Source organism: Dama dama, chromosome 12 (genome assembly GCF_033118175.1).
Source record: "Dama dama isolate Ldn47 chromosome 12, ASM3311817v1, whole genome shotgun sequence".
In the NCBI taxonomy this organism is placed as follows: domain Eukaryota; kingdom Metazoa; phylum Chordata; class Mammalia; order Artiodactyla; family Cervidae; genus Dama; species Dama dama.
In genome coordinates, this window is record NC_083692.1 from 88,669,216 (window position 1) to 88,911,033 (window position 241,818).

The window sequence follows — 241,818 nt, forward strand, 5'->3', positions numbered from 1 at the left end:
GGCGCGTCACGAGAGAACACTGCTCAGCTCCGCCCACCTTCTACGCCTAGCGCGTATCCGGCGCTAGGACCCCGCGACCCTCAACGCGCCCCTGAGCCGCCCCCTCGAGCAAGGGCCCGGTCCGCTATTGGCGCTAGCAGGCCGCGATCCCCGCCTCCGTCCCCTCCGTCACTGTCAAGATGGCGCCGGTCGCAGCGGCGGCGGCCGCGGCGGCTGGAGCCAGAGAAGGAGGCGGAGGCAGCCGCGGCCGCGAGGGGAGGGGGAGTCCCGTCTGACTGAGACGGCAGGCCTGGGCGGGCGGGGGTGCCGCGCAGGGCGGAGCGCCGCTGGGGATGAGCTAAGCGGGTTCGGAGCGCCGCGGCATTCAGCCCCTCGTGTCCCGCCACCGCTGAGTGGACGCCGCACCGCTCCCCAAGCTCGACCCGCTTCTCGAGCGGGAGCCAGCGGTGAGGTGAGTGCGGGGGCGGCGGCGCGGACAGCGGTGGCATGTGGAGCTGTCACTGCCCGGAGCGGTGACAGCCGTGGGCACGGGAGCGGGGCCGGCTGGGCTCGGAGATGTGGCGTGGATGGCCGCGACCTCCGCTCGGGGGCTTCGCGGAGCCTGGCTGTCCTTCGCTAGCTGGGTCGGCTGCGGGTGGCGCGGTGGTGCTCAGAGCAGCACCCGCGCCGCTGCGTCGGCAGCTGGGGGGTCTCCTCTGTTTTCGTTCCGGATTTTCTATTCCGGGCTGGCCTGGGGCTCTAGTTGGGGGGTGGGGGCGGGGGCGGTGAGAGGGGAGGTCCTGGAGCTGGGATTTTGACAAGCTCGTTACGTAAGACGGAGGTGGCCTCACGGAATCCCACCTGCTCGACGTTTTAAACAGGCGGCAGCTGGAGCCTGGCGGGCCCCCAGAGGCCCGATTTCTCGCGGGGGTCTGCGTTGCCTACCTTGGCCAGAGTGAGCCTGCTCAAGGTCCAAGTTGGCCAGTTTGGGGTTTTTCCCTAGTCTTTTTTTTTTGGGAGGGGGGTGGCGGGGAGGTGATAAACAATTCCTGGTCGCCACCATTCCCTTTGAAGTTTACCGCTTTCTGGGGGGAGGAGGGGAAGAAAAGCTTGTGACCCAAAACTGGGTCGCAGCAACGACTTTTCATGATCATGCTTTTAAATGATAAATGTACTGAAAGATTTTTGTTACTGTTCCAGTGTGCTTTTAATTCAAACGTATGGTTACGCCTGGAGCCTTAGAGAAGGGTTTTTGTCTCATAGGACAGTTATTTCTTGTTTGCAACAGCAGGATAGGCATCAGTCAACAGGCATGCATTTATCTGGGAAGAAAACGCGTGTCAGCTAGCTAGAGACCCGTAAGGGCAGGAATTGTACTACTCCGTGAATGTGTTATTCTTTAAAATATTATCCGTTAATGACAATAATAGTCCAAGTTTAAAAGAAGCAATTTTACAAGATTACAAGCTGTTGTTTGGTGTACATAGTCTCTTTCTATTTTTGCTTGCCCTAATCCACCTCTTCTCTCCTGTTGGGGGAAGGGGGAGACGACACCTGTGAACAGCGTAGTCCAGGTTACATTAATCTGCTGTAGTGCATTTGAGATTATTGTAAAAAGTAGTCTCTGGGGGACCTAAGATTGGGTAATAAATAAGGACTCTTGGGCAAGTTATACAGTTTTATGTTTAGATACTAGGATTTCAGCTTTTGAAAATCTAAGTATACAAGATTTCTGAGATATTTGCACCCCTTTTGAACTTGTAATGAAACAAAAAAATTGTTATTAGGCCTCTTTTATGGGAACTTTGCTTTGTTTTGGCCAGAATTAAACATTTTGGGTAGCTTTTACCTCATTTTCACATTTTCTCTTTTTGAACTGCAGCTCTCAGTAGGAGTCCAGAATAGTGTATATTATCATCATCGTCATCATTATACTACTGTATGTTACATAATTTTCTTTTTCTGAATGATTAAGCGTAGACTTAACTTCATTGTGGAATTTTAAAAGAATGTATTTGTTAGGAAAGTTAATTGCTCTTGACAGTAGCCCAGTACTGGGAATAAATAATAAGTAAAATTTGGCCTCAGTTTTAAATTTATGTACACAAAGTTACACTTTTGAAAATTGGTTAAGCAGTATAAATTTTATGTTTGTGCAAGAGAGCCAGGAAGCTGATGCTGATTTGTTCTGAACTTTTCCACATGAGTTACCACTGGCTTAAATAGTTATTGATTCTCAAGCTCATGGAGCTGTTGACCTATTTATGGCAACTCGAATAAATTTGGAGTAATTGGGAGGCTGTGAGAAGGAAGAGATAGAATGCATGACATTTTCTAATTCATTCAACAATAATAAAAATATGGAAGAATTGTAAAAGAAAGCTATTTTTTCATTGAGTGATACTAGTTAATGTTATCTTTTGTTTGCAGAATTTTTCAAAGCATACTTCTTATTTATGTGCTTAGATTTAAGCTCCAATACAGAGATGTTTGATGTATTATAAATGTTATATCTTATTTATTCCTATTTAAATTGATGGTTCATTATTCTAAGTGGAAGAAGAAGTGGCTGTAGCAGACAGAAGTGACTGTAGCAGAGAAATTAACTTGTTATTCTTGTCCTCTCTGATATCAGAGAATTATTTTGTGGAAATTTTTCCTTGTTCCTACCAAATGTGGAAGAAGAAAATGAAGAAAAGTCAATAAAAATTTCTTTCTTTCTTGTTTGTTCAGTGTCCTATTGACTGTTGCTCAGTAGAAATTGTGGGGGCAAGTCAAGTACTCCATGCTTTATTACTGTGTATCATAATTATCACTTTGAATTCTAAAATAGCAATGTAGAGCTTTATATATAAGAAGGGATTAATTTATATAGTATGTTACTCTAATAGTGAAAAATCTGTAAGTTAAAATGCCATATACTAGAGGATTAGTAAAATTAATGGCAGTTAATATGTGTGGTAAATGCAATAACAAGTATTTTTTTTAATTTACTAACATGAGAAAGCACAATGTAATCTTGAGAGAAAAATAGGAATAAAAGGAATTACTATGTTATCATTTTTTATATATCATATATATGGCAAAATTATTTTCAGGAAATGCATACAATATTAAAAGACATTATCTCTGGATGATAGGATTTTCGGTAATTTCTATTTTAGTGTTTGCATTTTGTTCTCTCTTCTGAGTAGTATTACTCTAATAATAACTAAAATGAAACTAATATGTTTTCAAGAGTCACAGGAGAAAATCCTGAAAATCGCATATAACTACTGCCCCAATAGAGACTGCCTTATGCCTCATTATTAACAAAACTAACTGAAAATACGGTATTTATGCAATACACAACAATAATGGAAACAGCTAGTGATACAGGTGAAGGCATTCTCTTAGCCACCAGCACCAGCCTGATAACAGTTTTCTATATATGGATGCTCCTATTACTGCACATTGTTCCTCTCCTACCTTTTTTCTGTTTGTGTCTTAACCCTCACTATTCTGTGTTGCCGGTGCCACCAACTGATGAACTGTTTGACTCAAGTCTTTTCTTCATTACCTCATCAGTCAGCAGGCAGCGGGTTTTCAAATGTTGATGAGGTACCAGGTACTCTGGTAGTCACTGAGAATACCAAGGTGAATGAATGAAACATGGTTTCTAACCTCAAACCCTGGCAGAGAAAACCCTTTCTTTTCTTTCTGGTTCATCAGTGCATATACTGTGCTCTGCCTTCTCTGTCTCACTGCCAGGCACCTCAGGCAGTATCTTTTTTCCTGGTGATTACATCCTCTTTTAACTTTCTTTATGGGAAAATATGATCTGAGTTCCAGACAACCAATTTACAAGTAAATTTTTGGAATTGATTGTATGTTGGGAAGTCTTAAGTTTAGAAGGACTCCACATAGGTTTATCTATGGCTGCTGTTATTTTTTAAAGTATGTGACAATTTCTTGGGACTTTCTTTTTGCTTCCTTCTTTTCAAAAACACAAACAAGTAGAAAGCAGCAGAAAAAAAGAGGTAGAAAGATATTAAGGGAATTTTCCTGCTATTGCTATATGTACTTCATTTTCATTGAGAATAGTGAGTCATCAAAATATAAGAAATACTGTTTCTGGTATGTTTAGTTTGTATCTTTTGAACCACATAATAATGCATTTTCCATATGTATGTTAAAGTGTATACACATACATAAACTCCCAGTTTAGCTGTTGGCATTTCCAAATAAAAGCTGAAATATGGAGATTGGAAATTTGTTACATTTATTTTTGTTAAAATATTGTTTGATAGGGGAGACATTTTGAAAAGTTTAAAAAATACAGAAAATTCCCCAAAGTAGTAAGCAACACACATACTCACCATAGAAAATTTGACATCTCTTTTATTTTTGCTTTAGATACACAGTTAATATAAAAGAACTGTGTAAAGAACACACTAAATTCTAAAATTTCAATGTAGATCTTTATACTTTACCTGAACATTGCTGATAAAAAGTCTCTTCTTTTCTCCCCAATTTCATCCTCTTTCTTTCTCTCCCCTCCCAGAGGCAATTGTTGTGATGAATTTGATGTATATCCTTCCAGTTTACCTTTCAATAAACTATATATATATGTGTGTGTAGTACATGACATTGCTTTTGATGCTTTTGAGGAGTGTGGACTTTGGAGCCGTAATGTCCTAGGCTTGAATCTTGAGTCTGCGACTTAATAGTTTTGTGACCTTTGGCAAATTTCAAAATTTTTTCCATGCCTCAGTGTCCCCATCTATCAAATCTAGATAATAGAAATATTTACCTCATAAGGTTGTAAAATTTAAATGAGGTGCTTTTTAATTTTATATTTAAGCCGCTTAAAACCGTGCCCTGGTAAATTTAGCCAGCTATTAATACAATTGTGTCATGGTATACACACTTTGAAACTTGCTTTCCTTATTTTACTTTTTTTCCCCTCGATTCCTATTGGCACTGTAGGTCTAGTTCATTTATTTTTGACTGGTTTGTAGTGTTCCGTTGATAAATGAACTGGAGTTTGTCATTTCATCTATTGATAAACATTTAGAGTGTTTTCATTTTTTATCTACTATTAATAGTGCCTCATGAAATCCTTGTATCTCTTCAAGCAACATACCAGAGTTTCTCCAGGTCATATACCTGATTGTCAAATTGCCTGGTCTTAGAATATAAAATTTTCCCTCTTTCCCTGGTGTTTATAGAATACTGACAGTTTCTATTTGTGCACATCCTTACCAGTAGTTGGTGTTGTCAGACTCTTAGATTTTTCCAATCTGATTGGTGTGACATGGCATTTCATTTGTGTTCTGTTTTTATTTCATCTTTTTTTTTTTCATCTTTTCTTATATTTGGGTATTTTTGGTTATCTCTTCAGTGATTTGCCTATATCTATCCTTCACACATTTTATACTGGACTTTTTTGTTACTGCTTTGTAAGAGTTCTTTTTAATATATTCAAGATAGTTACAAATGTTAGTGGGTTTTTTTTTTAATTTTTGGAGTTTCCAAATCTCTCGAACAGTGCCCATTATGAACCCTAGTTGTGAATTTTGAATTTTAATATACTGTTATTAGTGAACTTCCTAGTGTGCTTTCTTAAAATACGTATGGTTATATTCCTCTCCTTCTGAGACTATGAGGAAATGTCTCAGTAATGTACAAGTGAATATATTTGAGTAGAACTATTTAAACTTCATGGACTTCAAAGGCCAGGTGGAATTTTTATTAGTAATAATTAGTACCACAATTTTTATTTTAAAGTTTGAGTGGCCTCCTACTTAGGAGAGTTTTCTGCTCCTAAAGTGCTTTATCAACTAAGGAATAAAAACATGCACATATGAAATGACTTGGGCACTTTCATATACTATGTTATAAACTGTTCATCATCATTGAGATTGCTTTATATAGTACCAACTGTATTTCTAATTTTGTCCAACCCTCTTATACATGACTTAAAGGACTAAAATCAGTCTGGTTAAGGCAATAACTTCCCTGCTATTATTATTAATTAATCTAAATAAACTTTTAATTTTATCAATAGGATAATTTTACATTTACAGAGAAGTTTCAGGGAGTTACCACATTCCCCGCACCCAGTTTCCCCTATTGCTAACATCCGACATTTCTCTATTACACTTGTCACAATTAAGGAACCAACACTGGAACATTACTATTAACTAAAGTCCATAATTTATTATTCAGATTTCATTAGTTTTTACCTAATGTCCTTTTTCAGCTCCAGAATCCCATCCAGATCGCCCACTACATTTAGTCATTATGTTTCCTTTGGCTCCTCTGGGCTATGACAGCTTCTCAGATTTTCCTTGCTTTTGATGACCTTGCCAGTTTTGAGGAGTATGGGTCAAGTATTTTGTAGAATGTCTCTCAATTTGGGTTTGCCTGATATTCTTCTCATAATTAGACTCGAGTTATGGGTTTATGGGAGGATGACTGCAGAGAGAAAATGCCATTCTCATGTCATATCAAGGGTACCTATCAGTATGACTTATCACTGATGTTTTTAACCTTGTTCACCTGGCTGAGGTACTGCTTGCCAGGTTTCTCTACTGTAAAGTTTTTTCCACGTGCTACTTTTTAGGAACAAGTAACTAAGAGCAGACCATATTCAGTGGGAAAGTTAAGGTGGGAAGTTAAGCTCCAACTCCTCCAGGGATGAGTATCTACAAAATTATTTGGAATTCTTCTTTAAAGGAGATGTTCCTTTTCTCCCCCATTTTTTAATTTTATCATTTATATCAGTGTGGACTCATGGACATTCATTTCAAATTTGAGTTATACTGCTATACTGTTTGAATTATACTCCTATACTCCTATTCTGTTGCTCAAGTTACTCCACTTCTTTCTAGTTGGTTCCTGTAACCAACAGGACAGAAACCATTGCTGCTGTTCTTTTGAGCCCTTTTGTACTTTCTGGCACTACAAAATTCTCCAGGCTAATCTTTTGTATTCCCTGCCCCAGCCCTATAATCAATCATTTATTTAAGGATCTTTGGTTACTTTTATTAGAGAAGGGTATTAGAAACCAAGATTTGGGCACTGGGTATGCTCATTGCTGTTGAGATATCATTACTTTTAGATTTCAGTGTACAGACTTAGGATATGTATGTATGTATACTAACCCATGTATGCAAATATATAACTTTTTTTACATATGTATATCTGTATCTGTATGAAGCTAAGTGTAACTTCATACTGATATCTTTTTTTTTTCTTTTCTTTTTTTCCCCCTTTATTTATTTATTTATTTTTTCAGTGGGTTTTGTCATACATTGATATGAATCAGCCATAGATTTACACGTATTCCCCATCCCGATCCCCCCTCCCACCTCCCTCTCCACCCGATTCCTCTGGGTCTTCCCAGTGCACCAGGCCCGAGCACCTGTCTCATGCATCCCACCTGGGCTGGTGATATGTTTCACCATAGATAATATACATGCTGTTCTTTCGAAACATCCCACCCTTACCTTCTCCCACAGAGTTCAAAAGTCTGTTCTGTACTTCTGTGTCTCTTTTTCTGTTTTGCATATAGGGTTGTCGTTACCATCTTTCTAAATTCCATATATATATATGCGTTAGTATACTGTATTGGTCTTTATCTTTCTGGCTTGCTTCACTCTGTATAATGGGCTCCAGTTTCATCCATCTCATTAGAACTGGTTCAAATGAATTCTTTTTAATGGCTGAGTAATATTCCATGGTGTATATGTACCACAGCTTCCTTATCCATTCATCTGCTGATGGGCATCTAGGTTGCTTCCATGTCCTGGCTATTATAAACAGTGCCGCGATGAACATTGGGGTGCACGTGTCTCTTTCAGATCTGGTTTCCTCAGTGTGTATGCCCAGAAGTGGGATTGCTGGGTCATATGGCAGTTCTATTTCCAGTTTTTAAAGAAATCTCCACACTGTTTTCCATAGCGGCTGTACTAGTTTGCATTCCTACCAACAGTGTAAGAGGGTTCCCTTTTCTCCACACCCTCTCCAGCATTTATTGCTTGTAGACTTTTGGATAGCAGCCATCCTGACTGGCGTGTAATGGTACTTCATTGTGGTTTTGATTTGCATTTCTCTGATAATGAGTGATGTTGAGCATCTTTTCATGTCTGATATCTTTTTGACTCTATTTCAGTACCACATGGTTCATCCTAGCCTTACCCCCTTGCTTATTTGTGACCTTATTCTCCAGAAATGAAAAACTTGGTTCTCACCATCCGCTGTCCACTTACTTATTTGTTCAGTCTCATTATACATGTTTAGTTTCATAATTGTTAATCATATCCCAGTGAGAAATGACTTTACCAACTAGAGAAGTTTTATCTTTTTTTTTTTCCCTTAAATTCTTTTGTCTTTTAGAGTTCCTAGTCAAAACACTGTTTTCAAAGTTACTTAGGTCAGAACTTTTCAGGACCTTCTTTTCTCTGTTCTTCATATTTTAGTTTTGCTTTTTATAGGCTGATCTAAATTACATAGTAATTCTATATATAACTTATCAAAAATTTCCCTTACTTATTAAAGAATCTTAACTCTTTTTTTTTTTTCTCTCTGACTTTTGTGGCCAAAAAAATTCTCTTTTATGAAAGTAACACTTCCTGAGGCTTAGTCAGAACAGTACTCCTTCATTTGGTTATTGGTTGATATATTTATGATTTGGACTCAGAGTTACTAGAACTTCACATATCTTTAATAGTACATTTTGAAAAATGCAGTTCAGTGGAGCACTAAGATCCTTGCAAGTAAATAAATAAATAAATAATATGAGTGCTCAGAATTTACCTGTATTCTTATAATAATTTTTACATGGATTAGCTCATTTAATTCCCTCAAGAAGTCTGTGAGGTAAGTACTTTATTATTTTGCTCCTTTTAAAGATGAAGAGATTAGGACACAGAGATTTAGCAACTTATATAGCTAGTAAATGGCAGAGCTGTAGTTTGTATGCAGCCAGTCTGATTGTGGAGCCTACACTCTCAATCACTTTGCTGTACTACCTCTAAATAAACGAGAAAAGTTGAAAGTATCATTAGAGTTACAAAGGAAGTAAAACATGATGATGTGAGAGAATGATTGAGAGGGTCTTCAGGGTACTTCTTAGGGAAGCCCTCTCAGTAGATGATATTTGACAGATGAGAAAGAGCTTAATGTGAAGAGCTGAGGAAAGCATGATTCTTATGGGAGAACATCAAGTGCAAAGCCTTGCCATATAAAGGAGTTTGAAATAAGAACCTAAAGGCACCCAGTATGGCTATGTGTAGTGAGCTTGAGGACCTGTGGTATTACTTATAGGTGAGGTTCCATGTAGTAAGTATTTAATGCTCAAATAACCCACCACCTCAAATTTATAGATGAGAAAATTGAAAACAATCTGCATTGGTTCAAATTACATCTTTTCTGTACTCTTAACTCTTTGTCCCACTGCAGTCTAATTTCTACTTCTTATGTCACTAAACTTGCTCCCGCTAAAGTAACCAAGGAGAGTAATGCTGTTGGTCCCTTTCTCAGAAGCTCAGCCCCTTGACTGCCGCTTCTGTTAATGCTGCCCTCTTCTGTTAATCCTGGAGCTTCTCGGTGTGTTGATCATTCCCTTTGAGGGTTTGCCTTCCTCTGCCTGTTCCAAAAGAAGTGGTCCCAGGGTTAGTCAGTTGCTCTTAGCCTTTACAGTAAGTCACAGTTATCCCTATGGTTTCAGTTACCATGTGACTGCCAGTTACCCACCAAGCTGTTTTTCCAGTATTAATATTGTTCCAAAGCATCAGAGATTCTTACCAACTGCTTATGTATCTTCACTTCAAACTCCATTTGTCCAAACTACTTATTTACCTGTCTAAAGTTTTTCTTTGATCTGTGTTCAGAAACATTGTGACTACTGACTTCATCATCCAAGAAACTTGGGAGTCTTTCATGTTTCCTCCTTTCTCTCCTTGCATCCATTCATGTACTATGCATTCTGCTGATTTTACCACCTAAATATTTTTTCAATCAATCATTGCCCTGGTATTCCTGTTTTAACCACTGCCTTATTAGGAACTGCTTCCTTACCTTCTCACTGGTTTTCCCTGTCTTTGATTTTATCTCCATGAAATTCATGTCAGAATTGCCAGACTAGTATGTCTAAAACACAGTTAGAAAATTCTTGTTTGACATCCCATTGTCAACTGAATAAAGGTTGAACTCTTTAGCAGGTCATCAAGCCTCATCATGATTTGAGACTGGTTCTCTCATCTTACTGGAGAAGGCAGTGGCACCCCACTCCAGTACTCTTGCCTGGAAAATCCCATGGACAGAGGAGCCTGGTGGGCTGCAGTCCATGGGGTCGCGAAGAGTCAGACATGACTGAGCGACTTCACTTTCACTTTTCACTTTCATGCATTGGAGAAGGAAAATGGCAACCCACTCCAGTGTTCTTGCCTGGAGAATCCCAGGGACGGGGGAGCCTGGCGGGCTGCCGTCTATGGGGTCGCACAGAGTCGGACACGACTGAAGTGACTTAGCAGCAGCAGCAGCAGCAGCAGCTCTAATCTTAACTCTTTAAATTTATGCTTTCCATTTTCCATTCAGCTGTATCAAACTGCTTTTTGAAGATTCCTTGAATGTACATGCTATTTCTGAATTGTTTACCATTGCCTGTTAGCCCTTCTGCTTGGAATGACTTCATTTTCTTCTTCCCTTTTCTTTTTGCCTCTCTAACTCCTCTGAATCTTTTAAAACTCAGTGTAGGCTTTACTTCTTCTGGAAAGCCTTCTCAGACCCATGCTCTTTTTAAAAAAAAAATTTATTGGTATATAGTTGATTTACAATTTTGTGTTAGTTTCTGCTGTAGAGCAAAGTAAATCAGTTATACGTATACATATAGCCACTCTTTTTAAGACTTTCTTCCTGTATAGGTCTGTTATTGAGTCGAGTTCCCTGTGTATACAGTGGGTCCTTGTTAGTTATCTGTTTCGTTTATAGTAGTATGTATGTCACTCCCAACCTCCCGATTTATCTCTTTCCCCGTTTCCTTCCTGGTAACCATACGTTTGTTTTCTATATCTGTGACTTTGTTTTGCAAATAAGTTTATTTTTATCATTGAGTCCACATATAAGCAATATCATATGATATTTCTTTCTCTGATTTCACTTGGTACAGTAATCTCAAGGTCCATCCATGTTGCTGCAAATGGCATTATTTCATTCTTTTTTGTGGCCGAGTAATATTCTATTGTTATGTAAGTATCACATCTTCTTTATCCATTCATCCGCTGATGGACATTTAGGTTACTTGCATGTCTTGGCTATTGTAAATAGTGTTGCTATGAACTTTGAGCTATGTATCTTTTCAAATTAGACTTTCCTCCAGATGTATGCCCAAGAACGGGATTGCTGGATCATATGGTAGTTCTATTTTTAGTTTCTTAGGGAATCTCCATACTGTTCTCCATAGTGGCTGGACAAACTTATAGTCCCACTAACAGTATAGGAGGGCTCCCTTTTCACTACACCCTCTCCAGCATTTATTGTTTGTAAACTTTTTGATTGTGACTCTTCTGACTGATGTGAGGTGATAATTCATTGTAGTTTTGATTTGCATTTCTCTGATAATTAGGTATGTTGAGCATTTTTTTCACGTGCTTTTTGGCCATCTGAATGTTGTCTTTGGAGAAATGTCTATTTAGATCTTCTGCCTTTTTTTTTTTTTTTTTTTTTACATAGAGCTGGATGAGCTGCTGGTATATTTTGGAGATTAATACCTTGTCGGTTGCTTTGTTTGCAAATATTTTCTCCCATTCTGTGGGTTGTCAGGCCCATACTCTTGTCTGGATTACCAAGTTCCTTCTGAAATAATCTGTTAGTAACTGTGTTATATCTCAAGCAAATATAACAGCTTCTGGCACAGAGAAGACACTCAGTTAAGATTTTGATGAATGAATTATTTTGGTATTGGAGAGGCAGTATAAAGCAGTTGATCTAGACCCAAACTTTCAGATTGAAACCTGGCTTTGCTGTTTGACTACCTATTATGTGTCTGTACCTCAGTTTCTTTCCTTTTGTAAAATGGGGGTAATTCTTCATAAGATTGTTGTGAAACTTAAATTTGCTACTGCAGGTAAAGCATTTAGAACAGTGCCTGGCACTTGTTTAGTGTTCACTAAATAATCTGTTATGTCATTGCTGCTCTTCGAACGTTTTAATTTATGTATTCAAGTCCCCCCCATCCTAGAATTATCAAATGAATGAACAAACCATCTAATCCTGGGTTTTAAAATGAAAGATAAATTCCTAGCTTTTGAGAACGTTTTGGCAAGCTGACCATTAGTCTTTCTAGTAGCTCTAGCATTTGGTGTTCTGTCACAAATTTTAAATTGGCATTAATAATAATTAGCATTTCTTTATTGTTCTATTTCATTAGTTAAATTCCCACACAGTTTTTTTTTTAACTTATTAATAACACTAAACTCTAGGAATGCCCTTATTTTACACTTAATCTTCATATAGTCTGTTCTGTAGCATTAACCAGCCTTTCCTATTATGGATTAAGGTGTGAGGGTGGTAGCTCTGCTGATATTATGCTTTTTATTAATTTGGGAGTTAAACTGAAGTATGTTGCAGAGGAAGATTGAACAACAGGGCAGAATGGGGAAATTGGAAAAATTCCCACTTCGGAGTCAAACCTGCAGAGTATTCCTTCATTACTAGACTTAAATTCTCAGAATATTGGACAATCATAATAAAATGTAATTTCAGTAAGTACAGTCTGGAAGCAGTATAAGTCATTAAAAATGATCGATACCTCTGCCTGCTTCCATTATTGTAAACAATTGGGGCTTGTTTACTTAAAATCTTTTTTATGGCAGTCACTGTTTAATTTTTCATAAGCTTTTTCTTTTACTCTAATGTCTCATTTTTTTCTCAATACCCAGAACTGACTGTCTAATCTTGACAAATTTGATATAAGTACTGGTTGTTTTGGTTTCTTTTTATCTCTGAACTTTCTATTAAGTTTGTAGATTTTCCCCATCTTGCTAAATCTTAATTATGTGAAACTAGTCAGTTTTTCTTATAAATATTTGTTTTAAACAGTCAAAGTTAGCAGTATTCATTCTTTTTTGTTTCCTCTTTTTTAAATTGGAGGATAATTGCTTTACAATATTGTGTTGGCTTCTGCCATACATCAACATGAATCAGCCACAGGTATACATATGTCTTCTCACTCCTTCATTATCCCTTTGAAAATTGTTTCTAAACAAACTCTTTTTTTTTTTTAATCTGAGTTGCTAAAGGAATCTTCTTACTAATTAACTAATCAAAGAAAAATATATTGGTTTTTTTTTAGAAATTAATGCTGTATAATGACTGCGCTACTTCCTTTTTTATTATTTTTTTAAGATCACTGTCTTCTACCACTGAGCATTTTAGATGAGGACTCTGTAATGGCATGCTTTTAAGAGAAAAGAGTATAGATGGATGGGGGAAACGGTATAATGATACATAGGCTTGTTAGATAGTACTGGCTATTATCATCAGACATACTCCCATCCCCTTTTTGGTCAGAATAGTAGTGAGTGGTATTATTTCTTTTTATAAAATAATTTGTTCTAATAAGTTCTAAGATCCTCCCTCTTATTTAATCTTTTTTCCCCCTGAACTTTGAAATAGAATTTTCTTCATACTGACAGCTGTGCTGAAGTTGGATTTATAGGTTGTTGTTTGAGCCTGTTGTGGTTGGTGAATAGTTTTCATTTTCTTATGCTGAGAAATGCCTGAAGATACCAGGATAACAGCCATTTTTAACAATTTTTTTTTTTTTTTCTCCTGTGGTTAACTGTCATTTTGGTATTCCTACTTGACCTTTTCTTTTTCGAGGTTTTAAAATAAAATTTCTTTGTAAATATTAGAAACCAAATTCAAACTAATTTATTTGAAAAGGCAATTAGGGCTGATGGCAAGGATACTAGGGCTTTCACAGTACTTTGAGGGTAGAAGTATTAATGTTACAACCAGACTTTTGTGAGGTGGAGAGGAGCCAGAAATTGGAAACTCACCAGTAACTTAGAAAGCTATTTTCTCCCCACCCCGGGGCAGCAGGATCTCTTCTGCTCCCCCAGCTTGTCTGCCTCATTTTTCTCTCCCTGCATGTTGTCTTTTACCACTGCGCATGGCTGAGCGAGTCCTCTAACTCTTAAGTTCGTATATTCACTCATGGTTCTGTGATCCCATTCTAAACCCTGGGAAAAACTCCAGTTTGAGGCAGATGTCTGTGTCTGGTCCAATCAGCTGTGGCTGATGAAACCAAGATTTCAGAGAACGTTTCAGTCTTCATGTTTATAGTAGAGGAGTAGATGCTAGGGCATACAACTCTCAGGGGAGAGGGATGTAGGTTCATGGATATCCTAAAACGTGGTGATTGCAAAGAAATAATAATGTGAAATAAAATTAAGGTTTTTTTGAAATAAAAAAGAGACAACTCATTAGCTTTATGTAGTAGAAAAGAACTGAAAAGTTATTTCATCCCAATCCATATTGTGAAAGCTATCAAAATATCTCCCCCTTTCAAAATAGGAACCAGTGGAACTGATATAGTTTCTGCATACAGAATTTGAAGTTTGAATCATGCTATTTCCTGAACACAAACAGCCTTATATTAATATTATTATTAATATATCATGTCATTTTCTGTTCAACAAGCATTTACTGACTGCCTGTCCTTTCTCAGGGACTGTACTAAAACAGATACTTACAGAGATAGAGATGTAACATTGCCTGCCTACTCTCAAAGAACTCCTAATCTAGTTGAGAAGAGTAGATGTTCAAAGAAACAGTGATAGTATTAATGTGATAACCATAATACAGATGTGTACAGGATGGTCTTGAAGTATAAGAGAATGACAGTCTCTCCTGGGGAGCAGGATTAGGAAAGGCTTCAAAGAGCAGTTCTCACATATTACACAGGAACTGGCTGTCTGAACAAGGGGCATTCTGACAGGAAGAACTGAATTTACAAAGGTGGTGTGGAGTTTGGTATAGCTGAAGTGAATTTTACAGCATTCAGTTTAATGGAGCTGAAATGAAAACTTCTTTTTTCATATCTATCCTTCACTTGATAGTAAATACTTCTTTTTTAAAAGGAGGATTGTAGATTTTTAGAATACTCAAATTCTGAATTTGTTTGTATTGTAATGTCACTTTTGGAAATGAGCTTTTACTGATCATTTGCTTTCAGCCTCCTTTATCAAATTTTTTTAAGAGTGGTTGGTTGATTAGTTTACTTACATAGTGTTTTTTTTTTTTCCCCCTGTGCAAGCATAGAACTTTATACAGTGGATGACTGAAATGCAAGGGCTTATAAAACTTATGAAGATCACAGTTTTTATAAAAGTAAACAGTGAAAACGATGCATAGCACAAGCCTAGTATAATTTTAAAAGATAAAGCTCTGAGAATGACCTATGTCAGCACTGAAATTTTGTAAGTTTAAAGGAAAAAGCATACAATATTTTTATAAAATATTTTACATCAGTTTTTTTCTCCTGTGGTGTTTGTACCTACCTTTAAGCAAAAGTAGTGTGAGCAGTTGGCAGGACACTTTTTGCTTCATTACACTGATCAGTTGGTTAACACCTTTACTTCTCTTTTCAATTCCTTTATCTACTCATTCATGACTCCGATACCACCCCTATCACAGACAACCAACCAACCAAAAAAAAAGAAAAAACCAACCAAATTCATAGGTCCATAGTTTGACTGTTCTGAGAAGTGACTGATATAGGTGAGAAAGAGAGAGAAGATAGTTGTGGCCAGCTTTGCGGTGGTGAGAGCAGTAATGGTGGGTGTGTGTGTTTCAAGTATAAAGTATATTTTCCTGTAGCAAGCTCAAAAGTTTGTGACCTGTCACCCAGATCACAAATTGTAACTGTTTCTCATCCCCTTCCACAAATTCTTCAGTTTGCCTTTTGCCACTTTTATCCTTCAAAGGAAGTGATGAGCAAAGAAAAGGCAATATGACTTTTACTTGTTGCTCCTTTTGTTTGGAATACTCTTCTCTCTTCTATTACCCTACTCAAATTTCAAAATTTAGATGATAACTCTTTTCTGACTCTTGAAGCCTAAACTATGTGTCCTTGTACTTTGTGTGATTATTCTGTGATAGACTTATCACTTACATTAATTGTCTGTCTGTTTGTCTGCCTTCTCAAACTCCTGTAAGGCAGGGCCATAAATTATTTGTGTTTGTGTTCCAGTGCCTAATACAGAGCCTGGTGTATGGTAAGATTACCATTTTGGGGTTCTTGTTTGCCAACTACAGAAATCAACTTTGGTTAAAAAGAATTTATTGGTAGGATATTAGTTAGCTTACAGAAGTGACTGAAAGACTGGAGAAACAGACTCTGAGAACAAATAGGAAACCAACTAACCAACCTCAAGGCTTGACTGTGGCCACAGTTATGCCACGGAAATGTCCTTTTGCTGTTTAAGACACTGTTGACTCCTCCACAGGATATTGGAGGCCGTTGTTGGAACACCACCACTGGATACTGTATGTCACTCCCCTAAGAATGATTTTTAAACTCTCCAATTTTAGCTCTGTATTCACATTCTGCATGAAAGCATCTAATTGTCCAATCTATGTACCTGGTCCCTAAATAGGGAAACAAGTTATCTGGTCTTCTTGGCTTTCATGGTTGACTCTAGGGCTTCTAAGACACACAGTGGCAGATTTTTTTTAATATAGCAAAGGAGTTCTTATGCTGGATGGTCAAAAATAGAGCTGACACATGTCCTTTTCAATAAACATTTGGTAAGTGTTTATTAGTTGAATGATGAAGAGCATCCATCATAATTTCCTGTCTCTAAACTTTTACATTATCAAGCCTTGAAGTGACTATGATGCTACTTCTATAATTCAGAACAAAATCAATTCCAAAACATATAGATAAGCAATATCAGCAAAGTTTGATTTCTTAAAATGATACCTTATATTTAAGTTAAATTACTTGAATTAAACTTTTTTTGCCATACCCTAAGCACATGTTTATTTGCTTGTATGATAAACTAACATTAGAGCTAGGATTTGAACTTCTCCAGACTGATTCCAGAGCACTTAGCTGCTTTTTTTATAGTGTTGGTATAGCTGTATTCAGCAATGACTTAACTGAAACTAAACTACAGTAAACTTATGTTGAATAAGCCAAAAGTTCTTTTGGGATTTTTTCTATAACATGTTATGGAAAACCCCAAGCGAACTTTTTGACCAAGCCAGTATTGCCAAATTCAGACTAAAATTGAAGAAGTAGGGAAGACCACTAGACCATTCAGGTATGACCTAAATCAGATCCCTTACAATTATACATTGGAAGGAACAAAGAGATTCAGGGGGATTAGATCTGATAGACAGAATGCCTGAAGAACTATGGACAGAGGTTCATGACATTGTATACAGGAGGCAGTAATCAAGACCATCCCCAAGAAAAACAAATGCAAAAAGGCAAAATGGTTGTCTGAGGAGGCCTTACAAATAGCTGAGAAAAGAAGAGAAGCTAAAGGCAAAGGAGAAAAGGAAAGATATACCCATTTGAATGCAGAGTTCCAAAGAATAGCAAGAAGATACAAGAAAGCATTCCTCAGTGATCAATGCAAAGAAATAGAGGAAAACAACAGAATGGGAAAGACTAGAGATCTCTTAAAGAAAATTAGAGATACCAAGGGAACATTTCATGCAAAGATGGATACAGTAAAGGATAGAAATGGTATGGACCTAACAGAAGCAGAAGATATTAAGAAAAGGTGGCAAGAATCCACAGAAGAACTATACAAAAAAGATGTTAATAACCTAGATAACCACGATGGTGTGATCACTCACCTAGAGCCAGATAACCTGGAATGCAAAGACAAGTGGGCCTTAGGAAGCATCATTACAAACAAAGCTAGTGGAGGTGATGGGATTCCAGTTGAGCTGTTTCAAATCCTAAAAGATGATGCTGTTAAAGTGCTGCACTCAATATGCCAGCAAATTTGGAAATTTGCCGTGGCCACGGGACTGGAAAAGGTGAGTTTTCATTCCAATCCCAAAGAAGGACAATGCCAAAGTATGTTCAAACTTACTGCACAATTGCACTCATCTCACACGCTAGCAAAGTGATGCTAACTTCATGCATCACTTCATGGCAAATAAATGAGGAAACAATGGAAACAGTGAGTTAGTGTAATTTTGGGGGCTCCACAATCACTGCAGATGGTGACTGCAGCCATGACATTAAAAAGACGCTTGCTCCTTGGAAGAAAAGCTATGACCAACATAGACAGCATATTAAAAAGCAGAGACATTACTTTGCCAACAAAGTCCATCTAGTCAAAGCTATGGTTTTTCTGGTAGTCATGTATAGATGTGAGAGCTGGACTATAAAGAAGGCTGAGTGCTGAAGAATTGATGCTTTTGAACTGTGGTGTTGGAGAAGACTCTTGAGAGTCCCTTGGACTGCAAGGAGATCCAACCAGTCCATCCTAAAGGAGATCAGTCCTGGGTGTTCACTGGAGGGACTGATGCTGAAGCTGAAGTTCCAATACTTTGGCCACCTGCTGCAAAGAACAGACTCATTTGAAAAGACCCTGATGCTGGGAAAGATTGAAGGCGGGAGGAGAAGGGGATGACGGAGGATGAGATGGTTGGATGGCTTCACCAACTCTATGGACATGAGTTTGAGCAAGCTCCGGGAGTTGGTGATGGACAGGGAAGCCTGGCGTGCTGCAGTCCATGGGGTTGCAAAGAGTTGGACACAACTGAGCGACTGAACTGACTGAGTATTTTAGAGAGATCAGTCAGAGAAATGTTTCTGCTTGCAAAACAGGTTTTTATTTCTAAGCCATCTTACTCATCAAATGTAAGGTCTTACTACAGTCACTTTGGAACACTGTCATTATGTACTAAAGTTGGGTATACATTTATCCTATATCCTACCACCTTTATTTGTAGGTATATTTGGAAAATAATTTGTACATGGATTTGTAATTATTTGTAATAGCCTAACTTTGGAAGTAATCCAAATGTCTATTAACAATGGAATGGCTACATAAAATTATGATATTCTCAATGAAAAACTATACAGAAATGAAAGTGAACAAACTACTGCTACATATATGAGTATGACTGAATATCAAAAACAGTGTAGAGTGAAAAAAGCTGGACCAAAAGAATACATTCTGTATGAATCCTTCCACCTTCCATTTATATAAAGTTCAGAAACAGACAAAAATAATTCACTGTTAGAAGTCAAAATAGTGGTTCTTTTTGGGAGGACTGAAGGGGGATTCAGGACTTCCAGTTACTGGTACTGTTCTGTTTCTTAAAGGTATATATAATGGTACTGTTGTGTTCACTTTCCTGCAGTTCTAGTTTTCTATATGTACATGATGCTTTAATTAAAAATTAAAAGCGAACAAAACCCACCCCAAACAGACTTGTGTATGGATTAGCTTGGGGAGCATGGCTCAGTTACCCCCTTAAAGTTGTACATAAAGTTCTATCTGAATATCTATCTAGTTTTGTCATAGTTTTGTCTTTTCCAGAATGTCATATAGTTGAAGTTATACAGCACATAGCCTTTTTAGATTGGCTTTTTTCACTTAGTAATTTGAAGGTAAGGTTCTTCCATGTCTTTTCATGGTTTGATAGCTCATTTCATTTTAGAACTGAATAACATTCCATTGTCTGGATGTACTAGTTGATTTATCCATTCACCTGCTGAAAGACATGTTAGTTCCTTTCAAGTGTGGCAATTATGAATAAAGCTGCTGTAAACATCACACAGGTTTTTGTGTTTACACATTTTCAACTCATTTGGGTAAATACTAAGAAGTGTGATTCCTGGATCATATGATAAGAGTATGCTTAGTTTGGTAAGAAGTTGCCAAACTGTCTCGCAGAGTGACTGTGATTTATCTTCCATTTTCACCAGCGGTGAGTGAGTTCCTGCTGCCCCACAGTCTTGCCATCATTTGATGTTGTCAGTGTCCTAGATTTTGGCCATTTTATTAGGAGTGTGGTGATTTCTTATTGTTATTTTACTTTGCATTTTCCTAATGATATATGATGTTGAATATCATTTCGGACGCTTACTTGCCACGTGTATGTCTTCATTAGTGAAGTGTCTGTTCAGGTCTTTTGCCCATTTTTTTTAATTGGTTGATTCATTTTCTTATTATTGAGTTTCAAATGTTCCTTATGTATTTTGGGAAACAGTCCTATGTCAGATAGATCTTTTGCAAATGTTTCCTTGTCTGTGGGTTGTCCTCTTGTTCTTTTAAGCCTCCATATTTTTAAACTTTTATATATTTTTAATTGCTTTATGCCTTCTTAATATCTCATTCTGATCATCTATTCACTGATTTTATTTTCAAGTATATTGATTTTTTCTATTGTATCAAATATAATATTCGACTGTATTTATATTCATTTCATTATTAAACCTGATTTGAAATTTATTATTTTTAATACCCAGTATTTGTAGTTGGTTCTTCATTATTCCTTATTATTTTCCTAATATCCTAGTTTAGTTTCCTGGAGATGGTTGTCCCGCTTATTTAAGAAATATGTTTGGGACTCCCTCGTGGTTCAGTGGTTAAGAATCCACCTGTCAACGCAGGGGACGTAGGTTGGATCCCTGGTTGGGGAACTAACCCACGTGTCGTGTGGCAACCAAGCCCACAAGCTGCAACTACAGAGCCCTGCACATCACAGCAAGAGAGGAGCCCGAGTGAAGATCCTGTGTGCCAACAGCTGAGACCTGATGCAGCCAAAAATAAATAAATATTTTTTTAAATTCCTGAACATATAAATAGCATTAAAAATTCCCCAGATACCATCTCTTCATACCTCTCTAACCATTTCTCACTTTTCTCCTTCCCATTTCTGTACTTTTTTTTTAACTCATCTTTTTTGTTACTTTTCTTGCCATATCTCTTTGTTTATCTTCTTTCATTTTCTGTTTTACACTCTTCTCTGATTCTTGGTCATTCATTCTATTTCTTACCTGCCATTCTATTTCTTACCCTAACCTCTTCATCTAGTTTAACTTCTCCCACTCACCTATTAACTTTTTTGGTTCATCACAGCTCACATTCATGAATTAATATACAGGGCTCCCCCAGGAATTATTTCTCTGTCATTCTTTAATTGAAGTATGGAATAGAAGAACTCCAAATTAAAAGCCATGAGAGTTGAGTTATAAACTGATGTATATGGTCTTTAGGCAAGCTGTTTAACATTTATGCCTCAATTTCTTCATTTATAAATCCTTTATAAAAAGGATTGAAAGTACCCTCCTCACTCTAAAATCCTATGATTCTGTGGTGTCTTATCCTTCACATTTTCCCTCTACTGTGCTTACCTCATTCATTTAATAAATATTTATATACCTGCCATGTATTTATAACTCCTATAATTTATGTGAGGAATCAAAAGAAATAAAAGACAGGGTTTCTGCCTTTGAATTGTTTATAGTCTGTCTGGAGAGACAAGAGGTATCTGCATATTAACCCTCAGTTATTTCCAATCTGTTCCTCTTCTTTCCACACCAGATTATATTCTCAAGGGAATACCAACTGCTTTGTTTATTTTTAAACATTAGTTTTACAGTCTTTTTTTTTTTTTTTTTTTGTGGCCATGCCACATGAAATGTGAGATCTTAAGTTTCCCAACCAGGAATCGAACCTGTGCCCCCTGCATTGGAAGCAGAAAGTCTTAACCACTGGATCGCTGAGGAAGTCCCTGCTACTTTAGTTCAAATCTAATTTGGGGGGTGGGGGGGGGCGGGCGGGCAGGTTTACCCCTGAACACAGTAAAAACTCTTTTTTAAAAACATTTCTTATACATCTAGGAATCCCTGTTGGAGTTGTTCTGTGCGTTCTCACGCTCAGTGCTCAGCTGATCAATGGTATCTGACTCTTTTGTGACCCTATGGACTGTAGTCCCCCAGGGTCCTCTGTCTATGGGATCCTCCAGGCTAGGATACTGGAGTGGGTTGACATTTCCTCCTCCACCGTATCTTCCTGACTCAGGAATCAAACACATGTCTCCTGCATTACCACTGAGCCGCCCAGGAAGCCCCAGTCATTCTGTGGTATTATTTTATTTGTCCACTTAATTCTAGTCTGGAATTTATTCACGATAGGAAAATTTATCTCAGAATCAAGGAGATTGATTGTCACTGTGACTTAGTAGATGATTACTCTCTGTCTCTATCTTTACATGTATGTATATGCCTGTGCATTTATGTTTGCATAATTATATTCAAGTGTAATGTTCCAGATGGCTGAGTAAGTGTGACCAATAAGTCTTTGCACATGTATATGCTTTTTTTTCTGGTTTGTTTCTCCACCTATTTTGTAAGGAGTTATTGCTTTAGAGACTTTCTTTTCCTTTCATTGGCCCTGTGTGCTCTCTGGGAAAAATATACCACTCCACAGATATTATGGACAGTGTGGGGAAAGCAGGAGGGAAGTGGGCGTACTTATAAAAGGGCAACACTAAGGATCCTTGGGATGGAACTGTTCCATATCTTGAGTTGGGTGATAAGTACGTGAAGCTGCACATTTAATAAAATCGTATAGAACTAAATACACACATATATACACACGAATACAAGTAAAATTGGGAATATCAGAATAAGATAGGAGAATTGCATCTGTCACTATCCCCACTATGATTACACTATGATTTTTCGAGATGTTACCATTGGGAGAAACTGGTTAAAAATTATACCAGATCTCTATTGTTTTTTTTTCCAACTGAATGTAAATCTACAATTACTTCAAAATGAAAAATTCAATTAAAAATAACAGCAATTTAAAGAAGTATGTGCTGAAAGATAATTGACATATGTAGCTGCAGGAAGCACTTTGAGGAGCATGACTTTGCATTTACATCAAAGGATGCTCTACTAAATAGATTTTATGCATTTTTTGTTGCAAGTTTTCTTATGCACGTACAGAAAGTGAAGCAGTAGTGGTGATGTGTTGTCTCCATTAACAGAAGAACTTTGTAAACACTTAAGTGATGTCAGTTTCATATCAGTCTCACCTTCTGTGTAATGGGAAACCAGGTAATTCTAATAATGGGTCAGTTTTTTCATACAGTTCATAGAATCAAAGTAAAGATTTTAGAAATTTCTTTTGTCAAAAAGGAAACATTTCATATTGTGAATGCTGCTGTAAATCTGAAAATTTCAACATTAAAGAAAATTCTTTGTTTTTTTTAATAACAAATATTTCGTGGAACATAGGTATGTGGAAGTCATTGTCATAAAATGTTCTTACTGTATAAGGAAACTCAGTGTGCAGAAAATTTGTTTGGAATTGATTATATACTACATTCATAATTTATAATTGCATTAAACAAGCCTGATATTCTACCAATAAAATAGGAGGTGCAGTTTTCAAATTTTTCCAGTATTTTTCATATACATCGAGTATTTAAACTAGAACATTTTTGTGATAACCTGATGCTGAATTTATAAATTGTTTCAGCAGATCTGTATTTACATTGTTTCTTTGCTGCCTGTCTGCAATAAGATTTTATAATTATTTGAAAAATAATGTACTTAGCCGCTCATTCGTGTCTGATTCTTTGCAACCCCATGGATGTAGCCCGCCAGGCTCCTCTGTGCATGGGGATTCTCCAGGCAAGAATACTGGGGTGGGTTGCCATGCCCTCCTCCAGGAGATCTTCCCAAACCAGGGATCGAACCCAGGGTCTCCTGCATTGCAGGGGGATTCTTTACCATCTGAGCCACCACTCCATATTTACTGACTGAAGATATTCAGTGAATCTGAGGTGGAGTGGTGTCCTACTTTTTAAAACATATCTATCTCGATCACTTTTAGCAGTCCAAAATGTAGCAAGATTGTACTTAACGTTATTTTGCATTCATTCTTTTTATCCACTTTTCCATCCTATGACACTTTAATCACTTTAATTGAGTTTAGCCCTTTCCCCACATCTCTCCGATTTCCCAGACATGCACCAAAGATCCACCAAGTTAGGTCAATCTGGTGTCTGCTGCTGCTGGTATTTCCCTGTTATTATTAGATGTTCAGTATTAGTTAAAATTATGGCTTCTTCCTCTTGTGCTTGTGCCTACGTTTTTCTTCTAGGAATGAGATACTATACATAATGTCTCAGAAATCGATGTGTTTTTCTCTCTTGTTTCTGTACACATTTACTCTTTTGTGCCCTTATTTTTTTGTTTTGTTTTCTCTGTTTGTCCCCTTTATCTATTTTTTAAGTGTTAATTCTTGACTGAAATGTGTTTCCTGGAAGAGCTGGTATATAAAAATTACTTACTGACTCTTAACCATATGAAAACAATACATGCAATCTTTTTGTTTGAAAATTATCATTAATAACAAAACTTTTACGTATACACAGGCATCTTAGGGGAAAATACTTGATTGGAATTAATTTGAGCTTAATTCTTACTCTTTTTAATACAGTATTTCTCAAACTCTGAGGCTTGCAGAATTCACAGATTGAGATCTGGCATCATTTTCAGAGAGACTTTCAGTAATGTGTAAGTAGTTTGTTTTTTTTTTTTACATTTATATTTATTTTTATTAACTGTTTGCTATATAAACACAGTGAAATGTTAATTTATCAGATCTCTTAACTTGAATTTGGCCTATATTCACCAAGTAATGATTGTAAGTAACAAGTGACATGAAATAACTTGTTAAAAAAAGATGTTTCAAGTGTGCCCTGGGTCAGTATTAATTCAACACTGTTTATTAGAAACATCTTAGAAATAGCATCTCCAAGGGTAAAGAATTCTAGAGTAAGGGACTTGAGTGCTTGCCCAGGCTCTACCACTAAGTGGGTGTCCTTAAGTAAGCTACCTTTTGTGCTTCAGTTTCTTTGGCTCTAAAGTAAGGGTTAAGACTATCACTAATGAAAAGATCTCTTCCCCTTAAATGTCTATTATTCTTATCCTAACTTTTTTTTTTTTTTAATATAAATTGGGTGTTGGTAATCTTTAAAACGGGAGCTGCCAAATTACATATTGTGGTTTCATTTTTATTTTTTGCTATTGGTGTTTGCTTGGGAATAGGTATTGAGAGGGGAAGTGGTTTCAAAGCAGACAAATAAGCACCCCCCCTTGCTTAAGAACTTTGCCCCACATGCTCCATCAGTTTTTGTTACTAAAATTTACTTTTAAAAAGTCAGTTGGCTTGAGTGGGCTAAACCTTTTTTTTTTTTTAAAGTAAACCTGTTAATTATGATATACCAATAAGATTTTTTTTTTCTTTTCAAAATCTCCCTAGAATGCCATTTTCTAAGCAGCTTGTGCCAGTTTTCATGGAGCTGGGGGAGAGGGAAAACAAAGCAGGAGTCACTTCTCTCCTTGGGCCTTAGGGAGAAACTGGTAGAAACACTTTGGGCAGGGTGAAGGCAGGCTACTGAAATCTGGAAATGTGGTAGGAGAAAAGATGACTAGAGGTGGAATAAAAGAATAGAGAGATGTGGAAAGGTAAAGCTAAACAAGAAAGCATATGCTAGCTTTCATCAATATTGTCGACCTTTAGAATAGTGTTAGATTTTAAAAACTATTTATAAAAAATTCATTGGATGAATGAATCAATTACTTACTCAATAATTTTTTACTTTTGCCCAAGTCCCTGATAAGTTAGACTCAAATCTAGTTTATCTGTGTTTATCCTACATTCAATAGCTATAGTATTTAAGGTAATTGAGGTTCAGAAAATTGATTCTGAATTATAGAAAAAAGACATTACATTTAGGAAGTTTATATACTTGAGGAAGTTTGTAAAGTGAATTATTTATTCACTTAAATTTTTTTAAGCACCTACCTCTGCCGTACTTTGTGGAGAAGGAAATGGCAACCCACTCCAGTACTCTTGCCTGGAAAATTCCATGGATGGGGGAACCTGGTAGGCTACAGTCCATGGGGTCGCAAAGAGTCGGACACGACTGAGCGACTTCACTTTACTTCACCGTACTTTGGGCACTAGCAGGGAGAGGAAGTTTTGGGTACTGATTATAGTGTCTATTTCTATTTAATGGAGTATTATGTGGTCATTTAATATAATTATGAAGATTATAGCCAACTAATACTTATTAAATAAATAAAATAAAAATACTTCTGTATTATAATTGTGCATGAGGGCTTCCGGATGGCTCAGCAGGTAAAGAATCCACCTGCAATGCAAGAGACACAGGTTCAGTCTCTGGTTGGGAAGATCCCATGAAGGAGGAAATGGCAACCCACTCCAGTATTCTTGCTGGGAAATCCCATGGACAGAGAAGCCTGCCGGGCTATAGTCCATAGGGTTGCAGAGTTGGATATGACTTAGTGACTGAGAAGAAGGTGAAGATTAGAAAGATGTTTTCTATGCTTAAAAGTAGGAAACTTAGTTAAATATAAACCAGATTTATTATTGTGAATGGAATTATTGAATTTCTTTTTCTTCTGTTTTGTACAATTCATAAAGTTTAAATGAAAATCCACATACATTTAAATTGTTTTGAAAAATAAGATGAACATATATTAACTAGAAAAAGGTAATAGTGTATCATCAAAGGAAATGAGCAAAGGTGTACTTGCAGGACAGTAGATAGATTACCTTGGCTGGAAGAACACTGAGAGATGAAGTTTAGAAAAAGATTGGAGTGAGAGTCTTCAGTTTTGATAATGTAAGAAAAGATGAGCTTGGTTAGGCTTTTAACTGTGAAATTACAGTGGGTTTTTTTTTTTTTTTTAATTAAAAAAATTTTTTTTAATTTGAAATTTTTTTTTTAATTTTAAAAAAAATTTTATTATTTTTTTTAAATAAAATTTCTTCCAGTTTATTTAAGTGAACTGGAGTGAGGGGCCGTTGAGCTGGTCCATTGTGTTATCAGCCATTTTCATGTATAATCTTGAGTTTATGTCTATAGTAGGCCCTATCTGAAAGATTTTGCTCCTTTTACTAATTCATTAAGTCTATAATTTTGCAAAATTTATGTTCTGATATTTTTGTTTTTCATATATCTTTAAAATGTTGCCTCTGATTTCCGCTCTTGCCTTTTCTTGTCCTTAGAGTTAGCCTAGATAGCAAATGCTTTACTACTTGACATAATGGAGTGATAGAAGAAATAAAAAAGAATCTGATTTGATTGGGCAGAGATTGAAAGGGAGAAAAGCAAGTCAGTTTCCATTAGTTGCTGAATGGGTGAGAGCATTACAAGAGCTTTCTTATAATGATTTCTCAATTTCATTTTCATGAAGCTTTTAGGAATAGAGAGCACATCCTTCTTGTTTTCTAATCTCAAAGAAAATAAATGTAATTTGAAATTAAATACACCAAGTAGGGGTGTGAAATTTAAAAAAGATGTCTGTAAACATATTATGAACTATTTCTTTAAGTTATCTGTATCATGTTGAACAAAGAAAAATTAAAAAAACAAACTGGTTAATGATGTGGTATTGTTGAGCTTTAGTAAAGTTGTTTCATGGGTTTACATTCCTATGATTAGTTAGAGAATTATTGGATCAAATAATTATTTTGTGTGGCCCCCAGTTTCCAAAATGAATTTTAAAAAGTTTACCTCCCCCCAAAATAGAAAACTTTACCTCCTAATTGTTTAGGGGTTTTGCTCTGATGTTCTACACTGAAAGTCCAAGTTTTGTGCATGACTACGAATGCTTTCCTTAAATGTTCTTTCCAAGTGACTTTTGTTGGCTCTTACCAATATAAGGCATTTTGTCTTAATATATGTTTATTATTTTCTATGAGGATTGTAAATTTCACACTCCAGTGGAAGTCTCATGATTTATTGAAACTGTTAGGAAATAACTACCCTGTGTTAAATATTTTCATTATTTTCTTTGCCTTGTAATTTGTAACAGTATCTAACTCCTAGTTTCTAAACCTCAAACTTACGTTATAAACAGTTTATTTAAAATAAAAAGTAGACATGCATTTTCAGTATTATAAACTCTTCTTGAGTGAATTAAAGAACATTGAGATTTAGAAGTCATATAGGATGTTGCCAGCGATGCTCTTGACTTTATATACTTTGTCATTAGAGAATGCCTTCAAATATTTTGCCACTTTCCTTACCACTTTCCACACCTAAATGAATAAATGGAATAAAAGGCAAGATAACTGAAGTGATATATAATTTACTTTTCTGTTAATAAAAGAGGATTTTATCACCTCTTTAAAATTGATTGCTCTATTTAAAAAAAAAAATTATTTAGCTGCACCAGGTCCTAGTTGTGGCATGCTAGATCTTTGATCTTCTTTGTGGCATGCAAACCCTTCAGCTGCACCATGTGGGATTCCGGTCCCCAACCAGGGACCAAACCGAGGCCCTCTGCATTGGGAGCTCCAAGTCTTAGCCTCTGGACCACCAGGGAACTTCCTGATTGCTCTTATATGTATTGATGAAGAACTTTGGACTTGTTGTCTTTTAGTAGTTATTTACCATATTCAATTATGAATCAAATCAAATTATTAAAATTTGTGAGCCAGGAAGATGTAACAAAAACAAGATTTTCCTACAGTTTTTCCCAAATATCTTCTTAATAGTATAATAGCTGTTTATTTCCAATGCCTAAGGTAGTAGCTTGCAGAAGAATCTATTAAATATATATATGTTTTCATCATAGTACTATTTCCATTCTCTTTCCCTTCTTTCTGCATAGCAAGACATAAAACTTTATTGTATGTAATAGTATCTGTATAGTTTAAATAATGTGAAGTTAGAGTTTAGGAAAAAGAATATTTAATCTCTTCATTATGATGAAAGGAAAGTGCTCTACTAAGGTACTCTTTTAAGACTCATGCCTATCAAGAGCTTTTAATTTAAAATTGATGCCCACGTAAAAGCAAATGAACACTTATAGAAGCTATAAGTGTATATGTCTATTTGACCCAAAAATTCTACTTTAATAAATTTATCCTGAAGAAATGATAAGAGTTGTAGCCAGAGGTTTGTGTTCAAAGTTCTTTATCTTAGCATTTTAAAATATTAGCAAAATAAGTAGATACAGTAAATAATCAACAGTAAGGAAACAGGTCAATAATGTTTTGCTCATTAAAATATAGCCATTAAAGAATAATTTTCAAAGACTAATGAAAAAAGTTAAATACAAAAGTGCTTTAAAAAACTGTTTTTGTTTTCCTACCTTAAAAAAAAATGGAGAGATAGCTGTGTGTAGTGTTGGCTTTTTTTTTTTTTTTTTTTTGTAGAACACTTGTAATAGGCAGGTAAGCACCTGTAATAGTGTTTAACAGAGTTTTGTCAGGAGAACAGGTTATTACTTTCTCTTTACTGTCAGTCTGGGAGAGATTTCTGAAAGTTTAAGCTCTTTCTTTTGTGCAGAAATCTTATATGTTAGGAAATTGCTACACAGGAGCCATATATACCTAAATAAAACAAGTAGGAACATTTGATCCTTCTTTAGGCATGTTTTCTAAGCAAATAGTGAGAATATTTACAGAGGACATTTGAGCAATGGATATAAATTCCAAAATATATGACATGAGTTCTGAAAACCATGACATTAACCATATAAAAATTTAAATGAGTTTTGGGATTATGATGAAAATGGTGATAACTTATATACAAATATATGAGAATTTATTGCCCTTAGTTATTTTATAGTATACAAAAAAGGTTATTTACTTTAAATAGCATTTTCTAAAGCATGTTCTGAGGGTTTCTCCTAGCTTTTTAAGTTGGAAAATAGGGTTCAGTGTTCAAATAGACTTGGGAAATCATGGATAAAAGCAAAATCAATCAGGTATGTTTATCAGAGAATTTGTGAGGACTTAATATTTTTCAGTTCAGTTCAGTCACTCAGTCGTGTCTGACTCTTTGCAACCCCATGGACTGCAGCATGCCAAGCCTCCCTGTCTATCACCAATTCCTGGTGCGTGCTCAAACTCACGTCCATCGTGTCAGTGATGCCATCCAACCATCTCATCCTTGTTTGTCCCCTTCTCCTGCCTTCCATCTTTCCCAGCATCAGGGTCTTTTCAGATGAGTCAGTTCTTTGCAGCAGGTGCCCAAAGTACTGGAGTTTCAGCTTCAGCATCAGTCCTTCCAGTGAATATTCAGGACTGATCTCCTTTAGGATGGACTGGTTAGATCTCCTAGGAGTCCAAGGGACTCTCAAGAGTCTCTCCAGCACCACAGTTCAAAAGCATCAATTCTTCGGTGCTCAGCATTCTTTATAGTCCAGCTCTCACATCCATACATGACTACTGGAAAAAAGATAGCTTTGACTAGATGGGCCTTTGGCGGCAAAGTAATGTCTGCTTTTTAATATGCTGTCTAGGTTGGTCATAGCTTTTCTTTCAAGGAGCAAGTGTCTTTAAATTTCATGGCTGCAGTCACCATCTGCAGTGATTATGGAGCCCCCAAAATTAAAGTCTGTCACTGTTTCCATTGTTTCCCCATTTATTTGTCATGAAGTGATGGGACCAGATGCCATGATCTTCGTTTTCTGAATGTTTAGCTTTAAGCCAAGTTTTTCACTCTCCACTTTCACTTTCATCAAGAGGCTCTTTAGTTTTTCGCTTTCTGCCATAAGAGTGGTGTCATCTACATATCTGAGGTTATTGATAATTCTCCTGGCAATCTTGATTCCAGGTTGTGCTTCATCCAGCCCAGCATTTCGCATGATGTACTCTGCATATAAGTTAAATAAGCAGGGTGACAAAGCAGCCTTGATGTACTCCTGCCCTGATTTGGAACCAGTCTGTTGTTCCATGTCCATTTCTAACTGTTGCTTCTTGACCTGCATACAGATTTCTTAGGACGCAGGTCAGGTGGTCTGGTATTCCCATCTCTTTCAGAATTTTCCATAGTCTGTTGTGATCCACATAGTCAAAGGCTTTGGCATAGTCAGTAAAGCAGAAGTAGATGTTTTTCTGGAACTCTTGCTGTTTCCATGATCCAGTGGATGTTGGCAATTTGATCTTTGGTTCCTCTGCCTTTTCCAAATCCAACTTGAACATCTGGATGTTCATGGTTCATGTACTGTCAAAGACTTGGAGAATTTTGAGCATTGTTTTGCTAGTGTGTGAGACGAGTGCAATTGTGTGGTAGTTTGAACATACTTTGGCATTGCCTTTCTTTGGGATTGGAATGAAAACTCACCTTTTCCAGTCCCGTGGCCACTGCTGAGTTTTCCAAATTTGCTGGCATATTGAGTGCAGCACTTTAACAGCATCATCTTTTAGGATTTGAAACAGCTCAACTGGAATGTGAGCAGCTCCACTAGCTTTGTTCATAGTGATGCTTCCTAAGGCCCACTTGACTTCACATTCCAGGATGTCTGGCTCTAGTTGAGTAATCACACCATCATGGTTATCTGGGTCATTAACATCTTTTTTGTCCAGTTCTTCTGTGTATTCTTGCCACCTTTTCTTAATATCTTCTGCTTCTGTTAGGTCCATACCATTTCTATCCTTTATTGTGTACATCTTTGCATGAAATGTTCCCTTGGTATCTCTAATTTTCTTGAAGAGATCTCTAGTCTTTCCCATCTGTTGTTTTCCTCTATTTCTTTGCATTGATCACTGAGGAAGTCTTTCTTATCTCTCCTTGCTATTCTTTAGAACTCTGCATTCAGATGGGTGTATCTTTCCTTTTCTCCTTTGCCTTTAGCTTCTCTTCTTTTCTCAGCTATTTGTAAGGCCTCCTCAGACAACCATTTTGCCTTTTTGCATTTGTTTTTCTTGGGAATGTTCTTGATTACTGCCTCCTGTATACAATGTCATGAACCTCTGTCCATAGTTCTTCAGGCATTCTGTCTATCAGATCTAATCCCTTGAATCTCTTTGTTCCTTCCACTGTATAATTGTAAGGGATTTGATTTAGGTCTTACCTGAATGGTCTAGTGGTTTTCCCTACTTTGTTCAATTTAAGTCTGAATTTTGCAGTAAGCAGTTTATGATCTGAGCCATAGTCAGCTCCCAGTCTTGTTTTTGCTGACTGTATAGAGCTTCTCCATCTTTGGCTGCAAAGAATATAATCAACCTGATTTTGGTATTGACATCTTTAATATTTTTACATATATATTATAAATACACAAAAGAAGCATATAGTATATATATCTAATTTATTTGCCCATAAGATCCTTTCTTTGCATCTATTGAAACTAACTCTAACATGAGACACATGTTGGGAAATTTCTGTTTTAGGTTAAACTGTTTTCCTATAACTGTTATATTAGTAATGACAGTACTGATGGAGGGGGTGTCTTCATTCAAGAAACAAATAAGATTTAAGGGATACTAGACAACTGAAGGAGATTTTGCTGTTAAATGTTTGTGAATATTGATACATGATGAATTTCACTTTGTGTAATTTTTTCTTTGAATTTGTTATAAGCATGTCTTAGTATTATAATCACTGCCCTACTTTTATTATTTGAAGTTCTTTTATTTATTGTATCTGTTAAAACTCATTTAGGGTGGATTTTTCTTTTTTGTTTTGTAATTTTAGAATAGGAGGTCATCTTCAGTGGGGCTTTCTCTGTGGAAAGCCTGTGTTGAGGGTACCCTCTAGAAGTTTTTTACTTTTGTTCCCCCAGGATTATCACTAGCCTGGGAACACAGTTATTATTAATAACTTAGTTTGGACCTTCCTGGGGCCATGCAGATGGCTTAAGGTCAAACCTCACATCCAAGTGTGAGTAGGCCTTTTGTTATACATTCTCAGAAGAGATTTTTTACTCCCCTCAAAGTAGGGCCCAGATTGAAGTAAACTTTATTGTCTCCCTGTAGCAGTGGATGGATTTTTAAAATCCACTCTTTAACAGAGGATATAGTCCTTTGAGGCTCTTGGCTTTATACAAATGTCTCAGCTCCAATTCCCTAGTTCATGTGGTCCCAATGCATTGTTTCCTGTCCCTGCAATACCTTTTAAAAACATAGGCCCCTTGATTACTGAGGAGATCAGCAGAATTCTCCCACCCAATATCAGCTTATACATTGCATTCTGGCCTTCAGTTTCCGTACTGTTTGGGGACCCTGGGAATTGCCCTGACATTTTTTTTCCTTCTTTTGTTCTGTTTTTTTGTTTGTTTGTTTTTCCCTTACATTTTAAAAAAATATTTTATTTTTAATTATTTATTTTTGGTTGCACTGAGTCTTCGTTGCTGCTCACAGGCTTTCTCTGGTTGCGGTGAATGGGGGCTACTCTTCGTTGAGGGGCACCGGCTTCTCTTGTTGCAGAGCACAGGCTCTAGGGTACGTGGGCTTCAGTAGTTGTGGCACACAAGCTCAGTAGTTGTGGTACACAGGCTTAGTTGTTGCGTGACACGTGGAATCTTCCCAGACCAGGACTGAACCCATGCCTCCTGCATTGGCAGGCAGATTCTTATCCACTGCATCACCAGGGAAGTCCTTCCTTACATTTTTACACGCTACTCTGCATTTAGGGCTTCCCTGGTGGCTCAGGTGGTAAAGAATCTGCCTACAATGCTGGAGACCTGGTGTGATCCCTGGGTTGGGAAGATCCCCTGGAGAAGGGAATGGCAACCCAGTCCAGTATTATTACCTGAGTAATTCCATGGACAGAGGAGCCTGGCAGGCTACAGTTCATGGGGTTGCAGAGTCGGACACAACTGAGTGACTAGCACTATGCATTTAGAAGGTTGTATGTTTTTTTGTTGTCTACGTAGGTAATCTAAGCTTTCATATTGCCAAGAATGGAAATTCATGCATTCCTTTTATAATAAGATTATTGTTGTTGTTCATTTGCTAAGTCGTGCCCAATCCTTTGTGACTCCATGGACTGCAGCATGCCAGGCTCCTCCATTGTCTCCGAGTGTGCTCAGATTCAGGTCCGTTGAGTCAGTGATGCTGTCTAACCGTCTCATCCTCTGCCGCCCTCTTCTTTGCCTTCAGTCATTTCCAGCATCAGGGTCTTTTCCAAATGCTATACATAGTCCCGTTTCTTTAAAAACACTTTTAATGTATGACAGTGAAAAGTATAATACTAGTGTGTTTTATCAGAGGTATAGTACACTTATTTTTTAGTTTTTATTCTTATTTGTACACAAACCATTTATATTTATTTGACTTATTATAGGAGAATACTGGTCTTTTACTTTCCTTTTAGATGTACCTTCTGTAATGGAAGATGATTGAAGATAAGGGGCCTCGTGTCGCTGACTACTTTGTTGTAGCAGGATTAACTGATGTTTCAAAGCCTCTTGAAGAAGAAATTCACTTCAATGATGCCTGTCATAAAGTAGCCAGACCAAAAGAGCCTATCACAGATGTTTCAGTTATTATTAAATCTCTTGGGGAGGAAGTGCCACGGGATTACACGTGTATTGATATTACCCCAACGGGACTGTCAGCTGATCTCAATAATGGAAGTCTTGTGGGGCCACAGATTTTCCTTTGCTATAGAAGAGGAAGAGATAAGCCTCCACTTACGGATCTGGGGTAAGTTTTTTTTTTAAAGAATTATTGTTATTGACTCAAATAGTATGCCTTGTAGATTTTGAAGTTAACCGTTCAACTCGTTTGTTTGTAAATACTTTAAAAAAAATAGACACATTTATATCCAGAATCATATTTTCTTTTCCTGTGCTCCTTTTATCTTTTCAGTGTCTCTTTTTTTGTTGTTGTTGTCTTAAAATATTGGCTTTATGTTTACACAAAGCAGTACAAAATGAGACAGTTCCTCAAAGGGTGACTTGGAGCTAGAAAATCCATCCTGGGCATTAAAGTGTTAATGTTACTTGGTAAGTCGTGTCTGACTTTTTGTGACCCCATGTACTGCGGCCTGCCAGGCTCCTCTATCCATGGGATTTCCCAGGCAAGAATACTGGAGTAGTATGCCATTTCCTTCTCCATTGTTCAGTGTCTCTTTGTTCTAGCACTTTTGTCTGAGTTCTTTCTATTAAAAATAGGGGAGATAATTTGGAAAACATTTACAGAAAAATATCAGAAATCCATGTATTATTCTGATCATATACTTTGTTATTTTTAAAATATGAGAAAAAGATGGCTTTTAAGGATCAGTTGTAATGATCCTTATAGTTGGGAGTTTAAGTCAGTGTGCATGAAACAAGGGTCTTGGATAAATTAGTGTTTCATTTAGGCTGTTGTATTGAAATTGTAGTTTTCTTTTTAAATAATAGCTTTACTGATTTACAGTTTACACCATCCAATTCACTCCTTTAAATGGTACAATTCAGTAAATTTTAGTCTATTTATAGAGCTGAATCACCACAATAAATTTTAGAACATTTTTATCATGCCCCCACAAATAAACAACATCTATATTCATTATAGTTTGTCTAATTCTTCCTATAGACAATCCACTAGTCAACTTTCTGTGTCTGTGGATTTGCCTATTGTGGACATTTTATGTCAATAGAATCATACTGTATATGATTATCTTTTGTAGCTGATTCTTTCTCTTAGCATAAAGTTTTCAAGATTTATCCATGTTGTAATATGTGTCTGTGCTTTATTCTTTTACATGGCTGAATAATATTCCATCTTATGGGTCTACCACAATTTATTTATGCATTCATCAGACAATGGATATGTGAGTGGTTTCCACTTTTTGGCTGTTATAAATGATGCTTTTGGGAGTATTAATGTACAAGTTTCTGTATGGATGTATGTTTTCATATCTCTTGTATGTATACTTAGAAGTGGAATTGCTGGGTCATACAATAATTCTATGTTTAACCTTTTGAGTAACTGACAGTTTTAAGCCTTCTTGTTTCCGTGACTCTGTTGTCAAAGAGGATGGGCTTAACTTGCAATATTTTGGTTAAAAATAAGGAAGATAGCAGTGTCCCTACTAATATCAGCAAAGGGCTATAAAAATTCCATCTCCTAATATATTAAGACTGAAAGTGAACAGTCAAGTTTACTCATGCCTGGGTGGAGATTGGATGAACCGAAAGAGCTCCTGACACTTTCTTCTCCTTTTAAAATTCTATTATCTAATGTTTGATATCAACAAACTATATTAAACTCAATCTTTATTGTGCTAATTCATGAATCAATTGCTGTAATTTTAAGTAGGTTTCAGAACAGCTACCATATTGCTTCATATGAAGCTTACATAATTAGTAAATGGCTTGGGAAAATAAGCCAATTGTACTTTCAAAAGATAGGTTAAGTAGCTCCTATGCTCACTAATCACTGTCTGAATTCTGACTTGCAGATAAAATGAAGGGAATGTTGTAGATTTGGGTATTAGAGTTGCCTAAATTAAACATGAGAAATTTTTCAGGCATAGAAAGGATTTTCCAACAGGGAAGGACAAGAACTGGAATGAATAAATTAACCACTATTATGGCTATCCTCATATGTTTGTCATTGTGGAGGATATGACATCATTGTTGCCTTTAAAAAGCTTGCAGTTTAAATAAATAGGAAAAGTTACCCAACAATATAAAACAGCAAAACAAGCAATATATACAACAGCACAATGCCTAATTAAAGAAAATAGGTAGCTTATATGTCAAATGTACTTATATTCCTGTATCTTTTAAGAGTTTGAGGTGATAAATGGTGTTTTTTTAAAAATTGCTCTGTGTGTTGTGTTTTTTCCTCTTGATTTCAGTTGAGCATTTGTGCGCCAGGCATTATTTTGGAGACCCTACCAATTGGCAGTTGGTACCCTACTTGGCAATTCTGCCAAGATCCTATGAGTTAAATTTTTAAATTTTATAGCTGAGTAGTATAAGGCTCAGAGAAGTTAAGTAACAACCTGAGATATACAGCTGGTACCAGGATGTAGGAATTCAAATCCAGATATGTCTAACTTCTCTGTTGCAAATACCTTTAAGATTTTTTTTATTTATTTTTTTAAATTGTGAGTATAGTTGATTTATAATGTTAATTTCTGCTGTACAACAAAGTGATTAGTTTTTCATATATATACGCATTTATATTCTTTTCCATTATGATCTCAGAATATTGTATAGAGTTCCTTGTATTAGAATATCAGAATATTGTATATAGAACTATACAGTAGTTCTTTGTTTTGTATCCATTCCATATGTAATAGGTTGACAATGCCATTTTTTAGGATTAAGGGAAAAAAAAAGAAAAGCACGGTATTGTAAAGCAATTATCCTCCAATAAAACTTTCTTTTAAAAAAAGAAAAAGCAAGATCAAATCGAGGAGTTAGCAGTTAGGCTAACATTGGGATATACATAGCTGCTATAATTAAGCATCAAATTTTGTTCTAAATTTTCAAAATAGAATGTCAAAAGAAAGAAAAATATTAAGTTTGCTGACAGCTGAGACAAAAGGGAAATTAAAAATTGTATTAGAAAAAATTTGACCAATTTTGGCACTACATTTCAAAAATTGGTCAAATTATTTTTCCCCTCATAGCTCAGTTGGCAAAGAATCTGCCTGCAATGCAGTAGACCCTGGTTCGATTCCTGGGTCAGGAAGATCCCCTGGAGAAGGGAAAGGCTACCCACTCCAGTATTCTGGCCTGGAGAATTCCATGGACCATACAGTCCATGGGGTTGCAAAGAGTCGGACACGACTGAGCGACTTTCACTTCACTTTATTTGTATAATGGGATTTTATAAAAGGTAATACTGATTAATGTTGGAGACATTGCCTTATATAATAATTTTTTACAGCAAATGCAGAAACATATTTACTCTGATAGCTCAGTTGGTAAAGAATCTGCCTGCAACGCAGGAGACCCTTGTTCAATTCCTGGGTCAGGAAGATCCACTGGAGAAGGGATAGGCTACCCACTCCAGTATTCTTGGGCTTCCCTTGTGGCTCAGCTGGTAAAGAATCCACCTGCAATATAGGAGAGCTGGGTTTGATCCCTGGGTTGGGAAGATCCCCTGGAGATGGGAAAGGCCACCCACTCCAGTACTCTGGCCTGGAGAATTCCATGGACTGTATAGTCCATGTGGTCACAAAGAGTTGGACACAACTGAGCGACTTTCACTTCACTTTACATTTAATTTAAATTTTTTTTATTTTTTTGGCTAAGGTCAAAGATAGTGTTAAAGTCCAAATTAGTGAATTCTATGAGGGAGTAAACTAATATTATTCAAGTGTGATGTTTTCTTTGTGTTCCCAAGTACTTTAGGTAATAATATTTAGAAAATTTAAGGAATTGGATGCCTGGCCTGTCTATTATTAAAAACTTATGACTTTACCACAAAGGAGAATGGGGAAACTTTCACTTATACGATGAAAGATAGATTTGAGGTCATTTTCTCTTTTGAAAGCCTTAAAAAACTTTTTTAACTTTGGTCAAAATACAAGGTTGCTTTTTCTAAAGATGCTTGGTTTTAGAGACATACATACATATACCTATCTATGTTATCTGTCCATCTATCTATTAAAATACCTTGGCACATTCTGCAAAATGCCATTCTGTGGTTTATGTCAATAAACACAGAGGTTAATCTGTGTTTTCCTTACATTATTAATTTTTAGTAGGGAGAACAGTTGTTCTTTATCTTTATATGGGGCTATACAATTCAAACTTGTAGTACAGTTCGAGTATTTGCTACATTTAAGGATGAGTTTGATTCCTGACAATATTGCCTTTCATATTTGAGGGTGTTTTGTAATTGTGTACTAATTTATTTTTTAGGGTTTTATATGACTGGAAAGAAAGATTGAAACAAGGGTGTGAAATTATCCAGAGTACTCCCTATGGACGCCCTGCAAATATTAGCGGCAGTACCTCATCACAAAGAATTTATATCACTTACCGAAGAGCCTCTGAAAACATGACTCAGAATACGTTGGCTGTTACAGACATATGTATTATTATACCCAGTAAAGGAGAAAGTCCACCACACACATTCTGCAAAGTTGACAAGAATCTCAATAACAGTATGGTAAGTGACTCTTCTGCATGGATAAAATTAGCCATCCATGAAAAGAGCATAATTTAAAATAAATCTTTGGAAAACAGCATAGGACAATTACTGAATTTAAAAAAATAGATTTCTTAAAGATGTCATATATTTTATTTTTAGGAAAGTGGTTTAGCTGTACTTTCAAAAAGAACTGTGCAAAAAGCTTTCTTTCTTTTTTTTTCATTAAAAAAAATTTTCCCCCTTACTGCAAAAGTAACGCGCTAGCTGAGGGTAACCCCTCCACTTGTGCACTAGAACTCACCTATTTGAAATGAGGACATGGCTTCAACAATCCTCCCTACTTTTTTGTGACTCATCAGTTTTTCACTCTAATGGATTATTTCCTTCAGCCTGCAAAAGCATGTTACAATATCGCCCATCTTTACAAAGCTTCTTGATCTTTATATCCCACTCCATGTATTCCCCCCATTTGATTGTCTTTATAATAAAAGGTCTTAGAAGAGTTGACTATATTCCATCTCCTTCCTCACTCTGACTCTTTCCAGTAAGGCTTTTGTCTCCATCATTCCACCAAGATTTCTCTTGTTGAATCCAGTGATTCAATGCTTCATCTTAATTTTTCAGTACATTTAGGCATAGATGATCACTTCTTCCTTCTTGAAACAGTGGCAAGAAGAGAAAATGCAATCGTGTCCAACTCTTTGTGACCCTGTGAAATGTAGCCCTCCAGGCTCCTCTGTCCATGGAATTCTCCAGGCAAGAATACTGGAGTGGGTTGCCATTCCGTTCTCCAGAGGATCTTCCCAACCAAGGGATCTAACTTGGGTCTTGCACATTACAGGTGGATTCTTTACCGTCTGAGCCACCAGGAAAGCCTTTGCTGATTCCTTCCCAATTCCCTAATTTCTATGCAACAGTGTCCCCGGGTTCAGTCCTCAGACCATTTATGTTTATAATCTAAACTCACTTCCTTGATGATCTAATCATTTGATTCTAAATTTCTGTGTCCCCACTGGATTTTTCTAATTCATTGTCTTTTCTTGGATATCTTGTCAAATAGGTCATCTCAAATATAACACGTCCAAACCTGAACTCCTAGTGTCCCTCTCCAAATCTACTTATCCCGATAGTCTTATTCCTCTAGTAAAAGGAAATTCCACTCTTCTAGTTACTCAGACTAAAAATCCTCTGAGTAATCCTCAACCTTTATCTTCTACCTCTCATTCAGTTCTTCTGTAAATTCTGTTGACTTTAATTTCAAAACATATTTTAAATCTGAGTACTTCTCAACTTCTCCATTGCTACAACCCTGATCCAAGCCATGATCATCTCTTAACAGGATTATTGCAATTCAGGAGTTACACAAACTTTTGCAGAAAGGGCTAAATAATAAGTTAACTTTTGCAGGTCATATACAGTCTTTGTTGCAGATTCACCTTTTGTTTTAAAAACAATCTTTTAAAAACATAAAAATCAGTCTTAGCTCAGTTGTACAAAAACAGGCCTTGGGTGGAATGCAGCCCATAGTTTGCCAGACCCCCGGTTTAACTGATCACTGCTTCCTCAGCTTCCTACAGCCTGTTCTTCACATCACAGCAAGAGGGATCCTTTTAAAACATAATCTAGATCATATCTCTCCTGGGCTTACAACCCTTGTGGTTTCCCACCTCACTCTTATTAGTAGTAAAAGCCAAAGTTCTTCCAGTAGTCTAAGGCCATTATGTATGATCTCTAATATCTCAATTGTATCCTAAGAGTTATTTGCAGCTATGTGATCCCTACATAAATGACCATTTCTTATCAACAGCCATTCATATACAAAATGCCCTATTCTTTCATGCCACCCTTGCATTTTTTTCCTCTTTTTTATTTCTTAAAAAATAATCAGCCATAGGTATACATATATCCCCTCCCTTTTGAACCTCCCTCCCATCTCCCTCCCCATCCGCTCCTCTAGGTTGATACAGAGCCCCTGTTTGAGTTTCCTGAGCCATACAGCAAATTCCTGTTGGCTATCTGTTTTACATATGGTTATGTAAGTTTCCAAGTTACTTTTTCCATACATCTCACCCTCTCCTCCCCTCTCCCCATGTCCGTAAGTCTATTTTCTATGTCTGTTTCTCCACTGCTGCCCAGTAAATAAATTTTCAGAACCATTTCTCTATGTTCCATGTATGTGTGTTAGAATACGATATTTATCTTTTTCTTTCTGACTCACTTCACTCTGTGTAATAGGTTCTGGGTTCATCCACCTCATCAGAACTGACTCAAATGCATTCCTTTTATGGCTGAGTAATATCCATTGTGTATATATGTACCACAAATTCTTTATCCATTCACCTGTTCATGTGCATCTAGGTTGCTTCCATGTTCTAGCTATTGTAAATAGTGCTGCAATGAACAATGGGATACATGTGTCTTTTTCAACCCTGGTTTCTTCAGGGTATATGCCTAGGAGTGCGATTGCTGGGTCACATGGTGGTTTTATTCCTAGTTTTTTAAGGAATCTCCATACCATCTTCCATAGTGGCTGTATCAATTTACACTGTCACCAATAGTGCAAGAGCATTCCCTTTTCTACACACCCTCTCCAGTATTTATTGTTTGTAGACTTTTTGATGGTCAGACCATTCTGACTGTGTGAGGTGATATCTCATTGTGGTTTTGATTTGCATTTCTCTTAATAATAAGTGATGTTGAGCATCTTTTCATGTGTTTGTTAGTCATCTGTATGTCTTCTTTGGAGAATGTCTGTTTAGGTCTTTTCCCCACTTTTTGATTGGGATGTTTGTTTTCCTGGTATTGAGTTGTATGAGCTGCTTGTATATTTTGGAAATTAATCCTTTGTCAGTTGTTTCATTTCCTATTATTTTCTCCCATTCCGAGGGTTGTCTTTTCACCTTGCTTATAGTTTCCTCTGCTGTGCCAAAGCTTTCAGGTCCCACTTGTTTGCTGCTGCTGCTAAGTCGCTTCAGTTGTGTCCGACTCTGTGCGACCCTATGGACGGTAGCCCACCAGGCTCCTCTGCCCACAGGATTCTCTAGGCATGAATACTGGGTTGAGTGGGTTGCCATTTCCTTCTCCGCCCACTTGTTTACTTTTGTTTTCATTTCCATTACTCCAGGAGGTGGGTCATAGAGGATCTTGCTTTGATTTATGTCATCAAGTGTTCTGCCTGTTTTCCTCTAAGAGTTTTATAGTTTCTGGTCTTACGTTTAGGTCTTTAATCCATTTTGAGTTTATCTTTGTGTGTGGTGTTAGGAAGTGTTCTAATTTCATTATTTTACATGTTTAGCTGTCCAGTTTTCCCAACACCATTTATTGAAGAGGCTGTCTTTGCCCCAGTGTATATTCTTGCCTCCTTTGTAAAAAATATGGTACACATAGGTGCATGAGTTTATTTCTGGGGTTTCTATCTTGTTCTTTTGATTTATATTTCTGTTTTTGTGCCAGTACCATACTGTCTTGATGACTGTAGCTTTGTAGGATAATCTGAAGTCAGGAAGGTTGATTCCTCCAGCTCCAGTCTTCTTTCTCAAGACTGCTTTGGCTATTCGGAGTCTTCTGTGTTTCCGTATGAATTGCGAAATTTTTTGTTCGGTTCTGTGAAAAATGCCATCGTAATTTGATAGGGATCACATTGAATCTGTAGATTGCATTTGGTAGTGTAGTCATTTTCACAACATTGATTCTTCCTACCCAGGAACATGGAATATCTCTCCATCTGTTTATGTCATCTTTGATTTCTTTTATCAGTGTCTTATAGTTTTCTGTGTACAGTTCTTTTGTCTCCTTAGGTAAGTTTATTCCTAGATATTTAATACTTTTTGCAATTGTGAATGGGATTGATTCCTTACTTTCTCTTTCTGATTTTTCATTGTTAGTATATAGAAATGCAAGTGATTTCTGTGTACTGATTTTGTATCCTGCAACTTTGCTAAATTCACTGATTAGCTCTAGTAATTTTCTGATACTATCTTTAGGGTTTTCTATGTACATGTCATCTGCAAACAATGAGAGCTTTACTACTTCTTTTCTGATCTGGATTCCTTTTATTTCTTTTTCTTCTCTGATGGCTGTAGCTAGGACTTCCAGAACTATGTTGAATAATAGCGGGTGAAAGTGGACACCCTTGTCTTGTTTCTGATCTTAGGGGGGATACTTTCAGTTTCTCACCATTGAGAATAATGTTTGCTGTAGGCTTATCATATATGGCCTTTACTATGTTGAGGTAGGTTCCTTCTATGCCCATTTTTTTTAACAGTTTTAATCATAAATGGGTGCTGAATTTTGTCAAAGGCTTTTTGTGCATCTATTGAGGTTATCATATGGTTTTTATCTTTCAGTTTGTTAATATGGTGTATCACATTGATTCATTTGCAAATATTGAAGAATCCTGCATTCCTGGAATAAACCCAACTTAATCATGGTATATGAGCTTTTTGATGTGTTGCTGAATTCTGTTTGCTAAAATTTTGTTGAGGATTTTTGCATCTATGTTCATCAGTGATATTGGCCTGTAGTTTTCTTTTTTTGTGTTGTCTTTGTCTGGTTTTGGTATCAGGGTGATAGTGGCCACGTAGAATGAGTTTGGAAGTGCTCCTTTCTCTGCAATTTTTGAAAGCGTTTTAGAAGGATAAGCATTAGCTTTTCTCTAAATGTTTGATAGTATTCTCCTGTGAAACCATCTGGTCCTGGGCTTTTGTTTTTTGGGAGATTTTTGTTCACAGCTTCCATTTCAGTGCTTGTAATTGGGTTGTTCATAATTTTGATTTCTTCCTGGTTCAGTCTTGGAAGATTGAACTTTTCTAAAAATCTGTCCATTTCTTCCAGGTTATCCCTTTTATTGCCATATAATTGTTCATAATGGTCTCTTATAGTCCTTTGTATTTCCATTGTCTGTTGTAACCTCTCCTTTTTCATTTCTAATTTTGTTGATTTGATTCTTCTCTTTTTTTCTTGAGTCTGGCTGAAGGTTTGTCAATTTAATCTATCTTCTCAAAGAACCAGCTTTTAGTTTTATTAATCTTTACTGTTATTTATTTCATTTCTTTTTCGTTTATTTCTGCTAAATCTTTATGATTTCCTTCCTTCTAATTTTGGGATTTTTTTGGTTCTTCTTTTTCCAGTTGTTTTAGGTGTAAGGTTAGGCTGTCTATTCGAGGTTTTTCTTGTTTCTTGAGATAGGATTGTATTGCTATAAATTTCACTCTTAGGACTGCTTTTTCTGCATCCCGTAGGTTTTGAGTTGTCATGTTTTCATTGTTATTTGTTTCTAGAAATTTTTTTTATTTCCCTTTTGATTTCTTCAGTAACCTCTTGGTTATTTAGAAACGTGTTGTTTAATCTCCATGTGTTTGTGTTTCTTACAGTTTTTTTCTTGTAATTGATATGTAGTCTCATAGCGGCGTGGTCGGAGAAGTTGCTTGATATGATTTCAGTTTCCTTAAATTTACTGAGGTTTAATTTGTGACCCAAGATGTGATCTATCCTGAAGAATGTTCCATGCGCACTTGAGAAGAAGGTGTATTCTTCTGCCTTTGGATGGAATGTCCTGAAGATATCAATGAGATCCATCTCATCTAATGTATCACTTAAGACTTGTGTTTCCTTATTAATTTTCTGTTTTGATGATCTGTCCATTGGTGTGAGTGCAGTGTTGAAGTCTCCTACTATTATTGTGTTACTGTCAACTTCTCCTTTTATGTTTGTTAGTGTTTGTCTTATGTATTGAGGTGCTCCTATGTTGGGTGCATAGATATTTACAATTGTTATATCTTCCTCTTGGATTGATCTCTTAATCATTATGTAGTGTCCTTCCTTATCTCTTGTAATCTTCTTTATTTTAAGGTCTATTTTGTCTGATACAGGGATTGCTACTCCAGCTTTCTTTTGCTTTCCATTTGCATGGAATATATTTTTCCATCCTCTCACTTTCAGTCTATATGTGTCTTAAGATCTGAAGTGGGTTTCTTGTAGACAACATATATATGGGTCTTGTTTTTGTATCCATTCAGCCAGTCTGTGTCTTTTGGTTGGAGCATTTAATCCATTTACATTTAAAGTAATTATCCATATATATGTTCCTATTGCCATTTTCTTAATTGTTTGGGATTGATTTTGTAAATCTCTTGTCTTCTCTTGTATTTCTTGACTATGTAAGTCCATTTAACATTTGTTGTAAAGCTGGTTTGGTGTTTCTGAATTCTCTTAACTTTTGCTTCTCTGAAAAGCTTTTGATTTCTCCATCAATTTTGAATGAGATCCTTGCTGGGTATAGTAATCTTGATTGTAGATTTTTCCCTTTCAGAACTTTAAATATATCCTGCCATTCCCTTTTGGCCTGCAGTCTGCTGAAAGACCAGCTGTTAAGTGTATGAGGTTTCCCTTGTTTGTTACTTGTTTCTTCTCCCTTGCTGCTTTTAATATTCTTTCTTTGTGTTTAGTCTTTGTCAGTTTGATTAGTTTGTGTCTTAGCGTGTTTCTCCTTGGGTTTATCCTGTGTGAGATTCTTTGTGCCTCTTGGACTTGATTGACTATTTCCTTTTCCATGTTGGGGAAATTTTCAACTATAATCTCTTAAAAATTTTTCTCATACCCTTTCTTTTTCTCTTCTTCTGGGATTCCTATTATTTGAATGTTTGTGCATTTGATATTGTCCCAGAGGTCTCTGAGACTATCCTCAGTTCTTTTCATTCTTTTTACTTTATTCTGCTCTTCAGAAGTTATTTCTACCATTTTATCTTCTAGCTCACTGATTCATTCTTCTGCTTCAGATATTCTGCTATTGATTCCTTCTAGATTATTTTTAATCTCAGTAATTGTGTTGTTTGTCTCAGTATGTTTATTGTTTAATTCTTCTAGGTCTTTGTTAATTGATTCTTGCATTTTCTCCATTTTGCTTTCAAGGTTTTTGATCATCTTTACTATCATTATTCTGAATTCTATTTCAGGTAGTTCGCCTATTTCCTCTTCATTTATTTGGACTTCTGTGTTTCTAGTTTGTTCCTTCATTTGTGTAGTATTTCTCTGCCTTTTCATTATTATTTTTTTTAAACTTATTGCATTTGAGGTCTCCTTTTCCCAGGCTTCAAGGTTGAATTCTTTCTTCCTTTTGGTTTCTGCCCTCTAGGGTTGGTCCAGTGGTTTGTGTAAGCTTCGTATGGGGTAAGATTTGTGTTGAGTTTTTGTTTCTTTGTTTTTCTTTCCTCTGATGGGCAAGGCTGAGTGAGGTGGTAATCCTATCTGCTGATGACTGGGTTTGTATTTTTGTTTTATTTGTTGTTTAGATGAGGGGTCCTTCACAGGGTGCTATTGGTGGTTGGGGGATGCCAGGTCTTGTATTATAGTGGTTTCCTTTTTGTGAGTTCTCACTATTTGATACCCCCTAGGGTTAGTTTTCTGATAGTCTAGGGTCTTAGAGTCAGTACTCCCACTCCAAAGGCTCAGGGCTTGATCTTGGAGCTCATGTAACTGAAGGAATACTTGAACAGGAAGCACACGTGATCTCCAGTGATACTGGTGTTGCCACGCAACTCCACCGGGGGAGTTTGCAAATTTCAAGCCGTTTTTTGCTCCTGGTCTTTGCCTGAGATGTTACTTTTGAAACCTCCTCTATCCACTTTCTGTCCCATCCTTGCATGTTGATTTGTTGATGATGTGTGACAATGGAGAGATTATGGTGGAGGAAGAAGATCATGGTAGCAAATGAGTTTTAAAAGCTTTATGTGGTACTGATAGTGATGGCAAAAAGGGTTTTTGAACTTTTTTGTAATACAATGTCCAGCTTAACCTCATTTCAAATTTGGTTTAGTATTTTAGCAAGGTTGTTCAGGCTCAAAGATACTTGCCATTTTCCCGTTGGTGATTTTTCCCTTTATTTTATAGATTTGCTCGTTTTAGATTGAAAGTAAATTTTTTGGAACCATTACTAGGTCTTATTAATCAAAGTGTTCAAGGTAGACTTGTTACATTGAAACCAAAACCAGAGACATAAGTTTCTGTTTTTCCTTACCCTGATGTGTTGGTCCCAGTGTTGTCAGAGTATTAATTCTCTGCTGGAAGAGTAAAGAGCCAGCATAAAAGAAAAGAGAGAGTGAGTGTAACCTAATGTGAACAGAATGGACTCCGGCTAACCTGCTGTATTTGCATTCCAGATACATGTCTTGGAGAGGTTCTTTGACTCTTTGTGCTTCAGTTTCCTCATTCATGAAACAAAGATAAAGTAGTATTTTATCACAGGTTTTTTGTGAAGATTAAATGTTAACTATTTGTAAAGAACTTTAGGATAGTGCCTGGCACATAGTAAGTGCTATACAAAAGTTAGCTATTATTAGTTACTCCTTAGTTAACTCTGCTTATCCAGTCCCTTCTGTGTGTATTTAATAACTGAGAAAGAGCTTTTTTCTTTTTGTTCAGTTTTATTGAGATGTAATTAACATACAGTAAGGAAGAACTTTTATTTTTGCCCAATGTTTAAGCTCCTCTTAGTTCCCTTAAGAAACATTATAGGAATAAAAAACCTCTTAAATGTTTATTTCCTTACTCTTAACTCTAGTTATCAATCCTGAATGTAGAGAAACTGTCCTGATCTTAGTGGTTGGTGTCTTTTTTAAGCAATGGGTTGTGGTTTATATCTATATTAAACAATCTCTGTTTCTATTGTCTATAAGGTAGTAAAAGTAAATTTAGATCTTCAGAGTAGACATAGAATGACTTCTAACTCTTTCAGAAATGCTAAAATAGACATGCAATGCAGGAAACTTCTTTTCATATCTGTTGAATGTGTGTATAATCAGGAAATGGTTAGGAATAAATCATTGATGTGTGGATAATGCTCAGGAGTATAGTTATATTATAGATTATTCTTGGTTTGGGCAGATTAGGTAGCTTGAATGAAAGCATCTTCTAGTTTTTGAAACCAGGAGAAAATAAACCTAAAAAACAAAAAGCTGGAAAAAAAAAAAAGAATGAAACCAATCTAATGGACATGAGGAAATGCATATTGAGTCTTTCTTCAAATTCCTACATGATTTTTCTACCAGGATTACAACTTTGGTCTCAAAATATATTTCCCCTACTTCTCTACCTCCCATTAAAAGTTTATGGGAAAAGTTTTCAAGAATGACTAGTTTTTAAGCTTTGGACCATAAGCCCTAAGCGATTTGGACTTTGATTGTTTAGAATAGAATAATAATATTTTAGAGCTGGAAGAGAACTTAAGAATGTCATGTGATCCAAAACTGCAGAAATGTGTAGTTAAGGATATTTAGACCAGGTGCTTTGATGCACACAGCAAATGTTTGGACTAATTTTGGACTTTTTCCTCAGTTTTTGATTCAATGAGAGTATTTTTTTTTTAATACTCTGTACAAATGGTTCTTGTTTTACAGCCTTTCAAGAATGTCAGTACTTGATTTAGCAAGTTTACTTAGAAAAGCAGTTATTAACCAAGCAAATAGTTAAATCATATACGTAATTCCAGAAGAAATGTTTTTGCCATGGCAAACCACAGTATGGATATTTTATGGGTTAAACATTTAAAGTATTTTAAGAAAAACAGCCCTTCCTACTTTCTTTTTTGCCGAACCTTTTTGTAAGAAAAAATTTAGAAAACCTTCTCGTATTTAGTTTTGATATCTGTGGCTCTTTTCTTCCAGGGCCTTATAACTTTTACTTTATCTTTAAGTCCTTGTCTTTTATTTTAGGATATTCCTTTTGGTTTCCACCACATCCACATGGTCATTTGTAGTTCCCTTTTTATCATCACAAAGATTACTGAAGGCTTTTTGTTATCTTTACAAATTTGACTGATTGGGAACTAGAGTTGGGACTTTGCTCTACAGGGCCTTTTATAAAGTTTTTACCACCAAATAAACTAAAGGCCCAATCTGCTGACACTATAATATCCACTTGAATTTATACATCCATTCTTTTGATGTGAAAATATTAAACTGTCTATTAGAAACAAAATCTAACAGAGTAACAAGGATAACTTAATGTCCAAATAAGTATGATTTAACATACTAATCTGTTTGGGGACATATTAAAAAAGTTTAAAAAGTGGGAAATTTCTGGATCAGGAGCTAACTTACTGCAACATTGTTCATAACAGCCCCCTGGAAAGGAAGCAACCTAAATGTCCCTCAGTAAGGGAATGGATAAAGTAAAGTGTTTCATTAATGGAATACTATCTACCAGTTGAGATGAAGAAAGTAGATCTGTATCAATTTTACTAATTCTCAAAAACATTTTGATAAGTGAGAAAGCAAGCCATAAAGGCATGTATTCAGCACTTCACCACTTATGTAAAGTTACAAAGCATACAAAATAATGATATATACTTAAAGATGTATATATTTACATAGTAGAAATTTTAAAAATACAAGTGAATGAAATGCACTAGCTTCAGGCCAATAGTTAACTCAGAGGGCAGAAAGGAATGGAAGATGAGGCTATAGTTAAATTGTAATTTTTTTGTTTATATATTAAAATATTAGAAGCAAATATGGTTATTGTTAACATTTGTTAAAGCTGGGTGGTTAGTAAATGGGTGTTTTTATGGTAGTCTCTTAATATTTTTAAAATGTATTTCTTAAAGTAAGTGTATTTTCTTTATATATATTTGTTCTCAGTGCTAAGTATCTGTCCTCATGTACTGGTCCATGCAAGCACTCTCCATCATATATGCACAAACACATCACCTCACATTCATTCCTTTAACAAGTGTTTATTAAGTATTTTTATATAATAGGCACTGTTGTGGGTGCTCCAGATATAGCAGTGAGCAAAACAAAGCTTCTGCCGTCATGGAGCTTATTATGTTCTAGTGGTGGGAGGCAGGTAATAAATAACAAAATATACTATAAGCCAAATGGTGGTAAGTGCTATGTATGGAGGAAAACAACAACGGCAACAACAGGACAGGGGCAATGAGGAGGACCAAGGAAGGTAGAAGGAGACTTGGTATTGCATATAAAGTGATGAAAGGAGGGCTGTCTAATAAAGTGACGTTTAGTTGAAACCTAAAGGAAGTATGCTTTGTGAATGCATGTTATCATCTCTTGTCAAGTGGTGGCATCTTCTGAGTTACACATCCACTTCAGACTTCTCACCTTACCTCCATTTGACTCTACACTTGGATGTCTAATAGATGTTTCAAAACTGACTGTGTCTAAAACTCCTTTACTCTCAGATTGGCTTTACCCACAGTCTTCTCCATCTCCTTTGGGGACTAGGAATTTGAGACTCTTTTGGAAGTAGCTGTTATTTAAAAGCGTGGTACCAAACAGATGAGCTCCTTTAGAGAAAGTAAAGAAGAGACCACATTTAATGATCAGGAAAAGAGAGGCTTCTACAAGGGAGACTGAGGACTGGCCAGAGATGTGGTGGCGAGGGACCAGGAGAGTGTGATGCTTCAAAAGCCAAGAAAGAAAAATGTTTCAGGAAGGGGGTCATTAGTGATATCAAAATCTGCTGAGAGACTGAAAAAGATGAAGACTAAGAATTGACTATTAGAATTGGTATTATTAAAGTTTTTAAAGTGTTCTTTTTTTAAATGGTAGGATTAAAACCTGGTTTGGAATAGATTCATGACAGAATAGGAAATAGGGAAATGGATATGGCAAAATACAACTCTTGAGTTGGTATAAAGAACTGTGAAAAGTCTGGCAATATCTGAAAGGTGTTGTGGAATCAAAAGGAATGTCTACATCCACATGAGTGGATATTACTTGTTTATCATTTCTGTCCAAAGTTTGAACTTAGAATAAAATCTAAATTGTTGTGGCTTGGTTTTGTTTTTAATAGTTGTTTTCCTCATGTTATTTCTGTTGCAAGGAAAAAATACATTAACTTTTATTTCTGAAAGAAAATTGGGCAATAACTCCAATAAAATGCCAGCAAAATAACCAACTGAAAATAAAAAGAAATCTGTCATTACATACTGCAGAAATCAAAGAGATTCTATTTTATTAAGTTACTGCCTTTTAAAGTTTAATGATATTTCTTTTTTTTTTTTTTTCAAATTCAGTGGGGATCAGCAGTGTACTTATGTTATAAAAAATCAGTGGCAAAGACTAACACTATATCTTACAAAGCTGGTAAGTATAATTTTTCATGGGATACTTAATATATAATGTATTATGGGACCAATAAGATTAAAGAAAAAAAAAACTCTGCCTTAAAATGTGTTAATGTCAGGACTGAGACTATAACATATGTCTTTTGATTGTTTTGTCTTTTCCATACTTTATTGGATGCTTAGAGGAATATTAATTTTAAAAGAAGGCAAGGTTTTTTTTAAATAATAGGTTTAAGTAAATAATAAGTAGATATCATTCTCTTAAAGTCTTAAATCAGAGAATATGAGGAAAATATATATGTTCCTTTTGAATTAGTTTCCTTAATATTTATATTGTTACTGTACTATGTGCACATTCAGTCATGTCTTGACTCTTTTGCGACTGCATGGACTATAGCCTGTTAGGCTTCTCTGTTCATGGAATTTTTCAGGAGAGAACACTGGAGTGGGTTGCCATTTCTCTCTCTAGGAGATCTTCCTGACCCAGGGATCTAACCTGAAGCTCTTGTGTTTCCTACATTGGTAGGCAGATCCTTTACCCCTGGTGCCACCTGGGAAGCCTAATATTTATATTAAATTTAGTCAAGTCTGTAGTTTATATGTAATTACATTTCAAAATAATCAGAAATATTATAAATAATTTATAATTTTATAATGCATAGTTGAAATTTTCAGTTACCAGAAGCCTCAAAATACCAAGTTATTTATAAGAAAGCAGATTCAACTTTTCAAAAAATAAAATTTTAAAGTTAGTATCCTAGACTCCTACCTTCTTCTGCCTGTGATTTTCTAGGATCCACAGTTCATTGCTGTTTCTGTAGTTTCTTAAAGGCTATACCATTGTTTCATGACTTGAGAAAGTAATGGACAGTTCAGTGTAAATCCTCATGAGATCAACTGGTTGGCTAGCATATAATTTGGAGAAGGCCATGGCAACCCATTCCAGTATTCTTGCTTGGAGAATCCCATGGACCGAGGAGCCTGGCAGACTAAGGTCCATGGGGTTGCAGAGAGTCAGACATGTTTGAGTGATTTAATAGCAGCCAGAAGCATATAATTAGAGAATTTTAGAATTGCCTTGGACCTCAGTATATCTAGTTCATCTCACTTTATAGATGAGAAAACTGGAGACCTATAGGTACATGACCTGTCTGAAGTCAAACAGCTATTAGTGACAGACCAACCAGTCATATTCCCAATCTGTCATTTTATTTTTAACATTGTGTCATGATGGTTTCCACTTGACTTTAGGGATTCAAGCTTAGGAAAACTTTTACTGTTTCTAGTCCCACAAAATCCAGTAAAAGAGTCTGCTCTTGAGGGTTTGTTAAGTAGAAGATACCTGGACTGCTTTGTCAGCTAGTCTATTTAACATGAAATCATATACGACTTGAAACTCTATTTTCATATAATCTTCATATAATTTCATATAATTCAGAAGCTTGGCTTAAGTTGATACTATTTTAAAGACATTGTAAGTATGTGATTTTTATTTTTATGTATAATTTTTTTGTATTTGTGCTAGAAGTTATATATATAGTCCTATAGAATATCTGTATTAATGTGTCAAAAAAAAAAAAAAACCCTGAGGTAAAGCTATCAAAAACTAGTAAAGTGAATATATGCATATTGAAAATTCCCTCCCCAAATAGTATGTTTATATGCTGTAAGGTAGTATGAACACAAAATGAATTTTTAGGAAAGTGAAAGAAAGTGAAGTCGCTCAGTTGTGTCTGACTCTTTGCGACCCCATGGACTGTAGCCTACCATACTCCTCCGTCCATGGGATTTTCCAGGCAAGAGTACTGGAGTGGGTTGTCATTTCCTTCTCCAGGGGATCTTCCCAACCCAGGGATCCAGGGTCTCCCGCATTGTAGTCAGATGCTTCACCATCTGAGCCACCAGGGAAGTCTGAGTTTTGGAGGGGGGAAGTGTGTGTGTACTTGTGTGTGTTTCTTTGTGTGTGCTTGGTCGCTCAGTCATGTCTGACTCTTGGCGACCCCGTGGACTGTAGCCCACCAGGCTCCTCGGTCCATGAGATTTTCCAAGGCAAGAATACTGGAGTGGGCTGCCATTCCCTTCTTCAGGGAATCTTCCCCACCCAGGTCTCCTGCATTGCAGGCAGGTTCTTTACTGTCTGAGCTACAGGGAATGGTCTTTTCCTGTTTGCCTTACTAGCCTTTGTGGATGAAACTTGATAAATATTAAGTAGTTAATATGACTAGTTTAAGGATTAAAATCCACTTGAATCCTATTAAAGCATTCAGAGTTACTTGGTGAATATATATAGTGTTTTAGTCACTATATATGTGACTAAAGAACAAAGCATTTTAGCATCATTCAAATTATAAGCTGCTAAATTCAAGAGATGATGAGCTAATATTTATTATTGTTTTTATAGGTCTAATTTGTAGATACCCTCAAGAAGATTATGAGTCATTCTCACTCCCAGAATCTGTTCCCCTGTTTTGTTTACCAATGGGTGCAACTATTGAATGTTGGCCATCAAATAGCAAATATCCCCTCCCTGTATTTTCTACGTTTGTGTTAACTGGAGCCTCAGCTGAAAAGGTACTATGTTTAACAAATGATATCTGCAGTTTTCTTGTACATTTTCAAGTCTTAAGTTTTATATGCAGGAACAATAGAAACAATAACTGGTTAAATTGGATCTATTATATGCACCTCTTTCACTTTGTTAAAATAACTATATCCGGAGACATAGAAAAAGAAAATTTTCATTCTGTCTTACATACCCAAATGCTTTTCTTGTGAATATGGCGAAAGATTTTTTTCATTATCAAGTGATGATCCTGCATTGCTTAATTTTCTGTGTTACAAAAGTTTTAAAGTAATACTAAGACTTTATTAAATATGCAGTGCTGTTTAGAACCATAGCCTATTATCGTTGAAATGGACTTTGATAATCTTCTAGTGTAATATCTTCATTTTATATATTGGGAAACTGAGGTCTAGAGAATTCAGTGAATTGTTTGAAGTTGAAATTTGTATTTCCTTATCTAAAATTCTGTCCTGCTCTCTACTAAATAATTATTAGGTGGGTCAAAAAGTCTGTTTGGATTTTTCAATAGCATCTTACAGAAAAACCCAAATGAACTTTCTGGCCAACCCATTGTTTTCAGTCATTTTCTTATAGAGAATATCAACACAATTGTTTTCACTCTTTATAAAACAAATTTAATTAAACGTACTGTTTTCCAATAATAAATAAGGGAACCTGACAGTTGCACTGTGTAGTTTTGCTGCTGTCATCATCAATGTTAAAATTTAATGTACTTTAAGAAAGCAAGAGCAATGTCTCTTCACCACTGTTTCTGGTACATGGCACCTTGCCTGGCTCATAGACATATAATGGCTCATAATAGCTCATCCATTAAATATTTAACTAATGATGTGATTTGAGTAAATGATATAAGGCATATTTATCAAATGTATTATGTTTTCCAGGTCTATGGTGCTGCTATTCAGTTTTATGAACCATACTCTGAGGATCTCACAGAAAAACAGAGATTTCTTTTGGGTTTAGCATCATCAGCAAATGAGAAGTCTGATAGTTCCAAGACAATTCACACTAATAAATGCATCTGTCTTCTCTCTCACTGGCCTTTTTTTGATGCATTCAGGAAGTTTTTGACTTTTCTATATCGTTATTCCATCTCTGGACCTCATGTCCTTCCAATTGAGAAGTAAGTTAGCAGCCTTCTCGGGTCAAAATTTGGCAGCTCTTTCCACTATGTATGGTATATTTGTACTGGTAATTGAATGGATTTTATTTGGAAACTAAATTTTTCAAGAGAAAAAAAGATTTGGTTGATTCAATTAGGTAATATTTCTCTTACGATAACTATGTGTGTATTTGCATTCAGTTGCTTAGTGTGTCTGACTCTCAGCAACCCCATGGAATGTGACCTGCTAGGCTACTCTGTCCATGGGATTTCCCAGGCAAGAATACTGGAGTAGGGTTGCCATTTCTTCCTCCAGGTCATCTTCCCGACCCACATCACTTGCATTGGCAGGCGGACTCTTTACCACTGAGCCATCTGGAAAGCTCCAATTATATCTACAGTTTTGTTATTTTAGATAATTTTATTTCTAACAAATGACATAAATGTTTCATTTTTTAGTATCTTGTGAAGTTTGGAGATCCTAACTGGAATTTTTTTTTTATAGGTTTTGTGATTCTTATTTTACATATAATCAGGGCTTATTATATTCCTTACTATTTTTAGATACCATAGATATCATTTAGATATCATTTTAGATATGCGGAGGCCTGGTGTGCTGCAGTCCATGGAGTCTCAAAGAGTGGGACACTACTGAGCAACTGAACTGAACGTAGATATTTTGGGCTTCCCTGGTGGCTCGGGAAACCTGAATTCAATCCCTGGGTTGGGAAGATCCCCTGGAGAAGGAAATGGCAACCCATTCCAGTATTCCTGCCTGAGAAATCCCATGGACAGGGAAGCCTGGAGGGCTACAGTCCATGGGGTCGCAAAGGGTTGAGCACGACCGAGCAACTAACATTTTCACTTTCACTTTAGATATTTTAGATTCCATGCTCTTCTGATGTTTTCTATCCAGATGAAATTATCTCAGTTCTGCAGCCAAGGTGATTTGGAAATAGTTTAAAAGTAATATAGAAATAAAATAACTCTTTCTTTAAAATGGATTGTTTACTATTGTTTCCTTTTTCCTTTTCCACGGTGTTCAAAACAAAACCCATCAATCTATCTCTTTATCTGTCTTCTTCTGGGGAAAAAGCCAAAAAAATCAGCAATAGAATTTTTAACTTGTTAATTGGAAGTATACTGTTCTTATTTTAGAAATAGTTAAACTCCTTCATTTTTCTGAAATACTCAATGGTTGCTTCATTTTTAAAATATGAGCAATTGACTAAAAATAAGTTTTGCAGTGCAAGAATTAGCTTCTTTGGTAATGTCCATATAAGGTAGAACTTAAAATGGCTTTTGAGACATTAATAACACAATTATTACTGGATATGAGAGAATATTAATATGGAAATTTATTGGGTGGGTTTATACAGAAGCAACTTAAATGATACAAATGTTTTGGTTGTTTGTTCACTTGTTTTTGTGGTAGTAGGGATTTCGAAATTATCAGTACACAGAGCTCTTGACTCAACATGAACTTGTGGTGACATGTTGACCTTATAGCATATTGTATTCTCTTTGGAATCAATTAGGTTTTTGTTTGTTTGTTTTTAAGGCATATTTCTCATTTTATGCATAAAGTTCCTTTTCCATCTCCTCAGAGACCACGGATTCTAGTTCAGGTAAGATTTTCTTGATGTAAGTGCTCTATTGAATGATTATGGACTCTGTCAAAATGTAACCTAAGTATAACAGTTTTATAAGAGGAAACAAACATCAAATGGAATCAAAAGAGAACCAGATGCTGCTTCATGCTGGAGTTTGGACCCTTATGATTTTATTAACTGCCTCCCAGCCAACATCTAATGTTTCCTCTTAGATAAAGGGTTGTAGACTTGACGAAGTAGACAGCAGTAGACATTTTGAACACATAAAAAGGGACTGTTTTCCCTAAGTTTATTCTTGGTATTGAAAAGTTTTGCCTTTGGCACTTATTCCCTAAGTTAAGTGTATTAGAATAGATGAAAGAAAAAGTTGTGTATTTTCCTAATTGCAGGAAGAATTGCTCACATCCTTGTGACAGGAAGTTTAAAGTGAACATAAATTATTTTCCCCATCTCTTTTCCCAGTTGACTTTATCTTTCCTTTTTTGTTTATGTTTCTTTTTTGTTTATACTCTCGATATGTAAGTTGTTTTTTTAAGCATAATTTTTGAAGTGATCTTGAGAAAATTTTTTCATGTATTATCACTGTATGTGCCTTATTGTATTTATCACAACCCTTAGTGGAGTATCATTCAAAATTAGAAATTATTTATAAATAGATATTTAATATTTGTGTAAATATGCATAAAATTTAAAATGTAGATTAATTGCATTAATATATTGATACAGATAAAGTGTCTAGAAAAATATCATTTTGATAAGTGTTTAAATAGTCTGCACATCTACATATTATCCCAAGGTACTTCTTGATATTTAGTGCCAGAATACAGCACACTCAGGTTGCATACACATAAAAGATTTATAGCTGAAGTTGGCAAGTTTTTTCTATTGAGGACCAAACAGTAAATATTTCAAACTTTACAGGCTGTATTGTCTCTCTGAAAACTGCTCAGCTCTGCTTTCATTGTACAAAAGCAGCTCTACGTAACATGTAAACAACTGTGTATGGCTGTTTTTTTGTTTTTTTGTTTTTTTTTTTAGCCCCCTACGCGCGCTCCGCACGGCCCCCTATATGGCTGTTTTGATGAGACTTTATTTATAAAAGCAGGTGATCTGTGTATTTGCCCTGAGGCCATAGATTAACTAACCCTGGTTTTATGATATTAAATGAACAGTTTATTCTTTCAGTACAGGTTTGTTAAAATGGCATCAGGGAAATGTTGAGGAATAGAAGAAAAGAATATGGTTTAGAGTAAGAAGAATTAGTACTTAGGTCAGTCATCAGGACATATTTTTTAGGGTCTTAGTAAGTGATTTAGACTATTCCTATAACTGGTGAATGGGAATATTGAAACTTTATGGGCATCATCTATATGTATGTGTGTGAAATTTTTTTACTGGAAGGTGGTGTTTTAAAGTTATTTTTTATATTTGAAATACTTTATTTCATATCTATTTTCAGTTATCACCACATGATAATCTGATCCTCAGTCAGCCTGTTTCTTCACCTCTTCCATTGAGGCAAGTAAATCATTGTGTTTCTCTAAATGTTTAGTGTAAGCTAAAATAGCATTCAAGTATTTTCTCTCTTTCCTAGGGAGAATTGTAAATGTTGATGGAAATATTTCTCACCTAATTGTTTCTTATTTAAATTTCTTTTACTTAAAATTTAGGTTAAAGTTCTTGAAGAACAAAGAAAAACTTTTACAGTAATGTTTGGTATTTTGCATATCCACTTAACTATGATCAAGTATGTACAACTGTTAATGCATAAATGAGTACATATGTCTATAGTTTATGAAAATGATTATTTTTTAGCTTTAAATATCCTCTGAAAAATATTCATTTTAAAATTAACCCCCAAATAAAAAGTTACTTATAAATACTAGCCCATGGAATAGAATAATGTATTTCACCACCTTAAAAGTTCAGAGATTATGAAATATGTTTTTTCTAAAGTATTATTTCTTGATATTTAATTAGCCATGTACTTTTTCTAGCAGGGAAGTAGTTACAATATAATTAAGTTATTTGGTGGCACGTACCTAAGGGAGAACAGCTGCCATCTTTGACGTTAATTTTGTAAGAATTGCAGATTATTTCATCACCAGGTCTTGGCCCAGAGTGACCAGTGTTTTCTTAACCTTTGTTTGAACTGAGAATAAACTAGAAATACTGAGACTACCAAGAGACTTTTTTTTTTGGTAATGTCTTTATTGGTATATAACTCACATACCATACAGTTCACCTAGTTAAATTGTACAATTCAATGAATATATGCACAGTGTTCTGCAACTATGACTATAATCAATTTCAGAACATTTTCATAGCTCAAAAAACACCTGTATCTTTTAGCAGTTACCCTCCCTTACCTCTACCATCCCTACATGTACAAACACACAGACACCCTCCCCAGCCCTAGGCAACTGCTTATCTACTTCTCTCTCTACAAATGTGCCTGTCCTGGACACTTGTATAAGTGGAATCATATAACAACCTTTTGTATATACATTGAATTCTTTATTTGAACATTATCTACATGGCAGATCATTTTATACAAAAAAGGAAGCAGATAACTTTGCATTTTCCATATTTAATACAAGGCAGAAGATGTGGATGACTTCAAAACCTCATAAAACTTCATTATTTTCATAGTGTGTTTCTGATGCAGCGTTTTCCCTACAAAAGAGCAACAGTCATGTTTAAAGTTGAATATATAATGTGAACTGTAACCCTATCCTACTCATAAACTTTATTTTTTATTTATTTATTTTTATTAGTTGGAGGCTAATTACTTCACAACATTTCAGTGGGTTTTGTCATACATTGATATGACTTTAAAAAATTATTTTGTGTAATGAGATGTTTGGATCTCTATTTTTTAAATTATATATCTTTGTTTGGATGTACAGTGGTGGCAAGTTTTCAACACTGCTCCAGAATTTAGGCCCTGAAAATGCTGTGACACTCCTGGTGTTTGCAGTAACAGAACATAAGATTCTCATCCATTCCTTACGGCCTTCTGTGCTTACCAGTGTGACAGAAGCATTAGTATCTGTGAGTATCACAGTTTCTTCTTGGTGATGAGTTTCATTTTAAACCTAATTATTCATATAATTTAAAGTTATTTCAATGCTTAACTAAAATTCAGAGTGTAATGAATTTTAATCTTCTGACCATTAACACTAATTGTAATTATTTAACAAGTATTAAACTGCTTTAGGTATAAATATTTAAAAGACAGTTTTCTATGTTGCCAATGAATTATGCTTCAATGTTAAAACAGCTAAATATTCTCTTATCTTTTATCCAAGATGATTTTCCCTTTCCACTGGCCATGCCCCTATGTTCCTCTCTGCCCACTGGCTTTAGCAGATGTCTTGAGTGCACCATGTCCATTCATAGTAGGAATTGATTCAAGATACTTTGATCTCTATGACCCTCCACCAGATGTCAGTTGTGTTGACCTAGATACCAACACCATTTCTCAGTAAGTTTGTTTCAGTGATTCTACATTCTGTAATTTGCAACTTTGTAGCCTTTTTTTTTTTTTTGTATATTTTGTGATTATAACTAGAATTCTGTTGAGCTATATTTTTTTTTTAATATTTGGGGTTTTTACCATCTTTGAATCAGTTCTTACTATACTTTGATGAGATGGATTTAGTGTACTGGAGAAGGTTTTAATCCTCAGATATTTAAATAGTTAAGAGATATTATAATCTTATGCCTTAGAAATTTATGTAAGGAATATAAGGATTCTATAATTTTCTCTCTTTATTGAAATAATATTTAAGTTGTACCTACTGTAACTATATAGCTTTTCTTTAATTCAGTATTTTCTCTTGTGTCCTTTATTTTCAGTTTAATCATACTTAAGCTCTTCAGGGAAGAGGAAATTGATGCAATACCACATTGCATCCACAGGACATACTTAAAATAATTGCGAGTTACCCTGTTAGTAAAGCCCCAAAGCCCTTTTACAGTTTAATTCTTCAAATATTAAAGTAGCATCTCTTTTTTTTGGCCAGTTGTTAAATGTTACATGACATAATGTTTTTAAAAATTGAAATGCCGTGTGGTAAATAAGTGTATACTGTATTTATTATAGTAATAAATTATGTTTTCCTTCTTTTTATACTTTATTAAAATAATTTTTTCTTATTTTAACTTTCTGTTTTGATCACTAATGAGTTAAAAAAATCAAAAAAACATGAGTTGTTTGCACTCATCAGTGGTCTTTCTTCTTGGTTTTATCACCCTTCCAAACCTATGGGAGGACTAAACCAGTGAACTGATCACTTTCCACTTTCCTTCCTCCTGAATTTCTGGAACCTCAACCTGAAATTTGAAAGAAAAATTCTGAATATGAAATTTGTTGTTTCCTTCCCCCTTCTCTGACTCATAAATACATAAAGAACATGTTATGAATGTCAAGAAGTTTCCAAAGGGAAGTTAATATCTGATAATGTACTAGCCATAAAACTGTATGCATAGCCTAAGGTATCTCTTATTATTCTCTGTATTTTGTGAGGTAGTTTTTACTAAGCACTCTGCCAGACAGATAAGAAAACCAAAACTTAGATTTATAAGTAATTTATCAAAAGGCACATAACTTATCCTCTCAGAACTGATTTTGAAAACATCATGGTTTGACTCCATAACTAGTACTTCTGCTACAAATTACTGGCTAACTAATTCTGTACTAGTAATCTTATAAATGGAACTCACCATGAATAAAAATGCAAAAAGTTGTCATAGATTCAAACTTAGGTACTAGATAAAGCACTTCTCCTCAACTAAGTTTTAGAGTGATGCTATCAAGGGCAAAAGGAGGAAAATCATGTGAGTAAATAATAGTAATTCGATGTAATGAAATGATACCAAAATATTGTTCATTGTTTGTTTATGCTACAGACATCTCAAGTGTCCTTCCCCCGACACACACACACTTTTTTTTGCTAGGCACCGGGAATAAAAAGACAAACCAAATACGCTCCTTTCTCTTAAATTGCTAATAATCTAGCAAGGGACACACAGTGGATGCTCAGGCACAGTGGGAGTGCTGTGTTTGAAACTTTCAGCAAGAAAATAATGCCAAGTATTTGTACACTGTGTTCTCACTTTAATACAGGGTTGCATAGTCCTGGTCACACTATAAATGAAATAAAATCTCACAGCAGGACATCTGCAGTTTGACCCTGCCCTGTCTGTATTTTTTTTCTCATTGTGGAAAGATAGAGTAGATTCCAAGACAGTTCTTTGTCAGCTTAAGCTTTCCCATCCACTCATTTTTTCTTTGTTTAGTTTGTAGAGTTTTATTTGCCCTTTTTGTTCTGTGGGAAATTTAGGGAACATTAAAAAAAAAAGTTCAGCATGTTCCATTTAACACCTGCACCATGTTGTTGAGTTTGGTGGTTAGAACATAAGTGATTTACTTTTGTTCTCCTTTTTCTCTACGTTTTTTTCAAGTTTCCTAAAATGAGTATTTATTGCTTTTGAAATAGTAAAAAGTTTTGATAAATAGAGAATGGAGTCAACAAAGTTATAGTTAAGTCCAAAAGCTTTACCATGTTATATCACCATGCTCTTTTCTTTTTCTATTCCATCTATAGTGTAGAGAGCAACTGTGTGGTAATATTTGTGATAAAGGAGATTACTGGAATTCATCAACAAAGATATCACTGTCAGATATCTTCTTTTATAGTTATGAAAGTATTTTGGGATGTTATACTTCTTTCATATAATCTAACATTATAGATTATTTCTTTTCTGAAAGAAACTAAATTTTACTTATTTTTTAGAGAACTAAGAAACTAAATATTGAATATGTCAAAGTATTTTGATAAGGTTTATGGATCATAAGTTCACTGAATGTATTCTAGAGTGCTTTGTCTTAGAGTCTATAAGAAAAAAAAAAACTCCTAATAGTAGGATTTCCCCAATATTTAAGTGTCTAAAGACTCTAAATGAGCTTAAGGATAATGTGTGCATGTGTGTATGTTCAGTCATGCCCGACTCTCGGTGGCCCCATGGACTGCAGCCCACCAAGCTCCTCTGTCCGTGGGATTTTCCAGGCAAGAGTACTGGAGTCGGTTGCCATTTCCTCCTTTGGGGGATCTGATGACCACCACATTACATTTTAGAGTAATTTGCATGATTCCAGCGCAAGTGGAATTGACTCAGTATCAACATAAGTATACGTTTTTGAGCTATATTTAATACAAAGTTCTACCCTCAAATAAATTAATTTTACAACATTAAGCAGTCCATTTTACACCTGTGGTATTTTTCTCCTGTTAACAAGAATATTCTGTATGCTTTATTTTTATTCAGTGTGTTTTCTCTTTTCCCCTTTTTATGAATAACAGGTATATACCTGCCCCACCTCTCCCCATGTTAATCTGACAAATATATTATTGTTATCATTTAATCTCAGAACTGGTGACAAGAAAAATGTAGCCTGGAAGATACTTCCAAAGAAACCATGTAAAAATCTGATGAACACACTGAATAATTTGCATCAGCAACTGGCAAAATGTAAGTGTATAATTTAATTAAAGGAAGTAATTTAATCTGAAGAAAGGTCTCCAATTAATTTGCCTTACTTGTTAAAGGATAGTTTTTATCTAAAAGAAAATTTTTTAGAATGAGCATTAAAGCAAGTTTTTAGAAACCGAATGGGAGATTTTATGAAGTTTATATCATAATAGAATTTAAAAAGAGGTTAAGGTGATTATTTTCAAATACTATGGAAAAATACTGGTTTCTATTTATGTGTTTTCTTTGTACATAAAATAGAAAGTTAGTTCTGAAAGTCTGAGACAGATGGTTTAAATTACATTAGAAAATGCTGATGATTTCCATGCGGTTGGAGCATGGTCATATGCTTTTCACCTTTGGTAGATCTTAATGCTGTGGCCTGCCTCAAATAATTTGAAAACAGGTTTGCCAAAAGCATTCAGAAATTAAAGTGAAAATTGACTGGTGTATTTTAGTTCAAAGCTTACATAAGAGTATCTTGATAGTGATCCAGAATTACTGATAAAAGGAATTAAGCCTTCAATTTATCTAAGCTTCTTATTATTTAATAACAACAGTCCATTCAGGGTTCATAATTTGATGCTGTTGTATGAAAAGTAGTCAGTAATATGTAGCGATATTTGAGGTTCTCATTTATGTATTAAGTGAAATATAAACATGGGAGGAGGCCTACATCCTCAAGAGTTCAAGGTTACCTATCATATTGTTGGAAGTAGACATAGGAAAAGACAGTGTTTACAAAGTAAACCTTACAACAAGTAGATAATTCAAAAGTGGCTCCAAGTATTGGGATATGAAAAAAAATGACATCAAGTAGAAAAAAATTGTATCCTATGGAGCAAATAAATTGCATATGGAATTTTATTTAAGCTACTTACTTAACTGCTTTCTAAAAGTTCATGCATTTCTTTTGAATAGCTGAGAAGTCCAGTAGCTTTTATGGCAGTATTCAAGCATAATTAAAATAAGTGAAATAGCCCATCCAGTCTACAGAAGGGCAGAATCTAAAGCTTAAAATTACAGGCTTAAAAAATACTGATATTATTCAGGATTATATATCACTTTACAGCTTCAGAGCACTTTCACATACATTCTTTTGTTTTTACAAATATGGAGATAATAAATTTGAGGGAGGTAGCTTGTCTGATATCATACAGTTAATAAGGATGAAGCTAAGATTAAAACCTAGGTCTTCCATTCCAGTGCCCATTTTCTTTTTTGCTTTCTTAGACAATAAGAATGTCACAAAACTTCCTAAGATGATTTATTGTTCCTCATATTTTAAAACGTTTTTACATTTTGAAGCAATCACAAACATTGTTTCTTTGACTTTTTGAGAATAGATATCCCCATCGTCTCCAAATGGAATGTATATTTCCTACCAACTGATACATTCTCCTACATCACTACTGTGTGCAATCACCATGAAAATCGGGAAATTAACATTGAGCATTGCTACTGTCCTTAGACCAATTTCAAGTTTTACTGTATGTTAAGGGGTTATGTAAACAATGGTTGAAGTAGCTTGAGCTCTTTCGAGAACTCAACACATTTATTATTTTTCTTTCAAATTTATTGAGATATAATTGATATACAGGACTGTGTAAGTTTAAGGTATACAGCATAATGACTTGAATCACATATGCAACAGATTTATAATTGTACCATTATGAACCTTAGTTTTGACAGTTCTGGAGAAAACATTACCACTGTATTTCTTCACAGTACAGCAGAGACCAAGAGATGATGGACTTATGGACTTAGCCATGAATGATTATGACTTTAATTCTGGAAAGAGGTTGCACATGATAGATTTGGAAATCCAAGAGGCATTTTTGTGTTTCATGGCCTCTATTTTAAAAGGTTATAGATCATACTTAAGACCAATAACACAAGCCCCATCTGAGACAGCCACAGATGCAACTTCTCTTTTCGCTCTACAGGGTAAGTGATTATATAGCACTCCAGCTTTCATGTTATTGAGCTTAACTTTGTGATGATTGCTTTCTAGGTTAGTAGCTCGTATTTATTAAAATATACTTGTCTATTTCAGGAGCATGTGTCTGTCAACTCAGTTGGTAATCCATTTCCCTAGAATTAGTTATTTCTCAGGCACATTAAGTACAACCCCAGTAGCAAAACATACAGAAGAGACTGTTTGAAAAGCGCCACTGTGCTCTGTTGTGCCACAGGGGTGGTAAGGTACTGATGCTTTCAGCTTTCAGGGGGGCTAAGCAGTGTTGGGCAAGCACAGGAGCCCCTGGGTTGGGGGTTTAAAAGATTCCTTTCACAGGAATAGTTTCCGGTTCCTTTCCTATTGCTATATTTGTCAGGTCATGTCTCCTTCAGGAGTCTGTTTCTTTTTCTGCAAAACGGTGGAGTGTGGAGGGTATAGATGACATGTTTGATCTATTCCTGCTAGCTCAAAAATTCTCTGAACCTATGAATGTATTATATATACTAACATTGCAAATTTATGTTGAACAGCTTTCTTAAGAAGTCGGGACCGGTCACATCAGAAATTCTATAACATGATGACCAAAACACAAATGTTTATTCGTTTCATTGAGGAATGTTCTTTCGTCAGTGATAAAGATGCAAGCCTGGCGTTTTTTGATGATTGTGTAGATAAAGTAAGTCATACAGTATGTCTATAGTGCCCTAACTTATTTTGTGTGACTGTTATAAATGTTTTGAGTTACAGTTTCTATTTATAACTTAACCAGCTTTTAACAAAATTTTAATTAATTCCATTTAATCATTGACCCTTTATTATAAACGTTTTGGTGGCCTCCTAGGTGTTCTGGAACTTATAACTTTGCAGGATTTTACTGAATTATGAGTTTTATTTTAGCAACCATGTCTGTAACCCTTCCTGTCCATTTATAGACTAAGGGGATTTTATCCAAGTCTGTGGACCTCTAACTTGAGCATCCTTAATTTTCACCTCTCCTTTTGGTCTGAAGTGGATTGTCACACACTGAGTAGGAATAGAACATAACATTTCACCAGAATATTTCTACAATTTGGGAGTGCATTTGTAGCATAAATTAAGTGAATTAATTCTATTATATTCATCTGTGAAACCTTCCCTTCCCCTGTAGTCCACTGTCATTAGTGAGGTAGAACAGAGTGAGTATTCATGCTGAATAGAGAGCAGCTTGGGGAACAGTGGCCCAGAGAGGGGTGCCAGAATCTGAATGGGTGAAGGAGGGCAGCTGAGCATGGGGTGTTGGAGCCCAAGACGGTGAGGAGAGCATTCATCCATGCAAGGGCAGCATGGGGGGATCAGAGGACAAGCAGGATGAAGAGAGTGTCCATGCTGGAGGACAGGCTGTTCCAAGGGGTCAGAACCTAAACAGGATGGGTCCATGTAGACATGAGGACAGCACAGTGTCAGAGTCTAAGCGAGGCAGAGTCTAAGCGTTCCCGTTGGGTGGTGCCAGCAAATGAGGTATCAGAGTTTGATCTGGAAATTAGGACATGTGAGGCATAATTGATGTGGAAAAATACTGTTTATGGTGCTGATAAAGAGTTGACAAACTTAAGATGCCAGAAATAACCACCCTAGTCCTTGAAATGCTTTGCTTTGCTTGCTTAGTTGCTCAGTCATGTGTGTCTCTTGAGACACTGTGGACTGTAGCCCGCCAGGCTCCTTTGTCCACGGGATTTTTCAGGCAAGAATACTGGAGCAGGATGCCATTTCCTCCTCCAGGTGATCTTCCCAACCCAGGGATCAGACCCGCATCTCCCTGCATTGCAGGTGGATTCTTTACCTGCTGAGCCATCAGCGAAACCCTGAAATGCTTCAGAATAGGGAAAAGGTGGATATATGCCAATATTTTCTTAGAACTCAAAATTCATTTTCTCGTAGAAACACTGATATATGTGGTGACTATCTGTAGTTCAGATGGTGCATGACTATAGTATTGTGCCAGAAATATGTATTACATTTCTTTTTGGTGGATTGGTATTCTAACCACCTTTTAGGACAAATTTTTAGAGTCCAAATTTATTGTAATAAATATATAAATGATAAATGCACCTTTGAAGTGTACAGTTTGGTAAGTTTTGGCAAATATAGATTTCCATGTAACCATGACCCCAAAACATAGAACATTTCTATCACCCCAAAAAGATATTGGTTTTTTTGGGAAATTCATTTTTTGTAGTTTGAATAACCTATACAAATAAGACAGACTTTTAGAACCCTGCTTTTTTGTAAGTTGAGTTCTGTCTTGAAATCCTGTTTATTTTGAGAAGTAACATTATAGGTCCTTGATAGTTTTGTCTTCATTGTAGCATTATACTAAGAATGTGCTTTTCAATATTTTAATTAAATTTTTAAGTTTGCCTTTTTTTGGTGCTTTTAAAGTTAAATATTAATAGAAAGAATAAATAGAAAAGGTGTTCAAAGAATAAAAGAGTATGCTTTAAAAGAATAATTTCTCTAAATCCTTTTTTATAGGAATAGTTCTGTTGGTTTTTCAAAATAAAAATGTTTCTAACTAGCATGCACTTGGAATGTTTTTCCTGTATAGCGCTTGGCTTCCTCTATGGTGCTGAGCTTCCCTTGTGAACAATGGCATATATTAATAATTGGGTAACAATTGTTCCTTGTGCCAAGTCAGCTGAATCATATGGCACCAAATTAGTGACAGGGTTTGCTAATAGCCTGCTTTAGCCAATGAATTTATGAATCTACATAGGAACACTGAATTAGTTGGAAGAATCCAATTAACAGTGCAGAAAAGAAAAATCTTGTATTGTTCCCTTTACTTCCTGCTCATTTTGTGTATCTTGCTTTCACAAGTTTGTGTTTCAGCTAAAAACTCATATAATGGTATCACATGGTTTAAAAAATTCTTACAATATTGTAAGACATACGGGATCTATAATTTTGCTAGATATTTAGGGTATCATGTTCTAAGAAGGATATTTTATTACTTAAAATTTCTGTATTGTCTAGGATTTTCTGAAAATAGGTTGCTTACTGTTTAGTTGATAAAAGTTAGTGTGAGGCATGATTGACTTTAAAGAATATAAATTCTGAGAGGTCTCAAAAAAGAAACAACCCAATTAAATGTATAATTATTGTGTCTAGGCAGATTGTTTTCCTAAAATGCTCTTTACCTATTCAAAGTCTGGATCCAACAAAATATCACTTATATATAGTGGATTCATATTATACTTAAGAATTTTGATGATTACTAAGAAAGTCAAAACTGGAAAATTTACTCACTAAAACATAGTTACTTGTGTTTGCTTTATTATAATTCAAGGAACTCTTATTAGAGAAAATAATAAAATGTCAAATATCCAAAGTGTATCTTTTTCTTACTTAAAAGTGATTTTATTTGTGATATCATAAAATATATCTTAATAGAGGTTAATTGTATTCCTAGTATTAAGCAGAAGTCTTTGAAATAGTAAATAATTGTACAGTGCTGTTACTATTTTTCATATTTTAATAGCACAGTTTCAGTTCATTAAGCACAGAAAGTCAGTGCTCGCTTTTAATATGTAAATGGTTTTTGAATATCAATAATACTTTTAAAATAGACATTCATATGGAATTATTCCTTAGCTAAATGACTGTGAGCTTAATTTTTTAAGTGAACAGATCCCCCCTGGCAGTCTGGCTATGAAAACTAAATAATATTAGATATTCATTAAGTGCTTCAGCCAATCCATGACTGAGATTGAACAAAAATTAGACATGTTCCTCTTTTGATCTTAGCCTATCCAAACAGAAAACATTTGGTCAACTTTAAAAAACCTGGAGTGGGCAATGCTGACTAGGACTAAGAAAAGCAATACATGAGAATTATTTGTGTTTCATTTATGACTAATTTGAAAGCCATGTGTTCTTTTTCTTCATATGATTGTATTTTAAATCCTTACAATCTGTTCCTATAGGATGGAGCTTAACTGAAAGCAGATTTGTGTAACAAATAGTCTGGTAAGGTTTTTCTTGGTCTCCCAAGCATCCCTCTGCAGTGTTTTCTGAGCATATTAATGTCTTGTGAAAAAATATGAAGAGAATATGAAAATTATTTTAATTTTATCCTGCCGTGGGTGTTGGATTTCTTTTTTCTCCCAATAGAGACAGATGTCACTGTGTTTTCCAAAAGACAGAAATGCCCAACTGATAAACGAAGCATTTATTACATGGTGGTTTTTGTAATGTTGAGATTTTATTAGTAGACAAGCTAAGGGAAGTTATCCCAAGGTACTGAATTTACAGAGCACAATTTTAATATTTTAGTAGACTTTGCAATACTTACAGCAATTGTCCATGTCCATAGGTTTTTTCCTATGCAAACAAAGGGACAGGTCTGACAGGGAGAAGCTGATAAATAAATAAAATTTTTAAAACACCTAATGCTCACTCCATTATGAAGACCAGAATGGTTGGTTTCCAGCTTCCTTTCCAGTGTCCTTTGGTATCAGTTGTAACCTTTTTATTCTGGTTCATCTCTTCTACTTCGTTATCACTGCTGCTGTTATAATTACATTAACCTCTTTTCATCTACATAAAAATGTTTGTATATCATATAGAGCTTCTCATTTCATTTTGGGGTTGCCCATGGACGCTATGGGGTTGCCCATGGACAGTCTGGAAAAGGTCAGTTTTCATTCCAATCCTAAAGAAAGGCAGTGCCAAAGAATGTTCAAACTACCACACAATTGCACTCATCTCACACGCTAGCAGAGTAATGCTCAAAATTCTTCAAGTCAGGCTTCAACAGTGTGTGAACCGTGAACTTCCAGATGTTCAAGCTGGATTTAGAAAAGGCAGAGGAACCAGAGATCAAATTGACAACATCCGTTGGATCATCAAAAAAGCAAGAGGGTTCCAGAAAAACATCTACTTCTGCCTTATTGAAAACACCGAAACCTTTGACCATGTGGATCACAACAGACTGTGGAAAATTCTTCAAGAGATGGGAATACCAAACCACCTTACTTGCCTCCTGAGAAATCTGTATGCAAATCAAGAAGCAACAGTTAGAACTGGACATGGAACAACAGACTGTTTCCAGATCTGGAGAGGAGTACGCCAAAGCTGTATATTGTCACCCTATTTATTTAACTTATATGCAGAGTACATTATGTGAAATGCCAGGCTGGATGAAGCACAAGCTGGAATCATGATTGCCAGCAGAAATATCAGTAACCTCAGATACACAGATGCCATGACCCTTATGGCAGAAAGGGAAGAAAAACTCAAGAGCCTCTTGATGAAAGTGAAAGAGGAGAGTGAAAAAGTTGACTTAAAACTCCACATTCAGAAAACTAAGACCATGGCATCTGGTCCCATCACTTCATGGCAGATAGATGGAGAAACAATGGAAACAGTGAGAGACTTTATTTTGAGGGGCTCCAAAATCACTGCAGATGGTGACTGCAGCCATGGAATTAAAAGATGCTTGCTCCTTGGAAGAAAAACTAGGACCAACATAGACAGCATGTTAAAAAGCAGAGACATTACTCAGCCAACAAAGGTCCATCTAGTCAAAGCTATGGTTTTTTCCAGTAGTCATGTATGGATGTGAGAGTTGGCCTATAATGAAAGCTGAGCAGCAAAGAATTTATGCTTTTGAACTGTGGTGTTGGAGAAGACTCTTGAGAGTCTCTTGTACTCCTAGGAGATCCAACCAGTCCATCCTAAAGGAGATCAGTCCTGGGTGTTCAATGGAAGGACTGATGCTGAAGCTGAAACTCCAATACTTTGGCCATCTGATGCAAAGAACTGACTCATTGGAAAAGACCCTGATGCTGGGAAAGATTGAAGGCAGGAGGAGAAGGGGACGAGGGAGGACGAGATGGTTGGATGGTATCACCAACTCAGTGGACATGAGTTTGAGCATGCACAAGGAGTTGGTGATGGACAGGGAGGCCTGGCGTGCTGTAGTCCATGGGGTTGCAAAGAATCAGACACAGCTGAGCAACTGAACTGAACTGATCTAAACTGATGAACATTATATCCTTCTAGGGACACCAGTGACTTTGAGTTATTATTGACATGTTGTTTTATGAAGTAACAGGAAGTGTGGAAAATAAAAGGGTAGAAAAACTGCATAAGCTCAGTGCCCTAATGTCCATTTTACATTTACTTTCAATGTTTTTTTTTAACATAAATGTAATATACTTCCTAATTTTTTACATAACCAGATCTTATAAACATTTTATATTGCTGCCAAATCTCTAAAAAGTAATTTTTTATTGTTTACCACATTAAAAACAGCATAGTGTAAAAAGTCAAATGATTTTACAAGGCTTAGGTCCCATTTTTTTCCCCACCCCTAGTTTCTGTTCTCAGAGGCAATCATTTTCTCTTTCAGCTATTTCATCAGTTATTTACTTTAAGATTTCCAAATAATGTCTTGTTATTGCTGCTTATTGTTTTATATATTATCCATTAAGGTTATATCTACTACCATCAGCAAAATTCTCCCATAGTTGGTCAAATAGTTTTCAATGTTGATGTTTTAATTGATATTTTATCAATATGCCTGTCTGCAAATTTCACTTTGTATGCAATCACAGATAGGTCATATGTATATATTGTAATTAAATTTTCTTTTATGTATGGACTTTGTTTTCCCTAAAGTTAACAATTGCTATATTTCTAATTTTGTGTGTACTATTAATTCATCTCTAAGCTCTTCTATGAAGGTAAAAAAATCTAAAGTCTCAATTTTTGTAACATGTTAGGTAGTCTTATCAGTTTTTTCCTTTTTTAATTCTTGCTGGAGCTTTCAGCTTTGTGTTTCAGTCTGAACTGCTTTCTAGATTGTCATCCTAGGATTTTCCTTCGCCATCATCTTGGGAGTTGTATTGACCTCCCTTCAGAGTGGGATCCCCAGCTTTCTAGCTTCAGTAACTTCCTTCTTGGTTTATTTCCTTGCTATGGTGAATCACAGCTTTCAGTGGTTTAGTGAGAAAGACTCCATGGGAGGTACATGTTTTGATGCCCTGCCTGTCTGCAGATTTTATTATTCTCCCTTAATACTCGATTGCTAATCTGGTCAGGTGTAAAACTGAAGTCATTACTACATTGTCTTCTGGCCTCAGATGTTATTTTTGAGAATAACATCTAGTCTGGTACTATCTTTATTTCTGATCTTTTGTGCATGATCTCTTTTTCTTTCTGGAAGCATTTAAGATCCCTGATGTTCTGAAATCACAAGGATATGCCTGGTGTCAGCCTTCATTTTCGTCTCTGAGTTGGACATATATAGGCCCTTTTAATCTATAACTCATGGCCTTCAAATTCTGGGGTATTTTCTTTCATATTTTTCTTTTTTTATAATTTTTTTAAGGTTATTTATTTACTTGGTTGCATCAGGTCTTGGCTGCTGCACGTGGGATCTTCCTTGCCTCGCGCCACATCTTTTGTTGTGGCACATGGACTGTCTAGTTGTGGTGTACAGGCTTAGTTGCTCTGAGGTGTGTGGGATCTTAGTTCCCCACCAGGGATCGAACCCATGTCCTCTGCATTGCACAGTGGATTCTTAACCGCTGAACTGCCAGGGAAATCCTGTGGGTTTTTTTTGTTTGTTTTTTTTTTTATTTGGCTGTGTAGGGCCTTATTTGTTGCTCCTCATAGTAAGTGGACTTCCTTGCCTTGGGGCATGTAGGATCTTACTTCCCCAACCAAGGATTGAACCCACATCCTCTGCATTGCAAGACAGATTCTTAACCACTGGGCCACCAGGGAAGTCTGATCCTGTGTTTTTTATCCTTTTTTAGATTTACTTTCCTCCAATTTCTGTGTTCTCTTTTTCCAAAATATGTATTGTTTGTGTATTGGGCCTCCTGGCCTGATCCTCTTAATTTTCTTTTTTCTTTCTTTCTTTTTGTTTTGTTTTTTTTTTTTTGGTTGTTGTTTTCATCTTATTTTCTGTCTCTTTGTCATCTCTCCACTTTCCAGATTTCTTCAATTTTATCTTTCAGCCTTTATAGTATACTTTTAACCTCTGTTATCATATTTATAATTGCTATAAGCTCCTTCTCATTCTCTGAATGCCCCTTTCTTATGTGTGTATGTGTTATAGCATCTTCTTGTTCCATGGATGTAGGCTTATTCATTTTAGTTATTTTGAAGGGTTTTTTCCCCTTTCATTGTCTCTCCTTCTGAGAACCTTTTAATATTTATTTTATTCTTTTTCAAGTTTTTGGTGTGTGATATTTAGTTGGTATTTGTTACCAACTATGAGGCACATGGCAACCCACTCCAGTACTCTTGCCTGGAAAATCCCATGGACAGAGGAGCCTGGTCAGCTACAGTCCATGGGGTCGCAAAGAGTCAGACATGACTGAGCGACTTCACATGAGGCAGAGAACTCAGTGGAGCTCTTTTTAGAAGGTGAGGCTTGGAGCTTCCTTAGGTATGAGATGGATGATCATAAAGGAACTCAGCTATTTCATTAGAGTCCCTATTTGATCAGTGTCTGTAATTCTTTTAGGCTACATAGTTTTCCCAAGAGATATCTCCAGTCTTTAGCCTGGAATGCATAAGCCTGACCACAAGTATTCTCAGAGCTGAGTGGGGAAGGTAGCTAAGATTTTCCACTTGTTGTGACATGTAAAGTTTTACTCATTTCACCTGTTTTATGGTATTAATCTCCTTCATGTTCCCCAGCTCTGCCTGGCATCCTCAAATGTAAGGTTTCTCTGATTCGCTCAGAGAGACCCAACCCAGTTTTCTGCTGTTGGGGAGAGGTCATGGCCTAACTGTACTGGGTTGGGCAAGGGTCTAGGAGTTCTCAAATGCAGGCATTTAACTAATTCTGATTCAACCCCACTTGCCCTCCTGTCTTCAGGGGCATCATGCTCTTCATTCCTGACCTTTCTGGTGCGCTCTGGAGCAAAATGGTCGACTTTTTGGTTTTTCTTCTCTATCCCCTCCCCAGTGCCAGACATGTGGTTTTTAGCTTTCATAGGTCTCATCAAGGTACTGTGCGGCTTCTAAAATGTTTTGAACTCAGCTCTGCTGTTGACTTCTCTCCAGTTCATTTTGCCTTCATTGTTTTTTTAAAATCTCCTTACGTTTGTTTTGGTGAGATTTCAGGAAGGATTGAAGGTAAATGGTTGTGTTTAGTTTGTCTCATCCAACCAGAAGCCTGCGTAACCTTTTACTCTTTTCATTTTTTTTCTTTTAATGATTTTTTTATTTAAGGCTGTGCAGGGTCTTTATTGCTACCTGGGCTCTTCTCTAGTTGCAGCGAGCAGAGTCTGCTCTCTAGTTGCAAAGCACGGGCTTCTCACTGTGGGGGCCCCCCTTGGTGCGGAGCACAGACTCTAAGGTGTGCGGGCTTTCGTAGCTGCAGCATGCGGGCTCAGGAGTCGCGGCTCCTGGGCTCTAGAGCACAGGCCCAGTAGTTGTGGCACATGGGCTTAGCTGCTCCTAGGCACGTGGGATCTTCCCGAACCAGGGAGGGAACTCACATCTCCTGCGTTGGCAGGTGGGTTCTTTACCACTGAGCCACCAGGGAACCCTCAGGCATATTTTAGATTCTAGTGTTCCACACGCGTATCTGGTGAGAGAGGCCAGGATCAAGAGCCCTGGGAACTGGGAGTCCTCAGCCACAGTTCTGGCTCTGCTATCAAAAGCTCTGGGGTCTCGGGCAGGCACCTCAGCTTTCCTGGAACTGTTTCTTTCCCTTAGTCGTGTCTGACTCTTTGTGACCCCATGGACTGTAGCCTGCCAGACTCCTCTGTCCCTGGGATTTCCCAGGCAAAACTATTGGAGTGGGTTGCCATTGCCTTCTCCATACTCTTTCATTTTTAATAACTATCTATCATCTGTGTATCATACTATTTATTTACTTATTTTTTGTCATGTAGGTGACTTCCAGTTTATTGTCATTGTGTATGTATGTGTGGTCAGTCGTGTCTGATTGCGACCCCATGGACTATATACAGACTTTCAGGCTCCTTTGTCCGTGGGATTCTCCAGGCAAGAATACTGGAGTGGGTTGCCATTCCCTTTCCAGGGGATCTTCCTGACCCAGGGATCAAATCCAGGTCTCCTGCATTGCAGGTGGATTATTTACCATCTGAGCTACCAGGGAAGCTTATTGCAGTCCTGCCAAAAAAAAAAAAACCTTTCATACTGATAACTTTTTCTAATATTAGGTTTTTTCTTAGAATAAGGAGAAAGGGAATTCCCTGGCAGTCCAGTGGTTAAGAGTCCATACTCCTACTGCAGAGGGTACAGGTTTGATCCATGGCACAATTCAGCACAGCCCAAGGGGAAAAAAAGGATAAGGTGGATGTGTTTAGACATATCTTGCTTTCTAAAAAAGATTGTATCAATTTTGAGTACTAGCTGGGTTTGTGATTATCCAATTTACTATATTTATTATATCATTGCTTGTTTCACTGTATAAAAGTCTTGAAAGGCTAAAAAGAAAGGTACCTTCTTTTATAATATACTGATTAATTTTTAAATCCTTTGAGAGAATTGAAATAAGTGCTTATCCTAAAAGTAGTATGGTCTTCCTTGTTTACATTTTTATTCTGAACGTTTGTTGCTTTTGTAATTTTTATAAAGCAAGTAAAAATAATACATATTCATTATTTTAATTGGAAAACAACAATATAAAGAAGAAAATTATTGCCAGTAATAACACCACCCAGAGGTAGCATTTTGATAACTGTGTGTGCATCTGTGTGTGTGTGGGAGAGTGTGCACACACAGAAATATATCTATATAACAGATATAGGCACACTCTTTAAAAAGTTAGAATAATACTCCATGTGGCTGTGGTATGTGTATATAGACACACATAAATATTATTTAGTAGTTTTTTATTATTATTTTGTGAACATGTTCTCTTGTCATTAATTATAATTCTGAAACATGCCTTTAATTATTGTCTAGCTCACTATATGGATATACCATTAAAAACATTCTTTAATGCTAGAGATTACAGCAGGTAATGCTGTGAAGTTATAATCAACAATTTACATAAGAAGACTCTGAATGTATCACCTCTTTTTAAGGGTTAGGAAAATGGTAAAGCTGTTTCTGTCCTGTTTTGGTCTGCTCTTCTGTAAATCCTTACCTTAAGATTTAACTTGTTAATAAGGCTTATTCTGCATTTATTCCTGTTATGTGACATTAATTCTGTCTAACCTGATAAAGTTTTGTGCATTCTGTTTTGTCATATGTATGACATCTGGTTTAAATTAATGTGAATGTTGTGCTGTTTAGTTTTTGAGTTCCTTTTGGGAAGTTTAGAATCTATGAAGTTTTTATTTTTATGAATATTACCGTACCATAGAGTATCTAGAGGTAACAGACAACTAAAATGCTTTAAATATTGATGTGACTAGAACTTAACACAACTGTGCTTCTGCATATACTGGAAGAACTTAGGGAAGTTTATTTTACTTTGTCGAAATCAAAGACAGACCCAGTATTCTCAACATACACACACACGCATGCATGCATGCACATTTAAATATCGTTATTTGTTAATATAATAACATTTTAAGGTTGTATTTCTTGAGTAAATTTTCACTATTCAAAATGCAAAACATTAAAAAGTAATATATTGGGAAATCTGGGTCCTATTCCATTCTAGTACATTCCTTTCATCTCCTCTTAGCCATATAGATAATTACTTTCTTAAAAAAGTATTTTTGAGTATTTCTTTATGTGAGTACAAGCGAAAACTAAATATGGTATTTTCACTTAATTATCTCAGAGAACTTTCTACAGTAATACATAGAGAACTTGCTCATTCTTTTTTTAAATAGCTTCTTAGTATCTAGTTGTGTAAATGGTTTATTTAACCATTCCCTTATAGATGAACACTTGTCTAGTCAATGCATCTTTTTAACAAGTATATTTTTAACTCCTTCAGGTGGATATGGACAAGAGTGGTGAAGTGCGACTTATAGAATTGGATGAATCTTTCAAAAGTGAACATACTGTTTTTGTAACACCTCCTGAGATCCCCCATCTACCCAATGGTGAAGAACCCCCTTTACAGTACAGGTATTCAAGAGGCAGAATGTTTGAGATTGAAAGAGAGAAGCAATCCATCATCTGTGACGTAGCTTTCTAAGGACTGTGGTATTTTCAAAAATCCAAACTTTACAGATCCCTAATTTTTAGGTGGTAAGCAAGCTTATCCCACATCCATTACTAAGTTTTGAGGTATAAAAAGAAAAAAATATATAATTTTGCATGATATAGACTTAGGAAGCTCTCTATATCTGCATAAGTATATGTTCTCATAAATTTTAAGTTAGGACCCACCAAAATGCAGCACATTTATTATAGAATTTTGATTTTTGTTTCTAAGATTGGTTTACTCACTTTCATCCCCTCTCCCAACACATACTGATTAATGTAACCTTGATTTACAAAAGGATTATCAGCTATACTTCAATTTTTAAAAAAATATTGATCTAATTTAGAGTTGATATTTGTGACTTTGATTTGTATGATTTAATTTTTTTTAGGCTTTTAATTTTTCCATGAGTTTTAAAGTCAAGGAAATTCAAAACTGTTGGAATTAGTCGTTGTTAATTTAGGAAGTTTGTTCAGACACTGCTAAGTGCTTGGTATATAGACTTGAATGATATATTGTTCTTGCCTTCAAGTTTAGTGGGAAAGAGAAAAGCTCTGAACACAGTGATAGGGTTATGATAGAGGTGGATTTATCATAGTCTATCTATCCATCTAGATATGTATTTTATACACACACACACAGATATATATAACATTTGTTATAACTAGAGATAGCTTCTAATATACCATTAAAATGGCAGTTCCATTCAGATTTTAAATGATTTTTTAAAATTTTCCATAATAATGTCTTATTTTAAAGATTCTAAAACCATTTTATACCTATAATTAAATCATAGTTTGCTATTTTCATTAAAAAGAAATTTTTCAGGACATCCTCATTTATCACTTGGATTAAATTCTTCCTTTCACAAGTGGTGTAACTGATGTTTTGAATATTGATTAATTCATAAGCTACCTGATTCCTACCCTTCATTTTTATCTATTGCTGATGTTGCTCATATAATTTTTTAAAAGTCTGCCTTTTCTCAAAGACATTTAAATTATTTCTGATAGTTTCTCTTTTCTTTTTCTTTCTGAACGAGATCTCATTTCTTTTTCTGTTTTGTACATTATATTTCTAAGAGACATCTTTTGGTATATTTCATTAATATAGTTTTGTTTTTCTTTTTGTGGTTTGGTTTTAATTATTTAATTTAAAATTTACCTTTAGATTTAGTCCTTTAAGAAGAATACTACTTATCTTTAAAAGTTTTCATTTTTTAAAACAGTCTGTCATTTTTTTCCCTTGAAACTACTAATATGATTTTGGTGTAATCATACCCATCATTGGAAATAAATGTCTTTAATGGGCATGGTGGATCCTGTTAGTAAGAGGTAGTAATTCATATATATACTTACATAGTCTGTATAAAATGATAAGACAGTAAGTTTCCATAAGATGCACTGTGTGTCTTATTATCACACCATATACATACAATGAACTTTTTTAAGGGACATGATTTTCCTGAACTTTGCTATTTTATTCCTACTTAATATTCAGTCATTACTAATAACTTCTTGTTCTGTTGGGTTTATAATAAATTTATTATAAATTTATAATAACATATAATATATACAGTTTTATCTTTTATTATAGTTAGTTTTCTTCTTAAGACTATTTATATGCCTTTAAGAATAATCTAAAGTAGGATAGGTTTGCTCCTCAGAGGCTTCTTCTGTTGTTTTTAGCATTTCTTTTACCCAGCTGCTGCTACCTTTTTTTCCATTTTTTAATATTTATTTGTTTGTGCTGCGCCCCAGCTGTAGCACGTAGTATCTTTAGTTGCAGCATGTGGGACCTTGTTCCCCAGTCAAGGGTCAAACCTGGGCCCACTGCGTGAGAACATGGAGTCCCAGTCACTGGACCCAGGGAAGTCCCTGCCGCTGCCTTTTAAACGCCCAGCCAGACACCTACGCTAGCACGCAGATTAGGCCTACCTCCTCACAGTCACCCAGTCTAATCTTTTCTTCCTATTCTCCAACTTCTTCAGTTTTCTTTCTCATAAATGAGGCCCTGAATCTACTTAGCTAACCTGATAAATCCTTTAATAGTAATGTGAGAGCTTGTCCTGGTTGACTTATATTATTTGCATTTTTTAAGAGGAAAGTTCTATAGTAATATGTTAATCCAAGCAATGATATTAATAACTCTCCTCTCTGAAAGAGTATTGACTTGGTGGGCCTTTTACCCATTCTCATATTATCTTATATGTTTGCTATTTATCTGCATGAATACTCACTTGTAAAATTTGTTTGAGTTACTTTGGAGTTTGATGTCAAGCTTAGCAAAATTTAAATGTGTTTCACTTTTTTCTCTCCAAAATATATCCTTGACTATGTATTTGGCTATTACATTTTTAACTGTTATTGTAAGAAAAGCATCATTAGTATGAATATTTGTTGATTATATATCAAACCCTGATGGAGGAAGACTGTTAAAATAAGTTAAAATGAGTTAAGAAGTTAAAATAAGAAGTTATTGGTCATAATTTGTTTAGCTTGTAACCAGTATGATCATCTATATGTGCTTGAGTTTTTCTTTTCTTTTCAAAAACAGCTATAATGGATTTCCAGTTCTTAGGAACAGTTTATTTGAGAGACCTGAAGGATTTCTACAAACACGAAAGAGCAAATTGCCTTCAAAATCAAGTAGTCCTAGTAGCCCTTCTCCCATGTTCAGAAGAACAAAACAGGTGCTTTGATGATTTTGTATTCTTCATGTAATCACGCATTGGAACAAAAATAAATATGACACTCTTCCTCCCATATTTTGCTACCCCACATTATGCTCCTGAAGCATTGTGAAGAAAATGTAGAATAATCTGACTTCAAAAAATTAACCAGTTCTCTTGTCCTCGAACTTTATTTTACATATTGTATAATACAGATTAAAGCAGAGGCTTGAATATTTATTAATTATAGACAGATGTTAGGGAAACATTATGAAAGCATGTGAGTTACACTTATTCAGCCTTCAGTTAAATAAGGATATTTTAAGTTTGTAAATTTATTAATAAGTTCCTTGCATTTTTTTCCAGGAGATTAAATCAGCCCATAAAATTGCCAAGAGATACTCTTCCATCCCTCAGATGTGGTCTCGGTGTCTGCTGCGTCACTGTTATGGACTCTGGTTTATTTGTCTCCCAGCATATGTGAGAGTATGTCATTCAAAAGTCAGGGCTCTGAAAACAGCATATGATGTACTTAAAAAAATGCAGTCAAAGAAGATGGATCCACCTGATGAGGTAACAGTTATCCTTATTATTTTATTCAAGATTTATGTACACAGATATTTTGCTTCTGTACACTCTCAAAATTTCTGTGTTCCAGGTGTGCTACCGCATTCTTATGCAGCTCTGTGGTCAATATGATCAGCCAGTGCTTGCAGTTCGAGTGCTTTTTGAAATGCAGAAAGCTGGTATTGACCCAAATGCCATTACTTATGGCTATTATAATAAGGTAATTACTTTGACTTAAATATAACTTTTGTCATTTTATAACCTTAGTTTAATGGCAGAAATAAATGAAGCAGGGGTTTTGTGGTATTTATTTTAGAGTATCTAAAATATATTTTGTAAATTGAAAATAATATTTTTTGTACTATTTTGGGTGGTACAGTGTGTTTATTCTTGAGATTAACTCTAGAGCTAGTGAATGTTCATTTATAAGAATTATTTCACTAATTATTTTATTTTGTTGAATGAATAGGCTGTTTTGGAAAGTACTTGGCCTTCAAGGAGTCGTAGTGGCTATTTTCTTTGGACAAAAGTGAGAAATGTTGTTTTAGGAGTAGCACAGTTCAAAAGAGCTTTAAAGAAGCATGTGAATTTATCACAAACAGCTCTCTCAGGTAATTACAGGTTTTTAAGGGATGTGTATGTTGTACTTTTTCTTTAAAATTAATTGACTAGTTATAATCTACACTATTTGGAAATTTTAAATGTTTCAAAATATTGAATGTTTTCTAGTTTTAATTGTCATTAAGCAAATTCTAATATTATTCTTCCCATTTGAAAAGCACCAAATTTTACTTTTTTTCTTGTAACTATTATCAACCTTCGGTGGTCTTGTTTTAGTGTTCATTAATAATTCATGATAGGCTCCTTCGTTATAGTTGTATTTTGCTAATTATGTGACAGTCTGCATGATCAGTATTAGTAGATTACTAGCTTGAACAACAAACTAATACGTACTTTTGGTTATCTCCCTGAGTAGTAAAACGCTGTCAAATTGTGTTCTCAAGCAGATGGCAGTGACCTGGACGCTGTTAGCCATGGCAGCATGGATAGTGGTCATGGGACGCACACTGTGGAGCAGGCGCCCTTTAACACGGGTTTGATCAAAGTGTGTGCTTCTGATGATAGATCTAGTACAGGTTTGTGTGTGCTTATGTGTACATTTATCGCAATACATGTTAAGAACTAAGTTTGCTAACGATTTTAATTTTCAATGGTATATTTAATTGTCTTTTTAAATTTTATATGGTAGACATTTGATAATATATTTAATAACTATGCAATTTTATGCATTCTCTACTTGAGTCAAAATGAAAGGTTAAGAGAGTTTATTTGAGTTTTTAGTCCATGATAATCCAATTAACTCTGAAAAGCACAGAGGTGTCTTTAGCATATCACTTTCTTAGGATAAGTTCTTGCATTAGGAGCATGGTATGAGAGGTTTTTTTATGTTATTAGGGTTTGAAAGAAAGAAACTTAGATCCCTAATCTGAGTTAATAGTACCATATCAGCATCAGTTTCCAAGATTTAACAGTGTTCCATGTTTCATGCAAGATATTATCATTGGGAGAAACTAGAAAAAGGGTACAGAGGAACTCTTCCTACTGTATTATTTTTGCAACTTCTTATGAGTTTTCATATACATTAAAAATCACAATAAAAAATTTAAACATATTTAAAACTTACAGCATCCTAGCACTGAAGATAGCATTACTTTCATTAAAAGATTTGTATATAAGCTTTCTGTAAGTATTATGAAAACTGACACACATAAAAAATAAATTATTTGAATAATTCTGCCCTTTACATTTGTACATTATAAAAATTAGACATGATTTTTGAATATAGTATAAAAGCTACATATTAATGAGCAGAAACTTTAAGCTTAAAAATCCAAGCATTAATAATAAAATATGAAGACTTATGGCTCTGCAAATTTTAACATTATTTTGGTCTATCTCTTTTTACGTGTACTTTTGCGAGTAATAAATATAAGCTGTGTACATTGAAATGTCATTTTCATAGTTCTTCCTTGGCTGGTTTTGTTTCTTATTCATGCAATTGTGAATTTAATCAGAGTTGTAGTAGTCATCCTCAGGCATTATGTCTTAAAAATGAAAAAATCTGTCTTAACTAATGGCCTTTAAAAAGGATATCTGCAGTGAAGAACCTAATAAAACCTTGAATTTTATCAAGATTATCTTTACATTTTTTAATTTGTTGTTTCTTTGGAAATAGAGCTGAAACTTTGATTAGAAAAAAATACAAACTCAAAATTATAAAATTATTAAGGTAAACACCTAATGATAATACAGTTTCTTTAAGTAGTTCTTTGCAAGTTTATAAAATCATTTTATGTATAGTCTCTCATATAACAGCCTTTTATATTATACATCTGGGAACTTGAGATTCAAAGAGAAAGGTTAAGTGGTTTACTTAAAATCATGTCTCCTAAGATCAAGAACTAGGATTCAAAACCTTATGTTTTGATGCCAGTCTAGTGAAAACAATTTGCTGAAAATTATAGAGTACCTCTTTAGTAGAACAGTGTATTAGAAGTTTTCTTATACTGATGCAACATTTGCTTAATAAATTTAACACTAGATTTTTTTCTCATTCCCATGTATTTGCATTCATGTGCAATTCAATAATCATTCAATGGAATTTTCAGAGAAACTAATTACGTATCAACAAATTTAAACAGGCCCATTTTTTGGTAAGATCTTTTAGACATTTGGCTTCAATGATCTGTGTGTGGGTGTTCTGTTAAGAGTTCCCTACAGATTTTTCTTCTCCACTGCTTAGTTGGATCTCAGACCTAGAAAGGTCATGGACTTGAATAAAGAATGTTTGGTTTGTCTGTGTCTTTTGGAGCCCAGATAGTAGTGTAAACACACATAGTTACTGTTGACTACAATGTGGAGACAAAAATAAATGTGATCATTTTGTGATCATTCCTTTCTTACGTTAATAGAGATGGGGAAGAGCTAACAAAATAATGCTTTCAATTGGAAGTTATCCAGAAAAATTTCTATGAGTAAACCTAAATACCAATGTGTATCTTCTAATCCAGTTTCTCTTATTAACGAATTTTATGATAAACAACATAGGGTTTTTTTCCTTTTCCAGGTGGCCAGTCTGACCTTGGATATAATTCGTTATCTAAGGATGAAGTTAGAAGAGGGGATACATCCACTGAGGACATTCAAGAAGAAAAAGATAAGAAAGGGAGTGATTCTAGTTCCTGTAGGTTCTAAGTTGATATGGTATAAAATTGTGAGATTACATTAATAGAAAATTCAAGTCACTTTAAGTGTCAAAGTACTAATTTTGCTTTTTACTTTCCCATGGAAACTCCTCTTTCCTCCCATTATAAGCCCTCTCCACCACCTAATATTCCAGTATACAAATACCTTATATGTGAAGTATGTGGTCTCAGTGGCAAAACACTCTCCAAGCAAATACTATACTTATAGGAGAAATACATATTTCTTCAAACAGTGGCTTTATTCTGGGGCTTAATAATATTTTTACTTAATGCTTTTATTAATGGTCTATGATTTATATTTTTCCCACTTACCTCTCCCCATCAAAAGCAGTGTTTCATAACTAAAGAATAAATATAAAAGGCATGCATTGTATGCGTGGACCTCATGCATGACCAGTGTTTAGCTGTTTGATACACACCTTGACGACTCAAATGACATCACTTATTTCTGACTGACAAATAGATACAGAGGTGTTCAATATTTTCTTATTACTTTTTTTTAGGTGGAACTATTTAGAACTAAAAGCCACTTCTCTTTATGGCTCCATTGATGTATATAGATCACATCTAAACAGATTGCATTTTACTCTTTACAGTGTCAGAGTGTGAGAGTGCAAAGGGAAGTGCTGACTGTCTTCCTAAGCTCAGTTATCAAAGTTCTTCCAGCATAGTTCGCCTCAGTGGTGCAAGTAACAGTGCTGATAAAATATCAGGGGAAAGCACAGGTAAGTTGAATAGTATACTCCTGTTACATGCAGAATAACTTGTATCTGTATTTCTAGTGACTATATTTTTAAAGTCTTAATTCTCCAGGGTTTTTTTGTTTTTGTTTTTATATTTGTGCCACCTCTCAATGGTATAGTTTAGTAGTTTAAATTCTGTATTTTACAATACAGTTTGTTCAAGCTTGATTATAACAAAGTAAGGGGACATACTTACAAGCCATGAACCATCTTTTGAGTTTGGAATGTGGGAAGTTTTGGGGAGGGGAAATGGGAAGCAAGTAAGATGATCAGTTCTAAGGGTACTATACACCTCACCAGTTTTTAAATGAGTTCCGTAGTCTTCGTATTATTCCTGGTTTTCAGAGGCAAAAGGATAGTTCTTCAGGCAAAAGGATTGTTCTTAGATAACAATACGTAATATTTTTTCTTTCCAATCACTTCATATATAGTATTTTATATTTATTGTTATAGCAGTGCTTATATTAGTGAGAGAGGAAATATTAGCACTCTTTCAAAGACGAGAAAACTCAGGCATAGTCAGACTGTTGGCATGTCACATAAGTTATCAGTTAGTTAATGGAAAAATCATTTTAGGATCCTGAATAATATTTGGTCTCACAAACTTTGTGAGGAAACTAAACAGACCGAAGATTCTGTTTCTAGTGTTGCAGTCTGATTTCCTAATTATTTTATTTTTGTATTAGCTCAATTCTGCATCATTTTAACTTAAACAATTATTGAAGGACCTGTGCTGTGAAGGCTGAAATATCTCTGTAAATGGCCCTGCTGCCGTGATGTTTGCTTTTCTGCAGCATAAGCAGATATGCCTCTCGTTCAGGGGTAAGCGAACTGTGGCCCATGGGCCACACTGGGCCTGCAGCCTGGTTTTTGTACAGGTCCACAAGCAAAGAATGGTTTTTCACACTTTTAAATGGTAGAAAATCAAGAAGAATACTATTGATTTTGTGACACATGAAAATTAAATGAATCACTGTTCAGTGTTCATGAACAAAGGCTGACTGGCGCACAGCCACCTCACTTGGTTCTGTCTTGTCTGTGGCTGCTTTGGTACGTGTCAGCAGAGCTGAGGCGTTGCCACAGAGACTGTATGGCCTGCAGAGGGTAAAATATTTACTGTCTGGCCCTTGACAGAAAAAGTGTGCAGACCCCTGCTGCAGCTAGCTAAGAAAAAAAATGTGTTAAGTGATCTATAACTGTCTTCACATTTTGTTGTTAGATAATTGTCATAACTTAAAGATTAAAAATTGTTTCGTTGGTATCATATAATTGCTTCCAGCCATTTAGTTTTCCTCGTCACTGTCTAATTATGACTCTTAATAACTGGCCTTTGTTAATCTAGCTTTTTTGTTCTTTTAATCCTTTCTGTTCATGCTTGTGGTTTTCTTAGATCTATTTTTATGAACTTTCTATTTTCACATGATTGTCAACAATCCTGTGTTTCTGACATTCTGTCAGAGTCATCAGCGTCTGACTCAGCATATGGCTTTTAATTTTGCCCTCTTTGCTAACAAGTCACTTTTTCAAAGCCTGTGATAGGTTTCCTAGGTGTGAACGGAAGTTGTTAGTCTATCCTTAAGATTTTTGACTTGAAAACTTTTCTATTTGTTAAGTACTTTGGGTTTATCATTCCTACCAAAGACTGTATGTGGGATTTATAGGAGTAATTAACTTTTCTGTATCTTTTTTCTTGTATACCAGTACTCCTAGGATTCAAACACCTTTCAAGTTTATGTTTTGCAGTACAATATGCAGTACAAAATTTTATTTATATCATTACATAAATAAATGACAGCTTTCAAAAGATGTGGGAATGGAATAACCAAAGACATGTTTTAATGTTTGATAGTTAAAAGCATCACCCTATAATTAGTTACTTCATGATTATCTTGGGAATTTTAACATTTTAAAAAATAATTTTATTTTTGGCTATGCTAGGTCATCGTTGCTGGGTGGGTTTTTCTCCAGTTGCGGTGTGCAGGCTCCTCACTGCAGTAGCTTCTCTTGTTGCAGAGCACAGGCTCTGGTGCACGCGGACTTCAGCAGTTACGGCCCCTGGGGTCTAGAACACAGGCTTAGTAGTTGCAGCACCTAGGCTTAGTTGCTCTGCAGTGTGTGAAATCTTTCAGGACAGGGATCAAACCCAAGTCTCCTCCATTGGTAGGCCGTTTCTTTACCACTGAGCCGCCAGGGAAGCCCAGGAATTTTAACATTTTGATAAATGTATATTGAATTACTGAGAGTTCAAGTACAAAACAATTTACTCTGAAGTGAAACATACTCTAAACTTGAAAACATACTTTGAAATATATTTTTAGGCCTAATTCTGCCTTAAGTGTGTCTTAGCTTTTTATCTTTAGCTACTACATTTAGCTATAACATGTCATATTGTAATATATTATGCTATGTTACATTCTGGGTTGGTCTGTTGGCTGCAGTTGTTTCCCAGAAGACAGTATTTATTCAGCAATATTGTTTTTCCACACCTATTATCTGCTACCATATGCCAGGTGCTACCTAGGATATAGTAAAGAATAAAAAATAAACATGGTCCCTGACTTCATAGAGAAACACATGGGAGGGATGAGAAAACATTAATCAAATAATCAAGTAAATGTGAAAACAGCCTGATATTAAATACTGTCAAGAAGGGTGAGAGCATGTAATAGAGAGGCTAACTTGGATTTAGGGGACACTGGTCAAGAAAGCGTCCTTGATAATATGGTTTTTGAGCTTACATCTGAAGAATGAATAGAAAATAAATGAGGATGTGGGCTTTCCAGGTGACTTACTGGTAAAGAATCTGCTTACTGACGCAGGAGACATAGGAGACACAAGTTCATTTCCTGGGTTGGAAAGATGCCCTGGAGGAGGAAATGGCAACCCATTCTAGTATTCTTGCCTGGATGATCCCATAAACAGAGGAGTCTGGTGGGCTAGCGTCCATGGGGTTACAAAGAGTTGGACACAACTGAGCAACTGAGCACACAGGAGTTCTGAAGGAGAAATTGAAAGGGAGAATTCCAGGCAATGGGAAGCAATGTGTCAAGACTGTATAGTAGGAAGGGATTACAGCTGTTCACAGATCTAAAGAAGGGCAACCCCTGGTCTAGAGCAGCATCCAGCCTAGTCTGGTGGAATTTAGCATGTATGTCAACTTAGAATCAGATAAACTATTCTGTAAATGGCCAAACAGTAAATACTTTTGCTTTACAGGCCACATGCAGTCTCTCTTGCCTCTTCTGTTTTTTTAATTTATTATTATTTTTGACGATGCTGGGTCTTTGTTGAAGTGCACTGACTCTTCGTCGCTGTGCACGAGCTTCCTCTCATTGTGGCAAGTGAGGGTTACGCTCTGGTCGCGTGCGTAGGCTTCTTGTGGTGGCAGCTTCTCTCGTTGCAGAGCACAGGCCCCAGGGCACGTGAGCTGCAGTAGCTTCAGCACACGGGCTCAGGAGTTGCCGCCCCAGGCTCTAGAGCACAGGCTCAGGAGTTGGAGCACACACTCACTTGCTCTGTGGCATATGGGACCTTTGCAGACCAAGAATCAGACCTGTGTCCCATGCATTGGCAGGTGGATTCTTAATCACTGCATCACTGGGAAATCCAATTGCCTGTTCTTTATGTGTGTGATGTGTACAACTCTTAAAATGTTAATACCATTTGAGACTATAAAAACAGTCCACAGACGGGAGTTGGCTCGGTGGTAGTTTGCTGACCCCTGGTATAATTGGATAACCAGCTTTATTTGTCTTTAGGCCATTTGCATAGTTCTTACTTTGTGAAGGAACCCTTGTTCATCTATTTAAATGCAATCCTCGAGTTTTATCTTTGGCTTATAAGATTCCTCCAGGTCTTTGATAATACATAACCTGTCCAGTAGAAAGTTTTCTTATTAATGCTATTAATATATGCTTATTAAACAATATTAGTTTGTAGACTTTTAAGGTCTCTAGTAATCCCTTTTATCTCCTATCCTGCTACCTGAATGCATCATATGACAGGAAAAAACGCACAGTTTTAGTAATTGCCTGGTAATAGAGAGCTAATTCTGTTGGATAAAACATGTAAAAAGAGTAGTTGACAGTACTGCACCTAGATTAATGCTTTAGGAGACTCCCACATAATAAGGACAATTAAAGTGATCAAAAGTCTTGATTTCTGCTTCTGGTTAAAAGCAGTGAACAGTGTTTCTGAATAGAAAGTTGCTGTTCACATTCAAGTATTATAAACTTGAATCAATATGTAAAGAAAAAGTAAAATTATTTAGCCACATCTGTGATCATGAGAATTTAGAGTTTTAAAAATCAGTTTTATTTATAAAGCTCACATAGCTGTCTTTGGTTTGGCTTCGTGTTTTTGGTTTTATTTTTCCTTTTATAGGCAGAAGACTCAGAACCTTCAGGTTATCTAGCACAACCACAATTGTATAACCATTGTTATTTAATCAGTTCGGTGAAATGGACATAAATTCATTAGTATTGTTGTTATTATAAATATACCAAGGGTAAATATCAGTCTTACAAATTTTAAAAAGTAGTGCATCCTTATATCTCAGAGCGTACCCTTCATATTTGATTTGAATCCCAGTTCTGTCACTTAAGGGCTAGGTAACTTTGGGCTAGGTAATTAATCTCTCTTGAGTATAAGCTTTTTCTCCACCCATAAGGATGTTAGAATGATTATGGTAGATAATGTAAATAAAGTGCCTTAGTATAGCATCTGTGAAATAGCAGGGACTTGATAAATTCTTGCTGTTATCATTTTTATTATTGGTATCTTAAATATTCAAGACAACTTATATTTGCATATTACATTTTTCATGGCTAAAAGCACTTTTCTTGTTTTTTAGAAAGCACATCTGAGCCGCTCTTAATATCGTCTTTTGAGGATACAAATGAAACAGGAAACATTCAAAGTAGATGCTTCAGGAAAAGACATAAAAGTGACAATGAGCCTAATTTGCAGCAGCAAATGTCCTGGGCAAATAGAAACCGTAATCTTAGTGGAGGAGTGCTAATGGGACTTATGCTCAACAGAATGAACCAGGAAGCAAACCCTGGAGATATGGTTGAAAAATTAGGAGCTGATGCAAAAATTCTTTCAAATGTAATCTCAAAACGCACAAGACCAAATAGTCTTAATATTGGGAAGCCATCTTTAAGATCAAAGAGAGACAGTATAGAAAAGGAATCGAGTGACGATGATATACCTTTTGATGGTTCTAATTGTTTGGCAGATAAAGTGGATTCTCCTGTTATTTTTGACTTAGAGGACTTAGACAATGAAACAGATAGTTCAAAAGCGCGGTTCATTGTTCCACAAAATCCCAGGAGGAGTCAGCGCCTGAACAGCAGCTTTTCAATGAAACCTTTTGAAAAAACTGATGTTGCCACAGGATTTGATCCCCTCTCACTTTTGGTTGCTGAGACTGAACAGCAGCAAAAAGAGGAGGAGGAAGAGGAGGAGGATGATAACAAAAGTGTTTCAACACCGTCTGCTAGGCGGGATTTAGCTGAAGAAATTGAGATGTATATGAATAACATGAGCAGTCCTTTGACAAGTCGAACACCAAGCATTGATTTACAACGGGCCTGTGATGATAAAGTCACCACTAAGAAAAGTCCAACATTGGTCAAGGCATGCAGAAGATCTAGCCTGCCTCCTAACTCTCCCAGACCAGTGAGACTTACCAAATCTAAAAGTTACTCAAAAAATGAGGACAGGCCAAGGGATAGACTCTGGTCTTCTCCAGCCTTCTCACCTACTTGTCCATTTAGGGAAGAATCTCAAGATGCATTAACCCATTCATCACCTTCATTTAATTTAGATACATTGCTAGTACCTAAACTAGATGTTCTAAGAAACAGTATGTTCACAGCTGGAAAAGGAGTCGCAGAGAAAGCAAGCAAATGGTATTCCAGATTCACCATGTACACCACATCATCGAAGGTAGGTTTATTAGTATTTTCTATGTTTCCTTTTACCCTCCTCTACCACCAAAAGTCCCTTACTTGCAAAGATGTGTTTTTACCATTCTCCTAAAATACAGCTTTACAAAAAGGACTCTTGAGATACATAAGATTTGTAAGTATCACAATTTGAACTTGAATAATAACTTCAAAAGGAAAGAATTCACCAACTAAGGTTATATTTGTAGTTCAGTTTTGAAAGAAAGTGATTTGTAGCTGGAGTAAAAATGCTTACTGAGCTTCATTATTCATTGCCTTCAAAAATTACCAGCTAGGCATAGGATTTTTCTTCCTGATTAGAGTGTAGTACCTTGTGATACACCCGCATACCTCCCAAAGCAAAAAGCTAGATGAAATATAGAAGTGAAGTGAAAGTCACATCTGACTCTTTGCGACCCCATGGACTATGCAATCTATAGAATTCTCCAGGCCAGAATACTGGAGTGGGTACCCTTAAGTACTTGCTTAAAGTCATCAGAGAACTGCTAAAACAACTAGAAAATAGACGGGCAAGATTCTAGAGAGGAGAATCTCAGAGATGAGCTGAAGTCCTATAGCTACTTTTTCCATGAGGGTGTTTGCTTATTCTGAGTACAGAGTAAAAGGTTGCAAATTCAGGCTTTGTCTTATCAGAGGACTGTGGAGAGGTGAGGGGGCCAGCAGGACTTTGGGGATCTTGTGGAACTGAAGAGACAAAAGTATTTGTCCCTTTGACAAATTTGAGAGTCCTCAGATGCACAAGTTTTTTTTCTTTCAAGACATTTTCCAAATAATGCATGAAACAGGAGTATGAAAAGGTAAGCAATAAAAAAAGTTCTCAGCAATTTTATGGTGCTGGAAATACAATAATTTAACTGCTGAGAGCTGAGGGGAGTGGGGGCAAGGAATCTTTGGTACACACACCAGGCCCTTAGATCAAATTCTTGCAGAGCTATGCCTTAGCAACATGAGCAAACCAAAGGTAGACTGCACTTGACCAAAGCTGCAACCTGTGCTGGACTCAGTTCAGTCTGTGATTAGATCAAACCAATCAGTCTTTGCTTTAACAGGAGAAAGTGTGTTCTTTCCAGAGGAACAGAACATTAACTGGAGTTAGTTTTTTCTATGTAGTTTTTTATATTCTGTTATTCAATTAAAAATAGCTATACTGACAGACTTCCCCGGTGGTCCAGTGGTTCTGTCTTCCAATGTAGGGGACATGGGTTCAATTCCTGGTTGAGAAACTAAGGTCCCCCATGCCACAGAGCAACTAAGCCTGTGTGCTGCAAGTAGAGAGCCTACATACTCTAGATCCTGCGCTACACAGCAAGAGAAGCCCACGTGCCATAATGAAGACCCAGTGCAGCCAAAAGAAAATACACAGCTCTACTGAGAGGCAAGGACCATAACTGAAAACAAAGGAAAAACAAATGGTGGAGGAGGTAGACCTTCAGGTGATCTAAATATTTGAATTAGCTAGGTACTTGGAAGTAATTGCAATATGTCCAAGAAAATAGAGGAAAGGGTTTTAAAAAAAAGCTAGAAGGATGGAAAATTTCCCCAAATAATTACCTATTGAAAAGAACCAGTGTAAATTCTAGAAGTGAAGAAGATGTGAAATTAAAAATACAGTTGTTGGATTTAACAGCAGACAAAAGACAGGAGAAGAAAAATTAGTTGAACTTGATGGGAGTTAGTAGAAAATATCCACACGGAAGTACAGACAGAAAAAAAAAAAAGGAAAATATTGGAAAGAATATGTGGTTTAGTGGAACTGCCTAACATTGATGTAATTGAGTTCCAAAAGAAGAAAGAACGGGGTAGAAAGAAAATTTTAAAAGCTAATTGCTGCGAATTTTCCAAAAGTGATTAAAGATGTCAACTCACATATTTAGAAGATATATTAATGTCAGGCAGAATAAGTGCAAAAAAAAAAAAAAAAGACCCATAGGCATCTAATGTTAGACGAAAATGAAATACAAAGAAAACCTTAAAAGGAGCCAAAGAAAAGAGAGATATTACCTTCAAAAGAGCAACAATATGTTTCCGGGGCGACTTGTACTGAAGGAGGATTCCAAATGGGTCGCAGCCACAGTCGCTCTCGATCCTGCACAGACGGCATTTCAGGTCCCCAAGACGACATAGATCCACATCTTCCCCTTCTCAGCTGAAAGAAAGAAGAGATGAGAAGAAAGAAACAAAGAGCAAAGAACATCAGATAACTGAGGAAGACAGAGGGCAAAACAGAGAAAGGAATAGAAATGATGAGTTAATGGGATTTGCCTCCTTTGACTCCACAAAAGGGAAAAAGGTGATGGCTCTGTAAATGCCTATACCATAAATGTGTCTCAGAAGAGAAAGTATAAGCAGTACATGAGTGAAAAAGGTGGATTCAACAGAACTTTGGATTTCATTGCATGAGAACTGAAGTGTTGAAGAATGACCTTTTCTCCCTCATCTTGATCAGAACAGTGGATTTTGTATTTAATATGCATCAAAAACAGGATCATAGTCCTTCCTCCTTGTAAAGTAAGGAAATTTTATTTATGATGTGTGTCGTTCACTTACCCTGCCCTGCCCCCCAAAAAAAGTTAAATATTACAGTTTTTTCCTTTGGGAAATATCATTTAGGGCAGTCATCAACCCCATTTTTTTGTCCTTATTTCTATGGAAACTGTATATTTTTTTTCTTGGATGCTCTTTGTGACTTTTAAAAACACATAAAAGTAATTTGGAAGTAAGTTTCTCAAATAAAGCATTAATTTCTTTAAAAAAAAAAAGCAACACTAAGAAAACTGACAGTTGTCTTTGGAATAGAAAGTGATGTCAAAAGATGCTGGAAAGACATCTTGATCAGAGTACTGGAAGAAAATGCTGCCAATGTATTTTTCTGTACCCGGCAAAAATATTCTTTAAAAATTTGGGTGATTTCTCCAAAGAAGACATACAGGCTAACAAACACATGAAAAGATGCTCAACATCACTCATTATCAGAGAAATGCAAATCAAAACGACAATGAGGTACCATCTCATGCCAGTCCAGGACATTGAAGCAACCTAGATGTCCATCGGCAGGCGAATGGATAAGAAAGCTTGGTACATATACACAATGGAATATTACTCAGCTATTAAAAAGAATGCATTTGAATCAGTTCTAATAAGGTGGATGAAACTGGAGCCTATTATACAGAGTGAAGTAAGTCAGAAAGAAAAACACCAATACAGTATATTAACGCATATATATGGAATTTAGAAAGATGGTGACGATGACCCTATATGTGAGACAGCAAAAGAGACACAGATGTAAAGAACAGACTTTTGGACTCTGTGGGAGAAGGCGAGGGTGGGATGATTTGATAGAATAGCATTGAAACATGTATATTATCATATGTGAAACAGATCGCCAGTCCAGGTTTGATGCATGAGACAGGGTGCTCAGGGCTGGTGCACTGGGATGACCCTGAGGGATGGGGGATGGATGGGGAGGGAGGTGGGAGGGGGGTTCAGGATGGGGACACATGTACACCCATGGCTGATTCATGTCAATGTCTGGCAAAAACCACCACAAAGTTGTAAAGTAATTAGCCTCCAATTAAAAAATAAAATTAAACAAGCAAAAAAATTGGGTGAAAATTTTATTTCCACTGTGGTAACATAAGGCCACTAAAACCCATCTCTCCACTTACAACTAAAAACTCCAGACAAAATACAAAAAAGCGACTAAGGATTCTGAAAAATAAAAGCAGCAGATTATGAAGAAAATTTCCCATTTTCTTTCTTATGCATCTTTGCCCCAAGAGCAGGTCCCAGTCACAGTGTGGCCTGGCATCCTGGCAGCTAAAACTTCGGGAGAATCCTCATATTTCCTGGAGAGAGGAACCAGGGAAGGGGGTCTCTGGGCAGGAGAGCATGAAGGGAAGTTGTGAAAGAAGGATTCCTGATTCTGTCTATAGCCCACACAAGTATCCATCTCACCCTTGAGCTTACACGTACATGGTATAGATGCAGACCAGCATGGAGGACAAGGCTTAGAGAATTAAACTGAGTATTAAATCACCACCTACAAAAATCAAAACACAAATTACAAGCTGAACATAACTCAGTTGACTGCCTGCTAAAACAAATAGCACAACATTCTCCAAGAGATTATAACAGTACCCAGACTACACAGTAACTTTCAGGGGATCCAGGAATAATAACCTGGATTGCTATGGAAAAGAATAAAATGTGAACAAATAAAAGAGAATAAAATGTAATTTTCTAGTGGTATCATCCTGGACTGGGATTTGCAGGGAAGAAAATTAACAATAAACAAAGGCTTAAAGTTAGCAGTTCTGTAACAGGTATCTGCTTTGATCTAAGAAATGCTGCCATAAAAATTGATCTCCAGCTCATGTTTGTCCAAATTAGGATGCCCTTGTAAAATTGGCTTTTTTTTTCCCCTAGAAGTTATAATGTTGATTAATTGATCATCTGAGTAATTAGGCATTTCCTCTGCCTTAGAAGTGACCTTTTAAATAACTTTAAATATGAAGGAAATTAAGCTTATAATTATGTCCTTAGGATCAAAGTTCTGACCGTACCAGTCTTTCTTCAGTGGGAGCCCAGGATTCTGAATCTACCTCTTTAACAGATGAAGATGTCTGCCACGAGTTGGAAGGAGCCACTTCTCAGGACAGCAGCGCCACTTCAGGGACTAAGGGGGTTGATTTCAGCAGAGCAAGCCTGGAAGGTTCTGCCTCCTTAGAAGGTTTGTCCAGACACTTCTGTCATGCTGCATTTGATATGTGGTACCTTTACTTTTTCTCCGTTATATTTTAATTTTGTAAATGATTTGCATGGCTCAAAGCAATAGAGAACCAAGGCACTTTCAGAGAGCTCTAGCTTCTATCCTCATCCCTTCAGCTTGTTTTCTCCTTGTCCCTAGAGGTAGCCATTTTTGTTCATTTTTGATTTATCCTTTCACTGTTGCTTTTTAAATATATATATATATATATATACTTTTAAAAGCATGTGTGTTGTGTTTGTGTGTTCTTAATACCTCCTTGTCTTCTTACTCAAAAGGTAACATAACTGTTAAACAATTAACTGTTACTTGCTTTTTTCACTTAACACCATATTCTGAAGAACATTTCATATCATCACATAGCATTGTTCCTCTTTCATTTTTAAGGTTGCACTGTTCATCGTATGTGACTGTATCAGTTTATTTTAACCACTTCCCTGTTGATGGACTTTAAATTCTCAGTCTTTAACTGTTATGAATAATGCTATGATGCACATATGCCATATTATATTTTTGCCAGGGTAGCTTTAGAAGATCTTCCAAGTTCTTCCTTGAAGTGATATTGCCAAGTTCCTTCCCCAGGGGTATACAATTTGGTATTCCCACAGGTAGTGTAGACAAATACCCATTTCCCAGCAGCCTTGTGAAGAAAATTTGTTAGTACACTTTTGGATTTTTGCCATCTGATAGGTGAAGAGTGTATTTCAATTAATTTTCATTTATATTTATTTTATAAATTGCATATCTATTTGTAAATTCAGGGACTGTTTGTATTTCTTTCTCTGTGAACTGTCTTTTGCCTACATTTCACTTTCACTTGTTTTCCCCCCACCACCTTTTTTTTTTTAAGTTTTAATAGCTCTTTTTTATATTAGGGAATTAATCCTTTGTCTTTTATATCAGTGGCAGATGCTTTTTCGACGTGTGTCAAATTTCGGGGTTTTCTTCCCCCACATAAAAGTTTTAAATTTTGTATCATTAGAATTATCAGTTTTTGCCCTATTACTTCTGGATTTTGAGTCATTGGGAAAGATTTTCCCTTCCCCTAGGTTCACCACTACTTTCTTCAATACTTCTCTCATTCCCCCTTTAACATTTTCTGGGATCAGCAGACTTTTTCTATAAAGGGCCATATTGTAAATAGTTTCAGTTTTGTGGGATATATATATATATATATATATATATATATATCTAACAGTACTTTTAAACTGTAAAAATCATTCTTGTGGTCATACAAAAATAGATTTGACTCCTGTTTTAGATATTTAATCCATTTGAAATTTATCCTGGTATATCATGTGAGGAATGAACACATAATATTTTTTAAATTTGCATATTTACTATTTTAAAAAGCTTTTATTGTGGAAGTATTCAAACAATCACAAAAGTAAAAGGAACAGCACAACGAACTCCCATGTATCCTTCATGCAACTTCAACAGTTACCAACAAATGGCCACTGGAGAAGGAAATGGCAACCCACTCCAGTACTCTCACCTGGAGAATTCCATGGACAGAAGAGCCTGGCAGGCTACAGTCCACGGGATCGCAGGGTTGAACACGACTGTGGGACTAACTTTCACTTTCAGTCATTAATACAACATTGCATTTCAACTACTTCAATAAAAATTAATTTTAAAAAAATGGCCAATCTTGTTTTATCTTATCCCCTCTGTCTTCTGCTGCCAACATTTTTTCTTGCCCCACTGAACTATTTTAAAGTAAATCCCAAACAATATATAATTTTATTCATAAATACTGCAGCGTGTATTTCTAAAACCTAAGGACTTTAATGTTATATCTTTTTTAACTTTTTTATTAAAGTTACTTAAAGAAATTTATTATTTACTCTGTTATACATGTACTATGTGCATTTTTATGTATGTAAATATTTTCCATGTCACAAATTGAGAACAACTGAATAACCAGTGTCAGGTTAAGATAACAGTTCAATAACAGCATCCAGATCCCCCTCTCATGCCCACATCTACTCACCACTCCCTACACAGGTGAACATTATCTTAACACTGTAGTCAGCCATTTTTTAACATTTGTATGGACTCATGCAGTATGTAAGTGAAAGTGAAAGTTGCTCAGTCCTGTCCGACTCTTTGCAACCCCATGGACTATATACAGTCCATGGAATTCTCCAGGCCAGAATCCTGGAGCGGGTAGCCTTTCCCTTCTCCGGGTGGTCTTTCCAACCCAGGATTGAACCCAGGTCTCCCGCATGGCAGGCGGATTCTTTACCAGCTGAGCCACAAGGGACGCCCTTTAGACCTTAGGGGATAGCTCAGTTAGTAAAGAATCTGCCCACAATGTGGGAGACTTGGGTTCAATCCTGGGTTGGAAAGATCCCCTGGAGAAGGGAAAGGCTACCCACTCCAGTATTCTGGCCTGGAGAATTCCATGGATTGTATAGTCTATGAGATTGCAGAGTCGGACACGACTGAGCAACTTTCACTTTTCACAGTATGTATCTTTTGTGAAGCATTCATTTTTTAAAACAAAATTGTAATATCATCATATTTCTTAATGTGCCAATGTTTATTACATAATATATAAAAATATATATAGTTTAAATTTTGACAGCTATCTCATAAAACTCTTTTTATAGATGGTTTGTTCAAGTTGAGACCCAGACAGGGTCTATTTGTTGCATTTGTTTGATGTCTATTAACTCCCTCTCATCTTCATTCCCTGTATTTTTCCCCCCTTGTCATATAATCAGGTGATTAGCTCCCCCCCTCTTATTTTTTTCTAACATACAAGAAGAGTTTATTGAACTAACTAAATAAGATAACCTCACATCCTGATTCACTTTGCTAAAAAGAATATTCTGTGCTGTAGATTGATTAGATACAAAAGGTAGACTGCCAGCATAAATGATTGATTTAGTCAAGGCTAATAGCAATTTTGAACTAGCTTTAGCAGAGGGAGGCGGAATTACATAAGGTTATTGGAAGACCATCAGGAAAGAACTGCAGATACCACCATTTCTAAGCATCTAGGATGATACGAGGCTTCAGCTCTCTCTCTGCATCTCTGTGAGGCAGGGGCTTGGGCTCACGGAAGGTCTAGAGCTTTTTTTCCTCTTGTGATTTATTTGCTGAAGCAGTTGGATCATTAGTCTGGATTATGCTGATTGCATCCCCATGGTGGTATTTCATGTTCTCCTGTCCTCTCTCTCTCTTGGAAATACTAGTTTATACCGTTACTTTGTTTTAATACCTTTATATTTATAAAAATACCAGTGTTCATTCATAAAAATGTAGTAACTAGAGAGAAAAAAGTATAGATTACCTCCAGTTTTCCTAACTAGATATAGCCAGTGTCAGCAATCGACTTGACCACAGAACTATTCTCACTTTTTGTTGTCATTTTAATACCTACTCATATCTCTTTGCTCTTAAGACTATACTTGGAAGCTCTTCCCTAGTACTTAAGAGCGATATTACACTTAAAGATTTTAAAGAGTCTTACTAGGCAGAAAGTTAGCCAGTAATTCTTTTCATGATCTGAAATAAGATCAGCTGTTTTATACTTTTTAAACTTTAGAACTAAACACTTTCTTATATCTTAATCATGTAACAATAGAAACAGCAAAATAGTAATTACAAACAATTGGTATGCTTCCTAGCCTGTACATGCAGTGTGCTTAATAAGTGAATAATGAAAATAAGTGAGTGATGAATTAAAATACATTTCCTTAGGTGTATACGCAAAAGACAAATGCACACTTGAAAGACATTTTTCATTATTTATGTGTTTTTTCTTAAATTTTAAATAGGACAGTTTGACATTTTACTGGAGAATTTGAGAGAGAGAGAGATTCTCACATCCTTTCTTATTAATTTTAATATTTTGCTGTTTGTTTTTTAATAATGAACAGGATCCTTATCCAAGTTTGCCTTACCTGGGAAATCAGAGGTGGCATCTTCCTGCAACACGAGTAATACAAATATCTTCCAGAACTATGCAATGGAGGTACAATTTTAATCAAAAGAATATCTTAATGTGCTACTTAGTAAAATTTCTTAAATATTGATAGTCTCTGGTAGAGGGATAAAATTAAATATATGGCATCTGAAAATTTCAGAATGTATATTACACATGAATAAACTTAAAATGTCTATATGACTTTTTCTGTTTAGAAAAGTTCCATACTTCCTTTGATAGCACTTTTATTTTCAGCATTTATATTTGACCCTTGTTTTATGTATGTCCTCTTTCAATAGTTATTTTGCTTCTTAAACACTTTTAACTAGTTTCACTGTGTAGGCACACTCTTTGGATGAGGATACTGGGAGTGGTTTTGGCATTTGTGTCCACTTTTTCCATCATGTTTTTCATTCTTTGTATCAGTCTAATATAGATATCTGCTGGATATGCTGCTATATCCCGTTTTCTTACAGTGAAAAGGTTTTACTTTTATACTTTAAAAGTTTCTCCTAATTTTTCTGCAAAAATTGCTTCCAAATACATTTGTGACTGTTGCTGTTTCACACTAATTTGCATAAATTTGGAAAATAAATTTGCATGCAGTTGGAAATAAATGATGAACACCAATGTTGTAATTTACAGAGTTTCTGATGGCTTCAGGAATTCTATATTTTATTAATGTAATGACAACAGTATTTACATTTCTCTCTAGCAGTGCTTCTTAAACTGTCTGTAGTGAGAAACCAGGGGTTTTTTGGTTGTTGCTGTTTTTAATTTCCAATCTGTCATGGCTGATACTCTTGTAAAATCTGTTGATCACCAACTTAGCTGTTGCAGAAATGACCAGTTACTTTAAAGGTCCCCAGATCCTCTTCTTTCTTTACTTAGCTCACCACAAACCAGTAAGAGTTTGTAGACCACCTCTTCTCTGCTGACCACACTTTGAGTAGCACAGATCTGTAACATGGAATTACCAGTACCTATTTTGTGTATTAACAAATGAATGTTTGGGTTTAGTTTTCCATTAATAAAATTGTGTGTGTGTGTTTGTGTGTGTGCTGTGCTTCAGAATACTGAAGTGGGTTGCCACGCCCTTCTCCAGGGGATGGTCCCAAACCAGGGATCGAACCCCCATCTCTTATGTCTCCTAAAATTGGCAGGCGGGTTCTTTACCACTAGTACCACCTGGGAAGCCCAATAAAATCATGGCACATTTTATAGTACATAATTATAATGGTAAAAATGCTCACTGAAATGCAAGTTTCCCTTCCAGGCAAAAATTTTGGAATAGACTTAGCTGAAATAAAGATGAGTGTATTATATAATGTACTGATAATAATCCACTTTTTTGTTTGTAACTTCTAAATCATTCTGAATTTTAGTTTTCCAATAGATTTATTAATTGAAATAATTTTGTGCACTCACTAGCTTACTTTATAAAGTGCTGTTTTCTCCCATAGGTCCTTATCTCAAGCTGCTCTCGGTGTAAAACCTGTGATTGTCTGGTCCACGATGAGGAAATCATGGCTGGCTGGACAGCAGATGACTCAAACCTCAATACTACCTGCCCGTTTTGTGGCAATCTTTTCTTGCCCTTTCTGAATATAGAGATAAGGGATTTAAGACGACCTGGAAGGTAATGATTCACGTTTTTGTTTTTTTTCTTTGTGTTTAAGGATCATGTTTCCTAGACTGTCTCTTTTCTCAAAAAGCTCCTTTCTTTCACATTACAGATACTTTTTGAAGTCAAGCCCATCTACAGAAAATATACATTTTCCATCCTCCTTTTCAAGTCAGACAAGGCAGTCTTGCATCTCAACGTCAACCTCTGGTCTTGACACATCTCTTCTCTCTGTTCAAGGGAGTTTTGATCTGAATAGGTAATTATGATTATGTGGAACTATATGTTAACAACATATACATTTCCATTTATGACAGAAAAATTAGCTGACCATTTTAAGATTTAAATCCCTATGTATAATAGATTTATTATCGTAAATTCTTATTCCTAATTAAAATAATATTGAAATTCTCTAATAATCTAAATGTTTCAACAGTTAGTAGTTTATGCTTTATGGGCTTCCCTGGTGGCCCAGTGGTTAAGAATCTGCCTACCAATGCAAGGGACACGGGTTTGATCCCTGATCTGGAAAGATCCCACATGCCGCAGGGCAGCTAAGCCCGTGCACTACAACCACTGAGCCCCGCAGTCTAGAGCCCACACTTCACAACGAGAGAAGCCACCGCAACGAGAAGCCTGCGCACCGCAGCTAGAGTCATTCCCGCTCACCACAGCTAGAGAAAGCCCACGCACAGCAACAAAGAGCCAGTGTAGCCTTAAATAAATACATAATTTAAAAAGTTTATACTTCAAGAATCCCCAAAGTTTAAGCTGTATAATTCACGTATGATAATGTTTACTATTATTTTAAAGGTAAAAATTATGTAGAACACTTGAAGTTTATAATGAACATCTTTCTCTTATCTCTCTTTTGAGGAATTAAGTCAGTACTAACATATTTCTACTTTGTAGTATTTAATTTTCTATTTAGGAATATTTAATAATCTAAGAAAACATTTGGAGCTGTTAGATGAACTGTAAAATCAAACTAAGAATTATACAGTAAGCCTAATACAAGTAAATCTGTGCTTAGAACAAAGGCTACTATCATCTCCATTTTGGAGAAGTGCCAAATGCAGTAAATAGAGCTGGGCAGAAGAAGTCACACTGGTAACTGCACGTGCAGAAGAAAATGCATACGTGGTACTGGCAGGCTAGCGTGGCCTGCTAGCCTGCTTTGATCCTGATTGCTTAGACTACAAAGCTGCAAGTCTGGGTGTGTGCATTCTTTCATCACAGGTCTTCTGTAGCCCTTTCTTTGACTGTCTCCCACTAGTTCTGACTCCTGAGGAATAGGTGCCTGTTGTTTCTGCTTTGTATCCCTGGGCCTACTGTGGTATCTCGGTATAAGTTTTCCACAAAATGTTTTGAACAAATGAATGACTTATATTTAAAGGTTACTAGTAAAAAGGAAATGTAACATGACTAGGCTACTTTAAGCTGTATCCTTTCTCCCAAGCCAAAGCCACGTTACACCTTTCCTTTGTTTTACTTTGTTATGTGCAGCTGTGACTCTAACGAGAACGTGGTCAGATGAAATAAAACAAATCTAGAGAATGATATGTTTTTTTTTTCCTTTTTTAATGTCCAAGCAAATCTAAGCCGCTGGAAAATACATGTGCCCGAAGTATTCAGATCCCTGCTGATAGATCAAAAGCAGCTATGTCGAAATGTCCGATATTTCCAATGGCCAGGAGTGTTAGTACTTACGGCACCTTGGATAAGGAAGACATTGGAGGGCAGAAGCTCGTTCCTACAGGCAGCCTGCCAACTACTTTACAAGGCGCTGCAGTATGTATTTTGGTGTTTTTTACAGTTTGGATATTGATGATTTGCATTTGATTTTGTTCCCCTTGTGCTAAACAGCCTCATAAGCTTCAACTTTATTATTATTAAGAAGGCTATCTTGTTATATTATACAATTACATTTCTAATTATGTAGAAGTCATTGATAGGCATATAAAAAAATGATTTAGTATCATCGTCTTGTATTTGCTGTTTACAGTTTTTATTTACTCAACAGGATTCTTTAGGATTAGAATGGCACCTCCCAAGTCCAGATCCTATCACTGTTCCATATCTTAGTCCATTAGTGGTATGGAAGGAACTTGAAAGCTTATTGGAAAATGAAGGTGATCGTGCAATAACAGTGGCAGACTTTGTGGACCATCATCCAATTGTTTTTTGGAACCTGGTGTGGTATTTTAGACGTCTTGACTTACCCAGTAATTTACCTGGATTGATTCTTTCTTCTGAGCACTGTAACAAGTATTCGAAGGTACGAGAGTAAGAATTATCTAAAATTCAGTGCTACTGTCATCGCTGTAATGTTCGCATATTCCTAATGACAAAAAAGTAATTTTATGCTAAATATTTTTAATAACCATCCGAATCAATAAAATTGTTGTAAATAATTTTTCTTCTTGCCGTTCAGCAGTAAGACAGTCATGTTTTTTGGACTTCTTATAAAAGTTTACACAAAATGGGCTTGGCTTTTTGTTATAGCCTCAAGAATAAACTGTAAATGACTCTTGTGAGATGACTTTGTGAGTTGGTCCCACTCATGCCTCATACGTCCTTCAGGAACAAGCCTGGCGCCTTAGGAGGACGTCTGTAATTCACACTGCAGTCATGTGCTGGCTACCATTCTCTTCATTCCTCTACTCTAAATTTTCATTCGACATTTAGGTAGTTTGTTGTATCTTCACTTGCATTTTTGATATTTTTTTTCTCTTTCATTATGCTCTCACTGCCACTGAATGGCAAGGTGTCCAAGTTTAGGAGCTTTGCCCTCTCTTCTTGTCCTTCACGTCTGTGATTGTGCCTGTGCTTGGATGGTCAGTGAGTGAGTGACTGAGAGGTTAACTCAGTCAGTGTCTGTGCTAGGGTCTTGAAATGTTGGAGTATGGGGCTTCTGGATTTATCTTTCTGTGGAGCCTCAGTCGAAAGCTGCTCAAGACTAACTCTTCATGATCTTAGTACTTTGTTAAATCTGCTACTTTAGGGACCACTGACTTCTCAACTCAACTCAGGTCATCTCCCCTCAGTAGGTTATAAAATGCATACAAACCAATGGTTTTTCTGTTCCTTTCTCTTTTGCACACACACATCCTAAAAAATACTTTTAAGAATCTTTATAAAATATTTACAAAACATTATCATGTAAGGATCATTAATGAGCATTTTTTTATTCTTCAACACAGATTCCTCGCCACTGTATGTCTGAAGACAGTAAATATGTTTTAATACAGATGTTGTGGGACAATATGAAATTACACCAGGATCCAGGACAGCCCTTGTACATCCTCTGGAATGCGCACAGTAAGTGCTGTCATAGAATGCCCGTTTCCTTCACATAAGAGTACTCTCTACTTGCTTTAAATAGCCTAAACTAATGTGTAACTGACTTTTATTATACTACTTTTTGTCTTACAGGTCAAAATCGTACTCTTTTGTTTGAGAGTGAGTGTTACGTTTGATGTTTTTAGTGTTACCTACTATGGAAGTCAAGGGGTTTTTGTTTTTTGAGTGATGCTCTGTATGTGGTGGAGGGGTTATATTTTGTAGAGTTCCACTTTTAGCACATTGCTTGTCCCTATTCTTTTTACCTATTTTTTTGTTTCCATCCCAGGCTGCTGATTTAAAATTCCTTCCAGGGGCTGTATTATGGAAAATAGTATTTTTAGTTACTTGTGTTTTTGAGGCCACAAAAAGCTTATTTTTATCATTATTTGTCTTATTTCTTCCTTTTTTTTTCTTTCTTCATTCTTAGATTTCAGTTCTTTTATCTATTGCCCTTAATTTATTTTTACTGCTTTGTAGCTTTTTAAATAGCTATCATTTGCTGCTTAATTACATTCTGCTTTATACACAGAACACTTGTTCATCTGCTCTTTTGGTCTTTTACAGCTCAAAAGTATCCAATGGTCCATTTATTGCAAAAAGGTGATAATTCATTTAACCAGGAACTATTGAAAAATATGGTAAAAAGCATTAAAATGAATGACGTCTATGGACCAATGAGTCAGATTTTAGACACATTGAATAAATGTCCTCATTTTAAAAGACAGAGGTAAGTCATTCTCTTACATGATATATTGTTCCTCTAAGCAGATTCATATTGTTTGGTGACTTATTAGAATATCTCATGCTTATATTAACATAAAAAATTTTATAGATATATACAGATGTATGAATAGTAATATCTTCTCCATTCCTTTTCTCCCCTAGGAGTTTATATAGAGAAATACTGTTTCTCTCATTGGTGGCACTGGGAAGAGAAAACATTGATATAGGTAATTCAGCATAACTTAAAACATGTAATACTTATATACCATGGTATAGTTTTCAAAATGTTTTTATACTGGTAGTATTAATTAGTTTAATATAAGATTTTATTAGTATATTAGAAAAGTTTCTCTTTTAATATAATGTAAAAAATGCTTTGATATTTTGGTCATGTTGGTAATAACAATGATAAATAATGAAAGCTAACATTTTTTGAGGGTTTATTATGTGCCTAACATTGTAGCAAGTACCTCCCATGCTTTATCCCATATAATTCTCAAAAGCCTTATGGGATAGGTACTGTTATCATTTCCATATTATTATTGAGGCAGCTGAGGATCTAGGAGGTTAAGTAACTTGAACTTGGGTTTCACAACAATAACGGAGCCATATTTGAACCAAGCAGTCTTAATTTCCAGTCCTATGCTTTTAACGATTGTGTCATATCACTAATGGCATTAAGCTTCTTTCAGAAAAGATGTAAGGTAGCCAAGTATGTATTTAAGGAGGTCTCAAACATTTTTGGTTGATCATCTTCTCTCAGTTATTGTGCTTGGATTCTTTAGAGTCAGAGACACAAACAGAAAGTAAAAGGATCGAAAAAGATACTCCATGCAAGTAATACTAACAAGGAGGCTACAGTGACTATATTAATATCAGACAAAGTAGAATTTAGAGTCAAGGAAGGACATTTTATAATGATGAAACAATCCACCAAGAATTATTATTTATAAGAATTATATATGCTGCTAACAACAGAGCCCTCAAATACATGAAGTAAAAACCAGCAGAATTGGAGGGAGAAATAGACATTCAGCCAAAATATTAATAGTTGGATATTTCAGTAATGGGTAGAAAAACTAGGCAGTAGATCAGAAGGAAACGGAAGACTCAAACAGCACTGTAAACCATCCAGACCTAAGAAATATCTACAGAGCACTCCACCCAACAACAAAATACATACTTTTCTCCACTGCACATGGAATATTGTCCAAGATAAACCAAACGTTAAGCCATAAAGTAAGTCTCTCAATACATTTTTAAAAAGTTGGAAATCATACAAGGTATATTCTCTAACCACACTATAAGGAAAGGAGAGATCAATAATAAAAGGAAAATAGGAAATTCACAAGTATATGGAAATTAAACAACACACTCCTAAGTAACAAATTGGTCCAAAAAGTCATTAGGTAATACTTTTGAGATAAATGAAAATAAAATACAATATACCAAAACTTTGAGATTCATTAAAAGCAGTTTGTACCTTAAGAAACTAGAAAAAGAAGAGCAAACTAAACCCAAAGCAAGCAGAAAGAAGGAAATAAATATCTGTGGAAATAAATAAAATAGAGAAAAAAGGGGGAAAAAATTTTTAAATAGAAAAACTGAAATCAAAAGTTTGTTCTTTAAAAAGACCAATAGGGACTTCCCTGGTGGTCCAGTGGTTAAGACTTTGCCTTCCAATGCAGGGGGTGCAGGTTCGAGCCCTCATCAGGGAACTAAGATCCCACATGCCTTGTGGACAAAAAAGCAAAACATAAAACAGAAGCAATATTGTAACAAATTCAATAAAGATTTAAATAAATAAATAAATAAAATAAAAAGACCAATAGGGACTGCCCAGACAATCCAGTGGTTAAGACCCCACGCTGCCCAGGCAAGGGGCACAGGTTGAATCACTGGTTGGGGAACTAAGATCCCGCATGCTGTTCCTTCAAGTGCAGCCAAAAAAATTTTTTTTATTTTAAAAATAAAAGATCAACAAGATTGAAAAATCTTTAAGCTAGACTAAGAAGACTCAAATTACTGAAATCAGGAATAAAAGGAGGGATATTCCTACTGACCTCACAGAAATAAAAAGAATTATAATAAATAGTTATATACCAACAAATTAGATAACCTAAAAGAGACAAGCAAATTCCTAGAAAGAATAAAACTGACTGAAGATTCGAAAATCTTAATAGACCTGTTACAAGTAAATAGATTGGGTCAGTAATCAAAAATCTTCTCTCTCAGGACCAGATGGTGAATTCTACCAAATGTTTAAAGAAGAATTAACACTGTTTGTTATAGACTGCATGTTTGTGTCCCCCTCCCCAAAATTCGTATATATATTGAAGCCCTAATGTGATGGTTTTTGGAAAGAAATTATATCAGGAGGTTGGAGCCTCCAGGATGGGATTAGTATCCTTATAAGAAAAATAAGAGGGAATTTCCTGGCAGTCCAGTGGTTAGGACTCAGCACTTTCACTGCTGCAGCCTGGATTCAACCCTTAGTCGGGGAACTAAGATGCCGCAAGCGAGCCAAAAAGAAAAGAAAAGAAGAGAACTATCCCTCTCACTCTCAGCAATGTGAGGATATTAGGAGAAGATATTAGGAGAAGACACCTATCTGCAAACCAGAAAGAGTGCTCTCACCAGACACCGCATCTGCTGGCACCTTGATCTTGGACTTCCTAACCTCCAGAACAGTGAGAAATAATTGTTCATCATTGAAGCCACCCAGTCTATGGCATTCTGTTATAGCAGCCCAAACTAAAACACTAATCCTTCATAAACTCTGACCAAAAAAGTAGAAGAAAAAGAAGTGCTTCCTAACTCATTCTATGCATTAGGCCAAAATCACTGCAGATGGTGACTGCAGCCAAGAAATTAAAAGATGCTTGCTCCTTGGAAGAAAACCTATGACCAACATAGACAGCATATTAAAAAGCAGAGATGTTACTTAGCCAACACAGGTCCATCTAGTCAAAGCTATGGTTTTTCCACTAGTCATGTATGGATGTGAGGGTTGGACCATGAAGAAAGCTGAGCACCAAAGAATGATGCTTTTGAACTGTGGTGTTGGAGAAGACTCTCGAGAGTCCCTTGGACTGCAAGGAAATCCAACCAGTCAATCCTAAAGGAAATCAGGCCTGAATATCCATTGGAAGGACTGATGCTGGAGCTGAAGCTCCAATACTTTGGCCACCTGATGCGAAGAGCTGACTCATTGGAAAAGACCCTGATGCTGAGAAAGATTGAAGGCAGGAGGAGAACGGGACAACAGAGGATGAGATAGTTGGATAGCATCTCCGACTCAATGGACAGGAGTTTGAGCAAGTTCTGGGAGTTGGTGATGGACAGGGAAGCCTGGCATGCTGCAGTTCACGGGGTCGCAGAGAGTCAGACACGACTGAGCAACTGAACTGAACTGAACCAAACCCAGACAAAGATATCACAAGGGAAAAAAACTGAAGAGCAATATCCCTTATTAATATAGATACAGAAATTCTCAACAAAATACTAGTAAACCAAATCCAGCAACATATAGAAAGGATCGTATGCCATGACAAAGAGGGATATATCCCAAGGATGCAGTGTTGGTTCAGAATAAAAAAACTCCATTAATGTAATATACCATATTAATAGAATAAAGACAAAAAATCACATGGTATCTCAGTAGACACAGAAAAAACATTTGACAGAATTCAACAAACTAGAAAAACGAGAAACAGAAGGGAATATCTTCACCCTGATAAAGGGCATTTATGAAAAACCCAGAGTTAGCACCATATTCAATGATAAAAAAACAGTCTTCCTTTTAACATCTGGAACAAGAAAAGGATGCCTGCTTCCACACTTCAACACTCTAGCTGGAACAGCCAGGCAAGAAAAGGAAATAAAAGGCATCCAGATTGGAAATGAAGAAGTTAAACTATGTTTATAGCTGACATGATCTTGTATATAGAAAACCCTAGAGATTCCAAACCAAATCAAAACAGAACAAAACAAAAACCCCAAAGTACTAGAGTTAATAAATAATAAACTTAGTAAGTTTATAGGATATAAGATCAAGAAACAAAAATCAGCTGAATTTCTATAGCAATACAAAAATAAAATTAAGCAGTCCATTTACAGTAGCATCAAAAAGAATAAAATGCTTAGGAAGTTGTGAAAGACTTGTACAGTGAAAATTACAAACATTTCTCAAAAATCACATATATGAATGGAAACCCACCCCATGTTCATAAATTAGAAGACTAATATTCTTAATATATCAGTACTACTAAAGCAATCTACAGATTTAATACAGTCACCAGTAGTATTTTACAGAAATAGAAAAACCCATCCTAAAATTAATGGAGTCTCAAGGCATCCCAAATAGCCAAAACAGTCTTGAAAAAGAGCAAATCTGGAGGATTCACACTAACTGATTCCAAAACTTATGGCTAAGCTACGGTAATTAAAACAGTGGTACCAGGATAAAGACAGATATATAGGCAAATGGGATAGGATAGAGAGCCCATGATTTTTGACAAGAATGCTAAGACTCTTCTGTGGGAAATGAATCTTTTCAATAAATTGTTCTGGGAAAATAGAATATCCACTTACAAAAGAATCAATTTGGACCCTTATACAAAAATTAACTCAAAAAGGATTGAATACTTAAATGTGAGTCCTAAAATAATCAGAAGAAAGTATAGGACAAAAGCTTCATGACATAGATTTGTCAGATTTCTTGGATATGACACCCAAGGCACAGGCAAAAGGTCAGACAAATAGGGCATTGTGAAAACTGAAGATTTCCGTGCATCAAAAGTGGTATCAATGGTGCAAAAAGACATCCCATAGAATAAGGGAAAATACCTCCAAATCATATATCTGAGAAGAGATTAATATCAAGAATATGTAAAGAATTCCTAAAACTCAACCACAAAAAAACAAGCCATTGCAACATGGGCAAAGAGCTTGAATAGACATTTATCCAAAGAAGATATATGGATGGCAAATTAAGTACATGAAAAGATGCTTAACATCACTAATAGGGAAATGCAGATCAAAACTACAATGAGATACCATGTCACACCATTAGATAGAGTAGCTACTATCAAAAACCCCAGAAAAACAAGTGTTTGTAAGAATATGGAAAAATCAGAACACTTGTGCATTGTTAGTTGTGATATAAAATGGTATAGCTGCTGTCGAAAACAGTATGGCATTTTCCTTAAAAAATTAAATACAGAATTTCTACGTTATCCAACAGTTTCACTTCTGGGTATATACCCTGAAGAACTGAAGGTAGGGTCTCAAGGAGATATTAGTACTCACATGTTTATAGCAGTATTATTCATAATAGCTGAAATGTGGAAACAACAACCCAAGTATCCATTGAAGGATGAGTGGATAAGCAGAATGGGATATATATATATAGTGAATTATTATTCAGCCTTAAGAAGGAAGGAAGTTGTGACATGCTACAACATGTCAGAAGACATTGAAGACATTATATTAAGTGGAATATGCCAGTCATAAAAACACAAATACTATATGATTCCACTTAAGTACTTAAAGAAGTCAAAATCATCGAGACACAAGTAGAATGGTAGTTGACAGGAGCTCGGGGGAGAGGAACAGGGTATTATTGTTTAATGCAGGGGTCCCCAACCTCCAAGATCTAATGTCTGGTGATCTGAGGTGAGGCTGATGTAAAAATAGTAAAGTGCACAATACATGTAGTACGCTTGAGTCATCCCGAAACCATCCCTCACTCCAGTTTGTGGAAGAACTGTCTTCCATGAACCTGGTCCCTGGTGCCAGAAAGGCTGGGACTGCTGGTTTAAAGGGCGTAGAGTCTCAGTTTCACAAGATGAAGGGAATTATGGAGATGGATGGCGGTGACTGTACAACGTTATGAATGTATGTAATACCGCAGAACTGGGCACCTAAAAATGTTTAAGATGCTAAACTGTATATGTATTTTACCTAATTTTTTTAAGTTGGGAGAGAATAATTTTAAACAGTTGATGTGATAGTACTTTACATTTCACTGGTCTGTGCAAACTAACTCCAAAACTGTCAACTTAAAAAAAAAAAAAAATGCTGTGGACTCTTAAGTTGCCCGTTCCAGCTCTGAAATTCTGTGGTCCCTTAGTTGGCAGAAATGACCTAGACATTACTTCTTGGCTCCTAATTGTGTGGTTCTGTAGTATTACCAAAACTTGATTGCTGACAATATCAAATATAAACTTCTTTATGCCTTTCTTGATGACTTTTTACAGATGCATTTGATAAAGAATATAAGATGGCATATGATCGTCTCACACCTAGTCAAGTCAAGAGCACCCACAACTGTGACAGACCACCAAGTACGGGGGTGATGGAATGTCGAAAAACCTTTGGAGAACCTTATCTTTAAGATATGTGTGTGTATACTTTCAGTATGTATTGTATAGTCAGTGTATAAAACAACACTTTTAGACTCTAAACTTTTTTCTTCGATTTTTGAAAACACATTTGTACAATGTTTCAGGAGGTTCAGATAGTTTATGTACAGAGTGTCTTAAGAAGAAAATAGTGACAAGTGGGAGAGCGCCACTTTCTGTCTCATTTCTTTTTTTCTTCTTTGGTAACAATTAAGTATTTTTGTGATTTAAAAAAAAAAAATCCCTAAACAAAATTAGTCCCCATAAAATAAGACAACTGTTTTATGGATTCTCTTAGAAGAGGCAGATTGAAAAATCATGTATGGAACAAAAACAAATGTAAGATCAGAGTATCTCCTGTTTTCATAGACTGCTCAAATGTTTTGACCACGAAGTTGTATTATACGTATTTTAAATTGTTTATAGTAAGTTGATATTTTTTTAATTTTTAAACAATATAGCAAACAAAATGAACTTAAACTTACGAAGCAAGGCAGTTAAGTGCTTATTTTCCTTGTCTGCTGCTATGTGAATTAGTGCAGCTGCAGATCTCTATATGTATATCTATATTTTTTTTATTACTGGGAAGAATGATCCCGAAACGTCATTGCTAGCGTCAGTGTTGTCCCAGCATCGCATGTTAGTACTCCCGAGCCTGACTGCAGCCGGTGAGTCACGGCAAGGGTGTGCATCGCCCAGATGGACTCACGGAGCCTTGCGGAAGGACAGCCAGAGAGGTCCCAAGTCTGCTTCTGTAAAATCAGGTTCAGTATACCATGATTCCAAAATGTTCTCTATTGCTACTAGATACATACCATACACAGGGGAAATAGTTTACACAGCCAAATATCAATTTAAATTTTAATATTCTACATGAACATTTATGTTGGGAAATATATCAGTTTATCCCAAATTTTACCTTTATTTTAATATGTAAAATATTGGGTATGATGCAAATTATAGTATATTTATCTGGAATATGACCTAGTTGAGTATTGTTTATATATATTATATATAAATATTCAAAATATTTTTTCAAAGGTAGAAAAATAATAACTCCCTAAACGGACAGCCAGATAGAATTTCCCATATTGAGGAACTTGGCTTTTTTAATAAGCCTTCTGAATCTGGTTTATGAAATCTAAATCCAAAATATCCAGAAATCAGACAGTAAATTGAATGTTTAAGTACCATGGGTATTAAATAGAATCTTAAAAAATTATTGTAGTCCCATCATTTCTAAGATCACTTTCTTTCAATAATTTCTGATGAAAAAGGTATCCTTTAGCTGTTAGAATTATAGATTTTAATATGTTTGTACATTGTCATAATGAAGGAATTCTCTAGCCAATGTCAAAGAAGGAAAAAATGAATGGTCCTAAATTAGATATGTAGAAGCCAGTAGGGTTCAGGACATTTGGACTTGGAGATATCTTAAACTCCTGAGACTTAGAACCATTCAGCCATAGAAAAAACACTTTTGCGTAAACCCCATTGGTGAATAACACCAAGCTGAAACATTTCACAGCTTTCTACTCTGGGAAATAATGGGGGAAATTTAAAAATGTAAAATTTACTTCAGTTAGTTTGGGGCTGAACTTGCTTACTTGAAAAATCTGGTGCTATGCACATGTATCTGCTTCTCCTTTGTAAATACCACTCTTGCCTAAACCTTCTTTACTATTTAGGTCCACACTTCACAATCTAATTCAGTCTTACAGTCTCGGAATCATAATCACTTGAAAATTATCCATTAAGAGAAACATTTGATAGGTGAGGCTTTTGGCATTGGTGACAAGCATCCATCCAAACAGAATTCTGGGGTTCTAGTCTGGCTTTTCTGTTACTGTTTTGTTTTGTGTAAGAACAGCTTTCACTATTGATTACCTTGTCTTTAACGCAAGCAATATATATATATGAATAGCAGTTTATTGATTTCAAATATCTAATCAAAAAAAGTAAGGTAAAGCCCATTCTTTATGATTCAGACTCGTCTGGAAAAGTGAATGTAATTTTTTTCTCCTCCCCCCGCACCCCCGACACCAGATTTTGTTTCTACTTTTGGTTGGGTTCTATTTCCCCTATTTTTAATCCCCAGGGAATATTGTTTGTACACATTTACTCTCTAAAACCTAAAACATGAATAGAAAGTGGTAAATCCTGATCAAAAGAAAATATGTAGATTATCCTTTAAAATAGCTCCATACAAACATTTCTTCAGTTTTCTGTTGACCATACATTGTAGAGAATTATGGTCAATCATGTTGGAAAGAAATACCCTTTTGCTACATTATCTTTTATTTTCTCTTAGTTTTGTTTATATGTTTACTAGTTGAAAATAAATCATGCCGTGTCCTGGTATAATTTGTTTACTACTTACTACTTCCTTCCATTGTGTTTTGAATGTCACACATTTGTATATCATATTTGAATATTCAGTTTTTTCCTCTTGAAAGGGAGTTATGCAGTATTCTGATTTTTATCTTTTTTTTCTGATTTGGGGGGGAAGATTTTTTTGCTTTAAAATCCTAAAGCCACTAGCTTATTAATTATAAGGTTTTCTAATAAAATCTTTCCATTTTTGTACGTGGAGAAACGGCCCCTGAAAATGCTGGTTCAGAATTTTAAGTGATAAGCTTTTTTTTATTTTATGCTGGTGATTACTATGATACTTCAGTGCAACTAGCCAGTGTTAGCATGCTACATATATAAGTTATATTGTACTTCTACATATTTTGTAAGTACATGGTAAGAAAATAACCAGTTGTGTAATAATGTGCAACAGCCCAGCTTTATTTTTCTCTCACTGGAACCTGAAAGCTGCTGTTAGGCACTGTATCACTGAGCAGGAAGGGAAAGGCTGCCTCGTTGAGAGGGTCCTTGGTCCGCCGTTGTGCTGGTCTTAGCGTGCTCTGCCCTTCCGGTTAAGATATAAGTGTTAAGTTTTATTTCGGAGTTGAATTTTCTGGTGCCTGCAGGTCAATTTACCTTAATATCCTCAGTGCTTGGTATCTTCTTACCCTTTCATACTACCTTCTTTCTCTGAAGAGTAAGTACATATGCTGGCTTAATTATTATTTACAAAGTTAGTATTGCACAAATTAATATGACAATTTCTGTCTGACTCAAAAAGTCCATGTGCATGTGTGAGATGGTAACAGACTCTTCAGATAATGTTACTGTAGCCATGCCACAGTTGCTATTCATTTGGATGGCTCTTTCCTTTTGCATTTAAAGATTTTCTTTTCAGGCATAGTACTGTGATAAAACCACTGGAGCAACTGATGGAATTTTTCTGTAAATGAAATTCTCCATATTGACCAGCTCATCACAGGACCTGAGGACCACCTTAGGCCAGGGCGTCCTGCTTGGCTCTAGTGACTCCACAGGGATGGACAAGCCTGATGGGTGGCCCTCTCTTTGTACTTTTCATGGTCAGTTCAGTTCAGTCGCTCAGTTGTGTCCGACTCTTTGCGACCCCATAGACTGCAGCACGCCAGGCTTCCCTGTCTATCACCAACTCCCGGAGCTTGCTCAAACTCATGTCCATCGAGTCGGTGATGCCATCCAACCATCTCATCCTCTCTCATCTCATCCTCATCTCATACTTTTCATGGTAACCAGGCCAAAAATACACTGCAAGCTGCATCTGCAGGGGGACTTTCCCACAAAAAGGGGACCGGAGCCAAGGATACTCTGTGAGCTGTAAGGCCAACTTGTTTTTCAAATGCATCTACCAAGCTCTCTTAAATATTAAATTCCAATTCTTGCCTCTTTTGGTACTCAATCTTTAAACAGTAATTGGGATATAGAATTTTTGTGATACTTTGTAGTATCATAAAAGGCCAAGCCTCTAATTTGATAGAAACATTTTCAGATCTATATGAGACTGTAATGTTCAAAATGTATAGTAACTGTTTAAAAATACATTAATTTTAAAACATTTGGAATATATCCTTTTTTGTTACTATACAGAATCTTACCCATTAAATTAGGAAGAGTTTTACATTTTTATAAATATGGCCCAAGCCTGTTACCAGGGCCATCAAGGAAATGCAACCTCAACAGGGATGAAGGAGAAATCATCTATTCAGCCACCTTCTCCCAATTTAGATACTCATGTATGACAGGTCTGACTTCCCAGGCTGAATGTAACTAGCTACACAGGTCACTTTACCCATCAAATGAGAGGACCATCTAACCATTATCTTGACATTTTAAGATGGTACTTTACCTCTAAATGAGTACAATTTTAATAAACTATCGATTTGTAATGTATGACAATAATCTTAATTTCAAGCATAACAGATTGATCTTTAGAAGTTACACAAGTTTTCCATCTCCTTGCAACCTCCTCTTTCTCCCCACCAGTGCTCATCCATCAAGACCCAACTTTCACTTTATGTCTTAACCCTTTTCTTCAGAGTATGAAGTCAGAACTTCCTTTCTCAGCAAAGATAAATGCCAGAAATTTAGCAAACTGATCAGGAAAAGGATATTTGATCATTAGTTGGTTTTAATCATTAAATGGTGGTCCAGCACTTTCTCTTTACAGAACGTTTCACTGTCCATCACTCCTCACTCAGCTGTACTGGGGAAGATTATCGGCTCCCAGGCTGTTGGTGAGGAGGGGCCGTCTCTGAGGCCAGCTGAGACTGGGGGCAGAGACCAGGCTGCAGCCCGGTGCTGGCTCTGGGCGCTCCCTTCCGCGGCCACTGCCCTCTCTCGTTCCTAGGCCACAGCGTATGGAGACCAGGCAGTGCAGCAGCGTCAGGAATGAGATGACCAGTTTACGAACGTGGAATTTGAATATGATCCTGTATCCATCAGTCTTCTCTGGAGCAATGAACACATCCATTTTTGTAAAATAAAAGATCATTGGGACTCACAATTTATTGAAATTTAGTAAAAGTCATTTCCAAACAACATGAATCTTGGGAGTAGTGAGGCCATGAATTAAATTAACCAGCCCATCTTAGAAGATGGATTAGGGACTAAAATACTTTGAAAACAGCCCTTCAACACCAAAATGTTCAGTTTTTTCCCATCTCCCATCTGTCCAGCTGTCTTCTAGTCTTCAGTGAATCCTCTCATGTTTGTAATTAAAGCCGTATTTACTGTCATAAACCACATTCACCTGAGCTTTTGCTTCATAACCAGTGGCATAGCACTGTTTCATTTTTCATGTGCCCCTTAAGCTGATGCCAGTAAAAGGCAGCAAGCAGCAATATTTAATATACAAGCATTTCAACTTCCACATGAAATGTTTAACCACACAATTTTTTTAAAAAACACAGGTGTCCTTTACACCAGCTGCCTTGAAGGTAGTAACACTTTTTCTCCTCTCCATCTCGGCACTCTGTTAAGCATTTCTCCTTTGTAATCACCTTAATATCCACATGTAATCCACACAAGAAATCAATCTTCCTGCTTTATAATCCTGTCTCAGATGACATACAAAAATAGCATTGCTCCACTGGATCTCCTGCTTTGTAAACCAGATTTGGATCTACTGACTTTAGACTCTTTTTAAAAATTACTTTGCTTCTCCCTCACTGGCAGCAGCTCCCACTGTTAGGTGAGACTGTAAGAGGGGTGGGGCACAGAGCCGGGACAGCTTTGTTAGAATGTCTAATGCCACACAAACTTGGGTAAGGACATATTTTTAAATGACCCTCAGAATAGTTTTCCTCCCCTAATATCCAAACCTTCCAACTGAAGGGCAAATTATAATTTCTTGGGCTGCTTATTTTGACTTTTCAGAAATGCAACAATGAGAGCAGATATCCTCCTTTGAAAAAGCTGTAAAACATTGATATACATTTTACTGGACTACGATATGTAATGATAATTATTCTTGTTATATTTCGTCCCCTTAACCTCACCAGTAACTGAACTGTAAGGAGTACAAACCTGATAGAAGCACATACTTTGAACAGTAAAAGAGGAGACAGCAAATTGCAGCATGTGCTGGGGGCAAGGGCCAGGAAGGTGAGACCACACCTGCCTTTTTTGGATCAGCAGCCTTTCAAGATTAATCAGGGAACTGTCACATGGGTGCTTGTCTTATTGCTATGATGCCTGTCCCAACCCTCACTCCCAGTTATCTCATGTTAGAAAAGCCTCTGACTCAGGTCCTTCTTGGCCTCCGTGAAGGGGTGGTAGGAACGCCACCCCTCCAGAGTCCTGATCCGCAATGAGCTGCAGGTGCTTCCAAGGACAGACTTCAGCCCCCATCACATCCACCTCAAAGGTTCCTGGCCACTCACTTCACTCTCCCAGATCAGGTTCATTCTTTCTTTAATGTGATGAGATGTGCAGTAACTTCTGGCATAGTTTTCTGATCCATGTCCATTTTGAGCAACAGTGACTCTGACTCAGACAGATACAGGGCAGGATATGATTCGATCTTCCAGCATCACACTGATTATCAGGAATACAAAGTACAGGAGAAACATGGTGAAGCCCAGGATCTTGTTCATTCTCCACTTGCATAATGCAATTGAAGAGATCACAAAGAGGAGCATGAGAAAAAGCAAAACAATTGCACAGAACAAGCCATTGCTACTGACAGCAACAGGCTGCAATCCATTGATAAGAGAGAAAAGCATCCAAGGAAGGGGCAGGCTGCAAGACAGAAGAACAGTGTGTGAATATTCTTTATGTTGATAGTAGTCCCAGGTACACAACAGTACTTCATAATTTACAAAGCACTTATTTTTCCACAAACATGAAATAGAACAGAAAATATTCATTCATGTCAAAGATTAGAAAACGAAAGGAAAGGAAAGTGAAGTTGCTCAGTCGTCTGACTCTGCGACCCCATGGACTGTAGCCTACCAGGCTCCTCTGTCCATGGGGTTTTCCAGGCAGGGGTACTGAAGTGGGTTGCCATAGAAAGCTAAAGTCCAGGGAAATTAAAATTATGTGCCCAAGTACTTGCAGATAGTAATTGGAAAGCCTAGATTAAAACAGGTTTTCTGGGTCTGAGTTGTTTTCTTCATACGCTGTGGCTTCTGTATGACTAAATCTCTAAATCCTTATGATAAGGCCTAGCTCAGGACAACATTTCCTGACACTTGTTAGTGGTTAGGGCTCTCCTCAGCCTTTTAACCTGCTCTACCCTGCAAACACACACATAAACAAATTCAAGTGAAAAAACTCACAGCCACACCCACACCCTGGGGAGATGGGGAGATGAAAACAGTGCAGGTGCTGTGCTGTGACAGACGGGAGGGGTGGGTAAGCAAGTCCCTACAGGAGGTGCAGCATTTACTTGTTAACGCAAAATGCTTTTTAGAACCTCTGAGCAGGCAGGAGTCCAAATGCAAAGGAGCAGGAATACCAGGAAGTAAGGCAGGAAGTCACTGCTCCTTCCAACCCCATCTCCACCACCTTGGGGGTCAGTGAGCCAAGCATTTGACTGTATTTTGTAATGGAATTTAATGGACTTCCGTTTTCAATTTATCCATAAATTCCAGTCCGATTTCAGGCAGCATTTTAGTTCTATCATCCTTCTGGCTGTGATGAATGAAAGGAGGATACTTTGTTACCTTGTAGAAACTAATAACATAAACGCCCTTTTATTCCACGTATAATGAATGGACAGAGCCAACACTGTTTTCCAGCCATGATATGCTTTAGGAAAGTCAGTTTGCCACTCACCCCACGGTGATATCAAATATGTTACTGCCCACGGAGCTTGACACAGCCATGTCTCCCAGGCCTTTCCGAGCAACAATCACACTGGTGATGAGGTCAGGAATTGATGTGCCTGCTGCTAGGATTGTCAAACCCATGATCTCTTCAGAAATCCCTATTGTTTCGCCAACCTGGTAAATAGAGAAACCATGGCAACAGCAGTTGAAAAATCTGAGGCTCTCTGAAGCACCAACCACGTACTACTTTGTGCAAAACCATCACCTTCCTCGGAGTTAACGTTCCCTTGGCCTGAGTGAGGTGGGGTCATGCAAAACTAACAGTTGGGGAGATGGGCCGTGGAGAGAAAACAGGGCCTCTGCTCAAGGCTTCAGAGGATGATGATGCTCTTTTCTAACCTGGCTGAAGTCCATCTATGATTACCACTTACTGTCATTCCAACCACAACACCTCTACCTTCCCAGAAGAACTGCTCCTCCTTCATGTTATGTTTCTATTTCCAGACCCACCGACACCTGCTATGTGCCAGGAACTTTTTAGAGGCTGGAGGCAAAAGTATGAACAGTGCGACACTGACCCTACTCTCAGCTTAAAAGAGAAAAGCATGTAAACAGTAATAACACGCTGTGCTGAGTGCAGTGTTCCAGGTGGAGGAGAAAAGCCATGAGCACTCAAGACGACTCATTAATGCCAGGAAGGAGGCAAAACTGAGCCTGCTCTCTCTACTGTGCACGGTCTCACCAGGCGGAGAGAAGTGGCCGACGCAGGACAGAAAGCAGGGAGTAAGGCTGATGAGGAATGGCCAGCCGGGTCAGGTTGAGAAGGGCCTTCTGTCAGATGGTGGTGTGAACAGAGGACAGAAGAGCCCTGCTTGAAGAATACTACATCCCTTGGAGTATAAAGTCTACTTCTAAGCCTTTACAAACAATGTATAAACTACACATTGACTTGGTCCTCGCCATTCCCTGGGTACCAGAAATTCACCCAGAAGGAAAAATGTCCTTTTGGCCCACGGATGCAGGATTTAGTTCCTTCCCCACACTCACCTGGTGAGCCCACCAAACCATGAGGTATGAGAACATGGCTATCCACAGGATGGATCCCAGGAAGGTGATAACAAAAAACTTCTTAGCCTCCTGTTTGAAAGTTTGAAAAGGAAGAGAAATAAGTTGCAGAGGCTAAAGGGCTCTGGCCTTTCTGAGAGGGCCCCAGAAACAATGATGAGATCTGCGGGAGGAATGATGGAGATGATGTGGAGATGTTTGACCTCTGTCTCCAGTGAGGACCTCAAAAAGGATGGGGTTAGTGGCCCACTCTAGATGAGTCTAGACAGGGGGTTCAGCATCAACAAAATGAAGAGAGCTATTTGCTTGCACTAGGACTAGCCAATCTAGGTATCTGGTTTGACTTCAGCAACTTTTCCCCACTCTGCCCCTCTCTGGACCCAGAGACAGAATATGGGTCCCCTTTGGGTGGAGTATGTTAGTCAGACCTTTCCCTATAAACAGGAATACTGGGTAGAAACAGCACTTAGAACCCTAGGTCTTCACAATGTCGCTAGGAAATACAGAGGGTATGCAGTGGCATCATTCCCATACTCAAATCAAGAAACAGAATTTAAGGAGAGATTGTTTCACATTGCTTATGGTGGTGGAAACAAACATTCCAGGGCTTCCCAAGTCCATCAGTATACCCCTTAGGTGCATGGTCCCCTCCAGAGCTGCAGGTTCCATCCCAGACCCTCTGTGGCTGAGCCTGACAAGCTGATTTGCCCTGTCACCCCCCTCCTCTGAGTGGGCATGCGGAGAGGCCCCAGGGCCTCCCTAGGGATGGGCGACTTGGGGACAGCTGGGCAAACCCACCAGCCTCCGGACGTCGGGAACCGTCAGCCACAGCGGGAACACAATGGGCAGGAGAAAGAGGTAAATGGCTTGCTTCCGCCTGGTCTCAGGCCATTCCAGGGACAAAGGCTGCTCATTTTCCTCCTCTTCCTCCTCCTCTTCCTCTTCTTCATCTTCCTCTTCTTCGTCTTCCTCTCCTTCGTCTTCCTCTTCTTCATCTTCATTGTCACCTCCATCACCTTCCCCTTCACCATCTACACCTTCCTCGTCATCTTTGGCTTCACCTTGAATTTCAGCATTCAATTCCTGCTCTTCAGTTTCACCTTCACCACCTTCTCCTGCCTGGATTTCACCTTTACTTTCATCACCTTTCACTTCACCGTCTTCTCCTGCCTGGATTTCACCTTCATCTTCATCACCTTTCACTTCACCGTCTTCTCCTGCCTGGATTTCACCTTCATCTTCATCACCTTTCACTTCACCGTCTTCTCCTGCCTGGATTTCACCTTCATCTTCATCACCTTTCACTTCACCGTCTTCTCCTGCCTGGATTTCACCTTCATCACCTCTCACTTCGCCATCTTCTCCTGCCTGGATTTCACCTTCACTTTCATCATCGCCTTTCCTTTCTGCCAGGATGTCACCTTCACATCCATTCTCTCCTTTTCCTTCACTTTCACCTTCTAATGGAGCGTCACCTCCACTTGGCTCTCCATTTTCACCTTCAGCAGGAGCTTCCACCTCGTCACCTGTCCTTTCACCTGTGCTCTCAGCTTCAGCCCCTACTCCCTGCAATCCAAAACCAACAGATTAATGGGAAATGACTGCTCTGCTTGTTCTCTTCCCCGCTTCTCCCCACCATTTTTTGTTGTTGTTGTTCTCAGAATGTATCTAAAAGCTTGAGTATGAGGAACAAACAAGTGCAATCATTCAGCAAAAATTCCCTTTACAACACTCCTACTCATTCCTGTCTTTATTGATCATTTCTAGGGGTGGAGAACTCACCACGTAAAGCAGTTTCTGTCATCCTGACAACTCTGATTGGTTTGAAGTCCAAAATTTATACCAAAGTTCCACCCTCTGTGTATAGGTTTACTTTTTGGAGCTACAAAGAACACTCTCCACACAGGGACAGCCTCTCTTCCCTGGGTTAAAGACTCCCAGGTCCTTCTATGGTTCCCCATACTATGTCCTACAGCCTCCTCCCCTTCTTGATGAACTCATTCTAGTTAGCTTATACCCCATGAGGAGGCTTCTAAAATAACACCTCACAGAATCCAACAGGATTATCATGCCCCTATTTTAGATACGATGCTCCCATTAATGTTGCCTAAAATGGCATGATATCTTTTGGTGGATACAGCACATTTCTGAGTCCATCGAAAGCTCAACTGCTGTATTATATGTGTAAAATGATGATGATGATACCAATTCACTGGGGGTTTTTATGTGCCAGGCATCATGCTAAGCAGTATAATAATAACAACTAGCACTTACTAGTTTCCTGAGTCATTAATTTATCATACAGACAGAACTAAACCCATCTGACAGATGAAGCAGCAAGGGTACAGGGGAGTTAAATAACCTGCTCATGGTCCACACAGTCGGTCAGTAATGAAGCTGGGATTTGAATGTGAACAGTCCAGTGCTTGGCCTCCTCACCACCAAGCTACCCTGCTCCCCAAATGCCAGAAATGAATGAGAGCTTTGGGTCCCAAACCCGGTAGCTTATTAGAAATACAAATTTCCTCGCCCCACTGAACCAACTGAAGTAGAATCTCACGGACTGACTCCACACGCTCTAAAAGCCGTTGATTCTTACAGTCCTCAGATTAGGCTCCTAGTGACCTACAACAGTGTGCTGACCCAACTGAGTAAATGACCCAGGCTGTGTGCTCATGAAGGACATCATCCCTAACAAATTCCATGACACTGCCAATCCCCAGGGGGTGCTCAGTGATTCTAAACTCTGCTGCATGCTAAAATCACCTAGAGGATTTAAAGACATTGATGCCCAAGGACCCACCCCAGATATCCTGACTTCACTGCTTGAGAGTAGGCCCTGGCTAGTTTTTAAAGCTTCCCCAAGTTATTTTAATGTGCAACCAGGGTTCAGACCACCCAAATATTAGTATCTATGAGGCTTGTGCTTTCAGATGAGAATGAATAACTCCCGCCCTCCCTTCCCCACGGTAATCTGGAGAAAATGACGTCATTTAAATCAATAGCAGCCTCTTCTCTGAGAACTGTCAACCCCAATAGCCCCTGACAGGCGGCTCCTTCACCCACGTCGCAGCCAAAGCATCCCCCTCCCCCACCACAGTTGACTGGATGTAGGTTTGACCCCTGACCTGTGACCTGGTTTGAATGGATCCACTGTCTTCTGAGACAGGGAGCCAGTCACTGGTTGACCCCACTGTGGACTGGAGGACTGGGGTAGCAGTTTAGGTCTAAGTGTGCTAATAAGGAGGCAGTGGAGGCAGGCTGCCAGGAGAATAAAGCCTGCACACAGCGAAGGACATGAGGGAGGGCGGGACACGCCGTGAGGCCAGCAGGGTCACAGGCGCCTTCCCAGGCCTAGGTCCAACTCGCTGTGGGACCAAGTTTCACTTCCTGACCTGGGATCCCGGGAGACACCTCTGTATCCTCTCAACCCCTTTTACTTAAGCCAGCTGTAACTGGCCAACTCAGGACACTCACGCTACCACTGAAGATGTCTTAGACACTGAACCCAAAGTTGCTGACCTAAGGATTAGATATAATTGAGTGCTTCTGAGTATCCAATAGAAGAGAATATCAGGGATGGGATTTGTAAACTAAACGCACATTTACTGTCAGTCACTGAACCCTCACTGAGAACAGCCATTGCACAGCATGGTGCTTCTGGGGCGGGCGGGGAGGGCAGGGGAGCAGTGGGAGACAGAGACCACTCAGACTTGGATCCTGCCTTCAGGAAGCTCACCGCCTCGCAGGGGCACTCAGAGAGATTCACAAGCAGAGGACAGGGAAGGCAGCGATAAGGGCCCTGAGAGGACCAGAGCACCATGGACACTCACACTGCAGGGATCAAGGAAGCTTTGTGGCAAAAGCGGCATTCACACTAGCTTGGAGGAATGGGTGAGACTAGGATATATGAAGATGTAGGGGAAAGGGGCATTCTGGAAGGAGGAGGCCATGTGAGCCAAGGCCTGGAGGTAAAAAGCATGGAGACAAGAAGTTCAGTTTTGCTGCAACAAGGTGGGAGAGAGGCTGTGAGACTAAAGGCAGCAGTGTCAGAACTCAGGAAGCCCTGTGAACCAGGCTGAGGCACCTTGGAAGGTCCCAAGGCCTTTGCCCAGCAGCCCTTCTGCTGTGTTTCAGGCTGCCTGGCTTCACTGTACCCTAGCGGCTGACAGAACGCCAACAGTTACGCTCACATCTTTACAGCATGTGACAGTTGGCAACATATTCTCATACATATTATCTCACTCACACTAAGGTATTACAGTGAATTAACCGGCCCCATAAGGTGTGCGATCTTCAAAGAAAGCGCAGTCCTTCAACAGCCATTTCCAACCTTCAGGAAGGACTGACTTTTGGATGGCAAGTGCTTCCCTGGGCCTCTCAAATTCTGCCACCTGGGAAGAGGCTTGTGCCTACCTGACTGCCAGGATCCTCCTCCTGATCTCCCTTGACGTCTGGAGCAGGGGCTGGTGTGACCGTGACCGCAGGGAGCTTGGCCGGCTCCTCCTCTTTAAAGGATAAACATGGGATAGGTCAGAAGAGTGTGCTGGGTGCTGAGTGCAGCTGGATGGTGGGAGTGGCTACAGGGCTATTGGATTTGTCCACTTCAGGGTCTCAGAAGGTCTGTTTGGGGCACTCCCCGTGAACCGGAGAAGGAAAATGATGTGACATCCTGTCCTGTCCTGTCCATAGAGATGTCTGCACATGAGGACAGCTGGCAGAGCTCTCCTCTCTCTCCCAGGATTTCCAGGCATTTACATCCTGGCACTGTGGCCAAGGATACTGTGAACAGCTTGGGAGAGAGCGCAAAGCCCCACCCTCAGTGCCTGACCCTTCCCCCTAACCAGCTGCATGGAGAGGAGCCCGATGCTTTCCAAGGCAGCAGCTAGGGAGCCTTGGAATAGGATGGCGGGAAAGAGAATCGCGAAGTCTGGAGATCTGGGTTTAGGTACAGGCTCTCTCACTTCTTGGCCGCCTGGCTCTGGACAAGCCACTTGATCTCTCTGAGCTTCAGTTTCCTTGTCTACAGAAGGGGAACAACGCTGCTATACCCGCCTGCTTGGTGGATGAGGCAGGCCTGTGGTGCTGTGCGGAGCTGTCTCACTCCGTCGTCCCAGCGCCATGCGGGTGCTGGACTTCTGTGTCACCAAACCCCGACAGCCCTCCATGACTGGGGTTGCTGGTCTCAGACCAATTCCCTAGCAGCACTGTCCTTGTGTAGAAGCAACAGGAAGAAGAAACAGAGTCCAACAGACTCTCATCTGGGACAAGATTTAGCAAAGAAGTTCAACACCCTCGCCAGGCCTTGCCTACCCTATGAGGGGAGTACAGAGTGGGCCGTACAGAGCTGCCCTCGGGCCTGCAGCCACGTCAGGAAGGGAACACAGTGGGAGAAGGAGGCCGGACGACAGCGGGCACAGGGCAGCGCTAGCTCGTCACTCTGGCTGGCTGGCCCAGAAAGGGCAAAAGGCATGCCCAGACCCTGGATGATGGGAGGCAGGAAGGCGGCAGGAGAGAACCAACTGGTCTCACCATCCTCTCACCTTCTGGTCTGCTCTCTGCTTTGGCCTGAGGTGTGGCTTTTGCCTCCTGAATCAAGGTCACCTCCTCCTTGTCCTTGGAGGGCCGGGCTGTGAATGAGAAAGGAAACACGTCTTATCCAGGACCGCAGTGTCCCTGCTACACCCTTCAGCCAGCCTGGTCAGCTGACAGCCAGAGCAGCTGAACTGGGTGGAAAAAGTCTGGCCTGGAACTTGCAATATGCAGACTCTGGTCCTCCTAGGCCTATTCACAGTGCCCAATTCCCAAACTTTTGCCTTAAATTCCCTACACTGTCACTAACTAGCTATGACCTTCAGCTAGTCACTTCCCCACTCTAGGCCTATTTCTTTCTGATAAAATGACATGATTAGACTTGGGGGCAACAAATAGTATTTATGTCCTTTATGAACTCATGTGATGACTGCCTGGGTGCTGAATTGAGAATTCTGCTCCAAGCTTGGCTGCAGAGCACCATGATTCATTGGTGATGTCTGAAATGGGCAGGGAATGGGAAAATAATGACAGGGAGGTGTTCCTGCAACCCTTGGACTAGACTGTAAGGTCTGCGGTTTACCGTCTATGAATTTACTAGAAGTTTTGCTCTGGCTCCAGGGGCACTACTGTGGCCATGTTCATAAGCCTCCCCTCTCCAGTGGGAAAGGGAAATGACGGATCATCAGGCTCCTGTCACACTCCTTTCAACCTCAGATACCTGGAGCCCAAGCAGAGCCTCCTTCCAGACCCCTGTGCACGCCTTAGGCTTTGCTGGTTGTCCACAGGGCGTCATGCACAGAATAGTGCTGCCCTGATTTCCAGAAAATAAACATGGGGAAGTCAACTCTCTTTGAATATGACCATGTTCCCGGCAACATGCCAGTGCTGCAGGTGTGAAATTTCAGCTGAGAGGCACAGAGACAGGTGCAGGGCCTCAGGAGGGTCCTGCTCACGGCTGTGTAGGCCGCGAGCTGGGGACAGGGCACAGGTGACAGAACAAAGCCACAGCGTCTATTCTGGGCTCCAGGCTGGCTCTGCCCCTGAGTGCCAAGTGGCCTTGGGAAGCCTGTGCACCCTCTCTAAAAAAGCAACAATATGATATACTCGGAACACTGATGTAGGGATCCAAGGGACAAAATAAACAAAAATACTTTAACTGTTGCAATTAAATGTTGCTATGTTAGCTTAGATTTTGGAGCCAGATGCCTGGGTTTGAATCCTAGTTCTGCCACTTGCTAGCTGTGGCTCCAGCAGGGTGATCCTCTGTACCTCAGATTCCTCACCTATAAAATCTTAAGAGAGTTGCTGAAGGAATACATACATTTATATACGAACATGCTTAAATCAGCACCTGGCTGATTACAAGATACTATGTAAGTGTCAGCTATGACAATGATGAGCCGACAAAACTCGCTGAGAGCAGCTGTTCCACCCGGGAAGCATTTCTGCACCATTGAGGCCCAGCATTCCAGAGGGTCTGCTTTAGAAGGGACCCTGAAGATGCTCTAGTTCAGAACACCAGCATACTGTGAAGATTTGGGAATCAAACTCTGCCTGGGTCCAGAACAGGTCCAGAAACAGAAACAGGTCCGGAGTTTCCTTCTCTCACCTGTCTCCTGAACAACCAGGGTGGGTCAGCTGCAGCTGCCTCTGGCAGTTGGCTCCACGCCACAGAGCCATCACTCTGGCACGTGTGACCCCTTGAAGCATCCCATCCCAGTGGGCCTGCTCAGCAGGTCCCATCAGAACTGAGATGTCAGGAAGTGGGTCCTGCACTGCCTCCCTCATGCAGACAGCTCCAGTGCCCCACAGACACTGATCAAGCACTGCAGTCTTTTGGTGAACAACACACAGCTTATCCAAGGGCTCCCCTGGCCCCAGTCCTGGTACCAAGAATGCCTGTGAACTGTTGCCTGGAGGGGCTGGCAAGAAAACCAAGTTTCCCTCTTTCCTCCTCCTTCTTCATCACACGCCCTAACCTCTCATTTCCCTTGCCACTAATGAATGCAGGTCAGCTTCAGGGACTTTCTCTGTTTCTTTGTCTCTTTCATATACATACGCACACATCCATGTGCAATCACCAGAAGAAGCATGAGGTTCTAGAGAGGTAAAGCCCCTGCGCAGGGTAAGAGTTCAGACCCCGGATCAGCCCTGTGGAAAGAGCTGGAACCTTGGAAAGGGCAGAAACATCTGGATAGCCATCTGAAAATAGCATACGGAAACACAAACATATATCTGGAAAGTGCTGGGAACAAAGCCCCTCCTGGATGGAATCTCAGGGTGCAGGATCAGGGCCGACTTCTCTGAGCAGGACTGCACGCCAGCAACATCAGCAAATCTTCCCCAGGAAGGCCGTTGCATGCCCGCCACACACCCACACAAGACACGCTTGTCTTCCCGGGGATGACGGTCACTGGCTCCCCCAGCGCTTGTTTCCTCACGTGGCCTCTCGGCTCTCAGTGTGGCCGGATCATCTCCTTAGGATCAATCTCCTCTGACCTCGGCCTGGCCTGGACATGGCCTGGACTTCACATAATCCTGTTAGGACAAGTAGGCCAGCGGCAGCTGCTGGTCATGGAAGAGGCTCAGGCGGGGCCTCTGAAGGCCCATTCAGGAAAAGGGCTTTATCTTTAGGACTTTACTAGAGCCGGCAGTTCCACAGAAGAGCCAGGCCTAACCCAGGGACACAGCTTCTTTCATGGTGCCCTGGCTGGATACACCCCCAGCACTGACCACCCACAGGCTGCCGATGCTGCAGACTCCACCCCGAAACCCCAGGGGTGCTGTTTTTTTTGGAGCTGACATAGGGGTGGCTTCTCCCAATGTCTGTGGATAGTCACCTTCGAGATTTTGTAGAGAAGGTTTGATCCCCTTATCTCTGACTCTACTTCTCACAGTATAATATGCTTGTCTTAAACAACTAATATCCTATGTGAAGAAGATGCTGCAGGGTCTGAGAAATTCTGAAGCCCCTAAACTCTGTCCCTGGGCCTCACGGGTCAGTCTCTGGTGCCACCTTCAGCTCAGTCCCCAGCCACCTGCCCAACTGCGCTCCAACTCCCTGGCTTCTGCCCCAAAGCCAGTTTTCTTTGGCGGGCCTCCTGCCTGGCTCCAGTGCTGCACCAGCGTCCCAGAGACAGAGGTGCCCTGGGAGAATAGGGGAGTACCTGAGGATGCCCTTCGGGGCCTGCAAAGTGTATCCGAGACAGCTCTCTGAGGAAGCGGGGCAACAGGCAAGATGCGGTAGGTGGATGGTGAGAATCTCAGCTGTTTCTACCACTTGTCAAGTTGGACTTTAGCCTCCACTGCACTTTGGACCCTCACGACTCCCAGAAGTGGCTCTGCTGGCTCTCAGGGTGTCCTTTGGGATTCCTGGCTGGGAGAGGGGTCAGCCAGCTTCCTAGGACTCCAGAGCTGAACGCAGAGCAAAGGAAGGTACCAGCCAGAACTTCCAGCCGTGGGGCCCCACAGGAGGTGCCCCCAGAAGCAACCCTGGCCACACGATCCGGCTGGAGACTCTGTGGGATGTCGGGGCTGACTCACGGGAGTGGGCTCTGCAGGAAGTCACCGAGGGCGGCCCCCACGTAGAGCAGCGCAGGGCACACGACCCTCAGGGCCACTCACTGCGGATGAACCCTGTCGTTTCACAGGAGGGACAGAGAGACAGGGAGGTGGTGGGTGTGCACAGCCAAGGACCTCAGCTCCTCAGGGTCCTCTGGGTAAGGCTTCCCACCACCTGCCCTTACCACCCACCCTCCCCTGCTAGCTCTCCTCCCACTCCCACGCTCACCCCACTGCCTCTGTGTTTCACAAGTCCCAGTTCCCGTCCAGCTCAGAAGGGAAGGAGTGGACAGGGAGACCACGCAGGTCTGGGCAGGCCTCGCTTACCTTCCCCCAGAGGGTCCAGGCTGTGGAGCATGAGCTGGTAGATGGTGCTGCGGATGGTGCTGTTGTGCAGAGAGGCCGAGCTGCTCCCTCGGGTCAGCACGGACGAAAGCTGAGCAGGAAAGAGCCGCACAGGCCTCAGTGGGCCCCCGTCCAAGCCAGGGGAGGAGCCGCAAGGGGGGGGCCTCACGAAAAGTAAAGATCGGGAGCCGTATCTCGAAGTCCCCTCTCCCTTCACGTCAACAGGAGAGTTACAGCGCTTCCCTTCTCTGCCTCCCCTCAACTCTTCCATGACTGGTTAATTCTACATACCAAGTCATTCCCCAAGCTCTTCGCAGGGAGCAGACGATGTATATTAAGGACACCACATTTCTGAGGGTTTGTCCACCCCTGCAAGTCTCTAAGAAACAGTCTCACCCACACACCTCACAGACAGCCCCGCCGTGCACGCGCAGAGCCCCTGACAGTCCGCAAAGAACATCCTGGTGCTTGTCACTGCCCCACCCCAGAGACAGGCAAGGCTACGATACCCACCCACGGAAAAACTGAAAACTCAACAAGGCCGAGTGCTTAACCGTCTTTGGGGCGTAAATGAAGGAGTTAAGACAAGGACCCAGGTCTTCGGAATCCAGCCTTTTCTTTTCTACCCATGTGCTCAGGAGACCTTCACAGGTACACACATACACACGTCTGTATATGCAGGCACACAGATGTGACACATACTCATTCCTAGCGTTAAAAAAGAGACCAAAGGCCCAAAATGCAGTCACTTGTGCTCTGCTCACATCACCAAACTGAAACATAAAATACCTAACCTAACTGCAGTTTCAACCCCTCCCAGGAATGTACTCTTAACCAGTGAGTTTGGAATGACCTGGTTAGCACACTAGTGAGGTGATCTACTGATAGACCCCCCAAAGGAAGGTGACCTTGCCTGAAGCAACCTGGAACTCCTTTCTATTTGCTAAATGGGATGCTGCCCAATTCAGGAATCACTGAATAAAGCCAATCTGATCTTTAAATTTACTCGGTTGGATTTTTTGTTCATTTTTACAATAGTGACACACATAGAAACATCATCTGATTTACAAGGAAACATCCAAAGTCAGACACACCGCTCGCTCAGCCCTCCCTTTCCCAATCAACCCTCTGGATCTGAACTCTTCTGCCATCTAGTGGCTATGGTCACACAATACTTCACAACAGGCCGAGGAATTTTCGTAGGATGGGGGAAGTTTCATTCGGGACCCAGCCTCTTCTAAGGTTCCCATACTTCTTCCCAAATGCCCCACAGGCCAAAGGCAGCTGAGACATAGTTTTTCAGAAACCTCAAACCCCCTTGCCCCACCCTTCATATATTTCTCTTAGTTCATTCCAAAGCCACAAGTAATTCGGCTTTTAGACCAGAGTGTTGGGGCTACAAACTGGGACTTGAGTTTGTCTAGTCCAGACATTTTACTGATGCAGAATCTGAGGCCCATGCTCACACAGGCAGTGAGCAATGACATTCTGGGCTTAGCTCCCAAGCTAGCGCCCCCTCCAAGGCCACCTGGAGGTGACAGTCCTTCTGGCTCCCTCCCTGCTCACCCTGACAGAGTTCCCAAGAGCTTCCCAGGCTTAAGCCCAGCCCAGGATCCCCAGCTTCTGGGCCACAGTGCCCCAGGTCTGTAGTCATCCTCTGAAACCCTGCAGTGGCCCCCTGGGCAGACTCCACATGGCACCCACCTTCAGCTTCTTGTTATCCTGCTGCTCATCCACCACAACTGTCCCATCGCCCAGCTGCAAACAGGGACAGGAATCACAAGATGTTTAGAGAGACCCTCACCCTTCCTCCCTACTTTCCTCTCTCTCCAGGGAGCCCTCGTGGGGGACACAGAAACATACCCAGACATAACCTGGCTTCAGAAAATGTTTCTAACATGTCCCAGCCTGGCCTTCCACAGTCTGGCTTCAGTCTGCATGCAGTATTCCCAGTTGAATGTGCCCACTCACTGAGGCTCACTAACCCCACCGACAGCTGTCTTTCAGTCCCCCAGTGCCACCCTCTTCACCCACCTCAAAACCCTCATCACATGGTCCCTCCTCCTCTGTTTGGAACCCTCTTCCCCTACCCCCCATGGTTCAGGCCTGCATTTATATGTCACCTTCCTCTGGGAAGCTAAGGTGTGCATCTAATTCTCTCTTATGGATGCCCATTCTTTTCCTTCATAGCACCTTCCCCAATCTATTTGTATGCTATTTGTATGGGATACCCTGGTGGCTCAGACAGTAAAGAATCTGTCTGCAATGCATGAGATCTGGGTTCAATTCCTGGATTGGGAAGATCCCCTGGAGAAGGAAATGGCAACCCACTCCAGTATGCATGCCTAGAGAATTCCATGGACAGAAGAGCCTGGCGGGCTGCAGTTCATGGGGTTACAAAGAGTCAGGCACAGCTGAGCAACTAACACTCCACTTTCATTTGTATGCTGGCAAACACAAAGAAATTGACTGTCCCACTAGAACCTTAAAGATAGACTATCTGTTTCATTTATGATACCTGCTTATATGCCAAGCACAAGAACTCTGCCAGGCATTTTTAGCAAGGATTCAGTAAATACTGGTTGAATCAGTATTTCAAGCCACCCAACCACCTCATCCTCTGTCGTGAGAGTGGCAAGCTCAGTCTCCTATAGATATCTAACCTATTCCAACTCCTAGTCCCCTTGTTCATACCTTTCCTCTTTGCCTCAAATGCCTTCTCCATTCCTCTATGCCTACCAATTTTTCCGAAATTTCTGGGTGAATTCTTACATAAAGCTTTCCCAAATGGTCCCTTCCACCCCTGCTCCAACCCTCACTTCACTGTCTACAATACCTCTCTCCTCGAAAGTCATGTAACAACAGTGAACACAAAAGCCTGGCTCTATAATCAAATAAGTGCTAGTGTCCTGGGGAGCTGCGGGGCAGCCAGCAGGGGAGGGGGCAGACCCAGCAAGTCCGAGACGAAGAACCGTTAACCCACAGTACTCTGCATCACTAGCTTGCCACTCTCACGACAGAGGATGAGGTGGTTGGGTGGCTTCACTAACTCAACGGACATGAGTTTGAGCAAGCTCCCAGCGACGATGAAGGACAGGGAAGCCTGGCATGCTGCAGTCCATGGGGTCGCAGAGAGTCGGACGTGACTGAGCGACTGAACAACAGCAGCAAGTACCATTCCAACTATCTTTAAAACTCACTGCTGTTCACACACACTAGCTGTCTATGCAGCGAGACCTCAGATTTTCTGAGCTATGATACAGTCCTCTCTGTTCTCCAAACCTGCGGCACAGTGTCTTATACACAGCAGAGGCTCAGTAGAGGAGAGCCAGATGATGAGACGTGCCAAGTGACCTCCAGGGCCATCTGCAGACAGCAGGGTCACCAATGGCCTCCCCCAGTAATTGTCTTTACCTTACCACTGCCTCCTCCACCCCATCAACCTCCATGGCAAGAAGCAGAACTGGACTTACTACACTCCCATCTCGGCCTGATCAGAAAATGCAGAAAATGCTGCCTGATTCGGGGCTACCTGACATTTATCCACCCAATTTGCTCATTCATTCAGTTCTTACTTTCTGAGCACCTGCTGTCTACCTGGAACTGTCCTAGTGTTGTGGGGATACAAAGGTGTCCAGGGCGTGGATTCTAGTTACAGAAAGGAATCAAGACCAACGATAACATCAACACATGCCAAAGCAGAGTGTGCCTGAAGAAATGAGACGTAGATAAAGGTACTGTGCTAGGATGGACATGGAAGCCTCTGAAAAGCAGGTGAAATCTAGGTAATCTTTGAAGGGTGATAGAGGTTTGGATGTTTGGACACACACTGTTGAATGGATAAATGAACATACAGCGAATGAAACAAAATAGAAACCACCAATATGACTATGAAGGGGGCACTGTGGACTTTTTGGACAAATCTGTTCTTTCATGACACTGGGATACAGGAGGTTACAGCACCAAACCCCACAACCCAGCCACCTCACTATTTATTATGTCCAATTCTCACCAGTGAGTTCTTAGAAATATGAGCTGTCAAGCTACCCTGTGGGATGAGTGGTTCTGTCCACAAAAGGAAAGGAGAGACTGACTTTTGCCCCATGAAGCACATGCCTAATGATTTCTCTTCCATTCAGACTTATTTAAATCAAAATACTTCTCTATGGGTTCACTCTTCCTTGTACATATCAACATCTTCTACCCTCGGTAGGCACTTCTAACTTTCTGAAGCCCTTCACATGCATTTTCTCACTTGACACTAACTCTACGAAACAGACAAGACTAGTACGATTGCTATCTTGGCAGATAACAAGACAGAGACGCAGAAGGCGTCTGTGACTTGCCCACACTCACAACAATAGTGTCAGAATTCCCAATCTCCTAATCTCTTTTCAGAGGTTTGTTTTTGTTGTTACTTTTACTAAATCACATGAAGTCAAATTTATATTTCCTAGTGGCTCTGCTTCAAATTTTTGACATTTCAGGTAAATGAATGTAAACGTCTGCCTACATTTCAGTGTGACAGATGGGTTGACATATGGGTACTGGTTCCGGCAACGAGGTGCTTTCAGAGAATGCCCTTATTACAAACACATTCTCCCATGTACCTCTCACACCACGCCAATCAGCCCCCTCTTTCTTCAGTCCCACCACCCCACCGTCTCCTCATGAAAATTAACCAAGAGGCTGAGGAAACTAAAGATGTCTTTCATACCAGCCAAGCCCCCAAGAGGCATGTTGATGAGGATGAGTGACAGGGTCCCTTGCAGCCGCTCATGGGAATGTTGGCGAACAGGGCAACCCCTCAGGGGGCTTGTCCTCCCGACCTCCAGTTCCTATCTCCCACCCATGCAGCAGTTAATCACTGACCTCTCCCTTTCTAGATCATCCAAGACACAGTTCCTACCCTGTACATGGTAGTCTGTGATATTTTTTTAGACATTCATTCAATAAAGATTTTCTAAATCCCTGGTCTGAGCCCTAACTTCACTGAATACAGTCTAGCACCCTGATCCACTCATTTGTCGAGGCTGGAAACCTGAAAGTCTACCCAAATTCCTCCCCTCACAGCTCATGTACAACTGTCAGACCTAGCTCCTGAAAGTCCTCAAATGTGGCCTCATTTCTCTATTCTCCTGCCTACAATCCCGTAACAGTCTCCTGACTCCTGGTCTGTTCTTCTGGTTCACTGTTCACCCCTCAGCCAGAGTGAATTTCTGGGAGAAGGACATCAGGTCCCTTCCCTGCACCTTGGGGGCCCAGTGTCCTCAGCGGGGAGTCTCCTCAGCTAAGCATATTCTAGCCTCCTGCTTAGCTGCAGTCCAGTGCTTGCCCGACAGCAACAGAATGTAAGCCACATGTGTAATTTTGATTTTTTCAGTGGTCACATTTTTAAACAGTAAAAGAAACAGGTGAAATGAATTTTAATAATGCACTTTAACTCAATATATCAAAATTATAGTTCAACATGTAATAAATTTTAAAATGTTAACAAGCAGTTTTACCTTTTATCTCATACGTGTGTGCTCATTTGCTCAGTCATGTCCGACTCTTTGAGACCCCATGGACTATAGCCCGCCAGGCTCCTCTGTCTCTGGGATTTCCCAGGCAAGAATACTGGAGTGGGTTGCCATTTCCTCCTCCAGGGGATCGTCCCAACCCAGAAACTGAACCCACATCTCCTGTACCGGCAGGCAGATTCTTTACCACTGAACCACCTGGGAAGCCCCTTTTTTTCAAACTAACCCTTTGAAACCCTTTCATACTTACAGCACATTGCAATTCAGACCAGCCTCACTTCAAGAACTCAGTAGCTAGAAGTACATTATTAAAATTAGTTTCACCTGCTTTTTTTTTAAACTGTTTAAAAATGTGCCTTGGCATGCATAAAGGCCAGGGGAAGGAAAGAGGGTGAAGCTACACTGGCCTTTACACACGCCTAGGAGACTCCTATCCCTTCTTCCATCAGCCAACCCCTGCCTGTCCTTCAAGATTCAGCTAAGCATCACTTCCCCTACGAAGCCTTCCTTGACTTTCTGTTGAGATGTCCATTCTCAGCAGTGCTAAATCCCTCAGCACTTAACTATATCATTACACGTGATCCGGTAAAGTTTAGTCTTACTTTTCTGTCTTCCCCACTAAGGGGAATTTACCACAGAACTGATAAAGCTTAAACTTCAGGGTCCATCTCTCCCCTACACAAACCCTTTCCAAGGCCTCATGTTTAATTTTGTAGCAATGGTTTTATACTCCTTTTCTTAAAGAGTGTCAGACCCCACAAAACCTGGATCAACTCCTGTTCCACTGACAGGCTGAGCCGCTTGTGGGCTGGGACTGTGCCTTATTTCTGACTGTATCCCCAGTTCCTACACAGGTCTCTGACAAAGAGAGTCCATAAATATTTGCCAAATAAACAAACATTGGAGTTCTTTAGGGCTTAATCCTAAACTCTCTCTCTCCCCCTCCCCCTCTCTTTCAGAGTAGCATCAGCTGGTCCTTGATTTTAATAACCATACATTTGTTGGTAATTCACAAATTTCTACTTGCAGCCCTGACTTTGTTCATAAGCTTTAAGTCCACTTGTGCAACTGCCTCTCAGAGGCACCCACTTGGAGGTGACATAAACCCTCAAACTCATTCCAGGGTGCGAACTTGTGTCTCCCCCGAACCTGTTCTTCCAATACTTGTCCTTTTCTCACTAGATGGCGCCACCATCCACCCTGCTGCTCAAGCCAAACTCCTTGACTTCCTCTCACTGGTCCTCCACATCTGCACTACCACCAAGTCCAGATGATTCCATCTTCAACATACCTCTCAAAGATACACACACAAATATATGCTGGATAGCTACAATAACCTCCTAACTGGACTCCCTGCTTCCACCCTTGCACACCTACCATTCACTTTGTACACAGCAGTTAGGTAGTAACTTTAAATATGATTCCTCATTACATCATTTCCCACTGAACTTCAGACAAAACCCAAACTCCATATGTGAACCACAGGGCCCTGAGGAAGCAACTGTCCCCTTACTCACTAAGTATCTGTTGTTGCTATTTAGTTGCTAAGTTGTGTCCCCATTCTTTGCAATCCAATGGACTGTAGCCTGCAGGCTCCTCCGTCCATGGGATTTCCCAGGCAAGAATCCTGACCTCTAATTCTTTCCTCTAATGCATCAAGGTCTGTCCCTGCTCTGAGTCTTTGCAAATGCTTCCTTGTCTTCCCCTATGGAGCACGGGGAAGAAATCCAGAAGAAGCCTCATCCTCATGTCTACTTAGACTTCTCCCCCAAGAGGCCCCCCTTGCTCTCCCTGGCTGAAGGGGGCCCACTGCCTTTGCTCTCCATCACGTGCACTGCTTACTGTCCTCACAGCACTTTTCATACTCGGAAATATGTTAACTTATTTTACTTGTTTATCATCCACATGCCCACTCCCCCACACTAAAACATTTTCTGTCAGTTTTATATCTCCAGTTTATTCAGGTGGCAGAGCATCTAGAAATCATGCTGTTTTTTTGGAGAACACCATGATTACCTAATTTCATATTTAATCCCATCACATACACTAGGGAAAAAAAGATTACCCTGTTGTGTGAGTACATGTAAAATCTCTTTTCGAGATCTATAGAAAAAAATAAGTCATTCTAAAATGTGTCATCAGATATTTGAGTTTTTCTGTTAATATTTGCCTGTTTCTTATGATTCATTTTCTCCTCTGCTAGCACCCAGCAGCAGATGAATGCTGAAGCTTAAGAAAATTTTATAGAGAAAAGAAGCCTTAACACGGAGGATTCGATTCTTGCCATGTTTCCCTGATAACTAGGGGGAAGCTGACTGTTATTTAAGAACTTAGGGAACTCTTGGTGTCCAGCGGTTAGGACTCCATTCTCTCACTGCCAAGGGCCTGGGTTTGATCCCTGGATGGGGAACTAAGATCCCACAAGCCACATGCTGCAGCCGGAAAAGAAAATAATAGAGAAAAACAGAGGCGGGAACCCCTCAGACTAACTAGGATGAGTGCTTTTGGAGCACTGTGGATTATCTGCAGGCTAGCAAGGACAGGCCCACAGAGGCAGGAAGGGCGCTGGTGGCTGCTTCTTGTTCACAGCAGACAGCTGGCTCTCTGGCAGCACAGGCACTGGAATAAATGTTAACCCTGACAAGAAAGGGAAGAGTGGTTCCTAAAGAGGCACCAGGTTTGTCTGCTTGGGATTCCTGTCCGTTGGTTTAAAAAAAAAAAAAAAAAAAAAATCCCTGCCAGGAAGAAAATAGCCTGTAGCACAATGAAGAAAGAGTGACAGACTTCTTCCTGGGGTTTCACATTCTGAAGTATGCTCACGGGCAGAATGTGGATATGGGGTTTCCAAAGGAGGCTGGACCAGTCTCATTCCCCACCTTACGTATCGTTTCACCACTGATGCTCTGTGGTGAAGGGCTGTCTCGCCAACCAGAATCTCATGCAGACAGCCGGTTCTTTCTACCTAAGCCTGCATGTAGGATCTCAGTTCCCCAAGCAGGGTCTGAACCTGGGCCATGGTAGTGAAAGCCCAGAATCCTAACCACTAGGCCACCAGAGAACTCCCGTCTTGCAGGGTTTTACTGAAAAGTTGTTGAGGTGATGTATGTATGTCATAGCCCTCCACAAGTGTGGATTCCTTTCCCTACTCCCTTTTCTCTGTAATCTGGAGACCCTGACCTGTCAGAGGAACAGTTTGTTTCCCTGAGGAAAGAACCAAATACTTATAGAGCTTCTGCTAGGGATGAGGCATTGAGCTTAGCCCTTTGGGAGCTACAAAGATTATTTCCTCTATTTAACAGCAATGATGAGCCTAATCCCATGGCCACACCTCACCCCCGGCTGCCAAGAGAGGAAGGGAGAGGCCCAAGTGTCTTTCCTGTTCCTGGGAGCTGGCTCCCACTGCCCTCCACTTCTCTTTCCCCTGCTTAAACTTCCTGAGCAGCGGAGGCTCAGACTCCTCCCCAGCCCTCCTCCTCCTCCTGGACTCCTGACCACTCTGTCTGCCCTTCCCTACTCCTTACTCCCTTCCCTCTGGGGCGCGGCTGACTTACTAAGCCTAGCTTCCCTGCCTTCTCCAAGTGATGCTCAAAGGGACCCATTAGTCAGGGAAGAGGCGTCAACTGATAGGTCAGTGTGAATGAGGTACAAGCATGCTTATTTTTGAGTTAAAGTTTCATAGTTAAAGTTACAGTAAGGTAATTTGCAGGGGTGAGTACACACCCTTGCATAAACCACAAAAATGAGTGCCAGCACAGAAAAGGGGGTAGGGAAAAGAATCCACACGTGTGGAGGCCCTGTGACATATGTATATCATCTCAACAAGTTTTCAGTAAAACCCTGCAAGAGAGGAGTTCTCTGGTGGCCTAGTGGTTAGGATTCTGGGTTCTCACTACCATGGCCCAGGTTCAGACCCTGCTTGGGGAACATGGCCAAAAAAGAAAAGAAAAACACAGACCAAAGATTGGATTTTCAGAGAATTGCTTGAAGAATTCAAACAGAATGGCTTGCCTCAGACTGTCAGTGAAGGACAGGTTAATTTATCTCCCTCTAACAAGACCATAGGTCTTGGGCAGCCAAACACAGACATAATGCTACAAGCAAAGGGAGTTACCCCTCTCTCTGGCTATAAGAAACCTGGGGTGAAACTGCAAATCCACATGTTTTCAAAAACCATTTCTAAACAGTTATAGCTTCTTAATTATTTGGACTAATTTTTAGAAGGCAGCTGTTCTTGCCAGACAGTCCTAACTACAGGTTTTCAATTTTAAATAAATACAAATTTACTTTCAAGGACAGCCAGTATTTCAACTTGGTTTTTTTTTTTTTTTTTAATAATGCTGTTAATTAAAATTCATACTGGGTCCATTTTAATAAACAGATAAGAACAGCTGTAATTAGCACTGGTCTCACTGCTTGGCAAAGAGCTGCTACGAAAGACCTTGAACAGTCTTTAAGTAAGTTACAAATTCTCTTTTGAAATCACAATTATACTTTACTTGTTTGGCAAGCTTTGTCTAGTTCTGATAAAATGGAAAATCGAGAATCTGCAGCATTTAAAGGAAAACAGAATTACTATGAAGGACTGGGAGGAAAGTCAGAGGCATTTTGAGAACTGCTGGTCTAGCATACACCAAACCACAGATGCTTCCCAGAAAAGTAGCAGGATTCACAGCCACCTTCAGCAAAGCCTGCCCTGAGAGCTTCGTTAGGAGAGAGGCCCCTGTTTGTTTAAACGAGGTAACGCTCTCAGCCTCCTTTTCTTTTTGAAGCCTCTGGCTTCTTAGAGCAGTCATCTGGGAAGATAGCACTGAATGGGAAGTTAGGATACCAAGGGTTCCCATTCCAGTTTGGAAACCTTCTGGCTATCCAACCTTGGGCAGGATATTTCTCCTTTTTGAGCCACCACACAAATGTACTAATTGAAGGTCAGTTGATCAGACAGATAACCGCTGTGTTGGGCCTGCCAAAACTGAACTCACTTAGACACAGGACATTATCAATGAATGTTAGAGCTAAACAGAACCTTTTCATGATTAGTTGGACTCTGTCATTTCCCCCAGAGATGGGAAGGGGTCTGTCCAAGGTCACACAGTTAGAGGGGGCCTTGGATTAGAACCCACGTTTCTCAATTCAGCCCCATGCTTTGAACACCACACGTTATCTCAGAAGTCCTAAAGGAATTACATTTCATTTCCTTTGTACCACGTAGCTCTGAGATGTATTGCTGAGTTTGGTCTCCATCCTGCCCACTCATCAAAACTGTGCTGGATTAAGCAGCTAAGTCCTTCTACTCTTTGCACGCAAAATTCTGCTCACACTAGTGGCTTCTCTGAGATCTGAAACAGGCAGGATATGAGCCAACCTTTGCCCAAACTCACCTTTAGGAGCATGAGAGAAATGAGGTCTGTGTTCCCTAGGGTACTCTCACTTTTGAGTCTCAAGGAACAAAAAACTTCGGGATGGATGTCAAGAGATCACTTCTCCAGTTAAATCTCACTGTCCAGATTATTGACTCAAGCAATGAATTTAGCAGGAAAGTCCCTCACAGAGGCAGAGAAATTCTTGGAATGGAACTGTGGAGTCAGAAGAAAGCCCCAGAGCTGGAGCTCTCAATATCTGATCTCCAGTCAGCACCAAAACAGAGCTCTACATCCACTGGCTTGTCAGTGGATGAGAGGAGCTCCCACCTCCAATATTTTAAAAACCAAACAAAACTCAAATAACCTCCTCCTTCTCAGACCCTAAACAAGCTACCAGCCCTGCACGCTCCGCGCCCCCCCCCCCCCCCCGCCCCGGTCTGGAATGTGAACAAACAGGATTAAATGAAAGTAAGGGTGCTAGATAAACCCTAAACACCATGCACATGGAAAAGATTATCATTTTTCCCTGCCTGATATCTCCTTGGACATTCTCCAAAGCCCAGTTCAAATGTCATTTCTGAAGACCCAATCCAACCAACCTGGGTTCATCCTAGCTTCACCAATTTTCTCTGTGACATTGAACAAGTGGTTTAACTTCATTAGGCCTCAGTTTCTTCCCCTGCCAATGGGGAATCATAATAATAACCATTTTATGGGATGATTAGGTGTTGACCCAAGGTCATTCTTGCAAAAGGCCCAGCATGGCACCTGGCAGAGAATAGGACTCTATAAATATTGAATGGACTGTGAGGGAACCAGAACACTCACTCATCTCTTGAGGTCTGATCCAGCATTTTTCATTCTTCAGTCCCTGCCTTCCCCCCTGTTCTTTTGCCCAAAAGGGGCTAAACAAGCCTTAGCCAATCTGCTCTTACCTTGCTGAGGTCCCCTAGGGCCATGACCTTGGCCACTGGCCTCTTGTTGAGCTGCTCCTTCACCCAGAGCTCGAGCTGTTTGTTCCACTTCATAGTGAACACATAGAAGGCATAAGCCAGCAGCAGTAGCACGCTCTCCCACCACGCAATGAGGCTATCCAGGAAGAAGAGGATGAGCATCATTAGGTCAAAGATGTAGAAGGTGATGTCACGGAACAAGGGCCACCAGGTGAGGTTGAGGATCTCCCGGGAGAAGAGGGCACAAGTGCCAATGACAAAGAGGATGTTGAACACCGCAGAGCCCACTATGGTGCCAATGCCCACATTGCTGTGGGAGATGAAGACGCCGATGAGGGAGGTGAAGAGCTCAGGGGCAGAGCCTCCAGCAGCCATGAATGTAGCACCTGCCACATCCTCAGAGATCTGCAGCTTGTCTGTGATGACGCCCAGGGCAGGGACAAAGTACTCATCGCAAACGATGGCCAAGGCTACAAACACATACATCATGCCAAAGATGTGCAGGACCACCCAGCCCTGCCTCCGCTCCTCCACACTGAACAGGTCTCGGGGGTACTCTGCCTTGGGGTGCAGGTCTGGCCGCCCGGAAGGCAACACTGAGGGACCAGGAGTCTGTGGGATCACAGCTGTTGTTCGACTGGGGGAGGGGGCAGTGGGTGCAACTGGGGCTGGCTCCACCACCAGGCAGTGGCGGACCTGGATGGTTGGATTTGGCCTGACCCTGGGAGTTGCTGGGGTGCTGGGTGCTTTGGAAGGGTTCTTCAAAAGCCCCCTGAAGGTGGTTGAGGATATTCTGATGGTCGGTGCACTGGTTCCGGACAAGGGATTCCTGACGTTCCAAGCAGCAGTCGAAGCTCTGGCTTCTGCTGGGCTGCCACGTGTTACGGTGCTTACTGTCACCTGCCCCTCGGAGACGGCCGAAGTGCGCTCCAGGACCGTTCCCCGGGGTGTTGTCAGGGGGTTTTTTCCCACCATCCCCTGGTGGTTGACTGAGCTATTACTGTCCACTCTTTTGGGGGTAGGCAGGATCTTCTTTTCTACCACATTTCTTGGAGAAATCAAGGTGTCTGTTTCTAAGTCACTTAACAGGAAGGTTGGGGTGTTATCAGTTATTCCCTTGAGAGGACCTGGGGTGGTTTTCTCCACTAGTCTCTTGGGGGGGTTGGTCTCCAACATTTTCTTGGTTGCCATAATTTCACTGTCTTTCATTGTTGTTCTGGCGGTGATCCCATGGCTCCTTGGCATTGTCATGAGTATGGACGGGGCATAACTGTTTACCATTCTACCAAGTGGGGATGGGGAGTATTTCTCCACCTTACCCCTGGATTGAGTTGGGCGGGAGCTCTTTACTTCTCCCCTGGGTGTCGCAGGGGTATAATTATTTACCATTGGTCTGCTTTGAGTGTAGTGATTCAGTACTCCTCTGGGTGTGGCTGAGGTGTCTTCCTTCACTTTTCCTGTGCCTGTTGGTGCTGGGCTGTAGTTATTCTTGGGTATTGTTGGAGTGATGCTGGCTGTTCTTCTAGGTATACTGGGGGTGTTCTTCATTGCTACGCCAGGTGTTGTTCCATCTCTGCCTGCTGTGGCTTCAGGTGCCCATGCCTCAACCTCCAATTCAGAGCTAGATTTTGAAGTCTCACTGCTCACCATCATCATCTCCTTGTTGGAAAGGTCCCGGCTGGCTACTTTTACAGGGTGTTGGGAAGAGACTGCTGCCCACAGTGTGGGGAGGCCCTGCTGGCTCGTCAGGTACTGGTAGGTGGAACCTATGATCAACATTCCCAATAGAAAGAGGGGGCGACTCCAATGAAGCCGCTTTGGCCAGAGTGACCGCCTCTCCTGTGCCCCCATCCTGATCAATTTCCCCATGATGGCCAGTAATGCCTGGCTATAGAAAGCCTCTCATTCTGTCCACAGGAAGATGGGGGATGCTCTGGGATTCAGATTAGAAATCAGAGACGTCCTCCATGAAGGACATGGAAGAAATCCTCCATGAAGTCCAGCCAGGGGGTAACCACAAACCTAGAAAGAAAAAAAAAAAAGACAAGGTTATTTGCTCCTAAAAGGACAGCTGGGATCCACCAAACCCTCATCTGGAAGAATGATTATTCACACAGGGGCCTTTGTTGTGAAGGTAATTGTTTCTGCTGGGAAAACAAACAAAAAAAAAAAACCCTATCCTTTGTTCCAGGAGACGATGCTTCCTCATGGGAAAAAGAGCATCTCAGGGTCCTCACTGCTGTGTAGGCATGCCAGCAGCCCAGGTTCCTGAGCTAGATCTACCCAGCCCTCCTTGGGATCCTTGCAAAAGTTCTGCCCACACTCCTCAGGTCCAGCCAGAGTTGCTGAGAGCTCAGGCATCTGTAGCTGGTGCCCCAGGCCACAGATCTTAACTTATTAAAGGCAAAAAGGAAATAAGGAGACATGATTTTAAGCTTTAGGCAGAAAGAGGCAGTAATGGAAAGCAGTTCCAGAGATATCGAGGCTCTATGTGTTTTTACTGGACTGACTGAAAATGATTCCACCATCATTCAGAGAGGACAAAGCCTAAAAGTCAATGTCATAAAGCTTCCTAGAAGGAGGAATATGGGGAACAGAGTCAAAGGTTGGGTTCCCAGACCTGCTGCTTACTAGCTGGGTCACCCTGGACAGGCTGAACCTCAGCACCTCATCTGTAAAATGGGCATGCTAACATGTACTTTGATTATGCAAAGATTATCTCTGAAAGGACATCTGGAAAAGAGAAACTAAGGACCCAGGATCAGAGGGAGACTTATTTTTCAGTAAATTCTATTGTTTAGCCTGTTTAACCTTTTTATCATGTGTGTATTATAACTTTTTAAATTTAATTTCATAGAAATAATAATAGCAATAACAATACCTATGTCACGGGAATGTTGGGACAGCAAAAACATATAAGGTCTATGAAAACCATTGTACAGAATCAATGCCCCATATGGGTTAATTTTATATAAGGACTCAGGAGGGAAGAATATTTAAGGCCCAGTCCACGTAAATATTAAATCTCTAATCAACATCCACAGATTATTACAAAACAATAACTAGAAATTATCAGTTTTGCATATAAAGTAATATATTAGAAATTAAATGAATAACATAGAATCTTAGGTCAGTAAAGGCAGAATGAATTACATCATTTAATACAACTCCCCATTTGAGACATGAAGAAACTGAGATTCAGAGAGATGTGACTTGCTCAACATCACACAGCTAGTGAGCAGCAGTGCAGATGAGCTTTCTAAGGAACCAGTCTTTCCGGACATACCACTCTAATTAGCAATGCAAATACAGCTGTCTTAAAATGCAAAAAGAGAATTATGGAATAAATGAATTTCCTTCTTTGTCCTTGATTCTTATAATTGTCTTTCCACCATCTCCCTGTCCACCCTATCCTTTGCCATATATTCAACACTCTGAATCTGCTAAAGAAACTTTGGAGAGTATCTCTTTCTGATGTTATGTAACAGAGCTGAGCTGGCACCCCAGCTGGTCCCTCCTACCTAATCGCATCATTTACCTTCAAACCTGGACATCTGGGTGTCTTCTCAGTTCTGGAAACTTGTCAGAATCAGGGTCTTAAAGAGTGGGTCTGAAGCTGTACAGCAGAAAACACCCCATTCTCCTGTCCCCTGACCCTATGGAACCCTAATTCAAGGCAGGGTCAGGTGTGAAGGGCGTCTCAGGGGAAAGATATCCAATCCCAGCTAATACCCGCCTCTAAGAAGCTTATCAGGGCATTGTACAAGTTCTCAGTCCCACTGCCTCTACCAGAGCCTATGAGAGTAGACCTTCCACCAGAGACATAGGTGGGTTCTCTGTGGGCCTCTGCATTCAAGTGGGAAATGGTGGGAACTTCTCAAACTTATTTCTAAGCTCGGAGAATGAGCAGGTATCAACGGTTCCCATGCTTAGGGGGAAGACAGATTTGAAAAGATTTAGAAGGCACTCTGGGAACCAAGAGAAAATGTCTGAGGCTTAAAAGATCAGATGACCTCAGTTAGCACCAGGCTCTGTTTGCTACTGTGTGATTCTAAATGTAATTTAAATGTAAATGCAGAGATAATAACACCTGTCCTACCTATCTGTAGGGTGGATGTGAGAATCAAAGTTAAAAATAAGGGAATATCCACTCAATTTCGCTGTGAATCTAAAACTGCTTTAAGAAATAAAATCTATTTTTAAAAGTCAGGGAATGCGGAGGAAATACTTTATAAACTTTAAAGCATTTCACACATAAAAATATTTTATCAGGTCTAAGGGAAATTCTTGGAGGAGAGGGCACTGACAGATCATCTCAGTGCCGGTTGGTACATATTGTCAACTGAAAAAAAAATATGCACCCTAAAAGTGGAAAATTGGTACTTCCCTGGAGGCCCAGTGGTTAAGAATCTGCCTGCCAATGCACAGAACACAGGTTCGATCCCTGGCCCTGAATGATCCCACATGCCAAGGGGCAACTAAGCCTAAGTACCACAAACTACTGAGCCAACGTGCCTAGAGCTTGCGCTTCTCAACAAGAGAAGCCACCGCAGTGAAAAACCCGTGGACCACAACCAGAGAGTAGACCCCGCCTGCCGCAACAAGAGAAAGCCTGCACGCAGCAATGAACACCCCATACAGTCATAAATAAATAAATAATGTTTAAGTGGAGAATTATGTTTATTTGGGGCATTACTGAGGACTTAACCCGGAATACAACCTCTGAGATAGCTCTGAGGGACTGTTGCAAAGAGCTATGGGAGGTGCCAGAGTTTTTGCCAAAAAAAAAAAAAACCCAAAAAACCAGGTAGTCAAAATCAAAAGATTACTGCCAGTTAAAGAAAAACAGACATCTCAAGTTGAGTTTACCAGTTTTCTATGTATGGAATAGTGCAAGAATCTGGGCTTAATGAAATTACTCCTTTGATATGCACCTTACCTATGGTAGTGAGGGCAGCGGCAGAGGCCAATGGCTCGATGGCCATAACATCCTTTGTTTACTGATATGGCAAGTGTTATTCTTTGCCCATAGCACCTCCTCTAGGTCATAAATCTGACCAACATTTAGGAGGCATTTTATGACCAATTTTGTCCCATGGCACTAGGCCCGTCAGTTCAGTTCAGTCGCTCAGTCATGTCCGACTCTTTGCAACCCCATGGACTGCATCATGCCAGGCTTCCCTGTCCATCACCAACTCCCGGAGCTTACTGAAACTCATGTTCATCAAGTCGGTGATGCCATCCAACCATCTCATCCTCTGTCATCCCCTTCTCCTCCTGCTTTCAATCTTTCCCAGCATCAGGGTCTTTTCCAATGAGTCCGTTCTTTGCATCAGGTGGCCAAAGTATTGGAGCTTCAGCTTCAGCATCAGACCTTCCAGTGAATATTCAGGACTGATTTCCTTTAGGATTGACTGGTTTGATCTCCTTGCTGTCCAAGAGACTTTCCAGCATCTTCTCCAACACCACAGTTCAAAAGCATCAATTCTTTGGATCAGGCAAAGATTCTGTTGATAGGTTAATGTGCTAATTTTGGATCAGGCCCTATTGATAATCTAAAATTCTCTGGAATACCCTTGCAGCCCAGTGGTTATGACTTGGTGCTTTCACTGCCCAGGGCCTGGGTTCAATCCCTGATCAGGGAACTAAGATCCCACAAGCCACATGGCATGGCCAAAGTAAATAAGTAAATAAATAATTGTTTTTAAACATTCTCTGGATCTTCTATCTTACTAGTTTATTATGATTCAGGAAATATTTTACCTTGCTGCTTCTTCCCGTACCTCAAGTGGCATTATTACAATTATTCTATGCAGAGTTATATATACGATCAACTGCCTCATTTCACAGTAGTCGTAGTGTTAATCGCTCAGTCATGTCCAACTTTTTGCAACCCCACGGACTGTAGCCCGTCAGGCTCCTCTGTCCATGGGATTTCCCAGGCAAGAATACTGGAATGGATTACCATTTCCTTCCCCAGAGGATGTTCCCAACCCAGGGATCGAACCCAGATCTCCTGCATTGCAGGCAGATTTGTAGTCTAAGCTACAGGGAAGTCCTTTAGTCACCACCGATTTTTTTGGAGGCTTAGTTACACATTGGTTTATGTAAGAGACAGCAATCTCAAAAAATAGATAGGATATAAAAATACAGCTAGGACGTTAACAAAACCATAATACAGCAGAGAGAAGCACAAGGAATAAATAATTTGAAAACAACAGGAGATAAAAAAATTAAAACAATGAGTGGTAGAACTAGTTGTAATCTGGTTGTAATAAGCCATTGAGTCCACGGAAAGCCAGCTAGAGAAGCCAAATTTTAGAGGGATAAGGTAAAACAAAAAAGATAATGTTTCATCTTTGTTTACAAAGGGATACTTTATCGAGTTGTTACAGGTCACGGTGTAAGAGGAAAGGTTTTCTGGAAAACAAAGACTTAAGAACCAGTATACTTCATGAAAAAGTTATAAAATTATAAATCATATTTATCTGTTGATTCAATCCCATGCAATTAATTCTTGTTCATCTGGATGAAGTCCCCAGGTTTTCCATTCGAGTTTTGTAGTTTCTTACCCAGTTCAGTAATATAATCCAAAAGTCATCGGAAATTTATATTTGTCAAAACATCTTTTTTATGAATTTTCTTGGAAACCTTCATTTTATAGCTGCATCAGAGTAAAACAACAATTGAATACAAATGACAAAAGATTTAAAATGGCATGTTTAAAGATCGGATTACAATACAATTAACAAGAAACTTGGATATTTCTGCAACATACAACGTGTTAAGATAATAACTAGAATATGACTGATACTACCAGGATATGTCAAACTTTTAGGAATTCCATATAAACTGAAATATCTATATTAATGACATCTAACCACACAATATAATCCAAGAACATTTATCTCCAATCACTTAACAATACTTCTCAAATAATTTAACACACCAAATAAGCCCAATTAGTTTAATATTCCTCTCTTTGGGATGTTTCAGAGGCCCTTTGAAGCATCCCAAAGTTAGCTGGAAGTCAAAGGAACTTTATTTAGAATTTGACTAGAGGAAGTTTGTCAAAAATATCAAAAGGTCTTAAAGCACTTGATCAAATAGGATCATAGGTCACTGTGAAACAATACTTACTTTCCATCCAAAGTGACAAAAAAAGATTTTTAAAACAAACACAGATTATTATGAAAGCAAAAACCTCAAAATCTGTTGTCAAAAGTAGCTCAACATTCCAGGAAACCTTTGCTCTCTTAACAGAGAAGAAACCAAACACTAATCCTGCACTAGCCCACTCTCAATAGAAAAATTCCTTTACCTAATTAAATTAATCCAATCCCGGCCTAGCATGTACAAAACTTTTTTCTCAGGGCTTCCTTTCCAAAAACCTTCCACAACTTTTATATTAGTTTATCTTTTATTTTTCTTTTCCATTTAGAAATAAGCAGCTTTAGCACAAAACTACTTTCCCCTTAACAAAATGCACTTCCATTCTCCATACCTTTTGCTAAAAATACACATCCTATTTTCCTTGATGAAGGAAATACTGAAACATTTCCTTTATTATTTCTAGTAACTTTAATTACATCTTATAATTTTAACCCTTAAGAACCTTGATCTCTAGGGAAAACCAACAGCAAGTAGTTGTATACTTTTTGTCATACCAGCATTTCCTGGTTGGCAAGTTTAGGAATATTCTATCTAAACATAGATCTCCTCATGGCATAATTCTTTTTCTCAATGTAATGCAAGATATGTGTCTAATAAACCCCAAACATCTTTAGTTTTCCTCTCATAGGAAGACAAAAGTAGATAAACTTACAGCAGTTTAATAATTAATATTCCAGTATTTTATCTTATTTAAATATTCAATGAATTCCCATTATTTAACATAATTTGGCAAAACTCTAAAATTTTAAGTTACTAAAAATATGAAGCAACTATTTTATAGATACATATACCCAAAACATAATTATTCATAAAGAGTTAACCTTAAAACTCTTATCTCATGTATTGTACTTTTATTTAATAACTTGTGAAAATATCATAACAAGTTTTCTTTTTTTTTCTTGCTGACAACTCTGCAACAAAAATAACATGAATTTATGGACCTTTGGAGGCTTTCCTTGTGGCTCAGATGGCAGAGTCTGCCTGCAATGTAGGAGACCCAGGCTCAATCCCTGGGCCAGGAAGATCCCCTGGAGGAGGGCATGGCAATCCACTCCAGTATTCTTGCCTGGAGAATCCCATGGGCAGAGGAGCCTGGCGGGCTACAGTCCATGGGGTCACACAGAGTTGGACATGACTGAATGACCAACACACACACGTTGACCTTAAGTACACCTGTGTGTGTATTAGTTGCTCAGTCATGTCTCACTGTGACCCCATGGACTGTAGCCCACCAGGCTCCTCTGCCCATGGGATTCTCCAGGCAAGAATACTGAAGTGGGTTGCCATTCCCTTCACCAGGGGATCTTCTCAATCCAGGGATCGAACCTGGGTCTCCAGCATTGCAGGCAGATTCTTTACCATCTGAGCCATCAGGGAAGCATAGGTATAATAAAAATAAGACATGTCTGTATTGATTAAACCAACAAGCTTAAGATAGCTATAATACCAACACTAATTTAACTGTGGAAAATTCTTAAAGAGATGGGAATATGAGACCACCTTACCCGCCTCCTGAGAAATCTGTATGCAGGTCAAGAAGCAACAGTCAGAACTGGACATGGAACAACAGACCGGTTTCAAATTGGGAAAGGAGTACATCAAGGCTGTATATTGTCACCCTGCTTATTTAACTTATATGCAGAGTACATCATGTGAAATGCCAGGGTGGATGAAGCACAAGCTGGAATCAAGATTGCCAGGAGAAATATCAATAACCTCAGATATGCAGATGACACCACCCTTATTTTAGAAAGCAAAGAGGAACTGAAGAGCCTCTTGATGAAAGTCAAAGAGGAGAGTGAAAAAGCTGGCTTAAAACTCAACATTCAAAAAACGAAGATCATGGCATCCAGTCCCATCACTTCACGGCAAACAGATGGGGAAACAATGGAAACAGTGAGAGACTATTTTGGGGGGCTCCTAAAACTGCAGATGGTGACTGCAGCCATGAAATTAAAGACACTTGCACCTTGGAAGAAAAGCTATGACTAACCTAGACAGCATATTAAAAAGCAGAGACAATACTTTGCTGACAAAGGTCCATCTAGTCAAACCTATGGTTTTTACAGTAGTCATGTATGGGTGTGAGAGTTGGACCATAAAGAAAGCTGAGCGCCGAAGAATTGGTGCTTTTGAACTGTGGTGTTGGTAGAAGACTCTTGAGAGTCCCTTGGACTGCAAGATCAAACGAGTCGATCCTAAGTGAAATCAGTCCTGAATATTCACTGGAAGGACTGATGCTGAAGCTGAAGCTCTAACACTTTAGCCACCTGATGCAAAGAACTGACTCATTGGAAAAGATCCTGAAGCTGGGAAAGACTGAAAGCAGGAGGAGAAGGAGACGACAGAAGATGATATGGTTGTATGGCATCACTGACTCAACGGACATGAGTTTGAGCAAGCTCTGGGAGTTGGGGAAGGACAGGGAAGCCAGACATGCTGCAGTCCACAGGATCACAAAGAGTCAGACACCACTGAGCGACTGAACTGACTGAATTTAATATTGACTATTTCCTAAATTATGTGAACCTGAAATTTATTCTGGCCAGATTCCTTTTTATTTAGAAACACTTAATTTGTAAGTGCTTACTTTAAAGTCAATTAAATAGAACTCTCTTATAATTTTATTTTGTTAATATTCTCCAGAGGTAGAGACATCTCTAATGTATAATGTACACACAGACATGTAAACAGACAAAACTAGAAATCACATAGCTTCACTTTTTCTATTTTTTTTCTTTTATTTGGCTGTGTCACACGACTTGCAGGATCTTAGTTCCCAGACCTGGGATTGAACCCAGGCCCCCTGCAGAGGAAGCTCAGAGTCCTAACCATTTGACCTCCAGGAAATTCCCCTCATAACTTCACTTTAACAAATACAAATCAGGCACTACAATATAAACTTTCTAGTTTATAAATAACAGTTGGAATGAGTTAAATTTCCCCGCTTAAATGACTAAGGCTTTGCTATTTGTGGAACAGATTTTTAAGATTTGTATTTGTGCTCAACAAACTCTTACAGAGGCTATAAATTAGATTTTGGGTAACGGAGCCTTTCCAGTGGTTTGAGTTTTAAAAAGTCCTTTTTTCCTTTTGGTTTCAGATCCTACCTGATTGACCTAATTAGGCTCAGCCTCAGTCTTTGAGGCTGTCTTTACATTTGTGCTTTGTAGAGATCTGCAAGGGAAAGACAGTTGCCTCTAATTCCCCCAAAGAAGTGGTCTGCCACCTAAGTGATATTAAAATATTAATATGCCCAACTATATTCTCTTTAATTTTCTTTCTATATATATGTATATACTGTGTATCAACGAGAAGATTTCCAACTAAACTGAAAATCAAAAGTGCTATGTTCTAGAATTTAGTTCAATTTATCATGCCTTCAAAAGTTTGCACAAGGCATTTAACAAAGGGCCTCTATCTGAGCATACAGATTAAACCCAGAGCAAAAAAAACAAATGTCTATTATTATTTTTACTAGCCCCTGAATATCAACTCCCAGCTTCCACTTTATATAGTGCAAACTCAGGTAACTCTATTGGTTTCCTTTAGCATATTTAGTTAATATTGTCTGACAAGCAGATTTATATGCCCTATCATATAATACCAGGCAGGGGAAGCATTCCCCAGTAAGATACAATGTCTACCCCACAACATAATTAGGCAAAAGAGATAAAACCATCTTAGATAAAGCCTACTTAAATACACCAATTTTTATAAGCTTTATTTCAAATCTATCAACTTTAGTTCCCATTAGGATCCCATCAATCAGCCTTGATCTTACAAGAGGTCCTAGGAACTTTCCTTTCTTTTTATCCCCTAATCATTTTATCTATTTTTGTATAAAAGGCTCTGGGGTCACCATGGAGGGACTGAGGGACCAGGCCCCTCTGTCAATCTTTTAACTTTATTAATTGGCCTATTGCCCCAAGTAATTGTTGGCCAGATAGCTCAGCATAATCTTCCTCCAGACTTTTAAATAAATATATACTGAAAATCAAGAGTCAATAAATATATATTTATAGTATATACATAATCAGTACATATATCTCCCAGTATTTAAACTGGGATGGGGCCTTCTAACATTGGGGACCAATATGAGGTTGCTCTGGCCCATCCAACCCTAGGTAGTATTATATCAAAACCTTCTGTTTTAATCCTATTAATGTCCATTTTATTTACCCCATTTCTTAATAACCATCTAAAGATTTCTTCACCCTTTGGGATGAGTCCATTTAAAATTTTCACCTTGTTGGGAAGAAGTCTAGACTTTCCCTCCAGTTTTTCCTTATTTCCCTATTAATCAACCTAATTAGCATTAATTATCCTAATGTTTATTATTAGGACCTGTAAGACCCATTGAGGGGAAGCAGAGACCACAGATAAGGCTTCCCAATCTGGTTTATTTGTTTTAAATAAGGAAGTCGTAGATTAACCATTATATATATGTATTTTTTCCACCTTATAATCTGTTTTTTTCATAGGTACCAATAAAACATCTGGTTATAATGAGAGTCCTCTAAAAATTTTGCCAATTGAGAAGCTTTTTCAATTGAGAAGATCCACTGTCTGGCTACTGATGAGTGGTGTCTTAACAGTGACTCAAACCAGTAAGATGCCAAGAGGCATCCCCATGACACAGTGCAAAAGATGTAGACTCCACAAAATCTAGAAAGTCTATTCCTGAAAACAGTCCAAGAAAGTAAAGGACCTGTACAGTCACTGTACAGGTGGATGCAGTGAAGATTGAGATGACAAAGGCCCCTTCTGGGCTCATGACAAATTTCCCCTTATGACAAATTTCCCTGAGAGTTGGCACAGTCAGACCAAAAAGACCAAAAAACAAACAAACAAACAAACTGCTCAGAATTTCAGTCTATCCAACCAGCTGTCAAATGAACACCATATGTGTACCTTCCGGATGACAGAGACCAAGCTCTCAACACACACACCCCACTAAGAATATCAGGCAGCACATTCACATCTCAAAGACACAAAGAGAGAACTACAAATTCTCCCTAGAAGGGCTTTGTTTCTCTACGGTCAGAATTCTGGAAAAAAAAAAAAATTTATCAAGCTGGATTTCTCTAACTTAATTGCATATACAATAAAGAGCCCCATATTGGCCATTTTCAGAGAGATTTCCTTTAATTCCCAATCATGTGAGTACTTGTTTGTATATTCATAAGTTTATATATACATAAACCTGGCTTGAGTATTATTGGAAGCTGGCTTTCTGACTCCCCTCATTTAGGAAACATGTTAGGCCACCTAGCAAGAACACTGAAGTGAGTTGCCATGCCCTCCTCCAGGGGATCTTCCTGACCCAGGGATCAAACCCATGTCTCTTATGTCTCCTGCGTTGACAGGTGGGTTCTTTACCACTAGCGCCACCTGGAAAGCCCATCTAGATAGCTCAGTGTCTCTCAACTAAGCAACTCCTAGTATCTTTCAACAAGGCTCCCCATGTCTTTTTTCAAATGGGTAGCTAGGTTGTACCTGTTGCTCACTGCCAATTAAAGCTCAGGAGTATCAACCAATAATCAGGAGATCCAAGAACCGAAAGAGACTCTTCCAAATTCATATGGATCCTCCAAGGAGGCGAATGGGCCCAAGAGGCCTCTGTTGGTACCAAGGCTCTGGTTCCTCGTAAAGTTCAGGCAAAGGAGGGAAGTCTGGGTCTCTTTATGGTTGCCCAAAGTGTTGACTGGAAAAAAACAAAAATCACAACCTAAAAGTTGAGAGTTATGTTTTATTTGGGGAATTACTAAGGACTGAAGCCCAGGATACAATCTCTCAGATAGTTCTGAGGAACTGTTCTGAAGAGGTAAGGGAGGAGTCAGGATATATAGAAGTGTTTGTAAAAAAACCCAGATAGTTGAACATCAAACGATTACTGCTAGTTAAAGGAAAACCAGACATCTCAAGGTAATGAGTTCAGTGCTTTTCTAGGTATGGAAAGATGCAAGCGTTTGAACTTAATGAAAGTATTCCTTGATATGCACCTTAACTATCTAGGGGCAGTAGCCTGTTTATCTCCATTCTGAGTTCCCCTCGGGATGCACCACTGGGTGGGAGTTGGGGAGGGCGGCTGTGGTGGCTAACAGTTTGATGACCACAACACCTTTGTTTATTGATACAGCAGGCAACAATCCCAAAAATACTTAAGTTGTGCATCCAGCTCATGGCTGGAGCTGGTTGAAGTGGGAGTGGAGCAAGGAAATGGGAGGCGGGGGCTGTTTTATGACCCTAACCACTCACCTGGAAACCATTTCAATCATTCCAGTAACTCTGCCTGATACTTACTGACTACTCCTCTCTCCCATCCCTCCCCCACCCCCCACCCCCGCCCCAAGATACAAGGAGGATATGATGCTTTGATTACTTCTATCTGAAATAGCAGGTAATTCCTCACAGCCTCATCCCTGTCCTACTTCACCCTGAGTGAAGGTACCCAGCTTCCTCTGCTGAAACACACAGCTCACTTCCTGAGGAAGAGCTGTCTTCATCTCTGGGTGTCCAGGGGTCACTCTGGATGTTGGAAGCATGAGTAGAGAGGCTGACCTCTGCTAGTTACCACACTGTTGCCCCTTAGATACTACAGGCAAAACCAGATCTAGTTACTCCCTTTCTCATATCAACTAATATAGTCACAGTTTAATTCAAAAAGATGGAAAAAAAGGAACCCAATTCATAAGATGGAATTATGAGTGATTTTTTTTTCTATAATAATGCATATTTTTACAGTGTTATTTGTGCAATATAGAAAATTCAGGACAGGACTTCACTGGCAGTCCAGTGGTTAAGACTCTGTGCTTCCACTGCAGGGGGCATGGGTTTGGTCCCTGGTCAGGCAACTAAGATCCAGGGGGCCACCACAAGCTGTGGCAAAAAAAAAAAAAAAGGAAAGAAAGAAAATTAAGGAGAGAAACGAACACTCAGAAAATAATTATTCCTTTCTCTTACACACTGTTAACTGTTACCAAGGAGTTCTTTCTAGTGTCTACGGCCCAGCTGTTGGGGGTCAGCCTGGCTCCTCTGTCTTGTTCCGATGGGACTGTGGCACACTTGGAACATCAGCAGGGTGTAGCAAAGTGTGCTGCTCAACCAAGAGCGGAAGCACTGTCTGTACTCGTGTGACATGGGCAAGAATTTAACTTCTCAATGACTGTAAACTTATCCTGTAAAAGGGGAGTGATGATGATATTACCTGCTTGGTAAACCTGTAAGAATTAAGTAATATTAACATAAACATTGGGCTTCCAGGTGGCACTAGTGGTAAAGAACCTGCCGCCACTGCACGGGAAGTAAGAGACGTGGGCTTGATCCCTGGATCGAGAAGATCCCCAGGGTGAGGGCACAGTATACTTGCCTGGAGAATCCCATGGACAGAGGCGCCTGGCAGGCTACAGGCCATAGCGTCACAGTCGGACACGACTGGAGCAACTTAGCACATGCACACGACATAAATACTAATATGCAAAACATACTAAAAGTGCCCGATACTATTGCTGTTATTCTGCTTTTGGAGATCATAGACTATGTTAGGGTACAGCAGATCTCCATACATTCCACTGTGACAATGCTTCAGTTTGGTCGTTTAGCCGTGTCTGACTCTCTGTGACCCCATGGACTGACTGCAGCACGCCAGGCTTCCCTGTCCATCACCAACTCCTGGAGCTTGCTCTAAGTCATGTCCATCAAGTCGGTGATGCCATCCGACCATCTCATCCTCTGTCGTCCCCTTCTCCTCCTGCCTTCAATCTTTCCCAGCATCAGGGTCTTTTTCAATGAGTCAGTTCTTCACAATGCTTTACTGTGTATTTATTAGTGTAATAAACTGATTAATGTTTGCATTAATCTCTTACTAGCAGTTCAGCTCCAAGAGGACAGGGACCTTGTCTGTCTTAATCATAGCTGAATCCCAGAGTCTAGACCAGTGTCTGGCACTTAATAAATATATTTGTTGATGGACTGGAGATGTACATCCCAGTGAGGAGATACTCAGAGATGGGGCACCTGAACTACACATGTGCGGGGTGGGGAGATCCCACTCATAGAAGCTCATGGCCTTTCAGAGATCAAACTGCTAGAGAAAGACCAGCTCCACTAAAGAGGGGAAGCTAATGTACTTTTTCTACAAACTTGCCTTATTCGGGGGCTTCCCAGCTGGTTCAGTGTTAAAGACCGCCTGCAGTGCAGGAGACATCAGAGATGAGGGTTCAATCCCTGGGTTGGAAAGATCCCCTGGAGAAGGATATGGCAACCCACTCCAGTATTCCTGCCTGGGAAATCCCATGGACAAAGGAGTCTGGCAGGCTACAGTCCACACAATCACAAAGAGTCAGACACAACTTAGCAACTGAGCATACACACACACTTTATCCTCTCCCTGGAACAAGGTGGCAGGACAGGTGAGGTAAATCTAGCTCTGACCTTCACTATAACATCAGGGGCTGCGCAGGATGGCAAGTAGCCCTTTCCTCTCCCTCCACTGCAGCTCAAGGCCTTTTTCATGCATGGTTCTATTAGAACAGGAGGGAGAAGGAATTAGACTTTGCACCTGACACAGGGGGTTTGTGGCTGAGGCTTGTTTACTTCTGGGCCTACCTCAGGAGTTGATATTGACCCTACAGTTACACAGTGGAGAGCAGACAAGATTTGGCAGGGGTTGCAAAAATCAAATACCTTCAGGGCCTGCGTGGATAAAATTAAGCTAAATCAGCTCTATTCAAAATCAGTGGAGAGTAACAAGGGCTGTATCTGGACAGAGAATGAATGACCCATTAATAAGCATTCCAATATAAAACAATTTAAAAAATATTAAAGACAAACAAAATGAGGCAAAGGGCTGATTTGACCTACTACTACTTTGCAACCTCTAATAAAGTAACAAGCCTGATCAGGAGCAAGTCTCTGAAGGTCTCTTATACGCAGGTTCCTCATTTATAAAACCAAGAAAGACAAACTTCCTCCTGGGGCTGCTGTAAGAGTGAGAACTTTGGGGAAGTACTTGGATTCATCAGATATTGAACTGTGTTACTGTCCAAGATCTTTTGTTTATATTGTTTTAATTCTTTGTGTTGTATCATTTATAGAATTTTTTAACTGACTATGCAATTGTCACTGGTGAAAATGAGCAAAATAAGCCCCCAAACATCCCATGACACACTTCATCTCTCCAAGCAGTGAATGGAGCCATACCTGCAACAGGGGGTGGCATTTCAGGGTGGTATCACTTCAGAGACAGAATTTTCGCTTCACAGTCTGGTACCTATCCAGAAGGGCCTGGGGTCTAGAGGAGAGGTCAAACAGGCCTTATCAGAGGGCTTCAGTGTGGCCACTCAGGAATCCACACAGTATCAGTACAATTAACAACTCCTCTCTAAATAAATGTGAAACAGCCCACTGAGTAAAACTCACCCTGTCAAATCTGATTTTACAAAGGAATGTCAACTGAAGCAATAGAGAGGGTTTGTTTGTTTTCTGCCTATCAACTGAAAAAGACTAAAAAATATATAATATCCAATACTGGTGAAGAAACTGGTGATAGTGGGTAAATCTGATATAGCAGCACAAGTGACCCTGTTAAACTGTAAGTCAGATCAAGTCTCTCCACACTCCAAACATTCCAGTGGCTTCCCATCTCAGTCAAAGGAAAAGCTCCAATGATAGTCTGCCAGCATTGCTTGAAGAGCAAAACCTGAAATCTACCTAAACAGTGATGAATTACTGGTTACATAAAGGATTTCTCATCTTTCCAGTAGTCAATTATATAGCAGTTAAAAAAAATCAGTTCAGTTCAGTCACTCAGTCATGTCTGACTCATTGTGGCTGCATGGACTGCTGCATGCCAGGCTTCCCTGTCCATCACCAACTCCCAGAGCTTGCTCAAACTCATGTCCATCAAGTCAGTGATGCCATCCAACCATCTCATCCTCTGTCATCCCCTTCTCCTCCTGCTTTCAATCTTTCCCAGCATCAGGGTCTTTTCCAATGAGTCCGTTCTTTGCATCAGGTGGCCAAAATATTGCAGTTCAGCTTCAGCTTCAGTCCTTCCAATGAATATTCAGAACTGATTTCCTTTAGGATGGACTGGTTGGATCTCCTTGCAGTCCAAGGGACTATCAAGAGTCTTCGCCAACATCACAGTTCAAAAGTATCAATTCTTCTGCACTCAGCCTTCTTTATGGTCCAATTCTCACATCCATATATGACTACTGGAAAAACCATAGCTTTGACTAGATGGACCTTTGTCAGCAAAGTGATGTGCTTTTTAATACTGTCTAGGCTGGTTATAGGGTTTGTTCCAAGGGGCGTGTGTTTTTTAATTTCATGGCCGCAGTCACCATCTGCAGTGATTGTGCAGTCCAAAAAAATAAAGTCTCTCACTGTTTCCAATGTTTCCCCATCTATTTGCCATGAAGTGATGGGACTGGATGCCATGATCTTCGTTTTTTGAATGTTGAGTTTTAAGACAGCCGTCTCACTCTCCTTTTTCACTTTCATCAAGAGGCTCTTTAGTTCCTCTTTGCTTTCTGCCATAAGGGTGGTGTCATCTGTGTATCTGAGGTTATTGATATTTCTCCTGGCAATCTTGATTCCAGCTTGTGCTTCATCCATCCTAACATTTCGCACAATGTACTCTGCATAAAGTTAAATAAGCAGGGTGACAACACACAGCCTTGACATACTCCTTTCCCAATTTGAAACCAGTCTGTTGTTCCATGTTTGGTTCTAACTGTTGCTTCTTGACCTGCATACAGATTTCTTAGGAGGCAGGTAAGGTGGTCTGGTATTCCCATCTCTTTAAGAATTTTCCACAGTTTGTTGTGATTTACATAGTCAATAAATAGACATAAAACTAAAAGGAATGACACCTAGAATGTCAGCTTCGTGAGGTACGGGACTCTGCGTGACCAGTTCATGGCTGTCTGCCTAGTGCCTGCACAAAGTAGGAGCTCAAGAACTGTTTGTTGACTAAATATTCTTAGCACAGTAAATGCCCTGCCCAGAGTAAGTCCAATCATAATATATTTATGTAGAAACACTTCTGCAAAGACTATATAAGAATGGATGTACTTTTGTCACTAGCAAATATAGAATGAACAAAACCAACCAAACAAAAAAACCTTGTACTATATCTCTCAAACCCAGCTATTGGAATCATACTTAAGGCAAGGAGATATAAACGGTTACTTCTAGGAAAGGAAACACTAAATTTTCACTTCATGTATTTTGAAACTATTTGAATTTTTCCCATATAAATGAATTAATTCTATAACTTTTAATTATTATTTATTTATTTATTGGCTGCCTTGGGTCTCAGTTGCATCATATGGGACCTTTTGCGTGGCATGTGGACTCTAGTTGTGGCGCACAGGCTCAGCAGCTCTGCGGCATACGGCACCTTAGTTCCCTGGCCAGGGATCAAACCTGTATCCTCTGCATTGCATGGCAGATTCTTAACCACTGGACCACCCCCCAGGGAAGTCTCTTTTATAACTTTCTAAAAGTGGGCACAATAAAGGACAGAAACGGTCTGGACCTAACAGAAGCAGAAAATATTAAGTAGAGGTGGCAAGAATTACACATAAGAACTATACAAAAAAGATCTTCATGACCCAGATAACCATAGTGGTGTGCTCACTCACCTTGAGCCAGACATCCTGGAATGTGAAGTCAGGTGGGCCTTAGGAAGCATCACTACAAACAAAGCTAGTCAAAGTGATGGCATTCCAGATGAGCTGTTTCAAATCCTAAAAGATGATGTTAAAGTGCTGCACACAACATGCCAGTAAATTTGGAAAACTCAGCAGTGGCCACAGGACTGGAAAAGGTCAGTTTTCATTCCAATCCCAAAGAAAGACAATGCCAAAGAATGCTCAAACTACCACACAATTGCACTCATCTCACACACTAGCAAATGCTCAAAATTCTCCAAGCCAGTCTTCAATAGTACATGAACTGAACGAACTGAACCAAGAACTTCCAGATGTTCAAGCTGGATTTAGAAAAGGCAGAAGAACTAGAGATCAAATTGCCAACATCTGTTGGGTCATAGCAAATGCAAGAGAGTTCCAGAAAAACATCTACTTCTGCTTTATTGACTACTCCATGGCCTTTGACTGTGTGGATCACAACAAACTGTGGAAAATTCTTACAGAGATGGGAATATGAGACCACCTTACCTGCCTCCTGAGAAATCTGTATGCAGGTCAAGAAGCAACAGTTAGAAAAAAAAAAAGAAGAAGAAGCAACAGTTAGAACCGAACATGGAACAACAGACTGGTTCCAAACTGGGAAAGGAGTATGTGAAAGCTGTATATTGTCACCTTGCTTATTTAACCTATATGCAGAGTACATTATGTGAAATGCCGGGGTAGATGAAGCACAAGCTGGAATCCAGACTGCCGGGAGAAATATCAATAACCTCAGATACACAGATGACACCACCCTTATGGCAGAAAGCAAAGAAGAACTAAAGAGCCTCTTGATGAAAGTGAAAGAGGAGAGTGAAACGGCTGTCTTAAAACTCAACATTCAAAAAACGAAGATCATGGCATCCAGTCCCATCACTTCATGGCAAATAGATGGGGAAACATTGGAAACAGTGAGAGACTTTATTTTTTTGGACTACACAAACACTGCAGATAGTGACTGCAGCCATGAAATTAAAAGACACTTGCTCCTTGGAAGAAAAGTTATGACCAACCTAGACAACATATTGAAAAACAGAGACATTACTTTGCCAACTCTGTCTACAGAGTTGTCTACAGACAACAAGGTCTGTCTAATCAAAGCTACGGTTTTTCCAACAGTCATGTATGGATGTGACTGTTGGACCATAAAGAAAACTGTGTGTAGAAGAATTGATGCTTTTGAACTGTGGTGTTGGCGAAGACTCTTGATAGTCCCTTGGACTGCAAGGAGATCCAACCAGTCCATCCTAAAGGAAATCAGTTCTGAATATTCATTGGAAGGACTGATGCTGAAGCTGAACTGCAATACTTTGGCCATCTGATGCGAAGAACGGACTCATTGGAAAAGACCCTGATGCTGGGAAAGATTGAAGGCAGGAGGAGAAGGGGATGTCAAAGGATGAGATGGTTGGATGGCATCACTGACTTGATGGACATGAGTTTGAGCAAGCTCTGGGAGTTGGTGATGGACAGGGAAGCCTGGCATGTTGCAGTCCATGCAGCCACAATGAGTCAGACATGACTGAGTGACTGAACGGAACTGACTGAAAAAATAGTTTTGTTTTGCTTTATCTGCTTTTTCAGTGAAAGATATTACCAAAGTTTTAAGAGGGTGAGGGGAGAGCCTGGAAAGGAAGATGTAGGCCTATATTATGAGAAGTCTTTAAAAATTTAGACTTTATATCATTTTTCAAAGGAGAGGGTGTTCTAAATTAAAATGTTCAGTTCTACTTTCTCAGACAAATGTAGTACCCACCAAATTTTCTGTTTTTTTCTCTTTGACCTTTTCCCTAACAACCTTTCTTCCCTCCTCCTATCTTCTTTCCACAAATATATATCGAGTGTCACATTCCAGACCCTGGGGATCCAATTGTGGATAAGATTCACCCCTATTTACAGAGCAGAGATGAAGTTAATTGAAACTGCAATTGTAAAAAAATTGTTTGTTTTTTCAATGAGTCCATTATTTTAGACTGAGAAAGCTTTGCAGTTTTCTCAAATGCTGTGGAAAAGACTGAAGGAGGACTGAGAGGGAGATCAGAGTTTCTTCACCAAATATACTGCAAAGGAAGAAAGATATGTAGGAATAAACCTACAGATTAAGAAACTTTAGACATATATCAAGAGATTGCAATGTCTGGATGTTACTTGGATCCTAATTCAAACAACCAAAGTGTAAAAAAGTAAAACTTATGATATTTATGAGTCAACTGGATATTTGAAAGTTGATTAGGTACTTGATGAAAATAGGGGTTTACTGCTACTTATTTTAAATGTGATAATGGTACTGTAATTGTTATGGACTTAAGTCTCTCCCTTTCAAGAGAATGAGAAGACAAGTCAGATTGGGAGAAAATATTTGCAAAATACATATCTGATAAGGGACCATTATCCAAAATAAGGGCTTCCCTGGTGGCTCAGATGGTAAAGAATCTGCCTGCAATGCAGAAGACTTGGGTTCGATCCCTGGGTTGGAAAGATCCCCTGGGGGAGGGCACAGCAACCCACTCCAGTACTCTTCTGGAGAATCCTACAGTCCATGGGGTCATAAAGAGTTGGACACAACTGAGCGACTAAGCACACACACAAACACATACATACACATCCAAAATATACAAACAACACTTAAAACTTAACAAGAAGAACGCAAATGATCTGATTAAAAAATGAGCCAAACACCTGAACAGAAACTTAACCAAATTAGATATATAGATGGCAAGTAAGCACATGACAAGATGTTCAACATCATATGTCACTAGGGAACTACAAATTAAAACAACAATGATATACCAATATTTACCTATTACTATAGTCAAAATCTAGAACACTGGCAATATCAAATGCTGGTAAGAAGGTAGAGCAACAGGAATATATAACAGTACAACTACCAATGCTACTGGAAATATACAATAGTACATCACTTCAAAGGACATTTTGGCAGTTTCTTACAAAACTAAACATATGTTTACCACACAAGCCAGCAATCTCTCTCCATGATATTTATTTACTTGAGTTGAAAAACCTCTGCCCACAAAAAAACATGCACAAGGATGTTTATAGTAGCTTTACTGATCATTGCCAAAACTTGGAAGCAACCAAGATATTCTTCAGTAAACTGTGGTTTACCCAAACAATGGAATATTATTAACATATAGCACAAAAAAGAAATGAGCTATCAAGCCATGAACAAACATGAAAGAACTTTAAATGCATATTACCAAGCAAAAGAAGCCAAACTGAAAGGAATACTTACTGTATGATTCCAACTATATGACATTCTGGAAAAGCAAAACCATGAAGACAGTAAAAGGATCAGTGGTTCTTGGAAGTCATCGAAGAAGGAGGGATAAAAAGAGCAGACAGGATTTTTAGAGCGGTGAAACTATTCTGTACACTACCGTGCTAGATACATGTCACCATACATTTGTCAAAACCCATAGAATGTACAGCACCAAGAGTAAACCCTATAATAAACTATGGACTTTGGGTGATAACGCTGTGTCAGTGTAGGTTCATCAGTTCAGTTCAGTTCACTCATTCAGTCGTGTCCAACTCCTTGCGACCCCATTAATCGCAGCACGCCAGGCCTCCCTGTCCATCACAAACTCCTGGAGTTTACTCAAACTCATGTCCATCGGGTCGGTGATGCCATCCAGCCATCTCATCCTCTGTCGTCCCCTCCTCCTCCTGCCCTCAATCCCTAGCATCAGGGTCTTTTCCAATGAGTCAGCTCTTCGCATCAGGTGGCCAAAGTATTATCGAGTTTCAGCCTCAGCATCAGTCCTTCCAATGAACACCCAGGACTGATCTCCTTTAGGATGGACTGGTTGGATCTCCTTGCAGTCCAAGGTACTCTCAAGAGTCTTTGCCAACACCACAGTTCAAAAGCATCAATTTTTTGGCACTCAGCTTTCTTCACAGTCCAACTCTCACATCCATACATGACCACTAGAAAAACCATAACCTTGACTAGACAGACCTTTGTTGGCAAAGTAATGTCTCTGCTTTTTGATTTGCTATCTAGGTTGGTCATAACTTTCCTTCCAAGGAGTAAGCGTGTTTTAATTTCATGGCTGCAATCACCATCTGCAGTGATTTTGGAGCCCAAAAAAATAAAGTCTGACACTGCTTCCACTGTTTCCCCATCTATTTCCCATGAAGTGATGGGACCAGACGCCATGATCTTAGTTTTCTGAATGTTGAGCTTTAAGCCAACTTTTTCACTCTCCTCTTTCACTTTCATCAAGAGGCTTTTTAGTTCCTCTTCACTTTCTGCCATAAGGGTGGTGTCATCTGCATATCTGAGGTTACTGATATTTCTCATGGCAATCTTGATTCCAGCTTGTGCTTCTTCCAGCCCAGCATTTCTCATGATGTCCTCTGCATATAAGTTAAATAAGCAGGGTGACAATATACAGCCTTGATGTACTCCTTTTCCTTACTGGAATCAGTCTGCTGTTTCATGTCCAGTTCTAACTGTTGCTTCCTGACCTGCATACAGGTTACTCAAGAGGCAGGTCAGGTGGTCTGGTATGCCCATCTCTTTCAGAATTTTCCACAGTTTATTGTGATCCACACAGTCAAAGGCTTTGGCGTAGTCAATAAAGCAGAAATAGATGTTTTTCTGGAACTCTCTTGCTTTTTTGATGATCCAGCAAATGTTGGCAATTTGATCTCTGGTTCCTCTGCCTTTTCTAAAGCCAGCTTGAACATCTGGAAGTTCACGGTTCACCTATTGCTGAAGCCTGGCTTGGAGAATTTTGAGCATTACTTTACTAGCATGTGAGATGAGTGCAATTGTGCGGTAGTTTGAGCGATCTTTGGGATTGGAATGAAAATTGACCTTTTCCAGTCCTGTGGCCACTGCTGAGTTTTCCAGATTTGCTGGCATATTGAGTGCAGCACTTTCACAGCATCACCTTTCAGGATTTGAAATAGCTCAACTGGAATTCCATCACCTCCACTAGCTTTGTTCGTAGTGATGCTTTCTAAGACCCACCTGACTTCACATTCCAGGATGTCTGGCTCTAGGTGAGTGATCATGCCATCGTGATTATCTGGGTCATGAAGATCTTTTTTGTACAGCCCTAGAGAGGAACGACCCCACGCCCAAGGCCAGGGGTGGCGGCCCAAGAGGAGCTACCCCACATCCAAGGAGCGGACGCACTGGGCGCAGGAGGGCCGAGAGGAGCTACTCCACGTTCAAGGTCAGGAGGGGTGGCTGTGAGGAGATACCCCTCATCCAAGGTAAGAAGCAGCAGCTGCGCTTTGCTGGAGCAGCCGTAAAGAGATACCCCATGTCCAAAGTAAGAGAAACCCAAGTAAGACCGTAGGTGTTGCAAGAGGGCATCAGAGGGCAGACACACTCAAACCATAATCATAGAAAACTAGCCAATGTGATCACAGGACCACAGTCTTGTTTAACTCAGTGAAACTAAGTCATGCCTTTGGGGCCACCCAAGACGGTCGGGTCATGGTGGAGAGGTCTGACAGAATGTGGTCCACTGGAGGCAGGAATGGCAAACCACTTCAGTATTCTTGCCTTGAGAATCCCATGAACAGTATGAAAAGGCAAAATGATAGGATACTGAAAGAGAAACTCCCCAGGTCGGTAGATGCCCAATATGCTACTGGAGATCAGTGGAGAAAGAACTCCAGAAAGAATGAAGGGATGGAGCCAAAGCAAAAACAATACCCAGTTGTGGATGTGACTGGTGATAGAAGCAAGGTCCGATGCTGTAAAGAGCAATATTGCATAGGAACATGGAATGTTAGGTCCATGAATCAAGGCAAATTGGAAGTGGTCAAATAGTAGATGGCAAGAGGGAATGTCGACATTCTAGGAATCAGCAAAATAAAATGGACTGGAATGGGTGAATTTAACTCAGATGACCATTATATCTACTACTGTGGGCAGGAATCCCTTAGAAGAAATGGAATAGCCATCATGGTCAACAAAAGAGTCTGAAATGCAGTGCTTGGATGCAATCTCAAAAATGACAGAAAGATCTCTGTTCGTTTCCAAGGCAAACCATTCAATATCACAGTAATCCAAGCCCATGACCCAACCAGTAGCACTGAAGAAGCTGAAGTTGAACAGTTCTATGAAGACCTACAAGACCTTTTAGAACTAATATCCAAAAAAGATGTCCTTTTCATTATAGGAAACTGGAATGCAAAAGTAGGAAGTCAAGAAACACCTGGAGTAACAGGCAAATTTGGCCTTGGAGTACAGAATGAAGCAGGGCAAAGGCAAATAGAGTTTTGCCAAGAGAACACACTGGTCATAGCAAACACCCTCTTCCAACAACACAAGAGAAGACTCTACACATGGACATCACCAGATAGTCAACACCGAAATCATATTGATTATATTCTTTGCAGCCAAAGACAGAGAAGCTCCATACAGTCAGCAAAAACAAGACCAGGAGCTGACTGTGGCTCAGATCATGAACTCCTTATTGCCCAATTCAGACTTAAATTGAAGAAAGTAGGGAAAACCACTAGACCATTCAGGTATGACCTAAATCAAATCACTTATACAGTGGAAATAGATTTAAGGGACTAGATCTGATAGACAGAGTGACTGATGAACTATGGATGGAGGTTCATGACCCTGTACAAGAGACAGGGATCAAGACCATCCCCATGGAAAAGAAATGCAAAAAGGCAAATACGGTTGTCTGAGGAGGCCTTACAAATAGCTGTGAAAAGAAGAGAAGCAAGAAGCAAAGGAGAAAAGGAAAGATATTCCCATTTGAATGCAGAGTTCCAAAGAATAGCAAGGAGAGGTAAGAAAGCCTTCCTCAGCAATCAATGCAAAGAAATAGAGGAAAACAATGAAAGGGAAAGACTAGAGATCTCTTCAAGAAAATTAGAAAAATAAAAAAAAGAAAAAGAAAAGAAAATTAGAGATACCAAGGGAACATTTCATGCGAAGATGGGTTCGATAAAGGACAGAAATGGTAGGTTCATAGAGTATAACAAATGTATCACTCTGGTGTTGGGACGTTGACAGTGGTGGAGGCTGTGTGTGCTAGACAGAGGATATGAGAACTCTCTGTTCTTTCCACTCCATTTTGCTATGAACCTAAAAGTGCTCTAAAATTAAAGTTTACTCATTAAAAAAATCCTTCTCTTTTAGAGATATTACATAATGAAATATTTATGGACAAGATGTTAAGCAATCTGTAATCTGCATCAAAACAAAATGTTGGAGAGAAGTGGGCAGGGTATAAATGAAACAGGACTAAGAATTGAGCTGATAATAGAAACAGCGCGAAGGGTATGTGGGGGTTTATTATGCTACTCCCCATCTATGTCTATGTTTGAAAATCTTCAGTATTATTAAGACAAATGGGACATATCTATAATTTCTTTGGACTTCTACTTTGGTGAAAATAGAGGAATAGGGTGGGATGATGAGGGAAAGCAGATAGCCTGGAGCTTAGAAGTATGATTTGTAATTGGACAAGATCTAGACTAGAGGAGGCAGGAAGACATAGGGCAAAGGACAGTATAGGAGATGGAAAGGGAGGGAAGGACAGAAAAGGAATGTGGACTCACTGCCTTGACCTCACTTTCTCTCTTCCCCTTGTCCTCACTCACTCCTTACCTTTCCTCTCTGTAGGTGAAAAATCATATTGGGAACTTAAGAGTGAACATTTTAGGCACCAATCCATGAAATTTCAATTCAGTCAGCATGGCCTTAGAATCTACATTTCAACATGTGCTGTAGGAGATTGGATGGGTACCTGAACCTCCCTTGAGCCCCAATACCTGGCTTCTGTGAGAAGCATGTTATTTCTGTCACTAACCTTTACTCTGCCAGACTGGAGACCAAATCACTCTGCCTTTCAAAGCCTCTGTGACACCAGTCCACTGTTTCAAAGCAGGAAAAAATAAAGGGGATGATAGATTATGCAAAAAGAAGTTGTTTATTGATTTCCTTTAATGTATGTGAGGATACATGCAAATGCTAAAGGTCTCTTGAGTGGGAAAAAGAAATTCATTAGCCTGCTCTGACTTGAAAGACATATCCTTTAAGACCTTCTGACTCTTTGTGCTAACGTTCTCTGATTTTATATTCACTGAACAACCTTTTGATGTTTAATGGAATTCTACTAAGAATTAAAAACAAAAGCACTTACCAGTTGCCTCAAGTGATATGGTCCTCTTGGTAGTTCTACCTTTCATCATCAATTTTAATCACTGTCCTTTTGCTTCCCAGGTTTCCTGAAAGCCTGTATTCAGAAGATGTGATTACCCATCAGGAAACTAATAAATTCAATCTTTAGTACTGGGTAAGGTAACGCATCAGTCCATGGAACTGAGCTGGAACTGAGCAGAGGGTTGTCGTCACACATTAGGGGTAACTCAGCAACTCCTTCCTTTACCCACACATTCTTGGCCACATCCCTCCAACTAGGGAAAGAATTTTAAATTATAACAAAGTAATCAGGATGCAGCCTTACTTACCTAGGTGCCAGCGCCTGCTCAAGCACAGGAGTCTTGAGATGGTGGGACCAGCCAAGCTGGAAGAGGAGTTCTGAAGCAAATAAGGCAATCTCTCTGTCCCTGGTCCTTGATGCTGCCAGGGACATTCCCATGGACTGATGTGCCGTCCTCTGCCTTCTCTGATATAAGGAGGAGATAGGAAAGAACTACAGCAACTGGAGCCCCCACTCTCCCACAGAACAAACTGTGACTAGTCAGACTCAGTTCTTCGGTTCAAAATATCCTCCCTCCTTGACCCACCCCCCTACCAAACCCCATCAGGGAAGAGCAGAAAAAAAGGAGGCAAAGGCCTAAAGCCTTCCGGATGCCTTTCTGTTCCCACTTGTAACCTATGTGGTACAGAATTGTTCTTTGAACCATAACTAGCCAGGGGCCTGCTGGCATTCATTCAGGCCTATCTCTAGCTGACATTTCCTGGCTCCCAAGAGGTTAGAAAGAAAGCTTCTTCTTGTCCCCTCAAAGACCTCGCTGAGGCATAGGCTGCTATGGGGACACCGGGTGGCCAGAGGTGAGGTAGGCAAGGACCCATGATGCCTCACAGAAAAACCTAAGTGCAAATCCTCAGCAGTGACCTTGGCCAGGGCAAGGGAACTGACTGAAGCCTCTCCCTGCCTCCCTCAAAGGCTGCTGCTGCTGCTGCTGTTAAGTCACTTCAGTCGTGTCCGACTCTGTGCGAGGGACAAAGTGAGCATCCGGGCTGAGGAGACCAAGAGGGAAAGTCTTGATGTGGAAATTGGCTCACATCAGCTACGAAACACACACAGTATGCTTAGTATGGGCACTACTCAAGCAGGAATTACTTCAAAAAGAGTAGGAAAAGGGGTCTGTCAGCTGGTTCAGAGGATATGAGTGAGGGGTCTGAAGAGGGACGGGGAAGAGGGGCAGATATCAGTGAGGGTCAAGCTGGTGCACCAACAGGCCCAGCTGAGTGAGGAGATAGACTGTGAATAGGTCACGGGGTTACCCAGATAATTGAGGCCCATGCGTCAACGAGAGGCAGGAGGGCAGGAGGCCAGAAACAAAAAAGGAAGAGCCCGAGAACGGGGAAAGAGAGAAGAGGCGGTCACAGCCCAGGGCCCGGCGAAGTCGAGGTCGTGTGGGCAGAGGGGTCGGGGGCGGCCGTCGCAAAATCTTTGCGATGAGGGGCACTGAGCAAGACAAGCCGGGTAGCTTCTCGCTGACGTAGCGCCCCGCCCACAAAGTCCTTAAAGCCCCGCCCCAAGCGCCTCGCGCATCCCGGGCGCTGAGTTCCTTTTCGTCGCGCGGCCCTGTACAGTTCCGGCTGCTGCGCGCGGGCGGAAAGTTTTTGCGGACGGACTGTGTCGGTGATGGGCGCGGTGTGAGTGGAGGAGGCCGGAGACCTTAGGCTGCTTTTAATTGCTTGTTAGAGCTGCAGGAGAAGGGGTCCGCGGCGGGGAACAGCGCGGGGCCGACGCCCGGCTTTTCCGCTGCCTGGGTGCCAGTTCTGCGCCTTTCTTCGTTCTGCGGCGCCGGAGCTCCGCACAGGCACACCATTGCGGGCCCCTGCCCAGGCCCCCTTCGCCTCCTCTTCTCATAGGAAAGACTTCTAGATCTCAAACATTTTTGAGTGATTTTTAAGGTAAAAACACAACTCCAAACAGACGCGATCCAAATGCAGGAGTTCTGTATTTCCAGGTTGTCACTTGAGAGGTGAAGTTGTAACTGAGAAAGGTGGAGGGAACTCTAATCGGGCAAGGGATGCCAGGCCAACAGAGAAACTTACAAGTAGGTTAGTGGATCCCTAGAAATTCGAGTGGAATCTCGCCATAAGAGCGGTAAGAATCAGTTCTTTATGAATAAGCTAATTGTCTCCTTCTGGTAAGAATTATAAATATGTAGCTGATGGAGATGGCCACATCAAGGGACTGAGAGCTTTTCTCAAGAGTAGACTGTTCTGGGAAAAGAAGACTACCGGTTGTCTTAAGCATCGTTTGTAAACAGTACTTATGACAGAAGTGTGGGGGTGGGGTGAAAGGTAAGACTCAACCCAAGAGAGAGAGAACGTGTTTTCACAGAATTGCTGAACTGTGTGGGGAGGGATTTTTTTCCATTTTAATCAGGCCTAGGCTGCTTGAGTGAACCATTCTTCAAGAATATTCACTTCCATCTTTTACTTCTGTGCTTAAACAACCTGAGTTCCGAATTGATTTCCTATGACTCTGCTATTGTTAAGGAGGTGTGTTTGGGGGTGGACACACACTATCAGTCAGAAGAAAGAGCCAGCTCTAGAGGTGCCTTCCTAGAAGGCAAGACTGCAAGCTGTGATCACCCATTCCAATATTACAGCAGATTTCATGAGCTGGATGGAAATGCTTTCTTATATATGATCTAAATCTGTGTCCCCTGATTCTCATTCTCCTAAGAGATGAGGTCAGTACTGCTCATCCCCAGCTTTCAGTAACTTTCATAAAGGCCTGTATACTTGAGTGGGAATACCATAGGAGGTGCATAAACTCTGTGTAGGCAGAGGCATAGAAGTTCCTGATACCTCTGCTTGAAGGAGGAGAGGAGGAAGTGTGTTTCTGGTGTGCAGAGTTAAAATTTGTAATGTGTTTTGCCAAAAATTAATGTTATAGCTGGTGCTGACAGGTAGTTCACTAGTAATTATCAAGTTTTGTCAAATCCATACTATGTGCCAGTTGTGGGAAAGTCTTTTGTTCCTTTTTTTTTTTAATTTGTTGTTGGTTTGTTTTTTTTTTTTTTTTTTTGGCCACACTGCCTGTGGAATCTTAATTCCCTGACCAGAGATCTAACCCACGTCCCCTGCAGTGGAAGCCGGGAATCTTAACCACTGGACCACCAGGGAGGTTCTGATGTGATAGGTTCTTCAGAGACACTGATGGGCAAGAACTCATACTGCCCCTGCTCCTGTTCAGCTTGTGGTCAATGTAGTGTAGTTGAACCAGGATTGCACAGAACGTCACTTCTTGAACAACACAGCTGAGGTCGAAAAAGGGTCTGGAAAGATGAGTAGATGAAATAGTACTAAGTTAATAAGCCTTAGTGCATGCATTTGACTCTCGAAGAAACTCTCTGAGCCTGTTAACTTTGTACACAGTTTTAACAAGCTGGATTACCTGGCTTTCTAGCTCATAGTCGCCAAAAGCCCAAAATTGAAAAGAAGGATGATTACAGAGGCGAGTAGAATGCAAACTGGTGGTCCAAAAATTAGTTGTGAAGAGGAGGCATCAAAACACAACAGCCTGGATCCCTTGAGTAAAAGGCAATGTTTCTGGATTTGTTCTACATAATACTTGTTCCATGGGACCTTAACTGATGATCAGAGGAGGGTTAAATGGGAAGTACAGAGTTAGCAAATTAAACTGAATTCTTTGCTGTAGAGTTTCTGTGTCTTTTTTATTTATTTTTGGCTATGCTAGGTCTTTGTTACTGTGTGGGCCTTTTTCTAGTTGCAGCAAGAGGGAGTCCCTCTTTGTTGCAGTGCCAGGGCTTCTCGTTGCGGTGGCTTCTCGTTGCAGAGCAGGACTGTGGGATGCACGGGCTTCAGTAGTTGTGGTTCCTGGCTTTAGGGCACAGGCTCAATATTTGTAGCACACGGGCTTAGTTGCTGCGTGTTATGTGGGACCTGCCCAGACCAGAGCTTGCACCCATGTCTCCCACTTTGGCAGGTGGATTCTTTACCACTGAGCCACCAGGGAAGCGCTCAGTATCTTTAATAAGAACTGAACTTATTTTTCTTGGAGCATCCGTCCAGGATAGTGTTTTGCAGCACACACGTGGAACAGTGGCAGTGTAAATTAAAACATCAGTCAGCAATGTGCTGGGCAGTATTAATGTTTATAGTTGTGATGCTAAATCAGAAGGAATTATGTTTAGCACACTGTATTTAATGAGGCACAGATTATGGATGCACATTTTAATTTTTTCTATCAAAATGGTTAAACATTTTGGAATTCTGAGTCTGAAGGAGTAATCTCTTTTAGTCTTTATTGGTATTGAATACATGAGTCATTACTGTATTTGAAATGTATTTAGGCCATTATGTGGTAAAAAGGCTTTTCCTACTTAATCTGAGCCCCTGATCCCCCTGTATAACATTGTTTCTGTGAGCCCTAATGTCCTGAATTCCCAACAGCCTTTTTACAAATAGAATTTGAGAATATCACATATTTGCAGTTGGACACAGTACTAAAACACTCAGTGCTTTGAAGTAAGTTCCAAGAAAGAAATTAGTGAAGATTAAATTTCTAACTTATTTATGTCCATCTTGAGACTTCTCTAATTAAATATATGCAATATGGTTTTTATGAAGTTGTAATCAGTGTATAAATATAGTCCTATGACCTGCATTTCTCAGTTGCTGATACTTTATATAAATATTTCTGATATTGATGTGTGTCATTTATGATATTTATACTATTTATACTAATGACTATTTATGTCATTTATACTATATGATATTTCACTGTGTGACCAGACTAGTTTCCTTAATAATAGAGTAGCAGCAGCAACAGCAGGTCTATATATCTGTAAGCTTTTTTCTGAGCACAGAAATGTTTTCTTCGTACTGATTCTCAATTCATAATTTTAAAGAGCTTTTTGTTTTATCTGTGTCTTTTCCATTTTGACTTTCATACAGTTTCATGAGATAATGCCAGCTGTCATACATATCCTTTTTTACTATTATTTAGTTTATTTATTTATTTTTGACTATCCCGGGTCTTCGTTGCAGTACTCGGGCTTTCTCTAGTTGCAATGGGCTCAGCAGCTGCAGCGCATAGGCTTGGTTGCCCATGGACATGTGGAATCTTCCCAGACCAGGGATCAAACCCATGGCCCCCTGCATTGGCAGGAGGATCCTTTAACACTAGAACCACTAGGGAAGCCCCCTGTCATACATATTCTTTAATTTTGTTCTTTTCCTTCGTATTTAAAACACCGTTGCTGGTGTGTCTGTAATGAGTACTGCTGAGGCAGTTGTTTGCTTTTGTCATGCTTAATGATTTCCAGCTTTGTCTAGTTTGGACTATAACTTTACTAGCCCTTTCACTGTATATTTTGCATTCAGTTTTTTTAATGAGGACATCAAGCAACAAGATAATTCAGCAAACACTTGCCCAAATACTGCTGTATTGAGTAGGATAGTGATGGTGCCCTCAAAAACGGTTGATTGTCAAAAAACACCACAAGACAACTAGAAATGTTCTAGAAATGTCCTTTAGTAAATTAAGTGTTGGAGAGGTCATGTAGGAATGTTTGTTATTTTAAGTTGTATGACATTTGAAAATTTTCAACTCAGGGGCTACTTGAATTTAATATTTTGTTTTATTTTATTTTTACTAGAGATAACTTAAGATGGTCCTTGATTTATGGCCATTTAGTGGGTGATTCTTGGGAGTGGTCCTCATAGAGAGGACCTAGAGCAGCAAAGCTGCTTGCTTCCCTCACACTGACGTCCCTGCAGATTTGCCCTTACCTCAACTTAACGGGGTTTGCCTTCACTTATTTCTGGCAAGTTTGGTTAAAATTATGATGAAAGGTAAAGAATCTGCCTGCAACACAGGAGACCCAGGTTCGATCCCTGTATTGGGAAGATCCCCTGGAGAAGGGATTGGCAACCCACTCCAGTATTATTGCCTGGAGAATTCCATGGACAGAGGAGCCTCACAGGTCCACAAAGTTGCAAATAGTCAGACATGACTGAGCGACTGACACACACACACACACACACACACACATGATGAAAAAAACACATTTTTTTCCATGACATGAAAGACCTAATTATGTCTGTTTTTGCAGCATTTCTCTATCTATAGCTTTCTGTTTGCATTCGGATTGGGACTCCCAGGATCGCTTTCATCATGCCTACAGTGGTGGTAATGGACGTATCTCTTTCCATGACCCGACCTGTGTCTGTCGAGGGGTCTGAGGAATACCAGCGCAAGCACCTGGCAGCCCATGGTTTGACGATGCTGTTTGAGCATATGGCCACAAATTACAAGCTTGAGTTTACAGCTCTGGTGGTTTTTTCATCCCTCTGGGAGTTGATGGTTCCCTTCACAAGAGATTATAACACCCTACAGGTACTAAAAGGAATGAGTTATTATATGTACAGGGCCCAAATTTATAGGAAGGAAAACAGTGTTATTGTACTGCACTGAATATTTATAATTGGAATTGCTTAATGATAAGTCTCTGAGTATACTATTCTGAATATAACTATAAAACAAGGATTATAACCAGTAGGCCCTCAGCCTTTGGTAGAGCTCTGAGTTAGAGCTGTGAGTTGTTGCCGTAGTAACCTCTCTTGGTTTTCTGAAATTCTCTGTGGGAGGGGAACATCTCAGGATGTAGTGCCCTGTTCCCTAAGGTTCAGGATCTTTATTCAACACTACTATTTTCTACTTTTCTATAAACTTGAGATGAAAAATAGCCCTTCCTTGCAAAAGCCTTCATTCTAGAGTAATTCAGGAGTATATTTCCTCCCCAACAAATAGCCTCTGATTTACAGATGCCAAGAAATCCTCATTTTAAAACTTTGATTGATTCATGTTATCTTCCAAAGGTTTGTCTGTGATATGCCAAAGAATTTACTTTCTGGCAACATCTCTAAATTATTAATATTTCCAACAATGCCTCACGCAGTTCCTTGTGGATAGGGAGCAGCAGTCAGTGTTTGTGGAATTAAAATGAACAATTTAATAATTGATTCAGGATCAGTGTAGTTTGCTTTTTAAATATAAGTAATAAAATTTTGTTAAATCACTTATCTCACTTTTTTTAAAAGTGACTCAAAGTTGTTTTTTTTAATTGTATTGGATTTCTTATAAGGAAGTAAACTAAAGACCTTGGATGTTTAGTAGTTTGAAATGTAAAGATTTGCTATATAGATAGTGCAGAGTGATGATTAAGACCAGGAGTCTTAGAGTCTGACTGACTGGGTTCAGATCTAGATTCTGCCACTTGGGCATAAGACCTGGGAAAGTTACCTAATCATTTTGTACCTTAGTTTCCTTAGTTTAAAAATAGGTTAATCATCTACACCTTATAGGATGTTATCATGATTAAATGCATGTAAAATGCCTAAGATGGTGATAGTATTCAGTAAATTTTGCATTATTTTTGTGATGTGCTTAAACATTTTTCATTTTAACTATTCTGTCAAGCTCACTTACAAAGATATAAACTTAATGGGCTCTTCAGTCTCACCTGATGAGAGGACAAAATAAAGGGAAGCTCTTTTTTTTATCATCCTTTACAGTTGAAGAAGTCTGTTTTACCACTTTTCTTTAAGAAAGTGTACTTTGGGCTCTCGGAAATGCAATGTCCCCTGTGTGACATTCATGCTTCGAACAGTTTATGTTTTTTTCTAGTAACAAACTAAAACATTAAAGAATAATGAACAATTTTATCTTTCATTCAATCAGGAAGCATTAAGTAATATGGATGATTATGATAAAACCTGCTTGGAGTCTGCATTAGTTGGTGTTTGCAATATCGTTCAGCAAGAATGGGGTGGTGCAATTCCTTGTCAGGTAAAAGATTAATTCTTTTTCTTTGCCCTAAGTTAAAAGCATTAACCGCTGAGGTGCTTCAGTTTTCTTCAGGCTCTGACACAGCATGCATTGTAATTTCCACAAACAATCATATATGTTGTTGGTATCTTTTTAAAAGAAGATACCAAATCAACACCAGTATACTCAGAAAGCAGTGCAATTATGCCTTAAGAAAAGCATCCTCCTAGTAAATTGGCTTATTGAAAACTGCTGTTATTTGTATAAAATACAGAGGGCTCACAGTGGAATTTTAGAACACTCTCTGAAAGGGGTGATTATAATTCCGAGTGATAAGAGTTGTAAACATCTGTACAGTGTAGTCTGTCTGCATTATTCCAGTGTAGCATTTATTCAGCACACTTTTAATCTTCTCAACTATTGACTCATCTAAAAAGTGAGGTGTGTCAATGTCATAAAATCGGTTGCCCTTTCCTTTGAGTCCATGATAGGTCTACGTTAGCAACAAATCAGAGCAGAGTTGTAGCAGTTCAACATTTGCCATAAAGAGGTACTTAGAGAAGTGGTTTATTTTAAAGGAGACAGCAGTAAAGTTGCTACAAGGAAAATCATAATAGTCTACAACAGGAGTCAGGAAACTTTCTGTATTTTAGCCTTTGCAGGTCTGTGGCAGCTCCTCAGCTCTGTTGTAGCACAGAAACAGCCATAGATAATAAGTAAATAAATGAGTGTGGCTCTGTTCCAGCAAACTTTGATTACAGAAATAGTCAGTGGACCATAGTATATGATTTTTTACTATAGTGTCAAATACAGAATTCCTCAGTAGTGTCAGTAGCGTCAATGATACTTGTTTTTTAAGTAAATATAAGATTGTAGCTGCCTACAATCTACCCCAATCTACAATTGGAAAGATTAGCGATTGACCTAAGTAAAGCATGAAGGAGTATGAGAAGTGATGGAACTGGTCTGTATCTTGATTATAAAAGTGGTTACATGGCTGAATGCACTTGTTGGAACTCATAGAACTATATACAAATAAGGGTGAATTTTATTGCATGTAAATTGTATCTCAGTAAACCCAGCCTTTTTTTTTTTAAGCTTTTTTCTCTTTTCTTACTGTAAAACCATCCTATTTATAGAGTATGAAGTAATGAGTTAGTAAAGACCCTGAGCTACTACAATAAGGTTAAAAATCAGATCACTTTAGTGGACACTTGCTAAAAAAAAAAAAGCCAATAAATACGTTTTATTTCTTTACAGAAATAAAAATCTTTGGCACCTTACTTCGTAAACATTATTTGGTACATTACAGACTGTCTAACTTCCTAACTATAATGAAAAGTAAAATTTTGTGGTTACTACCCTCCGAACGGAAAGCGAGCAGGTAACACAGTTTCATTTGCTACTTCTTCAGTGTTTGAAGAAGCTCAGAAAGGATGTCCGAGCCAGACCTTGTGCACCATGCAGACTTCTGCCTTTTAGTGTTTGCTTCTTCCTTTGCAAAAAGGAGGAATCTGAATTTGAGATATACTGTACCCTGAGTGCAAGGAGCTGGGCCTGGATCTACTTAGACTTGTTTGGTGAGTTTTGGGGTGAACCAGGTCCTAAACACAGTGAAAGTTATTAGTGATTGTTTTTATAATCAGTTACTATCAAAGGGATTTGTTTTAATATGGAATATTTTTAGCCAAATTTTTAGAAAGCTGGACTATGTCTTCATTAGCTGAGTAAAGTCTGTTTCATTTGGACATTACAAAAAATATTTCATTATCACACAGCATCTGAAAAAGCTAGTGGCAGAAGTAAATCATTAGGTAGCAGCTGTTGGTACCTGGAAGAGGGATATGCCTTGCCTGCCTTCCCAAGAGATGACATCTCTCCAGGGGACCTCTATTAAGCGTCCTTGGGCTTTAGAAGTAAGTGCCAGTCTTGACGGGCTTCCCAGGTGGCTCAGTGGTAAAGAATCTTCCTGCCAATGCAGAAGACCTGGGTTCGATCCCTGGGTGGGGAAGATCCCCTGGAGGAGGAAATGGCAACTCACTTAAGTATTCTTGCCTGGAGTATCCCATGGACAGGGGAGCTTGGCAGGCTACAGTCCTTGGTGTCATAGAGTCAGACGTAAGTGAATATGCATGGATGCACATGTGAATCTTGGCACTTCACATGGTACAACCACCTAATACTGCCTTACTGGCCTGTTATTGTCAAATTACTAGACTAGGTTAGAGAGCAAAAACAATCCTCCTCTGGATTGCTTGCAAAGTCCACCCTGCACAGGATCACTTGGAGGCAATGAGAAAAATGAAAATGATCTATAATTAATCTCTATTGTTAGTATGTTTTGAAGTCTTTTAAAAATTATAGGTTGATTAAGAATGCATTTCAGGACTTCCCAGGTGGTGCAGTTGGTAAAGAATCCACCTGCCAGTGTAGGAGACATAAGAGATGTGGGTTCAATGCCTAGGTCTGAAAGATCCCCTGGAAGAAGGAATGGCAACCCACTACAGTGTTCTTGCCTGGAAGATTGCATGGACAGAGGAACCTGGCAGGTTACAGTCCATGGGTCACAGAGTCTAACATGACTGAGCACATATACACACTGATAGTACAGTGGGTAAGAATTCACCTGCCAGTGCAGGGGACACAGGCTCAATCCCTGGTCCAGGAAGATCCCACATGCCATTGGCCAGGCCCATGTGCCACAACTACTGAAGCACTCACACCTAGAACCTGTGGCCTGCAACAAGAGAAGCCCCCGCTCACCACAACTAGAGAAAGCCCGCACAGCAGCAAAGACCCAGCGCAGCCAATAAATAAATATTTGTTTTTAAATAATGCATTTTAAAAGTTTTATCTATACATGGTAAATAAATACATGTTTATAAACACGTTTAAAGCAGTTGTCATTTTAGTTGACCAGAGGTAGATAAAGTTTGTCATCTTTGAAAATAAAGTGTCATGAATCAGTCTTCAGACTTCTGTGCTGATACCTCCTAGGGACACACATAAATCCTTATGCCATTTTTGACAGCAGTGCCTTAGGTGCCAACTCCTTGTCTGAGAAGTAGGATTCTAGTTTTAATACAGTTAAGTAAGAATTGGTTATGAGTGGTTTTGTCCTTGTTTTAAGTGTTTACAGGTAGGTGCTTTTCTCTAAAGGTTTAATTAGGTAAAATATAGTAAAATGCATAGATCTTAAGTGTACATTTATTGAGTTTTTTTTTATAGAGTTTTAACAAATGTATACACCTATGTAACTGCTCTTCCAGTTAAGATATAGAACATTTCCATTGCCCTACAGTTTCATCATGCCCCTTCCTACATACTACTGTACAGTATCACCCTACATTCCCTATTTGATTTATCTTAGTTTTGTTTTACCTGTTCTAGAACTTCACATATATGTATGTATAGAATCATACAATGTGTCTGTCATCTTTCACTTGACAAAATGTTGTTGAGATTTATTCACATCTTTGCTTGTATCCCTGCAGAGGTACATTTTTCAGTGCAAATGGCAATTCGGGAGAAATGAAAACATTGCCAAATGAGACTGCCTTAAATAAATATGTTATTTCATGGACAAAGCTCCTCTCACTCTTTGCAAACAGGTTGTTCTGGTGACAGATGGCTGTCTTGGCATCGGTAGAGGGTCTCTGAGGCACTCCTTGGCTACTCACAACCAACGCAGCGAGAGCAACAGGTTTCCACTACCTTTTCCTTTTCCATCTAAGTTGTACATCATGTGCATGGCGAATCTGGAGGAGGTAATGCTTTGTACTAAGTTCTTTTTAGTTTGACTAGATATGTTTTGGGACTCAGTTTAATTTTTAGTATATTCCACTAATATTGCATTACATATACAGGCATGCCTCAAAGATACTGCAGGATATTCCAGACCACCACAATAAAGTGGGAATTGCAGTGAAGCGGGAATCACAATAAAGCGATCTGCATTAACTTTTTGCTTTCCCAGTGCATATAAAAGTTGTTTACTTTAGTCTGATAAGTGTACAATAGCACTAAGTTTAAACAAAATCTACACACCCTATTTTTAAAATATTTTATTGCCAAAGAATGCTAACCATCATCTGAGCCTTCAGCGAGTTGTAATCTTTTTGCTTGTGGAGGGTTTGAAATATTGGGAGAATTACCAGAATGTGACACAGAGACAAGTGAGTAAATGCTGTTGGAGAGATGGGGCCAATAAAATTGCTTGACACCGGTTTGCCACAAACCTTCAAAAAGGCAATATCTACGAAACTCAATAAATGAGGTATGCCTGTACTATCACATCAACCTGCATTGTTTCAGCTGAGACTGATTACTAATCATATTTGAAAAGACTTTCTGTCTCAAAAGCTCTCTGAAAGCACAGTGTTGCCCCATCTGAAGAGACATAGAAGGAGTTTTTATCCATCCTACTTCCCACAAAGATCCTTCACATGCTGAAGAGTCAGAATGTTCTTTTTGGTGTTCAGTGTTTCCCTCAGTTAGGAATTCTTAACATCCATTACACTAGGAATGTTGACAGAAGTATGCTTTTTTTTTTTGTAAAGTAACACAACTCTGATGAGATGAATGTTTTATTAAACTCCACTTCCTGACTTTCCCATTTAGCTTGGAAAGTTATTAGATTTTTCTTCATCTCAGTTTTTCTATCTGTAAAATGTAGATAATGATGGTTTTTAACCAAAAGATGTTAGAAACATTTGGAATGGAAGATGGTCTGTGAATACCAGCTGCAGTCACATCTGAATCATTGCAAAACTACTTGAAATGAAATAGCTCTACTGGTATAGTTTTCTGTAACATTCCTCTTTGGTAACTTTGAGTCAAAATTGTTTTCCTTCTCACATTGATTAAAAAAAAAATCATCCCCTTTATGTGACCTTGGTGTGTTGATAATAATGTCTCATTTTATGCCACTTTAAAAGGGTCATTTTGCTTTCTAGCTTCAGAGCACTGATTCTTTGGATTGCCTTGAACGTCTTATAGATTTAAACAATGGTGAAGGGCAGATTTTTACTATTGACGGTCCCCTGTGCTTGAAAAATGTACAGTCTATGTTTGGGTGAGTATACACATTGAACTTTTTTGCTTTCTTACAATCTATTATTATAATTTAATAGGAAACAATAATATCTAGTTTACTACTTCTAATTGTGTCATTTCATTTTCCCCAAGTTGCACATTTTTTCAGATATTATGACTGATAGTAGTGACTTTTAAAAGTTTACGCCCTTTTAAATTAAGCATATCTAAATCTATAATGCCTATAGGTACCGACTTCCTTACATTGATAGCAATTTCAAGGATGAACTTGCGTTTTGGGCTTTTCAGAATTGAAATTTCCTCACCAAAAATATCAGATTTTGTTCTGATTCACGAATGGTCAGATCATAGCTTTGGAATAAACTCGAAGGGAAAACACACTTGACATCTTAAAAAAAAAGTTACTTGGAAAAAAGTACATGTGTCATACTGCTCTTCCTATAACGAATAATCATCATATTCTAGAAAGCTGATAGATCTGGCATATACACCGTTCCATGCTGTTCTCAAGTGCGGCCACCTAACTGCCGATGTGCAAGTCTTCCCCAGGCCAGAACCTTTTGTAATAGATGAGGAAATTGATCCTATCCCTAAAGTCATTAATACAGGTAACTTTTTTTTTTTTTAAACTTCCACCTTAGTACTTCTGTTATCCTTACTTTCTTCTAACTCCTGATTTTCCTCTCCTCTCTTCAGGAGGGCTGAAGAGAAATATATACTCAGTATACTTTGGATGGGAGGGTGCATTGCCTAAAGGTTGGCAGATAAGTGGTCTTCCATAGTGAGATCATGAGTTAATCTCCAATCCTAGATGATTATAACCACAAATTACTAGAGTTGGAAACCAGAGCGAAATTCACTATCATTGAAATCCTTGAGGTAGTTCTTTAACAGAGATAGTAAGACTGACTAGCATCATTATTAAGGTCATATATGAAGAGCTAGCTTCTAGACTTGTCTGTGTGCGTCTTCCTTGTGACCCTGGACAAGTCACTTCCTCTAGTTCTTATTGGCTGGGTGAGTGGAATCTAGGTGAAAAGTGGTCTCTCAGGTCTCAACTCTGATCTACTGCACCCCTCTCATCCTGCTGCTTGTATTATGACTAAACGAAAGCAATGTACATGACTTCTATCTGGCTCATGTTGCCAGTGCTCTACTTAGGTTAGATTGGCAAAGCCAAGAATCTAAAGTAACTAGGGTAGTAGAGAAGAGAATTGTCTCATATTGGCAGATGGACTCCTTGAGTGGTGGGTACATGTTGAACCATCAACTATTTTAGTCACCATTTCTCCCTCTGTGCCTGGCATAGTGTCTCATGCTCAGTAGACATTCACCAGGTAGCTGTTCAGTCACCAAATGATTAAAATTAAATACAACTAGAGATTCATTTCATTCTTAAATGTATAGATTTCAAGGAGTTTTTGAGGGAAAGGCTGTGCACAAGCTCTTTTATTTTCTGGGCCTTTATTTTCTGTTCCCAGATGTCTGAAAGTAGGACATCCGTCTCTCTCTTTTTTTTTTTTTTTTTTTGGCATCAGTCTCTTTCATTGCAACTAGACAGCAATGTACCAAATGTTTTGTTGCCTTCAAACCAGTTAAACTCCCATCTTTTTTTGGATGAGTAACTTTGAATAGATGTTTTCTTCCAAGAAGCACTTTCTATGTATCAGATTTCACAAGCACAGTGTTTAGGTGGGGAAATCAAATATGATGACTGAGAAGGTTATTGGAAATTTCTCTGAATGACTCTAATACTTTGCATTTTAAGTCACTAAGAAAATAAGGATAATTGTCTTATTTAATGGACTAAGTTATATAAACTTTTAGTCCAGGATTTTTGTTAAAGCTTATATTTAAACCACTTTAAAACTAGCCTTTTTCTACTCAAATAAAAAAATATATATAACCGCTTACGCTAATTCATTTGTTAATCAGCTAGAAAAGGTAATGACACTAAAAGTCCAGAGAATCACGTTTCCTGATTATTCAGTATAAGAAGTATGGTATACTCACCATGATCCTGACTTTTTTAAAAAATTGTTTTGAGAATGAGTAAAATATGAAGGCTTCTTCCAACGAAAAATAATGAGTGACTTTGTTTTTCTTATTTACAGTTTTTAGTGTTTTCTAAGTTTTTATACTAATAGCTATGTAATCAGAAAGAAACTTTTAGAGTGTACTTTGGGTTTCAACTTTTTTCTTTTTTACTAATTTTAAATTTTCAAAAATACTTTTGGTCTTTAATACAGTTTCTATAAAGCAAGGAAATCATTGTCATATGTAGACTGCAATCCTGGTTTTGTAGAAAATGTGTTTCTTTCTCTCAGGGAAAACATTTTTAATGCAATCGCCTTACTCTCCAAATAAAGGCTGCTTTCAGTTGATGTGGAAATATTTGTGTATGACGCCACCTGGTGACCAGAACATCCCTTTACTATACAGACAGACAACCATTAAGCTTTTGCCTTGGCTGGGGACCTAGCCTCATAAAAAGTTTAGCTGATTTATCATAAAACTTAAGTCCATTAAATAGACAGATATCCTTATTTTCTTAGTTACTTGAAATGCAAAGTGCTAGAGTCATTCAGAAAAACTTCTAATAACCTTCCTAGTCATCATATTTTAATTCCCCAGCTAAAGACATAGTGTTTATGAAATCTAGTACATAGAAAATAATGTACTTTCCCATAAGACGAATTAATTCACCTTTTAATTTTTCCTGGAGTGTAATTGCTTTATGATGCTGTGTTAGTTTCCGCTTTACAGCACAGTGAATCAGATATATATATACGCGCACACACACACTCCGCGGTTTTGTTTCCTCTCCATTAGGTCACCACGGAGCACTGATAGAGTTCCCTCTGCTGTATAGCGGCCTATCACTAGTTCTCTGGTTTGCGTAGTCTCAGTGTATGTGTGTGTCAATCCCGGTCCCCAAGCCCGTCCCACCCCCACTCCCGCTTTGGTAATCATACGTGTGTTTAGTACATCTGTGACTCTTATTTCTGCTTGCAAGTAAGTTCATCTATGACATTTTTCTAGATTCCACATATGAGCAACATTCTGTGATATTTGTCTTTCTCTTTCTGACTTACTTCAGTCTGTGTAACAGTCTCTAGGTCCATCCATATTGCTACAGATGGCATTATTCCATTCCTTTTATGGCTGAGTAATATTCCATTTCGTTTCTGTACCACATCTTCTTTATCCATTCCTCTGTCAATGGACATTTCCATGTCCTGGCTAAGTAGTGCTGCAGTGAACATCACGGTGCATGCAACCTTTCAAATTGTGGTTTTCTCCAGATATATGCCCAGGATTGGGGTTGCTGGGTCATGTGCTAGCTCTGTTTTTAGTTTTTGAGGAACTTCCATACTGTTCTCCATAGTGGCTGTACCAATTTACATTCCCACCAACAATGTAGGAGGGTTTCCTTCTTTCCACATCATCTCCAACATTTATTGTTTGTAACAAATTAATTCTATGTTGATTCCTTCTTTTCAGATTTGGAAATAGTGGGATTTATTGATATAGCAGATATTTCAAGTCCCCCAGTTCTGTCCAGACATCTGGTCCTACCTATAGCACTTAACAAAGGTGAGTTCTCTTCTTATTCCAGTGATACATATGAAGTATCTTATTACCTAAAGTTATTCTTAAATGTTGGATAGTAGAATAGCCCATTTTGAAGAGTTTTGGGGAAAGCAGTATTTACTGGATTGGATTTTTTTAAAAATTGAATGTTGCCTAATATATTAAAAACTAATTCTGCTGCTTTATAACTGTGGAAGGCATTTGACACATATTTATTGTGTGCTGCTTTGTTAATTTACAGTGGAAGCCCTCTTTAGAGATGAGAATGCTCGCTTAGTTCCTCTTCCTGGGCTCTGTCTTTCCCTGTGGGATCATGCTGGGGAAACCAAATTAGCTCTTAGAAGGTTGCCTGATGAATGTGGAATGTAGCTTTATAGCAGGAGACACTGCACCTGTTCTCTACTGGCGCTTAGCACATAGCACATACTCAGCAAATACTGTTGAATGAATGAATGGATCCAGGCCCTTGTGAGGCCACATTACTTCAGAATATACTTCTCCAGTAACTATAGTTACAGCTCCTGAATTCAGCATCTCTCTGGAGAATGTTAGTCTCTAGCACTTTAAACTTCTCTTTTCTCTGTTTTAGGCTGACCATCTCCTTCATGTTCACCAGCTTTCTCCAAGAAATGTATACAGTCAATCAGGTTTCCCCCTACTGAGTTATGATCACATTCCATTTACTCACAGTTATTTCAGTTGGCATTTTGGGTATTCCATAATCGTCCATCACATAGACAAAATCTTTGATATGTTCTCACAGATGACTGGTTGTGATCATTGTGTTTATACTTTACCTTATTGTTCTTGATATTGGATAACAACCAGGTTTCCCTTATTTCTAAGGTCCTGGGGGAATTCTGCACACCCATATAAATTGCCAGGAAAGAAAGTGGGCAAAATAAAGAGTTCATATAGGAGAACAGTGGAAAGAAAAGTACGGGAAGGCGAAATGGAGCTGTGTTGTAAAGGGCTATTGAATATCAAGCCAGGCAGATTCTTCCTATTGAATTAGAAAGTCTTTGAATCAGCTTGAGTAAACAGATAGTTCCAGAAGGAAGTTACTTGGAAGAAGATGCATTCATCTGTCGGCAGAGTATATGAGAGAACCTGGAGTCGGAGAAGCAGGTCAAGAGGCTTATGGAGTAGTCACTGTTCTTTGGGGTATCCCATCCACTTGCTGCCTGAAGGCTGTCAGTTGAGAACACTCTTGACATCTCTGAACCTCTGTTTCTGCTTCAGTGGTGCCTAAAATTCCCAGAGAGCATCTAGCTTAGTGTTCTAGTAGAAACTATGGAAAGCTGATCTTTCATGTAACAGTTTTGCTGAAATATAATTCATATACCATATACTTCACTCATTTAAAGTGTACAATTCAGTAGTATTTAGTGTATTTACAGAGTTACACAACCATAACCACAGTTTTTTATTCAGAATTTTAGAATTTTCACTACCTCAAAAAGAAACCTTTTAGCTATCAATCCGTAACCTTCCATCTCTCTTAGCTTCAGGTAACTACTGATATCCTTTCTATCTGTATAGATTTGTTTATTCTGGATGTTTCCTATAAATGGAATTCATATAACATGTGAGAACTGATTTTTATGTGGACATAGGAAAACTAGAATATGAGTTTTTCTTCCTTGTTATAATATTCCTTTATAATTTTGTGTACGCTCCTTCCAAGGTTAGAAGCAGCCAAGAGTGCAATTGGGGCTTGGGCTTTTTGTAGCTAATATCAGTCTGACTGGTTTTCTGTCTCTTTTCACAGAAGGTGATGAGGTGGGTACTGGTATAACTGATGACAATGAAGATGAAAATTCAGCCAATCAGATTGCTGGCAAAATACCCAACTTCTGTGTCCTGCTGCATGGCAGCCTAAAAGTGGAAGGAATGGTGGCGATAGTTCAGTTAGGGTAAGAAACTTTTTTACCTTTTGTTGAGTGAAAGGGAGAATCAATTTACAAACTGAAGAATTTCCCAGATTTTTCTGAAAGAATAGAAAGGATCTCATCACTCTTTTTCTCTTCCTGCCGTGTCCTTCCCACCTACTGTCACCGTCTACACTTCTCTTTAAAGCATCCACTAGAATAAGTACAGAGTGAGTCTTTTAATTATATTGCCTTTATATTTTTTAGATGATGATGAGCATTTTCTATTTTTTTCAATTTATTTTTAATTGGAGGATAATTCATCAACATGAATCACTCATAGGTGTATACATATGTTGCCTCCCTAATAAAGTATTTTTTACATTGATTTTTTTTTTTTTTTACTTTTTATTTTGTATTGGAGTAAGCTGATTAACAATGTTGTGGTAGTTTCAGGTGAACAACAGAGGAACTCAGCCATACATATACATGTATCCGTTCTCCCCCAAACTCCGCTCCCATCCAGGCTGCCTCATGACATTAAGCAGAGTTCCCTGTGCTGTACAGTAGATCCTTATTTTGTCTTTATATTATATCTCTTCTCAGTTTTCCTCTTTTCTGTCCTCTGGGAAACCTGGAGTCAGTTAAAGCACTGCTGCCAACTTGTTATAGGATCTTAGGCAGTATGCATAGACTCCTCAGCTATAAAATGAAAACAGATGCATTTTACCATGTGCCAGTTACTCCTCTAGGCACTTTACATATGTCAGTTCATTTAATCCCTCATAACACTATCCAAGAGGTATCAGTATTACCTCCTGTTGCCTTAGACGAGGAAACTGAGACTTAGAGAGCAAGTCATGGTACTTGCTCAAGGTCACACAGCTACTGAATGAAAGAGTCAGGATTTTTATCCATACGTTGTGACTCTATAGCCCATGCTCATAACCACTGTGCTATATTCCTTCTCTGTAAGGAATACCCTTCTAGCTTTGACTTTGGATATAGTCTGAAAATCTGCAGAACCGCCTGCTTCCTTTTCAAGAATACCTGTTTATTAGAGAAGAGGTGACTGGTCATCCTCTGGCCGTCAACCAGGGTAGAGAAGATCAAGAGTTGTTAAGAATACCTAGAGGAAGCATGGCTCCATTTCTGCTTGAGTTAAAATTAGCTGATCCAGAAAAACAAATGCAATTCTTATTAGGTATCGGTGTGCTAGATTTTGGTACTCAAGTTACTTGTACTGACTGTGAATACAGGAATCACCTGATGCCCTTTGAGAAGTGTGAACAGAGCTGGGTGATGGCTTTGCAGACTACGTTAGAAGGGCTTCTCTGTGTGGTATTTCTGTGAATGATTCGGAGGTGGCTGAAGAGACCTATAGGTCACAGCTCTTACTCCTCACCATGCCTGCAGCTATCTGCTGCCCTTGTGATTCTCTTTTTCTCTTATAAGACTGTTTTTGATTTCCATATCTATATAACTAAATAGTAATACATATCTCCAAGGAATGCTACTATTAGGGGGCAATAGTGTGCATTTGTAGGTTTAGGATTTGGCTTTAATAAAAATAATGCACCTAATTTCAAAGCTGAAAGCCGTGACTCTCAAGAGAAAAACACAGGGTAGAGTTATTTAACTTGACAGTCCCAGGCTTAAAGTTGTTCTGACAGTTCGTCTTCTCCCCATCTAGGCCTGAATGGCATGGGATGCTCTACTCTCAAGCTGACAGCAAGAAGAAATCAAACCTCATGATGTCTCTCTTTGAGCCTGGCCCAGAACCTCTCCCGTGGCTAGGGAAAATGGTACAGCTGGGTCCAATTTCAGGTATACCTCAGATCAGATTTTATTTATCCTGACTTTGTTTTCTCTCTTCTGTTCTGAATGGCTCTGTCTCTGAGTCAGAGAGCACGTGATTTCCCTTATGCGTGCCCTGTGGTTCCTGATGCTGGATGTGTACATGGAGCGCCCCAGGAGAGTTTAATGTTTGGACTTTTAACATTACAGCTCAGGGGAGACAAACTTTCTTTAGTGTACTATTTTTTTTTTTTCTAGTAGTGTACTATTTTTAACTCGGGTACCCCTAGACATTCTTAGATAATTTAATCCCATTCCTTCTTGAAACTGTTTTCCCTTAGTTTTCCTCACATTGCATTCACCTGGTGCTTACCTTTTTCCTTGGCAACTTTTTTCTCTTGTCATCCTGTCTTTTCTTCCCCTTGCTTTATGATTTCCCAGGGTGGTGTTCTTTGCATTCTACTTTTGGGTTATTATTCTCCCTTGTTTATTTCATCAGCTGTTTTGGCTTCAGACTCTCAACATATCTCTAACTCTTCGTCCTGCTTGATCTCTTCCTGAATCTTGCACCTGTATTTCCAGGTTCCCACTTGGACCTCTCCACCTGGATATTCTGTCACAGTCCTCAAATTGGCATGTTTGTGGCAGAAACCATCATCTCTCCCTCCCCCATCTCTCCCTGTCCCCCATAAACCATTTCTTCTTCTGATTTTTCTACTCCTTCTGACTGAGGCCTTTGTACTCCTAGGCACTCAGGCTCCAGCTGTAGTGTCCCTGGACTCATTTGGGCCCATTTCAATTTTAGGAACATCTACCAAGTAGCCTATTCTGTACCAGGTCTGCAGGCTAAACGAGTCAGCAAAAGTTACTCAAAGACTAGTCAAAAGTGGAATAATAAACCTAAACTGGCATGAGATCAGGGTCGGCCTGAAGTAGGGGATGGTCAGCTCTTCCTCGAGGACTTGGGCATATCTCCACAGAGGAGAGATACCATTACTGAGTTTTGAAGAAAAAGAGAAATTTGCTCCAAATAGAGCACCTCTAGAAAAGAAAGAAGCTGGACCACAAAGTGGGAGGGTGGGGGTGGGAAGGCCAGATGGTAGGTTAGAGGTTGGCAGTGGGATGGCAGGCAGGCCTCATCTGAGACTTTATTCTACAGATACAGGGAAGCCACTGAAGGAGAGTAATATGATCAGATCCTTCTGGCTATGATGAGAACAGTGGAGATACCAGTTAGGTGACTATGTATTCTAAGTACTGGTACCTTCTGGAGTTGTGTAGTGTGGCTGAAATCCAAGTGAGAGATCATAAATTTTGCATTTAGAAAGAAAACTCTGTGGAGTGTGGATTTGAAAAGGTATGGGCATCTTGCTGTTAGAAGTCTCCTGTGACAGTCCTGGAGATGTCAAGATGAGATGCAGAACAAGGCCAGTGGCTGGGAATAGAGAGGATGCAATCCATGCAAAAGATATTTCAAAGGTGGAAACAACAGTATTTAGATACCAGAATAAAGGAAACAGAAGAGTTGAGAATGATCCCAGGTTTCTGACTGGGGCTGCAGGGTAAAAGGTGGTACTGATAATTGAAACAGAATAGTAGATTTGGGAAGAACTTCTCTTGTGCATGTTTATGCCTGTGTGATTTAGGTGAAGGTACCTATAGACAATTCCTGTAAGAATCTGGAGTTCAGGAGAGAGGACAGCGTTGAAAATACAATTTTTAGTTATAAACATATCAGTGATCTTTAAAATGGTGAGAATGAGGGAGATTGCTAGGGCAATAGTTGACAAATTTGAGTTTTGTTATACAAAAGTAAACCTGGAGAACTTGTTTTAAAATTCTGTTTCCTGGTCCCCACCTACAGAGATTCTGATTTAGTAATCTGGATTCAAGATCAAGAACTTGCAGTTTTAATATTACCTAATTGATTACAATCTAGGTCAGTAACCACACTTGAAGAAGCCCTAGCTTCAGGAAAGTATATCCATTAGGGGAAAAGGACCAGACCCCTAGAAAGGACCAACTACTAGAGGCAGTGGAAACGGCATCAGGAAAGGAAAATGAGAAGGAAGAGGCAAGTAAGAGAAAAGGTACAAGCAAAAGGATGTCACAGAAGTCACGAGAATAAAGAGACTCAAGAAGGAAGTACAATGTCTCTTACACGAGCACATATAAGTCATGGCCTACAGTGTCTTACACACATGTACGTGCATGTCAGTTAAGGTTTGAAAGGTACCTTTTGCCACTGAAGCCTAGAGATTTTGATGGAATATAGGCCCTAGAAGCTAGGCCAAGGGTCAGCAAACTTTTCCAGCAAAGGGCCATATATAATAAATATTTTACATTTTATAAGTAATTATGGTTTTTGTCATAACTACTAAACTCTGGCATCATAGCATAATACATAAACCATTTAAAATATAAAAAACCATTCTTAACTCAGAAACACGCAGCCAACCAGTTTGCCAACTCTTGAGCTAGGTTCCAGGGGCTGGGATTTTAAAAGTCACACAGGAACAGGAGACAAGACTGAACTGAAATCGCTTGCGTAAAGCAGGGAGTGTGGAAGGTCTACCCTCTCAGTGAGAGGACGACAAAAACAATTCTATTCCTTGTTTCCACCTACTGTTTACATATAAAAAACCTTAACGTCTCTTGTGAAACGTGGAAGCCCACTTCCTGCACCGCGTGGCTCAACCCTGCCCATTCCCTAACCAAACAGTGTAAACACTGAAGCTGAAGCCACGAAACCCATGGTGCATCCTCCAGAAGCTAGTGTAATGGCTCTGTAGAAACTCCTCTGCAACCCAGGGGAAGAGTAAAAGTGAAAGTCCCTCAGTCGTGTCCAACTCTATACAGTCCAGGGAATTCTCCAGGCCAGGATACTGGAGTGGGTAGCCTTTCTCTTCTCCAGGCGATCTTCTGACCCCAAGGATCGAACCCAGGTCGCCTGCATTGCAGGCAAATTCTTTACCAGCTGAGCCACAAGGGAAGCCCTACTGGAGAAAAAACAGTCCTCCCTGGAGATGTGTTTATGATTTGAAAAAAAAAGTTGTAAAATCATGTGAAGGTCTTTGAAGGAAGAGCAATAGGAGGATTAGCACCTTGAGGACTTAATCTGAGAAAGACTGTAGAGTGAGTATTTTAAATGATTAGAGTTTTAGGGAAGAATAGAAACCAAGAAGAAAGAAGAGGACACTATGAATCAAGAGTCATTTGATCTTGACAGGTTCTTGGTGGCTTTGTTAGAATCAGTTTTGGCAAATGATTAGCCAGGAGACAGGCTGAGGAATGAATTAGAGACGAGGAAATGAAAATGATGAGTTTGACCACAAGAGGACAGAAATAGGAAAGTAACTGGAAGAGAACCTGGGTGTGTGTGTGTGTAAAAAGAGATTCCTCACCCCCTTTACCTGTTCTCTCTGCAGCATTCCTACATTCATTCTGTCCTTTGATTCTCAGGGTTCTTGCCTTGTACTGGGTTTCTTTACCTTTCACTTAGATCAATTCAGTTCAGTTCAGTTGTTCAGTCATGTCCAACTCTTTGCAACCCCAAGCCTGGCAGCACACCAGGCTTCTCTGTCCATCACCAACTCCCAGAGTTCACCCAAACCCATGTCCATTGAGTCGGAGATGCCATCCAACCATCTCATCCTCTGTCGTCCCCTTCTCCTCCTGCCTGCATCTTTGCCAGCATCAGGGTCTTTTCCAGTAAGTCAGTTCTTCACATCAGGTGGCCAAAATATTGAAGCTTCAGCTTCAGCATCAGCCCTTCCAATGAATATTCAGGACTGATTTCCTTAGGATTGACTGATTTGATCTCCTTGCAGTCTAAGGGACTCTCAAGAGTCCTTTCCAATGCCACAGTTCAAAAGCATCAATTCTTCAGTGCTCAGCTTTCTTTATAGTCCAACTCTCACATCCATACATGACTACTGGAACAACTATAGCTTTGACCTAGATGGACCTTTGCTGGCAAAGTAATGTCTCTGTTTTTTAATATGCTGTCTATGTTGGTCATAGCTTTTCTTCCAAGGAGCAAGCGTCTTTTAATTTCATGGCTGCAAGTCACCATCTGCAGTGATTTTGGAGCCCAAGAAAATAAAGTCTGTCACTGTTTCCATTGTTTCCCCATCTGTTTGCCATGAAGTGATGGGACTGGATGCCATGATCTTTGTTTTTTGAATGTCGAGTTTTAAGCCAACTTTTTCACTCTCCTCTTTCACGTTCATCAAGAGGCTTTTCAGTTCCGCTTTGCTTTCTGGCATAAGGGTGGTATCATCTGGCATACCTGAGGTTATTGGTATTTCTCCCAGTAATCTTGATTCCAGCTTGTGCTTCATCCAGCCTGGCATTTCACGCGATGTACTCTGCATATAAGTTAAATAAGCAGGGTGACAATATACAGCCTTTACATACTCCTTTCCCAATTTGGAACCAATTTGTTGTTCTACGTCTGGTTCTAACTGTTGCTTCTTGACCTGCATACAGATTTCTCAGAAAGCAGGTCAGTTAGATCAGAGGTCAGCTAACAATGGCCTGCAGGCCAAATCAACCCACTGCTTGTTTTGTAAATATAGTTTTATTGTTAAGTTTTATTACAGAATCTCTCTCATTCATTTACGTATCTATGGCTGCTCTCCTGCTTCAGTGGCAAAATTGAGCAGTTACAACAGAGACCATGTAATCCACAAAGCCTAAAATATTTACATCTGATACTTAACCTAAACTATTGTGATAGTTTTCACCACAGCTGCCTGTCCATAATCTAAGGTGGTAGCATTCACATTCCTTTCTGATCTGGCTGCCAACTTAGCAATGCTTGGCTCATTGTGCATATTCTTAAATCAGATGGAACTGCTTGTTTCTGAGACCTATAATCATGTTTTTTTTTTTCTCTCCCATTGTCTGTTCTTTTCAATGAGGATAGTAAGAACTAACATCTATTGAATTTAACTTTGTGCCAGGCACTATGCTAGACAGAATGAAATGGGTCATCTTATTTAACTCTCACACCAGTCCTCAGTTCAGTTCAGTTCAGTTCAGTCGTTCAGTTGTGTCCGACTCTTTGTGACCCCATGAACCGCAACACAACAGTCCTAGGAGATTGGTATTGTCATTATGGTAACAAGTAGTAGGTAACAACTGGAGAAGGCAATGGCACCCCACTCCAGTACTCTTGCCTGGAAAATCCCATGGACGGAGGAGCCTGGTAGGCTGCAGTCTGTTGGGTCGATATGAGTGGGACATGACTGAGCGACTTCACTTTCACTTTTCACTTTCACACATTGGAGAAGGAAATGGCAACCCACTCCAGTGTTCTTGCCTTGAGAATCCTAGGGACTGGGGAGCCTGGTGGGCTGCCGTCTATGGGGTCGCACAGGGTCGGACACGACTGAAGTGACTTAGCAGCAGCAGTTAAGTAACAACAAAACCTATCATAGATAGTTGTTGAGAGAAGTTTCTAAGGAGTACCTGACACACAGTGGGCACATTTGAATGGATCTTGCTGTTTTAATTATGCTTTTTTAATCAAAGGAAAGCACGCAAAATAGTACTGTTTATACCTACCCCCCTTCTGCTCCTAATTCTGTTCCTACAGATAACCATTCTCAAATTTTAATTTTTTCTTCTGATATTTTACTTACACATCTAAATAATTTAAATATATAGCTGTTTCTTGACTTTTTTTTTTAATGCCATTTTTTTTACTTTTCAAGGAAAACTACTTAGCTCTTCTCTTACTACTACCATCCCTGCCCACCTGTTCACCCAAGAAGCACATTTTCCCCTGCCTCAATCCTTGCAATGTGGCTGTAGTGTTCTCGGCGGTTCAGCGAGTTTTCTGCCCTTGCTGGGTCAAGTCCGCATTACTCACTGCTAAGCCGTGTGCTGTACGGTGTGACATTTCCTTTGTTTTGCAACTCTTTGTGTCCTGCCCCAGATACTACTTTTTTTTATTAGATATTTCTTTTTTCTAGCAGGTAAGATAAATGTATTCTGACTAACTGTAATTAAAAGGAGAGCTCTGTAGGAAAGACGCCGACGTTCCTCATAGAATCCAGGAAAGAGCTTGGCAGCCAGGCTGGGGAGGAGGCCAGCAATAGATGAGTGCAGCCGTCACCCTGGGCTGTCTCATGGCCTTCCTTACCTTTATTTTTCCGCTTGTTTTTCTCTGCTCTTTTCCACGTACCTATCACTGATTACTGCCTGAGCAAAATACATCCTTTACGTGTTTTGTTGTCACTTTCTTTTTTTCCTGAGAGTCATCTCCCTTCCTTTTGTTCCATGAATGGACTGGTTATTCTCTAGGCCCATTGCATAGCTGTCATCCCAAGTATTCCCTTCACACCTCTCCAGTGACTCTCCTGTTTGATGAATCCTCCTGAGAAAAGAGCACATGGGAAGTAAACATTTGAAATCTCACATATGTGGCAATGTCTGTATTTCATCTCTTATACTCTGCTGACAGTGTGGTTGAATGTTGAGTTCCAGGTCGGGAACCATTTCCCCGTAGAGTGTTGAAGCATCACTCTGCCGTCTCCTCTGGCTTCCAGTGTTGCTCCTGAGAGTCTAGTGCCGTGCTGACAGTCGGAGCTCTGACCCTGCTCTCTATTTCTTCTGTGGACCTGGAGGCCCTCCCAGTGTCCCTAGCGTTCTAGATGTTCAGAATCACGTACCTTAGTTTGGGTCTCTTCATTCACTGTGCTGGACTCAATGCTTCCATCTGGCAATTCATGTTCTTGAGTCCTGGAAGCATATGTCTTTGATTTCTTCCATTTGTATTCTTTGTTCTCCTTTCCTAGAAGATGTGTTTATAGTATTTGTGTGCATGTGTGTAATTTTCTTATCATCTCCTACCCATATTTTTCATTTTTTGAAATTTTTTGTTCTACCTTCTGTAACATATCTTCCATCTTATCTTGCAACCAATATTTTAAAAAATTTTCTACTATCATATTTATTATTTGTAAGATCTCCTGTTCTTTTTTCATTAATGTCTGCTAAGCCAGTTTCCACATAGAGGCTCCAAGCAATTAGAGACAGTACAAGGTAGGCTGTGATAAGATGCCGAAATGTTTGGTACTGACACTGAGTGCTGTGGGATAAAAGGGATGAGAAAAATCGTCATCTACCAGAAAACACTGGGACAGCTCCATGGAGAAGGGAGGATAGGATCTAGGAATTTAAATACATTTGGGTAGGTGAGGAGTGGCAGTGTTGAATGGGGGAAGAAGTATTGCCTTTGAAACCAGGCCCAGCTGTCCCTGTGAAATCTGAGCCTCAGTTTCCTCATGTTTAATGAGACTAATAACAACTCTTGAGTTGCTAAAAGGAGAGAAGTTGTATATGTTAAGTATTTTGCACATAGTTGTAATTTAATAAATACCCTTCATAAATACTCATACTCTTCATTGAGGCTAGAAAAAAATATCTTCTCTAGCCATACACTCTAGCATGGTGCTTCCTACATAGTGAGGTGTTACTATAGATGATGAATGAGTATGTGAAGGAGGGAATAAATAAATGAGGAAAGGAGAGCATTGCAGACAGGGGAAGAACAGAAACAGTGGCCAAGAAGTTGGAAATAAGCATGTTGCCTGGGGAACGACTGTTGGGATCTTGGCCTGACTTAAAAAGGCTTATGGATTGACAAGTCTTCATGGAAACATCTGGAAAGCTGAACCAGTAAATTTTTGGAGGGGGTAGGAGGAGAGGGCACTGACAGAGGTAGAATGGGGCCAGTATAAGGCATCCAAATTAATGACCAGATTGGGGCTGAGCTTCTGGGTCAGTTAGAGAAGCTGAGCTAATCACAGTTTTCAGCAGGAACATGTGGGCAAGGGATTTAAGCTCCCTAGTCTTGTTGGGAAAATGATTTCTGCTGTCTACCCTGAAAGATGATAATAAGGATAAAATGAGCCAAGAGGTCATCAGTATGCTTTGTAAGTTTGTGGCAAAGTATCATTGACTCAGGAAGCAGGTGGAAAAATAGAACTCTTTGTTTATCCACATGGCTATAAACCCAGCATGGCTTTATGTCTTTGGAAGCAATAAACTAGTAAGCCATAAGATGGGGGTATGTTTCACCAAGAAAGTATTTCTTCCCTAGCTCTTTTCCTTAAGTTGGCTATATATAATTTCACTTTTAAATTTTCTCAGTGTCTCGACCTATGCTGTCTGATCCAGTAGCCACTCACCACAGGAGGCTATTCAAATTTAATTAAATAAGATCCAGTTCCTCTGCTACACTAGCCAGGTGTCAAGGGTTCAGTGGTCCCATGGGGTGTGGCTACCTTTCCTTATCTCAGAAAGTTCTGTTGGAGAGTGCTGGGCTAGACCATGTAGAATTGCAGTATGTAGGTATACATATATTTTTATATACACTTCAGTATTATCTTATATATTTTTATCCTCTTATGACCTTAATTTATAAAGCAGATAGATAAAACTTGTATCTTTAAAAACATTAAGCTGTTTTTCACTTGCCTGGGCCTCAGTTGGTTGTTTAGTGTCCAACATTAGTGCTGAGAACAGGTTCCCCAACCTCACAGAAGCTAATGGATTTCTTAATTAGGGAGGTAATAGGATATAGGAGATCAAGTGATTCAAAGAGCTTCTAACCTAATTGGAAATGTGCTTGATTGTGTTTTGCCAGATATCATTTCAAGCTTGTTTTTTTCCTTTAAGATGCTAAAGAAAACCCTTATGGTGAGGATGATAATAAGAGCCCATTCCCCCTGCAGCCCAAAAACAAGCGCAGTTATGCCCAGAATGTGACGGTGTGGATCAAACCCAGTGGCCTGCAGGTAACATTACCATCCACGTTGCTCTCCACTGGGGACAGGAGGAGGGATTCCTGCAGGCAGGAGGACATTTGATTTGATTTTCTTTTCCTCTGATACTTCGTAATTCATTTACTTCTAACATTTGTCATTATTTCCAAAAAGGATTTGAGGTGGCCTACAGTAAAACACGTAAGTAGCAGAATCATTTTTTACAAAATTTGGAGCAGTATAAAACCTAGAGGAAGAAGAGAGACGGTGTTCCAGGAAGCCAAGGCAGAATGATAATTGTGTTTGAGCAGTTTGGCTCTTGAGCTTCCTGCTACCAAGTTCAAAAAAAAAACATGTTGGTTATATGGTTCTCCTTGTCTAATTAAAGGAAGCATGTCAGTTCTTCTAGAAAGACACATTTTTTTCCAGCATTAAATTTTAATGTGAAAGTTTTGACATGGTGAGTCACTGAATAATATTATAGGTGTTATCTTTAGTACCAGTTTTGAGGAAGACATAAAAATCTTCATGTGATTATTTCTCCCATCGGCACAATGTAAGTCAAAGCATTACCATGTAATACCACAGAAACCCTTTCATGGGAGGCACCTATGAAATTATCCTATTATCAGGTGTGCTGCCTTTAGTCACGGGACTCAGCGACTTTCTTCTCCTATTGGCAAAGTCATTCATACCTTTTTTTAAAAATCAGTTTTTGAACTTTTTTTCTCACTTGAGTGCCTTTTCTTTTTTTCTTTGTTCCTCCCATGAGTCCAATCCAAGCCAAATGAGAAGAGGCAGTCAGGCCGCCTGACCACAGAAGTAACCTCTGTTGACGCATAGTCTCTTCTAGCCCCCTTTTCAGGGACACTAGACAGACACATCCTGCCCTGGCTAAGGGGCCTCTTCCCTTTGTTAGAAATTAAAGTTCTCCCTCTTTCTTGCCATCGCTGACCCCAGCACTTCCCTGTCAGGAGAGCTGAATTTTTCTAAAACTGTTTTTTTAATTTTGTTTTGGTCTGGATGTGTTGTTTTATTATGGTGAGGTGCACATAACAAAAGTTACCATTTCAGACATTTTAAAGTGTTCAACTCAGTGACGTTAGTATAATCACAGTGTTACATGACCATCACCACTGTCTAGTTCAAAAACATGTTCATCACCCCAAAAGGAAATCTTTTACCCGCTGAACAAGTCACTTTTGCCCCAGCTCTAGGCAGCCACTTACCTGCTTTCTGTCGTCTGTGAGGATCTGTCTGTTCTGGATATTTCATGTAAACTGCGTCATATCACATGTTCCTTTCTGGGTTTGGCTTCTCTTAGCGTGATGTTTTCAGCCGTCATGCATGTTGTAGCATGTGTCAGTGCTTCGTTCCTTCTGATGGCTGAGTGATAGTCCATTGTATAAACAGTGGTCCAATGTATAAAGTCCATATCTGTCAATCCATTCATTCAGTTGATGAACTTTTGGATTATTTCTTCCTTTTGGCTATTGTGAACAATGCTGCTATGATCATTTGCCAAGTTTATTTTTTCTTTTGTTGCTGTGTTGTTGTCATGATAAGAGTTTTATAGTTTTAGCTCTTAATATTTAGGCCTCTGATCCATTTTTTAGTCAATTTTGTGGGTATGGTATGAAGTAAGGGTCCAACTTCATTCTTTTGCAGGTGGCTATCCAGTTACTCGGGCACCATTTATTAAAGAGACTTCTTCCCCCCATTGAATGGTCTTGGCATCCTTGTCTAAAAGCAGCTGACCATAGATGTTTGGGTTTACTGGGGGTGTTTTTGTGAGACAAGTTCATTTCTGTCGCCATGGGCTTTAGTATCATCAAGCCTTTTGAAGGAGAGAGACGATTTATTAATGCTGAACAATAACATTAACTCAGAAGGGATCCTCATCTTTATACTATAACTCTTTTCTCATTTTCATTTTTTTCCATTTAAAGGTCTCCTTTTATAAATTCTTTCCCTTTTTACCACAGAATTCTAACATTGAATTCTTTTTACCCTCTATAGACAGATGTACAGAAGATTTTAAGAAATGCAAGGAAACTACCTGAAAAAACACAGACATTCTATAAGGTGAGACTATCAGAATTATAGTAGTTGAAGGTGGGCTCTGTGCTGTGTGCCAGAAATAAACTGTTTCACAGTAGTGTGAACACTGAACATGGACAGGAATTAGAAATATTTGTTTGTGCCTCCAGTTTTTTCATCAGTAAAGTCAGCAGAAGTGATAGGCCTGTACCTGCCCTAAAATCCAGGAATCAGGAGTGTTTAAATGGCCTGGTTCTGTGCGCTGGGTCGTCTGGCAGGTCTTCTCTGCGTTGGTGCTGCTGTGAATGGCTGAGGGAAGGAGCTGAAAGGACCTCTGAGTCACAGCCCTTGACCCTCCTTGCTGCTCCCAAATGGGTATCCAGTCTAACCAGGCAGCCAGTGGATGTGTTTTCCAGAGATGGTACCTGCTCAGAACTTTGTCAGAGGAGCTGCTTCTGGTAATGACTTCTAAAATTGCACACTTAGGAGACTTCCCTGGCGGTCCAGTGGTTAAGACTCCATGCTTCCAATGCAGTGGGCACAGGCTCGATCTGTGGTCGGAGAAATAGGATTTCACATGCCGTGCAGTGCAGCCAAGAAATAAAATGAGCCTTTTAAAAATATATATACATTTATAAATTGCAAAAGAATGACCCTCCAGAATCATACCTTGCTAATGCAGAACCGTTGGTGGAGTCAAGCTACAAGAGATGGGGTGGAGCTGGGGGGTCGGGGGCGGCATTTAAGTTCACTCTTGCTTCTCCCGTCCTCCTGATATTTGGCTGAAATTAAATTAAATGGCAGTGTGAGGTATGCAGTGCTGTCAGTCGTGTCCTAGCTTGCTAATCTTAAAATATCGTACACACAGTCAGCCCCAGGCTGGCATCTCTTCCAGAGAACATAGGCGCTGTGGGTGTTACCTCATTACCTTTATGTCTTCAAACCTAATTATGTAGCGAGCTGGTGAAATCAGGCAAGAGTTCAGCCAGAGAGTGGTTCAGCCCACCATGCCCCCCACAACCGAAGCCCTTAATCCACATTGGCCCGAGATGACCACCCCGTGGCTGCAGCACCGGCCTGCCTGCAGAGCTGTCCGTTCAAGGTGGCACACTTACACTCTGGCCTTCTTCTGGACTTCGCATCTGTGACGGATGGTAGTAGAGAGGTGGTCAGAAAGGCTGCTTCTTTCTTGTGGTTTTATATAACCTACATAACAGAGCAGGAAAGGGCCTCTACCAGACGGCTGTGTCTGTCCCTCCAGTGGACACGGCGGAGGTGATCCTCGTTTTGTAAATGAGGCCACTGACACTCAGAGAGGCTCCACAACTTGCCCAGATCACACTGCTAAGTGATAGATGGGGCATTTCATGTTTCTCTGCTTCCATCCACTATTTGACTTTTCTTTTTGAGGCAATCTTTGGGGTCTGACTTCGTGACTCCTCCAGAGCCTCCTCCAGACATACTCATTGTCATTCAGTCTAAGGCTCCAGCCAGAGAGGCACCAAAGGGTTAAGAGCCCTCTGAGGTTTGGGCGAGCCTTTTCCATACCTGAGTAACAGAGGGGAAGTATCCTTAGAGTTATGAGTTGTTGTTTAGTTGCCAAGTCGTGTCCAACTCTTTGTAACCCCACGGACTATAGCCCGCCAGGCTCCTCTGTCCATGGGATTCTCCAAGCGAGAATACTGAGCAGGTTGCCATTTCCTTTTCCAGGGGGTCTTCCTGACCCAGGGATCTAACCCACCCTCCTGCATTGGTAGGCAGATTGTTTATCACTGTGCCACCAGGGAAGCCTGGAGTTATGAGTACTGTACATGAAATGATGTGTGCAAAGCACCTCACCATGTTTGGCCTAAGTGGTCATGAACTGTGGTGAGGATGACCTCAGTTTCAGAAACCTGTCATCCTTTGCCTTCTGGCCACCTGTAGAGGAACTACTTCCCAGGCATGTCATCACACCCTTTTATTATTGGCATCTCTGTACAAGTATTTGTTCTGATATAAAAATGCTCATAAAAGCTTGGGGGTCAAGGAGAATACATGTCACACTGAGCACTTAGAAAGTATGTGATGAGGAGAATGCATTTTAGGAACATTGGTGTTGTTTTTGTTTCAGGAGCTGAACCGTTTACGGAAGGCTGCCCTGGCCTTTGGTTTCCTGGACCTGCTCAAAGGGGTGGCGGACATGCTAGAAAGGGAGTGCACGCTGCTGCCCGACACGGCTCACCCCGACGCTGCGTTCCAGCTGACCCACGCTGCCCAGCAGCTCAAGCTGGCCAGTGCTGGCACCTCTGAGTATGCTGGCTATGACCACAACATCACACCTCTGCAGACAGACTTCTCTGGGAGCAGTGCAGAGAGAATATGATGCTGACTTTGGAAGCCTTCCTTCCTTTTTTCAAGTGAGAATGATTTCGGGTAAAAACTTTCTCAGTCTGTTTACCTCTGCAGCGGCTACCCGAAGACCTTCCCAAGACTGCCTGAGAAGCACCCCTCACAGGTTTGACTCTGCTACTCCGAGAAGGTTCTGCAAGGTGGGCAGCTGCTTTCTGGAGCTCAGAGTCTTTAAATCCCAAAGACAACTGCTGCTCCCACAATGGGAACATCTCCTGAAACGCTTGAAGAACTGGCAAGCTTAGAGCCCTCTCCACCATCCTCAGGAAACTGAACAACCTGGGTTCTGTTCCTGAAAGACCTCTCCACTCCTTTCCTCTCCCAACCATAGGGACATTTTCAAGTACCTGTGGTTGGGAGAGGAGACTTGCTAAACACAAACCCGACATCACTAAGCTTCAGAATTTCCTTAAAACTTGGGCAAAAAGTCAGTGGCAACCCTTAGGGTGCTTTTGGTATATCTTGAGATACAAACTTAAACAACAACCATAAATGTATGATCCTCATTTATTCAAATTTTTTTAAAGAAAATAAAATACTTGATTTTCTATAAAATGGTTTCACTGGGAAACCAGTGGGTCTTTGCCTTGGGTCTCTCCTATAACCTAAATATAATTTCAGCTTCCTAAGTGGCATAGATTCTTGAAGGTTCCTTGGGTTCCATATTGACTTCCTTATTTCTGACACTGGTTAGGCCTCACTGCCTAAGCCAGGTTCCATCAAGGTTCTGACATCACTGTAGTCAGTTATGGTTTTAGTTCATCAGCTAGCTTCATGACCTTGGGCAAGTCATGAAACTTCCCTGGGCTTTATTTACATCATCAGTGCTTTTCAGATTGCTCTGTAAACGTCCTAAGGAATTACTCCCTTAGGCTTCGGCCCAGACAACCATATTGTTTGTTATTTTTAAACTTTTTATTTTGTATTGAGGTATAGCCAATTAAAAATATTGTGATAGTGTTAGGTGAACAGCACAAGGACTCAGCCATACATATTCATGTATCCATTCTCTCCCAAACCCCCCTGCCATCCAGGCCAAGCAACCATGTCTTATTTATTAGTAACCTGCTGAACTGCTATAGAGGCATATTTCGGAGATTCACCTCCGGGCCACCACAATAAAGCAAGTATTGTAATAAGGCAAATCACACAAATTTCTTGGTTTCCCAGTATATAAAAAATTTATAGTTTATACTATAGTCTGTTAAATGTGCAATAGCATTATGTCTAAGATAAAATGTACACACCTTGAGTAAAAATTAGTTTATTGGTTAAAAAAAGAAAAGCCAACCATCTTCTTGACAACACAGGGATCTTCAATTTCTGAAAAATGCAAATATCTGTGAAGTGTAGTAAATAAAGGTATGCCATTTTGTCTAAACAAAAGAATTTATCACTAATAATTCTGAAACCATTAGACTAAATGATCTTTAAACACAAGTTACTAGGATTTTGATTGTAAATGTTTTAATAGAAATACACAATCTTCAGCTTTTTCAGACAGCAGTGAGGTTTGTAACAATCACTAAGAATACAAGATTCTTTACAGCATAATCTACTGTAAAGCTGACCTGCCCAATTACACATAGAAAGTTGAGAAGACACCAGAAATTAATACAAACAAATGTTGACAGAAGTTGCAGACATGCAAAATATCCTTCAATGCAGGGAACTTGTAAAAAAAAAATCAGTCAGCCTATACTAACCACATGTCTTTAGGTCAAACCAAGTTTCCCTCTTGGGCTCAGAGACACAGCATAATCCACTGAGTCCCCCTTCCCCCAGGAACAGTGGGAATGGCAGGACAGAAAGAGCTATCATACCTTAAATTCTTATAGACAAACATTACTTATTTTACTTGGTTTACTTGGAATGTACTAGGGAAAACTTAATTTTTTTGATGATGGCCGTATCTTAAGATTTTTTTCAGTTCCTCTGTTGGTGGACTTACTGTGAGGAATCTTTGTTAAGGCTCAGATGGTGGTTCTTCAGCCAGAGTTCCCCCTCTGTTTTCACCGGCCTACTGCAGACAGGTGACACAAGAGCAAAATAAAAACCCGGTGTTTCTGAGGCATGTTCAAAAACAGACAACCTCACCGGCTGACTCTGACAGGCACACAAGTACACGAGCTCCGTCCGAGCAGGGGGGGAAGGCTGAGAGTCTGTATGTTTGTGCACGGCCTAGGACAGGTCTGCAGGTCCTTCTAGTTGGTCTGTCTGATGTTCCCAGTGATCCACAGGCTGCGTCGCCAGATGGACCTTTTTGATCCCTGTAGTGCCGTCTGGGTTTGGAACTCTTAGAGTCTCACTGTTTCCTCTCTACTGTTTTCGTCTTTCTTTCATGTTGAAAACAGCTGTCATTTAGCTAGGAATGAAGTAAGTGATCATGGTGTTCCAAGGTTCTGACTGGTTTCTCTGAAATCACCCTGTGGCTCTCCAGTGCCCATGCAGGTTAAGATGTTGCTAGAGAGACCAAAAGTTTCACAGGTAATATGTGTCCTCCAGCCCTACCAGGACTCAGAAATGTTTTTATCAGTAACTGAGTCAAACTTAATTTAAAAAAAAAAAAAAAATCAATGCCAACCCACTTAACAAGCAGCCGCCTGGGTACAGAATATATTAGGTCTTTTTCTGAGTCACTTTCGGAGCCTGCTATGCAGCTACATAGTCTTTTGTGTTTCTTTTCCCCCACAAGCAATAGCTGCAAAGAACTCATCTCAGCTATAAACATGGCCAGTAGCTGGTAGCCTCAGCGCACTGAAGAAATATCTGGGGCCTGTGTGAAACAGACTGACTAGAGATGGAGTGGGTGGGGGTATGGCTGAGCCTTTTGCTGTCACTAACAGAATACACAAGAGTGAACCTGTCATCGGGTATCAGGAATCCATGTCATGCAAGGACTACACTAAGGTAATACAGTAAATTCAGGAATGTTACTGGGGAAAAAAAGAAGATAGCTCCACTGAGAATTTAATCATTTAACTTTAAAAAAACTTTTACATCAGTACAAGAAGGTAAAACTGTAAGAACTATCGATTAGGCTCAAACCGGCAAGAAGTCATCTAAATCTCTTCTGTTTAGTGGATCTTTTTCTTTTTTTGTCCAAAGCGCCGCCTGCGCTGTTTATAAAGATGACGGAAATTGACGTATAACCCTGGAAAAGAAAAGAGGCCAATTAGAATCTTTGTCTCTGTTTATAAGCAGAAGTTCTTGGGGTAGAACAGTCCCTCGCTGTCTGTTTTTCATATCCCACAGCCCTGTGCTTCCTGCAGTTTCTCAGGAAGCACAACCGAGAACACGTATTAACAATGCACTGGAGACAGTTCAGTTTTTCCCCAGTGGGTTTTACAATTTAATTTTCTCCCATGCTTTACTATGAAAATTTTCAAATATACAGGAGATTAAATCATTGTACAGTGAACACCACCTAAATTTAAACTTTAACTGTTTATTACATTTACTTTATCACACACCCATCCCCATCTCATTTTTTATGTATCTCAATGTAAGCTGAAGACATCAGTACACTTCACCCCTAAAAATTTCATTAATTAGAATTCAGTATTCTTTTCTTCCTTTCTTTTAAGGTAGGATTTACATAAACTGAAATATACAAATCTGAAACAGAAGGAGAACCTAATTTTTAATTCAAGGCTAGGCAATAATATGTATTAAGCAATAGCCTAAAAGGTCTGAGACACTTTTCTAGGAAGTACAATTCAGTGAACTAGAAAACAAAGGATTTCAGAGCCAGAAAAAAATCTCAATCCCACGTGATCACTGAGGAGTTCTGTAGCGAAGCCTCACCTCCATTTTTTCATTGTACTTGTTTTATAGAGTTTGATCTATACACAAATAAAATTGCTTGTTATACTGCTCCTAAATTATGCAGATTTAGGGTACCATTCTCAAGAATAAGAACAACTACACACTCATTGTAGGCAAGCTAAATATGGGTATAGAACCTTGTAAGTTAGAATATGCAACACAAGGAAAAGCCACTAGGGTTAGTGAACATTAACATTCATCTTTTTTAGTAAAATATTTTAAGGGTCTTCTGTCTTTTTTACTAAAATATTTTAAGGGTCTTTCCAAAACTTATTCCTACTCTCAGTAGGTCCATTGCATGCAGCCTAATTACAGTAGTACTAGACTTATGCAGGAGTAGAAGTAAAGTGCTCTTTTAATGAGTGCATTTTCCAAATTGACGCTTACTCTCTTCAAGCACCAAACATTTTAACATTTTTGGTTTGAAATCTTTCTGAAATGGGTAATATCCTTTCTGAAATGGAAAAGAAGACATGGAACAAAAGGTAACCTTTGTTATGAGGGTACTCATAATGTGTCTTATTTAACTGCACTTCTGCCACGTGCTGATTCCCTGAGGGGCTCCAAAAGAATGTAGTTCTCTTCTCCCCCATTTCTAAATGGCCAAGATCAGGAATTCCCTGGTGGTCCAGTGGTTAGGACTCTGAGCTTTCGCTTCCAAGGACCCAGGTTCAGTCTCTGGTCAGGGAACTAAGATCCCACAAAATGCATGGCATGACCAAATAAATAAGTAACCAAGATCACTGCGCCTTCCAACTTCTTGGGTTCCCTTTTTGTGGTCTGCTTCTCAGTCTGCGGAAGCCAACCTCCAAGCTGGTCCCCACTAATCCCTACTTCCTGGTACCCCATACCCTTGTGTAGTCCCCCCACACACACTGTACAAGGTTGATCTTCGTAACAAAGAGAACACAGCAAAAGTAACAGTAAGTCTGAGTTTAGGTTATAAAAAGGGTGGACCTGATAGAAGTGCTAATTATCACTACAATGGCAATTTTGTTACAACTGATGTATCAAATCAGTGTTATATACCTTAAAGTTACACAATGTTTTATGTCAAATATATTTCAATAATACAGACATTTTTTAAAGGAAAAAAAAGGCAGTGTGACTTCTGGCTTTCGTCCAGATCACTTGCTTTGGAGAGAAGCCACGTTATGAGCACCCACATGGATAAGCACTATGGCAGGACAATGAAGCCCTCCCGCCACAGCTACACCAGCGAGCCCGCAGTAGAGCCTCCAGCCCCAGTCAAGTCTGCAGAAACTACAGCCCCGCTGAGCTGACAGCTTGACTGAGACCCCACAAGGGTCCCTGACCCAGGCCCACGCAGCTTGCCTGCTTCCTGACCCAAATACATGCGAGAGAATAATTGTGTGTTGTCTTAAGCTGCTAAATTTTGGGGTAATTTGTTACACAGAAAAAGATAACTAGTACACTATCTGTGTCACATCCTTCTGTTGCCAGGAGACCAAACAGCCATACTTAAGGCCACTTCATGACTTTTGTGAAATACAACAGGGAGAAATACATATAAATTATATTAAAATATGTCAGAACTTTATCCAAAGTAAACAGTCCTCCTAGTTAGGAAGGCTTTTAAATCTCTCAAATTTGCAATAATTTAGGTTTACTTCTCTATCCCTTCTTTTAGTTCTTAGGAGATCCCTAGTTTTTAAGACAAGAATTTATGATTTTATATAAAAGCTGATAAGCAAGCAAGGTTTTACATGAGGAATGGGGGCTTTCCTGCTGTCAGGTAGAAGGCTTTGTGACATCTTGCAGCTGCTCGAACGGAGGCCTTTACTGCCTTCTGCCTTGCCGCCAACTGTGTTACCACCTCTGCAACAATTCCTCTGGATAAGGAATCTGCTGCTGAAATCAGCAAAAGTAAAACGAGCTTTTCTTTCAGTTTCAAAAGCGCTTCTCACATTTTTTTTAAACATGAAATATGGGAAAGTCTAAATGACCAAGAGCATTTCAAGAAGAGAACTCAGCCAATCAAGATGTGGAAAGAAATATTTCTACATGGCATATTCTCCAGTGGGTCTGTTCTGCAATGTAATTCATTCTTGAACTTATTTCCACTCTTTTGAAAGCAAGAATACTAATAGGGATTTCTAAAACTTTGAATCATTTAACTACCTTCTAAGCAGCAACAGAAAAAGGGTCTATTATGGAGCCAATACTTACCTAAAAATAGTAATATAAGGTAAATCTGAAGAAAAAAGGAAAATCTAACTTTGATTTTCACTGGATATGGCAATGTGAAGCTGAATCTTCCTGTTTCATTAAATATTGGAATGGACTGAATCACTGAGACAGCTGAAAGCAGAAATGAGAACTTTTTAGAAGCACATGAAATACAATTACTTGCTGATAGAACCTGCTAACTCCTCAAAGCTTCGGTTCTAGGTTTGCTGAAAATGCTCCCTCCTCCCTTTGTACAACAGGCTCGTGCCTCTTCTTTTTTCCCCACTAGCTTTCCTAGGAAATAAGCCTTCAAGCTGATAGCAAAGGTAAATGAGGAACAGTCATTTGATAGCACTGAGCTTCCTATTCTATAAAATGGAGAGAAAAGTGCCTATCTGACTCACTCATTAGGGGTTTGTCATAATAAAATGAAGTCATCAATATGAACATGCTTTGGAAGATTAAAACTACCGTATAAATAGGAAGCATGCAATGCATGACCACCCAGCTTCCAAACCTTAACAAAATGAACTACTTCCTTGGAGCAGTCTGGACAGCAGGAGTATTGTGGAGGGAAACCACCAGAAAGAAATTCTTCCTAAGTTCAACACCCATGTATCAGACTAAAGCTGGCAGAAAGAGAGGTCTGGCTACTCAGTGGAGGTAAGATATAACACCTAGAGTTCTTTAAAGTACCTTCTGCCAAACATCCCATAGGATATAGGGGAATCCACACAGTGTAACGAAGCCATGTGAGCACCTTCCAATCCATGTCAATGCAGGAAAGCATGTAGAAGGGGTACCTATTGGAAATAAGGCATTCACATGTTAAAAACCACTGAATACAACTCTAGAACATCACTCAAGAAGAGTAATTTCACAATCAGTCACACATGGCTTCTTTTTAGCAGAATTAATGAACTCCCATCGTGCTCTTCCTCCCATCTTCAAAGGATATGAATTCTCGATAATGGCAAAGTAAGTTTAGGTCTCAAAGGAACCTCTATGAAAAAGTTCAGTACATGGAATAGATACTCAGAAGCATTTTGGCTTTATTCCTGGTTCTGATCTATGTTCCAAGTAGGTAAGGACAGATACTTTGACACTTTATCTCTGCCTAAATGAACATTACCAAAATTAAAGTATAAAAAAAGACCTCTAAGCTATAATCAGGCATAACTCTACTTAAAAAGAGCTAACATAATTTTGTTTCTCCCAAACAGTAAAAGTTACTATTAAGAACCTATAATCTCTTTCACTTTTGTGTTCAGTAGACTAGAGGGTATGCAGGATGCCATGGGATGCAGACTACAGTTAAGACATAATCTAGGGCTGCTAATGTCTTTTCTCCCTCTTAACCATCAACTTTACCAAAATATCACCAAACCTAGAACTGAGGAGTCAGTTTGCAAAACCAATGCTCCACTTGGCTGAAAAGGGGAAAAGTATGGAATATGTATAGTCTCGTACAGGACATATCTACTTTAATCAGATCTTTTACAAAAAAAAAAAAAAAAAGGATAATTTCTGCATTTCCCTGGTGGTCCAGTGGTAAAGAATTCACCTGCCAATGTGGGGGGACATGGGTTCAATCCCTGGCCTGGGAAGAGTCTACATGCCTCGGGGCAACTAAGGCCTATGTGCCACAAGAGCTGAGCCTGTGGTTTACAGCCCCCACACAACTAGAGAGTAGCCCCCACTCGCCACAAATAGAGAAAGCTCACACACAGTGAAGACCCAGCACAGCCAAAAACAAATAAAATTATTTTTTTTAAAGATAATTTCTTCTACTGACAATCAAAAATGGAAGAATCAGATAAGAGGTCAATTCAAACTTCAGTAATCTTGTAGCAAAAGATTTATTCTATCATCCCTTCTCCAAGGCTGGTCTTTAGTACTTCATCCAACCTGGGATGCTTCTTCAGTCACATGTTTCTTCAGCCCTTTCAAGAATTTTTCCATGTGAATGAGTCCTCTCTTTCCAACAAGACAGCAAGATCCTAAAGGGTAAGATAGGCCTTTGGTTTCTCTGGATCTCTCCCTCTGCTCCCCAGTGTCCAGGCTGGTATTATGATCCACTGAGTGCTTTAAAAAAAACCCTCAGACTTCCTGGCAATCCGACTCCGTGCTTCCATGGCAGGGGACATGGGTCCGATCCCTGGTCAGGGAACTAAGATCCCGCATGGAATAAGGCCAAAACATAAAATTTTTTAAAAATAAATAGGCGTGTCCAAAGGTAGTGAGTTATCTCAATTGATTGTTCACAGTCAGTTACAGATCGAACCCCTCATTCTACTCTTTCCCTCTTCTCACTACTGCACTTGACCAGTCTTTCATGGTAGCAGCCTACATGTCCATCGGCAGATGAATGGATAAGGAAGTTGTGGTGCACATGCACAATGGAATACTACTTGGCTATAAAAAAGAATGCATCTGAGTCAGTTCTAATGAGGTGGATGAATCTAGAGCCTATTATGCAGAGTGAAGTAAGTCAGAAAGAGAAAGACAAATATTGTATATTAACGCATATATATGGAATTTAGAGACAGTACTGACGATCCTACATGCAGGGTAGCAAAGGACACACAGATACAAAGAACGGACTTTTAGACTCAGGGGGAGAAGGTGAGGGTGGGGTGATTTGAGAGAATAGCACTGAGACATGTATATTATCATATGTAAAACAGATGACCAGTGCAAGTTCAATGTATAAAGCAGGGTATCCAAAGTCGGTGCTCTGGGACAACCCAGAGGGATAGGGTAGGGAGGGAAGAAGGTGCAGGGTTCAGGATGAGGGCATACATGTATACCTGTGGTCAATTCATGCTGAAGTATGGCAAAAACCATCACAATATTGTAATTATCCTCTAATTACAATCATTAATTAAAAATAAAAACTTTAATTAAAAAAGCATCTTTAATTTTTTAATTAAAAAAAACACTGTCTCAACTTTGCAGAGCACATAGATGTAGGTAGAACTCTCCACACATGAAAATTTTACATCAAATGAGACTCTGGATAAGGCAGAGTCTTATCCATAGTAGGAGGAGCACTCAAACACCATCCTGGCATTTCTACCCACCTGAAAATTTCAACTGTGCTCCATATATAAAACACAAAGAAAACCACAGCTTTGTTTTGCATTTCTTCCATGGTACCAAAGATGATAAACAAAATGAAGTTTCTTCCAAGAAGCTATTAAAAAGACGCAAAAGAGAAAAAAAAATGTTTAATACATTTTTAAGACAACAGGTAAATGTGTCATCTGAAACATAACCCCATTAAATTCAAGGTAAATAGAAAAAGACTGAGAACAACTTAGAACAAGTTTAAGTACCAAGTCAGTACCAGTATTTCTGGACAGATTTTGTGTGTCTGTGTTCAGAGAAAACAATGCTATTTCTCTGCAAACGGTATTTTTACTCATTGAAACTTCCCAGCAAAGTGTGGATACTTACTAAACAAACATCGAAACCCTGCATTCCCCACCCTTGAGCTCAACTGCTCAATACCTGGAAAAGAGAAGGTATCACTGGTGTCTTAGTGACTCCAATCGCTGCATTGATAGATTCCACGGCTGCCAGCATCTGGCAAAAATACATCATGTCAGCCACAGTGTGGAACGTGTCATAGAAGGACTCTATGGGACAAATACATATTAAGGGTAAATCAACTGGCAAATACCAACACAGAAGTATTTTGCAATCTAGATAAGCCTTTACATGAAACGGATTTTAGGGAAAGCATAATAAACATCCAGTCAGATTCAAGTTCACTACTCAAGCTGGAGGGGAGCAAGCCTCCATGGGCCTAACTAGTAAATTTTGTTGGTTACCAGTAAGTTAACACATAAACCTTGTATGCCCTTCTCAATTTTAAAAAGCAAGAAAAATAGCATACCTAGATTTCACTCACTTATTATATGCTGAAAAATCTACGTATCAAGCACACTGGTAATTCTTTTCAGATCCATTATCTCATTTAATTTAAAGCTAAAACTGTATTATATATTGAATGAAACCTAGCTTTTTAAAATATCAAAACTATACAATCATAAATACATGCAGAGGTACAAAAGTACTGAACAAAATTAACTTTCAAAAACCTTAATTGTCTTTATATATTTAATCCTATTAATTCTCATTCTGAGAACATACCCTAACTAAAAAATCTAAAATGAAAAAGAATAAAAGCTTCAGCAAGGAGATTGTTCTCTGAAATATTACATATTTCTAAGTTCACTAAAACAGAAATGGTCTAAACCTACAAGTATGGAAAGTTTGTGTAAACTACAATATATCTATTTCATGGAATATTATATAACAAATTAAAATGAGTTATTGCTTATATGAGGTCAACAATTGTGGTATTAATTTGGAGTGGTCCATAATTTAATATCCTTCACTTTTCATACTGACCCTCACTTGACATCCTGAATTCTTACATTCCTCTTTGCAGTGTTTCTCAAGAAGGGCACCACCGACATTTTGAGCAAGACAGTTCTTAGTCCTGCATATTGTAAAGGTTTAGGATTCTTGTCTCCCTGCCTATTAAAGTAGAGTCTTTAAGAAATGGCAGAGTTAGGCAAGTTACCAACAAAGATGACACTGCAGGCTCCTCAAAAGAACACAGTTTAAATATCAAATGAATAAAACAGGCCCTGGCAAGACTGAAAACACTCTCTAATTGCAAAAATGATCCACTATACAATCCTGCTACAAAGTCAAATGTGAATCCACAAATGACTAAGTTCAAAACTTGATTAGTTATTTTCTTTGAAGAAGTAATGCAAAATTACAATTTAAATTTTGCTGTAAAAAATTTATTCATAATTTTAAATGCCCCTTGTGAAGACAAAAATCACATTTTCTTTTCACCATTTACAGTGAAATTCTGGTATCTTTCTTCAAGAGATTCACTTCTTAATTTTTTGGACAAATTATCTTTGACAAATAAAGTTCTCCATTATTTTGAACTAGAAAATTGTGACTTAAGATTTGGCATATGGTAAATAAAAGTAGATCTTGTTGCTTTGCCTCTGATTTTATGGGAAATTCATCCTTGTTTCAATTCAGGAATAGAAATCTGATTTCTAAAATGATTGTTATAAAGAATATTAATGACATTAACATGCTTATAATACTGTTTTAAAAACAAAATGCAAAACTGTATACACAGCATGATTATAATTTTTAACTGCAGGAGAAAAAATAAAGACTAAAAGGAAATGGATGGAAATATTAAAAGCGACGGACAATGGCTTATTCACCTCCCCTTCCAGGCCCCCCACACCTCCTCCCCACTCTTCTCCCATTTTCAAACTTTCTTAAATTGCTCCATTTACTTTTTTAAAATTTTTATTTATTTATTTATGGCCGTGCTGGGTCTTCATTGCTGCCCATGAGCTTTCTCTAGCTCCAGCGAGTGGGGGCTACTCTTCTTGTCGTGCGCAGGCTTCTCACTGCAGTGGCTTCTCCTGTTGTGGAGTGTGGGCTCTAGGCGCACAGGGTCAGTAGCTGAGCCTAGTTGCCCTGTGGCATGTGGGATCTTCCCAGACGAGGGACTGAACCCATGTCCCCTGCATTAGCAGGCCGATTCTTAACCACTGGATCACCAGGGAAGCTCCAGCCCATTTACTTTTATGATCTGAAAAAAAACTGTTTAAAGTACTAACAAGGTACTCATGTTAATGGACAAGGATTTAAATAGTGGTAGTATACAACAGTACACTCTTTCTGGGCAGTATACATCAGAAACCTTAAAAACAATCTGCCCTTTAGTCTCATAATTCTTCTTCATGAACTTTTCTTAAGAAAGGTACATGGGTTTATTAGGAAGATATCCAACAAAGTGCCAAGAATCTATAGATGGAATTACAGCAGAGTGTAAGTATTTAAGTAATTAACGCATTTTTATAATTAGAAAAAAACTTTATTTAATTAAAAAAAGTATTAATAGAGAGTTAAACACTACAAGTTTCCTACTTCCTTAACATGCTGCTGCTGCTGCTAAGTCACTTCAGTCATGTCGACTCTGTGCGACCCCAGAGACTGCACCCACCAGGTTTCTCCCGTCCCTGGGATTCTCCAGGCAAGAACACTGGAGTGGGTTGCATTTCCTTCTCCAATGCATGAAAGTGAAAAGTGAAAGTGAAGTCGTGTCCAGCGCTTAGCAACCCCATGGACTGCAGCCTACCAGGCTCCTCCGACCAAGGGATTTTCCAGGCAAGAGTACTGGAGTGGGTTGCCATTGCCTTCTCCACCTTAACATGAGTTTAGCTTATACATGTTTATGTGAAAAAAACAAGTACATGTGTAGAATTTGCCATTCACCAACACCTTTTATTCAAAAAGAGATAACTGCAAAGGACAAACTATGACCCTGGGTACCAGGCCCAGGTCTTTACTATACTTCTAGGACTGATGAGGGAAGAATTACAAGAGCAGCTCCATTCCAAAAGGTGGTTAGGAAGGGACTCATCGAGCCAAAACAAATTACAGATCCAGGCAGCTAACTTTAAACACATGACCCAGATAATTTAGCAGCTTTTGGAGTGGATCACCTAATGGATAGCAGGCTTGCACAGAACATTCAGAACCAATACAACTATGACAGGTTAAATAAATTATTTATGAATTGGAAAGTCCCTATTCATTCTATGAAACTTGTGTTAAATCCATACTAGTAAGAGCTACAGATCTGAGGACAACTGTCCGAGATTTCCTTTACTTCTTTAAATAACCATCAGTGGACTTCTGGTTACACATGATTATAAGATGCTAGGCATTTAGGAAGTTTTTCACTAGCCTACTACTGTGCTTTGCAGAATTCCAAGGAAAGACTGGAAAAACAATGTGCACTTCGTTCTAAAGATTCTGGAGCTAATTACAATTCACCTTTACAAACCTCAGATGGGAAAATTTAGGACTCAAGAATAAAACAGTCTACAGGACTTTTTCTCTTTTTAAATAGTTTCTTATTTTCCATTATGCTCATATTTTCCCTCATATTTACTTTACAAAATAAAGAAAAAATTTAAATGATCCATTCAAGCCATTTAAAAATGGTGCCTCTTCTTCCAATCATTCCACATTTATTGGTTGTTTTTTTTTCTCCTTTTTATATTGGTGTGAACAAACTGGAAGAACAAGTTTGTCTGTTACTTCTTTAGCCTATCATAAGTATTTTTCCATATTATTACAACCTCTTTAAATACTTTACATTTGCTTCACAATATTCCACTGAGTGAACAATCTAAAGCAATCCTTCATTCATGGGCATTTACATAGTGTCTAATTTGTCACTAATATAAATAATGCCATAATGTGTATTTTTTATAATTACTTTTTGGATATGAATAGTTAAGGTTCTTGATGTTGCTATTGTTGTTGCTATTCAGTCGTTCAATCATGTCCGATTCTTTCCAACTGCATGGACTGCAGCACACCAGGATTCCCTGTCCATCACCGTCTCCTAGAGCTTGCTCAAACTCATGTCTGTTGAGTTGGTGATGCCATCCAACCATTTCATCCTCTGGCATCCCCTTTTCCTCCTATCTTTAATCTTTCCCGCATCAGGGTCTTTTCAAATGAGTCAGTTCTTCACATCAGGTGGCCAAAGTATTGGAGTTTCAGTTTCAGCATCAGTCCTTCCAATGAATATTCAGGATTGATTTCCTTAGGATTGACTGGTTTGATCTCCTTGCAGTCCAAGGGACTCTCAAGAGTCTTCTCCAACACCACAGTTCAAAAGCATCAATTCTTCAGTGCTCAGACTTGCATCTTTTAATTTCATGGCTGCAGTCACCATCTGCAATGATTTCAGAGCCCAAGAAAGAAAAGTCTGTCACTGTTTCCATTGTTTCCCCATCTATTAGCCATGAAGTGATGGGACCAGATGCCATGATCTTAATTTTTTGAATGCTGAGTTTTAAGTGAGCCTTTTCACTCTCTTCTTTCACTTTCATTAAGAGGCTCTTAGTTCCTCTATTTTCTGCCATAAGGGTGGTGTCATCTGTGTATCTGAGATTACTGACATTTCTCCCAGTAATCTTGATTTCAGTTTGTGCTTCATCCAGCCCAGCATTTCACTTGATGTACTCTGCATATAAGTTGAACAAGCAGGGTGACAATACACAGCCTTGACATATTCCTTTCCCAGTTTGAAACCAGTCTGTTGTTCCATGTCCAGTTCTAACTGTTGCTTCTTGACCTGCACACAGATTTCTCAGGAGGAAGGTAAGGTGGTCTGGTATTCCCATCTCTTTAAGAATTTTCCACAGTGTGTTGTGATCCACACAGCCAAAGGTTTTGGCAAAGTCAATGAAACGGAAGTAGATGCTTTTCTGGAACTCTCTTGCTTTTTCTATGAGCCCATAGATGTTGGCAATTTGATCTCTGGTTCCTCTGCTTTTTCTAAATCCAGCTTGAACACCTGGACGTTCTCGATTCACGTACTGTTGAAGCCTCGCTTGGAGAATTTTGAGCATTACTTTGCTAGTGTGTGAGATGAGTGTAATTGTGCAGTAGTTTGAACATTCTTTGGCACTGCCTTTCTTTGGGGTTGGAATGCAAAACTGACCTTTTCCAGTCCTGTGACCATTGTTGAGTTTTCCAGATTTGGTGGCATATTGAGTGCAGCATTTTAACAGTATCATCTTTTACGGATTTGAAATAGCTCAGCTGGAATTCCATCACCTCCACTACAGCTTTGTTTGTAGTGATGCTTCTTAAGGCCCATTTGACTGCGCACTCCAGGATGTCTGGATCTAGACGAGTGATCACACCATCATGGTTATCTGGGTCATTGAGGTTCTTGAGTACCTTGCAAAATGATTTTCCCAAAGAGCTGTACTTATGGACCCTCCCCAGTATCCACTGTTGTGTTTATTTTATCATATGTTGTTTTCAATTAGGCGTCTTAGAACTTTGCAAAACTGATACATAAAAAATAGTATCTTTCATTTCCTTCACCATTACTGAGTTAAACATTTTATTGTATGTTGATTAGTTTTATTTCCTCTTATGAACTGCCTGTTATGATCTTTATCTATTGGGTAGAGTTTTCACATTTTAAAATCAATTTTACAAGTTGTTTATATGTAAAAAAAAAAAGTTGCCAATATTTGTTGCACTTTCCCACCAACCCTCCATCCCCATTTTGCTCAACTCAATATGCTTTTAATCTTTAATGTTGTTTTGGATGGATATTTTTAGATATATAGAAATTTAGGCATTTTATGTGGTCAAATACATTGACCATTTTCTTTATGATTCCTTCTATTATTTTTAAAGTTAGAAAATCCTAACCTTCCACATGGGATTTTCATAAACATTTACTGATATCTTCTATTATGACTTAACTTTTTGATATATGACTCCTAAGTTTTTGGAGGGGATTTTTTTTTTTTCCTTTATATACAGTGTGAGAAGAGTTAAACAGATTATCTGCCTTGCAAACCAAGCCAGTTTTCCTTGGAAACATTATTAGATTTCCCATCTAATAGAAAAAAAATGACTGGATAATATTTTCCTTTCCATTGATTCAAGATTCCTTTTTATCATATACATAATCTGGCCATATATTCTATATTACATAATGTAATACTGTAATAATAATATATAATGTAAGAGCTGCTTCTGAGCTACTTAGTCTGCTCTATTAATTAGTCTACCCTTATACTAATACTACACTATTTTAATAATATTTTTTCATGGCAGGTCGAGAAAATCCTCTCCCATTCCTGTCTCTTCCCTCAGATTTTACTATTTATGGTTCACAATAAAATTTCAGAACACTTTAGATCACATTCTCAAAAATGTTCTATTGTCATTTACTTTGGCCAGAATTCTGTTAAACATATAAACTAATTTAGCAAGAACTAATATCTTTATGATAGTCTTTTCATTCAGTTTCACAACAGTCCACTTAGTCTATTTAGGCTCCAAAGGAGTGAGATCCCTTTAGGACTTTGTGTAACTTTGACACTAGGAGTATCACATCAATTTAGGTAGTTATAAATGAATTATCAAGCAATGAATAAGTAAGGGATGTTAGTCCAAGATGTACCCCTAGCTAGCTGTGTGGATGTGGACCATTTCTTTGACCATCTCCAAATCTGTTTCCTCACCTATTAAATGAACAGAACATCCAGTCAGCCTGTTTCACAAGGTCATGGGAAGTGAGAAATGTGAACACAAAGAAAAGTCTGAATATGGTGGGGGTGGAAGGGGTTGGTGTGGCAGGCTGGTATTGTTAATACCAAAGGCAGAAAGTGTTACTTCTGGTGAATAGTGGGCCAAACTACTCAAAAAAGAAAGCAAGCTTTGAAACTGCGTACTTGCCTTTTCCCAAGATAAAGAATCTCACAGTCATGTTGACAAATATCCAGGAGAATCCTAAGAACTGCACTAGATTATACATGAACAGGTATCCTTTCTTCAAGCTTGTAAGAGCTGAAAAGCAAAGAAAGGCAGAAAGATGTTAAAAGCAGTAGTCACAGCAGGAGACAAGTGGTTTACCTGGATGACTCCATCCCTCTTTCCTACGTGGGTGCCCCAAGCTCCTCAACAAATACCTGGCCCAGATCTGCACCAACCAGCTCTTGGTCCCATAGAAAACAGATAAGGAAAATTATAAGGCACATTGTAGTCCAAGGTTTATCTTCAGTGGTCTTTTCCCTCACAGTCTTGAAGGGTAAGTATACAGACTTAACAAATCCAAATAGGAAAAGGAAAAACTACATCTGGCAAAGAATAACTGACTAGCTAAGGAGGCATTACAAGGAAAGGAAACAAAGCTATATTCAGTCCTTGCTCCTGTCATCTTAATATAACCTACAGTTTCTTCTTTTCTAGAATTTTTTTAGGGCACATAGGTCAAACTACCTCAAAGAAATACAAACTGAATTTTTAAAAATCTAATATTTGATCATGTATCCATCCAACCAAACATTAAGTGAACACCTACAACATGCAAAACACTGTAAGTGGCATCACTGAGCTTCAAAGACGGTTAAGACATGATGCTCCTAACCCGAACCCTAACCCTAACCCTCAGAGAGTTTACAATCTAAAATCCATATGACAAGATTGAGAGTGACAGGTAATATCCTGTGAGAATTTCAAGGTGAGAAAATGACTTTAGCTAGAGAAGCATGTATCAGGCCAAGTCTGCAGGATGAGATGGTTACCTAATCAGGGCCTCGGAAGATGGAAAAATGAGGATATAACCAAAGGCAGAAAACTGCAAGCCAAGAAGAAGGGAGAATAAAGGTCATTAACTTTGCAGCCTATGGGTTTGCAAAGACATAGCAAATAATGGAATTAAGGGAGGAGTAAGGAGCTTAGACAGAGTCACTGGTTGAGTCAAAGGAGTAGGGCAAAGGAAAGAATAATTAAGAAGAGCTTTGGAGTTCAGGTTTTGCTGCTACACATTTATTCCTACCTACATATTTTTATAGCCACCTATCAGTGTTTCTATAGAGATATCCAGCATAGACACTTGGTTGATGCTCAAATAATCACACTTAGTATGTCCAATCAAAAACAGCCTTATCCCAAGGGGTCAAAAAGTCATACTTGCAGCAACATTTAACAAATTAAAATGTTTTTTCTTCAAAACTACAAAAATGTATTACATTTCCCCATTTAAAGAACTTTATCAGGAGACTTTATGAATTTAGATAAAACTGTTAAAGCTTTTTCTAAGATCATAAAATAATCCATACATAAGAATTTTTACACATTTCAGAAGTTTATCCCCCTAAAACACCAAAAAATTAAATTTCAAGGTGGCCTTTTTATGTCGTTATTCTTCATCTCCACCAATCCTCTCCCCTCTTCTGCTTTTCTAAAGCAGAAAATTCCTCTAAATTAGTGGTTATTCAAATTTTTTTTAAAGCAACAAATTGTCTTTTCCATAAGAAGTGTTATCCAGGACGCTAATACATAAAGCACAAAAGCCAAGCTGCTCTAATTGAAGTGGACACGCCTGCTTGGCTTACCTCTCCATAGCATCTCTGGGAAACCCGAGGGTACCATGGAACATAGCTTGAAAACAACTGCTCTAAAATTTCCCCTTAAGTCGTCTCCGACTCTTTGCGACCCCATGGAGCATACAGTCCATGGGATCCTCCAGGCCAGAATACTGGAGTGGGTAGCCTTTCCCTTCTCCAAGGGATCTTCCCAACCCAAGGGTCGAACCCAGGTCTCCCACATTGCAGGCGGATTCTTTACCAACTGAGCTATGAGGGAAGCTCTTTCCCGACTTATGGCATGCCAAATAAGTGCCACTAAAACTTGAAAAGTTTTTGATTTTGGACAATGAGGGACGCTTATTTATTCTGCTTTTCGGCATTAATTTTGTATAGACCTGCATGGTCCTCCAACTAAAACGGATAAGCTCTTCGAGCACAGGTGCTCTGATGGATTCACTGGCTCCAAAGCTCAAAGGCCTAGGACAACGCTTTCCATAAAGAATGACTTTAAGATAGCTGCTGAATTTAATCTATGATACCCAGAAGACAACACGCTTACAGAGGTTCTTGCTTGGACTGAATTTTTAAAGGTTAATGGACAGCAGGACTATGCAGAATACTTTCCATCTTTTTTAAGGCTGACAACCACAGCCCTCATGATCTCAGTTAGGAAAACAACACCAGCTTGGAAGAACTGTAGTCATGGACCTATGCAGTAATCTCCAGGTCTCTGCAGGACTTGCTGCCACTGAGCACCCTACTAGGCCAGTCCAAGAGGCTGAGGTTCTTCCATTCTGCTACACCAACCTTGGTGTACTCAGATGATGTCAGGCCCCCCAACAGCAGGGAAACACTAAAAGTAAATAACCCTTTTGATGTGGGTTTGCACAGCTTAAGCGTTGGACATGAAGGATTTCTCATAAACTCATCCGCCCAATACGAGCCCTCCTGCCATGTCACACTCATCCATACTCCCAGCTCTGTCACAGGTTAACTGGTAACCACCATAGCAGCAGGGGCAACTTACTTTCAGGGGAGCCTTGGCTTTCGAGTCTGAGTTTATTTAAGCGTTCTTCTTCCTAGAATTTGGACAGAAGTTTTCCAAGAACACAAGTTAGACTACTGTATGGTACAGGGAACTATATTCAGTATCCTGTGATAAACCATAAGGGAAAAGAATATGGAAAAGGATGTGTATATATGTGTATACGTGAGTCACTCTGCCGTATGGCAATAATGTATTTAACATTGAATTTTAATTATACGTCAGTAAAAAAATAAACTGGAAAAAAAAAAAAAAACACAAGTTAAAACCCCCAGATGCTTGCAGAAGCCCATGAGAGAGAAATGATCTGACTCCTTCAAAGCCACCTCCTCCTCCAATTGTGTTCTCACTCCCTTGGGGAAAATGTCTGAACCCATGGTCCTAAAAAGCCTGATTCCTTACTGGGTAGCACTGGCACTACAGAATGACCATTCAGTGCTCACAGAATTAAACCAATCAGCTGGCTTCCAAACTACAAAGTGGGCAGCCTTAAGATCTTAGAGCTGGAAAAGACATCTAGAAAATTTGTCATGGTTGTAGAAACAAAACAGAAATTTAAGACAGGAAATAGACTGCTATTTCATTTTTTAAGACTTTGATAATTTTCCAGAAGCTAAAATCAAATCTCCAACATTAGTGTGACTTTATACTAGAATAATATAGATATAGATGGACATATATGGAAATACTTATAGATACATGTATATACATGGGCTAGTATACACACATATATTTCCTTGTGCTGTCAGCTGAGAGAACCTAAAAGCAATACCTCAGTAGCAGTGAGCATACTTAGCACCCAGATCCCCTAGATCCTGGTTTCCACTATCATTCTGCAATAAAAAGTACAGGCGTGGGGATATACCAGATAAACCTGGGGCAGTTTACAGTGCCAAAAATTAAGGATGCATTTTAAAAAAAAAAGGCCCATGATGATGGAGCTGTGTCAGAGGGACACAAAAGCCAACTGCAAAGAGCTTCCAGTGGCCAAAGATAGAACAATCTGAGAAACAAGATATATAACACGGTATTGGATTATAGCCCAAACAATAAAACAAATCTGTACTGATATAAATAAATGACAATATCCATACTGATATAAATAAATGACAATAAATAAAGGATAAGAGGAAAATCTCCCATGCAGAAGAATTCCAAATAAAGTATACAGATACTCCACCCTAAGAATGGGAAGCATAACTCCTGGCTCCTTAAGTGTGGACTGTGCATAGTGACTTCCTTCCAAAGAAAACAGTAAAGGAAGGAGAGGAGTAACATTACAGTAGAGAAACCATACAGTGGAGAAACCTACCAAAACTACCCACATCCAGGGGATCAAGATTAACATCGACAGCTGTAGGTCACCTTGAGAGTATACAACCTTGATACGACATGATGAGAAAGGCACTTTACCTCTGGGGGCTTCCTACCCAAAAACCCATCACCCTAAGCTAATCATGAGAAAAACATCAAACAAAACCCAGCTGAGGAACAGTCTCCAAAATACATGACCAACACTTCTATAAAACCACGTCTCCAGGTCATTCAGGGAATTTAGATTTTTGTCCTTATTCTATCAGATCCTGATAGATATCTGAGGTGGCCCATATAACCTGGATTCCTCATGACTTCTGTCTAGATCCCAGATCCTTACTGACCTTGGCTCTGAGCTCCATTTCAGCATCAGACTCGTCCAGCCAACGATCAAAGTCAGGGGCCAAGAACAGTGGGCGCTTTTCCTGCTTGGTGAGTCTCTCCCACCACTGACTCACCTTCTTCTGTACAGTGATGTTTACCTGTCTCTGGGTCAGTTTGTAAACCGGCTAGGAGAGAAAGCAAGAATGTGAGAACGCCCTTTCCCATCCCCCCTCCTTCCCTTGAAACCGCACAAGCTGCTGTGGCTGTAGAGAGAAGCTGCATGGTGCTTACTGCCGTTCCTTCTAAAAGCTGCTCCTAAAAGCCCTGAGGCAAAGAGAACATCTAGACCAAGGGCTGGTATGAGGAAGAACTGCTAAGAACGGCAGTGTCTTGCTCTGGTTCCCTCCCCACCACCCTGCCCGGCTGAGGACACAGGAGGAAAGCCGGATAAGAAAGGCAGACAGCCGTGGTTATCTCAGTAGAAATTAGCATAAACACCCTACTCGAGCTACATCATGCCAGGCACCACATCCAACCACCTTCTCAAGTGCACCAACTGCCTTCCAAGTCTTCTTCCCATGAAGATGATTCAATTCAAATGGTCAGTGGTTTCCAGCACTTAGAAAGGCCTGCATCAAGGCCAGAACTGTAGTGTATCAGTTGCAGCTTTTTTACAAGCAGTCTTTCACTACAGAGCCTTCTCAACTAAGCTCAATTCTCAGGGGCTGTTCCAATTCCTTATTTCTCTGTATGGCCTCTCTCTTTGCCTCCAAAGCAAGTCCCAGACTGCTGACTATTAAGAAACCCTTAAACCACTGCTGACTATTAAGAAACTCACAGCTGGAAAGAAACTTAGAGATCCCCTTAACCCAATCCGTCATGTAACATATGAGAAAACTGAAATGCAAAGAAGTGAGGAGACTTCTTCACACCACTAATAATGACACAGCCCAGATTCAACTCAGGTTCTCCAATTTTCCTCTTACTCTGTGGCCAACACCTGGGCTCTGTTCCAAACAAAAGTATATTCTGCTTAGGTTTATCTTCTTCCCTGTAAGGCTTGCCCCCCATTTCACAAAACTATTAAGTATTTATTTCTTAAATTAGAAAGGGAAGTAAGGAAAGAAAGAACGTACCTCTGGCTTCACAAGGTCTAAGAACTCCACGTGAAATTCATAAACATTGTCTCCTTTGGCACCATGCCCCTGAGCTATAAAGAAACGTAGGTTGCTGTGAACTTGAGCAGAGCAATGCCATTCAAATGTGAGCTTCGTACACTTCTTTCAGAAGTATGCAAATATTAACAGGTCCTGCCAAGTGAGTGGGGGTTTGTGAGCAGAGGTACTCAACAGCTAGATGAAAGCTAAATCCTGGACAAAAGTGTATCTCCTTATGACTTTCTGGTGATCAATTCCAGAATATTTACTTAATCTTCTAATGAGGACTCAATGACGGCCAGTATAAATAACAGACAAGAAAAAAGAATACAGAAAGCAAAACCAAACATAACACATAGATATAAATTTAACTCTCACATTTACTTTGGCTCTGAATCCACAGCAGAGAAAAGTCAAGTAGGTGTATTCTCTTGACTGCAATTAAGCAAAGTTGCAGGGTACATGGACCCTCTCATGTACCGTCTCAAAGAAAATTCTAAATTTAACATCTTCTAACCAGAGACGGGAGATTTTTCAGGTGACACCAGTGATAATGAACCTGCCGGCCAGTGCAGGAAACATAAGACATGACTTTGATCCCTGGGTCAAGAAGATTCCCTGGAGGAGGACATGGCAACCCACTCCAGTATTCTTGCCTGGGGAATCCCATGCACAGAGGAGCCTGGGGGCTACAGTCCATGGGGTCGCAAAGAGACGGACAGGACTGAAGCAACTCGCACACACAACCAGGGATAGACAATGGACCAGCTGACTGCTCCTTTAGCACATTCCAAATGGGATAAAAAAGAGAAATAACATTTTCTCAGCTCATTCCCGAGAGGACAAAAGGAACTAGGAGGACAGTCCTCAGGTTGACCATCATGCCATTCCTGGGCCTTGACATGGCATTTCCCCCCAAAGGAAGCAGTTGCCATGCCTAAAAGCCAGTGACTATGGGATATCCCTGCCCTCTAACTCTTGGGATTATCTTTCCTCATCTGATCATGTGTGGTAAGACTTGCCTATTATGTGCTACAGGTAGCTATTCTCTAAGACCATAAATTTCTTAAGGTAGGACAGTCTAGAAAGCTCCACATGGCAACATACACATTTATCATTTTAATTTCCTTTCAAATGCTGAGCTCCCTCCAAAATCTAAGTCATTACCACCATGGCTCTACTTGGAAAAGTAGATTGAAAAGCCAGGCTGTGCTTTCATGTAAGTATATTAAGGTAGATGGAGTCTCATATAAGGCAGAAACTCTTCAGTCTCCCACAACCCTAGTCACTTACTAATGACATTCCAAGGAACCAGAATAGAGAGACAGCAGGGAGAATCCCACTCCACTGGGCACCAATGAATCCAGACCTACCCTCTCAGGCTCAGCAGGAAATTTGCTGATGAACTAAGAAGGAAGTGGAGGTGAATTCACAGAATCAAAGACTCTCAAGAGTTGGAAAGGCTTAAGATATTGTCTAAAGTACAGTGTTTACGCCAGTCAGGATGGCTGCTATCCAAAAGTCTACAAGCAATAAATGCTGGAGAGGGTGTGGAGAAAAGGGAACCCTCTTACACTGTTGGTGGGAATGCAAACTAGTACAGCCGCTATGGAGAACAGTGTGGAGATTCCTTAAAAAACTGGAAATAGAACTGCCATATGATCCAGCAATCCCACTCCTGGGCATACACACCGAGGAAACCAGATCTGAAAGAGACACGTGCACCCCAATGTTCATTCCAGCACTGTTTATAATAGCCAGGACATGGAAGCAACCTAGATGCCCATCAGCAGATGAATGGATAAGGAAGCTGTGGTACATATACACCATGGAATATTACTCAGCCATTAAAAAGAATACATTTGAATCAGTTCTAATGAGATGGATGAAACTGGAGCCCATTATACAGAGTGAAGTAAGCCAGAAAGATAAACACCAGTACAGTATACTAATGCATATATATGGAATTTAGAAGGATGGTAACGATAACGCAAAATGGAAAAAGAAACACAGATGTACAGAACAGACTTTGGGACTCTGTGGGAGAAGCTGAGGGTGGGATGTTCTGAGAGAACAGCATCAAAACATATATATTATCTAGGGTGAAACAGATCACCAGCCCAGGTGGGATGCATGAGACAAGTGCTCGGGGCTGGTGCACTGGGATGACCCAGAGGGATGGGATGGGGAGGGAGGTGGGAGGGGGGATCAGGATGGGGAACACATGTAAATCCATGGCTGATTCATGTCAATGTATGGCAAAAACCACTACAATATTGTAAAGTAATTAGCCTCCAACTAATAAAAATAAATGAAAAAAATTTAAAAAATAATAATAAAGTACAGTGTTTATTAAACTGGTCTGTCAGTATAACATCAGGGAGCCACAAAGTCTCATTAAGAAAATTTCTATTTTTTGGTTTTGCTCTAATATTTTTAAAAAGAAGCATATTAGGAGTCATCTAGATGGCTACCTTATGATCAAGTAACACTTACTATATGGGTTCAGGGGCTGTTTGCCCCTCCGTTCACAAGTGTGATGGCATCAAATATCACCTACAGTGACCATAGTTAACTCTTAACATGTTTCTCAATCTAGGGTCTGTGGCCCTAGAGGATCCTGTAGACATATGTTCAGGTGTCCTTGGATCTTCAAGTTTAAGAAACACAGATTATAACCCAATATTCTAATTTTATAGGCCCACAGAAATCAATAAGTTGTCCAAAGTAGGAGCAGAATTTTAAGCTAAAAGATAAATCTCCTGATTTCTAACCTCGGATACCATTTTGCTATAGCTACTGCCTTTCCCAGGGGAAAGTGGGATATTAAACAAATTATTGAGCTCTCTGATCACATACTTCAAAACAACATAATTTACCCCACAAATATCAGAAAGGTAAACATCGATAGTGAATAAAATAAACAGATAAAAATAAAAAGCAACCATCACAATGTCTCCTTAACTGTTAGAGGCCTGGGAACCCCTGCCCAGATACTGACCTTTGAAATGTAGCACATTTTCAGTGATGCTGATGGCAGGATTCTGTGGAAAGAGACCAAGAAAGCAAGAAGGACGTTTCAATGAAGAGAAAAATCAAATTACAACCAGTGGCTTACTTCCCTCCCTACATCCTTCCACCTTGGGGGACTCCATCTTCCTGCCCTGTGCTTCCTCCAGAGAACATATTCAGTCATTTCCTCCCATCTCAGTGGAGGGTTTCTCTGTATCTATCTGTACGCATGTGAGACTGCAGACTCCCGCAAGAAGGACCCCACACTGCTCTGCTGCGCCGAGCAATCACATACTGAATCGGTCCATCCTACCCATGGTCAGTGGAACACGGGGCCATGTGAGATGCCATGGGGGAATACACAGATCTCTAAGACTCAGTCCCTGAGCTGTGGAGGCAGGGAATCTAGTAGAACAGATGAGTCATATCCTGGAGAAGAAACAATATAGCATCAAGTAACATATGCTCAAGACCAAAGGAGTAGTAAAAACAGTTAAGTTTTTACGGGCATTTAAGAAGAGAGTGAGTACAACAGGAACAGAAGGGTTGGGGACAGCCTTACCAGGAGTGACACCCATACGGCATCATGAAAAACAAATTAATTCCTGTATGTTAAGTGAAGGGCTTCAGATTACAGGCAGTTGAATGAAAATGAAAATGTGCGGTCCCTCAGTCTTAGGCTCCACGCTCTCTTAACCTCTATCCAAACCAAGACTAGAAGAGATGGAAATTCTCCAAATTGTTCCTTTATTCCCAGAAGTTGCTATGTGCCTTTTAGCAACTTAACTCTTACCGCTCCCCGCCCAGGGGGTGAGAAACAGTTTGCATCCTAACTCCCAGATCAAAATTAACAGGCAAGAAGCAGCATGTTTCCAGTGCCATAACTAGTTCATTTACTCTTCTTTTGTAGGCTCTGCTCTCTGCGGTCCATCTTGCATCAAAGAAAAACAAACGAGACAGAGGGAAGGTAAAGGGGACGTTTATACTAACAGTGGGAGCCTAAATGCTTCATTCATAGCCAAGTGTTAGGAAAAGGGGGAGCATGAAGGCTGGGTTAGGGAGCTTTTAAGCCAAGAACCTCCCCAGTGAGAATATAGACTTGAGGCTGAGAAGCTCACCCACAGGGGCTAATAATCCAGGTGATCTCTGTGCCAGGGAGAGGGAATTAAGGAACTTCATCCAAAAAGTTATACTTTCAGGGGCATGGCTCCTCTATAAGGGAAACAGGGTTTTAGAGTGAGTATTACCATGAAAGCTTGAGTTCTGGGATATCTTAGTGGTACATTTCCTGTCTAGGTCACTTCTTTCCCTACTCTGTGTTCCCCGTATCCTAATTCACTTCGAAGGGAGAAAAGGAGTCTGTGGGGGGCTGTTTATTCTCCTCGGACATAAGATGTGTGCTGCCAAGGTTTAAGCTCTAGCCACAGCACAAGGCCTGCAGTTCATTAAGCATTCTGAGTCAGATTTTAGATGCTAACTCCTTCCCTGGTAGCTCAGTCAGTAAACAAACTCCTTCCCCAGTAAGCTCAGTCAGGTTCCTTCTGAGCTCGCTCTGGGAAAACTCAAGACACCACGGCATGAGGACACTCAAGAAGTCCCATGTATCCTCTGTGGGGGATTAACTCATGGATACCCACTTGCCAATAAGGTAAGTGACACATCCTTGAAGAGTCTATTTCAGGTCATCATACGTTGTCAACCACAAATGACGTCTGAACAACCACATGAGAGATCCCAAGCCACAACACCCAAGGAGACCAGGGTTCAATCCTTGAGTCAGGAAGAACCCCTGGAGAAAGAAATGGCAACCTACTCCAGTATTCCCGCTTGGAGAACCCCATCAACAGAGGAACCTGGTGGGCTACAGTCCATGGGGTCGCAAGAGTCGGACACAACTCAGCAACTAAACCACCATCAACTCCTACCCAGCAGTACGCTGGGCATGTCAGGTTCAGCTTCTCCAAAGGTGTGGGTAATTAAGGAAGATATTTCAATTTTAAAAAATTTTTTTGCCAGAAACAAGCTCAAAACTGGGAAGGGAGAGACATGGAAGCAATAAAAAAAATAAACGTCTATGTCTATAAATGAGATTGGCCTATAATTTCCCTTTCTTGTAACTGCATCATCAAATGAATTGGAGAATGTTCTCTCTTTCTCTTTTCTGGAAATGCAAGTATAAGTCTGCTGTGGTGGCCACCTGTAAGATGCCCCCCCATGATCTTCACCCCCTGGTATTTATACTCTTGTGTAATCACCTTCCAAATGACATCAGGAATCTGTGTAACCAATAGAACACAGTGGAAATGAACGATGTGACTTCTCATGCTAGGTCATAAAAGGCACTGCAGGTTCCTTCTGAGCTCGCTCTGGGAAAACTCAAGACACCACGGCATGAGGACACTCAAGAAGTCCCATGTATCCTCTGTGGGGGATTAACTCATGGATACCCACTTGCCAATAAGGTAAGTGACACATCCTTGAAGAGTCTATTTCAGGTCATCATACGTTGTCAACCACAAATGACGTCTGAACAACCACATGAGAGATCCCAAGCCACAACACCCAAGTGAGTCTTTACCGAAGGACTCAGAAATGGAGAGATTGACTTCTGTGTATGGCATAAGACAAGATCTTATTTTATCTTTTTGCCACTTGGATTACCAACTGTCCCAACACGATCTCCTGAATGGTTCACCCTTTCCTCCATTAAGGGTGAAGCCACCCTTAATTTGTAAAGCCACCACTGTTGTTCAATAAGTTTTCACATATGGATAAGTCTATTCTGTTCTATTGCTCTTTGTGTTTCTCATCTAAGGTTTAGTATCACAATAATAACGTTTTACACTTGAGTAGCACACTAGAATTCACAAAGCACTTTCAAATCTATTACCCAATTCAAGCCTCAAAACAATCTTGTGAATTAGGTGTTATTATTCACATTTGTTTGTATGAAGAGACTGAGGCTCAGAAAGGTTAAGTGAATAATCCACGGGCACCAGATATTAAGTGGAAGAGTAAGGAACCAACTCTTTCCACCAGACTCTCTATTAGGTATGAACAGTATCTTTCAAACAGCTCCCAAACAAAGCTAAACACATAGCCCTCATAAAACGGAAATGAACAAAAACCTCGAAAAATGAACAAATGCTTTAACAACTATGGTTGTTGGCACAAATCTGTCCTTCATGCTTATCCTATAAACCAACTTTATTCTGAAAGTAACCGTGCCTTAGCCCCAGTGGACTCTCACTGATGTCTTTGCTACTGCTCAGCTCAAACACAGAAACAGCTGCTGACGAAGTCTTTTTCTTCTCACCTCAGACGTTCTCATCAGGCACTAGCTCTACAGCTCCAAAGATGGAGGAGAAATGTGAAAACCTGATAGTTCTCTGTGTCTCGGGAAGGGAGCATGTCTGATGCCCCCAAACTGGAATTCAACACTGAAACTCACTTACACATAAGCTACAGAAAGCAGGGGGCGATAGAGAACTGTCCGACAACCCAGAACCCAGCTTAATGTGAGACAGAAGCAGGTACTCCACAAATGACTTCATTAAGCAAATAAATGAAACGCTTCATCCCAAGTCAGAATCAGTGGTTCCACAGGCCATGCATGGAGCAATTAATTGGGAAGTTTTTAAAAAGGAGTAGCCCCTGACATTCAAAAGCTGGCCTGGCATTCACAGCTAGGACACTTACTCTGCTGTTATACACAAACAGAATACCTTGATAAAATGAGATAAAGCCACTGCATAATTCTGTGCAAACACAGACAAAAACACGGCCACACTGCCACCCACAAAACATCAGTCACCCTGCCTCTCGGCCAAAATAAGTGACTGCCACTTCTCTACCAATTAGTTTTATTCTTGTTCTAGTCTCTCTTCCCTACATATGATTTATTCAGATACTCAACCATAGCATTGCTCCTGTTTTCTGACAGCATCTAATCTAAAGTGATTCCTTGCTTCCTTAGTCTATCCCTCAGTGACCAAAGCCCAAATCCTATAATCAGTTCTAACATTCTAATGAGCTAGCCCACAGTGTATGCTCTCCCTTGCTGATATGAGCAGTAAACACAACTTGTTTAACTAGAGGTGTGTTCCTGGAGGCCTCTGGTTATAGGGCGTTGACTCCTACAACAAATCAGATGATCTGAAAGTCTATGTCGTCCTCTTTCCAGAAAGCTCTCCCAGTTTCAGTCTGACAAGAATACTTCATCTTACTTTTGTAAAGTGAAAGTGAAGTCCCTCAGTCAGGTCCGACTCTTTGCAACCCCATGGACCGTAGCCTACCAGGCTCCTTCGCCCATGGGATTTTCCAGGCAAAAGTACTGGAGTGGGCTGCCATTTCCTTCTCTAGGGGATCTTCCCAACCCAGGGATCGAACCCAGATTTCCTGCATTGCAGACAGATGCTTTACAGTCTGAACCATCAGCGAAGCGATAAAACAATTAATAAAAGCCACCAGGGAATTGACAAAAGAGAGGTAACAAATTCCTTTAACACCAGGGACCTGATTTAATACTCAACCCCAAATCTATAAATAAACATACTCATGCACAGAACTTTTTGTTTGTATATAATATCCTTCCTCTTAGATAGCATACCCTTGGAAAGCTGAGTCTGTCTGACTCATCTTTGTAAATCTGTAGTATTTCACACATGGTAGAGGATTTCTTTTATGAATGATATGGACATGTTACTTTAAAATTAATGGTAGCGCCAATGGATGCCTCAGAATTAGACAAGAAATCTAAGGGGAAAAAAAAACACTAAACTGGGGACAAAATATTAATTTTTTTCCCTAAAAATAAAAAAGGATTTCTCTTTCCAAAAGAAAATCCCATTTTTTCCCTCCACCTTTACATTTCTTTAACTACAAGATATTCCAAATGCATACGTTCACATTTGAAGATATACCAAATACAATTAACACATGTGTTCATGTTTCTTAACTAAGAGGGTTAGAACTTTCAGGAAAAATTTAAGTGTGATGCTTTCATTTGCCCAACAAATTTACATTTTTTTCCCCACCAAAACCACCCTACCTCCCCTAAAAACAGCTTTTCTGTTTGTGTTTCAGAAGTATGCCATGAAATCACATCCTTATTACAACTAGAGAGGGTCTCTGAGTTTAACTGGTCTACAAAATGCTTAACTCAATATCTAAGAGACATTGCCACGACACAACGTCCATACTTTTCTTGTTGATTACTGTTAGAATTCTCTCTAGAAAGAGACTTTGATCCCCATATACAAAGATTCTGCTTTTTTCCTTTTTTATTAAAACACCCTGAAGCAGAGTAGAGGAACACTGCATAGAACATTTATTCATCCTCTGAGGTAGAAGTATAATTCAGCCTGGTTTAACGTATTAAACGACACAGCATGCAGTGTCTCAGCCTAAAGCATTCTGGCCAGTACTATCTTTCAATAGGAAAACAGGTTTATATTCCAGAAGCAAAGATTGAATTCAACAAACTCAAGTCTACAATCAAAGATCACCTATACCTTGCAAGACAATATGCCAGATGGACTGACAGAACTGAATATAAACGCCTGACTCAGAGGCACAGAGTTAAGCCGGAGTGAAGGAGGTTATAAAGTGCCATAGATGTCAAGGAGAGCAGGGAGTAAGAACGACTGTAGAAGGAACATTCCAGACTAAAACTTCAGCTCCTCAACGATGGGAACCCTGGATGGTTTTGACAGAGACAGAGGGGTGCACAGGTCCTGAGATGGCCACCATTTAGGAAGCCTCAGCTTGTTCACATGGAAGTCAATGAGATCAAGCATAAATGCTCAATGTGAGTTAAGATAATTTTCAAGTTCTGTATGCAACTCAGCAAATGTGAGCCCACAGTTTTCAGAAGCGGGGGGAAGCACTCCTTCGGGGTCTTCTGGACTTTAAAATGAACAAGAATGATTTCCATCACTGAATGGCTGGGAGGCGGGTGTGCCCCCCTCCCCGCGCCCGAGGCAGCGGCGGGCCTCTAGAGGGTCCGAGGGGACCGCTGGACCTCTAAGACCAGCGCTGGTCATCCAGCCGCGGCCAGGCAAGCCGCTGTCACACTGCATCTCCGACCCAACGAGCTCATCCCCCGCCTCGAGGGGCCTCGGCAAACCCGAATCCAGACAGCCAGGCCTGCAGGGCCAGGCTCGGGTTCCACCAGGCCGCAAACTGCGAACAAAGAGGCTGCCGGGGCAGCCTCTGTTGCGCGGGGCTCACGCAGCACCCAAGGAACCTGAGCCTTCAGGGGGTCGCGACCGGGGTCTGCCTTGATGAGGGCCGGCCCGTGCTCTGGCCTGGCCGCCCAGGGCGCACCGCGTCCCGGATCCCGTTGACGCGCTGCTGGCTCTCCGGACAAAGAGGGGTCCCAGCGGGTCCCCAGAGCCGAGACCCGGCGCACGTCCCGCCGCCCGGCCTTTACCTGCACATCACTCAGCTCCACGCGCAGATACAGCTCGCGGTGCCGCTGAGCCCAATAGACGTGAGGCGTCAGCACCTGATTCTCCATGACCACACTGCCTCGCCGCGCCTCGCTGCGCCTCGCTGTCTCAGGTAGTGCGCGGCTGGAGCTGGTCCGACGAAGGCCGCAAAGCCCGGCGCTCCGAAGTGCCGGCAGTCCGCAGCCTCCAGACGACCCACGCTCGCGGGCCGCGCCTGCGCAGTGGTGAGCGAGGGGCCGCGGCGCCGCTCCCGGCCTCGCGGCGGGGGCGGGGGCGGGGGCGGGGGCGGGGGCGGGGGCGGGAGCGGGGCCGGGGCCGGGGCCGGGGCCGGGGCCGGGCCGCAGGAGCGTGTGGCCCCACCGCTCGCTGCGAACGCCTCGGGAGTGGGCTGGTGCGTTGTCGTTCCCTCTTACCTGCAGGAGGACGGTTAAAAAAGAAGCGTGAAAACTGAAAAACACTGGAGACTCATGAACCGATCAGCATAGAGAAAGGACTTGGGATTGGTGTATCTGAAAGGTTCCTCCCATTTGTCACTCATTAATTCAACATTTGTTGACCGTCTGCTCTGTGCCTGGGCTGCAAAGATAAAACTCCGAAGCTTCAGGAGTAAGTCACAGAACCTGATGTCTTGAAACTCTCAGTCTATTAAAAGCCGCAAGTAATTATAGACATAATAAGTATGATGATGGTTATAAGGGAAACGGTGGGAAAGCGAGGAAGAGGACGGAAGAGTGTTCTAAGAGAGGAGGGTAGGCGTAAAGGCCAAAGATTTCCAACGCTATCCCATAGAACTTTGTACGATGATGGAAATATTCCATTCTGCGCTGTCCATAACGGTAGCCACTGCCACATGGGCTTTTGACTACTCGAAATGTGGCTAAAGAGACTGAGAAACTGAATTTTTAATTTCCTTTACTTCTAATTGATTTAAATAGTCGCAAATTAATGGCTATTCTATGGGACAGCGAATGAGACTTGTATCTCTTTAAATAGGAAACCCAAATAGAGAGGGCACCAATTTCTATCTAATTTAAACTATCGCGTCTGTATCCACTTTCAGCCCCAAGTCAACTTGCAGCAAAGAATTCGAAAGCAAGCAACATGACAACGAAAAGCAGAAATCTGGGACAAAATTGAACTTTATAATTCAATCTGGTAGTACCCACTTATTTAGCAAAGTCCTGAGCACAGGGACCTAGAGATGAAATGATGCCAGTTCTCAGAAAACATTTAGCTCAGGGAATAGGTCATATAAAATTTAGAGGGTTTCAATATGAGAAATATGCTGAGCTCACAAAGAGGCAGGGAGGTAGGAGCTGAGGGTTGTAGAAACCAGTAGCAGACATTTGAGAGCAAATCCGTGAGAGCTGGGCTGTGACATGTGAGGAGGAATTTGATAGAGGAAGAAGCAGAGCTAAGGCAGTAGACCCACAGGGCGGGACTCCAAAGTTGAGATATGGAGGGTTCTGCATATTGGGGTGGGGGCTTCCCAGGTGAATCAGTGGTATAGGGTTTGCCTGCCAGTTCAGGAGATGCAGGAGACGTGGGTTGCATCCCTGGGTGGAGAAGATCCCCTGGAGAGAGAAATGACAACAGACCCCAGTATTCTTGCCTGGAAAATCCTGTGGACAGAGCCTGGTTGGCTGCAGTCCGTGGGATTGCAGAGTCAACGGTGACTGAGGGACTGAGCACCCATGCGCACAGCCTGGGGGTTACGGGCGTGGAGGAGAGAGGTCGTCCTGGGTCTGGAAAGACAGATAGGGACTGGATGAGGGAAGTCTGTTTTAATAGCTCCTTGTACTTTATCCCACAGACACAGAGGAGTCAAGGAAGCTTGTTACAGGAGATAAGCAAAATCACATATGCACTGGGCAAAAAAAAAAAATGGTCAGTGAGGAGGAATTAGTAGTAGGCAAACCAGTTGGAGGTGATACAATCTTCCTGTTATGACATATGAAAACAGCAACCTTGATAGCCTTGAATTTTAAAAATAAAATATTTTTTTACTTATAAAAGTACTTTTATTACATTGCTTTTACTACAGTGCAGACACAATTTAGGGCACATTTTAGAAACTGAGGTATAGGAACCAGGCAAATTTTAAATATTCGACTTCAGCTGAATTTTTGCATGTTTATACCTGTATAATTAATTACTATCCAGATCAAGGTCTGGAACATTTCTAGCATACTACATGTTCTTTTATGTCAATATACATTTGCCTACCCTTCCCTACACCCCAATAATTACTATCATGACTTTGATTACCATAGAGTAGTTTTGAATCTCGTGTAAATGGGATCAACATATGTACACTTTGTGTCTGGTTTCTTTCATTCAACGTAATGTATTTGAGATTTATCTGTGTTGTATGAATCATACAACACAAGTATGAATCAGTTCATACTTTTTTGGTTTTTGTATAGCGTTTCATTGTATAAACTTATCACAAATTGTCCATTCTCCTGATGATGGACATTGCATTGTTTTCCATTTTTAGCCATGAATATTTATGTACTTGCCTTTTGGTGGATATACTACCCAATTCTCTTGGGTAAATACCTGGAAATGGAATTGCTAGGTCGCAGACTATGTATGTTGAGCGTTTGTAGATACTATTAGGCAGTTTTACAAAGAGTTTTGATCAATTTACACTCACACAATCAACGTTTGAAAGTTCTAGTTGCTCTCAGTCAGTCAGTTCAGTCACTCGGTCGTGTCCAACTCTTTGTGACTCCATGGACCTCATCACGCCAGGCTTCCCTGTCCATCACCAGCTCCCGGAGCTTGCTCAAACTCATGTCCATCGAGTTGGTGATGCCATCCAACCTCCGTCCCCTTCTCCTTCTGCCGTCAATCTTTCCCTGCATCAGGGTCTTTTCCAATGAGTTACTTCTTCACATCAGGTGGCCAAAATATTGGAGCTTCATCTTCAGCATCAGTCCTTCCAATGAATATTCAGGACTGATTTCTTTTAGGATTGAGTGGTGTGATCGTCTTGCAGTCCAAGGGACTCTCAAGAGTCTTCTCCAACACCCAAGTTCAAAAGCATCGATTTTTGGGCACTCAGTTTTCTTTATGGTCCAACTCTCACATCCATACATGACTACTGGAAAAACCATAGTTTTGACTAGGTGGGCCTTTGTCAGCAAAGTAATGTCTCTGCTTTTTAATATGCTGTCTGGGTTGGTCAGAGCTTTTCTTCCAAGGAGCAAGTGTCTTTTAATTTCATGTCTGCAGTGATTTTGGAGCCCAATAAAATAAAGTCTCTCACTGTTTCCATTGTTTTCCCATCTATTTGCCATGAAGTGATGCGACTGGATGCCATGATCTTAATTTTTTTGAATGTTGAGTTTTAAGCCAACTTTTTCACCCTCCTCTTTCACTTTCATCAAGAGGCTCTTTATTTCTTCTTCACTTTCTGCCATAAGGGTGGTGTCATCTGTGTATCAGAGGTTATTGATATTTCTCCTGGCAATCTTGATTTCAGCTTGTGCTTCATCCAGCACAGCATTTCTCATGATGTACTCTGCATATAAGTAAAATAGGCAGGGTGACAATATATAGCCTTGACATACTTCTTTCCCAATTTAGAACCAGTCTGTTGTTCCATGTCCAGTTAGAACTGGACTGTATGCTTCTTGACCTGCATACAGATTTCTCAGGAGGCAGGTAAGGTGGTCTGGTATTCCCATCTCTTTCAGAATTTTCCAGTTTGTTGTGATCCACAGAGTCAAAGGCTTTGGCACAGTCAATAAAGCAGATATTTTTCTGGAACTCTATTGCTTTTTCTAGTTGCTCTATTTCCTTGGTATTTTCAGTCTTTTAAATTTTAGTCATCCTGATAGTGATAGTGAAAGTCACTCAGTCATGTCCAACTCTTTTCGAACCCATGGACTATACAGTCCATGGAATTCTCCAGGTCAGAATACTGGAGTAAGTAGCTGTTCCCTTCTTCAGCAGATCTTCCCGACCTAGGAATCGAACCAAAGGCAGGGGGGTTCTTTACCAGCTGAGCTACCAGGAAAGCCCTGGTCATCCTGGAGGCTGTATAATAAAAATAATTTTAGTCCAGCATATCTGAACCCTGAGGTTTATCAACTGACCTCTATCCAAGGTGAATTGAATTCAAGGCTCTTGGTAAGCAAGGAGACTGAATGTTGACATTTTGCCTCAGATGCTCTATAAGAAAAGTCCAGTGGAAGGGGATTTATCCAGACTGGTTCCCCCACCAGTAAGCCACTGGATGACTTCTCTGGGCCTGAACTTCCATATCCATCAAATGAGAGCATTAGAGTCAGTGCCCTCCAATGGTCTTCTCAGCGAGTCCTAGAGTTTCCTGTGAGGACCGCTGTTGTGGGCCCCTCTCTCCATGGGAAATACAGTAAAAAAAACAAAAAAAGTAGAAATGGGGAAGGGAAAGAGTAGCAGCCGGTGTAAAAGATAGCAGAGGGGGTAAAAAGGCAGAGCAGGAGTAGCCCTGCCAAGCTGAATTAGGAAGGCCGAGGGTTTTATGATAATGCCAGGCAAATGAAAATGCAAATGAAGCACGGTCTGTGTTCTACTTTCCAGGCGAGCCTCCCCAGCCGTCTTTGGCCCAGGGTCACCCCTCCCTCCTCTGGCCACCAGAAGCATTTGCTGAGGGCTTTCTGCGGCTGAAGCACATGGTGGTAGTGGTGTCGTTGCTCAGTCGTGCCCGACTCTCGTGACTCCATGGACTGCAGCCTGCCAGGCGCCTCTGTCCATGGGATTCTCAAGGCAGAATACTGGAGTGGCTTGCCTTTTCCTTCTCCTGGGGCTGGAGCATATGCTCAGTACATAAATCTCTACTCCTGCCTTTGGCAAGTCATCATACACATTCTCCTTGTCCAGCGTTTTACAGAAGATTTTGATATCTATAAGATACTTTGGAAAATGAACTATTGAATTTGGCTGTGATGTGCCTCACCCAGGATCACCCAACCAGATATCCTTAACCGAAATCAGGTTACTCTATGTAGATGGCACAAAGGTGAGAGGGGAGAGACTGAGTGATCAGCCCAGGCATCTCCTGCGCAATCTGTGCACCCAGTTCATATCCCTGTAACCTCTTAACTATGCCAAGAGGGTGGTGAGCATTGCAGCCAATCATTGCTGTAAAAACCTTCCCCTCAACCTGTCAATCCCCAGTTCAGATGACTGGGCAGAGATGCACCTTTCCTTGAGTGTGGGGAGTGGCCTTTGCACCCTGTCAATTTGACCTACCTGATAAGTCTTGGCTTTCTGGGCTGCTCATATAGTTGCCAGGAAGACAGTTGGTGTGCTACCATTTATGGAAAAATAATGGGGTGGAGAGAGGAATACTGCATTTACATGTAAGCATTTGTTTATGGGCAAACTTAGGCAAACTCCAAGAGATGGTGAGGGACAGGGAGACCTGGCATGCTGCAGTCCATGGGGGTTCGAAAGAGACCGAGACAACTTGTGACTGAACAACAATAAACGTATGTATTGGGTTGGTCAAAAAGTTCATTCGGGCTTTTCTGTAAGCTGTTACAGAAGAATTTTTGGCCAAGTCAATATCATAAAATGGGCTTCCCAGGTGACCCAGTGGTAAAGAATCCGCCTGCGATGCAAGAGACACAAGATCAATCCCTGGGTCAGGAAGATCCCCTGGAGAAGAAAATGGCAACCCGCCCCAGTATCCTTGCCAGGGAAATCTCGTGGATAGGGGAACCTGGTGGGCTACAGTCCATGGGGTCGCAAAAAAGAGTCTAATACACACACACATTAAAATATTACATAGAAAGTATATGCAAGAATCTAATAACCTCAGTTTCTTGTGGGGAGGGAAACAGTGACTGAGAGACCAGCAGAGGAGAATATTTTTACTATATACCCTTTTATTCAAAAAATTAAACATGAAAATAAAATTAACTGAAACGGCTCCTTTTTGTTATGGCAGCTTGGTTTGCACTATGCCTCCAAAAGGTACAAAATATAGAGGAAGTGGAAAAACAATCTCTAACCCATCGGATACGATGTAGTCAACTGCTATTACATGCTTGTGATCTGTTTCCTCAACTAGGTCAGGGGTCCCCAGTCTTTTTGGTACCAGGGACGGATTTCATGGAAGACAGTTTTTCTACAGACAGGGCAGATGGTTGGGGGATGATTCAATCGCATTACATTTATTGTGCACTTTATTTCTAATCTAATGCTGCTGATCTGACAGGAGGTACCAGTCCATGGTCCAGAGGCTGGGGACCTCTGAACTAGGTTGCAAACCTCCCTGCAACACAGATTGTCTCCTTTTGGTATCCTGTAGCATCTAGTACAATGTTTTAGAAAGTAAATGCTTAAAATGTGCATGTTGATGATAATGCCCGGTGCTAGAAAAGTTTTAGTGAAATTGGCACACTCATGCTGAGTGTAGCTAAGGGCAATGTGAATTCATGGCATCATTTTGAAAGGCAGTTTTGCAAGAGGTAGCAAGAAAAATGGAGATGTTTACGCTGGTTGGCTTTTTAATTACCCTTTGGAGATTTTATTCTAAGACAATAATTTCAAGGAAGAAACATATATATATGAAGATGTTTTCAGTGTTACACAGAAAAACATTGGGACTTAAGAATGACCAAATGAATTGTGGTATGACAATTCAGTAGAAAAACTATACAGCCGTAAAATAATAAGAAACTAGCAGTATTGAAAACGTTTATGATAAAAGATAAAAAAATTTTGATTACAACTTTATATAGTGGTAAGATACTAGGGAGTAACTTGTGTTTCTGTTTTCTTCCTTTTTAACCTTTGATCCTTCCCAATAGAGGGAGCTAGCATGAAGCAACCATTGCTTTCTGGGAGTTGTAACTTTGGGGTTAGAAAACAAAGACATCAGATTCTTCTCTTTTAACCTCAGTTGAACATTCAAGACAGAAAATATTTGGAGTAATATGCAGACTAAATAAAAATTTTCAGGGCACTCTTTCTGCCACCTCCTGATGTCTATGTCAGAAGCTTTCTCTATCTCCTTTTATACTTTAATAAAACTTTATTAAAAAATGTCCAAGTATAAGAGGGAGAAGAATGTTTACAGATGAGAGAAATAAAAAGAGAGGCCTGATATCAATCTGTTAGTAAGGAGAGGATCCAGGATGGGAACCCAGGACTGCCTGACTCCAGAAATCCGGGCTCTGACCCATGAGTACCTGAGCAAAAGTACCACTGCCTGAAGATCATGGACTGGTAGATGCAGAAGGACTGGGAGACAGGTTGGTCTCTGAGAGGCCCAGTGTGAAAAGAGGTCAGGTTTTCTAGAACATGAGGTCAGAACTACAGGTGTTCTCAGTCATGTCCAACTCTTTGTGATCTCCTGGACTGCAGCCTCCCAGGTTTCTCTGTCCATGGAATTTTCCAGGCAAGAATACTGGAGTGGGTGGCTATTTTAGGGGTTCTTCCTGACCCAGGGAAGAACCTACCTCAGGGGAAATAGTTTATTACCTACTTCAGGGTTCTTCCAGGAATCGAACCCTTGTCTCCTGCATTGCTGGCAGATTATTCCCACTGAGCCACCTGGGAAGCCCAGACTTATGTATGAGGAATTGATTACCTCAAATAGACATGGATTTCAAGATGCAGTCCAGAGACTTCCCTAGTGGCCCAGGGGTTAAGAATCTACTTTCCAATGCAGGGGACACAAGTTCTATCCCTGTTCTGGGAATAAGATTCTATAAAAGAGGCAAGAGGGGCTACTGAACCCCTGTGCTTCTGAACCACAACTAGAAAGAAGGCCACAGGCCACAAGGGGGAAAAAAAAAAAAGACCCTACCGGCTGCCACTAATACCTAACCAACTGATATCTGATGTAGCCAAATTTAAATTAAAAAAAAATTTTTTTTAAGTCACAGCCAGGGTTCCCTGGGAAGGGTTCTCACTTGGCCTTACCACTCTAGCTTTCACTCACACTTACCTGCCTGCTGTCCATTATGTCAGAATATGATTGTTTTATGATGCTTTTTGATTTGTTTTGATCAGCAAGGGTGGATTTGTATCAGCCCCACCATGTTGTTTATTCAGACCCTGTGTGCTAGATAACTTGCCTTTTCCTGAGGCGTTTCTAGAGTGTGGCCTACTATGATATAGTTAAGTAAGCTTTGTCAAGCACACACACACAGGTTTGGCAAGGCCCAGACCTGACTGATTCAGCCAGTAAATATACAAGGAGCCAGTTTAGGGACTTCCCTGGCAGTCCAGTGGTTAAGAGTCCACCCTTCCAAGGCAGGGGTATGTGGGTTCAATTCCTGGCCGGGAAACTAAGATCCCTCATGCCATGCGGCATGGTCAAAAAAAAAAAAAGCAAGGAGCCAGTTTAGCCTCAGACGGTTTATTACTTCATATACCACAAAGGGAAGAATGCATCAAGGTGCCAGCTGCCAGGGATCCTTATCCCACATATGAAAAAGGACACTCCTGAAACAAAAGGGGCCAGGTGACTGCAGTGTAAGTTCTGGGATAGCTGCCTGCTGAGGAGCCAGTTCTAGGCTGCAGCTAAGAGGTTTTTATATTCTCAGCTCTATTCTGGGGGGCTGGGGGGGATGGGGCAGAAAGTCTACAGGGTGGACAAGGTCTTCAGAGGCTTCTGGTCCTCTCCAGTTTCAGAAAAGTCACAAAGCATCCTGCTACAACTCAGGTAAGTATCGGTTTGACCCTTTTACCTGGGAGGGAGGCCTTTGTGGTTACATACAAGGTGGCCAGGGTTCACGAAGGAGATGTTCGCCCACAATTTTCTCAGGGTTAGCGGCTTTTTAAGCCTGCCATGTGTATGTATGCTTAGTCACTCAGTCATGTCCAACTCTTTGCAACCCTTTGGACTGTATCCCACCAGGCTTCTCTGTCCATGGAATTTTCCAGGCAAGAATACTGGAATGGGTTGCTATTTCTTGCTCCAAGGGTCTTCCTGACCCAGGGACTGAACCCTTGACTCCTGTGTCTCCTGCATTGCAGGCAGATTCTTTACCCACTGAGCCACGAGGAGAGCCTTGACCCTGCCACAGAAAGAGAAAATAAGACTGAAAACAAGAAATCTGAATTCAAATCGAGTTCAGCCCATCATTAGCCATATGACTTCAGAAAATCTTTTACCTCTCTGGAGTGCGTTTGTTTGTTTTGAGGGGGTTGGTGTTTTTCTTTTCTCTGAGCTTTACTGTTAATTTCTTTTCTTTTTTTTTTACTTTATATTGATATAGTTGAT

General features: G+C 39.5%; 4 protein-coding genes across 9 annotated transcripts; 2 read left to right on the plus strand and 2 right to left on the minus strand.

Moving 5' to 3' along the window:
• Nucleotides 1-265: 265 nt before the first annotated feature.
• On the plus strand, nt 266-113,238 carry DENND4A (DENN domain containing 4A). 5 transcript variants are annotated; one of them, XM_061158026.1, is made up of 33 exons: nt 267-451; nt 24,468-24,544; nt 34,111-34,442; nt 38,609-38,858; nt 50,872-50,941; nt 53,324-53,493; nt 54,391-54,629; nt 56,170-56,236; nt 57,681-57,739; nt 59,131-59,275; nt 59,533-59,708; nt 62,658-62,758; nt 64,487-64,705; nt 65,249-65,394; nt 76,645-76,778; nt 79,414-79,549; nt 79,895-80,101; nt 80,187-80,315; nt 80,565-80,706; nt 81,100-81,231; nt 83,223-83,339; nt 83,958-84,086; nt 88,957-90,056; nt 94,619-94,805; nt 98,732-98,826; nt 100,242-100,417; nt 100,494-100,661; nt 101,995-102,193; nt 102,426-102,680; nt 103,606-103,723; nt 104,312-104,474; nt 104,633-104,697; nt 110,731-113,238. In XM_061158026.1, the coding sequence occupies exons 3-33, from the start codon at nt 34,132-34,134 to the stop codon at nt 110,865-110,867; spliced, it is 5,742 nt and encodes a 1,913-aa protein (XP_061014009.1). In that variant the 5' UTR covers nt 267-451; nt 24,468-24,544; nt 34,111-34,131; the 3' UTR covers nt 110,868-113,238. The 5 variants fall into 5 exon arrangements, with proteins under 5 accessions (XP_061014010.1, XP_061014009.1, XP_061014011.1 ...); XM_061158028.1 differs by having other exon boundaries at nt 81,103-81,231; XM_061158030.1 differs by having other exon boundaries at nt 268-451; nt 100,515-100,661.
• Nucleotides 113,239-116,858: 3,620 nt separating this feature from the next.
• Nucleotides 116,859-168,466, minus strand: SLC24A1 (solute carrier family 24 member 1). The gene is made up of 12 exons (XM_061158032.1): nt 168,227-168,466; nt 167,899-167,991; nt 167,566-167,629; nt 140,856-142,895; nt 130,743-130,796; nt 129,021-129,129; nt 125,141-125,227; nt 124,014-124,105; nt 120,396-121,163; nt 119,580-119,669; nt 118,540-118,706; nt 116,859-117,501 (listed from the first exon to the last, which is right to left on the minus strand). Exons 4-12 carry the CDS (start codon nt 142,740-142,742, stop codon nt 117,252-117,254), a joined length of 3,504 nt encoding a protein of 1,167 aa, XP_061014015.1. The 5' UTR covers nt 142,743-142,895; nt 167,566-167,629; nt 167,899-167,991; nt 168,227-168,466; the 3' UTR covers nt 116,859-117,251.
• A 1,085-nt stretch (nt 168,467-169,551) lies between these two features.
• INTS14 (integrator complex subunit 14) lies at nt 169,552-202,302 on the plus strand. 2 transcript variants are annotated; one of them, XM_061158033.1, is made up of 12 exons: nt 169,552-169,865; nt 174,047-174,330; nt 175,675-175,782; nt 179,373-179,528; nt 180,717-180,835; nt 181,282-181,424; nt 184,321-184,413; nt 186,182-186,326; nt 187,975-188,108; nt 196,770-196,888; nt 198,875-198,940; nt 201,009-202,302. In XM_061158033.1, the coding sequence occupies exons 2-12, from the start codon at nt 174,109-174,111 to the stop codon at nt 201,258-201,260; spliced, it is 1,557 nt and encodes a 518-aa protein (XP_061014016.1). In that variant the 5' UTR covers nt 169,552-169,865; nt 174,047-174,108; the 3' UTR covers nt 201,261-202,302. The 2 variants fall into 2 exon arrangements, with proteins under 2 accessions (XP_061014016.1, XP_061014017.1); XM_061158034.1 differs by lacking the exon at nt 169,552-169,865 and adding an exon at nt 169,881-170,061.
• A 232-nt stretch (nt 202,303-202,534) lies between these two features.
• On the minus strand, nt 202,535-240,552 carry HACD3 (3-hydroxyacyl-CoA dehydratase 3). The gene is made up of 13 exons (XM_061158326.1): nt 240,538-240,552; nt 232,947-232,999; nt 232,568-232,841; nt 226,124-226,166; nt 223,102-223,175; nt 221,986-222,150; nt 220,310-220,361; nt 217,649-217,759; nt 210,818-210,945; nt 210,388-210,500; nt 208,001-208,107; nt 207,305-207,436; nt 202,535-204,440 (listed from the first exon to the last, which is right to left on the minus strand). Exons 1-13 carry the CDS (start codon nt 240,550-240,552, stop codon nt 204,364-204,366), a joined length of 1,344 nt encoding a protein of 447 aa, XP_061014309.1. The 3' UTR covers nt 202,535-204,363.
• Between the last annotated feature and the right edge of the window lie 1,266 nt (nt 240,553-241,818).

Bases quoted from the DNA above. Each gene is read 5' to 3' on its own strand.
- SLC24A1 (XM_061158032.1), bottom strand. From the start codon at position 142,742: ATGGGGAAATTGATCAGGATGGGGGCACAGGAGAGGCGGTCACTCTGG. The intron at 124,106-125,140 runs GTGAGAGGATGG...TATCCTTTAAAG, and splicing joins AGCAGAGAGCAGACCAGAAG to AGGAGGAGCCGGCCAAGCTC. The intron at 119,670-120,395 runs GTGGGTTTGCCC...ACTTTCAAACAG, and splicing joins TTCCCGACGTCCGGAGGCTG to GAGGCTAAGAAGTTTTTTGT.
- HACD3 (XM_061158326.1), bottom strand. The intron at 208,108-210,387 runs GTGGGTAGAAAT...TATTTCCAATAG, and splicing joins AGCACAGTTGAAATTTTCAG to GTACCCCTTCTACATGCTTT. The intron at 207,437-208,000 runs GTACTTTAAAGA...TTCTGCTTTCAG, and splicing joins TATGGGATGTTTGGCAGAAG to CTGTCTCAGTGATTCAGTCC.
- INTS14 (XM_061158033.1), top strand. From the start codon at position 174,109: ATGCCTACAGTGGTGGTAATGGACGTATCTCTTTCCATGACCCGACCT. The intron at 186,327-187,974 runs GTAAGAAACTTT...CTCCCCATCTAG, and splicing joins GTGGCGATAGTTCAGTTAGG to GCCTGAATGGCATGGGATGC. The intron at 198,941-201,008 runs GTGAGACTATCA...TTTTTGTTTCAG, and splicing joins AAACACAGACATTCTATAAG to GAGCTGAACCGTTTACGGAA.
- DENND4A (XM_061158027.1), top strand. From the start codon at position 34,132: ATGATTGAAGATAAGGGGCCTCGTGTCGCTGACTACTTTGTTGTAGCA. The intron at 80,707-81,099 runs GTAATTACAGGT...TGTGTTCTCAAG, and splicing joins ATCACAAACAGCTCTCTCAG to CAGATGGCAGTGACCTGGAC. The intron at 81,232-83,222 runs GTTTGTGTGTGC...TTCCTTTTCCAG, and splicing joins TGATGATAGATCTAGTACAG to GTGGCCAGTCTGACCTTGGA.